Source organism: Halichoerus grypus, chromosome 9 (genome assembly GCF_964656455.1).
Source record: "Halichoerus grypus chromosome 9, mHalGry1.hap1.1, whole genome shotgun sequence".
In the NCBI taxonomy this organism is placed as follows: Eukaryota; Metazoa; Chordata; class Mammalia; order Carnivora; family Phocidae; genus Halichoerus; species Halichoerus grypus.
The window spans coordinates 26,313,498-26,601,855 of record NC_135720.1 but is presented as its reverse complement, the minus strand read 5'-3'; the positions used below and the strand labels follow the sequence as shown (position 1 = coordinate 26,601,855).

The 288,358-nt window shown below is 41.5% G+C and overlaps 3 protein-coding genes, 2 long non-coding RNA genes and 1 pseudogene across 6 annotated transcripts; 2 read left to right on the top strand and 4 right to left on the bottom strand.

Annotated features, from left to right (window-relative positions):
* Positions 1-53,017: 53,017 nt before the first annotated feature.
* PERP (p53 apoptosis effector related to PMP22) lies at positions 53,018-66,622 on the bottom strand. Its single transcript, XM_036097865.2, has 3 exons — positions 66,313-66,622; positions 56,043-56,183; positions 53,018-54,459 (listed from the first exon to the last, which is right to left on the bottom strand). The coding sequence occupies exons 1-3, from the start codon at positions 66,524-66,526 to the stop codon at positions 54,233-54,235; spliced, it is 582 nt and encodes a 193-aa protein (XP_035953758.1). The 5' UTR covers positions 66,527-66,622; the 3' UTR covers positions 53,018-54,232.
* Positions 66,623-84,238: 17,616 nt separating this feature from the next.
* Positions 84,239-104,167, top strand: LOC118539369 (uncharacterized). Its single transcript, XR_004919139.2, has 4 exons — positions 84,239-84,416; positions 93,308-93,355; positions 97,011-97,159; positions 103,569-104,167. It is a non-coding gene; the product is annotated as an uncharacterized LOC118539369 (long non-coding RNA).
* Positions 104,168-107,806: 3,639 nt separating this feature from the next.
* Positions 107,807-279,692, top strand: ARFGEF3 (ARFGEF family member 3). The gene is made up of 34 exons (XM_036097868.2): positions 107,807-108,094; positions 116,041-116,092; positions 152,370-152,451; positions 155,433-155,564; positions 172,965-173,033; positions 182,173-182,295; positions 185,702-185,744; positions 187,996-188,074; positions 196,554-196,658; positions 197,545-197,878; positions 207,353-207,465; positions 208,238-209,148; positions 221,864-222,030; positions 223,036-223,201; positions 224,922-225,029; positions 225,377-225,592; positions 225,730-225,840; positions 227,358-227,508; positions 228,849-229,169; positions 231,505-231,638; positions 233,690-233,835; positions 235,416-235,595; positions 241,773-241,917; positions 243,450-243,572; positions 247,932-248,035; positions 249,740-249,884; positions 254,207-254,335; positions 256,531-256,707; positions 258,039-258,153; positions 258,945-259,047; positions 259,276-259,407; positions 261,551-261,672; positions 265,713-266,931; positions 271,763-279,692. Exons 1-34 carry the CDS (start codon positions 108,010-108,012, stop codon positions 271,952-271,954), a joined length of 6,534 nt encoding a protein of 2,177 aa, XP_035953761.1. The 5' UTR covers positions 107,807-108,009; the 3' UTR covers positions 271,955-279,692.
* PBOV1 (prostate and breast cancer overexpressed 1) lies at positions 162,486-163,274 on the bottom strand. The gene is given in 5 exon segments (XM_078055850.1): positions 162,486-162,592; positions 162,595-162,685; positions 162,687-162,893; positions 162,896-162,935; positions 163,237-163,274. Coding segments are annotated over 5 exon segments (483 nt in total).
* LOC118539371 (ubiquitin-ribosomal protein eS31 fusion protein pseudogene) lies at positions 204,532-205,006 on the bottom strand (annotated as a pseudogene).
* LOC118539372 (uncharacterized) lies at positions 259,018-263,989 on the bottom strand. 2 transcript variants are annotated; one of them, XR_013441082.1, is made up of 5 exons: positions 263,678-263,989; positions 261,480-263,441; positions 260,615-260,730; positions 259,840-259,954; positions 259,018-259,155 (listed from the first exon to the last, which is right to left on the bottom strand). It is a non-coding gene; the product is annotated as an uncharacterized LOC118539372 (long non-coding RNA). The 2 variants fall into 2 exon arrangements; XR_004919142.2 differs by having other exon boundaries at positions 260,615-263,441.
* Positions 279,693-288,358: the final 8,666 nt, after the last annotated feature.

Below are 288,358 nucleotides of genomic sequence, written 5' to 3'. Positions count from 1 at the left end.
AAAACTATGAATCAGGGCGCCTGGGTGGCTCAGTTGGTTAAGCGACTGCCTTCGGCTCAGGTCATGATCCTGGAGTCCCGGGATCGAGTCCCACATCAGGCTCCCTGCTCAGCAGGGAGTCTGCTTCTCCCTCTGACCCTCCTCCCTCTCATGCTCTCTGTCTCTCATTCTCTCTCTCGCAAATAAATAAAATCTTAAAAAAAAAAAAAAAAATTTAAAAACTATGAATCAGTCTCTGGGCTCACATTAACTGAGCCTTTCCTTCTATAGCAACTTCAGATTTATGCTGTGTCCAGCAAATGTGGATCGAGCTGCCTTCAAATATTAAATCTTTATCCTCTGGAATGGGACCTTAAGAAGCACTGGTGACCACCTGTGCCTCCTGGTCACCCAGATGCAAAAATGAATGAGTAGATTAGCCCTGAAATGTGGGGTGGGTGGGCAGACAATAACGGAATGCTTTCTACATGACATCCTGTCGGTGGGGCCACGGGGAGAACTTTGATTGCTCCCAGAGAGAAACACCCCATAAGTGAGAAAAATGAAGAGGGTATTAAGCCATCTTGCCTTTAAATATAGCAACAATACCCTCGTTTTGGCGAGTGTCAGCAAAGTACTGAGTAATGGAGTCAAATTCAGATAGAACCACATAAAAGGATCTGTAGAATATATTCTCTAGGCAACCTTTCTCCCTGTTCCATTTGAACCTCAGTCTTCTTCCTTCTGTGGCCTCTTGGGTGGTTTTTTGAGACCAACGCGCCCCCCCCCCCGCCCCCCGCCAGCTCTCTAGGCCTCTCCCTTTCCTCTAGTGTCAGTCAACAAATAGACAGACAGTGGGTCTTAAACTTGAAGGCTTCTCAGACATTTTGAGGGTACTTGTACAAGAAGCAGAGGACTGGCCCTGGTACAGGATGCCCCTGCTCATCCCCACTGGGGAAAGTCTCCTCCTCCTATCTGATGGAATGGTGAAACTGTTCCTACTTGGGCTTACGATGTAGGTTTGCATATTGAGCAACAAGCTCTGAAGGCTGAACATGCATTTGCAGTAAGTACACTGTTCTAATCAAGTCAAACCTACAGCAAAGTTAGCTATGATTTCACAGTGTATCATCAATAATGTACCGCAGGGTGATCAGGCATCACTGCTAAGCAGGCCACGTAATTGACATAATTAATATCGCTTTTATACAAATCCCATCTTTAGATTTCCCCTTCTCATTCGATTATGCTCCTCCCAATGTTCTCACTCACATGATGATGTGAATAAGTTGAAACCAGAGTTTAGATAGATTTTGTGAAGCCATTTGGGTTTTGGTATAAGGAATAGTGTAGGAAAATAGAAAGACATTTGAAAAGTAAGTCATTAAAGAGAAGAAGGTAAAGTCGGGAAAAATAAAAACCCAAAACTTCCCAGATTCACAATATTGTCCAGACTGCCTCTTCCCACGTGCCCTTGAATGACACAGGCACCTTCAGGATAAATGGCTAACTCGAACATCTTCAGAAAAACAGGAGGTAAATAGATTTTGACACCAACTTCTGACAGCGAGTTGGGAGGGAGACAGGGGTTGATAAAAAGGATATTGATGTGAAACACCCATATAAAAAGGAACTTTGCCCAAGCATACTTTATGTCTTGCAGGGATGTTTAAGGTTGAGAGGTTAGAGAGGAGGAAAGTGGCCTCAGAAACAGTTTCTAGGTTGGGTGTGGACCTGAGTTGTTCTCAGGCACATCACTGCCAGGGAAGGATACTGTCAAGTAAAACTCCAGAAAAACAAGAAAATGATAATATTCGTTTTATTTGTAGTGTTTTCATCTCCATTCTGTTTCAGCAATCTATCCTAGCCAGTGGATTAGAACAAGAAGAAATGAGTAGTTTATCCAGCTGAAAGGTAGCAGAATATGGCACATTTAGCATATTGATTATTTTGAGCTAAAGGCAATTGAGAAGCAGATACAAGAGAAGTTCTCTACCCTCCCCCATTTGCCTAAAAGCAAGACATACATTTGTGGGGGTGACCCCTCCCCGCTCTACCAGGAAGGACAGAAGTTAATCACCAGAGAAAACTATAGACTCATATCTATCCAGAGACAGGCACCAGAGGAATCTACATAAGAAACTTTACTAATCTGATCTTCCATTAGTTCACGCATATATTCACCTTCCCACAATTTGCTATTTTAGAAACTCAAAGTCCTTTTCCTTTGTCTCGACACTTCTCTGCATATTTATTGTTCTTTGGTTTAGATGCCACATAACCCCCAAGTTCTAACCACCCCTTTGAGTTGCTCATCTCTGAGTGCTCCCATGTGGATGCATGCTGCACCTGCTAATAAAAGTGTGCTTGTTTCTTTCTTGTCAATCTGTCTTTTGTTAGTCTGATTAATAGAGCCCTCCTGGAGCACCTAACATGAGTAGAGGAAAAAGTTGTTTTCCTCTCCTACACAGCTGACTACAGAGAAAATCAGCTTGTGAACTTTAACCAAATAAGATATTCTCTTGGAGAAATTCAGTGAGGACTGTAACACTATAAAAGGATAAGCTGAAATATACCAAAAGACAATAGCTCCAATGGCATATTCATTCTGTTACAGGGAGCAGAAAGCCTGGAGAAAAGGAAATAGGAACAAAATCCCAGAAACAATAAAGAAATACAATAATAAATTAATGATCTCATGATGGCAGGTGCACAGAATAGAAAGGTCACGTTTCCCAGGGGTCCGATCTTGCGACAGACTGAGTTGCAAGGCACCAGAAACTGCTCATTAAAGAGTGAAGACCTCATATTAGAAACTTCTCTCACTTCTATAAAGTAGTCAATGTCTAGATTTAATCCATCTTTTGTCACAAAAACATTCTTTAGAAGTGTCTACTTAAATTTAATACTTAAGTTGTAATTTTCCATTCTCCCTAATCACAATAAAGTTTCAAGATAAGAAAAATATTTTTTAAAGATTTATTTATTTATTTGAGAAAGAGAGAGAGCACACAAGTTGCGGGGAGGGGCAGAGGGAGAGAATCTCAAGCAGACTCCCTGCTGAGCGCAGAGCCCAACTTGGGGCTCGTTCTCATGACACATGAGATCATGACCTGAGCCAAAACCAAGAGTCAGATGCTCAACCGACTGAGCCACCCAGGGGCCACAAGATAAAAATATTTTAAGAGGAATCTCCTATTAGGTTGTTCAAGGTGGTTTAGTTTAGCACCTAAGTGCTAAACTTAGTTTTAGTTTGAGCCACTAAGTTTTGACAGAAATCAAGGTAGAGCATTGAAATATTCTCCCATGGCAGCCCACCTCCCCCAGAGGGCCCCAAGGTATGTACATTTCACTGGGACTGTTGGGCTCAATCCTGGTAGGACTCCCACCTCAAATGTGGTTGGAAACAGCCCTCCAGCTTCTTTCTGCATCTTCGGGCAGTGACCAACACTGCCCACTAGCTTTGAGGGTTCACTAAAGGCCCAGAACCACTTTGTAAAGAGAGTGCACCCTGGCTCTTCATGGGTCCCCTGTGTCCCTGGGATTTCCAGGTGCCCATGGGGGCATTGCAAATCTGCTGCATCCAAGTTTCTCCAGCCAGATTTGAATGTCACACGGTGGTGGTAGTTTCATTTGAGTTAAGGCTGTAGTCCACAACACCACACAAATGACTGACATGGTCTATGAGAGAGGAACCAGTTGGGCATTTTGTAATGTATCTTTATGATGCAGGCAAGTCAGTCTGAGTTGTACTTCTATGGGCGTAGTATGGTAGTGTGATTAGAAACACAGGTTCTGGAGAAGCACTGCTTGGATTTGAATCCATTTACTTACTCTGTGACATCAGACCCTTCCTCTGTCTAGTGTCCTATCTATAAATTGAGGAATATATATCAATATAAAAATATGAGAGAGAGAGAGAAAGCTACTATGGGGAGGGGGGAGTCTGATATGGATAGCTATAGTAAGACTACCCTAGGATGGAGTGGGGTTCATTTGTTTAAATCAGATTCAGCCAGGGGAGTGGGATCTAACAAATTACACTACAGAAAATTATGCCTTCAAATGAGGAACTGCAAACTCAGAAGGGGGTAATTAAAGTTCCTAATTGTACAACATTATTCAGAGGTCCTCCACCTCCTTCAACGAATTAGCATGCCTCCATAGATCCAGTCCTAAAGGTATACTGAAAGAGATGTGGCTAGATTCTTCAAAAGTCAAATAGTATGCAAAGAAACTCAATAACAACTAAAAATGAAGCCACAGTTTTCCTGTCTCTTCTGTACTTCCCTTGGGTTCTGTACATGCAAGCCAAGTTATCCCACACAAGCATGCTCACCCCCAGGCAGGATTAGGGCAAAAGAAGGAATCCAATATAGTATGTGGCAGAAATCTACAGGTCCAAAGAGGAGCTTACTTTGGACCAGTAGTTCTTAAACTTGGCTGCTTAAGCTGGAAACATCTGTGGAGTTTTTAAAACTACCAACAGCAGTATGCTGGTAAACTGGCTTTTAGCGGCAGGTGGGGAGAACTCATTTGTGATTTGTAGTGTCTGCCAATTGCTATGGTAGAAATACCACATGGTGGCCGATTTCAAGACACCAACATGATGAACACGGGCTTGGGAAGAGCCTTCCAGCCAGGATGAGCCAGCTTCAGCACACAGCTGGGCCTCACCAAGGACTCTGTTTTAAATGGTGAGGGGGGAGGCCCGAGAAGAGGGTCACTGAAAACCAGCACCACGTGATTCTAATGTGCAGCCATGTTCGAGAACGCCGACCCAGTTCCTGTGGCTTTCTCTCAGGCTGCTTCTGCCGGCACCTTCTCATCCTCTGCTCTACAACTGTCCGGTCAGTACGTTGTTCCTTCTAAAAATTGTTGCTATTTTTTAATATTGTGCTTTAGGAAAGCTGCTTCTGCTCTCCTGCCCTTGGTTGCTCACTGGGAGTGTGGAGTGGATGGTCTCTAAAAGCAGTTGATTTGTTCAAAACCATGCATTAAGTGATGTGTTGGAGGCACATTGTGGAAAACAAGGTTGGAAAACATTCTTCCTGACTTCAAGAGGCTTATTGTCCGGAGGGCGAGGGACAGGAGTGAGCCAACAGCACCAGGAGGGTGTGAGAGAGGAACACAAAGAAGGGCGTCAGTGCAGGCGCCATTTATCTGCTAATCAGAACTTTCCCAAACCCTTTGTTGCATCTGGTGGGTAACTGGGGACTAAACGCTCTTTTCCCCAGCCTCTTGGAGTGGCCATGAGACAGTTCTGCCCAGGGAGAGAGAGACAAGTCAAAATCAGCTGGGAGTTCCCAAAAAGGCTTTTGCTTTTTCTGTTTAAGAAAAAAAGAGAGAGCAAGAGAGAAAGAGAGAGAGCGCGAAAGAGAGCGAGAAATAGAAAGAGAGGATGAGAGAGAAAGGGCGGAAGAGAGAGAAAGAGAGAGCGAGAGAGAGCGAGAGAGAGGGGAGCACATACCCAAAGCTGATACTGCATCTTGGCCCAGACCCCGTCTTACTTCTATCTGGAGCCCGAGGCAGCTGTTGGCGCTGCCACAACCATTTGTAACCATGAAGTAAACGCCAAGAGAATCACAGGTACACTTGCTCTAGCATCTTCCAGGCACCCAACAAACCAGAAGCTTCCTCTGTTTGTATACAGCTTCTAAGTCAGGTGTTCTCTGACTAGCAGCAGAACACACACCACACTGCAAATGGGTACAGGTATATACCCGAACTGGAAGATGGGATGCTTCAGAGGATGATTAACAGTTGAGCCAAACTGTAAAGGGTGAGGCAAATTAGTGATGGGGGAGGCATGGGGAAGAGAGGGGTTCTAAGCAGAAGACCGTGTGAGCAGATACCTCCGGGCACAGAATAGTGTGGCTGGTTTTGGCACAGCAAGTAGAGAAGGTGACATGGGCGTCCATCTGAGGGCTTGGGGGAACTGAAGCTGGAGAAGCCAGCAAGTGCCATGAAGCATCCATTGTGGTAACTAAAGGAATTAGAAATTTATCCTAAAGATAAAAGTTAACTTTTAAAGAATTTTAGGCTGAGAAGGTACATGGTTAAATTTGTGTTTTAAAAAGATAATGTTACCCTTTAATGCAGGATATTACTTCTCAGACTTTTTTTTATTCAACTCCTTTATTTATAGTAGGGAAAAATCAGAAACAACCTGAATGTCACCAATAAGACATGGTAAAATAAATTGGAATACTGCCGTATGATGGAATATTTTTGCAACTGTATTTTTAGGCACTGTGTTATTACACTAGTTGACATAATAACTAAAGAAAAATGCATAGTATAAAATTATATCCCACACAAATCAATTTTTTAGGAAAAATGGAAGAAACATTAGAAAAAGAATTATGAAATAATAATGACAGTTCTTGCTAGATAGTAGAGATACGACTGATGTTTATTTTCTTCTCTTACAGTTTTTATTTTTCTAATTTTCTAAGTAAGACGTTTTCTAATGGGGGGGGATGTTACATAAAATGTAAGAATGGCGGCTGGAGGGGGCCAGAATAGAAGCAGAGAAATCAATGAGTTGGTATTTATTCATTTTTTTTCTGAGTTTTTGTGTTGGGTGATCCAGAGTTGGAAAACAGTATTCCAGGAAATGCTCTGGGCTTTGCTCTCCTCCCTCAATAACCTACTGTGGTCCCCCAAGATTTCTTGATTTTCTGGAATCCCATTCCCTCTTTTGCACTTTCAAGGCTCCTAAGTGAATTTTGTCTCTGTGGGCTTCCTTAGCTCCAGCTTTTCCCACCACATTGGGTGAGCTCCCATTCCATCCTCCTTGGAAGTAGGAATGCCTCTGTTTTTCCTCTCCCCGGGAACAATGTGATCACATGTTTGGGTTCACACTAGTCACAGTTTCTGCTCTGACCACTGCTCCCACAATATGCAGCCCTGGAGAGCCTGGTTTATATCATGGGACTCTTTGTTACCAGTGAATGGGAACAATTGGGTGGCAGTGGGTGGTGGCCTAGGTTGGGCCTCCACTCAGAGGCAGTTAATCAGTGGGCTGACATTTTAAAGCTGAGTAGGCCCGTCAAGTTCCTGCCCTTGGGGACTCGAATTGGGAAGTACAGAGAGAACCAAACGTAGCTAAAGCCAAGAGGTAAGGCTGTGGTCATGATACATCATGAGAAAGCGGACACTATGAGTGGGCAGACTCAATGATGTAAGGAAAAATGTATGCAGAGTAAAGGTGAAAAGTGAGTTGTAGTGAGAGGTGAACAAAGCAAACCCCCCAAAAATAACCAACCCACATAAACAGAAAGGATTCCAAGTGAAGGGTCTGACACCCCAGCTGTTGAAGTTCATAAACATTGTTGCCTTAACAGATGCTCGCTGATCTACTGCTGCTTATTTTTTTATTTTGGTTCATCTCCCTACGTTCCATGGGTTTCCTTATAATAATAAACCTGCTGCCCCACCTTCCTTTGTACTTTATTTGACTTATGTTGTGAAGGTTTCTGTTTCTTGAAATCAGAAGGGCTAAACTTGAATTGTGGTGCTCCATTTACTTATTTATTGAATTATTTCTTCACTTATAAATTCTTTCATATATTCCACATAATCTATTAAAATAGTGCCAGTACTCTATGCACTAGGGACAAGAAGATAAGCAATACAATACTTGCCTTTAATGATTATTCAGTATTCGCCCTCACAACGATAATAGAACCTAAACATGAGAGGTAAGTAGAAGGATGGAATAGATACGGTTGAATATGGGATGTGGGTAAGAGAAGACCTAAGGAAAATGAAGGAGGAGAAATTTTAAATTACGTTTCAAGCTTCTGCCTGGGTCATTGAGAGGGTGACAGTACCATTCACCAAAATAAGGAATTCTGGAATAAGGAATGTTGAATTTAAAGACATCCAGGTCTGAAAAAATTAAAAATGAAAATAAAAATAAAGACATCCAGGTCTGGGTATCCAGTAAGCAGCTGTGGAAAGCAATCATAACTTAAGATTGGGATAGATTAGCATTGATTTAGGAAAAAATAAATATTACCAATATTTGGATCTATGGCTTTTACAATGAGAGGAAAGCTAAAAACAGAATTCTAGGCAATAGTCAAGGGGAGGCCAGAGAAAGAGGTTTCCTGGAAGACAAAAGTAGGAATCATCCAAGTAATAGAACAGGAGAGAAATCTATTGTGGATACCAAGGAGCAGATTACTTCAAACAAGAGGATGTAATCAACAGTGCAAACACCTCAGAGATGGTGAGAAAGACATAAATAGAAAAATGCTCACTATATTTGTAATACAGAAGTTACCGGTGCCCTAAATGAGAGGACTTATGAGAGAAAATCATTAAGATGGTATCACTAAGATGGCAATGAGCTGAGGATCAAGCAATAAGTGTGAGTTTATTCATTCGGTAAGGTAGACCCTAACAGGTAGGAGAGAGACAGACTCTACCCAAGGGTGTAGAGTCAGGAGTTATTGGAACCCGTATGGGGGAAAGTTTAACTCAGATTCCAACTGAGTGCCCACACAGAATTGCTCCTCTGTCTTCTGGACTCTTCCCCCTTTCTCCCAAGTCCATTGTGAGGCCCTGCATGAGCTCCTGGATGCAGTCTCTCTGCCTCTGCTCTTTCTGCAACACTAGAAGAGAACCAACCACTCTTCCAACATACACCCTATCTCTTAGGTCTTCCCAGCCATTCCACACCTGACTATGGGGACATGTATGACCTTCTCTTCTAAAGGACTAGAGAAATAAAGTGGGAGTTATATAAGAAGAAATTAAAAGCTGTGCTCAAAAGTATGGTTTGGAAGAGGAGAGCAGGTCTGGCCAAGATCAGGTATGGGCCTTTCAAGTCAGAACCCCTCTGGGGTTCCCCACATCTGTTGGCCCATATCCGCACACCTCTCATGACAAACATTCTCAAAGGACCAACTTACACAGGGGAATGAAATATATTGTTAACTCATAATTTTTAAGATTCCTCTCTGCATCAACAAGACACAAAATCACAATCCCTCCCTTATATTAGAGAAATTTTGAGATAAGATATTTCAAAATAATTCAAACTTTGGTGAGAGTCTTCTTACTTTCCATATAGGGGGAGGGAAGGGAGTGCTTAAGGCCTACCTTGGCTGCCCTGCCATGAGCGTCAGAAATGGATGATTATCTGAACCAAGTTCCTGAGTAAATAGAAGGGGTGGGGCTCCAGGGCACAGGAGGGAAGAGCTCACCTTATGGAGGAGAATGAAAGGATTGAGAGCAGGTGCAGACACATTTGTAGATGTGGGGCAGGGTAAGACAGAATTCTAGTTGATGGTTTTGATTTCTCGGTGTATTATAAGCAAAAGCTTCTAGCAAGAAGAGTTGAGGAAATGGGTACTACCACTACTACTAATAACAGATCCATTTATTGGGTATTAAAGGTGGGCCAGGTCCTTTTTTATACACTGTCATATTGAGCCCCCATCTCCACCTTCTAAAGTATGACTAATCCTTAAATATAAGTTTGCTAAAAGAGGGCTTGTTCGGTATTTTATTTCTCAGCATTGCTAGGAAAATGGAAAATGCTATATTGCAGTTTTCCACTGAATACCTATGCAAGTTACATGAAAAGCTATACAAATAGATATGCTACTCTACATTTGAAATAATCTATCCATAGGCAAAATTTACTACTCTGTCATTTCCCAGCATTCCGCAGAGACCCTGGCTTCTTGAATTACGTTAATATCTGAGAAGCAATTATAAAAATAATCTTTAAATGATATAACTTAAAAGGATCTTAATAGTTTGGTCTTCTTGATCCTGATCATGAGACCAGCTGGGGAAGAACTTTTGAAAGGACTTCAGGATTACTGAATTATTAGGATTTATCAGATGTTTGGGAGAGGGAGAAACATAAAGCCCCACCTAATTAGGGTCATGTCTCCGGACTACCACATCAGAAGACCTGGAATTCTGTTCAACTTAACACATACTAATGAGTACCAGCAACGTATGAGCATTGTGCCAGGCTCCAGGGCTTTCATACAAAGATGATTCAAACATACTCAGTGCCCATAAGGAGCTTGCAGCCAGTCAGAAAAACAAGAAAAACACACACAGAGATAATGTTGCATAGACTTTATGATGAAGGCAGCCTGGGGATGGGCCTTGAAGGATGAGTAGGATTTCACAAGGTAAAGAGAGAAGGAAAGCATTTCAGACCAAGTGACCAACAAGGCACAGATGTCAAAGACTCAGGGTGTTTGAGGGAAGACTTAGTAGTCCAGTTCGGGTAGAGCAGCGGTTTTCAAAATGTGATTCCTGGACCATCAACCTCAGCATCACCTAGGAACTTGTTAGAAATGCAAATTCTCAGAGTCTCGCATCTCAATTATTGAGTCACCATATGACCCCACAATTCCACACCCAGGTATATATTCCAGAATAATTAAAAACACAAAACTTGTGCATGAATATTTATAGCAGCATTACTCATAATAGGCAAAAAAGCGGAAAGAACCCAAATGTCCATCAGTCAGATGTGGATAAATAGAATGTGTTTCCATGCAGCAAAATGTTATTCTGCCATAAAAAAGAATGAAATACTGAAACATATTACAACATGGACAAATCTTGAAAATATTGTGTTAAGTGAAAGAAGCCATTCAGAAAGGACCACATATGATTCCATTTCTATGAAATGTCCAGAAGAGGCAAATTCATAGAGACAGAAATTAGATTAGTGATTTCTAGAGACTGAGGTGAAGGGGGAATGAGAAGTGGCTGCTAATTGGTTTCTTTTAAGGTAGTGAAAATGTTCTAGAAGTAGTAGTAATGGTTGTGAAACCTTGTGAATACACTGAAAACCACTCAATTGTGTACTTTAAAAGGATTTCTATTGTATGTGGATTATATTTCAAATGTAAAAAAAAAGAAAAAGAAAAAATTCTCAGGTCTCACTCCAGTCCTGCTGAATCTGAAACCCTTGGGCTGGGACCCAGTAACCTGTGTTTTAACCAGCCTTCTGGGTGATTCTGATGTACACCCATGTTTGAGAACCACCTTAGGGCAGTGGATCTTAGTCTGGACAGGACATTACTGTCACCTGGAGAACTTTAAAAGGTATCTATTTCCTGGACCTCACCCCTAGAGATTCTGGTTCATGGGCTAGGGAATCCGTGTTTTTTGACAGCTACTCATGTGACTCCTGTGCATCACAGTTGAGAGACATTGGCCTGGAACCTAACGCAGGTGAAGGTGGATTAATGAGGGATGTGTGGGAGGACACTAGAGAGGCCGGGACCTCACTGTAGAGGGCCTTGGAAAACAACCTTGAGGAAAGGAGATTGTTAGATAGGCATGTGAAGATTATTCTGGCAACAGTGGGTGGAAGAATGGGTGCACATAGGCACTGAAGGCCATGAGAGCACTTAGGAAATTTGGATAGGCGTGAGGAGTCAAGGGCAGAAAGCAGAAATATTATGGTAGGAACGAAAAGGAAGGAGTAAGGAAGAGACACATGGGGATAGATCTACCGACTATGAAAACTAAAAAGATGGAGGGTGGGGAAGGAGAGAAAAGAGTCAAAGCTGTCTTCAGAGTTTGAAATGTAGATGATTGGATAAAGGTAATGCCACTAAAACAAATAAGGAGATCAAGCATTTTCACTGGTGTTTTTTGGTGCAGAGGAACAGACAGGGCAGGATGAGGGGGAAAGGTTGAAGAGCAAAGTTGAAGATAAAGAAAAGGAGCAGAGATAATCCATGATGCACTGATGTTTAAAAAAAAAAATACAATAATTCCAGGAGCAAATTGGTTTCTGCCATATTTTTGAAAATTAGCATTGCAAATGTATTCAATCATTTGGATTTATATTAGTTTCATATTGCTGCCCTAACAAATTACCTAAAATTTAGCTATTTAGAAACAACACAACTGTATTGTCGTACAGTTCTGTAGGTCAGATGTCTGCCATGGGTCTCACTGGGCTAAAATGAAGGTGTTGGCAAGACTGCATTCCTATCTGGAGAGTCTAGGGGAGAATCCATTTCCTTGCCTTTTCCTGCTGCTAGAGGCCACCTATATTTCTTGGCTGGTGGGTCCTTCCTCCATTTTCAAAGCCAGCAGTGGTGAGTTGAGTTTCTTCATCCTGCATCACTTTGATTCCTCCTTTGCCTCCCTCTTTCACTTTCAAGGGCCCTTGTGATTACATTGGACCTACCCAGATAATCTAGGATAATCTCCCTGGTTAAGGTCAGCTGGTTAGCAACCTAATTCTATACTTAATGCCTAATTCTGTACCTAGCAACCTAATTCTATACCTAATACAATACATTCTCATTTGCCATGTAATGTGATATATTCACAGGTTCTGGGGATGAGGATATGGACATCTTTGGAGGACATTATTACTATATTATATATTATTACTATACAGCCATTTGATACTTCTAGACTCCTCATGATACAAATTCAATTTAGGACTTCCAAGTATGTTCTAGTATTTGATAATATACATAAGATTTTGTTCCTTTTTACAGAGTCCTTACTCTATAATACTGGAACCAACAACCACAAACCAGATAAGAGTGGGGGGCATCAATAGCTCATAGTTCAACATACAGGAATAATATTAACTTAAGAGTGTGAGTATTAGCAAATTGCTAAGAGTCCTTTCTATTGTCATGAAAGTCAAGAAGTTTCTTAATCACTCCCACCATATCACTTCTATTTTGTTCTATTTATGAGACTGGTATTAGTTTGCAAGGACCGCAGTAACAAAGTGACACAGATGGGGTGTCTTAAACAACAGAATTGTATTTTCTCACAGTTCTGGAGGCTGGAAGTCTGAGATCAAGGTGTCTGTGGAGTTGGTTTCTTAGGAGATCATCAGGGAAGGCTCTGTGCCAGGCTTCGCTCCTTTGCTGGAAGATATCGGTCTTATCTCTGTGTTTTCACATCATCTTCCCTCTGTACAATTTTGTATCCAAATTTCATGTTGGATTAGGGCACACCCCAATAGCCTCATTTTAATTTAATTACCTCTTTAAAGAATCTCTCTCCAAATACAGTTATATTCTGAGGTATGGGGGGTTAGGACTTCAACATATGAATTTTTGAGGGAAACAGAATTCAACCCCTAATGTAATAAGATACTTCTGTTATCCCCTTATAAGATAGGCATATTAGCAAATGAATCTCATGTGCCTCCTCTGATTGTTGGTGGTTGCCTCAGGGCATCTTTTGGGAAGGATGCTGAGGGCATATCTGGGCTCAGTTGGAAAGAGAAGTAGGATCAAGTAGCAAACTAGCAATGACTGCCACGGACACTGGCAAGTAGCATGCCAGGGATGTGCAAACCTTGTTATTGATTCAATTACCACATAGGATAAGAGATTCTTCTGCTAAGTACAGAGTAGACTACCATCCAGGAAGAATAATTAACGTTGGATGCTGATGGACTGAGCCAGCAGTTACCTTATAACTTGGAATTGGTTGTCCCGCCTCCTCTAGAAGTTTTGAATATTGGGGCACCTGGGTGGCTCAGTCGTTCGTTAAGCATTTGCCTTCGGCTCAGGTCATGATCCCCGGGTCCTGGGATCGAGCCCCACATCGGGCTCCCGCTCAGCGGGGAGTCTGCTTCTCCCTCTCCCACTCCCCCTGTTTGTGTTCCCTCTCTCGCTATCTCTCTGTGTTTGTCAAATAAATAAATTTTAAAAAAATCTTTAGAAGTTTTGAATATCATTATTCACACTCTATGGTCCCAGACTGACCAGTGTCTAAGTATGTGAGTAATAATTAGAGAAACTGCCTGAGGAATCCAAGTCATTGACAAGCCATAAATATGAATTACCCATTCGTAAAGTATGCCTTTTGTAGGAAAATGAGTCCTTAGAGAAGGTAGCCATTACATTATTTTGACTCTACTACATGTAGCATGAATTCATTTAACAATAATACATTTAGATGTTGTTCACAAAAAAAGAGTTGGTTAGAAAACTATGGGAACCTGAGTTGTTACCCCAGTATGCCATACAAATATTATTTTCCATGCTCATATTTGGAAGTAATAAAGGTTGAGAATTGCTACCCTAAGGTAATGACTTTTTTAAGTCCCTTGAGAATGTGCCGCTCATTCTTGATCAACTATCTCAGGGATTTAAGAAATATTAGCAATATTTTGCTCCCCATTGCTGCTCACAGTTCCTTATTCCTAGCCCATCATATTTTTCCCAACTCCTTTGATTAAGAAAAATTTCAAACATACAGAAAGATCGAAAGCTTGGGGTAGGGGGATGGGTGACATAGGTGATGGGGATTAAGGAGGGCACTTGTGATGAGCACCGGGTGATGTATAGAAGTGTTAAATCACTATACTGTACATCTGAAACTAATATAACACTATATGTTAACTAACTGGAATTAAAATAAAAACTTAAAAAAACAAAACTATGGGAACCTGATATTGTTTTCATTGAAAGTGACAAAACATCATTATTCAAGGATTAATATGACTTTTATAAGATTAGCCCTGTGAAAAAAATTTGTTGGCTAGAGGTCCTTAGAATGTTTTAACTTGCTTCTAGATTATCAAAACTCTGCCGTAAACCAATGTTTGGGGCAGCCATTGACAAGGCACACTGCCTGGAACTAGCATTTCTTGGGGCGAGTCTATAACTGAATTTAAGAAAATTTGCATTAGAGCCTTATCCAAATGATCCCAGTCATGTGTCTTTATTCTTATGCAACCAGTCAGCCTGAAAATGTGGTGCAGTTAGATAAAACTGTTCCAAAAAGGACAACCGAGGGCAAATGGCTGAGACTTGGCATTATTCAATAACAGGGGTCACTTCTGTCGGGATTACTGATGTTTCGAGACTTGCGTCAATAGACACCCAGAGATTTTACAAGATAAACCAGGATGTATGCTCAATGTACTGTACACCTTGTTTATTTTTACCACAAAAGTTAGTCTTTGCTGAGAAGGATGGAGTGACACCGAGCTGGCTTCTTGCCACTCTACTTAAGATCACGGGCACAGTGTCATGTGAGAGTCTGGGGCACAAGAGAATCAGTGTGACATTGCCAGGTTGACAGACATCAAAGCCTCCCTCTCAGGCTGACCTGACAACAGTGGACCAGGACTTACTGGAGTTACTGAGAAACAACACAAGTCATCACTCCTCTCTGCGTGCGAGCAATGAGAAGTCAGCTGCTAGTTCTCTTTGCCATTTTAAGCTTGCAATTAATATATGAACAAGAATAATTATAAAAAATATATAAATCATTTAAACAATATAAGTACAGTACACAAACTGAAAAATATGCAAATATTAAAAATAGCCTCTTGTTCAACTTTACTAATCCTTTGCTCCTTCACATGTTTAACCATTATTTTCAATGGCGTGAGTATTCTTCCAAACCTGTATTTCTATGCATTTATAGCCACTCTATGTACACAGATATCTGTAGATAATAGAGATGCAGATATAGATGTCTATATAGACATATATCTCAAACATTTTACCTATTATTCAGCAACTTACTTACTTTTCACTTAACATTTTATCTTGGAGATTTGCCATCTTCATCCATAATTGTACCTCTTCCTTTAAATTATGATAGTGTATGATAATGTCATATTTAATCATTAATTCTATTGCTTGCCATGTAGACAGTTCCCAATTCTCTGGTACTGAAAGTGTGGTTCTATATAAACTTCCTTTTCTATGTCTTATTCTGATAAGTGGTAGAGTCAAGAAAGCAAATGTTGGAGAAAGTGTATTTTATTTTGATTTTGATGAATACAGACAAATTAGCCCTCCCAAATCATGTTTCTATTATATTACTACTAGCAGTATGAGGGAGCCTTTTCCCCACATGCTTTCCCAACATTTCATATTGCCAATCTGTTCAATATTTTTCATGCATGGCCCCCCAAATGATATGTCACTGTGGTTTTAATTTGTATTTCTTTCATCTAGTGTTTACACACCTGCTAATATAGAACAGAAACATCTGTGTGTGTGTGTGTGTGTGTGTGTGTGTGTGTGTGTGTGAGAGAGAGAGAGAGAGGGAGGGTGGGGGGAAGAAAGAAGGGAAGGGAGCATGTGAGGTTTAGAGGCTAGATTTGGAAGTAGCAACTCACATTTGTTCATCTACATTTCTTTTTTTTAAGATTTTATTTATTTATTTGAGAGAGAGAGCTCAAGCAGGGTGAGGGGCAGAGGAAGAAGCAGACTCCCTGCTGAGCAGGGAGCCTGATGCGGGGCTCAATCCCAGGTCTCTGTGATCATGACCTGAGCCAAGATCATGACCCAAGCCGAAGGCAGACGCTCAACCGACTGAGCCACCCAGGCGCCCTGTTCATCTACATTTCTTGGCCAGAAGTCAGTTGCAAAGCCCATTAACTAGATGGGGGCTGGGAAAGATAGTCTTTCAGGGTATCCAGAAACACAAATAATGGTGAGCAACAACTTTCTATGGCAAGATCACTGTCAAGACATGAAAAACTCCTCAAGCTTTCCTGGAATGCTTAGCAGTGCTAAATCCACAGAGAAAAGATGCACAGAGGTGCAATTTAGTTTACTACCACCACCCTACAATTTTAGATATGAAAGAAAGGAAGAGAGAGAGAAAGAAAGAGAAGGAAAGAAAGACAAACAGACAAAAAGACATCAAGGCAAGGATATTGAGATAAAAGGTTGGTTAGTGATCGAGTTGCAGCAGGAACCCAAGTCTCTTGATCGTTAGTTCGGTGTTCTTTCCATCACACCAAGTCTTCACAAAAGTTACAATATTGACAGGTGGTATAGAGATGATATCTATGATATCTATGATCTATAACATAAAGTTGGTCCAAGAGGGAGATGGCCTGCCTAGTGAAATAATGAATTTACCATTAATGGAGTATTAAGTGGAAGCTCCATGGTGAGTTCTTGGGATGTTGCTGAAGCAAAGGTTTATATCAGGCAAACTCAACAGTTCTTTTCAACTGCAAAAACTGTAACAAAACATGTCTATTCTCATTTTTTTGTGAGGTCAGAAATGTAAAAATTTTATGGTGGTCTCCATAGGAAAATTGTTCAACCTAACTGATAAAATATAATGCTTCCAAAAGACAAAAATATCCTGAAATGTTTAAATGCAGTAAAAGAATGTTAAGGAGCGAGCAGTATCTCAACTTTTTAAAGCATGTTTCATCAAAAAAAGGGGGAAATGGTATTGTCTTCCGCACAAGGTTGTAAGGAAGGAAAAGCTGTAAGAAAGGTTGCAAGAAATGATAAAGTATTTAATCAAGTATTTAATCAAGTGTTTAATAAAATAAAATTATCTATTATGTTGTAACTTTTGAGTTATTGCAGTTTTATACATTTTTTACTGAGAACACAATGAAACAAAATCAATTTTTATTCCAGTAGACAACTATAATCTGTTATTGTCTTCTTATTAATATACAAACAAATAGCAAAGCTAGCTGTGATATGATAGCTTGACCTTTGAGAGTGACTAGAAGAAATTTTTATTAGAAAACATGATTGAGCCTTATGCTTGGAAATAATAAAACAGAAAAAAGTTATCTAGCAACTACTCACATTAGTTATGAAAACCTAGAAAATGGAGTTTCAGGAATATGACCCTTTAGACCCTTTAGTGGGCTAAAGAGCATAGCAGTGTACTGGGCATCTCCATTGGGTCAATCAGTGTACTTGGTGTTAGGGGCATAAAGATAGGAGAAACAGTCCTGAAACAGGAGAAAGATACACAATCCTAAAATAATATGCTTTGTCCCAGACTGTGTGCAGATATACCAATACCATTCCTATTCCTTCTAGGTTCTCCCTATATCCCAGGATCTGGAAGCCTGAAGACTAACTTTGCAGTCTCTCTCTTTGGCAAGGTTCTGCCTTAGGTTCTGCCATTGAGAGGCACCGCCATTGAGAGGCACCACATAAGATCAGGAGATAAAGAGGCCATTATCGCTCCAGAAGCAGTGGTGAAGCATGTTTTTGACAGATGGCAGATAGGAAGTTTCGCAGCTTCTCCAAGAATCCTCCTGCAAATCACCCACTCTGGTGCTGCAGGTGCCTGAGATGATCCATGGTGATCGCCCAGAGCTCCTGGAATGCCTGGTTTCCTAAAAGATAGCTGTAGTTGGGCTCCTCCAACCCTTCACAATCTTTTCTTGGAATTGAATTTCCTGTATTGTATCCCTTTGTACTTGAAATAACCTTGAGTGACTTTCGTTTTCTTGAATGATACATGTTGTAGATGGCAAGACAGAAATATATAGATGCTATGAGATTATAGATTTTGGTTATCAAAAGTGGCTTTAAGTAAGCATAAGCTTGAACTCGTGGATAGTGGGGAAATAGCTGGACTTGGAAGGTGTCTGGAGCTCAGTTGCTAGGAGAAAGAGCTGAGCTGCCAGGTATGGGAGTAACCAAGTAAAGCAACAAGCCACAGAGAGTCAAGAGAAGCATGAAATATTTAAGCCTTTAATCACTTATTTTAATAGTAAAGGAAAAGTCTAAAACTGAAGAAAGTGCCAATTCCCCCATCCCATTTTTCCCCCATGGATTGGTGGGCTGGTCAAGAATCGGATGGATCAGCACAGATGTGGGGGTCCACTCTCTATTGAGGGAGACCTGCTGGGTAAAGGCTTTGTAACTGCCTGTGGTTGGGCCTGAAAAGATTGGAAGTTTGGTCCATCTTTATGTGTACCTTTTTGCCAATGTGAATGGGTACAGATCACAAGGATCTTTGCATCTCACATTAGTGCCCAACAGGGAGTATCCACCGAACAGTGGCATTTAACCACCAAGCAGAGAAGATGACTTGTCATCTTCTTTCTCCATTGTGGTTGCAAAACAGGCCCATGAATGGAGACTCAGCATTACCCAATACTTGTGCTCCTTCTCACAGAGCTTGATCTAGCTACTGCTATGGATGAATGCCTAACCTGGCAGCAGTGATGGATGCTGAGCCCTCAATATGGACCCATTCCTTAAGGAGGCCATAAAGCTACTTGGTGGCAATTTGATCACACTGGTCCCCTCTGCCTTGAAGGAAGCATCTATTTGTCCCTGTTAGGGCAGGACATGTTCCATAGACCCTGAGCATCTCTGCACATTCTATCTGGGTATGCCAAAAATCCAAGGCCCTCATAGCTCTTACCCAGGTCATTTCTCAGGGTTGTGTTTGCAGCAATCAACCTTGAGGGACAAGGTGATGTCTCCCTCCAGGACAAACAGAAGGCTTGTTTATTGCTTCCTTTAAAATAACAGGTTCCCAAGCTGAGTATTCCTAAATTGTGATGCAAATCTACTGCATCTATCTGGGCTTTCCCTCACACCCCTGTGAGCCTTGGAGTCCAGAGGAACTGACCTACATCATGCTACTTGTTGTGCTGCGAGTAAAAAGTCTTTGTCTCTAATCTCAGAGTCTTCTGTTCTGCTAGCATCCATAAAATAGTAACAGGTTAACTTATTAACTTAAAAGTAGGGTAAAATCACGGGGCACCAGGGTGGCTCAGTTGGTTAAGCATCTACCTTTGGCTCAGGTCATGATCCTAGGGTTCTGGGATCAAGCCCCGTATCAGGCTCCCTGAGCAAAGAATCTACTTCTCCCTCTCCCTCTGCTGCTCCCCCTGCTCGTGCTCTCTCTCCTTCTCTCTGTCAAATAAGTAAATAAGATATTTTTTTTAAAGTAGGGTAAAATCAACTCCCATACCTGACAATTTTTATCAGAATTGATACCAATTCCAGGTATGTATTTGCCTTCTCTGTTTTTAGTACCCCAACCAACATCATAAACCAAGAGCTTAGAGAATATTGAATTGTCCACTTGGAACCCTGTATAATATTGCCTTAGATCAAAGAACCTTTAACAGTAAGGGAAATACAAAGATACAGGCACATGAACACAGTATCCCCTATTCTTATCATGTGTCCCATTCATCATTCTGAGGCATTTGACTTAACAAAATGGTAATCTGCTAAAGATTCAGGTAAGGGACAAGCTTAGGGTCAAAACCCTATGGTTTTAGGATACCTATCTCTAGAATATCATAGACACACTCAACCAAAAATTGATATAGACTGCTATATCTCCAATAGCCAAAATACATGAGTCCTGAAATCTGGTAGTACAAGTAGAATTGGGCCTTCTCACCATTTCTCCCAGTATCCCACTTGTTGAATCTAGGCTTCCCTTCCTACAGCCTTTGGCTCTGCTAGGTTAGAAGCCTTAGTTCTTTGGGAGAAACCATCAGCCAGAGGATATAATACAACTTGGAGTGATAACTATCACCAGATCATCTAGCAGTGGACTACCAGACATATAAAGGAGTTATATTACCATGGAAACAATTAACCATGATTAAGATAAAGTTCTAGGGTTTTTTCTACACAGTGGGTCAGGGAAGAGTATGTTTAGGATCCAAGAGATATGTGGGGCAGCTCTTGGTGATTCCATGCCCAGTGAGAATGACAAACGGACAATTGCAGGCTTCATAATCCAGATAAAAGCCAGGCAACCTAAGGCTCACATCTCTTGAGGATAAGGATCTGGGTCAACCATCAGGCAGATCATCCAGGTCAATTCAGTAATGGCTGAGTAAAGGGGAACTCAAGAATGGATGGTGAAGCAAGAAGATGATGAAAATCAATTAGGGCCATAGGACCAGCTACAGCTTTAGGGATTGTAGTCTGTTTCCCTAAGCCTCTTGCTTTTGGTCTTCTCAGAGCTGTAACTGGCTTCCACCTTGAAAAAGACCCTCTGACTGATTGAACTTAGACTTCCTCTTGAGGAATAAATGAGAAAATCCTGTTCCCACAAAAATGGAGGCTTCGAGTCTTAATTACAGGTGTGGGAGAGCACAGCTGAGTCCAAGCAGCACAAGACATGGACTGTATCAGACACTTCGTAGGCATCATGTCGGATCCTCTTGTCCCCACTCATGTCTCAGGTCTTTGGCCACATTTTCCATGTCTCTGCTTGTGCCCCAAACAACTTCAAGCAGCCACTACCCAAAAACATTTGTCTCATGCCAGTGCTAATTTTTGGTCCCCTGCCCTGGCTTACCTGTTGATGAGGCATGAAGCACCAAGAGAACTTCTCAGGGGACTCACAAAAGCACAATCCAAAAATTCAGGAGAGTTCATATACCTTGGGGCCAATATGTAACTGATGGGAAAGGGAACTGAGTGAATGAATTCTTCATCTGTCTCCATTCCCACCACTCCAGCAAGTGATACTGACAATGCTGCTCACCTGAGGGGAAATCCTAGATCACCTCCCCACCACCACCACCACCACCACCACCATCACCACCCTACACAGCCTCAGTGGTTTGTCTCAGTCTCTGAGACCCAGATAATTATAGCAGTTACAGCAGAACACAATGGTACTTAACATCCACTGATATTCTCCACCCACCAAAGCCCCCCAGGCAAGGCAGGATCAAGCAAAAGAATTTAGTGTTCAAGGCCTTTCCAGTGGCAGAAAGTGTTTCAATAGACTCTCCCCACAAAAGTCAATCTAAATCTTCCCTGAGACTCCTACACTACGGGTAGCAAATCAGTATCCTTTTTCTTCCAGCTGTGGCTTTGCTTGATCTTATTTTGGGTTTTCTCATGGTAGACTTGGTGCTGATAGACGCAGAGCCTCAGCGAGTGCCCCAGGCTCCCTGAGCCACCAGACAGGTAAAGCCTGTGTAGCCCAGCTACAGGTGCTTCCCAGCACTGGGGCAGGTGGCCCAATCCCGCCAGTGGGTCCCACCCATCAAATGACGCTGCTGCAGGTCCCACTCCCTAGGGGCCACTCCTTGTTCCATCTGGAATGAGTGCCAGGCACTTTTACTCCTCATGATTTATTTCACATGCACCATATGAGTGCAATTCTGGACTCCACACTGCTGGAATGGTGACTTGGTCTCCACATTTCTCATCAGCTTAACTTCCTTCATGAGCCCTAGGGGAGCCCTATCCTCCTCTTCCCATCCTCTCCCCCCACCTCTTTGTTTCCAAGAATGAAAAACACTGCAAAATGCAGTTACGTGAAAATAATGTTTTAGGGGAAGGTGAGACATGAAATTACCTTTTTTTTTTTTTTTTAAACAACAGGAAGCATCAGAAGAGCTTGCGAAGGTGTCAGTTACCGGCTAGGCCCAGGGGCCAATAGAATAGTGAACTTTAAGACTTGCTCCTCAAAAGTCTGGTTGGCAACTGCCTCTATGGTAGTGATTCCCATGCTAGTGAAGTTTCAAAGCCAAAACAAAACTTTAGGGAATAACAGGGTTTTATTTTATCAATTTTGGTAATTAATTAATTATTAATTTGTAATAAAAATTATATATAATAATTAAACAAATACACAGAAGACCCTGCCATTTATTCTCATCATTGCTTCTTAAATGAAAAGACATTTTAACACATACAGATGAAGAGAGCAGAATTGGAATAAAGGAGACCCTTTAAACTAACAAAATGAATTCCAAGAAAAAAAAGTCACTGTTTTATCTTTTTCCTCATTTTACTCCAACTGTAGTTGTTGGATCAGATCTGCAGGAGTCCCCCGGTGGGCCTTGGGAAGCACTCCCCTACAGCATAACTCAACAGAGAACTTGCCGAGAGCTTCTCGTGTAGCTAGGAACCACCATGGTGGATATCAGGATACCCCTCTACTAGCTTCTCCAAGGACTTTACTAGAGGCCTGCTCCAACCCGCTGATGAGGGGCAGCGAGAAGTCATCCATCACTCAGGATGGAGACTGCATCCATGTGCAATCCAAACACTGTTGTGCTGTGTAATCGAGGCCATCAGCTGGGGACAGAGCAAAATTTCTGTTGCTAGTCCAGGTAAAATGGATCCTTTTTTATTCTCCCTTAAGCAATCCGTATTTTAAATATATTGTTTAAAATCCTGAAGACAGTGTTGTAAGAAGAAAAACAAATATAATGGAAGTATTACCTTATGGGAATGTGTTTTTAATAACATCAACTACGGAAAGTGCCGCACCAGGGGAGCCTATCAGAATTGGAAGCATCCAGTTCTAAAAACCATCATGCCCAACTCTCTAGTCAGATCAGGGGTCCCTGCTACACTGGATTCTATGTATTCTGTAGAGGATCTCCAGTAGCTACCTCCATGGGAAAATTAATTTCAAAGTATGAAATAAAAAGAAAAAAAGCAATGAAGAGCCAAGTTAGGGGGTTCTGGGAGCAAAACTTCTAGACGTTGCAATAGGAAATTGATCGGCGACTGACCGGTCTTGCCCTCATGCAGAGTTATTTGGAAACCTGACACCTTTCTAAAATGTCTGCAATCATTAGCCAGTAGTATACTTATTCTAGAGGACAATTCTGAGACCATTTGTCTCTTTCTTTCCGTAATATCATGAAGCAGTGTTTCTCTTAGAAAGAACTGTTCATTTCCTCCTGAATGTAGTGGGTCCTTTTTTTTTTTTTTTTAAAGATTTTATTTATTTATTTGACAGAGAGAGGCACAGCGAGAGAGGGAACACAAGCAGGGGGAGTGGGAGAGGGAGAAGCAGGCTTCCCGCCGAGCAGGGAGCCCGATGTGGGGCTCGATCCCAGGACCCTGAGATCATGACCTGAGCCGAAGGCAGACGCTTAACGACTGAGCCACCCAGGCGCCCCTGTAGTGGGTCCTTTTTATACCTGGTGGTTCTGCCATGTATTCACTCACCAATGCCCAACCCAGAAGTCCGAACAAATGGATTTTTAAAATAGTCCTTACTGTGAATTTCATATAAAGGGAGGGAAATCAAGCTGGAAAGTACCTCCTAAAACCCAACTCTGTATTTGGTCTGATATTTGTGAAACTATTAGAATGTAAGCCTTGCTCACAGTGCACTAATTTTGAATTCCTGAGTGATGCAGACAGATACTGCAGAGCAAGATCGGGCAGGTTCATACACACCACTTACCAGGAGGAACGGAAAGTTCCCAGGAGAAGGAAGACACTATTGTGAAAGCAGCGCTAAGAACAGTGCTATTTAAGAAAGGAGAGAAAACATTTTCTGAACAACTGTCTAAATTTTCACAGTCCCTAAGCCATTTAGGCTTTGGGCTGTGCTAACACCAGAGAACACATGAGGTAACCAGCACATTCTATAAGAATGGGAAAAAAAAATCTGCTTGATCCTCTGTCAGGTGTACCAAGGGCTGGAGAAAGGACTTCGCAAAGCTGTCGTAGGACTTGAGACCACATTCAGGTGACTTGAAGAGGGACAATTTCCAGGATAGAAACTTCTCATGTATTTTGAGACACTGATTTGGGTAACCTTCAACAAACCACATCCTCAGTGTTTCTTCACGTTTCTACTAACCGAGCTGTATGAGTTGGAGTGAACTAAAACGAGAAATGACTGAATGAAATTTTCAAGAGGAAACGAGTTTCCGTCTACTGTTCCTCTGAGGCTTATCTGGCTCTGAGGAAGTCAGGTGAGACGGCCAGCACCACGCAGCAGGCCACACCCTGGCTTCCCAGCACCCCTGGCTCCACACCCACATCATTTCAAAAATTCTCCACGGTCTCTCTTCTTCACTGTCTTTTCAATATGGCTTCCTCTGCTTCACTCACCCTTTTCCTGCCATAATGTTGGAACCGTTTATTTAGAAAGAGCCTACAATAATGCTTTTATCATGGATCCCTCTAAAGAGGCTGAGCTCGTTAAAGACCAGAAGCATCAGGAACAGGGTCAAGAATCCTGATAGCAAGGCCAGCACTAGAGCAAGATACAGCTGAGGTGGAAAATCATTTTATAAACTTGCAAAAAGGGCAAACTACAAAGAAATAAGACTTGATTTTAAAAAAAGAATAGGACAGGTAAGCCCTCAAAATCAACATCTTAAATACCAGATCCAATCTCTGACTCTAACATGATTCAGTCATGTGGCAGTCACATCAGGAGAGTAGACACCATTCCAGAAATGCACACGGAGCTAGGCACTTGTATAAGGCACCAGCAACTATTGTTGGGGCTGTGCTGGTGAACGCAGGGCACCCAGAGCCTTCCAGTTTGTCTCAGAGCCAGCGGCTGTCATTGATGAGCCATGCCTTGGGGGTGAGTCCTCTCTGCAAATGTTTTTAGGAACTTCAAAACTGACTATAAAGTCCCTCAGAAAACACCCAGGTAAATTGAGGCCAGCTTAGGCAATATTATAATGTGGAGGAGAAAGAACATAAAGAAAAAAAAAATGTGTCACCAATCAGAACTCTCTTTGCCCAAGTGTGATGAACTCAGGATCTATGTGGGAAGGAGCTAGATGCTACTCTTGTGTGGCCTGCCCTCTGTAAATACGGTCTGAGACCCATAAAGACACAAAGGGATGAAGAGCTTCCTTTCCCTCATTCTATCCTTCCATCCACAAACCCGCCCTCATGTCATGAGTGAACCAGGGTCAGAGGGTTACTGGGGTTGCCCATTTGTGTGATAAGGTTGTAGAAACCACAAACAGACAACACAGGAGAGGCGCTCAGACTCTGGGTGCCAGAGGAATTCTGCCGATGACGGACTCGAACAGAGTGGTCACTGAGGCTGCGTGAAGACTTGTCAACTGCAGAATTGGTCAGCAGGGGCTCTCGACCAGGGATGGTTTCACCTCCAGAGGGCATTTGGCAATGTCTGGAGACATTTTTGGTTGTCACAACTGAGAGGATGTTCCTGGCATCCGGTGCGTAGAGGCCAGGAATGATGTTAAACATCCCGCAAACACAGGACAGCCCCCCTCAACAAAGAAATGTCGATGATGCTAAGGTGGAGAAACCCTGCTCGGGAGCATGTCACCAGCCCTACCCTGAGTAGAAAGTAGGGAGAGAAGATTCACAGAGTTATCACTGGTTCTCAAGTAAGCAGAGCACTGTCCTGGGTTTGCAGTCGGCTCCAGGGAGGTCTGTCAGGGGTATCAGTGCCTCCCCAAAACAGGGAGCTAGTCATGATGTGAGTAGGTCTGTCCTGATTGAGGTCTTTGGTTTAGACGTAGTATTTGCTACTTCAGTCCCTGTCAACGTTATACAGGAAAAAACGATGAAATGGAATTCTTGCAGCTCCCTTAGAGAACTGTTCTAAAAATCCCACTTTTTGTTTTAGTCAACAGGAAAAGATGCTGCCGAAGAGCAGGGGTTTTTGTCTGTCTTGTCAGCTGATACACCCCAAATTCCTCACACAAAACCTGGCATGTGGTAGGCACTCAAAATATATTCACTGAGGCCTCAGGTCCACCCAGAAGCTTCCTCAGGCCTCCTCCTCACTGGAAAAATAATAGTTAATAGCTGACATTTCTTGATTATTAAGTGCCAAGAACTGTGCTAAATGCTTATCATATCTAAATTAATTGAATCAATCCTCAGAACCTCTTTATGAAGTGGGCACAATTATGACCCCCATTTTACAGAGGAGGACAATGAGGCAAAGAAAAAGCCACATAACTTGTCCAAAATCACACAATCACTAAGTGGTAGAGCCAGGATGCAAACCTAAGCAGTCTGGCTCCAGAGCCTGGGCGCTGACATGTAGGCAGCGCCATTTTCCCCAGGGAAGACCAGATGCAAGGGTGGAACGCTGCCGTGTCTGACTCAGCAACAGTGAGAAATATCCCTAAAGGCAGAAAATAAGAAAGTACTTCTTAGCCTAGAATAAAGCCCTGAAATTATGATGAAGGTGTAAGTTCAGAAAAGGAAAGAGTTGAAACACCCCAAGTTCTGAAAGAACCAGAGGGGTTTTTGACGCTGAGAAGTGACAGATGGGTGTCTGGCCCTCTCCCCAGGTTCCTACACCTTCATCCTTCACCGTGGGCCAAAATCTCCATCCCATGGTGCCCACCCCCCCACCCCTGTCTTAGTTGTGCCTCAACTTCATCAGGCAAAACTGGAGGCCCTGCTCAAGCGACTCTGCTTCACTTAGATATTAAGCTTAAGGTCCGAATAACCCCGACCCGCATCCCAGTTCCTCCTGTAAGCCAATAACCTCAGCTTCTGCCAGTCCTTTCTCTCCTTCCCAAGACGAGAGCTTTACACTTGAAACCCCATTTTTTGTTTTATTCTCTTAGCTTCTGCAAGATCATCTGCTTGACCAAATCTTAAACAAATTCCCTTCGCTCAGCTGCTCTATGCCCACATGCTGCTGCCCTGCCAGTACTCTAACCTGCCTGGTTAGACCTCCCTGATGCTGTCATCTGCCTGGACTGCCACCTGGCAGTAGTCCCCACCTTTTCACAAACCATGTCCCACCTTCCCAGACCTCCCACTCACTGCTTACAGTTGTGTTCGCCCGGAGCCTCTGCCCTGCCCCGCCCCACCAGCACGGGTGTGCCCGGTCTCCACATTCTCTCTTCTGGTCTGTCTGGGGAACTACCTCCTGGGAGTTGACACTTCGGCTATGACGCTCCTTGGAATGAAAGCTGGACCAAAGCTTGAGGTCAGCAGAACTGCACGTCTGCCCTCCGCCCCACATAGAGCTGTGTCACCACCTCATAGCTGTGAAGGTTTTCCTAAATCCCCCGGGACAAGTTGACCATTCATCCTTGGTGAACCCAAGCACAGTGGGTAGATCTCTAGGAGGATACCAATCACTGTAATGACATTTATTTTTAATATATGTAATCGGGTAGACGAATATTCTCTCCCTTAGTAGCAGTCATTAGATTTCTCTTAGGGCAAGAACCACTTTTGTTGGGAAATATTTTCTTAACGTCACTTGGATTTTGTGAATTTCTGGCAAGAAATATCATCTGGTGTTAAGGCCTCAGAGAAAAGGTCAAAATTACATCAGACAAGGAGAGGAATTCATTTGATCCTCAGAGCAAATGGGAAGAATAAAGGAAGGAGAAATACGGACAGGGAGAGAAAGAGTACAGCCAACAAGATACAAAAGGCCACACACTTCATGATGAGATCCTTTCCCCTGCAAAAGCCAACCAACTTTATAATAAGTAGATTGTTGTTAGCAGCAATGAGTTTAGGTTTGGCATCTAGGTGTATCTGAAAGCAATCAAAAGTGGAGCACCTGGGTGGTCCAGTCGGTTGAGCATTGGACTTGGTTTCAGCTCAGGTCATGATCTCATGGGTTGGGGATGGAGTCCTGCATCAGGCTCTGTGCTCAGCCGGGCGTCTACTTAAAGATTCTCTCTCTCTGCCTCTCCCTGCCCCATCTCTCTCTCTCAAATAAATAAATCTTAAACAACAAAAAGGGATTTAGAAGTAACATGTGTAGACATGGACCCAGAGACAGGAATAATGAGATTGCAATGAAACTTTTGGAATTAGTTGTGTATATATATTTATCTTCTTATATCTATAGGTCGGTAGATAGATAGATAGATAGGAAAATATCTTGGGGAGACTTAAGGTTTCCCAGCCATGAATTGGAGGTCAAGGCACTCCCACCAGACATCAGAGATGTATGGAAAGTAGGCGGCTGACATCTGAGTAGCATGTGCCTCCTCTGTGAAGCATAGAACTCTTTGGCAGCGAAGACTGCATCTTAGTCATCTTTGTTCAGCCTTTATTTACCACAGTGCTGGTCTTACACACAGAACGTGCTCAGCAAATATGTTGTGAATTGGTAAATTACTACCTCTATTCTGAAAGTAGGCCCACCTTGCAAAGTTTCTGCAAGATGCCCTTGTATTTTTTCCTACCCCAAAGGGACTGCAAAATGCCACCTGAATAATATCCATCACAGCTTGTGAGAAATCACCTCAAGAGAGTTACCAAGCCAGTGAGTTATGTTTTGCTGCCTTGCTTGTTGGGGCAGAGGGCACAGAGCCCTGGGCAGAGGGGCTGCCATCCTCCCTAGCCTCCAGAGAGTGCTGAAGCCAGCTTTCCTGAGTCACTCCAAGGGTGTGACCCATGTGGAGGGCCCCAGGTGAAGGGTGGGAATACTGTCAAAACCTGGGTGGGGAAGGGCGAGGTAGGGCGGGGAGGACCCTTGCAGCTTCAGTATGTGCCTGTTCACTCAGTTCTCACAAGTACTGTCCTACACTAGAGGCAGCTGTGGGAGCTAGGCACTGTATGAGAAACAGAGGGGACTCCAGAGGGGGCCACAGAGCTAGAGTGCTTCAGGATTACCAACCCAACCTAAAAACTTGCGCCTGGCCCTCCCTTATGTATCCCATTCCTTTACCTGACATCTGAGGCCCTCCTCAGTTGGGCCCAATTTACTTAGCCAACTGATTTCCCAACTTCAAAGAGAGGCCTTCAGAAGTTTACCTCACTTGCTAATTTGGAGGCTATGTAGGTAGGTTGCAGGTAATAAAATCCCCACAGAAATCCTAAGAGCAGGGACTCTGAGAGATAAAAACCTTGATCTTATAAATGAATGGGCCACCCATTTATTGCTGGGGTTGTTAGTCACTCACTCTGCGTTCTAACCAAAAGATGAGGTAGCTTCTATTTAAAGAACCAGTTCATCTGATTTCTCATCGGCTAATTTCTGTGTGCAGTTCACACAAATGAGTATTCATATACTTTCTGGATTATATCACTGCCACGTAAGAAACTGAAGCAATGCTTATATGTGTTAAGTCCCAAAACAGATTATTTTCTTGGAAACAATTACAATAAATGCTACTTACTCCCTCTAATGAAAACATGCCAGCCTATGTATCATTCAAGAAGGATGACAAGGAGGTCTTAAAATGCCCTGAAGGAGGCTCTAGGACTCTGGCCACGTTGCCTCTTCATAGTTAACTGAGTTTTAAGGAAGAGTAAATAGTCACTCACTTTGGGTTTTGCCTTAAAGGCTGATGTCATGGCTGCTCAGGCTGCAGAGAGTAATATTCAAGTAATAATAACTAGAGTCATATAAGGAATATTTATAGTCTATAGTCTGAGGAAAATACTTATGTTAATGAAGCACTTAGGTGTCTCACAGTTCTGCTGTAGGTTTCTCAAGACTGAGCACTGCCTTGCCACCCAGCACCCCCTACCACCACTAGTTATGAATAACTTAGATCTTTTGAGCATTTGCTCTTTATAGGTGCTGCCTTTAGGGGCCCCCAGCTAATGACTCAGTTAATCCTCTCAACCTAATGATATAGGTATCCTTACAACTTTTGCCAAACAAGGAAACTGAGGCTTGTACAAATTAAGTACTTTGTCCAAGAGTATAGTTGATACATTATAGAACCTGGATTTGAATTTGGGAAGCCTGACTCCAAGATCTACCGGCCTAAATGATATGCTACTCCAAAATCAGAGAACAAGGAAACGGAAGGGGAAGGATGGTATGCAAATGGAATATAGAACCAACATGAGTAAAACCATCTGAACTGGAAAAACAGAACTAAAAAAAAAGCAGAGAAGAAAATTTGTCCTTTCATTAGCTCTGTACTTCTGTCTATATTGGTCTGACTGCACTACCATAGAGACATGGAGGCCAAGTTAAAACATAAGGGGAAACCAAAGTTTGCTTTTTGGATAGTGTTAAGAATTTTCATGGATAATTAGATTATCCAGTGTTTTTCCTTGCCTATTGAGTTGAGACCCCCAACTCCCTAAAAAATCTGACTCCACTTAGTTGATGTGACTGATTTTGAGCAAATCTTGAAAGATGTCTCTCATCACTGAATCATAGTCAAGAAGCATCATGAGAAACGCCAACTTAGTGCTAGGCTGGCATTCAGAGCCACACCTTCTTTCTGTAAGGCTAGCAAGGGTCCTCCTCGTACACAAATCACTGGGCCAAGTAGGCACTAATATTAGAGCTCACAAAATAATAGCAACTAAATAAAAACACAGATCTGCAGTCATATATTGGTCAAAACTCCACTGAGCATTTCTCCATCATACATAAATCACCCATTAATAAGATCTGCTTCATATGGAGCCTATTAGTATTTTCATTCAACTACACAACAAAACATCTGCCCACAAGTACCCAATACTAATTGCTCTTCCACGTTGAAAGCTATTTCACTAGGCAATGTCCCTAGTGTCATTTGATGAAGGCATTTTGCCAAAAGTATGTTGGGTCCTCTTTCTGAGCATAATATTAGTCATTATCTTTGCCTCTGGTTTTAGAAGCTTCTCATAAGTAGTATAACTCAAACTGGCTTTGCTCTAAAAAGTTCATTTGGTATCAGTCTTCAGATAGAGAGCCCCAGAGGGGAAACTGAAACTAAGAACACCATGTTCAGAAGCCAAGGAAGAAGGGTCAGTCTTTTGGTTTAGGCCAATAGTTAATTACCATACTTCAGAATTACCTGAAGAACTAAATAATAATAATAGGAGGAGGAGGAGGAGGAGTAGTGGTAGTAGTAATAATAATAATTCCTGAACCCCACTCTTAAAGTTCTGATTCTCTAAGTCAGGGACATAGATACCTGGGAACATTTAAAAAGTTTTACAGGTAATTCTGATAATCGGCAGAGACCAAAGCTCTATTGAAAAAAATTATATGTTCCAGAAAGCACTTTATACTACAGTTCCTTTCTATTAGTTTTAGAATTATCATCAAAATGTAATTCTTTTAAGGTCTAATGCTTATAAAAGATGAACAACTATTATTTAGCATCTATTCATGAGAATTTGAGGTTATAAAATTAGCTTTTTAACACATCTGTGTTCTCTTTCAAAATCAAAAGAAGAGTACAATTGGAGAAATTCTACATATTGATCATACCCTTGTGGCAATCACCTTCCTGGTTATCCCTAGCAAGAAAGGGACTAATAAAATGTTCCATAAATAAGAAAGGAAGATGAAGGCACCTTAAGTGCTCTCACTGGCTTAATAATACTGCTCCCCTCATTCACTGCTTTCCTTCGGAAGGTCAGTAGTTATCTGGAGAATGGCAAAGTAGAATACACTACAAACAAGCAAATGTCAAATGTAGAAGTTGTTCTTCTATTTTCTTTATCTTATTATTTTCTCAGTGGTGGTGACTATAAACATGCTGGTTTCACATCAGATGCAGGAGACATGGGACAGTGCCTAATATGTTCAGAAAACATTTGACGAAATTGTGAATTCCCTTACTCTATGGGGAGACATTAAATCAATAAATGTATTTCATTAGTTGATTTGACTGTTGAATTTTAGTAATAGTTTGGGTTTCATTAATCCAGTTACTGGTATCCACTTAAAAATTTGGTTCTGGTTAGTTTAATTATGAAAAAGGGGTTTCTAGAACAATGTTTCTTCGTTATCCCTCCAACCCACACCAGGAAGCTAATCTTGTTGTGGACAAGCTCGTAACTGAATCTAAATATCAAGGACTGAATTCCTGAGAGATTGGATAGCAAAATGGCGTCTGCCATATGCACTCAAATTAGGAGCTGGAAAGCAAAGCCACGATCCAGGATCTGTCTTTCCTCCTCATTCCACAAAAAAGGGCATATTTTCAAACCAGAGATAGGTTTATTTTATAACCAGCTTATTTTGGCCCATAGATTCATCTGTGTTTATTTCCCACATGTCACCCCTTAGTATTAGTAAAACCTTACTTGAATGTTCTGCTTGCCTCAGCAATGCTTCAGGAACTCTAGGGGAGAGTCATATGTCCACATTAACCTGATGGGTCAGAGAGGAAGTACTGCTTTAAAGGCAAGGGCTGTGGTAAGTTGAAACCTGGGGGGTGGGGGCTGGGGAGAGAGTAAATCTCAGGATACATAACAGATGGTATGGCCAACTCTACCTCCCCATCGGGAAATTCTTCTTTTCAAGGAAACCAGCCAATGTAGAGGTTTATTTCTTTTTCCTTATTAGGTAAAGTTGTATATTGTAGGGAAATAATATCCCCATCTTACGGAAGAAATAACTGAGGCCAAAGTCTGTTAAGTTTCTTTCCCCAAAACAACACAGCTGCAAATGGTGGTATAAGAAGTGAGAATTGTACCACTTAGCGTTTCACATCACTGGTTTGCAAACTTCAGGAGATTATAGCACACTTCTATAAGTCTTTTTTGAAAATGTAGAGAAATACATAAGTATACATAAATATACAGTTCAGTATAGTGTTAAGTATATTCACATTGTTGTGCAAGAGACCTCCAGAACTTTATCATCCTGTAAAAGTAAAACTCTATACCCATGAAATAACTCCCTATTTCCCGCATCCCCTCATCCCTTGGCAACCACCATTCTATTTCTGTTTCTATACATTTGCCTACGTTAGATACCTCACGTAAGTGGAATTATACAGTATATGTGTTTATTTCACTTAGCATAATATCCTTAAGGCTCATTCATGTTGTAGCATGTGACAGGATTTTCTTTCTTTTTAAGGTATGGGTCCAATTTCATTCTTTTGCATGTGGATATCCATTTTTTTCCAAATCATTTGTTGAAGAGACTGTCTTTTCCCCAGTGAGTGGTCTTGGCACCCTTGCTGAAAGCACTCACTGTCCCAATTGAGCTGCCTTAAAAGCATGATTAAAGCTCATGCATGTTTTAGTAAATTTGAGCTCTTTCTCTAACATTTGACTGGTTTGTTTCTCTTAGCATAATGTTATTAAGGTTCATTCATGTTGTAGCATGTCATAGGATTTCCTTTCTTTTTAAGGCTGGATAATATTCCAGAGTTTGTTATTCCTTTACCTCTTGGGTGTGCATTTCAACATCATTAATTAGGGCAAAAACAATAACAACTGGTACACTGATCAAAATTTGGTTGCAAGCCAACGATAGGATTGTGATTGACCAGTGTGTCTCAGTGTGCCTACACCACCGTGCTGTAGTCTTGTCTTTCATGGAAGATATTTCTTGGAACCCAGGGGCACCTGGGTGGCTCAGTTGGTTAAGCCACTGCCTTCAGCTGAGGTCATGATCCCGGAGTCCTGGGATCAAGTCCCATGTCAGGCTCCCCACTCAGCAGGGAGTCTGCTTCTCCCTCTGACCCTCTCCCCTCTCATGCTCTCTCTCACTCTCTCTGTCTCTCTCAAATCCTCAAATGGGTAAATAAAATCTTTTTTAAAAAAGAAGGTATTTCTTGAAACCCTAAGAATATTTTGCCCATCCTTACGAAGCTGAATAATTACATGAATTTAATAAAAAAGATAAAATTTTCCGACTTCTGTGGAAGACATTACCATTTTAAAGCAAAGTACATAAATAAAACCAAACAATGGCTACCATTTGATTCATGATGGAGTAGGAAGAATGTTGCACAGATTATCTTAACAGATTTAGCTGTAGCCTGGGCCACTTCATCTTGGGTCCTGTGCTCCTCAGGAGAATTAATTGTGTCATAAGTAATTGAGAATTAAGAAGCTTGGTGTCATGATATTCTGGTCCAGGATGTATTACAGATAAAAGAGAATCATCAGCAGTATCTCCAAGTCTTCTCCTATAGTACACTCTGCTGCTGTTTTTGTGCCTGTCCAAAGGCAGCCCGAAGGATAATAGCAACTCTCCATTTATCTGCCAATCATTAGCTCATACACATAAGCCGCAGAGTATATTTTCTTCAGTTTTACAGAGAAGTAAATTTTATGTCCAAGAGTTGAAATACCTGGCCAGAGGATGCAGAATAAATGATAAATCATGGCATTCAAATTCAGATTCCTAGACTAGTGACTCGCTTTCACTACTTTGTTGTTTCCTTGATTTTAAAAGTTATCGAAAAATTCTGCATTAGCGTTTGCTACATAGCCTTTAAACATATTAAGTGCAAACATTATTTAGGTACTTTTTTTCACATATTCATTTAAAAAAATCACCTATCAGGAGCCGCTCACCTAATTTTTCTCCTTCCTCACTGGTTGCCCCTTCTCAACCTCCTTTACACCTCTAGGTGTTGGTAGGCTTCAGAGTCTTGTCCTTGCCCTTCCTTTTTCTATGGAATCTAATCCAGACCCATGGCTTTCAATAAAATCTTGTGCTGATGAGATCTGTCTTCTCTTTTGAACTTCAGGTAGATATACCCAATTGCGTACTCAACTTCTTTACTTGGATGTCTAGTGGACTTCAAATGGAATATGTCCAAAGAGAATTTTTGGTTTTCTTCCCCAAATCTGCTTCTGTCTTAGGCTTTCCACCTCACCTATGTCCAACTGCTCAGACCAAGAATGGAGGCATCATCTTTTATTATCTAGTTTCCCTCATTACTCACCACCCCCACCAATCATAACCATACCCAAGCAAGTACTGTCAACTCCACTTCTGAACTATATCTGGATTCCAGCCACTGCTCTTCACCTCCACCACTACTGCCTCAGTCCACACCTCCATCTTCTCTGTCCTGGACTACTGAAACAGTCTCTTAACTGGTCCCTCTGCTTCCAATTTATCCCTAGCACACTCCTCTGGTCACAGTCCATTCTCCAGGTAGCAGACAGATGATAATCTAAAAGTATAAATTAGATAATGTCATTCCCCAGCCTCCTCCGATGCTCCCCATTGCAAGTAGAATAAAATCTAAAATCTACATGATCTGGTTTTTGGTTATCTTGTTAAACTCATATCCTACCACTTTCTCCTTATTCATTATATCCTAGCTATACTGGCATTCTTTCTATTCCTTGTACATGCCAAGTTCATTCCCATCTTGCTATTCCCTCTGCCAGAAACACCTTTCCCTGAAATTTTTTCTTGGCTTCCTACTCCTCAACATTTTTTTCTCACCTTTTCAGAGAAGCCTTCCCAGGCCCGCTAGAAGAAATCACCACAGTCCCACCACCCTCTCTCCCATTACTCAAATTGGTTTTAATATCATTTATCCTTATCTAAAATCATCATGTTTGATTTGTTTGCTGACTGTCTCCACCCATCAGAATGCCAGTCTTTTTTTTTTCCTTTTTTTCATGGAAGACACAGCTTTTTAATGAAAGTGAATCAGTGTACATGCCCCTATGGGCCAGAATGCAATCTTATGAGGGTAGGAACTTGACCTATCTTGTTTACCTCTGAATCTCCAGTACCTGGAATAGTATCCATCACAAAGTATGTGTGCAATAAATGAGAGAGTGAATGGCAAAATGAACAAATATAGAAAACTTATAAAACATGGAAGATCATTAAAAAAATATTTTTAAGCTCATTATCCAGAAGTAGCCACTCTTCATACATTGTCAGGATTGTTCTTTTAACCTCTCTCCGTTCTCTTTCTCACCCTCTCCTCTCTCCTTCTCTAGTTGTATGTGTGTATGTATATAATAAAATATATATATGTATTGTACCTACTATTTTACAGCCTGCTTTTATCACCTGGAAATAACTATTAAACCTATATCCATAACAACAATAATTATTATAACATTTAAATGTGCCTGTTTAAAAAATAAAAGATTACACTTCACACCAGTCAGAATGGCTAAAATTAAGAAGTCAGGAAACGACAGATGTTGGTGAGGATGTGGAGAAAGGGGAACCCTCCTACACTGTTGGTGGGAATGCAAGCTGGTGCAGCCACTTTGGAAAACAGTATGGAGGTTCCTCAAAAAGTTGAAAATAGAGCTACCCTATGACCCAGCAATTGCACTACTGGGTATTTACCCCAAAGATACAAATGTAGTGATCCAAAGGGGCATGTACACCCCAATGTTTATAGCAGCAATGTCCACAATAGCCAAACGATGGAAAGAGCCTAGATGTCCAACAGATGAATGGATAAAGAAGACGTGGTGTGTATACACACACACACACACAATGGAATATTATGCAGCCATCAAAAAATGAAATCTCAGCCATTTGTAATGGCGTGGATGGAACTAGAGGGTATTATGCTAAGCGAAATAAGTCAATCAGAGCAAGACAATTATCATATGATCTCACTGATATGTGGAATTTGAGAAACAAGGCAGAGGATCATAGGGGAAGGGTGGGAAAAATGAAATAAGACGAAACCAGAGATGGAGACAAACCATAAGAGACTCTTAATCTCAGGAAACAAACTGAGGGTTGCTGGAGGGGAGAGGGGTGGGAGGGATGGGGTGGCTGGGTAATGGACACTGGGGAGGGTATGTGCTATGGTGAGCACTGTAAATTGTATAAGACTGATGAACCACAGACCTGTACCCCTGAAACAAATAATACATTATATGTTAATAAAAAATAAATAAAATAAAAGATTAAAAAATAAATAATGAAAGTCATACCCCACTCAATCCAGTTCTCAGAATTAACAACTGTTAAGATTGGTATGTATTGGGATGCCTGGGTGGCTCTGTCAGTTAAGCATCTGCCTTCAGCTCAGGTCATGATCCCGGTGTCCTGGGATTGAGTCCGGCATCAGGCTCCTTGCTCAGCAGGGAGCCTGCTTCTCCCTCTGCTACTCCCTCTGCTTGTGCTCTCTCTCTCGTTCTCTCTGTCTCTCACACACACACACACAAATAAATAAGTAAAATCTTTTTAAGAAAAGGATTGGTATGTATTATTCCATGGTTCTTTCTTTGTCTATTAAACATACACACAAATACACACATTATACATATATGTTATATAACATATCATATATATGTATATATGAATGTGCAACTATATATGTATATATATTTATATATGGAGAAATAAGATCACAAAAATCAAATTTGCCTTTTGTATTTCAAAATATATTGAGATCTTCCCTTGTCAGCACATGTTGAAATTTTTAAGGGCTTTTTGATCTTTAAAATGGCTGCAGGGCAGGCAGAGAGGTAAGCCAACAAGAGGCAAGCTGATTCCTGCTTCAGAGAGATTCAGGAATGAAAGACAAACCCTATCTCTGAAGGCAAGGACTCAGCATGTTGTTGAACACAGGAGGATAGATTCAATGTTTTACAAGAAGCATATTGAAGCCCAGTTTCCCTTCTCGACTACACAGCTAAAATCCTCAGCCTTGGCAGGAGACTAGAAATGTACCCAGAGAGTATTGAGAACAAAGCACAGCTGAGAGCAAAGTAAGGCACATGCTGAAAATAGGTGGATTAAAGTCTACATATTCAGTGGTGAAAGTTCCAGCTCATCCTCCCACTGACTCCTCAAATAATACCAACCAGGCTCTGTCTTCCAGGCAAGAGATAGGAAAATTCTGCTCTAGGAAAACTGACCTGCCCAAGAAATAAGACTTACATATATTGGCAATTAGGAGTCTTTCAAACCAGATTCACCCCTTTAACCAATGGTGAGTCCCAGCAGTTGAGCCCAATCAACATACAAGGAGCTTTCAAACTAAAATGTTTTGTGTCTTACTCTGAAATATAAATGAATAACCAAGGATCATCAAACATCCAAGAAAACCCTCAAAATTGAAAAATAGAGACCAAAACATATGCATAAGCAATCAAAAAGTGGAATTCAAAGGAAAAAGAGACATGGATGGGACCAGAAAAAAACTTCAAAAACTTATTAATATGGGAAATGAGAGATTTTGCTTCCACAAAATAAGTCAGAATAATTATTTTTAAAATAAGAGAAATAATTAAAGAATAAGAAAAAGCTCTTGGAAGTTAGATATACGTTAGAAGAAAATTTTTTAGATTTCAGGAAGATTGAAAGATTAATATTGAGAAAATCCCTGCAAAAGAAGCATAAAAAAAAGATTGGAAGAGAAAGCAAAGTGAAAAGAAAAGAGATGGAACAATGAAAAGAAAATGAGAGAAAATTAGAAGATGTAACAAAGAGGTCCAACAAATGACTAATAGGAGTTACAGAAAGTGAGAACAGAGACATGAAGCATGACAAGTGGATACAAACCAACACTAAGGGACATCATAGATTTCAGAACATGGAAATAAAAAGAAAATGCTAAAATCTGCCAGAGATGAAAAAATGAGTTACAAGCAAAGGAAATCAGAATGGCATCTGACTTCTCAAGAACAATATGGAATCTAGAAGGAACGCCTTCAAATCCTGAGAGAAATTATTTCCAACTTAAAACTCGTAGCAAATGAAAAATGAGTCAAGAATTCATTACAAGAAAAACAAAAAGTTGTAGGAGGAAATGAAATCATTTACTATGAGACTTGGCTGAGAACTACACTTACATAACCATAGTAATATAAAATATGAACATTGATATAACCAAAAATAGTGACATAACATCACCAGGAACTTGGGAAGAAAAAGGTCTGTATGTGTGCATACATGCCTCTGTGTGTGTGTGTGTGTGTGTGTGTGTGTGTGTGTGCGTGCACGTGTAGGGGTGAGTGAGATGGATATAAAATATGGTTGGATATATCCTTATCTTCCATGGTAAGATGTCAATATAAAATTAAAAACTCAAGGAAAAAGGCACATTATTTGAAAGATGGAGGGAAATATCAGAAGAAACAACTAAAACAGTTTTCTGTGGTTATTGCTTTAGGAGCCTGGACATGAAGGGCAAGGAGAGAATGGGTAGGGACCGCTGTTTTTAGAAGTTTTTTGAGTTGTATGACTTTTAGACTCAGCATAGGTGTCATTTTGACTTGTCTTTTTAAAGGGCACAAAAACTTGGGAAAATATTTGCAGTGTTTCTGGATAGGATAAATGTTTCTTAATAGGCGTTAAGTTTCAAAAATAAATGATACTGATATGTTTGCCCTTACAACGCTGTCATGGAAAGGCTTTCACAATTTTTGAAAAGTGAGAATGTTTGCAAACTGTAACAAAATTTCAATTTTGTCTATTATAAAACCCATTTTTGTTTTTGTTTGTTTTTTGTTTTTTAGCTTTTTTAAGATTTTGTTTGAGAGAGAGAGAAAGAGAGCGAGCACGAGTGGGGGGAGGGGCTGTGAGGGAGGGGGAGGGAGAGAATCTTCAGCAGACTCTGTGCCTTTTGTATTTCAGAAGGGGCAAGGCTCCATCTCACAATCCTGAGATCAGGATCTGAGCTGAAACCAAGAATCAGACATTTAACCAACTGAGCCACCCAGGTGCCCCTGTGACTGCCTTTTCTACATAAAACTCCTTAAATTTGTCTATGTTGATACACATAGATTTAGGTCACTAGTTTTAACTGCTAGATAGTATTCCATTGCTCAAGATTCATTTATCTAAAATGTACTTATCCATTCCCCTATTTACAGACATTTAGGTTGTTTTCAGTCTTTCAATATCACAAAGATTTTTTCAGTGAGTTTCTAGATGTGTCTGGTATGCACAGCTGAGAGTTTTTCTGGGGTTAAACCCAGAAGTTGATTTTCTGGCTACAGAATATTCATATCTTCAGCTTTTCTCAATATTACAAAATTGTGCTTCCAAATCACTGAGGCCATGTGCACTTGTACCAGCAGTTTACGAGCAGTCTAAGTAATACCAGGGAGTTATTTAAGCATTGCCAAGGTTTCTGATCTTGCCAGTCCAGTGGGGGTGCAATAGTATATCATTGATTTGATTGTCATTTATCTGAAAATGAGGGAAGTTAACCATCTTATGTTTCTTGGCCATCCAGTTTCTCAATTTCTGAATTACCTATTCACATTCTTTGCCGTTTTTCCCTTGGGTTATTTTCTTATTCTAATTCATTTGTAGACATTTTTTAAAGTATATTCTGGATAATACTAATAATATTTATGTACATTCATATAATACCTTGGTTTTTTAATGACTGTATGACAAAGAGGAAATTTGAATAATACCTAGAACTGGTAGTACCAGAAGGCCTTGGAAAGCAATATGGCAGTATATTTCAGAAATGATAAGCACTTACTGAGTATTTATTACATGGTAGGTACTGGAATATCTTAATCATTTTAGCAAACCTATGACATGGGCATATATTTCCATCTTGCATGTACACAAACTAAAGGTCAGTAAGTCAAACCAATTGCTTGGGCCATGCCAATAACTAGTGGAAGAGGTAGGATTCTATTTGATAACAAAGTCTGTATGTTTTCACAGCACTACCCTAGCTCTCATTAAAACACAATCCACTCCTAACAGCCTATTCCCAAAGAAATAAATCTAGCAGATAAAAGCAAATACACAAAAACGTTTATTGCAGCGTTTATTGATAGTGACAAAATATTATAAAAACCTAGGCTCCAATATAAGGAAATAATTTCCTAAGCCCTTCCCCATAACGCAAGCGACTCTGAAAAATGAACAACTATGTCCTCTCAAGGAGATTCCCCGGTAAAGCTGTTGCCGAGTAACAAGAAACTAGTTCTTTAGTGAATGAAGACAATCTACGGTAATGGTGGATGACTAAGAAGTTGCTTAGAGTAACTTTTTGTGGATGGAAGAGGCAAATGCTGTAAGGGATTCATTTGTTAATTCATCTGTTCATTCATTCATTTGTTCAAGAGGCACGAGTGAGGCCCTTTGTGCACCAGACATTATGTTCTGTGTCAGTAATGAAAACCAAGGCATGCTCTCTGCATTTAGGGGGCTGGGAGTTTAGCAATGATGAAATGGAAGCATAGAGACAGAGGAGTCAACGTTTACACGCTGCAAGCGACACAGATGTGCCACACAAATAAAGCTTAGCTCTTGTGCTTTCCGTAACTGATCTCGCTTTGCCCCTTGGTGATGGGAGGAGATGGGAGGAGGGAGAAGTGGACTTAAAGTTGCCCGGGAAAGGTAACTTCCCTTATTCTGGTTTAAAGTCTGTCTTAGGTGACCTTCATTCCTTTAGAGTAAACACTTAGTTATCCAAAGTTCACACTTCTTTGTTTCAGCCTATCCTCGAACATCTTTCATCCATCCATCTCCCCTTTCATAGGAAGACAACAGGGAGCATTTACCTCTTTGTGGGGAGGTGTGGACTTCACAATGAATTAATCCTAATCTTCCCCACTGAGTCCAATTTGCCTCCATCTCCCCTGGCAAAGGCTCATCCCTGGAGTGATGAACTGTCTGTTTCTTTGGTTCTAGCAAGGCACAGAGGTAATTTCTCAGGGACAGCAGCCATCAGCTGCTGCTGACAGGGTCCCTTCTTGGCTTCAGCAGGTGTTGTGGATACCTGGAGCCCTTACATGGCCATGTGACAGACAGCCTAAAAGCATAGGCTCTCTTGCCAGATGGCCTGAGGTTGAGTCCCAGTCTGGCCAATTACTAGCTTTGTGATTTTAGGCAAGCTACTTCACTTCACTATGCCTTGGTTTCTTCATCTGTAACATGGGGCTAAGAAAAAAGATCATCTATCTTGTTGGGTGGTCAGGAAGATGAAATGAAGTAATGCATTTAGAGGCACCTAGAACAGTGTCTGGGGTTCTGGGACTGTTCCAGCCCTACTGTCTGTTGGCAGGATGCATCAGCTCTCCTCAGCAGTCAGAGCCTGGAAACTCTGGATCTGGGCCAGAATATCTTGGGGCGGAGTGAAATGATGGCACTCTCTGAGGCTTTAAAACAAAATAATGACTCCTTAAAGACATTCGGGTTGAAGACAGATAAATCTAGTGTGGAAATCCAGAAGCTGTTAAAGGATGTGAAAGACGGCAATCCAAAACTGACAGCTGAATGCAAAGATGCGGGAAGAGCTAGATCCTCATGTTGTCACTTCCGTTTCCTGGACATGCTGAGCTCATTTTCTAGTAATTACAAGTCTCGAAGAGGGTGCCCTGATATCTCTAAGACACCTCATTAATGAAGACCAGATGGTCAAATGTTAATTACTGGTCAAAATGTAGAATTTAGACCTGGCTTTCACTCTCTGGTTTCTAGTAAATTCTGTACAAGTCACATGCCCACTTTATGTCAAAATGTTCGTTATCTCTCACAAGGATACGAGGATAATAAAAGGCAAGCACTTTGTTTGAAAAACAAATGTTCAATAAATGTGAGCCATTTTTCTAGACTCTGACCTCACCAGATCATCAGATGGCCCTTTTATCCCCCCCCACCTTGGCACTGCCCAGTACAGGGTGGGAATGGGGGGGGGGGGGGATTTGGATGACTTCCATACCTGGCAAGTTGAGAGAGAGGGCTTCCTTCTAAAGTTTTCCTTGGGAAGCTGGGCACGTGATCCTACACACACACACACCCATGTGTGTTAGCTTTCCTCTCTACTTCTCTGTGACTTCTATTCCTCTTTGATTCCTCTTTTCAACCCAGAGTTTTATCCTAAGAGGAGAAGTAGGATGTTTAAGCTACTCTCTTCTTCTACCCATCATTCCTCTTTTGTAGCAAGAGGCTCTCTTGTTCTTTCTGTTTAGTGGGAACATGACATGAATCACATCCTGAGTTCTCTCTACCTAAGGCTTAGAGTAAGACTTTGTAATCAGGCCTCCGCACTTTGCTCCTCATATGTAGGGGAACTTTTAGTATAGAGAAATTCCTTTTCTCTTTCAAGTAGGCTGATTTCACAACTAGGGGAGACTCAAGAAACTCAGCCTGGAGATTCAAAGCTGGCCAACTACTTCCATATTTTGTGTTTCTTATCCTCTCTCTAAAGGGGTGAATACCGCATCCACCCCTACACATTATTAGCTTCCCTATTTTTCTCTGATTTCTACCCCTCCTTGATTCCTATTCTCAACCCAAGGAAGAGCCCCCATAAAACAAGGTGGATGGGGGGAAAGCAATGTTAGAAAGTGTTCCCCAAAATCATCCCCAATATATATATATACAAATAACAGTAGCTCCAATCTCTTAAATACTTAGTATGTGTCAAGCATTGTGCTGGGCTCTTTTCATATAGTCTTTCAATTCATTCTCACAGCAACTATAATTAGCCCCCTTTTAACAGATAAATAAACAGAATCTTAAAGATATTAACTATTTGCTGAATGTCACACAGCTAGTAATGAGCAAAGACGTCTGACGCCAGAGTCTACTCACAATCACTGTGCTCTTTTGCTCCATAAATATGCAATGATGTGGCATAAGAATGATTTGGTGAGCCTAGAGGCGCCAGAGCCTGGTGGCTAGTTAGTGTCAGGGCTTCAGAGAAAGGGAGAAACAATTCTAGATAATATGAAAGAAGAATTCAGATCTTTGGGGAGAATCCAAAAGGGAGAGGATGAGGAAAGATAAAGACAGTGGTTAAGAGAGGAATTTCTTTCAAGATAGAAAAGCAGACAGAGCCAGAGTATGGAGGGTTTTGTAAACCATGATACTTAGTTGCAACGTAATCTTATGGGCTATGAGAAGCAATGGAAGTGATTGGGGTAAATAATCCAGAGATGTATTTCCCAGCCAGACTTCTGCTAAATGATGATAGGGCTGTGTAGCAGATGCTGTTGATGCCCACCTTGAAAGCCCGTTGACCCGCTGCTGAGTTCACCCCGCAGCTGTGGTGGACCGTTCCCAGGCACATTGCAAGCAACGGTGTCTCTCTCCCTCTTTGCCTGAGGGATTTGACCAGCTTGTTAGCTCCAGCAGAGGACTCCTCTGAAGTGCTGAGGACTTAATCCTCTACCATTCAGGGACAGAGGTCAGTTGATAAAAACTCCAGCTTCTGCATCTGTCAGGGGACCGTCCTGTGTGGTTGCTCAGAGAGTCTGTAGCAGGATCAAGCCCCAGCTGCCTACAGCAATAACCAGGAGTAGTAACATTAACACACACTTTATAGGCTTTTCTCCCTTCTCTATATTACTTTCCTCACTTCCTCGCTTGAGATTCCTGGGATCACCTCCCAAATACTACGTATATACCTCAATTCTTGTCTCATGTTCTACTTTGGGGAAAAACCAGTCTAAGACAAGTGGTTCTGGGAGTGGCCTCAAGATGGAGCCTGCCATTGGCTCGCTCCAGTCAGTGGGCTGACAGCATGGCCGGGCTGGTGGTATGTGCCTCTGCAGTGACTCCTGACAGCCTGGAGCATCACAATTACTAAGACACTGTCTGTGATGGTTGGGTGGAAGAGCATGTGCTGCCTTCTATGCTCTCTGAAGCCCTTGAAAGAGATGGGGGCAATAGTAATGACAAGGATGGTGGGATTGTTAACTGGAGAGAGGGAATAAAAGGCTCAGGTCAACCAAGCATCAACTCACTGTGGCACCATGTGAAAGCCAGAGATCCTCCTGGAAAACATTTAAAGAGGTCCTGTGGAAAGAGCCGAGATGCCCTTCAACAGACGAATGGATAAAGAAGATGTGGTCCATATATACAATGAATATTACTCAGCCATCAGAAAGGATGAATACCCAACTTTTGCATCAACATGGGTGGGACTGGAGGAGATTATGCTAAGTGAAGTAAGTCAAGCAGAGAAAGTCAATTATATGGTTTCACTTATTTGTGGAACATAAGGAATAGCATGGAGGACAATAGGAGAAGGAAGGGAAAAATGAAGGGAGGGAAATCTGAGGGAGAGATGAACCATGAGAGACTATGGATTCTGAGAAACAAACAGGGTTTTAGAGGGGAGGGGGTGGGGGGATGGGTTAGACCAGTGATGGGTATTAAGGAGGGCACATACTGCATGGAGCACTGGGTGTTACACGAAAACAATGGATCGTAGATCACCACTTCAAAAACTAATGATGTATTGTATGGTGACTAACATAGCATAATAAAATAAAATTAAAAAAATAAAAATAAAATAAATCTTTGGTAGAATTCCCCTATGAGGGGAAAAAAAATAAAAAAGAGGTCTTTATCTCCTATATCTGTAGGGCAAGCTGTGTTGAAAATCCAGCCTAGGATTTGATATAAGGATGACAGACATACAAAGGAGACTGAAAGCACAGTCCTAGGTCTTCCGTGTTAAAAATCGGGCTCTGATAGGGAATGAGTTCGACTCTTAAGACCTGGGGTGGGGGCATTGGATGGAAAGCTCCACACTAACAGAAAAGCTACCTCCCGCTGCCTGGAACCACACAAAGTTCCTACCTGACGCAGATGCCTCACGAGGTAATAGTGTCCTTATCGTGTTCCTTCCCTCATTGCTTCTATACCAAGAGCTAGGACGAGGTCTTAGGATATCCTCAATGGGAGAGTAAAGTTCATGCCACAGAAAGAGATGGCCTATCCCACCAAAAGAACTGCAAGACCTGATTGATCTATCCAGTCAGTACTGAGGGAATGCACATGGGAATGGATGTTAGATTGAGAGACAGGTTGGTGGAATGAACCACCCCTCAAAAAAATCAACCACCCACTTAGAGACTCAGACCTTTCCAACCTGGAGGGGGCAGTAATTCATCCTACCAGCGTTGATGTCTACTTCTGTTTCCCTTCCTTGCCTACCAGCCCCATTATCCAAGGACTTATGGAGTTGTTGAGTTATTGACATGAGATCCTGTATCACATTTCCTTAAACTGAGGGAGCCAAAGGGACCAAGAGGTCCACTGGTCTTTCCATACACTATCTCTCCCAGAAGCTGCCAGACTGATAAAATATTAAAACAGCCTTTTACAGTCTCAGCTAAGATACCAGCTCACAGACCTTTCAGGGCTGGGATCAGCCCCTTGAACTTTTACTCCCAGTGTCTTATTTGGGGGAATTTGTGACCCCCTCTAATAGAAAATTCGGGCTCTGCAGAATTAGAGGGCTAGATCTCTAAGAGGGGATGAGTCTCAACCAGGGGACATAATAAGGATTCCACTGAACCTAAAGCTACTGCCACTGGTCACTTGGGGTTCCTCATGCAGGTAGACCAAGAGGGCAATAAGCCAAGTTAATATACTGGTGTTAATTGAACTTCATCATCACAAGGGGAAATAGTTGCTGTTATGAAATATGAGTGAAAGCCTCAGCCAGAGTTGCAATTATGGGGACTATAATTGATTTTACTAATCCTCCCATTTTAAATTCTGCTTAGAGCCCATGGCCCACAACTACCCTGAAGCGTTAATACCAGAGTCTACCCAATGCAGGGCAGGGATGATCTAAACAAAGCCAGGAGTGAGGGACTATAGCAGACAAAGCAGACGTCCACCTGCATCTCCTTGACTCCTCTCCTCTCTGATTTAGCCTTACACAGTTACCTTACACACTGACATCTTCCCACCCACCCCAGCGTCCGTCTTTCTGTCTGTTGGCCCAAGCACTTTACCTGGCACCTTGAGAGCTTGCTCAGCCTGCACATAGGGCCAGCCCAGACATGCCAGGATGTAAATCCCAGGAGCGAATCTCAACAATGAAAGACAGAGTCATGAGATAAATAGCCCGGGTGGCTTGGCCTTCAGTACAACTATTTTGAGGGGCATTCTACAGGCTCCTCGGCAATATTGAACCCTAGTTGCAGTGATCTGATTACACACACACTTGTCTTTTTTCCTAAGCTGTTTCTCCTCATCCCTTCATTTGTGCTTCCTGGGATCACTTCCTAAATAAACTCTGTATCCCCAAGACCTTGTCTCAGGAATCCAAATTGAGGCCATGTGCCATGAAAAAAAAGGAAGTGTTCTGATTTCAAAACTTCTTGATGACTTATAATTCATTTTAGCACATTAATAGTTCCAAAATTTACATGATAATAAAAAACAAAAAGCAAAAAAAAATTACTTTTTAAATTTTTTAATTTTTTTAAAGATTTTATTTATTTATTTGACAGAGAAAGAAAGAGCACAAGCAGGCAGAGTGGCAGGCAGAGGGAGAGAGAGAAGCAGGCTCCCTGCCAAGCAAGGAGCCCGATATGGGGCGCAATGTGGGTCTTGATCCCAGGACCTGAGCTGAAGGCAAATGCTTAACTAACAGACACCCAGGCACCCCTAAAACATAATTCTTTAAACCTTATTTACCTCTGTATTTCCCAAATATATTTGTGTATGGTTAAGAGAATGGGCTTTGGAATCAAATGCACCTGGCTTGAATGATGGCTCCATTATTTCCTTTGGAAGGCACTAACCTCCCTAAATCTCAGTATTCCCAAACTCTGACATGGATGTGATCACGTGTCTACCTAATGGGATTGCTGCTATGGTCAAATAAGAGCCTGGCACACAGTAAGGAAGTGATACAAGGTAGATATCGTTGCAATTGCTTGACTGTAGAATCCTTTTTAGTAACATCTGCTAATATCCAGAACAGGAATAGTTTTTGGAACTTTCTATATGCATTTCTCTTGTGAAAATCTGATCTCTCATCTTGTGCAGAGAATATTAGGTCAATTCTATATGGGGACTTCTCTTTCATATAGAATTGACCTAATATTCTCTGCACAAGATGAGAGTCTTAAATGCGTTTGTAAAACTCAAAAGAAAAAAAGCATTCTTACTAGTTAATTCCTGCAATTGAGAAACCTGTGTTTAACATGCCAGCTTGGCACAGAATATAAGCCCGCCAATGCTGCTTTGAGGATTCTCATTTTGCCTGTTTTTTTTTTTTTTTTCCAAACTTCTTTGTTCAGTGGAAAAGGTGTTTCAAGAGAAAGCTATGTTTTATTTTTTTTTTTTAAGATTTTATTTATTTATTTGACAGAGAGAGACACAGCGAGAGAGGGGACACAAGCAGGGGCAGAGGGAGAGGGAGAACCGGACTCCCCGCGGAGCAGGGAGCCTGATGCGGGGCTCGATCCCAGGACCCTGGGATCATGACCTGAGCTGAAGGCAGACGCTTAACGACTGAGCCACCCAGGTGCCCTGAAAGCTATGTTTTAGAATGTAGAAGTTGTCTACACTTTCCCACCAGTCCTAACTCATGCTGTGATGACTTGAGGGACAGGTTGAGGGACAGATTGGGCTGCTCTGTTACCAGAACAAACATAGGTCCCCAAACGGTGCCTTCCTCATCAAGGACCGGCTAAGAGAAAGACCACAGCAACAGGCTGCTTCATGTTTAATAGTCTGCCACTCATCGTGTAGTTCCCATAGTGGCCTTAGGATTGCACAGCCATCAGTTCTGAACACTTTTCTTACCTCTTCTTAGAACAAAAATCTGTTGTGTAAAAGCATGTGAACAGCTAGGCATGTTTTATACAGAAGCCGCTGAGGACCAGACCAGCTACACTGAGGTGACTCAGGTGGAAGGTTAGCAGCAGATCTGCTTGAAATGGCTTTTCCTTCAACAAGTCGGCTCTCCCAAGGTCCCAGGACAGCGCCCCTTTATGCATGCGTGACAGACAGCCCATGCAGGGGTTCCCAGAGAGCCCCACTACGACAATTAGGCTAAAAATCAGCCAGTTGTCGCTGGAAGCTTCTTGTTAGCCTGCTCAATCAGGAAGTGTACAGGTGGCGTTCTGAGCTGAGGAACTTCACTGGGGTATTTCTTACTTTTTAACATAGAGTTCAACGTGTAGTTTCTCTTAAGGTCTGTGTATTTGCAGCAAGTGTGAATACAAAATGATAAACATCACTTGACTCAGCTTCGACTTTAATTGGTGATGTTTCTGAATGTTGCATTTACCCTTTAAAGACATAAATTGGAGGACGGGGAGTGTGTTCACGCTGGTAGTAAGTCCTTGATGTCGATGGTGAGAGCAGTCTCTGTTTCTGAGCCTCCCAGAAGAAAATCTGGGGAGGTAAGTGGGGTTGGGGTGTGCAGGGAGAGATGGAAGAAGGCTTGACTAACTTCTCAAAACAATCCCGGTAGCAATTTTCATTCCTACTGGGTCTTTCAGTCCTCCTCCTTGAAGTGAGGACTGTTCCACTGTGGTATCTGGATGCCCTGATCCCACAGCCAGGGCTGCCCAGGGGGACTCCTCCTAAGGGGTGGCGCGCCCCCCACCCAGAGAACCACCCCAGAGGGCAGGCTGGGAGGCGTCCTATGTGGTCAATATCCTGCTCTGAGCCAAAGGCATTTGTATTTGTTTGGAGCCTGCCGAAAATTCATTTTTTTCATGGTGATGTCTCTAGTCTTGCATCCAACTTCTGACCACCTAGACATCTTCAGAAGACGTGATTATTGTAATGGTAAATTCTATCAACATGAAAGTCATCGTGGCCAATGCCAGCCTCCTATATGTACTTCAGTTTTTCAATCTTCTCTGTCTGGACTGAAATCAGTTTTTCTTTTTGTTGTGTTTGGTTTTTTTGTTTTTTTTTTTTTCCAAGGAAAAAACATTTAGGCATTGTGGTGTTACTTAACTAGAAATTGGGTGGGGTGGCATTTGGAAATATGCCTTGTCAATGAAGCATTTCGACTGAAGAAGATCCACTGAGTCACCTGAACAGAAAGCACAGAACAAACAGAGGATTCACCTATGGAACTTGCTTTCAAAGTCTCACTAAATTGACTTGCACTGATTTAGTTCAGTTTCTGTTTCAAATCTAAGTGTTCCCTCTTAAAAGTAACTAATCCAAAAACAGTTGACAGTCACAGGCTAATTACCTTGAATCTTTGTACTGGAAAAACTGGCTGAGCAAACCATTATACAACTATCATGATTATTTGGTGACTCATTATCACTAAGACAGCCTTATTCCAGTTAAATCAACCAGGATCCTTTCTTCGCCAGAGAGCTATGTTTACACACCACACACACAGACACACACAACTTTGGAGTTTTCCTTTATCTCCACAGCTAAGGAGACTACATTCCTAGATCAACAGTGAAGTGCAGAGGAATACAAGTGGAACATCTTTAATATGGCAGGGTCTGAACCTCTTCTAACTTTCCTTTTCGGCTGTCTTTGCCCACACCTGAGGTTTGTTATCCTCCCGCTGCCACACCCAGAAAATACACCTAGCCACTTAGCAGACTTGTGGAATCCAGGAACAATGAGCTATGCGAGTGACAAGGCAAGCCCAGCTCCCGAAGAATGATCTCAAACAACAAAAGACTCTGAACATCGACTGACGGGTCCCAATCTCAGTCTGTCCTCAGGAGTTTTAAAACCTGAAACCATATCCACAGGGGTGAGATAAAGCAATCTTTTGACCTCAGTAGATCTGTTGTTAACACTCCGTTGCAAAACAAAACAAAACAAACAAACAAACAAACTAAAACAGTTGCAAAAGGAGTGAAGAAATAGGGGAATTCAAAAGAAGGAGCAGGTCAGTCTCTTTATCCCAAGTTCCCTGAGCAATGTGTTCTTGCCCCTGGCGGAGGCGTGGGCATCCTTACTGCATGAGTGTATGAAATATTCTTGTTCAGAGTCATCCCTCTTTCACGGCAATTTAGATTTCAAAGTTGCTCGAATTTCTGTTACAGTTTTCCTGGTAATATTGTGAATTTCTTTCTATAGAAATCTATTTGTTATGGATTTAATCCCTCTAGTAGTTGTTTATTTTTCTACATTTTCTACATTTTTTCCCATATTGGTCAGAAATGTGGATTTAACGGAGTCCGCTCCACCATCTTGCATCAGAAGCTCCCTGGAATACACATAAAGCTTTTCTTCTAAGCTTTAGGGTTACTTAAGCTCATGATAGAGTTCACATTTACTTATTTAGTGGTTCTTTCAACTATAGGAATCTTCTTTCATTTTCAAATAAAGAAAAAATTCCATCACGGTATTAAGATTTTGGTCATTGTCTCTAGCTGTGAAAGTCAGTTTGAAAAAAGCCACATTAAAAAAAATAGCATCACTTTACCCTATTTCCTTTTTCCCAAGAATATTTAAGTAAATTAACAAATGAGCAGATACACATACAAACACACCGAATCAAAGAATTTTGAAGGAAAAAAAGGATCATTTGCAATCATTTTATGAATGAGGTTATAAGGCGGGGGGGGGGGGTAGGGGTGGGGAGTGGAATAAACTGCCCCAAGCGTGCACAGCCTGCAAGAGCTGAAGTTGGATGAGATTCAAGTATGGCTTTTTCGGGTATGCCTAGAAACACAAGCTGATTCAGCACTCGTGTTTATTATATGAATAGGACTGTCTTTCATCAGGAGTTTATAGCAAAAATGAAGATATTAGGACTATATTCTCCCATTGTTTTCATTTTCTTAGAAAAGGAAAGCCTATCAAACTTTATTGTCAGTCCTACAGTATATGCTTTTGAAGCTAAAAGTAATTACAATCCATAGTTACCTTGTATGACAACTGAAAGACCTTGACATATTACTTCTTTGTTACATTCAACAGTAAACGGCACCGAGCATATCTGACTACTTATAGTGTGAGCGTGAGGTAATTGTTCGGGAACCTACAACTGCTTATTTAAAGGGTGGGGACTCTTAATATAATTACAGAGCCAAAAGCCACCCAGCTTTACTAGGGGAAATATCACGCAATGGCCATTGTCAGTCTGCAGATGGTTTCTTAGTCAAATTCTTCATTACTTTCCAGAATGCTCGGGAATTCTCCAGCTCCGTTTATGACATAAAGGTATCTGTCCTGGTGAATATGAATCAACAAGGAACGGAGGATCTCTATGCCTAAACAAGGCTGAAAGAAGTAGAACATTTTAGCCAAAGTAACAATGCTCAGTGTGTCTTTGTCACAAACATTTCAAATTGAAATGCTTCTGTTAATATAGACCATTGGCCCCAGGAAGCCATATTTTTTCTAAATGTGCATCATTAGAATATAGTGTGTAACTTATTAAGGAGGGGAAGAAGAAAGTCGGACAGGGAAAAATCCGAAGACAGGAGTCCTTGCTTTAGAGAAACTTATATCTGAGAATTGTTTTCAGGTATGATGGGAGCTCTAGTTTTTTAATGTCTAGCTACTCATTACCTTTGTGAGTTACCTGTGCTATTATTTTCGAAGGTGACATTTTTAGCATGGTTAATTATCACTTTGAGTCCTCTACCTGTCACAAAATTTTAAAAAATTTTTGGTGTAATCACCCAGGTTACATTCTTCTAAATTTATGATGAAAAACATTCACCTCATATTTTGAAAAACACAGAAAAAAAATTGACTGCCAAGAGCCAACTGGTCAAAAGAAGCACTAAGAAGTATCTCCAATCTCCCACCATGCCACTCGACAACCCGTCTTCACATTTCCACACATACCAGGGGAGAATTAACCTACAACCCATGCTGGAAAACCATGATCAGACGGGAATGTGGACAAGGGGAAAAGAAGAAACCTGAGTGGAAGAAGATCCCATCTCAGGCAGGAAGATGAGAGAAGAATGAACCTTCAGCTAAACCACACAAATATTCCCTGGCATCTGGACCTATGAGAAGCCTCTTAGTCCATTTCCCTCTGGATAGAGGCTGAATGGGATCTGTGTGCCGGGTAGTGGTCATTGAGGAAGAAGTCCAGGGAGCAGACTACTAGAATCCATGAAAGTCCCTTCAAACATTGTTATTAGCAATGTAAAATAAGCAAGACCCTTCAAACTAAGAAAAAGCTACTTTTCATTTTATCCGATGTTCTTATTATTTTGCCCGACTCAAAACATCCTTTAAAAATTCCCTTTCCCAGAGTTGAAAAAGGAAAAAAAGCAAGACCAAAAACTACAAACTAGAAACAAGATTAGAACACCTGGTTTATTGGGGAAAATTCATAATGAAAACTGCAATTGCTTATTCTGCAACTTACAAAATAATAATTTGATATATAAAATGAATTGGTTTTCATTATGTAAGTACAAATGGTAAAAAAAATAATAATCATAGTCAATGCGATATATCCTCTATTTGCTATTCAGAGAAATCTCACATCCCTGAATTCTCCTGTTGTATGTCTTATATCAGATATTTTATATCTCTTTTTCCAAGGAAGACCAGGTTTGTAACTACATTTAAGGTGTTGTTTACAATTGCAATGTACCAGAAGCTGTGTCTATATGATTAGAGCCCAGTCAAACCCGAGATGAACAATTCAAGCCAATTCCTCTCCTTCGGCTGTTTTAGTGTCACTTTCTGAGAGGAATGGAGCTCCTGACGCTTTACTCAACCACTGATTCATGCCTATCGGTCGGGACGAATTAGACCCAGGCCATCTTTCAATCCATCTACTGTGTTCCTGATCATATAGACACAAAAGAGTACAGATTTATTAATATAGCATTTTCCCACACCCCAACCCTGTAAACCACTTTAAAAGAAAAAAAGTTCATCTTAACCTTTCACTACATAAGGAGGCATTATACCTGTAGCAGGCTTTGGCTATGAAGCCTCGCAAAAGAAAATCAGGATATTAGTGAGAAATTCTCACAAACGATATGCATTTAGGACACTATTTCACTTCTTTAAATAGGTGAAGGCTTGGAAAATATTTATTTTTTGCATTTCTTTTAGGATATTGGGTCACGGACAATTTTTACTAATATCTCTCTCTTCTTGTCGGCTCTTAATAGACCCAGTCCATTCCATCTGGGAAAACCAGAAACTTGACCAGGTCAGTCCAATCTTTGAAGCCTTCTCATTTTTGCCTTATACAGTGGTTAAGCTTCATATTCATATTCTTTTACAAATATCATATAAATGGTATGAATGGATATAAGGGGTATTGGCATATTAGAGGTCATTAGTTAAAAGAAGTAAGTTTTGTTTACAAAACATATATAAAAGATGAATATGAAACTGTAACACCATTTAAGAAATATTTTCTCCCAAATTATTTTAGCATTGACTAGTGTAATGACAGGAACACTGCCCACAAAATGGGTTCAACGGATGCTGGAGAAGACAGTTTCTTGCTCTGGGATCCATCTTGGCGGCAGCGATCTTCTGCTCACTCCCCACCTTAGGCAGATGTGTAGAAGTACCTGGGCTTGGCATTGCCCAAAAGGTCATCTTCATAGTTGGGAAGGCAACAGAAGAAGAAGGCACAGCCGATCAGGATAATCGTGGCCGCCCACCCGAAACCATAGGCCCAGTTATAGATGTAAGTGACAGCGGGGTTGGCATGAAGGTTGAAGGTCTGCGTGTACTTCACAGGGTAAATTACCAGGGAGATGATCTGGAATACAGCTAAAGGGAAGAAAAACATCCCAAAGTGAATATAGGACACATGAATGAATGCACGGGGACAACAGATTAACTCCCTCTTCCACAGCTGGTTTTTGCCATTAAATAAGTGTTAAATCTACTTCCTGCTAATGAAAGAGACTGGCGGGGGATCTATTCATCATGAGCCAAAACAAGTTATTGACTCCTGTATGTCAGAGAGACCTGGCACTGAGAAGAATGCTGAATATACGAAACACGGACAGAAAGCAATTAGAGAACCCCTCTTCAGGACCTGGGTGAGCATTGTATTTACTTAAGTACAGAGTGCAAAACGGTGGTGTACAGCCAAAAGCACGGTGGTACAAAAGAGTATCTTTTCATCTTGGTATTTCCTGTGCCAAACACAGTTAATATTTTCGGGGCTAGCAAAAATAATATATACACCTACACATGTGTGCATGCACACATGTACATATATTTGGCAATATTGATATTTAACAGCACACCACTGGAATATTCATTTAATAAATGAGTAACTAAATGAAACAACAAGCCAGTGATGTGAATGATCAACGTAGAGAAACACCAGAAAAGCCTGAAGAGGAGGTGGGAATCTGAGGAATAAATAGAAATGGAGAGATGGAGGTCAGAGGGAACAGCATTCCAGGCTGGGGGAACAGAAACAGGAGGGGAATAGTCCTACTGCCATGGGGAAGTGTAAGGCGGAGATGAGAAAGAAAACACAGGTCGAGAAGACTTCTAAACTCTTTGGCGTAAGAGTCATCTTCTTACAATTACTATTAATCATATTAACATTTTAAGCAACTTAAAAAAATAAGAACTTGATTAAATCGACTTCTATATTCTTTTTCAATGAACATGCGTAACTCCATGAAGCTATAATGAGCATACACATGCTGTGTTATGTTCCGCATTCTTTTGCCATGTCATAGGGTAGGAACACATTTTCACTCTGTAACATTAAGACACTAGTCTACACCAAGCGGTGCCTGCCGGCTGTGCTCCTAGATCCCTAGTTCTTGCATTCCATTAATAAATGTTCACTCTGACCACACCCACCTGCATCACTAAATCCCCCGTCCCGCAGAATCAGCTCTATGATACAAAAAGGCAGTTCCGGACCTGGCCCCTCCTAGGGTCTCCTGTCGCACTGCAGAAAACCTTTCTATGACCCGCCACATCATAAGACTGTAACACTCCTTCCATAAGTAAAATGGCTCAGGGACATTGCAGCCCCCTCAGCAAGGGGGCTCTCAGGAGGCCAGCACTGGGGCCACTATGGAAACAGTGCACTGAGTCAGCCCTGTCTCAGCCCTGGTCCCTCAAAGTAGGGGTGTCGCTGGATGTGGGGTCACCTATAAGAGACAGCAGCATGCAGCATGGATGGGAAACACGAGGTACCATCTGAGACACAGGAGGGAAGGGACCTAGACCTCAAAGCACATGTCTCTGTTACTTCTGCCCGTGGTGACGCATTTTCTGACAACAGATCCGGAAGTGTAATTATCAAGGATTGTGGGTTGGACGGTGCTATTGTGATGTCTACTGAAGGTACAAATGAAGAACCGCTGACTTAGTCTTACCAGCCAGGGCCAGGAGGCCTCCAATCACTCTCAGAAAGACGAGCATCTGGGGTCCGCAGAGGGCAAAGAAGGACAGGATGAAACAGATCACCAGGATGATAAAGCCACAGAAGAGCATGGCGGCCGCTGCCCTTCCCCACGCTGTAAGAGAAAAGAAATTAATAAGACACACAGGCCAAATTTTAAAATCACCTATCAAAGTATCAATAGGAGGTTTTTTTTATTGTCTACTACTTTATTTGGGTGGAAGGACAGTCTTTTTGACAGTACTTCAGCATCTCCATATCTCAAGGAATAGGCAATTCATATGGAGGGCACGATATATTCCTTGCAGTAATGCCCTCTCCCCTCAGACTTGGGGCAAATGTTTCTATCTCTGAAGTGAAAGTTAAAATTCATTCAACTGTTCCTCATGTAATAAAGAAGCCATACAAACAGGTATATTTAAAAGGTTCTCTCCCTCTGCCCCTCCCCCTGCTCATGCTCTCTCTTGCTCTCGCACGCGCTCTCTCAAATAAATAATTAAAATCTTTTAAAAAATAAACAAAATAAAATAGAAGGTTCACTCAAGTTCTGACATAACACAACCATGACAAACAACACTTTTGGTATTGAACAATTAAGTTATAATCCCTTTAGGAAATGGTTCAAATACCTTTAAAAAGAGCTTTGTTTTGTATTAATGTTTGGTTCTGTGCCAAAATAATCTTTGAAAATGTACTTATGACTAAGCAGAGAGGTGCACTAAAACGATTTAATTATAAAGAAACTGTGATTTTTATAACAAGTTTAGGTACAAACATATCCCATTGTCTAAATTTTCACTTCTGAAGTATTCAGAATTGACAGCACAAGACTTCTTAATAATGGGTATGGGCCTTAAAAGCAATCAGGATGAAGTGAAAACTGAGTTCTGGGCTTGAAAATCCGCATGGGCGTCTCCAGCCCTGTGTTGTTCTACCTTGAGCCTGTGGACATAGGGAGAGCCAGGATACCCAGGCTAACAATTCTAGTCAGTAATTCCCGATGTGCAACCTGCACTGATTTCAAAAATCTCTTCCAATATAACCTGCTTTCTAGAGGGCGTAACTAACATTGATGATGGAATTGCTCGTCAGGCACTGCGCTAAGCACTTGACATGCATCAGTTCACTAAATCTTCACAATAACTTTTAATGTTCTCTTCTTTTTTTTTTTTTTAAGAGAGGGAGGTGGGGGAGGAGCAGATGGAGGAGGGGAGAGAGACTCTTAAGCAGGTTCCAGGCCCACTGCGGAGCCTGAAGCAGGGCTCCATCTCACAACCCTGAGATCATGACCTGAGCCTAAATCAGGGTCAGATGCTTAACCAGCTGAGTCAGCCAGATGCCCCACAATACATTTTAAAGGTTCATACTATCATCATTTCTTTAGTTGGGCACCCGGCTGGTTCAGTCGGTGGAGCGTGGGACTTTTGATCTCAGGGTTGTAAGTTCGAGCCCCACGTTGGGTGTAGAGATAACTTAAAAATAAAAAACTTTATCATCATTTCTTTAGAAATAAGGATATACTAAGGCTTTGAAAGTTCAGATGACCTGCCCATAGCCACACAGTTGGTAGGTGGTTCAGGCAGAGTTTGATTTCCAGCCTGGCTAAACCCAAAACAGGATTCTTTTCAGATATATAATTTACATAAAATTCACTCTTTCAAAGTGTACAATTCAGGGGTCTCTACTATATCCACAGGGTGGTGCAACCATCACCACTTACAATTCCAAAATTTTCATCACCCCCAGAAGAAGCCCCACGTCCATTAGCGGTCACTTGCCATTCTCCCTTTCCTCCAGCTTCCGGCAACCATTAATCTAGTTTCTGTCTCTACCCATTTGCTTATTCTGGACATTTCCAATAAATGGGATCCATACTGTGTGGCCTTTTGTGACTGTCTCCTCTCACCCAGCATAATGGCTTCGAGGCTCACCCATATGTGCAGGTACCAGTACTCCATCCCTTTTTATAACCAAAAAATATTCTGTTGTACAGATCTTCCACATTTTATTTATCCATTCATTCATTCATCGATGGACGAACACGCGCTCTTGACCTATTCCTCTGTATTGCACTCGAAAAAAGTAAAAGTAAACCGCCCTGGTTTTACTCCTTCTCAAACACAGCTTGGCTGACACCTGCACTCTCCCTTCCGGATAGGTCATTTGGCTGGTCCAAGTAAAAGGTGTCAGAGAGCAGAGGAAGCCCGGGCTCTGAAGCCAGCCGGACCTCATTTCTACCCTGCCACTGTCATCTGCACAGCTGCTAACTGGGGCAAAAAATGCCTTCTTTCAAGACAAGTGTGAGGATGACAGCCCTTGTGTGAAAAGTCAGGGAGCTAGGAATTCTCCAGCCTTCACCGTTCAAGAAGTTACTTGTGTATGCCTATGAACTTTTCTCTGGGATCTCGAGGTTTTCCGTTTTCTTCCTATATTTGCAAAGTTCTGCACTATCACATCCTTGTTCCTCAGTTACCCACCACATGTTTACATCATCTGTTATAGACAAACCTGAACTAAGTTCCCCTGTTGCTTTCTCCAATCCCCAAGCTCCTCCCAGATCTTCCTCTAGGTTAATGAATGACTAGGGCATGATAGGTTATTAAGGAGAAGACACATTTTTTATATGCCTCAGAAATACCATGTTTCCCCACAAATTATGCCTTAGTATCCCTGCAGGACAAGGCTGAGAGTGCATGAGTGGGTCTGATTTGATATTTATAATTTTCATTACTTCCCTCCAGATCTTTTTGTGCTTTCTGGAGATCAATAAGAGACCTTAGGGGCAAGATAAAATAGAAATGTTTTATTTTAAAATAGAAATGAATAAAGCCAGAATGTGAAACATTCTCACTTTTGCCTTGTCCTTCAAGTAAGGGAACTTGCAAGAGAAGCAGGACCATGCTTTGGAAAGAACATTAATCAAATCATCTCAAAGCCTAGCCCAAAGACCATGGTGTCAAAATCATCAGTGGTGCTTATCAAAAATATAGATTCCTGTGGTTCCCTCCTGACCCACTGAATCAGAACTCAAGAGGTAGTACCCAGGAATCTGCACCTTACTGACATTTCTTACGTCCATGCTAAGGTTTGAGAACTAAGAGAGATGATTAATCTCCTTATAAAAATAGATGCAGCACTGCCAAAAACAAGAGCATATAATTTTCTGGATGTGACCCACTGTCAATTACAGTCACATTTCTATAGATGTTTATGGTTACTGCCAATGATTATATTCAATTAAATCCAATTATTAATTCAAAGAAGCAGATACTGATTTTTCCTTTTGAGTTCATAGGTTCAAAACTGCATGCAGAGGAATGCAAACGTAGGGGAAAACTGCATGGCCGAATGTGAATTTTCGATAATAAAACTTCCTAACAAAGAACATATTTTGATAACCAAATTTTGACAGTCACAGATTAAGGTTTTATAAGTAGAGCTAAATAAGTCATGTATGATGTAGCTATGAAGAGTAACATTATTCCTATTTATCTGGGGAAGATGAATACAGATTATTGCTATTACTACTTCCTCTAACATAATAGCTGAGGTGTAATTTACACTGAGTTTCAAGTACTTGAAAGGAATTAAGAAAACGGCAACCCGGTTCACCTAACCTGAAACCAACCGGTGAGCACAAATATAAACACAGCCCATTTTAAGCACTTGGCCTATGCTATGTGAAATAATTCACTCACGGTTTGTTTACTTAAAATGCTGAGTCTAAAGAAAATCAAAATGGCAAATTAAGTGTCATCTTTTCCAGAGAAAAGCTTCTCTGGAAGTAGAACATGTGTAACCTGCTCCTACAGCATGGAAACGCCCACACTGAATCACTTAACTACCACTGAAGACCCAAATCTTGGCACGGTTTTGAAGATCTGGCTGATGAATAACGAGTAAGACAACCTGCCTTCTCATATCAATGACTATGTTGCTATAAAATGATGAGAGGGACTCTCCCGGGTCTTAGCAGGGTCAGCCCAGCCCTATATTCTGTCCGAGAAGGGGACTGAAAGCCGTGTAGACTTATAAGATGGCAAATCTCCATGACATACATTTTGAAAAGTTAAGGTAAATCTGTAGCCCAAGTACCTTTGGTCTCACCTAATTACCCAGAATGAGCCTAATACCTACAAATTTACCCAACCCTTTGGGGAACTATTTATATTTTTATACTATACCATGGTCTAAATTATACCATATCTACCAACCCCAACGGAAAAACACCAATTTTTAAAAAACTTATCCTACTACTTCTTCCATGATTGAACAGATAGATGGTCCTTGGCACTTCACATGTCTGTCCTCCATTGTTATTTTATACGCAAAATTGTATTGCCTTTTCTAATTGTGGTTTGTGATAGCAGGGAGGATTCTCGCGCTGTCAGTTAGCACTCTGAACCGAGAACACAAATCATGCACTACTCCAGGTAAACAGACGCCGTGTTTCTGAGCAGGAATGGTTTCTGTTTGTTCTGTCTCCTTAAGGGAAGATGAATTTGGTGTTATATATGACCTATTATGTCCTAAATCTATTTTCTAAGTGCCACTTGGAGAAGTTCCTATTATCAAAGAAACCAGCAGCCTTATAAATCCACTTGTAAATAAGATTCATTAAAGATCCATTTGGATGAAGAATAGCTTACCTAATTTTGCCATCACTTGCAAAGATGCAACATTAAATCAAACGAATGGTCACTAATGAAATTCTGAGTTTTTCCTAGGAAACGCTTTTAAGTTTTTTTGTATGAGAAAAATGCTGTATCTTTTTTCCAGTGACGACATGTGAAAATAGAATGTTACAAGGCAAATACAGCTAGGAAAAGACCAGTGAGGTCAACTGATAAGAAAGGAGCAAAATAGATAGATGATAGATAGATGATAGATAGATAGATAGATAGATAGATAGATAGATAGATAGATAGATAGCAGAAATAAATAAATACCTTGAATGCCAAGAGAGAAACCATAAAGCAAACTGAAGCTTGTGGGGAAAAAAAAAAAAATCTTTGTAAGACGAGAGCACTACTAATATTTTTAGTATTGTGGGTAATGTTTTGCAGACTGTCACTAACTATTCCTCTAAAGTTAGTTTTTCTTTTACTGGATATGCTGCATTCTTCAGTAGTTTTACATGTGGGCCCCAAATACTGACCAAAACAGGCTGGCCTACCCCCTTACTCAGCACCCTGCAGACACCAACCTGCCACCCAATTCGAGTAGGGTCCCTTTCCAGAACAACAGATTCATCTATTAATAGTACGAAGGCCTTAGCTAGTAAATCTGAGATTTTGTCAGATCTCATACTGTTTGTATAGTGTTCTTTATGTCAGACAGACTCTTTATGTCATAGAACTGAAATCTGGATAAAATCATGGCTGAAAAAATTTTAAAAATCGTATCTACAAATAAAGATACACATGGGTGGAATATATATTCGAAAAGACTGGGGCGTGTCCAATGAGGAGGTGATCTGCAGGAACGTAGGCCAACGCCTCTGAAACCAGAAAGTGCTTACAAATCACCTGGCGATCTCGTGAAAATGCAGATTCTGCTTCAGCAGGTGGGGCCTGAGACACCGAGTGTCCAATAACCTCCCAGACAATGCGGATGCCGCTGGTCTGGACACGTTGAGTAGCAAAAATGTAGAGGACAACTCGTCACAGGCCTCCAAAAAACTCTACGTTGGAAGAAGCGATTTTGCAGAAGCTTTAGAAGGCAGTAAAGCAAGGTCAGGGTCACATGGGATGGCATCCAGTCGGTGTGAGATTCTTTACATACTCCACATTTTCTCCTGAAACTGAGCCTGATGGTAACTACTCACCGCTGGGTTTTTATAGAACCCTGATATGTTACCTCTTTCCAGTCTTGTTTTAAAGTCTCAGTGGGGAAACCATCCCACCCAGGAAGATGTGGACATGGGTATTTGTACCCTGAACTTAGATAACTAGCAGGGAATCGGGGAGCTATCCTCACAGACTTGAAAGTCTGTCAGATGAAAAAGGCAGGGAAGTCAAATTTACATGGAAGCATACTTGCTCTCCATCAGTATAAGACAAGTACTTTTAGACAAATAGCAGCATCCAGGGAACCGAATTAAGATGCGGAACAAAGGGAAGAGGCTTAGCTCGTCACGGGGGGTGTTGATGAGCACAGGCTTTGGTGAAAGCCCTTCTATTATAGCCTGGGAGTCTGTGTCCGCTAGCAGGGAGAAAACAAGTTAGGTCACTTAAAAGGGAGTGAGGCTCCCGGGCAGTTCCTGCTAAGTCCAGCAAGTGGGCCAATCACTGGTTCTCACACATCTGGATTTTAAAAATCAATACACACATATATATATTTTTAGCTATGACCAATTGAGTGGCCAACTTTTTATTTTGCTGTGTAAAACCATGAACACCCACCCACAAAGAATAATCTATCCATGAATGCCTAATTCCATAAAACAATGACATTGCAATACCTCCCCCCGCCTCCCCCCTCAAGAGCCTCAAGAGCCAATCTCAACATGAAGTCCTTTGAGTTGAATTTAGCCTGATGTAAACCTATTCACTTGGTACTTATCTTTCTCATTTCTTGTACAGTTAAGAACCATAGGGCTATCGGAGGGATAGACGAACCATGAGAGAGGATGGACTCTGAAAAACAAACTGAGGGTTCTAGAGGGGAGGGGGGTGGAAGGATGGGTTAGCCTGGTGATGGGTATTGAGGAGGGCACGTTCTGCATGGAGCACTGGGTGTTATGCACAAACAATGAATCATGGAACACTACATCTAAAACTAATGATCTAATGTATGGGGATTAACATAACAATAAAAAAATTAAAAAAAAAACCCATAGGGCTAAATGATCTAAAAATATTTCATATAATACTCTGATTCCTGGACTTACCCGAGACTGATTTCATGTAAAAACAAAACAAAACAAAAAAACAAAAAAACCCCAAAACAACACATTCAATGCACTGTGCAGTATTCAAAGGCATCTGGTAAAAAGGAAGCTCTGTACTTCTGAGTTCAGAGCTGAAGCAGGCACTCTGATTTGGCTGCACTGGGTCCCCACTGCCATTCACTCATCACAATTAGTTTCCACCCTGACAAGTAGGCACCTGCTTGGGATTTGAAATCTCTATCATTGATATTTAAAATATCCTTCTGATGTACTTTTTTCCTAAAACTGGGGAAGAAAGGGTGCCGGCAGAACAAACAGTATACGTGAACATGCATGCAAATGCAATTTTGCATTTTATTTGTAGGTGAAATTTGACCGATCATTTCAATGTTCTCTTCCTGCTTGGACAAATATAAATGTGAGATTCTCTCCATGCTCTACATGCTCATGATTTTGTTTAAAAATTAAATGAGTATTTGTGAAGCTGGGTATTTCTTTAGTTGTTAATATCATGTAAAAGCAAATATTCAGTGTATAATTTAGTTCATTTATGAGGAAAAATGAGGTGATGTAGCAATCTGAAGTTCTTTAAAAAACCATCAATAACCATGGGGAATATAATATTCTGCATTTTACATAGTTCTAATGGGTAGTATAATCTGCATTTTACATAGTTCTAAGGAAATATTTCCCTTTATAAAAATGTCTCTCTTATTAGCATTATTGCCAAGACTTGCCAGGAATAATCTGTTTTTAATATCAAAACGAACATACTAATGTTATGAGTACTAATTAATAGAAAGAGATGGTCAAGCACTTTGTAATAAGAAGGTATACTTTCTTAATAGTTACAATGTAAATCACAACGTTTACACTCTAGAACATAGCAAGAAGTTTTTTAAGAGGGATATACACTCTCAATCTCCTATATTAAGATATCATTTTAATTAGAGTCATCCACCTTACCCCTTGTTGGGTTTATACATATGTGGGAGTGTGTGTAAACTGTAAACCCTTTAGAGAGACCTCCTGTAAACATATTGTTTTCCACAAAGCCTTACTGAGGTTATCTGAAAATCTCCAGAGTTAGAGATGCCTAGAAAATCACCCTACATTGTAGGAATCCACAATTTTGATATTTGTGAAGCAAAACTAGCCAACAGTCCATGGCACAAAATGAAGTGAAAGTATAATAAACACTCCAACTCATCTCTGACCACAGGAGCCTGAGATGGACCTCTCTTCGGGGAGCTCACATCTATATTCTTCTTCCCATGGACACCTAATGACAGTGGATCCTGGATTCATGATTTGATTCTAGGTCTTGCGCAAAAGCTGCGTCTAACACATTTTTGGCACTTACTTATCTTTGCAAAGGTCATAGGAATAACTTAACTGGGATGTTAAAGCCACCACCCACTTATGAAAATCAGTCTTGCTGCATCATAAAGGTAGTAATAGATTTTTTTTTTTTACTTGGAAAACTGAACTTTGCCAAAGACCAATTTCTACATCAACTTGAAACATAGTTTATACACCGGATCAGTGGTGTCTTTACAATTAAAAGAGTTTATGCTTTAGACTTCTAATTAAAAAATTAAACCAACAAAACCTGCTTATTCCCTTCCATATACAAAGCACTGTATCATTGTGAGGCTGGAGGCACCACACCCTACGAAGGTGAGCTCACCTTGCAAGTCAAGAAAAATAAAAACTGCATTGTGTGAGTTTCCCCAGAGGGTTGTAGTCACAGCCAGCGTCTTGCAGGCCAGATAACGTCCCAGGGATAGTGCTGCTGCTGGGGGTTCACCAGCACCTCTCCTCCCGTGCTGCACTAACCTGACTGCACATGAGGGGGACTGCAGACTGCTCTTTGGGTCTGTACTAGCCTTTGTTCTGAGTATGATTATCAAGTCTGTTTAAAGACACACCTGTTTAAGTAGTCCTATTAAGTTCCCCTACAAGAGACTGAGCTCCAGTACATTTTAACTAAAAGATACAGATACATTATTTCAAAGAAATTAATTCCCTTTTAAAACCTAAAAGATCTGAGATAATTGAAATGCTGGCAGGCGCTCTGTTTGTTTTAAGAAAGGAAAAACACAGACTTTAAGGAAAGCAGGAATTCCATGCAGTCTTTACATTTTATTAGCTGCTAATGAGGACCATGCCTCCCTTTGCGGGGAAAGCTCATGGTGGGAATTTCCAAACAGTTCCATAGTAGATAAGATACAGCACCAAGCTCCGGATAGGGGCCCCCAGAACCACAAATAAACAGTGTGCTCGGAAGCCGTGGGCCACTTCGGTGCACTTCAGTGTAAAGAATCAAGCCAATGGTCCTAGCAGGGAATGAAAAAAAGGCAGGATAGCCTTCTTTCTGAGTTTAAAACTATTAAACTCAGTTGCTAAAGCCTCATTCAGCAGCATTTAGCTTTAAGTTTCGGATTATGCTCATACTTAACCCCTCCTCTCCCGCACCCCAGGCACACACTGCTAATCACAATAGATCCCCGCTATTCTTCAGGACTACCCTAAGCAGGAGTGGCCCCCGACAGGACGGGGCTCCTCTCCAGTCCCGCGTATTAAGTAAAACACCCACCCGGGCTGCCTCCATGCTGGAAAAAATAAAATATTCCATCTGCAATATATTAAATTTGTCAACTCTGCTTCATTTTGCTGGCGTAGAAGATGAGTTTGCTGCGTAGATTTCAAATCAGATTAGAATAAGTAAGTTTTCTAAACAATGCCGGGTTTAAGTCAAAAAGACAGCCCCTAAAACAAAAGCTAACAAAACTAGCCTGCTGCTTAAAAAATACTGCCGTCCCTATTGAAATCATAACTGCTAAAACTTTGACGGAAAGGGCTTTTTCAATGGAAGAAGAGTTGCTTTCACTTAGTCCCAGTTAAACGAATACACCGACCTTGGGGAAGGCACATATTTTAATATTTATATTTTAATCTTACCAAGAATCACAGGAGGAGGGGCAATTATAAGAGATTTCAGTAGGTCTCCAAGAAAATACACTTTGTTCATTATATTTCCTCATCTAAACCTTTTCAGTGGCTGAAAATCGCCTTTTGCATGTAATCGACAAACGCTACACGAAACATAGTTTAAACTAGGTCCGTTTTCGTCCAGCGTTGGGCCTGGTTCTGGCCACTCAAAGCCGCTACTGCTTTCTTTTGTTCAGGTCGGATGCCTAAACCTAAGCTCTAAACAGACCCCCCCCCCACCCCCACCCCATCACTCACTACCTCTGCCCCAGTTCAGTCCCTTCACTTAGGGCGGTTTCCGAAGGCCGCGCACACCCAGCCACAGCCCGGAGGTCTTCCCGGAGGCGGCGGCACTCACCATACTCCATGAGGCTCTGGCAGCCCTCCTCTTGGGACCCGCTGCCGCCGCCCTCACTGAAGCATCGCCACCACAGCGAGGACGTCTGGATGTGGTCGTTCGACTGCAGCCAGCCGCGGCCGGCCAGCGCGATAATGTCGAAGGCGATGGCGCTGAGCAGCAGCAGGGGCAGGATCCACCTGCAGCGCTCGCAGGCCAGGCCGCAGCGCAGCATCTCGACGGTAGCGGCGCGGAGGAGAGGAGCGCGCGGGGCTCGGACGCCGCGGAGAGTGGCCCGCGAGCGCGGGCAGCGCGACAAAAGGGAAGAGGCCGCGGGGAGGCGGCTCCCGGGAGGACGTGGCTCGGGGCGCCCGGGCCCCACCTAGATTCCGGTGACTCATGGCGCGCCGCCCCGACCTGCCCGGCCGGCCCCGGGGTGCGCGCGGGGAGAGGCGGGGCCGGGCTCGGGTTACACGGGGCGTGGGCGAGCCTAACCCGCCTGGCCCGGGCCTGGAGCCGCGGGGGGCCGGCGCCCGGCCTGGGAAGAGGGCCTGGGGGCCCGGGGGCCCGGCTGCAGCCACGCGCGCCTCCTCGCCTCGCCACTGCCTCATTTCCCGCGTCCTGGAGCCTCTCACGCTGCATGTGGTTCTCAGTGCCTCACCGGGTGCACGTTTTAATCCGCGCAGACCTGCTAAATATTTAATCCCTGCTGTCCGATAATGGTCTGACTTTCAACAATCCCATATTTGAGTTTCAAGCAGTTTGGGGTAGGTGTTCATGTTGTACCTGTGGGTCAATGTTGCACTGCGTTTGAACGTGTGTGCGCAACCCAGGAGCCCGTCCCTGACCCTCCTAGGCAGAGGTGGCCACTTCCTGGGCTCCATCTTTGTACCTTGTACGGTGGCTTACTTCATACTCTTATCTGCTTAACTACCCGCCTATCCTGCTGGGTCTGGAGCTCTTTGCCGGCAGAGGCCATGTTTTATTTATCTGTGTATCCCTAGTGTCTAGCACTGTGTCTGGGTCTTGGGGGGAGCTCAATACACATTTAATGCATGAACACACTGAATTTAGCAGATGCTCACTTCGGTCTTGGGAGAGCTTCATCTGGCTTCCCGGATACCTTCAGGTCCCGTGTGCGGCAGTCCACTCCCTGTCACAAATCTGTCCCAATTTAAGCCCAGTAATCTACTCTTTTCATTTACTATTTTGAGGTTTCTCCAAATAAAAACCGTATGTCAACATGCAACCAGCACCTAAAATCCCACCTCCAGTGTCCTGGCCCTGCTTCTGTCACCACCATGACTCAAGTGAGGGGGTGGGGTGGCAGCTGGGAGTGGCACTGAGGAGAAACAAATTCTCAGCATCAGGCTCCAGGGTGGCCTTGGGCAAATCATGAAAAACAGTCAATGAGGGTCACATCCTTTTTTTTTTTTTTTAATGGGGGGGGTCACATCTTACCTTGTACCTTCACAGATCTCCTTTGAATCCCTTGCTTTTCCCACCAATTTAATATAAAAGAAGGGGGGAATATTTAGCAATGTTTAAAATTTAGTTCTCTGTAATTCCGTTTGGTACTCTCAATAGAAAAAGAATACTATTTTGTGTTATGCAATTCTCTGGCAATTTTGGGGAACTAATACAATAAAAGTGCTGAGAAAGTTAATGTTTGAAGCCACATGAAAAAATATCTCCAGCCTTAATTTTGCATAAACCATGTTCACATATTTTCCTTAGAGGCAAATATTTTCACTTTGAAAGAATAGAATGGGGGGGGGGGCTTCTGCCAAGAGTTAACTGCATACGGTGTAGAGTGTGTAAAGAAAATATGCGCTCAGGGTTTTCAAAAGTAATGTAAATACTTGTTTAATTAGCTGTGTCCATAATATATTTGTGAGAGAAAAAAATCACATTCTTACAGATAAATAGAGTACTGATCAGGAGCAAAGTGGTTTCAGACAAAAATCAGAGTTTCATGGGTCTTAATATCTCTAAAGGATTTTGGACTAGATATACCTTCTTTTTCTTGTTCCAATAGATTTGAGGAAAAGAGCTCATTCATATTGAGGTGAAAGCAAGGAAAGTAGCTCTTCAGAATTTCTGGAAGAGACTAAACCCACCCTGGTTGGGTTCTAACGAGAATGTGCCTAATACATATCTCACAGACCGTAGAACCAGATAGCTCAGGTTCAGATCCTTTCTCATACCAGCTGTGTAACATTGGGACGCTTAGCTTCTTTGTGCCTCGGTTTCCTTATCTCTAAAATGGGTAGTGCTCACCCTTTAATGTTGTAATGAGTATTAAAAGAGCTAATATACGTAAAGCATGCAGAATAGCGCTGGCACATAGTAAACCACAATAAAAGGGGTGATAGTGACAATTTTCACACGAGTTTCCCACTTTACTAAGATTAGAAAGGGGGATTTGCATGTTTATAACGAACAGATTCTTTCAAGAATACCAACTGTAGATCATTAAGTTTTCTCAAACAATGCAATCATTCCTCCTCGCCCTATTAGTGAAGTGATGGATTAGAGTGGCGAGTAGGCAACTCAGTAGTTCCTCCTGCTGGATAATCTAGGGATCACAAGAGTGCCTGACGATGTAAAGTGTATCGGAAAAAGGTTTTTATTTTTATAAATTTGGATTTTTATGGTTATAAAAGCAATAAATATCACAAATGAGGTATATACTATTATCATCTTCATATAGATGAGAAGACTGGGGCATAAAGTTCAGTAACTTGCTCAAAACCACACGGTCCCTGAGTGGCAAACCCACACCCATCACACAAAAGCCTGGGCCGTTTGTCTCCAGAGCCGGTGCTAGTCATCGTAGTAACCATTTGTAAGACTTTGGAAAATATTCCTCCAAAAGTTTCCTTCTTTCTCCCCTTTTCTCTGCCTTTGTAAACATCCAACCCACTACCAATTCTCTCCAGAGCTGTAATGAAATGGTCCCATTTAGGCTGCCATGCTCTCACTAGTAAACCAAAGCAATCACTGTGCAGGTAGAATGAGCACGGGACAGGAAATCAGGCAGTCAGAAGTCGACTTCTCACCGACCCTGTGTTTCACCGCTAATTCTTATGGCATCTCTCTCCTCCCCTGTCCCTGCAAACTTCTAATTGCCTCTACTCTCTCCCCTCCTATTCCTTCCTGTCTGGTCTACCCAGCGGTGTAATGGTAAATGTTTACCAACTTTCTGACCCTCCAAAATCCTTGATTTGTAGCATTTGCCAATTTCTATTGTGTAAAACTCTCCCAAGGCTGATTTCCAGCTACCACCTGACGTCACTGAACGCGGAATTGGAAAGAAATATACATAATTATCTCTCTCAAGCTAGTAAAAGCACACCCCTGCATCTACCCCCAGTATCCTACCAAAGCTATTCTCACAAAAGTCTAAGCTCATATTTGCCAAATTCAATGGACATCATTGGCCTCTTCATTCCACTAGATACTGTGATGTCTTCCTCCATAAAACTTTCTACTCTTTTGGCTTCTATAAAGTTGTTAAAGCCCAGTGCTCAAAAATCACCAGAAACACACCTATACTGGGGCAACTGGGTAGCTCAGTCAGTTAAGAGGCTGCCTTCGGCTCAAGTCATGATCTCAGGGTCCTGGGATCGAGCCCCGTGTGGGGCTCCCTGCTCTGCAGGGGGCCTGCTTCTCCCTTTCCCTCTGTCTGCAGCTCCCCCTGCTTGTGCTCTCTCTCTGTCAAATAAATAAATAAAATGTTTTTTTAAAAAAGAAACACACCTATAGTCAAATAAAGTTAGACTTATTCACTCTGCAGCATAGCACACGGCACACCCCGGGGAACTCTGGGGATTTCCTAGAGAGAGGATGTTAGGAGAGCCTAGTCACAAGATTAGGGTTATGTCAGGTGATTTTAGAAAGGGTTCAGGGATGTGGGTGTTTTGTTCTGAGTTATGTCAGGAAGAGTGATATCTTATTTTGTAGTTACATGGTGGTTTTTTTTTTTCTTTCTGTGTTCAGATATGATTATGGAGTGGTCTTGTTTTTGTTCTGTTCTATCACAATGACACAGTAACCTTGTCTGATGTTAATATTCTGTGAAGTTACTCATGCTCAGCATTGGATTATCACGGCCTAGCTATTGGCTGCCAAAACAGTAACCAACTGCAAGGGACTGGCTTTTTCTTTCTCTTTCACTGGGTCTCCATGAACCTCTGCACCCATCCCTTCCCGCTCTCCATAACATGCTCGCCCTCCTCTGACCCCCGCCCTCACCCAGTGGTGGATTCTCTGGGATTCTTTCCCATATCACTCTTCTGTTCATTTTTTTGTTGTTGTTGCATCATCCACTTTGATGATTTCAACCCCTATCCATATATTCATGACTTACAAATATACACACTTTTCCTCTGTGCTTCAGAATGTTGTATCCAACTGCCAAAGGTGGCCCCGCCTGGATTCTCCCCCAACCGCTTTAGCATCAACCCGGACAGAGTTCCAACTGCTCTCTCTTCTACACCATTATCTTCTTCCCGTAGCCCCCATACCACCTCCATCATCTTGGTCACCAAAATTAAAACTTCAAGATCATCCTTCTTATCCAATTTAAATCCAGCAATTTAAAGTTTTGCCAGCTACCTTAGCTCCCAGGTATTTCTGCTGTGCACACTCTGCCCCTCCTCTGCCTGCCCCAGGTCATTGGCCTTCACTGCCACAGCTGCCCCTCACTGCTCTCCCCCCTCCAGTCTGAACACTCCCCTCTCCCTAATCCATCTTCCACAAGACCACTAAAATGATCCAGCTAGATGTGGATCTGAATCTGACACTCTCCATGATGCACCCTTACTGATTCTTCATTGCCTCTACTGTCAAGAATGAGATTTCTAAAAGTGACACACAAATTCTTCTGTGGCCTGGCCCATTTGCCTCTCCAACCTCATCTGTCCCCTCTGCTTTCCTTCTCATCTTTTAGGTTCTCCCCAACCTATCACAGTCTGATTCTGCTCCTGCCACTACATTAAAACAGCTCTTAATAAAAATATCAGAGTACTCAACATTGCTGATGACTTCCTCCTGGAAACCCACACCTCCCTCTGCCATGGTGCTCGCTCTTCTTACCTTTGTGACTGTCCTTCTCATTCTCTTCTACTGTTCACATTCTCCCTGGATGATTTAGTCCAGTCTTTTTCTTTCTCACATTCATGATACCATATTTGCCTTTATTCCTGATGTTATTTCTGGAATATCTTTCTTCCTAGCCCCCTCCCCATTCCCCTAGTTATTTCCTACTGATCTTTAAAGATCTGCTTCAGACCCCATGGCCTCCCTGAATCTTGGCATATTCCCTCTAGCCCCACCTCCAATCTAAGGTAACTATGTGCTCTTTCTCTGCTCCCAGAACACGGGAACCATGTGTAGTAATCACTTCATTTTATAGTAATCTTTTTTGTGTTTCCATTAGACAGTAAGATCCTTGAAGAAAGTAACCATGCCTTATCTGTCTTTGTATCCCCAGCACCTTTTCTAATGCAGGTGTTAATTAATTGACAAATATATGAATGGATGAATGGATGGAGGGAGGGAGGGATGGTTTTGTCAGTAGCTATGAGACTCGGCTCCTCTGAACTTTAGTATATTCATTTATTTGTTAAAGTGGCTAAAAAATAAACTTCAAGGAAACCTGTAGCTCTAAAATATTATGAAAGTATAGATCAATGAAAAAACTCGAAGACTCAAAATTGAAAAATATATACTTATTTGGAACAGTAGATGGCAGTAAAATACTGTTTTTCGCATAAGCATGTGCAAAACTTAAAATTGATCAAATATCCATAGAAAAACTAATAGCCATATAGTATGATTTTTTAAAATGTTTCTATACTTTAGACATAATAACATAATAACAACGTGTCCATATCGGTTTCCTAACTACAGAAATGTACTCTACTAGTGTAAGATGTCAATAATAGGCAACACTAGGTACAGGGGTTTAAGGGAACTCTGTACTATCACAAGTTTTCCATAAATCTGAAACCTTTCTAAAAAATAATTTTTAAATGCCTCTATATTGTTTAGTATATCATTTTTCTCATACAAAAAATAAATATGAAACCCCAATATCAGTCGATTCCTCATATAAAATTAAATGCAAAAACCCCATAATCAATCATTAATCTTTAAGTTTTAAAAATAAGTGTTTGATATTCAGAAATAAAGCCTATTTATTTATTTAAAATGTTATTGTTCTGTTGTGATTATAAATGTATTATTTTAGAAAATCTGAGGGAGACAGAAAGTATAAAGAGTACATCACCCATAGACAATTGCTTCTTTCTTTTCAACCAGAGTCAATTGCTGCTAACATTTTGACCTTTTGTTTTAGACTTTTTCCCTGTGTGCTCCAATAGCTGAGATCCTCCCTTGGCTCCTAGCAGTGTATATTCTTCTGGTTTCTTCCCACCCTGTCACAGGCTTCTTCCCTAGCACCTGTGGTTGAACCAATGGGGTTCATCAGGATTTGGTCCCGGCCACCTTCTTCTCCCTCTGCATTCTCTCTTTAGATGACCTCAGCTACTTCTAGCTTAGATACTATGCTGGAAACTTCCAAGTTTATTTCTGGGCCAGACTTCTCTTCTGAACTTCAAGTTGAATGTCTCACAGATAATATCAAACATAAAACAGCCCAAACTGAGCTCTTTCATCCCCAGTGTCTTCTACCTCCTTCTTTGTCTTACCCATATTAATAAATGGTACCAGCATCTTCTAGCTTCTTAGAAGCCATCCTCTACCCACTTGCTCCACATCCAACCCATCAGAAAATCTTCAGCTGCCACCTGCAAAAATGTACCTCAAATCCATGCGGCTTTTGCAAGTTCATTATCACTACCCTACTCCAAGCCACCACCTTTTCTCACCTGGACTACTGTAATAGCTTCCTCATTGATTTTCTGATGTCCATTCTTATCCTCTTAGAGCAGCCAGAGAGATGTTGAAAGATACAGATCACTTTCCTCCGTAAGGTTTTAACAAAACAGCGATGCCCATGGCACTTGGAATGAAACGTGCCCTGCTTGCTGGGGCCTTCAGCAGCTGGTTGGCCCCTGCCTACACCTGTTAGAAGAATTGGAGTGCCTCCCTCTTCTGATCAAACTCTGATACAATTTTTAATTATTGAAAATGAAAGAAAGAAAATGTTAAATCCTCCTAGCGCTGTCACCTACTCAGAGAGAAACACAGTTAATATTTTTATACATTTCTTTCTACTTCTACTCTTTTTTTCTACATGGACACACCCCTACATATACATGCATATACAGTATATTGTATATACATATGTTTTTAGAAGATTAGGATTCCACACTATAACTTTCTATCCTGGCTTTTTTTTTTTTTTTTCCACTCGATAGGTAAAATATGAGTATTCTGCTAACACACATTGCCATTTACACTGGCCACTAACAAGCACTTAATACCTGACCTGTCTTCCCTTTGCTACTTTTGATTATTTCCCCATTTGGATTTTTATATTCCTGCGTTGCACTGCTTATCACATTCGTTTCTCCAGGAAGCATTTATTGAGTTTCTCTCATGCACAAAGCACCGTGCCGGGAAATAGTGTAGGAATACGGAGGACAGGCCCCATAGCTCAGTGCTCAGTGCTCAGGGTTTGGGGAAGATGCCACCAGCAAGTGATGCTGATGCCCGCGCAGACTGCCCGGCTAATGGAGGGCTGTGCCCAGGGCTGTGGGAGCAGAGAGGGGAGGCAGCACTCTCGGCCCTGGAGCGGTTGCCGCATTTATTAAGAGTGGGAGACAGGGGGCGCCTGGGTGGCTCAGTTGGTTAAGCGGCTGCCTTCGGCTCAGGTCATGATCCTGGAGTCCGCGGATCGAGTCCTGCATCGGGCTCCCTGCTCGGCAGGGAGTCTGCTTCTCCCTCTGACCCTCCCCCCTCTCATGTGCTCTCTCTCTCCTCTCATCCTCTCTCTCAAATAAATAAATAAAATCTTTAAAAAAAAAAAAAAAAAGAAGAGTGGGAGACAGGGCTGGTTTCAGGCCCAGGTGCTCTCTGTCACCTAATTCTACCTAAATTCCAATGCCACACCACTCCCTAGGGCCAATGTGGCAACTTCCCAAAAGGGACTCATTGATAGCCTTCCAGTGGGTAGGAGCAACTAACATTTGTTCAAAATTGCTGTGACCCAAGGATTCGCCTAAGTTACATGTGATATCTCTTTGAATTCTCCTATCTGCAAGTTAAATACTGTTATGCCCATTGCAGAGGTGAAAAAAACTAAAACTGAGCTAGTAAGTAAATCGTCTTAGCCACTATTCTCATGGCTTAGATACTACGCTGGAAATTTCCAAATTTGTTTCTGGTCCAGACTTCTTTAGTAAATAAGGAGACTCAAGCCCCAGTCTACTTGCACCACGTCTGTGCTATGTCCCTTCCAGCAATCAGTGGTTTCTTAGGTAAGCACAGCATTTGGAACAAACAAGGAAATAGAGTTAATGAAGGGTTAGCCTAAACATACACTCTTTATAGAAAGTGGTTACATCTCAACATCACTTCCAAGCTTTGAACGTCATTGAATAAGTAGAGAATGAAATACTGAGCTCAAATCATGTCATCTGGAGCCCAAGACTCAATTAGAGATAATAAACCCTAACATTTATTGAGTACTCCAAGGTGTGTGGCGCTGTTCTTTGTACATGATACGTATGAATTACTTTATTCTCAGAACAATCCTATGAGGTGGATACAATGATTACATCTACGTAGCAAATACAGATATTGAAACAGAGAGTTTGAATTGTTTAAGATCACCCAGCAAGTTGGGCTAGCTGGGATCAAAGCCCAGGCCAACTCTCTTGACCTAAGGTCTCAGCACCTAACCACCGTGCGAATAATAATAATGGCAACTAACCGTGCGAGTAATAATAACAGCAAGCAAACCTTACCATGTAGCAGTGCCTGCCTCAAGCCCCCATGAATTTCTCATATCCTCACAGTCCCGTGAGCAATGGAGAACTATAGCTGCTGTATCACAGATGAAGAAACTGAGGCACAGAGGAGTTGAATGACTTTTCCTGGACAACTCAGCTGGGAAGAACCGGCCTCAAACCCGGACACTGGGCTGCAGAGTCTGCCCAATTAACACCTAAAACTCACATTTAGTGTGCACATTCTTTAATCCATTGGGGTACATTTGAAATTTGTAGAGCATATCCCATCGCTGGTCTATATTTGAAGACTACTTATCTTTCCAAACCAACCGCAGAGTAGGCTCCGTCTCTCCCTCTCCCCGCCCGCGCTCCAGTACAAAGACGCTTATTGTGCCCCTGGGACGATCACTAAAATGCACATTGTATATTCTAGGGTTATTTCAGCCTGGAAAATTTCCAATAAATCTTCAGCAAAGACCTCAATGTGTCAGATGTGCTCTTAAAATACACTTTTTAAAAATACACTCGCAAGATAGGGAAAGGGATAAAAAGCCTGAACCCGGGCTGCACAGAATTGTATTAAAAATCACACAGACTTCTTTCTTTAACAAATTGAAGGAACCATCAATGTTTGGGAGAGATTTTTTTAGTATTTAAAATTCACACATTTCAATCTGTTGCTGATGTGGACATTTTGTCTTATTTGGAGATTTCTGTGAGTTCTTTCCTTTTTATGACTGAGCCACTGTGTGAGACCACCTCAGCCCAGCCCCTACTAGCTTCTCAGAGACCACTTGGTCTTGTCTCTGGCCTCCATACAGGTCCCTGTGTTATCTCTCCAACTGACCTGCAAAACCTCCAGGGGAAGGATTGTACTTCTCTTTATTCCTACAGCATCCACTTAACCTGCTAGACTCCGTAGCTCTTGATTTCTGGAAATATAACTGCTGCCAAATAATAAATTGGATTGCCATAAGGATAGAGATTAGAAAGAAAAATATATTCTTAAATATATAAATATTAGGTAATATTTAGTATCTCTATTGAGGACGAAACAGTCATTCTTCAGCTCAGGGAATCAGCACCTGACTCAGCTCTCTCTGTGGTGCAGAGAGAGACGGCGTGGAGCAGCAGTCCAAGGTTATTCATTTACTCATTGATTATTTAATTATTAATTAATTATTATTTATTATTAATTTATTAGTATTGAATTAGAGAGTGTTGAAAGAAGCCTGTTGGCTCTTAGAACTCACATAGAATATTAAATAGAATACAAGGGTAACTTCAAATTGTTCTGACAAATTTGCAGATTGATTTTTCTGGGGATGAGCTTAGCAAAATGACTTTTCTTGTCCATTATTATATTGTTGTCGCTGTTTCCATTCACTGGACTCATGTGAAGATGTCTCTTCTCTCATTCTTTCTCTCATCCTGTTGCCCTGATTTCACCTTGGGAGACCCTAAGTAGAGAAAAGTCTGAATATTAATGTGAGCCCTCCAGGACTTCAGAGCTTCGGATTTGTTGTTTAAAATCACTAAGTTTGTGGTAATTTGTTATACAGCAATAGAAAACTCATATACCTGCTTACCCATAATTCTCTTTCCAGCTCTTCTCTGAATGCCTACTCAATAGATCTCCACTGAGCTATGCATCGCACACAATATATGAAATAGAAATGCTTTGTTTTAGTAAGCCAGTGACAGATTTCTGGTTTGAGAAATTTAATAAATTAGTGATTATGTCATTTGCAAAACTTATAGAAATATATCACATATCCTATATGATCTTGGCATATAGCTGGAGAATCCTAGGGGACTTAAAAAATCATTGAGATCTCAAATGGTAAAAATTAATTATGGGTTCTTCTGGATTTGTTTGGTGTTTCCAAACTACTTTATGAGTTACAAAATAGTTTACAAATGATGCAGCAATTTGCAGTTCAATCTCTTTTAAGAGGGTTGCTTTTTTACTTTTCCAAAGATGTAAAGCAGTGTTTCTTTTAAAATAGCTATGAGTTGGTCAAGCACTTTATCAGTTGGATTTGTGGCAACTAGAAAGAAATATAGACCCCCACCTCTGTTTCCTTTGAGTTTACAATTTAATTTGGAGGAGAGCGCATACTGGAATATACGTGAAAACAAGTAGCATTAAAAAGTATTTATGACTAAGTGCTCAGTGGAGAGAAGAGCTGGAAAGAGAATTAAGGAGATGATTTCTGAGATTCTTCTAGATAATTACATAAATTTACCTCCTTATCTTACATGTTTATATACAGTCAACATACAGTAAAATTTTTGTTGATGGAAAAAATAAACGTGACACGCAACAGACCTATACCTGAATATTTGGGGAGCCTGTGATGAAACTACGCATGGAGGCCAAATAACACATTCTAAATATGTAAAAGTTATAAATCAAGGCAACAAACTGAAATAATATCTTTTCTATCCTATCTCGACAAATATAGCTTCCTAACAATCTGGAAGGACAGGTTTGAATTTAGAAACCGTGGAATGTTGATTCCCAACCCACCCCCATTCTTTCCCACCTCTGGCTCCTTCCTGTGTTGCCAACACCTTGGGCGACCCCGTGTGCACACCCCATCCCACACACCAAGCTCTGGCCTGAGCCCCGGCAAACAGCTGGCCCTGACTACCACGTAGGCCTAAGGGTACACACTGGGATCTTGGAAGGATGTACCCAAGCTCAGGCTGATTGGACAGGGAATTTATGGGACATGGTGGTCCAGAGAAGGCGCAATGGGTAGTCATGTGCCCTTGGCCTTGTGGATTCTTTACCCCAGGTGGAAGGCACAGTCAGGCCCTTGAAAGCCAGGCCAGGGCAGGTACCTCAGGTGCCCTACGTCAAGGCTTTGCAACAGACCCGACACATCTGTCTTAAAGACTGACATCTAAGCACCTCTTTCTCCTGTGGACCTGGTGAGAGCTTCCGGCCACACTCTATAAAGCCCCACTGCACTCAAGAGGAACATCATCTGAGAGGCTGATGACCCCTGAGGCTTGCATGCATCTCTCCATCTTCTCTGATCAAGACTGGGGAGGGGTGGCGTTACCCACCTGTCCCTTCCCTGCTTCAGGAAGTCTGTTCTGCCACCATTACCTAATTGTAGCTTTTTTTTTTTTAAGATTTATTTATTTATTTCAGAGAGAGAGAGAGTGCAAGCGACAGGGAGGGGCAGAGGGAGAGGGAGAGAGAGTATCTCAAGCAGACTCCCCTCTAAGCGCAGAGCCTGACATGGGGCTCAATCTCATGACACTGAGATCATGACCTTAGCCGAATTCAAGAGTCCGACACCCAACCAACTGAGCCACCCACGGACCCTCTATTGTATCTTTTAATTGAGTCTGGTGAAGTTTTCTGAATTTTGTTTTAAAATTTATTTTTTTAAAAGATTTATTCATTTATTTTAGAGAGGTGGAGGGGAGGGGCAGAGGTAGATGCAGAGAGAGAGAATCCCAAGCAGACTTCACGCTGAGCTTGGAGCCCAACCCCAGGCTCAATCCCAGGACCCTGAGATCATGACCTGAACCAAAAATCAAGAGTTAGATGCTCAACCAACTAAGCCACCCAGGCACACCTTGTTTTAAGATTTAAAGCAGTATCTTTGTATGCCTGAGAAAGGACTGGAAGGATATAAGATATATGTTAACAATGGTTATTTATGAGTGGTAAATTATAGGTATCAAGAAATTTCTTAATTTTTAAAATGGTTTTTATTTTCCACTTTTAAATTTATCTCTATTTTCTGCAGTGAAAGAAGAAGAGAAAGAAGTACAAGTTATATGATTCCTTCTGCAGATCATTTAGGCACATAGAAGTATATGACACACAAATGGTGTGATATGGTACATAAGGCTCAGCTTTTGTGACTTAATTTTTTTTGATACTTGTAGACATAGTTCTCATTCTCTTTTCATTGTGCACCAGAATTCCATGATATAAAATAGCCATAATTAAGGCAACCATTCTTCTATTGATGGATATTTAGGTTGTTAGCAGCTGCTTGCTTATTATAGGCCACAAGAAACGTCCTCTTGTGTATTTCTGCAAGTATTCCCTTGGGATGAATCTCTAGCAATGGAAAAAACAGATTAAAGATGATATGCCAACTGATTGATATTAACAAATTGCCCTTCAAAAGGTGGCACCCATTTCCATTTTTACTAAGACGTATGAAAGTTCTGACAAGTGTATTTTATAATGCATATAAACATTTTATAAATGTTAATCATTTTTGCAAGTCCGGTAAGTAAAAAAAATATATGGCGTCTCCTTGATTTGATTTTCAGCTCATTTTGAGTAAGGTGGAATGTAGGTATGGGGCATTTGTATTTCTTAATAATTTAAAATTGAGATTCTGCCCAGCACTGAGCTTAGGGTAACCACTACTCAGAGTAGAAAATATGGGGAAAGAATAATGTCTGCCTTCTCTGAATGCATATTCAGTGCCCAAGGACTCACTTTATTTGGTGATTATTTCTTGTAAGATTTGCATGCCTCTGCAACAGGACTGTGAGGCCCTTGGTAAAAATGACTTCACGTATCTGAAGTTTATGTGTAGTAAAATGTAGCAGAAACAGAACTGGGTGTAACCTCACCAGGCAAGATTCATTTGCTTATAATAAAACCTAAACTCTTTTCTGAGACCTAAAAGCCTCTTCTGACCTGGCCCTTGCTAATCCTGCCAACCCCATCCTGTGCCACATTTCTTCCCCTCAGCAGGCTCCTTCCTGGCCTCCTACTGTCCCTCCAACCCACCGACTACTTCGCTGTCCCCAAGTCTTCGTAGTTATTATTCCCTCCGCCTGGAACACACCTCCCTATGCTCTTCACATGCTCAGCACACTCATCCCTCAGGCTCCAATCCATTCCCCATCTTAACGAGGCACCTTCCCTCAGTTAGTCTAACACATCACCCTGTTTATTTCAGCGAATATGGTCACGGTCAGACCCAGCGATTTGCTGGAAGGAATCATGGGGCTCAAGGAGTTGTTTTATTCATGGTTGTAGTTTATTACAGCGAAAGGATACAGATCAAAATCGGCAAAGGGAGAAGGTGGATGGACAAAGTCAAAGAGAAACCAGGGGCATGCTTGCAGGTGCGTGTCCCAGTGGAGACGCATGGAAATGCCCTTAATTCTCCCAGCAACAGTGTATGCCAGCCAACATGTGTGGGTATTGCCAACCAGGGAAGTGCACTGAGCCCTGCTGTCCAGGGTTTTTACTACAGATCAGTGATGTAGGCTTGTAGTACCCATGTGACTGACCTTATTACTCAGTCTTCCAGTCGCACAGAGATCAAACGGACATAGCATGGCCCAACTAAAAACACTGTTATCAGGCAGGATATTCTAAGGGCTCAGGGGTTATCTCCCAGGAGCCTGTCAAGGGTCAGTCTCCCTGAAGACAGGCGTTTTTTTATGGGGGAGGGGGGGTGCGGGGAATGTGCAGGGTTTGAACAACCTGGGCCTGCTGAGCTGGGCCTTTACTGCCCAGCCTGAAATGTCTTGTTTATTCATTCATTGTTTGAGGATTGAGCATTTCCCTCCCTAGAAGATGGTTCCCTGAGGGCAGAAAGACCATGTCAATATGCTCCAATGCTGCTCACCTGGAAATTAGCCCAGTGCCAGACACTCAGATATTTGGTGAAGGAATAAATGAATGAGTAAATGAAACACTTAAGTATTTACAATAAGTTCCTCTTATCTCTGCTTCTTAGAAGAATTTTGTCACACTTGTACACCTTGAGAGCTTAGAAGAAATTTATAAAACATAACATTTTCACAGAAAAAAAAAACTCTCCTCTAAAGCAAAGTCTTTATTATTTATTTATTATATTTATATTTAATATAAAATTCCAAGCATTCCTTCAAGCAATTTTTAATTTCATAATTATTTGACTTGGCATGAGATTCTATCTAAATATGTCAGAGGCTTGAAAAATAATTTTAGCTTTGTAATGAATCTCACTTTATTACAGAGCCTGCCCTCTCTCAAATGATAGTAATAATTCTACTATAATGTTTTCTGAAACATTTATGAATTCCTTTAACTTACACTTCAGTACCATCTTAATCTTTTGAACTTCCTGATGTGGAAATATCTTTTTATCTAATGTCATAACTTCTTGCAATGTATTCCAGTGGAATAAAAAAAATCCTTCAATAAGTGAAATAAGTTTTCAATATAGAACACTTCTACTTTTTTGAGGGCTGGGGAGAGTGTTTTATGATGACATTACCTGATGCTTAGTTCTTGCCATCTGCTCTGCCCACAAATTATAAATGACGGGAGAATAACTCACAAACATATAAGAGATAAAAATGATTTAAAATCCCTGTATCTGTTTCTTTCATTAAAAAATGCTGCTAAGAAGACATTATTATTCATGATTATTCATGATTCAGGCACAAATTATAAAGTGAACTGGTCATACACGACAGACCAATTTATTTCCTGGACTAAAGATTTCTCCATGCTCACGGGATGCTGGAGAATGACTGCACTGAACATTCATAGCATCTTCTGCATTAAGGCACAACAGAAAGTGAATTATTTAAGAGCTGTTGCTTATGGCAGAGTTGATGACACAGAGATAGTTTCGGCTGCATTCACTTTTGGGAATCTGTGTTTTGAGATGAAAGAGAGTATTTAAAAAAAAAAAAGGAGAATGGGAAGTGAGGATGTATATAAGGAGATTTGCATAATCAGAATAATAATAAATCCTGCTGTAGTAAAATAAATCCTCCGGTGGCAATGACTTTAAGCCCTAACTAATAAAGCCAAGTCTCATGATATCCACACTGCTCTTGTTTAGGCAGGTGTAGGCTTTTGGAAAAATCATTGCTCTACCCTGGTAGGTCAAATATGGATAGAATAGGCTCTATGCTAACACTATACTTTGGTAATAACAAGAATCACCTGGGTGCTTATTAAAATTGTGACTTCCTAGGCTCCATGCCTATAGAATATATTTCTGTAGTAAGGGAGGGGTGTGTAAAATTTATCTTCCAAATGGTATGCTGAGCCAACAGGAAATATCTGGACAAACCAGGCCATATGGTCATTAACAGTAGGTCTAGGTGTATATTTACCAAGAACTCCATGTGATTCATGTGAAGAGGGAATGGGAATCCTCCTGAGGGAATAAATCTCCCTCTGTCTCTCAGGACCCATAGCACTTCTAGGAAGCCCTTCTGCCTGGAGGGAACCATCTGCTATGTAACAAGGAAGGGCTTTTCGGATAGAGTCACCAAATGTCCCACTTTGTCTGGGACCAAAAGGATTCCTGGGACACAGGACTTTTAGTGCTAAAACCACGTCCTGGGCAAACGGGGATGTGTTGGTCACCCTATCACAGGGAACCAGGCAAAGTAGCAAAGGAGCTTTTCCAGAGCCTAGGAACAAGAGACATCAATGAGAGAAAAAGTCAGAGAACTGAGAACACTCACAGGAGTGGACTATCATTTCTCTCCAAAGGGAGAAAGGTACACGAGGATCCCTTCCTTCCTGACTGTTTATATTAATTTCCTGGGGCTATCATAACAAAGTACCACAAAACTGGGTGGCTTAAAATAACAGAAATCCCCTTGCAGTTCTGGAAGCTGAAAATCTGAAATCAAGGCGTTGGCAGGGCCATCAAAAGTCTCCAGGGAAGCACTGGGTGTTACACAAAAACAATGAATCGTGGATCACTACTTCAAAAACTAATGATGTATTGTATGGTGACTAACATAACATAATAAAATTTAAAAAAATAAATAAATAAAGGCTTCAGTGGGGAAAAAACATTCTTCTTTGCCTCTTCCCAGCTTCTGGTGGCCACAAAATGTCTAGGATTGCAGATAGCCATGAGAAGCTAGGAACTCTGCACTCATTATCACATGACCATCTCCCTTGTGGAGTGTGTGCGTGTCTCCAAATCTCCCTCTCTTTTCTCTTATAAAGGCACCAATCCTTAGATTTAGGACCCGCTGGAATCCAGTATGACCTCACCTTAACTGCAAAGACCCTATTTTCAACTAAGCTCATTCTGGTTTCTAGTGAATGTGAATGGTGGGGCAGGGGGTGGGGAAACGATTTAACTCAGTCTAGCATGTAAGCTACATTAATGAGAAAAGAACTAATGATTTTCAAAGATGGTTCCTGCAGTCCTTTTTGTTTGGAGACCCCACTACATAGGGTTCCTACTTGAAGAGATTTCCGTACCTACCCAGAGGTCCACACTTAACATCCCCGTTGCACAAGCTCAAAACCCTGAAAAGACAAACACCAGTCCCAACACACAAAGAATGGAGGCAACTTGGTACAGTGTCACCATCTGAAACACTGAATTATGTTTCTCGGCAACACTGCCCTTACAGAGTTTTGCCGCTGGGTCCTCAAACATGAACTAAGAAGTGCATACTGAACAAGAAGGCAACTGGGTTTTTTCACATATACTTTTGGAGTTTGAGAGGGAAAAATAGAATGGAACTAACATTTATTACGCATTCAACTCTGCTAAGTACTTCTCATCTCTTATTTCATTTATCTTCACAGTAACTGTGTGACAGGCATTATTAGATCTGTGTTCTTTCCTCAAGGTTGTTTAACAGTTCTTATGAACTCATTTATTCCCAAGACCTCTTCGGAGGTCAGCAGGGATTGGTTACTACCTGCTCAGAAGCTTAGAGGAACAAAGCTTGGTAAAACAAAGAAGTTCAGGTATTTGTTAGACTTGCTTTCCTAAGTAGTAACAAAGCTGTCGTCCCTTCATTATTCAAAACACTATACTCCTACTGCAAGCCTCAGTGAGTCTGTTTGCTCTCCTCTCGCTTTGGGCCATCAGTTGTCTGTGAACAAGTCTGTCCCCAGAGAGGGGCGAAAGTGGGGTGTAGAGGTTAAGGAGGGGAGGGGTCAGTGGAGAGAGAATTGGGAGGGAAGGCAGGAGTAGACCTGCGCAAGCTTAACGAGTCCTGCGGGGCGGGCGGCAGGCCTGTGCGCATGCGCCTGAGAAAAGCGCTGTGGACTTGCCGGACTCGGAGGAAGGAGCCGCCCGGCTGTGGTTAGAGCCCCTTCGGCCGGGGCTCCAGGTGCGGTGGCCTCGCTCAGCCGCTGCGGACTGCAGAAGCCGGGCTTTCAGCTCCCGCCTGCCTCCCAGGTGGCAAGAGCAGTCGCCATCGGCATTCGCAATGGTGGTACGTGAGTGATGGCAACAGCGGGGCGTCTTCACAGAATGTGGCACTTCACAAAGCTTACTGAACGAAGTAGTGCATACTTTCTTTTAAACTTTCAAACAGTTTTTCTGTATTTTTTCCAAGATTTCAAAAGATACTTTCTTTAATGTATGGAATGAGAATGTTCACTAAATCACAGCCGATTTAACTTCTTCCAAGGACATCGTAATACCTCATTCTGACATATCTTTATGTGACCGACAGGAAAAATAGATCAAGTCTGAGGAAATTGTAATCATTTTTTAATATATATGTGAACCAAGTCATGGTTTTTTCAGGATTCAGTTTAAGATAGTTTAAGTTGAAGGTAAGAGAGTTTCAAATATACCTAAGAAATAGGCATGTAATGTCATAAGGAATTTTCTGTTTTCTTATATGTGGCAATAACTTCCCTCCGAAAATATTTTTTTGGAGGAAGGACAAGTGCACACCGGTGAATGTTATGAACTTTGGCTCCCATGTACAGTGTGTTAACTATTTGAGAAATGACAGGTCAAGAGCACTGGTTCAAAAAGTCAAGATTTCTGGGTTCTCACTCAAAGTTTCTTGGAACTAACCATGTAAACTCAAACTTCTCTAATATCTTTGTGCCTTACAAATCTTTTCTGTAAAATAAATATATTCAGCGAAGCTAGTCATTTTCAAAGTGTGCCTCCCTGCCCCCACACCCCAGCTAAGCTTTCGTTCTGACTTCTCACTCATTCTCACTAGGAATTGCAAGAGGTTAATAAACAACCCTACCTTCATCCCTTTCTGTGTTTGTGAACAACTGAGTGATCAATGCAGGAACCAGACAGACGGAGGGCAAAATCAGGTTTTGATTACTGATAGGAGCTGGACCAGTAGAAGGGAGCTCACGTGTGCTATAGAGGGCCGCCTTGTATACTTATCAACACGGGCCACTGAGCCACCTCAAGCCTTATCAGATGGAGGGACAGAGAATGTATGTGTCCTGCAGAAGGGCTGGTTCCAAAAGGAACAGAAGCCCAGACGAGGCTGAGCCGAAATACTCAGTCCCTTTTTCTAAGTCTACCAACCACTTAGGTCATCCTCTTGCTGTGGGATGGGGAAATAAGTAGACAGAAGCTGCGCAGTTGCCACCCATAATTTTCCCTCCTGGGAGTTTGTAGTAATGATGGTATAACCCTGTGAACATCTGAAAAATCAGTAAATTTTACAGGTTAAATGGGTAAATTGTGTGGTAAATGAGTTGAATCTCAATAAAGCTATTATTTTTTTTAAAAAGATTTGTTAATTTATTTTAGAAAGAGCACAAGCAGGAGGGGCAGAGGGAGAGGGAGAGAGAATCTCGAGCCGACTCTGCACTGAGCTCAGAGCCCGACACTGGGCTCCACCTCATGCCCCTGAGATCATGACCTGAGCTGAAACCAAGAGTCTGACGCTTAACTCAATGAGCCACCCAGGTGCCACAGTTCTTAACATTTTATGTGTTCAGTTTTGAACATGTAGCTTAAACACCTTTTCAAAGGTTTGTTGGTTATTTGTATTTCTTCTTATGTGATCACCTTTTTCTCCTTTCTGGTTCAATTTTCTCTGGTGTTACTCTTTTTCTTGTCTATATAACACCCCATTATTAGAGATATTAAGCCTTTGTTGTATATATTGTAAATGTTTTTCTCAATTTGTCATTCATTTTTGGTCATTTTGTTTTTATATTTATTATTTTCTATAGAAGGAAACATTTTTATGAAGTCTAAATGTTATAAATTCTTGTCTGAACTTCAAAATTTGGAAATGAAGCCATAGACATCACAGAAGATTTCATTGTAGTTACCAATCAGAATCTTTATCCCAGGAATTCATATTTTTAAAATCTTCTCTGCATAGGTAGAAAAAAAAAGAGCTCACTTCCATGAAGGTGTGGATAACCTTGTATACAAGAAGGTGAAGAAGTTGAATTTTCGTGGGAAATGTCAACTTTTGTCATTTTTTCACATGGTATTTAATATATATGGGTAATAACTTTCCAATAAACAAGTTAGAACTCTCCCATTCCTCCAAATTGGATACTTACCAAAGTCCTCAGAGTCAAATTATCTGCTCTACAACACCTGTCAAATGCTGATTTTCGAGAGAAGTGGTATACATCACCCCGGTAGAGGGGGTGGGGGGATGGGTAAAATAAGTGAAGGAGATTAAGAGGTACAGATGTCCAGGTATAAAGTCAGTTAGTCACAGAAATGAAAAGTACAGCTTACAGACTATAGCGAATAATATTGTAGTAATTTTGTATGGTGATAGACATTTTAAAAAGAATGAAATATTTAAAAACTACTATATGTACAGACATCTTCTGTCTTGCAATAATACTTACAAATGAATGACCACTACCACGTGCCCACAAGTCCTCCCCTGTGACTGATATCCTCTTCTCCAGGAATCTTCCTCAACCATTGACACCCTCATCCAGGAGTCCTTCCCCACCATTGCTGGGGAGACCACCAGGCACGACTATCTGGGGCCTCTCCAGCCCCTGGCACCTCCCCCCATTCTTCCCTATGGACAAACTCATCAGGGATCTAGAGGTCTCAGGACTCACGAGTCTTAGGGCTTAGGATTCAGAGTATGAGGTGGTCGTCAGGTCTCTCTTTCTGGGACTACTAAGCTACACTTAGGAATATTTCATCTTCATGATGGATTAAATAAGATTTTGTGAGTTTGAGAATGTAGCCATATTTATAACATTTCCAAGCACAGACCTAACAAAATATTTTGGGGTTTATAAGCCATTCATAAGTTGGGGTTACCTGTACAGTGAAGATTAATAGTTATAATAATTTGATTTTTATTTTCACTTGATAAAGTATTAAATCAAGTGTACATATTATCTTTAGTATTAAACCCCAGTCCAATTGTAAAGATAAAAAGGAAAGTGTTCCTTTTTGGGCTTGCCTGCAGCTAACTCGAGGGCCCTCCCAGCAGAAGGGCAGGCAGAATTCCTTTCCCCTTCAAACATTGCTTGTTCCTTCCCTCCTACATTTGTTTGTGTAGTAAACCCATAAGCTTCTGAGGGACATGACCTATGCTTAAAAAACATGTTCCCCCTAAATCAAAAAATTAGTCACAGAGGAGAAATATTCAGCCTCCTCTCCTCTGAATTTCTTTAAAAATCTCTTCAAGGTTTGTGAAAACAGAACATTTCTGCAGCATAAATTTCTTTCTTTCTTTTTTTTTTTTTAAGATTTTACTTATTTGACAGAGAGAGAGAGAGCACAAGCAGGGGGGAGCAGCAGGCAGAGGGAGAGGGAGGAGCAGACTCCCCGCTCAGCAGGGAGCCTGATGTGGGGCTCGATCCCAGGACCCCCGGGATCATGACCTGAGCCAAAGACAGACGCTTAACCCACTGAGCCACCCAGGCGCCCCATCTACAGCATAAATTTCTAAGTGTGACAGAGGCAGGTCAGAGGATTGCTCTAGAGGATATCCCTGCATAGTTTCTGGGCCTAACACGCAATTTTCATTTCCTCCTACTCCTAGGACCAAAAGTGTCTTCTTTAAAAAGCAGGCCCTGTGGGGTGCCTGGATGACTCAGTCGGTTGACCTCCCGACTCTTGATTTCAGTTCAGGTCGTGATCTCAGGGTCGTGTTCTCAGGGTCATGGGATCAAGCCCTGAGTCAGGCTCTGCACTCAGCTCGGAGTCTGGGAGATTCTCTCTCTCGCTCCCTCTGCCCCTCCCCCGCTGGCGCTAGCTCTCGCTAAAATAAATAAATAAATAAATAAATAAATAAATAAATAAATAAATAAATAAAATCTTAAAAAAAAAAAAAAAGCAGGCCCAGGATTCAGACTTTGTTTTCAGAACCTGTCCTACCCCTGAGCCAGTCAGCTCCGACAGCCACTTAGAGTGCACACCATGTTTCACCATTTTGCTCTTTCACACCATGTTTCACCCCCCAGAGCCTACGCCGCACCCAGCAGAGCTGTACTCTGGAGTAGCACATTGCTGCCCAAGTTCCTACCAGTCAGGTATGCCTGGTTGATTCTAGTTCTCTTTCCCAGCCTCCCTGAGGGACCCCTCCATGTTAGAACCATTGGAGATTGGAGAAGTGAGGTCCATTTTGCTTGGTTCTTTTTTTATTATTTAGTTTTTTATTTTAATTCCAGTGTAGTTAACATGTAGTGTTAAATTAGTGTCAGGTGTACAACATAGTGATTCAGCAATTCTCTACATTACTCAGTGCTCATCACGATAAGGGTACTCTTAATCCCCATCACTTATTTCGCCCATCCCCCCACCAACCTCCCCTCTGATAACCATCAGGTTTTTTCTCTATAATTAGGAGTCCATGTCTATTTCTTGGTTTGTTGCTCTCTCTTTTTGTCTTTGCTCATTTGTTTTGTGTCTTAAATTCCACATATGAGTGAAATTATATGGTGTTTGTCTTTCTCTGACTGACTTATTTCACCTAGCATTATATTCTCTAGCTTCATCCATGTTGTTGCAAATGGCAAGATTTCATTCTTTTTTATGGCTGAATAATATTTCATTGTATATATGTACCACACCTTCTTTATTCATTCATCTGTCGATGGACACTTGGGCTGCATCCATAATTTGGCTATTGTAAATAATACTGCAATAAACATAGAGGTTGAGGTATCCCTTTGAATTAGTGTTTTCATTTTCTTTGCGTAAATACCCAGTAGCTGTGGAATTACTGGGTGCTATGGTAGTTCTATCTTTAACTTTTTGAGCAACCTCCATCCTGTTTTCCACAGTGGCTACACCAGTTTGCGTTCCCACCAACAGTGCACAAGCTTTCTTTTTTCTCCACACTCTCACCAACACTTGTTGTTTCTTTTGTTTTCAATTTTAGTCATTCTGACTGGTGTGACGTGACATCTCATTGTAGTTTTGATTTGCATTTCCCCGACATGGAGTGATGTTGAGCATCTTTTCATGTGTCTGTTGGCCATCTGTATGTCTTCTTTGGAGAAATTCCTGTTCATGTGTTCTGCCCATTTTTTAATTGGATTATTTGTTTTTTAGGTGTTGAGTTGTATCAGTTCTTTATATATCTTGGATACTAACCCTTTATCAGATATGTCATTTGCAAATAATCTTCTCCCATTCAAGAGGTTGCCTTTTAGTTTAATTGATTATTTCCCTCACTATGCAGAAGTTTTTATTTTGTTGTAGTCCCAATAGTTTATTTTTGCTTTTATTTCCCTTGCTTCAGGAGACTTATTTAGAAAAATATTGCTACAAACGATGTCAGAGAAATTACTGCCGGTGTTGTCTTCTAGGATTTTTAGGTCTCAGGTCTCAGATTTATGTCTTTAATTCATTTAGAGTTTATTTTTGTGTATGGTGTAAGAGAGTGGTCCAGTTTCATTCTTTTGCATGTTGCTATCTAGTTAAATCCATTTGGTCCAGTGTGTCATTGGAAGCCACTGTTGCCTTATTCATTTTCTGTTTGGATGATCTGTCCATTGATGTAAGTGGGGTGTTAAAGTCCCATACTATTATTGTACTACTATTGATTATTTCCTTTATGTTTGTTATTAACTGTTTTATGTATTTGAATGTGCCCATGTTGGGTACATAAATATTTACAATTGTTATATCTTCTTGTTGGAGTGTCCCCTTTCTTATTATATAGTGTCCTTCTTTGTCTCTTGTTACAGTCTTTGCTTTAAAGTCTATTTTGTCTGATGTAAGTATTGCTACCCCAGCTTTCTTTTGATAACGACTTGCTTGATAAATGTTTCTCCATCCCCTCACTTTCAAGTTGTAGGTGACTTCAGGTCTAAAATGAATCTCTTGTACGCAGCATATAGGTGGGTCTTATATTTTATCCACTCTGTCACCTATGTCTTTTGATTGGAGCATTTAGTCCATTTACTTTCAAAGTAATTATTGATAGATACATATTTATTGTGAATTTGTTACTTATTTTGTGCTTGTTTTTGTAGTTTTTCTCTGATCCTTTCTTTTTTTGCTCTTTCATGGTTTGTTCACTTTCTTTAGTGATAAACTTGGATTCCTTTTTCTTTATTCTTCGCATATCTATTACTGGTTTTTAATTTGTGGCTACCTTAGATTTGTATACAACATCTTCTGCATTTAACAGTCTATATGAAGTGACGGTCACTTAAGTTTGAATTCATTCTTTACTCCTCTCCCCTCCATGTTTTAGCTATATGGGTGGAGGGTGCAGTTTTTTAAAAAAGATTTTTTTATTTATTTGAGAGAGAGAGAAAGAGAGAATAGGAGGAGGGGCAGAGGGAGAGAGAATCCTTAAGCAGACTCCCTGCTGAGCATGGAGCCCGACATTGGGGACTGATCCCAGGACCCCAAGATCATGACCTGAGCTGAAATCAAGAATTGCCACTTAACTGACTGAGCCACTCAGGTGCCCCATCAGAGGGTAGTTTTAACAAGGTGCTTGTGTCCTCTGCAGGAGTTTGGGAGATGCAGTTTTGGCAAGGTTTACACCAGTCTTCCTGGGGAGGTGACCTGCAGCACCAGGACTGAGGCAGGTCCAGCTGGAGAGGGCAGGGCACAGTGTAAGCAAGTTAGATAGTGAATGCCTGTGCAGGGCTGGTTCCTGCAGGAGGCTGTAAGATTATGCTGGGGGAAGCAGGAGGGAAGTGATGCCCACCAGCTCCTTTGTTTCTAGAGAGGTCCCTTAGTGAAGTCTGAGATGAGTAACTAACTCTCCTTCCCATATGCTCCAGGAGTTTTGAAACTACTGCTTCTAAGCTGTATCTCTGAGGGCTGTTTGTTGCACTGTCTTTTTAAGGGCAGGGACTCAGCTTCCTATCGCCCTCTGGGCTCTCCCAGAGCCAAGCCTGTTGATTTTCAAAGTTACAGACTTTACATCCCACTGGTTATAAGTACTCATGAAATTTGGCCCTCTGATTTTCAAAGTCAAATGCTATGGGGATTTGTATTCCCTGTGCAGCCTCCTGGTGTGAAAGTCTGATTCTCATCACTCTCCACACCCGTGGCTCCCTCTGTCTAGTGGCCAGATCCATGGGGTTTAGCTCCCTACCCCATCTCTGCCCTTCCTACGCTCTTCAGTGTGGCCTCTTATCTACATTTAGTTGTGGAGTTTGTTCTGCCAGTCTTCATTTTTTCTGGGTAATTTGCACGGATGTGAGTGTTATAGAGTTGTTATCTGTGGGACAAGGTGAGCTTAGGGTCCTCCTACTCTGCCATCTTCCCTGAAAGTTCATTTTGTTTGCTTTTGTATTCACTCCTTAGTTCCAAGAGAAAATTGCTTTTCTTCCAACTACTGATTATTGACTCAGTGAGTCTCTCAGAGTTTGCTAACCAAATGCAATCCTTTATCTAAAAGATGTCCTTCAACAGATGAATAGATGAAGAAGATGTGGTATATATATATACAATGGAATATTACTCAGCCATCAGAAAGGATGAAATCTTACCATTTACATTGATGTGGATGGAACTGGAGGGAATTATGCCAAGTGAAATAAGTCAATCAGAGAAAGACAATTATATAGTTTCACTCATATGTGGAATATAAGAAATAGTGCAGAGGATCATAAGGGAAGGGAGAGAAAACTGAATGGGAAGTCATCAGAGAGGGAGACAAACCATGAGAGACTCTTCACTATAGGAAACAAACTGAGGGTTGCTGGAGGGGAGGTGGGTGGGGGGATGGGGTAACTGGGTGATGGGCTTTAAAGAGGGCACATGATGTGATGAGCACTGGGTGTTATATGAAACTGATGAATTATTGGACGTTACATCAAAAACTAATGATGTGCTATATGTTGGCCAATTGAATTTAAATTTAAAAAAAAAAAGAATGTTCAGCCATTCAAAAAAAATTTTAAAATAAAAGTATACCTACCTCCAAAAAGATTTGCTATAGTTTATTTGTTCCCATAGTAAATGGACAGTTAAAGTTTCAATACAAGCCATAACATCTAATAGAAACATAAAGATAGATGTTTCCAGACACCTGGAGTAATGTAAGTATAATGATTCACTCAAACATTCATATATATTTGAATTGAACAACCATCATGGGCCAGGCACCATGTTAGGTATTGGGCATTTAACAGTGAGCAAAACAGGCATGGTTACCTCCTCCTTGACTCTTAATAAATTTCTTGCACCCAGAAGAGATACCTGAGCTGGAAAGTGATCAGCACAGTGACAGCTTTAAAAGCTCTGAGAAGAGGGGCACCTGGGTGGCTCAGTTGGTTAAGCAACCAACTCTTGATTTCAGCTCAGGTCATGATCTCAGGGTCCTGGGATTGAGCCCTGAGTTGGGCTCTGTGCCATCATGGAGTCTGCTTGTCCCTCTCCCTCTGCTGCTCCTCTCTCTCTCTCTCTCTCTCAAATAAATACATAAAATCTTTTTTTTAAAAAAAAGAGAAGAGATGTGATAGCCTATGGGGGGGTGGGAGGGGGAGATAAAAAAGAGAAGGGGCAGAAAAGAGGGAAAGAAAGAGAGAAGCGGAGAAAACCATGAGAAAAAGAAAGCTAGGATTGAGGTGTGAGGTTGCTCTCATGAGAGTCAGTAAAGAAGATAATTAGAAGTACACTTAGAAACTACAGTTAGAAAACTTGCAAGAAAACAAGGGAAATGTGGTTTCACGGAATGCAATAGAGGAGTGTGTTTCAAGAAAAGAGGGGTCATGATATCAAACGCTACCGGGAGATACCATAAAATGGAGGGCTTATCTAAGGTATCTAAAGAAAAGAGACCTACCAGGAGGGGAGGAGCAAGGCAGGGATGGCCCAAGCAAACCACATGGCAAGGGAGGCATTGGAAGAGGCTTAACCTGAGGAGCCTGGAACCCTTGTCTTCCACTCCAGTCACCTCGTTCTCTTCTACCCATCCTTCAGGTCAGGCTCCCAACCCCATCTTGGCGAAGTGCCCCTCCAGATCCTCAGGTAAGCACTGTTTACTTCCTTTCATGGCCATGACCATATTTCTTTACTGATTTAAACAGCAGCAACCAACTCTGATAAAGGAGTTTCTCTGGTTAAGGAGAAAGACAATTTTTTGGAAGGATATCTGGTAGTTCACAGAATTTTAATGGAAAGGCAGAAGAACTTAGGCTTAGAAAAAACAGGCCAAATCCAAAGGAGACCAAGTGAAGAGGTTTCCAGATCAAGTCTCCAGGTAGGGGGTGGGTTAACCAGCTGTGCCACACCTAGCTCCATCTGGCTATTGCCACCAGATGCTGTGGGAATCATTGCATATCAGTGCGGAAATGAATTCCAAACTGTCCCTTGCTCCTTCACTTTGTTAAGTTGTAGGGGAAAATCATAACCCCCCAAAAGAGGGGATATAACATTTTTGAACAGTTTAAAGAATAATAAAGTAAACGATTTTGTAGCTACTGCTAAATCATGATTTTGAAGCTCCTTGAGTACTTTTCTAATAACTTCCCTTATCTTGGAGGTAACTGAAATCCTGGATTTTTTATATAGTTTTATTACATGTTTGTGTCCCCAAACTCTATACAGCTTGTTAGTGCTACCTTTTTTTTTTTTTACCTTATATAAATGAAATCACACTTATATGTTCCTCTGTGACATGTTGTGAGATTGTAATTTATAAAAAGAAATATATATATGTATATATGGTCCTCCTCCCATTTCTGGCATAGAGCTCTTAAAACTCTTAGAATTTCCTAAGTGGTGAGAGCCCTAAAGGTGTCTTTTGTTACATTAATGCATTAATGCATGACTTCTTGCCCCTATCTCAGGATGAGGGCTGGTTGCCAGGAGACCTAACCATGTGACTGGAGGATGGGAATTTGCAGTCTTCCCACCCTCACCTAAGCAAATGAGTCAGGAAATCCTCCCCCCACCTCTGGTCATCTGGTCATCTAGAATTGGAATCAATTGCCAATGGCCAATGATTTAATCAACTGTGCCTATATAATGAAGCCTTCATAAAACCCCAAAAGGACAGGGTTCAGAGGACATCCAGGCTGGTGAACACGTGGAGATTTGGAAAAACCGGCTTGCCTAGAGATGGCATGGGAGCTCAGCACCCCTTCCCACCTACTTTGTCCTATGCAGCTCTCCATCTGGATGCTCCAGAGCTATATCTTTTTACAATAAACTGGTGATCTGGTGAGAAAGATGTTTCTCTGAGTTCTGTGAGCCACTGTAGCAAATTAATTGAACCTGAGGAGGGCCTCATGGGAACCTCTGATTTATAGCCAGGCAGTCAGAAGTACAAGTAACAACCTAGACTCATGATTGCCATCCTGAGTTGGAGAGAGTCATTGGAACCTCCGTCTGTAGCTGGTCAGAAACATAGATAACGATCTGAGCTTGGGACTGACATCTGAAGTGGGGTGGATCGGGGAGGGCAGTCATGCAGGACTGAACCTTTGTTCGGATGGAACCTGATGTCTCCAGGTCGATGGTGTCAGAATTGAGTTGAATTCTCAGACACCACCTGGGTGTCTGAGAATTGCTTGTTGTATGTGTGAGAATCATCAAAAGTGTTGTGGGTTTTAAGACCTTTGGTTTTTACAGCAACATGCATAGCTAATTAAATTTGAGAAAATATTTTCCTTTAATTTGATCACACAATCTCACAAATTGTTTTTACTTAAAAAAATTTTTTTTTATTTTTAAGTTTTTTTTACCCATTTCTCCCACCTCCAACCACCTGTCTCTGGCAATCACCAATCTGTTCTCCGTATCTATGAGTTTGGGTTTGTTTGTTTGAGATTCACTTGTAAGGGAGATCATACGGTATTCATCTTTCTCTGATTTATTTCACTTAACATAATGCATTCATGATCCATCCATGTTGTAAGTAGCAAGATTTCATTCTTTTTTATGGCTGAATAATATTCCATTGCATGTATATACCACAATTCTTTATTTATTCAACCATTGATGGGCACTTGGGTTGTTCTCTTATCTTGGCTATTGTAGATAAAGTTGCAATGAACATGGGGTGTATATTACCTTTTTTTGAGTTAGTGTTTTCATTTTCTTTGGGTAAATGCCCAAAAGTGGAATTGCTGAGTCATATGGTAGCTTTGGTTTTAATTTTTTACAGAAACTCCAAACTATTTTCTGTAGTGGCTGCCCTGATTCACATTCCCACCAACAGTGTACAAGGGTTCCCTTTTCTCCACATCCTCATCAACATTTGTTATGTCTTTTTTATAATAACCCTTCAAACAGGCATGAGGTGATTTCTCCTTGTGGTTTTGACTTGCATCTCCCTGATGGTTAATGATGTCCAGCATCTTTTTATGTATCTGTCAGCCATCTCTATGTCTTCTTTGGAAAAATGTCTATTTAGATCTTCTGCCCATTTTTTTTTAAAGTAGGCTCCATGCCCAGCGTGGAGCCCAATATAGGATTTGAACTCATGACTCTGAGACCAAGACCTGAGCTGAGATCAAGAGTCAGACGTTCAATTGACCGAGCCACCCAGATGCCCCATCTTCTGCCCATTCTTAAATCAGATTCCTTGTTTTTGCTATTGAGTTGTATGAGGTATTTATACATTTTGGATATTAACCCCTTATCAGATATATTATTTGCAAATATTTTCTTCCATTTAGTAGGTTGCCTTTTCATTTTGGTGGTGCTTTCTTTGTTACGCAGAAGCTTTTTAGTTTGATGTGGTCCCATGTGTTTATTTTTGCTTTTGTTGCTGTGCTTTCAGTGTCAGACTCAAAAAATTATTGTTAAGACCTATGTCAAGGAGCTTACCACCTATGTTTTCTTCTAGGAGCTTATGGTTTCAAGTCTTTAATGCATTTTGAGTTAATTTTTGTGTAGAGTGTAATATAGTGGTCAAGTTTCATTCTTTTGCATGTGGATGTCCAGTTTTCCCAGCATCATTTATTGAAGAGACCCCATTGTATATTCTTGGCTATCCTACATTGGCTATATAACAAAACTAAGGTAGTTAAAACAGTGTGATATGGCATAAAAACAGACACATGGATCAATGGAACGTAATAGAACGACCAGAAATAAACCCATGAGTATATGGTCAATTAATTTACACAAAAGAGCCAAATGAATTTTAAATTAAGCCTTTTGTGCTCCATGAGAATACCCGTTGGGAATTTCACTAGAATTGTTCGTTGTCAAATATTTTGTCTTTATAGAAGCAAGATATGTCTCTCCATTTACTTGAATCTTCTTAAAATGTTTCAATAAAGACTTACAATATTCTGTACAAAGGACCTGAGCATATTTTCTTATATTTATTCCTAGATGCTTTATGTTATTTTATGCTACTAAAACTCTGTTTTTGCTAATGAGTAGAAATGCAATTGTCTTTTTATATTGATACTGCATCTAGAAATCTTGCTAAACTCTTATTAATTCTGACAATTTTTCTGTACATTCTTTTGAATTTTCCATGTAGATAATTATATCATCCATAAATAATGGCTGTTTTATTTATTCCTTTCTTAACTCATGTACTTTCTTTCTTGTTTCATTGTATTGCCTATAATCTTTAGTCAGTCCACCACTTGAATAGAAGTGGTGACAGGGACATTCTTGTCATGGACCTATGTCTTTTCCTTCTTTTTGGTGTTTGTTTCAGAATCAGAATCTCAAATGGACGCATTGATGAGGGAAAAATAGATGCCATACATTAGCATCCACAGGATGACAGGGTTCTTTCTCTAAACTTCTGAGGAAATGCTCCCAAATTGGAAGAATATTCAGATGTCAAACAATGCAAAGTAACCTGTAAGTGTCTGGATGCTTGTCTTTATCACAATGTTTCCACCTATCAATTTAATCAGCATGCATAAGAATGTGCCTGTAGGAGAATATATTCTTTATTTCAAATTGAAACTCTGAGAGCACATCTCCCTTTGCTGCACACATGATATCAGAATTAGGGATTCTTCCCCTTCTAAATCATTAATGGAAGCTGCTGTGGCCTACTACAGGGTCTATTTTAAGAAGCTAAGACTTGGAATGGATGAGGGTGAAGTATGGAGCATTCTAAAGAACTCGAATTTCCTATTAGTATAAAGCCTCAGAGGAGACTTTACAAAGTCACATCTTCAGTAATTCCCTTTCTCTTCTCCCAAGGATTTATCTATTTCTGTCATCACCACATTGCGTATAGTAGCTCCCATGTTTTCTTCTGCCTGGGTTACTGATGAATACAACACACTCTCCTTTGCTTTCACATCTGTGAAGAAGTTCATGTTTCTTCATGGTTTTCTGGAAGATTACTGCTGGCAACAATGAGAAAGAGACTTAATAAAGAGGATTCTGCTACCAAGTTCTCTCTCTCTCTCTCTCTCTCACACACACACACACACACACACAAACGATTTAAAATGTCTATGTAGTGAATCATAAACAAAGTGAAAAAACAAATTACAAGTTTAAGAAATACATTTGCATTCTATGTGACAAAATTACTATCCCTGATATAAAATCAGCTCTTACAAATTAATAAAGAGAGGTAATATCCTAACTTTTTAAATGGGCAAAAGACATGAACAGGCAGAGATGAAACAATAAAAATAAGATGTTCAACTTCATCTTTTAGGTTTAGTTATAAACTAAAACAAAAATTAGATACGACTTTTTTCACTACTTCAGTTGGCAAAAGGGGAAAATATTTTCAATATGTTGTGATGCTGAAGAGTAGAAATACAGGTTCTCCTGTGCACTGTTGGTGGAAGCAAACATCTGTGTTCTTTGAATCTCGTTTGCCAATATGTTGTCAAACACTTTAACTGTGTGTTCCTTTTGACTCAGTATTTCTACTTCTAGAGATTTACTCTAGGAAGATATTCTAATAGGGAAGTAATATAATAACCACAGAAATGTTCACTGAAGACTTCTTTATAATAGTAAAAAGTGGAACCAACAAATGGATTGATTAAGGTTTGCTAAAATAAACAGCCATTTAAAAAGAAAACTTGTCTGTCACATACCACTGAGTGAAAAGAAGCAGAATGTATAAGAGCATATATAATATTACTTCACTTACATAGAAGTATATGAACATGTGCATATACATATACATATCCACACACATATCACAACTATGAGAAAGGCTATTCATTAAATTTTTTTTAATGAGCAGGTGTCAAACCTTTGAATCATTTACTTTATTGTTTATAATGTTATCTATAACCTTATATAGCCTTAACTCTGTGTGCTTCCCTTTTCCCTAGCACCTTGGTTCCTCAAGTTCTAATTGCCTTAATAACTCAGAACTCCAAGTTTTGTTTTCCCAGACTTTGGGAACTCTGACCTCTCCAGGCCACCATTTTTGACTTGGCTTCTATGCACTGTGATGTACTGGTGAGTGCTCCGAGGGAAAAAAGAGAACATCTGGCCCACTTCTATGCATTCCCCTTCTCTCTAGGAACTTGGCCCTTAAGTCCTGGCTGCCTTGGTTGTTTCCGATGCCTTCAAACAACCAATCTTAATTTTTTAAATTCAGTTTTATAATTTCTTTCAACAGTAAGTTTGTTCTGATACAAGGTACTGAATCATAGCCAGAAGCAAAAGTTCAATTGTATATTTAAGTACACAGATACATTAATTTTTACTAAAATAGAAACTTCTTTGCAAATAAAGGAATCATTTTTCAATGTTAATAATTGTTAATGTTATCTATTTGGGGGTATTTAAAATTTTTCGCTAAATGAAAGTACACTATATTTTATACAAATTACTTAAAATGTATTACAAATAATCATTTGCTTTTTTAAATGTTCAAGATCACAAATGATTTTATAAGCCATCTTCAAATTAAATACTATTTTCCTAGGCTGAAAACAAAACTGAATTTAATCCAAAATCATGCTTATTTTACTTTCAGATTATACTGGTGCATATTTGGGTTAAACAATATTGCCAACAAGTTTCTTCAGTATACTGTGAGTTAGGTACCAGAATAAGTGAAAAGATCAATGATTTGCATATTAGGCAAAATAAACTTGAAAGGGAAATTTGAGCTGGAAATTTGGATTTAGCATCATCAATGTGGGTGGTCAGCATCTGAAGCAATAATAGCACATGCACTAGATATCACCAGACTTGGAAATTTTGCTGAATTGGGGCTGCTCCATAAACATTCATAAACAGGGTATTTCCAAGGCCCTCGTCACTTGAAGGAAGCTTCCTATGCATCCTTGGTCACCTCTCTTTCCCACTTCCATACTTTTGGTCCTCTATTTACATCTCCTACATTCACCAAATGTCTTCCTGTTTCACAAGGAAAACAAGCTATCAGGTGTAAGTCCCACAAATCCCTAAACACACCAAAACCCAGTCTTCAGTCTTTCCCTCCTTATTCAGAGATAGGCCTTCAGACCCTCACTAAACCGATGACTATCTGTACACTAAATGTTATGTTTCCCATCTTCTTATGATGCCTATTTCACCTGTTAGGCTGGCTGTCCCCTACCTATTCAACTTCTACCTTTAAGTTTCTTTTCTTTCACTGTATAAATATACTTCCCACCAATAGACTTTTTAAATCTCCCACTGGTCTAACGTTTTCCAAACTTCAGGTCTACCCATTAATGGGTTGTGAAATCAATTAGTCTGTTTCACCAGAATGTGTTCTTTTTAGAAATGAAGTAGTATGGAATCTTCAATACTGGAATGTGACCTTATATTCTAAGTCATGCTGTCCACATTGTAGCAAATACTGGGGTCAACTGAGTTGAGTGACAGCTGATGGAGGGGATATAATGACTATGTGCGTTGGCTGGGAGCCAGCCAGCCATTTGCTCTTCTGTTCACTGGTGTTTCATTTGATTTTCTGGATTTGATCATAATTGTATCAGGAGAGTTAATGTTTTATAGATTAATTTGTGTCAATGTAATTTGCAGTTAATTATGAAGTGAGGTTTAGAAGAATTTATCCACTGTTGGCAAGGGCAGCAAGAGTTCCTATTAACTTTTGGTTGTGAGTTAATAATTTTCGGTGTGAATTTTTGGAATAGGCATAATCATTAGGGATTTTTTGACTTTGCAAATAATTGTACATTTTAATCAAACCTGCATAAATTCTTCGTAAGATAGTTTATTTTATTATTAGAAGAAATAAGAATGATGATGTGAAAAAACACAGAAGCATGTTTTGGTTAAACTGCCAGATTTGGACTTATGAAGAGTGACAACATTAGGAAAAATATTTCTTCTCTTCAATACATTTTTTTTATTTGAGCTTAGTCCAAAAAAAAAAGTAAGCCTTTTAAAAAAGGTTTAAGTATAGCTTTTCAAATGCTCAAAACCACTAAAAATGTATTATTTACAGTGATATTCTTTTTTTAAGAGATCATTAGTTTATGTAAACTTTACCAGATAGTTGAAGGTATTAAAAATATTAATAACCAGATATTAGCTGATTAAAATATATACTAATATATTAAGTAGTATTTTTAGAATTTATTTTTATTGAAGTATAATTGACAACACCATATTAGTTTCAGGTGCAACATCATGATTTGATGTTTGTACACATTGCAAAATGATCACCACAATAAGTCTAGTTACCATCCATCACCATACAAAGTTTGTGATGGGAACATTTAAGATATACTTTCTTAGCATCTTTAGCATCTTTCATATTTGTAATACAATATTATTGACTATAGTCACCATGTTGTACATTACATCTCATGACATTTATTTTGTAACTGGAAGTTTGTACTTCTTGATCCCCTTCACCCATTTTGTCCACCTCTCAACTCCCCTCCCCTCTGTCAATCACTAATCTGTTTTCTGTATCTATGAGTACTGTTTTATTTGTTCAAATATTTGTTTTGTTTTTTAGATTCCACTTCGAAGGGAAATCATATGGCACTTGTCTTTTTCTGTCTGACTTATTTCACTTAGCATAATACTCTCAGTGTCCTTCCATGCTGTCACAAATGGCAAGATTTCATTCTGTTGTATGGCTGAGTAGTATTCCATTGTGTAAATGTAAATACCACATCTTCTTTATCCATTCATCAGCTGATGGACACTTAGGTTGCTTCCATATCTTGGCTATTGTAGATAATGCTGCAGTGAACATGGGGTGCCTATATCTTTTCCAATTAGTGTTTTCATTTTCTTCAGCTAAATACCCGGAAGTGGAATTGTTGGATCATATGGTAGTTCTATTTTTAATTTTTTGAGGAAACTCCATACTATTTTCCATAGTGGCTGCACCAATTTACATTTCCACCAATAATGCATTAAGATTTCCTTTTCCCCATATCTTCACCAACACTTGTTATTTCTTGTTCTTTTGATAATAGCAATTCTAACAGGTATAAGTTGACATTTCATTATGGTTTTGATTTGCATTTCCTTGATGATTAATAATGTTATGCATGTTTTTATGTGTCTGTTGGCCATCTGTATGTGTTTAGAAAAATGTCTATTCAGATCTTCTGTCCATTTTTAATTGGATTGTTTAGTTTTTGTTTGTTATTGAGTTGTATGAGTTCTTTATATATTTTGAATATTAACCCATAATTGGATATATGATTTGCAAATATATATCTTCCTTCTCCCATTCAATAGTGGCTTTTTTATTTTATTGATGGTTTCTTTTGCTGTGCGGAAGCCTTTCAGTCTGATGTAGTCTCATTTGTTTATTTTTGCTCTTGCTGCCATTGCCATGGGAGTCAGGCCCCCCAAAATATTCCCAAGACCAGGGTCAAGGAGCTTAATGCCTATGTTTTCTTCTAGGAGTTTTATAATTTCTGGTCTTACATCAAAGTCTTCAATTGGTTTTGAGTTTATTTTTGTGTATGGTGTAAGCTAGTGGTCCAGTTTCATTCTTTGGCTTGTGCCTGTCCAGTTTTTCCAGCACCATCTATTGAAGAAACTGTCCTTTCCACATTGTACATTCTTGCCTCCTTTGCCGAAAATGAATTGACTATATATGCAAGGATTTATTCTGGGCTCTCTATTCTGTTCCATTGATCTATGTGTCTGTTTTCATGCCAATACCATCCTGTTTTAATTACTATAGCTTTGTGATATAGTTTGAAATCGGGAAGTGTGATGCCTCCAGCTTTGTTCTTCTTTCCCAAGATGCAATGATATTATTGCAAATGAAAATTTAAAATCTTACAAAAAGGAAAAAACAAACTTGGAAATACAGCAAGTCAAACTTGTTGATGAGGATCTCAAATATTTTCAAAAAAGGACAAATTTGTCAACACATTTCACCATTTACATTGGTTAATGAGAAAGTGTTACTATCATATTTGGTTGTATATGTGTGGCCAAAGAGAAATTACTCACATAATTGCAGAGAAAATTTTTTTCTTGGCATGCATGGTCATGGTGAATATGATTCTTGATGATAAATCAGCTGAGAAATTTAAAACTGTACTGTTGAGTGATAATACAGTCCATATGTAGTTCCATAGAATATACAGAATAGAATTAATACTTATTAGCCAGGTATGAGCAGACATAGGTTGTATGATTCTACCTAATGAGAGCACTAATACTTCAAGTTATTATACATTCAGTTTATGTCAAAATATATGATAATTTTTATGAAGGATTTATTGTGTTGTTTAAATTTAAGCTAACATATAACTGGTTTGAGTAATTTGATAGAATTGGGAAAATACTGTTTGAAAAATATAAATTAAACTGGTAAATTGTAATAGAATTGCAAGTGATTCAGAAGTAAATATGACCAGGAAACATAGCAGAGTAATTTAAAATATTATTAGGAATTACCTTCTACATTGCCACTTGAAATCACTGTTCACCATGTTCATACATTTGGCACCCTCACAATTCTGCTGAATCTCTGGAAAACAATTATAGCAATGGTTGTTTAATTTCATTAAGAGAACTGTTACTTTTTGATACATTTTGTTCAAATTGGAGCTGTCACTGATATTGGTGGTCATCTACCAAATCCTTTTCCACTGCCACAGGAAGAGATCTGTGGTGGGGGCCCCGAGGTCCCAGATAAACTATATTGTATCCAAGTGTGTCTCTGCAACTGTCCTCACCAATGGAATATAGGAAATTTGGGATCTCCTATATGGAAGAAAGGGAATGGAAGAAGATGGAAGAAATGGAATAAAGGGATTTGCATGACTTCTACATCTGAGGCCTGGGCTCATATACTCTCTCTTCCTCTCCCTATCAGCTAGAATGCAACCTGCCTAGGACCCATCTTGGGAGAACAACTCCTTCCAGGATAGTGGAGCAGTAAGATGTGAGGTACATGGTCTTTGAATGATTTCCTGGAACTGCTATACTAACCCGCACCCCTGGCTCAGGACTTAAACGATAAATAAAAGTCTATGTTCTGTAAACCACTGTATCGTTGGGTCATTGTTGAAGCAGCTTAGCCTTTCCATTAGCTGATATTTGCATATGTTATGTCATACTGGAGTTACTGGTTGTTGTAAGAAAATATTAAGTAATATGAACTCAGAATTGGGATTCATGTTTTTCTGTTTAAAAGCAATCTCATTTGGCTAACATTTTTGGAGATGGCATTTTAGCAACAAAATTGGCACATATACTTATATTTTTAACATTTTTTAATACCTGGATTTGGAACCTTAGGAAAAAAGTAACACTATATTTCAAGATGCTGAATATATACAACAGTTACAAAATACATTTTAAGTAATCACCATGGTTACTCTATGTCCTCAACATTTTGCGACACAGAAAGAGAACATTATTAGTAAAGACACTCTGAATGGAATAAAATTAAAGATATTAGTGATATTGCAAGTCTCTGTTTCAAACTTCAAACATTTCCAATAAAGAAATTTGAAATATCAAGAAAAAACATTTGGATAAAAGAATCCATTTGTTTTTCAAAATCCTGAATCCATATTTGCATTAAAGTTGATGCCCAAAGAAGAAAACTACTTACTAATGCTTTGTTATTCAAATACATTGAAGAATGATTGTAAGTTTATCACCATTTTGGATTAAGTTAAAGAATCTGCTGAAATTTGTAATTTCAGTTGCTAATTAGTGTATATTGTTATTAATAGAATACACAGCAAAGTGTTTGTGTGAACCAGAATTTTTAACCAAAATAACTGAGAGTAGTGGGAAGGAATAGATATCAAGCACAAAGCACCTGGGTTGTGCATGTAGCATTATCCTCATGTCTCTAGCCTGGAACGAATTTTAAGAACAGGCAAGCATGCCTGCAACAATGAATCAAATCCTATTTAATAGTAACTCTATTCTATTTAACAGTAAGTATTGTTTTATAAATAAAAAATTTTGTTTCAGGGGCCCCTGCTGGCTCAGTCCGTAGAGCATGCAACTCTTGACATCGGGGTTCCGAGTACCAGCCCCACGTTGGACGTGTAGATTACTCATAAAAATCTTTTGTTTCAGTTTCTAAATCAACCTATATATGTATTTCTAGGTACTCTGGGTGGTGATGCAAAGGGCATTTTCTACTGAGTTGATGTTTAAAAAAAAAAAGTGTTTTGACTATTTTACTCTTTTTTTTTTTTTTTAAGATTTTATTTATTTGACAGAGACACAGCAAGAGAGGGAACACCAGCAGGGGGAGTGAGAGAGGGAGAAGCAGGCTCCCCGCTGAGCAGGGAGCCTGATGCGGGGCTCGATCCCAGGACCCTGAGATCATGACCTAAGCCGAAAGCAGACACTTAACGACTGAGCCACCCAGGTGCCCCATAGACTATTTTACTCTTAATTTCCTTCATAGCCAACAGTTTGAGTGGGTTCTTTACACATGTAGTTCTACCGGCTCTTCATCTACTGCAACCAGGCTCTGCCTTCATTATTCTTCTTGGGCAGGCTACCTAGCTAAACTCTTGCATCCATTTGATCCATTTCTGTATTTATCTTTGTCCTCTCTGTAGCCATTGTCTGTACACTACTTTTATTTCTTTTTTCTACCACTTAAACAAAATAACACTTTGCAATTATAAAAAGAAAAATGTTTATTTTCCTGTGTATGCATGTGTATTTTTTTAAAAACTTGTATGTACATCCACATCAAATATTTAAATAATAAAATTGGGATCATTTAGTGCATGGATGTATGTAGTAGCATTTTACAAACTTCTTACTTCATTTAACTATGTAGTAGCAACCTCTTTTCATGTTATTCAGTATTCCTCTCCTACATTATTCTTAAAGGCTATATAATATGCTGCTTTATGGATACATCATGGATTTTTTTGTCCATTTCTCTACTGTTGGACATGTGGATAGTTTTCAATTTTTTAAAAATGATTGAACAGCACATTGAAATCCTTGTAGAAAAATCTTTATCCACTTCTTTTTTTTTTTTTTTAAATGTGAATATCCACTTCTATAATCACTTGCTTAGGATGAATTCCTAAAAGTAGGATTGCTAAATCGTAGCCATATCTATGCTGTCTACACATCCAGAATCCTCCAGGATTATCCTTCCACCAGTACCCATAACACGGGAGGATCCAGTAGGCCAGCTCTTAGCCAATTTGATTGATTTTTTAAAAATCATATTTTATTGGGGTGCCTGGGTGGCTCAGTTGGTTAAGCGTCTGCCTTCGGCTCAGGTCATAATCCCAGGGTCCTGAGATTGAGCCCCGCATCAGGCTCCCTGCTGAGCACGGAGCCTGCTTCTCCCTCTCCCTCTACCTGCCACTCCCCCTGCTTGTGCTCTCTCTCTCTGTCAAATAAATAAAATCTTTTTAAAAACCACATTTTATTTAAATGCTTGTGCTCTTTTGGTAAGTAGGTGCTTGAACATTTCTCATAGGTTGTATAAGTTATTTGTATTTCTTTGTGGACTGACTTCATAATCATTGCCCATTTTTTTTAGACTGTGCAAATGTGCCTGTTTTTTAAATACTCTGTAAAAGTTTTATTACAAAGCTATTTAAACTTTATATCTGTAAAATTACTATTTTTTTAGTTTGTAGCATAAGTAAATTTGTTTTTAATCATAAAGTAATAATAAATACTCTTAAAAAGAATAAGGGGACCCCAACTTCCTTCCTGGTATCTTGCTCTGCCCATTCCATCCACTGCCTCCTACAATCTTTGCCAAACCCCAGGCATCAATAACTCAATACCTGAAGGCTTTCAGATCCTCATTTCTATCACACAGCACTGCCCTGGGTTCCTGCCCATAAGTGAAACATGCTGTGGTTATCTCATTATCATTTCCCACCTGAATATGTTCAGAAGTGAACTCGTATACTCCCCAGATTCCAAACCCTCTCCTTCTCTTCTTTAGCTTGGAAGATGGGGCCCACCACCCTCCCCTTTCCCAATGGAGAAACACGGAAGTCACCCCAGATGCTAACCACCCCAATCGTCAGTAAATCCTACGGCTTCGACTCCTAAAATATCTCTTGCTGTATTTTCCTCTATTCCTTTCCACCTACTATTGGCTTAACTTATTTCTAGATGACTGCGGAATCTCCTTACTGTTCTCCCAGCTGCCAGTTACTCTTTTGCAATTTTTTTCACTACCACTACAGTGACATTTCTAAAGAAAAACGAATGTGCTTAAAATCCCTTCTTAGCTCCTAGTCACGGTTTTCACAACAGGGAAACAATGAGATGCCAAATGAGATGCCTGCTTTCCTCTCCCTCCTTCCTTCAACAACCATCTCGGGGTCTCCATCAGCGAAGGCCGTTAAGTTGCCGAAGCACAGCGCACGCTCTCTCAGGACCTGAGGCCCTGGCTAACGCTGCCTTCCTTCCGCATCACCCACAGTCTGTTTCCCAAGTTCAGCCTAAGGGTGCGAGAGAGGAAGGAAAAAGGGGTTTGGATTCAGGAATGTGTTTTGAGGCTAACTCTGGTAGGTGTGGGAAGCAACTTAGCCTCTCCGGCCTGGTTTCCTCGTGTGTATAATGGGGCTATGAAGCCTCTCCCCCGGACCCCCTCCACGAGATCGTGTTGGTACACGGTGGAGCAGAGTCAGTCTATTCACAGGTAGCTCCCGACCCCGTCACAGAAGAGTGGCCCAGAAGGGCTGTTAACTGAATAGTGAGCGGCGGACAACGGGATGCAAGGGCGCGCCGCCACACCGCGCCCGGGGCTCCGCGAACCCGGCGGGGCCGCCCCCTCCCCGCCCGGCGCGGCGCAGGGGGGTCGCGGGTCGGGGATCGGCGTGGGGGTGGGGGGGCAGCGGCTAGGCCCCTCCCCGCCGGCTGCCCGCCGCCGACCAGAAGCTTCCTCGGGCCGCGCCCGGCCAACCTCCGGCCGGCGAGCCAGCTCCGGACATCCGCTTCCACCTTCCCGCGAAGCCTCGTGGCCCCGGGGCCTGCCTCGGCGGCGGGTCCCGGCCGCGGCCTCCGGCCTCCGAGCTCCAAGCGGCCGCCGCCGCGCGCCGAGCGCACCTGACCCTGGCGGGCGGGGCGGCGGACGGGGCGGGGCGGCGGGGCTGACGTGGCCCGCGGCATGGAGCGGGCGTGATTCATCAGCCGCCGCGCGGGGCCGAAGGGGGGCGAGCGCAGCGGCCGCCTAGGCGCCCGGGGCCCGGCAGTGGCGATAGCGACGGCGACGGCGGCGGCGGCGGCGTCCCCGGCCCGGCCTCGCGCGCGCTCGTCTCGCTGTCGGTGGCCGAGCCCCTGCGAAGGTCAAGATGGAAGAGATCCTGAGGAAGCTGCAGAAGGAAGCGTCCGGGAGCAAGTACAAAGCCATCAAGGAGAGCTGCACCTGGGCCCTGGGTAAGCGCGGGGCGCGGGGCGCGGGGCGCCGAGCACCTGCCGGCCGGTCGGGCTCCCGCGCAGCTGCTCGCCGCCGCCGGAGGGCCGCGCGGGCTGGGGCTGAGCCGACCCTGATGCGTGGGGGCTCCCGCTGAGCTGCTGTTATTTCGCGCGATTGCGAGAGTTGCCTCGGTGAATTGATGTGGGATATGAGAATTTTGGTTCGGGCGTTAACATCCATCCGCCTCCTCTCTGGTCTCGGTCTTCTCCCAAACCTTAATGGGGAACCGCCGTCCTCCCCGCCAGGAGGCCCCCTTTTCCAGATTCCCAGCAAGGTGGACGATGGTCACCCATCTCTGAGTTAGGACCACCAGCCGGTGCGAATCCAGGGGTCCGATTCCAAGCGCCTGTGGGAAAAAAGGAAGTGGAACCATCAACCCCGAACTCGAAACATTGGCGAATGTGACCAGGAAGGAATGGCTTCTTTAATTCGATTTTTCGGATAGAGGCCAGCTTGTTAAGTATTAGCTTCCATGGTTATTGTACCTGAAACATTACATACGGGTGGGATTGCGTTACCTCTACAATTCTGCTGTGGTGTGCCCGTCAGACAGGTGGGATTTTAAATTTGTGAGCTGTGCAAGTATTGAAATAAGTTCCAGGTGGCACATTTGTGTTTCCCATCAGACTCGGGTTTGCAGAACTCCACCTCAAAGAAGACTCTTTTGAAAGACATTCATTCCAATTCGGCACGAATTTGGGCAATCAGAATTGTCTGGATGGGAATGCAGAGGGATCAGGAGCATACTTTGGGTGATAGTGATAGAAATTAGGCGGAGGAGAAACCAAGGCAGCCTTGGGGGCCCCTGGCCGGGCCCAAGCCTGCATGCGATTCCTCAGTTACCATTCAATTACAAAATACAATTGAATCTCTTTCTCTCTTAATCAGAAAGCAATCAGTGCTTGTTATGACACCCTGTGGTACAACCTGAAAAGAGTTAAATGCCATTAGCAGGTTTTCCGCTAAATGTGGAATCCAGTGGTGTTTTAGGTGACGCTGTTAATATTTAGAAGATCGGAATTCACATATATTGGGTGTATGTGTACAGACAATCCTAGCAACATCATTTTTCTTTGACATCTGCGTATGTCAAGGAAGTTTATCTTGTAGGCAGAACTTGACCATTGTTTACTGTTACAGGAATACTGGACCAGATATAAATGAGCAGCTAGGCTCTTAAAGCCACAGTACTATTTTTGCATTGCCATTGTCATTCAGCAGAGTGATTCAGAGCTAGATTCCCAAATGCCTCTAACGAAGGGTCACAGATGGCTGAGTAACATAATAAAGCGGGGCCTGACTGCGCTTTAAACATGCCTTCCTGTGTTCATTATTATTTTGCTGTAAGTTAAGCAGATTGAGATAACAGGGAGGAGAAGAGTAATGGAGTATTTTTAATGTTTAAATTTTGATACTCAACATCTTGTTAGGTTAAACAGCCGTGTTGCTGAGTTTAGATCCTTGAAGCTACCTGGGAAGTCCAGAGGTGAGGCAGGTACCTGAGCCGAGCCTGGAGTCGGACCTGATCGCACGAGTGGCTGTGATTCCTTTCCCAGTGACTGTTCTGTCGTTACCAAGGGGAGACAAAGTGCATGAAATAGTTAAGTAACAGTGCCTGACATTGAGTGTGCAGGTTGGAATGAGTAAATCAGGAAAACAGATCTAAGAAGAGGGCATAGAGTATGGGGTCAAGGGTGGGGTGGGGAGGAAATTGGTGTGAGCTGGTGGGACTTTTAAAGTAGATTTGCCTTGAAGAATGGGTACACTGTGGATTTATGAAGGCCTCCCCTGTTCTGAGCATGGGGTATGAGGATGAGTACAATGCTTCCTCCCTATAAGGAGTGTGTTAGGAGGGCATGCAGAGGGAGAAGGCAGCATGAACAAAGGCTATGTGGTTTCCTGCTCTTTTCCACTCCAGTCCATTTTCCACCATTCCATCAATTTTTTTTTTTTACTATAAAACACTTCCCCCCAACCCCCATAATTTCTTTCTAGATTAAAGTGTAAATTCCTTAGAACACTCTTCAGAATCTACCCCCCCAGCCCTTGTTGCTTAGTGCACCCCAGGGGTTCCATAAGCTGCAGCTGTCCGGGAAGCACACCGGGCACGCACACACTGCTCTGCCTTTACTCACGCTGGGAATTCCCTTTCCAGACTCCTAGGGCCTAACTCACACAGGAAGTGTTCCCTAAGCTCTTCAGTCAAATTCGTTCCTCCTCTGCATTCAGAGCCCTGCCCTCATGACTGTCTTAGAGCACCTGAGACTTTGGATTATTTGGCTGTAGCTATTCTTCTAGGGGCAGGATAATTGAGAAATATTGTATTCAGGAGACCAAACCCTCCCGCCCCCAAAGCGACAGCAACAACAAAAAACCCTAATTCAAGCTGACTTCAGCAAAACAGAATTTACTCACTGTATTCACTGAATATCCCCTGTAAGGCTGGCTGTGGGTTGAATTTGACTCAGGAATTATACACTGTTCAAGGACCTTGCTCTACTCTCTTTGGGGGAGATGAACACGCTCGGCATGAGTCTCCACAGCTTTGGGCTTGTGAATCATCACACTGAGACCATCTCATGAGAAAGAAGCATCAGCACACTTAGACCATCTGAGGGGAGAGGGATCATCTCACTAAAACCATCATGGGAGGGAAGAGTCATTTCCACACTTAGTCCATCTGAAGAGAAAGGGGTTATCTCCCACTTGGCCCATTATAGGGGAGAGGGGTTACCATGACATCACAGGAGAGAGGAGTCATTTCCCACTGAAACCATCACAGGAGATGGGGGTGGTCATTGCCACACATAGGCCATCACCGGAGAAAGGGGTCATCTCCTACTTGGCCCATCATCAGATCATCTCAAGAGAGTGGAGCTCTTCCAGTCCACTCCTGCCCAGGCTTTGGTTTCACTTGTTCTCTCTTGGTCCTGATAGGTCATGTGTGTACCTGAACCAATCTTCTAGCTAAGGAGTAAAATGGGCTAACTGGCTTAGATCTAGGCCACAAGGCTTACTGAAATCCCTGATTCAGAAAGGGATGGTTTCCTCAAAACAAATTTAGGATTCTCTTTCCGAAGCCTGGTCAGTCAAAACAGCAAATGTTGACAGTGTAGACATGTGCTTCTTGAACGTAGGGACTGTCCCTTATGTTTCTTTGTGGTTTCTGCAACTACCATAAGAGAAACAGATATGTATAAATGGATCAGCCCATTAATGACTTGCTTGGGTTTTAAGTGATACCACCTTTTTTCTATTTATAAAAGTTATATACGCTCATTTTAGAATATTGAAAAATATTTGGACAGTATAAAGAAAAAAATGAACATCACCTGTAATCTCAACACCCAGAAAGAACACTAATCACTTTTGGAGTATTTCTCTTCTGCAAAGGGTTATACTATCTATGGCAGACTGTCATTTGTTTTTTGTTTGTTTGTTTGTTTGTTTTTAGCTTTAGCATCTTCTATGTTATTGATACTTCTCTGAAAATCAGTATTCTTAATGGCTACATGATAACTGGCAAGGGATATATATGTATCTTCCTTCTATTTTGTGCGATCTAGGTTGTTAGATATTTTTCTTGTCAGTGAGGAAATGGTCTGACAAGGGGATAGAAAGAATAAGGGAAGGGGTCAGCTTGTGGAGAGCGGAGACCATAGCATTTTCCTTCGAGAACCTGTGATCTTGGAGGCATGTGAGCTCTTCGGCTGGATGACATAGAATGTCGGAACGTTAGAACGGTGAGGGACCATGTCTTCATTTTAGAAACTTGTGGTGTTTTACATATATCAGGGGACTTGTGTAAAATGGAGGAGAGGAGAAAAACAACTAGAGGCTGGAACGCCAGGTAGGGGAAGAAGAATAGTCTACCCCCCACCCTCCTTCCCTCTACCTTCCCGCCTACTTTTCCTTCCAGCCAGTTTCTGTTCTGTTTACAGCTAGACCTCTCAAAAAGTCTGTAGTGCTTGTGGCCACAACCTCACTTTCCAGTCCCCCTTCCACTTACCGCTGTCTATCTGCCTCCTCCATCTTGCCACCAGCTGGCAGTGAAGAATGAGGTACACAGACCTCCGTCCAGCAAGGCATCCTCGGCCGCATGGAACAGCCCCAGCGCCTGTCTTCCCCTGGCCTCCGGGACCACGCCTTGCCCATTGTTATCATGCCTTCGAAGCAGTTCCTTTTCCTCTGCCAGCTTCAGCACTTCTCCCTCGCCCGAATGCTTGAGTTCCTCAAGAGTCAGCCCTGAGCCCTCTTCTCTCACTCCCAGCCCCTCTGGAGTCGACCACATCCATCCCCCCAGCTTCAGTTCAGTTTCTGAGAATGTGATGCACCCGTTCACATCACTAGGCTGATCCTAGTTACATCCGCCATGCAGACCCCGGGGCAGATACCTATTCAGCGTCTCTACTTGAGCAGGATGGGCTCAGTATGGCTGCTCTGCGATTTTCCTTTGTCCTTTTTCTTTCTTCAGGTTCTTGGTTAGCAGTTGTAGGGTTGGGCGCTATTGAACATCCTGAGTTGAATATAAACACGCCTCTGTCTGATGAGGAAAACTGCAATGATTTGGTTGCTTCGTGTCAGCACCTCCCCTTGGAGAACAGCAGCTTATTGTCCTGGGCGCTGGCTCCTGCCCTGCAAACGGCTAGGCCACGCTGGCCCGAGTGGCCTTGGATCTGCTCCCTGCCCCTGCATCTCAGGGCTTTACTTTAGGGTTATCCTGTCTCCTCTTAACGACTGACCTCAGTTCTTCCACTTCGGCCACAGCATCACTGACCCTACTGATCCCATCTTTCTGTTTTGCAGATTGTCTTTTTTTTTTTTTTTTAAAGATTTTATATGTTTATTTGACAGAGAGAGAGAGAGCACAAGCAGGGGGAGCGGCAGGCAGAGGGAGAGGGAGAAGCAGGCTCCCTACTGAGCAAGGAGCCTGACGCGGGGCTCGATCCCAGGACCCTGGGATCATGACCTGAGCCGAAGGCAGACGCCCAACTGACTGAGCCACTCAGGCGCCCCAGCGGATTGTCTTGCTTACACCCACTATTTGCCCCATTGGCCACAACATGCCCAGATCCTGTCATCATGTTTTGGACTGTTCTTACTCCGGACTCTCAGAGATACATCTGGTGTCCCTTTTCCCTTCTGATCTTTTAGCAGACAGGGAGAAATATTTCTCCTTCTCCAATGAAAATGGTTCACATTGACAGGGCTTATGGATTCTAAGCAATGAAGAAAGGAGTCAACACAGTTTGAGCTGAAAAACTGGGAACAAATCGGAGCTTGTGATATTGGGATTTCTAATAAGAAATATATATTTGGTCTTTGTCCTTGTTTCTGGCACAGAGCCCCTAAAATCCTTGAATTTCCTAGGTGAAGAGGACTAGAAAGTGTTTTTGTCATGTTAATGAAGCAACCTAAGGATGAGGGCCATTGCTAAGAGGACCAATCCTGTGTTTAGAGAGTTGGAATTTTCAATCCCACCCCAGACCTCCAGGGAAGGAAGAGGGGTAGAGATTGAGTTCAGTCTCGAATGGCTGATGATTTAATTAATCATTCCTATGTAGTGAAGCCTCCATAAAAAAACCAAAAGGATAGGGTTCGGAGAGCTTCTGGCTTGGTAAACCCATGGAAACTTGGGGAAAATGGCACCCTCAGGGACATGGAAGCTCCTCGCCATTTCCCCATACCTTGGCATATGCATCACTTCCATCTGGCCCTTCCTGTGTTTTGTCCTTTTATAATAAACCAGTAATGTAGTAAGTGAAATGTTTCTCTTCTAGCAAATTAACTGAACCCAAGGAGAGGGTTCATTAGAACCTTCAACCTATAGCTGGTCGGTCAGAAGCCCAGGCGACACCTTGGATTTGGGATTGGGGTCTGAAGACGGGGTGCAGTCCTGTAGGACTGAGCCGTTAACCTGTGGGATCTGATGCTATCTCCTAGTCGATGGTGTCAGAATTGAATTAAATGGTAGGATAGCCAGCTGGTGTCAGAGAATTGCTTCATGTGGGGAAGGCTTCCCCAACCACACATGTTGGAATTGGGTACAGAATTGTTAGCGCTATTGAAATAGAACAGCTCTTCAGTGGGGGGCGGGGGGAGAGACTAATGTTTCATTATCTTTACAATTGGAGGCAGCAGTAGTGTGAATAATCCACAAAAATGGTAAAGTATTGAACATCCAGGTTGGGTTAATGAGATTTGAGGGTGAGCCTCCTTTCAGTATCCCTAACTATAGGATGATTAAAAAAAAAAGTTTAATCTACCGTGCCATAAATGTATGTGAGCATAATGAGATGTTGCATAAAGTGCTTTGTGAACATCAAGTCTCTCACAATTATAAATTATTATTTAAGGGTATTGAAACAGTATTTCAAGGAAATAGCTTTCCCTTCTATATTTATTATTTTTTAAATTGAAGTTTAGTTGACATACAATACTATATTAATTTCAGGTGCACAACTTTTGACCATTATATACATTACAAAATGCTCACAGTAAGTGTAGTTACCATCTGTCACCAAGCAAAGTTGTTAAAATATTATTGACAATATTCCCTATGGTGTACTTTTCATCCCTGTGACTTATTTATTTTGTAACTGGAAGTTTGTACCTCTTAATCCCCTTCACCTATTTAACCCATCCCCCAGACACCCCCCTCTGGTAATCATCAGTTTGTTCTCTGTACATATTCATGAGTCTATTTTTGGTTTTTCTTTATCTGTTTTTGTTTTTTAAGTTCCACATATAAGTGAAATCATATGGTATTTGCCTTTCTCTGTCTGACTTATTTCACTTAGTGTAATACACTCGAGGTCCATCTACCCTCTCACAAATGATGAGATTTCATTCTTCTTCTTATTGCTTTGTAATATTCCCTTATATATATTATACCCCATCTTCTTTATCCATTCATTTATTAAGGGACACTTAGGTTGCTTTCATATCTTGGCTATTATAAATAATGCTGCAATAAAGATAAGGGTGCATATATCTTTTTGAATTACTGGGTTTTTTTTTTTTTTCTGCAGGTAAATACCCAGCAATAGTGGAATTATTGGATGCTATGGTAGTTCTATTTTTAATTTTTTGAGGAACCCCTATACTGTTTTCCACAGTGGCTGTACCAATTTACATTTCCACCAATAGTGCATGAGGCTTCTCTTTTCTCACATCCTTGCCAACACTTATTTCTTATCTTTTTGATTTTAGCCATTCTGACAGGTGTCAGGTAATATCTCATAGTGGTTTTGATTTGCATTTTCCTGATGAGGAGTGATGTCGAGCATCTTTTCATGTGTCTGTTGACCATCTGTATGTCTTCTCTGGAAAAATGCCTATTCAGGTCCTCTGCCCATTTTTTAATTGGATTATTTGGGGTGGGTTTTTTTTTTTTTTTGGTGATGAGTTGTATAAGTTCTTCATATATTTTAGATATTAATCCCTATTAGATATATGATCTGCAAATATTTGTCCCATTCAGTAGGTTGCCTTTTGTTTTTGTTGATTGTTTTCTTTGCTCTGCAAAAGCTTTTTAGTTTGATGTAGTCCCAAGAGTTTATTTTTGCTTTTGTTTCCCTTGTCCTTTGTCTGTTTTTATTGCAAGAATACAGCATTTTAGCCAGTTGTAACTAGATTAAATTGGCATTCTGGTTCAGGTTAAAAAATTAGCTACTCATTCTGTGTTTCTGTAGGGAAATGTATCCTAATTTTATCTCCTCCAAGGAAGTCTTTTGAGCTATCAAGGGAGGATTTTTAAGTATGAGTGACTTGCATGCAGATAAATGAGAACTGACTAATTTATAATTATAGGAATTTCCAGGGAAAAAAGAAACTAACGGAAATTTATCTGCAGATTCTCAGTCTATACATATTTATTTTTAACTTTGGAATTTTCCTTCTGCAGAAACCCTGGGTGGTGTGGATACCATTGTCAAGATCCCTCCACACTTGCTAAGGTAAGGAGACTGGAGTTGTAAAATATAGTGGGAGTAAAAATCACCCACTGTGTTTTCCTGAAGGCCCAGATAACCTCATTGGCATATAGCATTTTACTTGTTGACCGAACGAACGCTCTTTTTAAATCTATGAACTGGGATAGTTCATGAGGTTAGCATGATGGGAACCTGACTGCAATGATTTCTAGGCATCCGTGGAATGAGTGAAGTCAGTTATCCAAAGAAAGCAGCTGAAGAATAAGGTGAAAGTATAAAATTGGTCAAGGAGAGAAATGACCAAAACCTAAGAGAGTGTAGACAGATGACAAGATCTTCTACTGCAGACTAGGAAATGGCGCCCCTGCTGGGAAGAAGCAGTCCTACACCCTGTGGGGTGGATTTAAACTCCCACTGGTCCCTTGGCTAGACACCATCTCTCACAAACTCTATAGCCACATACAACAGCCTGGAGATAGTGAGCCTGTTTCCCCACCTTCTTCACCAATCCCCATCCCCCTTTATCATGAGAGAAATGCCCTGTGTGGGACATTTGGAAAGAACAAATAAGAAAGTTGTCCATAATTACACCACCTAAGGATAACCACTGAAAACCGTTTAACAGATTTTCTTAACAGACTTTTTCCTACATATACACATTTTTACAAATTAATGTGAATTTTATTTATGTTTGTTTCCTGCTTATTGTTTCAGGCCACATCATATGAAGAACATTTTCTAATGTCAATATATGTTCTTCAAATTAAAATATTATATATTCTTCCATTATATGGCTGCTGTAATGTTTATTTAGTAACTTTTATTATTAAACACTTGGATGATTTCCACATTTTTTTGACATTATTAAAAATGTTGAACTTACAGTCTTTTGTTGAAGAAAGTTCTATACTGTCAGGATATTATGATTTATTAGGTGTTTTTCATCTCTACAAGTAGAATGAACAAGAATTATGATCCTGTGTTTTTAAAAAATGTATTGCCTCTCCTATAGTATCTGCTGCAAGCTGATATACTGTAAGGAAATTCATGTATTAATCAAACCGAATGCACTTTTATGTGTATAAAGCTAAATGGACAGAATGCCTGGCAATGACACTCTTGCCTGGGGGGAGGGCGGTATCCCAGCTAGGGTATCCATGCTCACAGGAGAACATGAAGACTCTCCAAGACATATGAAGGTATAGATGGTTTAAGGGAGATGATTTCATGGTCCCCATTGTCTATAGGTACTCTTTCTGAAAACTGATTTTGCTACATCTCTTTTTCTCTTACCTATTATAGTCCCTCTTCTTCTTAAACAAGGAAAGCACCGCTATTACCCATCCCATTCTGAATCTTACTGTGGTATGTTGTCCTGGGGTGCAAAAGTCTTGTCCCACCAACAAAGGACTATGAAAATGCTAGTGTCTGTGTTGGTAAAGGGGACGAATATAATGATCAGACCACACATCTTTTTGTAAGTTAGTTTTTACTTCTTGGCTTTCAACAAAATTGAAGGAGGACCTAATCTAATTATAAGATAATAGACAAAAAGATGTTTTGATGATAAGTCTCCTTCATTCTCTTGTTTATATAAATAAGGGTTCTTACTGCTTACATCTAGGAAAGTGAAAAGGTATGGAAATGATGTTAAATTCCCACCTTATTATAACAATAAGGAATACTTCATCCATGGGTATATGAAGTAATTGAGGAGAAAAATAAACAAGGCTTATTTGTTTCTTTAGAAATGCATTTCTAAAGAAACATAAAAATAAAATAAGAAAATAAAATTATACTTTCCATGTTAACTACATTAACATTGTTATAAATATTCATTAATGCTGTTTGGATCAGTTGGGTCCATTAGTAGTCACACTTCAAACCAGAAGAAAATTGAACACTTTTAAGCCTTATGGCCACATGAAATTTTTTAAAAATCACTTTATACACCTTTTGTTACACAGAAATAGAGTAGGGAGATTAATGAAAGCCTCTCAAGAGTTAAAACATATTATATTGAGAGAAAATTAATTTGGGGAAGTAGAATGGAAATATAAGTTCGAGGAGAAAAGAGAACAATGTAGCATTTTTTACTGTTAAAGAAGAGTTTGCTCATACATTTTTTTGTTGGGTGAAGGTGATTTTCAAATTGGTGTGGAATTTAGATTTCATTAGATACATTTAAATAACTGATATGTTTTAATTAAAAATTGTAGTATTTCCAATATGCCAGAATCATAACCTTTTCCATTAATTAAAATCATGATGAAGAAATGTAAATGTCAATTCAAAATACGTGAAAAACAGAACTTTAACGTTTTCTTAGTGGCTGTTTGAACAAAAAAACGTTTGGTAACGGTGCCTTAAAGGCTAGTTCCTAATCCAGAAGGTTGTTGAACCTGACGGCTGGGCTTCTTGTCGTTCTGGGTCTGTGATGAAAGTTCTGCCTATAGTGTTAGGGGTGAGAAGCTGGCAATGATACTGGAGGAACCTCCTGGTTAAGAACGTTCATCAAAAGACAACTGGCATTTTCCAACTCTTGGTGTGTGTGTTGAGGGGGGTGGACAGATGAGTTAGAGAATGCAGTGTTAATGGGACCTAAACATGGCTGGTCCCCATTTAGCCATGCCATGTAGCTTTCCTTTCACCCATGGCCTTGAGATTTCCCCAGAGCCAGCTTGCCATCTTGTACCACCTATAGAAGGGGGGTCACCAAACTGGTGGGAAGGATGCTGGATCAGGAGCTGTGGATGGATATATATCGGTGTCATTTCATGTCTTCACCCCTGTTAGCAGATAATTTGGAGTGTTTATCCTAATGAGAAAGAGCTGGTGAGGTCATCTTGTATATGTGTATTGTGTTCTTGGTGTGCAGTGAGGTCTATGAAACATCTTTGTAGAGAGAATTAAACCGTATGAATGAGGTAAAAAAGATGGGAGCATTGCTCTCAAAGGTTTTATATTCAGAGGGAGGAGAATAAAGACATGCATAGCTGGAAAACAGTGTTTTGTGGTAGCCACTGTAAATTTATGGTAGAATTTTATACATTTAAGGAGGTTTCAGTTTGACCATGATTCACAATAGTTGGGAGGCTTTTCACGCCTCTTTTAGGGAATGGGAATAAGCCATAATTAGAACAGAAAGAGCTCTTGAATCAATATTTATCTGATTTATTTTTTCTCTTTATTGTAAAAGAAGTGATATAATGAGTTATACTGTAATGGGCTTTTCTCTCTGTTTTGAAGTCAGTCTTCCTCTAATTCTTTGATTCTGCTGCTAGGAACTTTTAAACCCAGAGAGTACTTAACTCTGTCCAGTCACTGTGTTTACCAGGGCATCTTTCTATTGTTTGAGTACCTGCTCAAAAAAAAAAAAAAAATCTAGTCACTGTAAATATCTGTACCCAAGAAAGAGTTTGGATATGCTAATTATTTTTCTTCAATTATATTTTAATTATTTTTCTTCAATTACACTTCTATGTAGTACATGAGACAGAAACCAGATTCATTAACTATGTCTTGCATTCTCCTGATTTTGTACTCAGATTCAGTTTCCATTTCTGATAATCGCTTAGAAGTGATTATTTACAGATTTTTTGTTGTTTCAGAAAGGGCAATAGGGAATAATTCAAATCTCAAATACTTTTGCTGTGCTATTTTTCTTAATTTTTCTTTTGCCCCTGACTGATTGCCTTTTACGTTAAATATATTAACATTCTGATAAATACATTGTTTTGCTCAATTGTGCACACTAATAATGATAGATCAGAAAAAAACTGAAATCTTGAGAGACCTGTGGTTGCATTATCTTCTGCTTTTCTTTTACCATTGATTGCTCCGTGGATTTCTTGTACGAACTGAAGTAGACCAGATATCACATGAAAGATTTTCGTCACTCTAGTGACTGGGCTGAGTCATGCGTAGGGCATTGCAGGGGAGAACCCCACGGTAAAACATTTGAGGTGAAGATAAGGAGTGGTCGGAGGCATTGCCTATTCTACCCCAGGCTTTCAGCAAGCAAAGGTCCACTCTTATGGTTGGTAAGTGAGCCGTTGTAGCACCAGGGTAGGGATTCATGCAGAATGCCGGTGAGATTCCATGTCAGTGATGGAGGAAGGTCCAGGGATCCTGTCCTGTGGAATATTTCTGAATTTGTTAGTAGAGAGTTACATGAAAGTCATTTTACCTTCTTGCCCTAAGTCTTGCTCTTGAGCTTAAGAGTCCTTACTTTCCACCATGAGGAGCCTGTCCCCTCACAGCCTTTGCTCCTCTTTTCCTTCTTCTTCTTAAACTTCAGGCCTTCCATGTCTTCCCAGGGTTGAAAACCTGTGAATGAGTGGGCCGTCGCAGTATCCCTAGGCTCAAGAAGGAGGTCATCGATAGCTCAGGCTCTTCCTTTGATTGGGGTTATCATTTCCATATCCTACTTGTTTCACAAGCAGAAGGCAACTGAGGGTGCTCCCTAATTGTGACAGACTTGGTGCAACATCTCTGACCAAGTCAAGTGAGCACGAATAGTCATTGACTTCATTTGTTGTTAGCCACGGGTTTTTCAACCAAGTGATAAATAAGACCGGGAAGCTACTGGTCAAGAAGTATTAGTAGTTAATGACCTGAAATGTTTTCTGTTCTTGGACATTTTTCTACTTTATCATCTCACCCCCTCTACCTCCCTGCTTTTTCCCTGTGGTTTGGGAATCAAATGATAGAACCAAAATAACCTGGTCATTTCTGGAATCTTCAGGGCTGTGGTCGTTTTTGTTATGAATACTCAGGGCTGATGTCTGTGTTTTGTGAAGCTGTCGCCAGCCTTGCTTGGCAAGGAGCAGCTGGCTTAAGCCCACCTGGACTTAACCACAACTTCTGGAATATTTAGCTTCTTGCAAATTGATTCATCGGCCATCGCCCTCCATGCCCCGCTGTCCTTGTGATGGCTTGGTTATGATGATACCTGGTTCTGTCTGATCATCTTTCTCTCAGAAATGTTGAAGGGTTTATATTATATCCAACCCTAATTGTGAAAAAGACAAGGGCTCTTCTGTGGACCCTTGTTGTATGCAGTCACTGCCTCTTCCAGATCATTCTTGATCTGCTGGCACGTTCCCCAAAAATGTTCTTCCCTGTCTAATGGAGTTTTGCAGTGTTCTTCTGCTTCTGAGTCTCGGTTGGGTGTGGTCAGTCTCTCTGCTGGCATCTGGGCCAGAACGGCTTGCCTGCTGCCTTCTCCAGTGGATTGGAAACTACAAATTTTGGTGACTGTGGATCTGGATACTGGGTATCCTCACATAGCTCTACATAAATCTATAAGAAGGATGCTTTTCACCCCGTGCAAAGGCCCAGAGACCTTAGGCCACTACCAGTTTGCTGTCATAGTTGAGCTGCCTGGCTCTCTGTCATGCTACTCTGTCTTTCCTGTCAGATTTCCAAGAGGTTCACTCCCCTTCGACTGGGACCAGTGGGATGAGTGAGGCGAAGTCAGGCAAGTACAGGGTCAGATCTTGTCTTTATTTAAAGTTTGGTATTTGTTTCATCATGGAATTTTGGCATTCATTTTGAGTTTTTAAAATGTGGCATTAAAACACCTCACACCCGTCAGAATGGCTAAAATCAAAAACATGAGAGACGAGTGTTGGTGAGGACGTGGAGAAAAAGGAACCCTTGTGCCCTATTGGCAGGAATGCAAACTGGGGCAGCCGCTGTGGAAAATAGTATAGAGTCTCCTCAAAAAATTAAGTAGAATTACCCCATATGATCCAGTAATTCCACTACTGGGTATTTACCCAAAGAATATGAAATCACTAATTCAAAAAGATCTATGTACCCCTATGTTTATCACAGCATTATTTATGATAGTCAAATTATGGAAACAACACACGTGTCCATCAATAGATGAATGGATAGAGAAGATATGGTATATATGTATACAATGGGATATCACTCAGCCATAAAAAAGAATGAAATCTTGCCATTTGCAACAACATGGATGGATCTAGATGATATAATGCTAAGCAAAATCAGAGAAAGACAAATACCATATGATTTCACTCATGTGGAATTTAAGAAACAAAATAAATGAACAAAAAGAGACAAACAAAAAACCTGACTCTTAACTACAGAGAACAAACTGATGGTTACGAGAGGGGAGGTGGGGGGGATGGGTGACATAGGTGATGGGGATTAAGAGAGGCACTTATGACAAGCATTGAATCACTGCATTGTACACCTGAAACTGATATAATCCTGTTAATTATACTGGAATTCAAACAAGAAAAAAATGTGGTATTAAAATATTATTCATCTTGCTGACTTTTTTAATACTCCCTAAAATTTTGTGCCCAAGACCAGTGCCTCAGTCACCTCACCTGAGTTCCAGCCTTGTACTCCCTGTGCTCTCAGAAAGTTCTCATGGCTGCTGGGGTCATTCACATTCAAGTCAAGCTTTATTCTGCCCCCTCCAGTTTCCACAGACTGTTTTTTACTAAGGACCTTGGTTTCTGTCCTGCCTTGAGCGGAACCTCAGTGGCATGCACCATCAGGGAAACAAGCTCTTTCTCATGATGAAGGCTGTGATTAGTAAGACCCCACTTCTGGGATACCCTGTCCCACGTGTACTAGTGTTTTACCGAAGGCATTTCCCAGCCCCCATTCCTCCTCCCTCCTGGGCCCATCTCAGAAGTTGAAATAAAGCATGCTGTTAGAAATCTTCTTCCTTCCTCATGCCAAAGCTTAGACCCAAATGGCACATCTGCGGTGTTTGGTTACCAGTCCCAAACTCCCCTAAATGGGGCATTAAAACACGAGGGGGGTATTTTCTGAGCTGCTCTTTTCATCAAGATTGTCCACGGAGTGTCTCATAACATGCAGCCTTTTCCACTTCGTCATCCTGCTTATCCTTGAAAACTGAGCTGTGTTTGCTAAAAGAGATTCTTCTCTCCTCTGTGCCCTCACTATACTCTGCATAAATCTCTCATGGTGCTTATCCATCAGGTTGGCAGTTGTCTAGGGGTTCTGTTCTGAGACCCTCTCCTCAAGGAAGTTCATATATATAAATTATTCATCTTTTTAAGATTTTATTTATTTGAGAGTAAGAGTGAGAGAGAGATCATGAGCAGGGGGGAAGGGTAGAGGGAGAAGCAGACCCCCGCTGAGCAGGGAGTCTAAGGAGGGACTTGATCCCAGAGCCCTGGGATCATGACCTGAGCCGAAGGCAGATGTTTAACCGAGCCACCCAGGTGCCCAAATTATTCATCTTTTCATCCTCTTTGGTGCTCTGTAAATGTTTGCAGGATGAAACTCCTTCTCCAAACTGCACTGCCTATCCCAGGGAACCTGTGCCTCATCTCCTAGATTCTTAGAAAACATAGTGTTTGGAAGAATCCATGCCAGAATGGAATCTCAGCTTTGGCAATAGGACTTCTCACGTCTCACTGACTGAAAGGGGAGGTCCCAAAGAGTAGGACCAGAAGCCCAGTGCCCAATCCATTGACCTCACCTAGTATAGTCTTAGATTTCTCACTCTCTCCTCAACCAAAGCCCTGAGTAGCCTAATGTGTATTAGATCATGGGTTAGGAGTTGGTGTAGTTATTGGGACCCTGATTAATGTTCTGTGCCAAAGGACATTGACTCTGCAAGGGTTCCAGCTCTCATTGGCCCACCTGGAAGAGGCAAGCTGCCTCCCCTCCCACACTCCTAACATGAATTCCACTTGGAGTATTTCTGTTCTAAAGAACTAAAGAACCTTTGCCCCCATCCTGCTCCAACCCAGGAATTGCCCCTTCACTTAGCCCAGGTTATTTACAACAGGAGTGGTATGGATGAGATAAAAATGTCAAGGGAATCCTCGAGCTGTCTTGTTAAAAGGCAGCCATTGGCAATGAACCTCTTGTTGGCATTTCTCAGTGCCCCTTTGGGAACAATCCCAGACATGGCTCCAGCCACGGCCCAGCTGCCTTTTGCTTACTTTCTCTGTAGTTGTTCAGAGCCAGCCTCAGCCTAATTGCTTTTCTCCTGCCAGTTGTTCCCAGAAAGATGCTAACAGCACTTCTTCCCATTTCCTTGTCTGTGTCCCCCACACCACTCCTCCCCCCGCTCTCCCCCCCAAGCCTCTGCCCAGCCTTCTGCATGGTCCACATTCTTTTTTCAGCTCAGATGCTGGCACGTTCATCCCTATCTTGATTGGGGGACCTACTGATCTTTCATGCAGGCTGGGAGCACATTCGTCAGCATTTATGCTTTGAGATAACCTTCCACAGTAGCTTCCCACTCTTTGTATGGTGTTTTTTGTTTTGTTTTTGTTTTTCTTTTGTGTAGTATAACCCTATTTTATTTTTTTATAATTTTTTTATGTTATGTTAGTCACCATACATTACATCATTAGTTTTGATGTAGTGTTCCATGATTCATTATTTGCATATAACACCCAGTGCTCCATGCAGTACGTGCCCTCCTTAATACCCATCACCGGACTAACCCATCCCCCCACCCCCCTCCCCTCTAAAACCCTCAGTTTGTTTCTCAGAGTCCATAGTCTCTCATGGTTCTTCTCCCCCTCTGATTTCCCCCCCTTCATTTTCCCCTTCCCTCCTTCTCCTAATGTCCTCCATGCTATTCCTTATGTTCCACAAATAAGTGAAACCATATAATTGTCTTTCTCTATTTGACTTATTTCACTTAGCATAATCTCCTCCAGTTCCATCCATCTTTATATGGTTGTATTTTAATTGCTTTTCTGCTGCTTTTATCTGTTTTAGTGTTTCAGTTCAATGCTTTGAACCCTGGAGCAACATCTACAAGATGTGCAAAATTTTTATTTTTTCATTGAAATAAACATATTCACATAAACTGGGAAAGACTGTGATTTAAAATGGATGAGAGCAGCAAATACCTCAATAGTGGTTTTTGGCAGACAGTTTCAATCTCAGCGTTGTTGTTTCTGCCTTTCTTGTATCATGGAGAAGTGTTGGGCTCCCCTTGCTAGCTCCTGCGGTCAAGAGGAGGAAGGAAAGGATGCTTCTGTAGAATTCCCAGGTCCTGTCTTCAGCTGTGCTAACTGAATGGCGGCTGTTAGCATAAGCGCCAGACAGGTGCATCTAATGAGGCTTCCACATTATTCCAGGTGAATTGCAAGCATCTGTGCTTCTCATGAATTTAAGCTCATCTTGAGGTCTTATTTCTTTCTGGTTTCTGCCTTTCTTCCTGAGTACAGCTGACCTCCCTTTGCAGAGGTAGGCAAATGTAAGTCAATTTTGGCTCTGTAGATCTTTTGCTGGTTCTGCAGTAGGAAAATAATAATAATAAAAAGAATAAGATGTTTAAGACCCTTTGGTTAATCTAAGCCTGGCTCATTTTCAATTATAGAGAATTCTTTATCTCAGTGAGTCATGAAAGAAAGGAGGGAGACTCTGTCAACCTTGCTGGAGGTAGATAGGGACCATTTAAGTGAACAAGGACTTGCCCTGGAGTTGACCTGATGTTCCATCTTCCTGAGATCAGGCTTGCCCTAAAGAGGTGAGCAGAATGACATTTCCGTTTTGGCCACAAAAACCCACTGGCAAGAGGAACGAAGCCTTTAGCAGTGGGGATGCTGAAATCCATGTTCCAAATCAAGGTGCCTCAAAGACCTAATTTCTCTTTTTCCTTTTCCTGCTGCTAGGGAAGACAAAGGGTATTCCTGTCACCTTGTAACATAGCATAAGTAACAATACCATACTATTTTGCAGCTTACAAACAGCTGCTTCTATGTGTTATCTGCCAGCCTGTGGGCCAGTACTAATGGTTTTCTTGTTCTAGTCCCTTTGATAAGGAAGACCTACAAGTAGCTCTCAATTATAAAGCTTCTCCTTGTTAATAGCCCCTGACCTAAAAGCACTTTTAAATGATCAGTCAATTAAAGAAGAGCATAACCCACCCAAACTAGGATGCAGGGAATATTGGGCTTGATTGATATTTTGGGATGTGAGCAAGATATTAATGTTCAAGAATAGCCATGGCCACTCATCATTCCTTTATGACAAGTGGTTGATGTCTTTATTTTATAGCCCTTAGTTCTAAAGGGAAATGTTGGAAGGAAACATAAAACTCCATTTTGAAAAAAATATAACAATCCAATCATGAATTTTCTTTCTTAAGCCTCTTTATTCTTTTTGAATGGAATGAAGGTAGGCTTTTTATTCTGTGTTTAGTTTCTATAATTAAACTGTGACTTACAGGCAATTTAGGTCCAAATTTCCTACTTTATTTCAAATATGCCTCTAAGAAATTGTTTCTATTGATGGGTTATAACCGTGGATTCCAAGAGATGGGTAGGGACTGCAGCTTATCGATTCTGTGATATAAATGGTTCAGTGAGTTGTTTGTATCTCTCTTGTTCACACTGTAAGGCTTTTTTTTTTTTTTCCTCCTGGGGAAGGCATGGTGCAAAGACTAAAATCATATTTAGTTGCTTTGGACATCTTCACTTATTAAATAGTTTATATTTTTTCTGTTTTCATTTTACTGCATATTTATGTGTAGTTGAACTGTATAAATCAGTACAATTATATAATTATGCAATAATACCCTGGTGTGTCTTTTTCAAGTGAAGTTCAGTAACTTTGACACAGGAGATCTCCTTTACTTGCTCATAGTCCAGTACCCTGTTAATATGATGCCTCATAGCGTGCTTGATAACCTTCTGATTCATATTTTCTCAACTAATTGTGGGACACTTAAGAAGACAAGTTAACATTTTGAAAACCTTTCTTAGGTGACAGGGCCTCTCCTATGCATCCTGGTCTCCATCCTGACAGCCCTTCCGTGAGGCAGGGGAACCACTGAGGTTTGGAGAGCCCATGTAGCCGGCCACACTCCTCAAGCCAGCCTGGGGCAATGTCAGGACTGCTGGTCTCTAGACTTTACTGTCTTAACCCACTATGGGGTATTCCCCCCACCAGTATTGATTCATCACAGAGGTTTATTATTTCTTCTTTGTGACTTCTGTGAAAAGCTGAGATATAGAATACTAAATTTCATGCAGTTAGATTATTTGATGAAGCACCAGCATTGAAAAGAGCTCTTGCGAAATCTGTATTTAGCCACTGCTCATTCATGAGAGCAACTTACAAACGTAGGAGTAGGGTTAAGATCACCTGGTACTGAAACAACTTTAAACACAATTTCCAAGGAGCTAGAGCTTTTAAAAGAGAGGGTGTCATATATTCAGGCTGAGGGAAGAGCGGTGAATTATTAGAACTGTTGAGATTAGTGTGTATACAGAACTTTGCCAGGAAGTGACCTAAATTGACTTTTCCTCTTTGTAAGGCAGAAGGAGACCTTAAGATAAAAGACTCTGGTCTGGAATTGATGTTGAGTACCCACTAGGGAGGCCTGAGTAATTATGGAATCAATTAACCCTTACCTCTCTGAGCTTCTGCTCACCTGAGTGAGGAAGAAGCTAAGCAGCAGCTAAGGTGGTCTTTTTTTTTTTTTAGGGAGGGTTACGATGAGCGAGCTGGCAGAATTCCTGAGAGGAGATTTAGCATAGGCCTGATTTTTACCGAGTTAGGCCTAAACCAAACAAACGCATCCAGTATAGATCACATTCTGAGTGGGAGCAGACCTGGGCTAACTTTTAATTTAATGAAGTCCGGAGAGAACTGTTGTATTTGAAGATTTTTTTTTTTTTCTCTCTGAAACTGTAACTTCCCCATCGCTTTATTTTGTAAGCCTCATTTTGTTTTTCTGTATTTACCAGCTGGGAGAAAAATCTTTCAAAGACAAAAGGGGTTTTGTATGTTTATTTCAGAGTCTGTTGGTAGAGAAGAAGCCAGGAAACTGTGTCCAGCTGGGGTTGGCAGGGAGGGGCTGAACACAGAGGCCACCTGGGTTGACCTGGGGAGGGTGACTGTATTTACCCTATGAGATTTTAACTCCTATTCTGAAATAAGGCTGGATGTGGAAGACAGGGCCCATTACATGACATTTGCTGAAAGCGGGGAGGAAAGCGCTCATGTGTCTCAGACATAGTAAAAATATAGCTGTAATTTTAAAGTCAAATTTGATTAGGAAAGTGATTGTTAGTTTAAAGTGTGTGCACCCAAGCACCCTGTACCGTGGACGCCTTCATGAGTATTTGCTTGTGATGATGCCTTGTGGCTCTGTCTTGAATGCCAGCATCTCTGTTGGAGGCGTCTGGAGCTGTGATCCGTAGTAGGACGTCAGTGTGCGGGGCTCTGGGCTGTGGTGGGAAAGGCAGTAGCAGGTGGGGGCAGGCATCCTGGGGTCGGAGTCAGCCAAGCAAGCCACATTCTGTGGGCTGGGAGTAAAACACAGACCATCTCCCCTCCCAGAGCACACCACTTGAGGGGAAAGGAAACAGGCAATGGTGTAATACAGTAAGTCCTGGGTCCAAGTCCTGGTTCTTCCATGTATGACCGTTGGGACCCTGGGCTGGTCATTTTGCCCGTCAGCTTCTATAACTGAAGATGGACACTGAAAGGTGGTATGGTGCCTCTGTTTCCCGACTGTGAACATTGCCCAACCAGTAGATGCAGAGACCCTGTTACAGACCACAGAGACAGACTCAGTCTCCCCGAAGAAGGGCTCAGCGTGCTTGCATGCCCCCTCCCGTTCAGGTGAAGAGACGATTTACCTCCTCCTCTTTTCTCTCTTCTCAGCATCTGAGCAGGAAAACAGGTTCTAGCCCATTGGGCTTGTCGCAGGTCCCTCCATGTTACAGGCATATATTGTTTCCAGCTTTATTGAGATATAATTGACATAACATTGTGTAAGTTTAAGGTGTACAACAGGATGATTTGATTTATGTTTACATTATAAAGTGACTACCACATAAGGGTACTTAATATCCATCCTCTCACATAGCTACCATTTTGTGTGTGTCTATGATGAGAACTTTTAAGGAAGATCATACAGTATTTGTCTTTCTCTGACTTATTTCACTTAGTATAATGTTCTCAAGGCTCATCCGTGTTGCTGTCAATGGCAGGATTTCCTTCTTTTTCATGGCTGAGTAATATCCCATCATGTGCACATGCACCACATTTTCCCAGTCCATTCATCTGTCACATCAATGCAGCAGTTCTCAGACTTTTGGTCTTAAAATGCTTTACACTTTTCAAAGTTATTGAGGACCCCAAAGGGCTTTTCAGGAAAAATATTGAATTGTATCTGTCAATATTTACCACATTAAAAGTTAAAACGGAAAGTTAAAAAAAATTATTAATTCATTAAAAGTAACAAGAAACCTATTACATGTTAATATGAATGACATTTTTTATGAAAAGTACTTTAATAAAATTTAGCGAGGAGAATTTTATATTTTTTGCAAATCTTTAATATGTGGTGGTGTAGAAGGAAAACAGCTGGAATCTCAGCTCTGCTTCTGCATTCAATCTGTTCCAGTATGTTTCTTTGGTTGAAGGAGATAAAGAAAATCCTGCCTCATACAGATAAGTGGCTTAAAATGGGAAAGGAATCTTAATCGCCTTTTCAGATAATGGTGGATATTCTTTTTTGAAAGAGTCCACCATATACTCCTGAGAGATTGAGAATGAAAATACTTTTGAGCTTGTGGGCCCTCTGAAAGGGTTTTGGGCGTCTAGGTTACCCTTTGAGAACCACTTCTTCCCCATTTTATTTATATATATATTTTTTATATTTCTAAAGATTATTTATTTGAGAAAGCAAGAAAGAGGGAGAGAGTGCGTGCAGAGGTGGGGGAGGGGCAGAGGGAGAGAGAGTCTTCAAGCCGACTCCCTGCTGAGTGCAGAGCCTGACATGGGGCTTGATCTCATGACGCTGAGATCATGATCTGAGCCAAAACCAAGAGTCAGATGCTTAACAGACTGAGCCACTCAGGCGTCCCTCTCCCCCATTTTAGATGTCAGAATCTTGAATCCTTCATTCTTAAGATTCACCAACCCGGTGCAGTTGGGGTCACCCACGCCCAGCATCAGGCTCTATGCTGGGTGGGGAGTCTGCTTGAGATTCTCTGCCTCTCCCTCTGTCCCTCCCCCTGCTTACATGCTCGCTCTCTCTCTCAGATTAATTAATTAAAACAAAAAGCCACCAACGCTTCCTCTTACCTGGGATTAGGCGCTTCTCCCAACCCTGCCCTTTCCAGGCCTGTCCTTGGACTCCAAGCTTTAGGTCTGCACAGCAATCAGGTTATAATGCTTTGTAGGGAGGTGGGCCTGTGTTGTGCCGCCCAGGCGTGTGGAACTGTCACCTGGGTCACGTTGTTACACTTCTGTTATCCCCTGGAGCTGTGGAAATTGCCCTGGAATAGCACTGCAAATAATACTCCTTACTGGGGTCTAATGAAGATTACTTAAGATTTTAAATAAGATGGTACTTTACAGAATGTACATGAAATCATAAGTGAAACCTCACCTGATAAAATAGGCTGCTGGTGTTTTGGCAGTTTGCAGCATGATTCAAGTTTCTGGGTTTGATTTTCCCCCACCTTCAGTGCTGAGTTTCAAAGTGTGATTTCAAATAGAAGAACAGATTTCAGGTACAAAGGAGCAGATAGGAATCTGAACTGAAGTAGTGTTATTCTGATTCCTCCAAATCCGCAGAGGCCTAACTGGTCCTTGGGGACTAGAGACAAAGGAGCCCGAGCAGGCACGATCAGCAAAACTTCACCATGGCAGATTCAAGTGTTGTTTCATAAATTCTAGCATCTGAAATAAGGAAGCTGAAATCTAATGCCTCCTTGTCTTCCTCTTCCATTTTTGCTTCTAGACTCAAGCAATGTCTTTTAGCTGTCCTCTTTTCTGGCAGTCCATGATGAGGGTGGCTGTTCATGGAATTATGGGAGCAGGGGTGGATCCAAATTTCCAGTAGTACTGCACCTCATACCTGCCTAAAGGTAATGGTTTGGTTTGGTTTTGAACCAGAAGACATGCCGCAGGAGTTTTCCTAGGTTAGGAGGTAATTGTCCGCATGTGTAAATTCTCTGCGCCTTCCAACATTTTCCCCCAGAACAGAGACCTCTGGTGGCTTACCCAATATCCATTCACCCCCTACCTTAACCGATAGGACCTGACTGGGTGTCAGGATCTGCTTTTATTGTCAGCCCTGTGCTTCAGAGGAGCCTGCCCATCGCAGGTGCGACTTTCTCGCCTGGCCATGGGCATGCCCTGTGGCAGGTGTATCAGAATGGAATGTGAGAGGGATGCTATCTCAGACTCGTGAAGGGGGAGTTCTTTCTTCCCTGAAAGTTCTCATCTTCAAATGATGCTTCCAACCGCCACAGCTTGCTTTGCAGCTGCGAGGGGAACCAGTGGAGGGTGGAAGGGGGTCAGGGGTGGGGTGGGGTGTGTGGGGAGGATGACACTTAAAGGGTAGATCACCAGAAAAATGGAAAGAACCTGGGTTCTTGGCTGTGTCATCGGAGCACTGAATCACCTAAAATTGGGGCCAACCTGCCTCCATGTTTAAGCCAGTAAGGGAGTTGATTTCCTGTCACTTGCAGCTGAAAGTGTTCTCCCTGATACACCCACTTTAATGTCATCCACATGACCCCCAGGGACCCAGGGGGAGGGAGCCCAGGCCAATGCGGCAGCCTGGAACATCTCTAGGTGGAGTCCCTTTCCTGTTGTCTGGCTGCATTTTGACCATTTTGCTGACCTTTTAATTTCTTCTACAGGATAAGGGTAAGGAAATTCTAAATTAAGTATTTGGTAACTCCCGTGCAATAAAAAGGGCATTTACATCTGTGGCATTTACAAAGTCTGGGGGCCTGGAGTTGGGGCTTTGGCACCCTCTCCCACACCCTGGGCATGCTGGTGCATAATAAAGCCTTGTTCTTCTGCCACAAATAACTGATTTACTCATATGCTTCCCTGCAGCTAGACTCTAAACTCTGTCATCCTTATTCCCAGACCCGTGGTGTACTGTGCCTCCCCACAGTATTGAAAGTGACCAAGTATGAAGCATTGACCTATGCCAGGCATCGTGCTAATGACTTTATACATTATCTTACTAAATTTTACAGTAAGTACAATAAGTGCAAATATAATTTATATTTGAATAAGAAAACTGAGGCTGGAGTGATCAAATCATTTGCCTGAAGTCACACAGCTAATATGGGATAGATAGAGGTTCAAATACAGGTTTGACTTAAAAGTTGTTCTTTTAACTCATATAATCTATGTCTTCAATGGATATTTGCTGAATACCCATCACTTAGATATGTTACTGTTTTCCCTTTCTATTCCTTCATTTCCCCTTTCACCTTTGGGAAATGTATTGGGGCAGAAGGCACACGTGATTACTTGAATATTGGCTTTTCTCTAAAAATTGGTTTTAGGGGGTGTTTGTAATCAGTTGGTTAAGTGTCTGCCTTCTGCTCAGGTCATGATCCTGGTGTCCTGGAATCAAGCCCTACATTGGGCTCCCTGCTCAGTGGGGAGCCTGCTTCTCCCTTTCCCCACCCCTGCTTGTGCTCCCTCTCATTATCTCTCTTTCAAATAAATAAAATCTTAAAAAAAAAAGAAATCAGCTTTAGTAGTATATAAGTTACGAATGCATTCAGCTGTAAGTAATGGAAAGCCTAACTATGGTTTAAACAAGATGGGGCTTATTTTTCTCCTGTAATAGGCAATCTGGTATGTCTAGGATACTGCTGACCTTCCATTGTATTTTGGCTTTTTGAACCGCAAAATGGCCCTTGCAGCTGTAGTCAGCACGCCCCCACCCAACACGGAAGGCAGAAGGGCAGTGCCAACTAAACCGGTCCTGCCCTTTTCATCAGGAAAGCCAAAGTACTTCAAGAGCCACAAGGGAGGCGGAAAAAGTAGGAAACAGGATGGTCGGGAACAACTTAGACCAATCTTGATTTACCCCTTGAGGCTGACCATGCTGTCAGCCAAAAGCAAAGTTGCAGTCAAGTTGCTAAGAAGAAGGCCACTAAACCTGCAAGCCACACATCTCAAAGAAGCAGAGGCTACGAGAATTTGAAAAGGTGATAGAGCTACCCCATCTTGCTGATAAGATGACTGAGACGTACAGAGACCAAGAACTGGTTTCCTTAGGCTCTGCTGTTCTTCTCACTGTGCTTCCCTCCTATTTCCCATAAAATGTTTGCTTTCAAAGCTCTTTCGTATCCCTACTCAGGTGATCCTTCCCATCCTTTCAAAGGAGTCTAGAAAGCTTCTGTGCTTGTCTTGTGAACAGAAATTGCACACCCGAGAGACCAAAGTAATATACTTAGGATTATCCCTGACATTTGTTGGCCAAAACGAAATCACCGATTTCCAAGTTGGGCCAACGATGTTTTTTTAACAGACTCCATTGCCTTCCCTGACACTGTGATCTTCCCTGATAGCTTTATACTTAATCCAGAGCAGGGGGCCTTCCTGCCCAGATACCCTGGGCTTTCCACTGGGCAGGCCCAGCTACCCTGGCTCCCCAGCATGGATGGCTTTGACTTTTCAGGGACAACTGGGTGGAGCCCAGCCTGCATAGAGATCTCGGGTCCCTCGGACTCTCCAGGGAGAAAGGACAGCCAGCTAGTGCCCACAAATTGGAGTATGAACGTTTTTCTAAGGTTGATTTAACCCTGCCTTTCAACAGCAGGGTTCTTGGTCATTTTGAGCCTGGTCCGCTCGTTCTTGCCTCCCCAGGCTGGAACTGAGAGTGTCCTGGTGCCTTCTGACACTCAGGGAAGAACAAACACTGTGATGCAAACGCTGTGTTGAGTCCCCCTAGTGACAAGGTGTCTGAGTAGCTGGAAAGGTGTTTCGGGGATAGAGTGTTAATCTCAGCTTTCCATAGTGGGGACCTCTCCCATCAATATTAGGCTAGAAAATGAATGGGGGTCCTTTTTTTTACCTTCTAGAAGGAGAGACCCCTTTCCTTAGCCAGGGGTTTCTACGTAGGGAGATTTTGCCAATACAAATAACAATTATAGCAGAATTTTAATTATAGTGTTTAAAATACTTGAATACTCTGTGGGTTTATCTACAAATTTCCCTTTCTTCCATGTGAACATCTTTATGAGCCTGCAGGATCTCAGCTTGTTTTCCCGGATTTTGTGGGTACCCGTATATGTACTTTTGCAAACTAGGTCTCTATTTAGCTGTAGGCCATTTAGAGCCAAACCTGTAGCCGCTGGCCGTGTGCCGTTCGCGCTCCGTGATCTCTGGTGGCTGTGGCTGGCGACAGAAACACCAGGCCGACTCCTGTTTACACCCATGAGGCAGAGGAGCGCCACCATGGCCCTCCTGGTTTGGCCAGGCTTTCAGTCCCTTGATGTCCCATGTTCATGCCCTGGGCTGGGATTGTTGTCAGGCAGCGTGTGCTGTCTTGATCTTCAATCATCTCACTAAGAGAGCAGTCCGCTGCTGCTTTTTCTCTTCAGTACATAAAAAAAAAAAAAATAGGGGGCATATTTGTTTTTCGTCCAGTACGTGTTTCATTTAGGAAGGTCATGTGGGTGTGTCATAGATTCAACACCACCCAGAGTGGAGTAGAGCAGCCCCTTGCTGATGTATTGTTACAAACACAGCCGCTTTCAGGATGACTGGGCGCTAAGGCCGTTTAGCAGGCTGAAGGGTAACTAAGTTAGCATGCAGACCCAGTGCCAGCCTTTAAAATTAAATACATCCCGAGAAACAGTCTTGTCTGCATATCAGATCGTGCCAGACCTGAGGCTGCTGAGTAGCCGATTAATGTGGATTTTATCCAGCTGAGTCTACAGGTGGGGCAAGGGGAGGTATAAAATCTATAACATGTTTAAAGCAGACGGCTAATAAGGAACCAAACCGATCTTTTTGGCTCTCACCCAAGGCCTGTTTTTAGAGAGTGCTTACAGAGCAGGATCTTTTGGGATATTCAGTGGTTGAAACACCACACACACACACACACACACACACACACACACACGCACGCACGACTGTTGGGAGAAGTTGCTATTTGTGGGAATGTAAAATTTTACGTCATTGTTCTCTGTCTGATGGTTATTGCCAAAACGTATTGCTTAAGGGGTGTGATCTTTGTACGCAGATGGCCGAACGTGATTTTTGATGCCTATGGGGACCGAGGGGGAGACGAACCATGAGAGACTATGGACTCTGAAAAACAAGCTGAGGGTTCTAGAGGGGAGGAGGGTGGGGGGATGGGTTAGCCTGGTGATGGGTATTAAAGAGGGCACGTATTGAATGGAGCACTGAGTGTTATACGCAAGCAATGAATCATGGATCACTACATCAAAAACTAATGATGTAATGTATGGTGATTAACATAACATAATAAAAAAATAAAATCCTTACTGATGCCTATGGGGAAAGAACTGTGGGGTGTTTAATAAGACACAGGCTATAACTTCAAAATATAAAAAGGCATTCAGTTTCTTTTCCCAGCTTTATTGACAAACAAATTTGTATCTATTTAAGGTGTATAGCGTGATGATTTGAGATATGTATACATTGTGAAATGATGACCACAATCAAGTTAATGGACATATCCATCACCTCCATAGTTACAATTTTTGTGTGTTATGAGAACACTTAAGATCTACTGTCTTAGCAAATTTCAAGTATATAATAAAATATTACTGACTATTGTTACCATGTTGTACATTACATCCCCAGAATTTATTCATCTTATAATTGAAAGTTTGTACCCTTTGACCAACATCTCCCTATTCCTCCACCTTTTAGCCCCTGGCGACCACCATTCTACTCTCTTTGAGTTTGACTTTTTTAGATTCCACATATAAGTGAGATCATGCAGTGTTTGTCTTTCTGACTCTGGCTTATTTCACTTAGCATAATGTCCTCAGGTTCATCCATGTTGCACAATTGGCAGGATTTCCTTCTTTCTACAGCTGAGTAATATTCCATTGTGTGTTTGTGTATTTATGCTAAGTATCTGAAGTACAGGTATCTAGGTATATCTGATATATATGTAGATATCTATATAAATATAGATATCTAGGTAGATACATATCACATTTGCTTTATCCATTCATCTGTTGATGGACACTTAGGTCGTTTCCATACCTTGGCTATTATGAATAATGCTGCAGCACACGTAGGAATACGGATACTTCTTTGAGATACTGGTTTCATTTCCTTTGGTTATATGCCCAGGGATTGTTGGGCCATATAGTAGTTCCATATTTAATTTTTTGAGGAAGTTCCATACTGTTTTTCATAATGGCTGTGCCAATTTACATTCTCACCGGCAGTGCACAGGGCTCCCTTTACTCCAGATCCTCGCCAATCCTTGTTATCTCTTGTCTTTTTGAAAATAGCCATCCTAACAGGTGTGAGGTGATGTCTCATTGTAGTTTTGAATTTGCATTTCCCTGATGATTAATGATTTTGAACAACCTTTTAATGTACCTGTTGAAAATTCATATGTCTTCTTTGGAAAAATGTCTTTTCCATTTCTTTGCCCATTTTTAATGGGATTATTTATTATTATTAATATTATATTATTGCTATTGAGTTATGTGCATTTCTTACATATTTTAGATATTAACCTCTATCAGGTAGATGGTTTGCAAATATCTTCTCCCATTCTGTAGGTTGCATTTTCATTTTGTTGATTGTTTCCTTTGCTGTGAAAAACCTTTTTAGTTTGATGCCCCAATTGTTTGTTTTTGCTTTTGTTGTCTGTGCCTTTGGTTGTTATCCAATAAATTGTTGCTAAGGCCAATGTCAAGGAGCTTTTTTTCTATATTCTAGGAGTTTTGTGGTTTCAGGTCTTACATTTAAGTCTTTAATCCATTTTGAGTTGATTTTTGTGAGTGGCATAAGAGAGGGTGTCTAAAAGGAATCCTTTGTGTCCTACAGTATGAAATATACATGTTTTAAATTATCTAGAAAGTAAGAGAATACACAAATAACACACTTGTGGGGGGAAAAATGAATGTTTTTAGGTTGTGAAGTATGTTCATACTGTAGAAAATTCAAAAGCCTAGAAAATGTAATTCTTGACATACAATGCCATGTTACTTGAACTATTCATAGGTTTCATTACATCCATACTTTATAGATGAGGACACTGAGGCATGGAGCAGCTAGGACTTGCCTAGGGTTAATCAGTAATAACTTGTAAAGTCTGGACTCCCACCCTTGACAGCTGGATGCAAAAGCCAGATCATCTAGAGATAATAAATCTTAACATTGGTTTATTTTCTTTTGAATGTATGTCGTGAAAATTAGGTCACAAGGTATGTAATGTTTTGCAACTTGCTACTTTCACTTAGTATTGAAAACAATATTCAAGTGCCACTAGGCGTTCTTTAAAAACATTTTGAAGGCTATTAAAATTCCATCCAATTGATGTACCATAGGAAAAATCACTTTAATATTTCCCTCATTGTTCTAACAATTGATCAAAAATTGGCATAAAATGCTGGAGAGCTCCTCTTCTTTGAAGGTATAGTCCAGTTTTAAAATTTAGTATGCCATTGTAATATTAGTAAGGCAGTTCACTTGCTTAGTAGCTTTCACCACCTTCATTACCAGTTGATCGTGAGCCAAGAAAGGTGAATACATTTCCCCCCACAGTTATTTAACAATATCCCTAACCACCTGTGTCACCAGCTACAATATCCTATAGGGTGGAGGAGGCCCTAACCCTGCCAGGAGGGGCTCTAGAAATGCGAGTAGGGTCTAGCAGAAGCATGGAGGAGGGTAGCATTTGTAAAGATGGATGGATGTGTAAATAGAGAGGACATGAGGTTTAAAAGCACTGAGCGTGCCTTTGATGAACGATTGTTAGACTTGAATGGTACAGTCTATCTTGACACTGGAGATTAAGCTTTAATGTATTGTTCTTGGCCTTTCCCTGTATTCAAACTAGCCAGATGCTTAGCTTTTACATCTTGGACTAAATTTGACAATTTAATGCTGAAAATTTTATTGCTGTAGATAAAAAGTCAATAAAAGAATAGAGGATACAGATTTTTCTATTTTCTGTGACCTATAGGCCTATACATTTTATATCTGAGTGTGCCACTCAGATGGAACCAGTTCTCAGATGTACCTGGCCTGAGAAAAGTGGAGATTATTGCACTGGCTTTCCATGTGCTGGGTTGTTTTGGGGGAGAACATAGGTCAGCTGGAAAATAAAAAAATTTTCATTACTTTGGTTAATTTGCAGGGATGCCTGTGCTTGTCTCCATATTGTAGATGCCTTTCTCCTCTGCTTTTAGCTTTTGCTTCCTCATGATGGAGAGGTAGCACGCTGCTAGGAAAGAGAGAAGACTTTTGTGTCACGTAGTCCTTATATTTGAATCTGGACTCATCCATTTACCAGTTCTGTGAATGGGTACATGACTTTGGGAGCCTCCATGACTTGAACTGAAAAATGAACTCAATAATGCCCACCATCCAAGTTCTCATGAGGATTAAATGAGTTCTAACATAATGGGAAAGTTCCCAGCTCATAGCCTCCTCTGATGGATGGGCTTACCACTTCTTCTTTCCACATCTCCTCCTCTAGAGCCATGATCAAAGTGTTCCTTGTTTTTCCTGTTTTAACAGTAGGGTTAAGCTTCTAATGGGACCTAATGCTGTATAGTAGCTGGGTGACATGGGACAAAGTACTTACCATCTCTGAGTCTGTTAGCTCATTGATCATGAGGAAATAATCAGTTTTGTAAGTACTCAATTAAATGAGATCATATATGTATGACCAGTCCTTATGCCTGGTACAGAGCGGGCACTCAGTGACTGGTAGGTCCTAGTACTGATGGACATGTCTCTGAAAGACAGCTTTCCTTCTGCCATCTTTCTATGCATCACAGCTTCTGTGACTTCTTTGCTAGCATCCTTTCTTCTCCTCATTCACTGGCTGGAGGGATTTTTCTGAGCTCTGTCCTTCTGCTGTCCTTCTTCTTGTACTTTGCCTTGGAAGTTTCAAGCACTTCCAAGACTTCAGCTACCACTTGAAGATGGATAGCTTCTAATTCCTGAGCTCCAAACCAGTACATCCAGTTTTCTACTTACCAACACTTAGATGCCCAAAGGAACCTGAAACTCAAAATATATAAAATACAGTTATTATTCTTCCCATTTCCATCCTCAAAACTGTTCTTTCAGTAGGTCCTCTCTACTCCACTTCTGTGCTATCTCTAGGTTCCGTTTCTTCCTTTCCATTCCTGAATATGGCCTAACTGCATTGTACTTTTAGCACTGGGGCCTTATAACAGTGTAGTCCCTTCCTCCAGGCTTTGCTGCCTCCAGTAAAAAATGATGACAACAACAAAACTATAGTAACAAGACAGTGGTGACAGTGAGAAAAAGTACCATGAAAATAATAATTTGTTGAGTATGTGCAACATGCTAAACACTATCATACCACCCTAAGTCCTGGGAGAAGTGGTACCCTTCTCTGGGCTCATGTTGTAGAGGCCCCATTCTTGTCCTCTCCAAGGTAGAGGGAACATTCCCACCCAGAGCCCACCCCATCCCCTCAGCTCTTGCTCTGGGCACTTGAGACCTCAGAATTCCCTACTTAGACTATGCTGAGCCTCCTTCCAAAAACTGCATATGGACCTCTTTCCTGGCTTTATCTTTCAGAAAGCAGATAAATGGTGCCATAGATGTCTACATATCTAGGCCCAAGGGCTGACTAAACAGCAGCTATTTGCATAGTTTGTAGTCTGAGACCCATGCCATGAGACCCTTGTGGGGTAGGACTGAGCCAGGGGTAGGAAGAGAAGGGGGTTGGGCCAGGAATCTTCAGGAGTGCTGTAAATGTTAGAATGGGAAATCAAGAACTTTTCTAATGTAGCTTTTTATCGAATAATTGTAATACTTCTCCAGGTAGGTAATATTAGATCCATATATAAAGTGAGAGTTGCAGAGGTTAAATACTTAGTGTACAGATTATAATTGGCAGAGTCTGAATTTGATGCAGATTAGTTGGACTCCAGAATTTTATTCCATGATTGTCTATCCATTCCCTACATTGTAGCCAGAGTTCCATTTTGTAGAAAACGTCTGGGGTCACATTGTTCCCTGGATTAAAAATCTTCCATTAGCTCCTCATTTTCAACTGGCTTAAGGCCAGTTTCTCTGGGATACCATGCAAAGACCCTTCAAAAGCTGCCTCAAATCTACCCTGCCAAACTCCTTTCTCATCAGTCTTCCCACTATGACTTATCTGGTCATAATGAACCCACTCTGTCCCTTTGTACCTACAACCTCAGTTGGGTATGTCTTTCCCACTTCTTTCCCTGGCTTACCAAGTCCAATACTACACTCCCAATTTCAAGGCCAAATGAATATCACCTTGTCCATGAAGACACTTGAATTTTTCTAGAGACAGGATCTCTCCTATTCCTGTTATACATTCATGGTTGATTGTTTATACCTTAATAAAGTGTGCATTGCTTTATTACCTATGTTTTTATATTGTCCTATGTCTGTTACTTCCCTGAGGCTGTGGCTTCCACATGGACATGAACTGGCTATCTTATCATTATAGGCCTATGTTTTCATACAAATTCTGGACATATATAGTAGGCTAGATATTTATTTTTTTAAGAAAGACCCTTTTATTACTAAGAATCTTATGTACTTTTCACAAGTGCATTATTAACAATTGAGGAATACAAATTTTAGTTCTGACAGTTGTGCTGATCTGCTAATGGACTAGTTTTTTAAGGCATTTTGACATCACAGCTGGCAATTTCTATTTAACAGGAAAATGCTACTTTACTTTTAGCCCTATAATTTCACTATCATGGCATTTAAGTGGTGAGAAGTCATTATTAAAAAATGTGTATATCTATATTACTTGTGAACTTTAACAGGCCAGTGAGTTCTGAATAAAGCCTAAATCACAGTTTTGTCTCAATGTGACTAGTTTAGTTTTGCCTTTTTAAGTTACCTGTGTTTAATTACATAGACTTTTCTGAAAGATATTTATACCATTAATTGTTATTTTTCAAGAGGTAGCTACCTGTTTGCATGAAGTTGTCAGCACATAAAAAAGATTATGTTGTGGTATTGTCCAGATACCTTTTCTTCTTCCCTAAGATTTGAATATTTGAGTTAGAAATCCTTTCTGTTTTGGTGGTTTATTGCTTTTTGCCTCTTCATGACAGAGATTCTGGGCAGAGTCCTACCTCTTCATTGCCAGCTGGAACACTTCCATCGTAAAAAATCATTAAGTAACAAAATGCATGTGGTTCCATGTTATGGCACAGGGCAGAACCATTCCCATAGGCAGGTTTCATGCTATTGGTATATTTACATGCTAAGCCTGAAAGTTTAATTTTAAACTTTAAGTTTAACCTGCCCTAGAAAGAAGCAAAATGAAACTAAGCATACTTATTTTAGATTACATGACTAAGGTAATTATATTTGAGGGTCATAAGCAAGCCTATTTTCAGTCAAAAAGACTTTAGGGCGAAGAAAGAATTCAGGAAGTGTTTGAAGGATAGTAAAGGAATGTCTTAGAGGAAAGAGAAGAGAAACTATTGCAGGAATATGGCCTAGTTTTTGATAAAGAGGGAAGGGTGGTGACTTGACAGAGTATGAGAAGTTGGCACAGCAGAAGCTCAGGAAGGATTAGATGAAAGCTGTTACGGGAAACATGGCCATTCAGGGTCCCGGGCCAAAAGCTTTGAAGGAAAATAGGGTGTTTTTCCCTGGGCTAGTTTCCCTTTTATTTCTAAAGGTAATATATTCTTGAAAATTTTTTAAATGTAGAAACATATAATAATAAAACCAAGATCATCTATATTCCCAAAAGGCAGTGAGAGATTCTGGATATGTTCTGAGGAATTTCTTACCAGCCTCTCTCTCTCCTCCACCCATTCTATAATTGTATGTAATGGTTTATTTAAGAGGGGGGCCATGACATGGTATATATATTCTCCATTGCATTTTCATTTTTAAATTTTTTGGCATAAGATTTCAAAGCACTTTCCTGTGTCAATGAAAACTTTCCAGAATACTTTTAATTATTGTCTATTATTCCCTTCTATAAATGTGCCATGATTTCTTTAACCTTATTTACATTATAAATAAATAAAATGACAGTAAAAAGTCTTTGCATCTAAATCTTTGCTACGTGTATAATGATTTCTTTAGAAAGGTTTCATGGAGTAGAAAATCCTTGGCGAAACATATTCACATTTGTAAGCTCTTGATAGCTATTGACAAATTATTTTTTATGGAAGTCTTAAAGAATAAACCTTTACGTGGTGCCACAAGAAAGGTTATATGAGGAATTGCTAAGCGTGTTGATGGAGGTGAGAAAGAGTTTACAGTGTTTCACAGTGGAAAAATATACAAGTCAGTGGGTAAATGGTTGATGTGGGAGATAATGTGAGCAAATGTAAGGTTGGATTGGCAATGGACAGGAAGAAAGGAGGCTGGGCTGTTTGTTTGTTTGTTTGTTTTTCACAAAAGGTCCTTCACAGGCTTACTGGGTGTAAAATGCTTAACCCAGTCTTGGAACAGGGTTTGAGAGTGACAAATGGTAGCGGTTAAGGTCATCTGCTGTGGAGAAGCTTGGGTTCACGGCTCCCGTTGCTGTTCAACCTCTTTTCCAGGACTGAGTTTTCCTCTCTTATCCTCTTGCCCCTCATCGATAAATGCCCGTACTTTTTGTCCCTCTTAATTGGGCTGGCATGAAGCTTAAAGTGTAGATCATGTGTCTAAGCTCTTAAAGTGGTGCCTGGCACACTGAAGGCTTTAATAAATGGCATTTCTATACTTGCGTGGCTCCTCTCCCGTGTATCAATTAGGGATCATCTGGTTGACAGTGACAGAACACTCAAGCCAAAGAAACAAGCCACTATGTTGTGTCCAGTACAGCGTTTGTGTCCGGTGGAAGGAGAAGGCCACTTGCTTTGATCTTTTCATTGGACTCGCTCATCGTTATAAGCTCAGCTGACCTTAATAGCCCTGATGCTAACACTTCTCAGGTATTTTCCTTCTTTTTGATGATCAGAAGGTGAATTGACATTTGCCCCTATCTTGGACAGGAATGATGGCTGCTTTTCCCTCTGTAATGCCCTGAACATAATAAATGCTCAATAGTTATAGAAAAAATGAATTCCAGAGCAGCCTCCCTTATGATTAGTGTGGACTTCATGTCTCTTTTTCTCAGAAATTAAAAAAAAAAAACTTCAGTGTTTTTCTACTTAATTACACAGAATGTATATCTTATGGCAGAAGTATTAATATTGATAAACCCAGATTATAGGGAAAATATCAAGCCATGATGTGTCTTTAATTTTTTTCCAAAGATAAATAAGGTCTGAGATGTCATGTACAGCATGGTGACTACAGTTAACAACACTGTTGTATATTTGAAAGTTGCTAAGAGAGTCCTCTTCAAAGTTCTCATCACAAGACAAAAAATGTAACTATGTGAGGTGTTAGATGTTAACTAAACTTATTGTGGCAATCATTTTGCAGTATACACATATATCAAATCATTATGTTGTACACCTAAAACTAATATGTTATAGGTCATTAAGTCTCAGTAAAACTGGAAAAAGGTATTTTCAGAATGAATAAAAATGCACTCACCTTTATGAACTGTTTTCTTGATATTTAATGTTCTGTAGTTTTTAAATACTGTAAGAATATTAGATGAAAACTTTGAAATGAAAAAGGTAAATGGGTTTACCATTGTCCCATCACAAGAATGTAACAGGATATTTTTTGTGTTTATGTTACTTTCTTCTTTTTTATTTTATTTTATTATGTTATGTTAATCACCATATATTCCATCATTAGTTGTTGATGTAGTGTTCCATGATTCATTGTTTGCGTGTAACACCCAGTGCTCCCTTCAATACATGCCATCTTTTTTTTTTTTTTTAAATGTTTTATTTATTTATTCATGAGAGTCAGAGAGAGAGAGAGAGAGGCAGAGGGAGAAGCAGGCTCCCCGCCCAGCAGGGAGCCCGATGCGGGACTCGATCCCAGGACCCCGGGATCATGACCTGAGCCGAAGGCAGACGCTTAACCATCTGAGCCACCCAGGCACCCTCAATACATGCCATCTTTAATACCCATCACCAGGCTAACCCATCCCCCCACCCCCCTCCCCTCTAGAACCTTCAGTTTGTTTCTCAGAGTCCATAGTCTCTCATTTTTCACCTCCCCCTCCGATTCCCCCCCCTTCATTTTTCCCTTCCTACTATCTTCTTTTTTTTTTTTTTTTTTTTTTTTTTTTTACATATAATGTATTATTTGTTTCAGAGGTACAGGTCTGTGATTCATCAGTCTTACACAATTCACAGCGCTCACCACAGCACATACCCTCCCCAGTGTCTATCACCCAGCCACCCATCCCTCTCACCCCTGCCACTCCAGCAACCCTTAATTTGTTTCCTGAGATTAAGAATTCCTCATATCAGTGAGATCATGTGATACATGTCTTTCTCTGACTTATTTCGCTTAGCATAATACCCTCTAGTTCCATCCACGTCATTGCAAATGGCAAGATTCCGGGGTTTTTTTGATGGCTGCATAATATTCCATTGTGTGTGTGTGTGTGTGTGTGTGTGTGTGTGTGTGTGTGTGTGTATATATATACATATACCACATCTTCTTTATCCATTCATCTGTTGATGGACATCTAGGTTCTTTCCATTGTTTGGCTATTGTGGACATTGCTGCTATAAACATTGGGGTACACGTACTCCTTCGGATCACTACATTTGTATCTTTGGGGGAAATGCCCAGTAGTGCAATTGCTGGGTCATAGGGTAGCTCTATTTTCAACTTTTTGAGGAACCTCCATAGTGTTTTCCAGAGTTGAATTGCCTTCTTTTATTAAAAAAAAAAAAGAAATGTGAAGAAAATAAACTTGTCTCTTATATGTTAGAAAAATATGGTTTTCAAGGTAAATTCTAGAGTTTGAACAAATTTAACCTACCTCCATACATATACCCATCTACTATAGAGTAGGCGCCATTAGACCTATCAGATAACAAAGGTAAAAGCCAGATAGTAATATAGCTTGAAGTCAGGCATCATGATGCCCCCAGCTTTGGTTTTCTTTTTCAACATTCCCCTGGCGATTTGAGGTCTTTTCTGGTTCCATACAAATTTTAGGATTGTTTGTTCCAGCTCTGTGAAAGATGCCAATGGTATTTTGATAGGGAAGGCATTGAAAGTGTAGATTGCTCTGGGCAGCATAGACATTTTAACAAAGTTTATTCTTCCGATCCATGAGCTTGGAATGTTTTTCCATCTCTTTGTGTCTTCCTCAATTTCTTTCATAAGTGTTCTGTAGTTTGTAGAGTATAGATCCTTTACCTCTTTGGTTAGGTTCATTCCTAGGTATCTTACGGTTTTTGGTGCTATTGTAAATGGAATACGACCCAGCAATTGCCCTGCTAGGTATTTACCCCAAAGATACAGATGTAGTGAAAAGAAGGGGCATATGCACCCCAGTGTTCGTAGCAGGAATGGAATATTACTCAGCCATCAGAGAAGATGAATACCTAACCATTTGCATCAACATGGATGGACCTGGAGGGGATTATGCTAAGTGAAATAAGTCAAGCAGAGAAAGACAGTTATCATATGATTTCACTCATATGTGGAACATAAGGAGTAGCACAGAGGACCATAGGGGAAGGGAGGGAAAACTAAATGGGAAGAAATCAGAGAGGGAGATGAACCATGAGAAACTCTGGACTCCAAACTGAGGGTTACAGAAGGGAGGGAGGTGAGGGGATGGGGTAGCTGGGTGATGGGTATTAAGGAGGGCACGTGTTGTGATGAGCACTGGGTGTTATATGCAACTAATGGATCATTGAACACTACATCAAAAACTAATGATGTACTCTATGTTGCCTAACTGAACATAATAAAAAAATTAAAAAAAAATAAAACTAAATTAAAAAAAATCCAGATTGTATTTACAAGTTTTCAGATGATTGATAAGCCTACTTAATTGCCTGTAGCTGTCCTTTCATTACAAAAACAAATCAATTAGCATAGTGTGGCCCATCATGTAAATGGAGGCTTTCTTTATGGACAAGAGGACAGCAGGTATAATTGCTATAAAGATAAAGAATACATGGACTATAATGGGGCACCTGGGTGGCTTAGTCAGTTAAACGTGCAACTCTTGAATTTGGCTCAGGTCATGATCTCAGGGTCATGAGATCAAGCCCTGCATTGGGCTCCATGCTGGGCGTGGAGCCTGCTGAAGATTCTCCCTCTCCCTCTCCCTCTGCCAACCTCCCTCCTCTCCCCCACCCCCCCCCCCGCCCACAGCCAGCCACCCCTGTGTGTGTGTGTGTGTGTGTGCTCTCTCTCAAAAAAATAAAATAAGAATACATGGACTGTCAATGTGAGTACCAGTAAGAAATGGGAGGAAATTAGTTCCATATTTAATATTTTGCCTGTATACAAGCAAAGGCACTCACCTTTTGGGGCTGAACAGAAGGAAACAAAATGATGGTTATTTTGATAAGGAGCCAGTGGCTTTATGGCTTTAAAAAATATTTTGTTCAGACTATGCAAGTATATTCTGGAGTTATTATATAAAAATTGATACAAATAGAAAGTATAAAAAACAAGATTCCCCCATGCCACTGTCTTGAAAACACCCATCGTCAACGTTCAGCTCACTCTCTCGGAGAGTACCCTACTTGACTTTCATTGCTATCTATCCCTCTGTACTATTTGAATGTTTTTAGGTACATGTAAATCTTTTATAATAAAATGATAGTGAAAATATATATTTTGAGAGAAGATATGAACATAACCATATTATTTGGGATTTTAAAAATAGATTAAATCATATAAAATTGGGCGCCTGGGTGGCTCAGATGGTTAAGCATCTGCCTTCGGCTCAGGTCATGATCTCAGGGTCCTGGGATCGAGTCCCGCATCCTTGGGAGCCTGCTTCTCCCTCTGCCTCTCTCTCTCTCTCTCTCTGTCTCTCATGAATAAATAAATAAAATCTTTAAAAAAAAAAGAAAAAATAAATAAATCATATAAAATTGCTGATATTCAACCCCTTCCAACCTGCAAAAATGGCAATTTCATGTGCTCAACTTAACAATTGCAGTAGGCTTGCTAGGAAATCTTGAAAGCCTGCAGGAGAGAAGGAATTTTCTGTTGTTCATAGTTGCATTCGTAGAGCCTAAAAAAGTTCCTGGAAGGTGAATCTTATCTTTGTTATGAAATATAAAAGGATTGATACTGATAAAAATAATTTTGTGAAAGTAGAAATAAAAATCATAATACAGTGGAAACCTTTTTAACACCACAGAGAAGGTCAATTAAGGAACCATTTCAATTCCAGTTGGTTCAATAGAATTGGCTCTGGCGAAGCTTAGTCAATGAAAATTCATCAGTGTTGATACAAACTGTTTACAGCCTGTCTTCATAAACACAAATAATAAAGTCCCAAGTGTCACACAAGGGGGGAGGGGAAGCGGTGAAAAACCTCCTGAACTCAAATTAGGAAGGTCTGTGGCTACTAGGAAAAGTAGATGGCTGTAGCCTAAACTCAGCAACTGGTTTTAAAGCCACATTTTCCCATTCATCCAAACTGTCTATACCTTTTCATAACTACATACCCACTGTCAGTATAATGCATTGCTTCATCAGTGGTCACTCAAAATAAGATGATTTACATTACTTGTTTGATGCCTGTCCCTAGTCTTTTAACCTTGGAGACCTTTGAACTGCTGTTTTTTAAAGCCACGTGTCTGCCACAGTTGGTGGGGAGCTGTCTGCTGGTGAAGGCATTGTGGAGGCCTAGGCTATGGGTTTTGAAGATGGTCCAAGTTTAAATCACAGCTGTTTCATTTACAAACATGGGACCTTGGACAAGTAATCTAATATTTCTTTGTCTTGTCGACAATTCAATCTCTACTTTAAAAAGTTGTAATTAAATAAAATAGGAGAGCTGAACATGTGATCATGGACGTTTGCACATAGGTGCCTCTGATTTTCAGCCAGAGCCATGGTTATCATATGAAGCATTTCAGACCATTATTGAATAAATGGCTCAGATCCTAGAATCCTAGAATTGGAGAGTGTCGGCAGACCTTACAGATCTAGAGTCTCTGTGTGCTTTCCCATGTGGTTCATCAAAGAGTAATCAGCCCAACATTCAGGAATTGATTTGGTTTTACTTGAAGTTCATATTGAAGTTGGTATTGAAAGCTAGTTTTTGGTAAATCCTAACTTTCCCCCATTCACCTATTTTCATTTCCCTGTGTTCATTGCTATCTTCCAGCCCAGTAAAGTTGGTCTTGCAACACAGTAAAGGAAACAGATTTAGTCTCCTTGACACAACCAGACACAGTGTCACAGGATGATGTCCTCCTCATGCATATTCAACACTGCCGATTCTTCTTCTTTAAGAAATAATCGCATGTCAGGACATGAAACCTGAGGCCACTGCCCTTATTTAATTAAGCAAGAGGGAACTTGCATATGCGTGTGCATAAAAAATAATCACTTAATGTAACTGAAAATTGATATCTGGTATGCCCTTTTCCCAATGAGGCAGCATCTAGAAAGATCAAAAGATGATTTATTCTAATACGTTATGTGCAAAGGGGACTGGTGTGTGTCACCTTGCAACTTCATTATAAATGTCATCCTGAGACCCAATTAACAGGCCTGTTGTTCTCTTTCATTAAAATCTCTTAAAAAGAAAAAAAAGTAAGGCAGCAGAGTTGTTATGATACCACAGAGCAAGCGATGAAATCAGTTGTGCCTATGAGCTTCTTTCATTTCCCATGTGTTCATTTCCTGTTGAAGTCAGTAGCTGGGGCTTGTGATGCTAATCTAGGGCACTGCTGGGTCTGAGGGGAGAAGAGACCTTGGATCCTGAAGAGTCATCACACACACACACACACACACACACACACACAGCTCCCTCTCTGCCCCAGGGCTCAGCGTAACATCACTTCAAAGTCTATCCTCTGGAACTTAAGCCCAGTCAGGGAACATGTCCCTCTTCTCTGACCCATCAAAATTTCCACCATGTTGGGCAAGGTCCTTTCCCTTGAGGTCAGGGGCTTTTAACTTGGGATCCATATGAAGTTGGCATTTGGGGGGTCATGAGTCCCCTGAAATGATTTCTGCACTTCCCTAGGAAGAGGGTCGTGTGCCAGATATTTTATGTTCATGATCCAGAAAAGGTTAAGAAACAGATCTATCCTAATTTTGCTTTGATATTTTGAGACCAAAGGGTGTTGGAAGGAACTTGGTCTTGGGGGTCAGATGGATTTCCATTTGGATTGTCTTCAGTAGATTTTAGCTGTGTAGCCTTGGGTGGGCTACAGAACCTCTCTGAACCTCCAGTTTCTCAAATGTAAAACAGGGTAAAAATGCCTATTTTAAGGTTGAAGTGACAGGTACACTAAACAAAGAAATAAGTGCTAATTTTATTTTTTTCTTTCTTTCCTTGAATGAAATGAAAGCAAGTGTCTGTTCAGTTGTGTTTTTGGCCAGATTTTTCTGAGCATCCGTGATGGTGTCTTGCTGGTGCTCAAATGTTGGTTGAATAGATGGTTGGAATGATGGAGTGCCTTGGCTTAGATGAAATTTCTGTCAGCTTTCTCAAAACACTTATTTTTCTAAGAGAGATCTTGGTTCTGTAAGATCACCCTCTAGGAGAGAGCCTGGTTTTGTCAAAACCCTCCCAGGACAATTAGCTCCATGTCCTGTACAAAATCTTTCTACATACTATGTGACAAGATTAGATCTTATTATCCTGTGCAGGAAATCATGATCTGTGCTGCCCTTGTCAATATCAGGACTGGGCACACTATAGCCTGTAGGCCAAATCTGGCTTATTGCCTGTTTTTGTAAATAAAGTTTTATTGGGACATAGCCATGCTTATTGATTTATGTATTGTCTATAACTGCTCTTGAGCTATGGCAGAGTTGAGTACTTAGGACAGAGACAACGTGGACAGAAAACCTAAAATATTTATTACCTGCCTCTCTATGGAAAAAGTTTGCCAACCCCTGATATATTATTTGTACTCCTTCCTGCAACCCTGCTGGTTTGGTCATCAGATGCCCTTTTTATGGATTGGGAAGTAAGACCCAACAAAGTTAAGTATCTTGACTGAGATCATGCAATTTATAGTAAGGGTTTGAATCCAGGTCTATGTGGTTCCATAGCCCATGTTCTTTCCACTGATCACTGAAACCTTTCAATTCAGCCCACATTTAGGTGAACCACTTACATGTTTCAGTCCTGTCCGGTGACCATGACTAGCACAGGGAGCAGGCCGTTCAGTGATGTCCCCTAGAATCCTGGTGCAACCTGGTGGCCCTGGCATTTGTCCACAACCTGGCTGAGGTCTGCAGTACAAATTGTGTGAATGTGGAAGTAGATGAGAAAATGGAATGAGGATTTCAAGGACTGTTTCTGAAGACAGCAGGGCGATATGAGTCTGCAGTTGTTTATATGCAAACATAATACTGCTTCCCAAGGGTCGGGAGGTTCCGCATTTCCAGAGTATCCTTGTGGCTGCTGAATGTGGCCTCCGCTCTTGTTTGGTGCCCTTGGTGGGTAATGTGTGCTACCTGTGCATTTTCAGCCCAGGGCCGTTTAGCAGAGACTTTCCTTCCTTCAGGCTGTAAGACTGCGAGGGTTTGGGGCCTCCATACTTGCTCATTGGTATTGCGCCTTCACTGGCCCATCTGACTCCAAATGTGAGCTGAAAGTTCTTTCCCAATGAATGAATCCTGTTGGAAATTTGATGGCTTCAAGGGTTTACAGATGAGCTTCTATGGTTCTTCTGTTAATACTCCATCTGCCTGTTATTTCTACTGCTCAACATTCACCCTTCCAGTTAATTTTTCCGGCTTATAAACTGGTTCTGATTAAAACAAAAGAAAAAAACAACAACAACTTGGCAACAATCAGCTACTCCTGCTTTAATTGACTGCATAGCCGTGTTTGCCTTGTAATGGTAGTTAAGCTGCCAATAAGGATATGGTGACAAAATTTCAGCCCCCCAGCTGGAAGGAGCACAGTTGCATGATTTATCCATCTGTCGCAGGATGTGTCTAATGAAAAATGGCTGCAGTGTTAATCGATTGTCACGTAAAAATGGCCACTGTAGCATTGGGTTGGTGAGGGGAGGGGTGAGAAGGCCTGGGAAGGCTAATGTTCTCTCTGATGGAGTCTGTCTTTGTTCTGTCTTTGTGGCCAGCATGAGGGAGGGTCTGTGACTCTTGCTTCATCTGTCATGGAGCTGCTATGGAGGATCCAAAGAAAAGCAGCAGAGCTGCAGGGTGGATAGGAAGGAATCAGAGCTATAATTAACTTTCTGTTTCATTGTGTTCTACAACAGTGACCCTTATTTCTCCAAAGACGAAGTCCTGTAGTCTCACCCTGTAGCTTTCATACTCCATGAATCTTTCAGTTTATGCTGAAAATATAAAACAGATAAAAATGAGGTTGCTGTGGTTTAAAGGGGGGGGCGGGAACCTGGTAGAATTAAGTAACATTCCATTTGTTGTGCCAGTGTAGCTCCATGGGGAAATAATAGGTTGATTAAAATTCTTGGATATTGTTTAATTATTTAGAGTGAATGTTCTAACAGAAAGATGATTTTTTTATAGCTCTTTTGGTTTATTCCTAACATATTTTAGTGCCCAGTTATTTTTTTAAGCTTTACAATATCCAGTTACCTCCCCACATATTTCTTTTTCACCTCTCCCATGGTACCACGTACTTCTCATTCGTCAAAGCTGCTGATATTTATATTTCTGTCTTGGAAACATGTTTATTAGGAACCCATCACAATACTCAGCTCTACCTGATGGAGACTAAAAAACAAATTTAAAAATTATAAATGATTGTTGAACATTTTGAATTGGAGAGAAACTGACAAGTTAATAGAATTTCAATTTATATTGATGAGGCAGAGTAGTGGTGGTGATGCATTCCCTTTGTAGGTGAGAGAGAGGTATGAACAAGGCATTGAAATCTATATAAATGGTGCTTTCTCGAGTAGCTCACCCCAGATACTGGGTACAGCAATTATATTTAGGAAAGAGCAAGGCACGTGCGTGCATGGACTGGTGAGAGTCCCGCCACATGTAATAATTTGTGCATCAAAACAATTGGTTGAGGGTCCTTGTGTTGGCTCTTCCTGGGGCCAAGGCAAGTGCTGATATGCTATCATTTCAGCACAGATTTTTTTTGCTGTGTTTTTTTTAAGTCCATGTGCATTTTTATTACCGGTTATAGTTTTTATGTATGTGTGTCACAGCATTTGGGAGTGGGTGTGCATAAGGCTTGTATCACTTGACTGTCAGCTTTGCTGAGCTCATATGTTGTCCTTATTTATGTGTTTGCCAGGGAGAAATGCTTGCTTCCTCTCCAGTTGGCTCTGGAATCCAAGAATGTGAAACTGGCCCAACATGCCTTGGCAGGAATACAGGTATGGCTCTCACTGGGCGCAACCAGGTGGCAGAAATTGACGGGCTACTTTGGCATTGAAAGAGCAAATACTTAACATTTTTAAATACTAGCTGTTTAAAGACCTGGACCACAATTTGATTGAACTAGGTGATAACCATAGAGGACAACAGAATTTTCTTATATTTACCAGCATTTCTCTGGGCATAGCATTAGCTTGTTGAGCGTTTGTCATCTGACACTGATTCCCAGCTAAGCTCACACAGAAATTAAGTATTTGGAGGAATGTCCAAGTTTAGGAGGGCAAAAGATCCCTAGAGAGACACCTCAAGTTCTGTACCAATCAAAATCTTGTATACATCCAACATCTTTGTTCTGTGTAGGAGAATTAATAGTAAACCGGAAAGATTTTGTCTTGTTTTCTATTTTACAGCTAGGCAGGTGAATGAATTCATGTGTTTTGTTTCCAGAGCAGGAATGGGAGGGAAAAAAAATTGGCCCAATCAGAAAAGTGAGATTGCTTGAACACTTTCTTCTCTGAGCATTTGTTCATTTGTATTTTACACCATATAGAATAGGTCTAATTCCAACAGTGCAAAGGTGATGACTGTATAATATATTGACTTTTAAGTGGCTTAGTTTCTAAGTGACAAGCCTGTGGGGTTTATTCAGGATGGCCATGGATTGGTGGCATTTGTAAGATGTCTTTTCACATTAGCGTGTACTACTTCATCCTTTAAGTGTCTTTCTCATACATATGAAAGAGTGAGAAGACTATGGCTCTTCTTTCTCCAGTGGATCTAAATTAGATAATGTATGTTTTAATATGCATTAGGATTAGACCTTTTTAAACATTGTCAGTGTTATTAAAAACTCTTTGCTTTCTCCAAGGTGATTGGGCTAACCGTGACTGTGAATGGGAGTTTTTTTGACCTGCTATGTATGTTCCCTTTTCTCTAGTATTGTACAGATTTCCCATTTATTTTTTTTAAGATTTATTTATTTATTTTAGAGAGGGAGAGAGAGTGCACAAGAGTGGGGGGAGAGGGAGAAAGAGAATCTTGAGCAGACTCCCCGCTGAGCATGGAGCCCAATGCAGGACTTAATCCCAGGGCCCTGAGATCATGACCTGAGCCGAAATCAAGAGTCAGCCGTTTAACTGACTGAGCCACCCAGGCGCCCCCCCATTTACATTTTTAACTCCCAAACGCTCTAAGCTTACAGAACCATGCTTTCAATGGCTTGCTTTATCGTGTTAAGTCCAGTGACTTGGTGGACCGTGAGTCTTCCTCTGACCACCCTGTTACTTCCTCTGAACTTTCGCATTATTGTAGGGCTTTCCGGTCCTAACCACTTCAAGTCAAAACAAGTTTGTATATAAACTTAACTCTAGGGTGCCCAGCATGCACTGCGTGATTGTGAAAAAAAATCTCTTTTGAGAGGATGTGGACAAAATGTCAGGGAGTCCTAAGAAGGTTTGAAATACTTCTTTTCTGGATCTGCAGTGACATTCCACTAAGAGAGGGAGTCCTTACACTCTCTTTGTAGAGAGTTCAGAATTCCAAAATTTCTTCACGGCTGCAACTCTATGCTGAAGGGGACGAGGACAGATTTAACAGGGATAAATATAAAATCTTACACGAAGGTCTCAAAAATGGACAGGATGGGAAGAATAGCTTAATTGCAGCCTTTGTGAATGAGAATTAGGGATTTCAGGGTGAGTCAGCATAGAATGTACTGTGACTTACTACTAAGCTCATTTGATCTGAGAATATAATTAAAGTTATGCATTGCTGTTTTTTGGCTTTTGGTTTGAGGCAATAAACACATTTAATTATCTCACATAACTAGAATTCTAGAGGCAGGCAGTTCTAGGTTTGGTGTGACAGCTCAGTGGTGCCACCAAAGACCCCATTTCTTTTTGTCTTTCCCTTCTGCCATCTTAAACATTTTTAAGGCTTTTTTTTTTAAGAGCAGTTTTAGATTTACAATAAAATTGAGAAGAAGGTACGGAAATTTCCCGTATGCCCCCTACGCCCACCCATGCCTAGCCTCCCCCATTAGCACTCACCAGAATGGTACATTTTTTACCAAGGATCAACCTACAATGACCTATCTTAATCACCCAAAGTTCAGAGTGTACCTTAGGGAGCGCTCTTGGTTGCATTATTCTTTAATGTCAGACCACCCCTTAAAGTGTGACATTCACTCTGGAGGCCACATTTTAAGCAGGAGAGGATCTGTGAAGCCATCTCACACCAGGAACACTTGAAGATGCCCAAGGAGAAGAAGAGACTTAGGTGGACTTCACAGCTGACTTCTGATATTTTAGCTTAGTCCTTGTGGCTCCAGGAAAAGATGAAGGAGTAGGAGTTCTAGGGAGGGTTTTGGTACAATCTAAGACAGAACTTTATGAAAAATGAGAGTTGTCTCCTCACAGAAAAGAACTGTGAGGTGTAATATCTCCTGAGAGACCTCATGAAAGTGAACATCTTCTCATTCTGGTTTTTGTGGGGTTCATTTTCTAATGAAAAGTGCATTAAGACTTATGAGTTCATGAATACTTCTTGGGTAAATGACAGTTCATGTTAGGAAGTAAAAAGGTAAATATCTGAAAAATGAACTTGTTGTCTACAAGACCTTCTCCTTTCCTGTGACAAAGCTACGTTCGGAGAGGGCATGTGTGAATGTGGCTTTGGTAATGTGCTAGATTCCCCTGAGCACAGTCATCCCCCATCCCCCACCACCACACGACCTGTATGGCCGCCATGTTATTTAGAATGAATTATCTAATAGCAGCAAAAAGTCTTTGCCCACACTGTTTGCAAAAGGTTTGATGCATTTTTCCTTGTTTGTTGCCACATAACATGAGTTCTTTCCGAATGGCCTCCACCTCCATGGCTCCTGAGTATGAAAAATTATCATCAATATGTACTAAGGTACAACAGACTAAGGCAGCAGGGGAAAGCCTATCTGTGATCATTGCCTTGTGCCTTTTTACAGAAGCTTCTGTCAGAAGAGAGGTTTGTATCCATGGAAACAGACTCTGATGAGAAGCAGCTGCTCAATCAGATCCTGAACGCTGTGAAAGTGACGCCTTCCCTCAATGAAGACCTGCAGGTGGAAGTGATGAAGGTTGGTTTGACGTGGCTGCCAGTTTGTGTCACTGGGACAGGAGCAGACTGACCCCCACCCCCACCCCCACCCCCAGCCCCTCCTTGTTATCTTGGAAGTGCCTCTGCATCGTGGTCCTGCTAGCTCCCCCTTCATTTGGAATGCATGGTTATTCTTGCGTATGGTCTCCCAGGATTACCTGGATTGTTGAATAGAAATGACAACTAAGTAAAAAGATAGAATTTCAGTAAATCTGTATGATTTTTGGCCTGATCCTGCATATCCAATGTTGTTAGTAATGTATTTATCACACTTTGAGAGAATGTACATGAGTAGGTCCAGCTTAGGGTAGATATGGTCATTCTGCTGCCTGTTTATGTTAAAACAAAGCAATGACCTAATGTTTTCACATATACTAAGGCTTTAGAAATAGTCAGTTTAGGGTCAGGAAGACCATCCTTGGGAACCACATCAGAATCACATCTTTCTTGTCTATCCTCAAATTATGGGAACCTTATCTCCCACATTTCAGTTACCACTTTGGGGGATGGCATCTCTCCCTCCCCTTTCCCTTTGTTCTCCCTTTGAGGATCACCATGATTGGGAGCCCTTTATGCCGACTCTGGAATGTGTCCTATCCTGTGAATGAACAGTGAGTTGAGCCAAGAGGATGGAAATCTCTGCCCCAGAACAGCAGAGCAACCCAGCTGGAACCACTGGGCTGGCTTTTAATAATGCCATCTAGTCATTTTCTTCCTGGAGGAATAAGTATAGAGAACTATTTAAGAACAGTTGGTGTCCTATAATGGTTGATTTCTTCCTGGAAATGCACCGAAGGATTTTTGTCTTGGATAAGGGACTTCATTCCTCTGGGTTTCGGTTTCTCCATTCAGAAAAGCTGATTTCAGTCATGACGTTTTCTTAATGCCCTGGGCCTCACCATAGCCCATAGTTGGTGGGTAATTTCAGTGCAGTGACGACGACGAGCTGAGACTCTGAAGCCAGCTGATTCACTTTCTAGTTGGATGGCCTCAGGCAGATTCCTTAACCACTCTGTGCCTTGGTCTCCTCATCTGTAAAATGGGGAAATAGTAGCACCTACCCAACAGGATTGTTGCAAGGATTAAATAAGTGGTATTTGTAAAGAACTTAGCACGGTATCTGGCATAAGGTAAGTGCTTTGGAAGTGTTAACATATGCCTACTACTTCTTACCTGCTGCTGCTGAGTCATACTCTCAGTGGGTGCATCTAGGAATATTCTGTATTTTTTTGAAAGATTCTTTATTTGAGAAAGTGAGAAAGAGCATGAGTGGGGGGAAGGGCAGAGGCAGAGGGAGAAGCAGACTCCCCGCTGAGGAGGGAGCCCAACTCGGGGCTCGATCCCAGAACCCCAGGATCATGACCTGAGCCGAAAGCACATGCTTAACCGTCTGAGCCACCCAGGCGCCCCTAGCAATATTCTTAAAGTAAACATTGAGAGTCCCCGAGCCAGCTGATCTTGAAGATCTCATTCGTCTTTAACTCTCTTCGATTCTGTAATGCACAGTTTTGCCTTGTCCTCTGACATACATTTGGCAGCTGTGCATTCAGAGGAACCTAAAAGTAATCCCTTCTAGAGCTTATTTTACTTCTCCACTTCCTCCGTGCCACCGTTGAGAGAGAGAGACAAGGCCAGCTGCCACGTAACCACTTCTGTGGCTTCCAAAACCAGTTTGTTGAGTCGTTCTGGTATTACTACGTCTCCATATCCTGGAGGGTGAGCTGTCGTGTCACACAGAGACTCACACCTCACAGACTCACATTATTTGGAAATTCTCCCAGGAATATACCTTTTTGTGGAATACAGGAATTTGTATTAAAAATCAAAAGGGGATGACAGCTTTGTAATAGAGCTTGAAGTCCGGAATTGTGATGCCGCCAGCTTTGCTTTTCTTTTTCAACATTCCTCTGGCTATTTGGGGTCTTTTCTGGTTCCATACAAATTTTAGGATTATTTGTTCCATTTCTTTGAAAAAAGTTGGTGGTATTTTGATGGGGATTGAAAAAAAAAATAATTTGTTGAGTGAATTGCTACTTAACAGTAAAAAAAAAAACAAATTACAACAGTAAAACCTATATAGTTGAACTTTCAAAAAAAAAAAATTAAAAGGAGAAAGTACCTATTCTTCTAAAAGTCCCGGAGAAGCAGGATGTTTAATGGTTATGTCAACAGTTAACACCTGTTTTGAAGACTTAAGCGGGCTTCCTAGTTCGAGCCCAGCGGTGCCTTCTGCCAGCCTTGCGCAGGACAGGAGTCGACACATGTTAACTCTACTGGAAATCCTGGAAAGCCTATCTTAATGGACTTTCTGATGACCCTGTGATAGGCCATTGGTATTCGTCATTAATGTCTGGGAAGAAATCAGGCATTGTCAGAAAAAAAGAAAACAGTAATTTGGCCTGCCATTCTTTAAAATTAGATTTCCAAAATGCTTAAAAAGAGAAGGACCTTTGCCCTATGCTGTTATTTTTAACCATTTAAACATTGGGATTGGGAAAAAATATTTCAGTTCACAACAAACCTAGCCTTCAACTAATTTCTTTTATAGTATACTTTTATTTTAGACAAACATTTTTAGCCAAGCAGCTAAAAGATGAATGACGGGATAACTAACTATACCTTAGAGTGATATTATTATTATTAGCATCAAGGGAACTTCAGAGCTGGTGGTCCAACTGTGAGAGCCCACAGGGGAGGGCTCCATGATCATTTCTTATTTCTGACATTTAGATTATTTGGGTATAAAGACATATCCAAATTAGAGAATTTCTGGCTTGGAAATAATAATAATGTTTATACCATTTCTCTATGCAGGAAGAATTTCTGTGGTAACTTTAGTCACCTTCAGAAGCGTGTGCCCTTTTCTCTTGGATGCTGTAATACTTATAATGGGCCAACTAAAAACTCCCAAATACATCCTTGTTTTGCTGATATCATTACCATATTAAGATGTTTTTGCCACTTGTTCTCCCAAAATGATATTTAACAAAAAGAGAATTGGATGAGCCCTCAAGGAAAGGCTAGATTCCCATTACGAATGAAGGGTATATTTATTCTCGATGCTTCTATGTAACTCATCCTCATGATAAATGATCTAAACTAGGCATCTCCTGTAAAAATCCATTTTATATAAATATTTTGTAGGTACTAGAAAATCTTTTAAAGTGAGATATGGTAAGCATTTTCAAATATCTGTACGGTATTCAGGAGCGATAAAGCCTCACCATGCAATATAAGACCTTTAGTTTTTATTTATGTCTGTTCAACCACAGCATAGCACATTTTTATGACAAACCCCAGGTGCTATTTTTTAAGAAGCTATGCCATGCATCTTACTCACATATTGCTATCTGGTAGTGATTATAAACACGAGAAATTGAACACTGTCACACTCTTAAGAGTATGTAGTGGTTGTATTAAATTCCTGGAGAGAAAATAATATGGTTTCCTCTTTTAGAGCTTTCTGTAAGATTAAACAAACTAACTAATAATGAAACTCAAGATTCCGAAGGTAGTGTTCTCATTTCGAAAGAAGGCCCTGGACTTTCAACTGGAGGGTTAAAGAAAAAAAAAAAAAAAAATCAATGATGCTCGCTCCTGACAAATTAAATAGGAATGAGGTTAGATCACTTAGTCTAAGATCTGTTCTACATGATTTTACTATTTCACAGGAGGGGGAGAAAAAGTAATTTTGATTTATGGGAATGGCCATGGAATCCAAATAAAAATTTTATAGCTTGAGCGAATCAAGTATCAGGACTGTAGAATCAGAAAGAAGCTTCCTCTAAAGATAGATTATCTTAGTAATGGATTAGTAGACAGCAGGGAGCTACTTAATATTTAGGTTAAACACTTGTCTGCTTTGGTAACATTTTCCCATGGTGGATGCCATTTCTGTAAATGCCATGCAGACTCCATAGGAGCCGGGTACATAACTAATGACATCTCTGACTAGAGCAATTAGGACTTTTTTTTTCTCCTCCTTCCTGATAGATGACCTTTAGAGAGGTTATTAGCTGATACAGCTGGCTAAGTCTTTAAAACTGAAGGGAATTGTGGCTGGCCTTCTGCCTCCGTAAGTGTGTCGGAGATGTGAGCATCCTATCTGAGGAGGGCAGCAGGCTTTGTGGATAAGGAAGGATGTGATACTGGATACCGAGAAAGCATTTGATGAATGTTCTGTTATTGGATGTTTTACTTTGTGGGCATTTTTTGGTAATAGAAATTATATTGGTGGGATACTTTACAATTTTTAAAGGAGAAATGACAGGGGCTAATAATTTAATATTTATCATGCACCAGATGCTCTAGTAAGTACTTTACATTCATACTCAGATCATACATCTAGTAAAACGGCAGGGCCAATATTTGAATTGTAATTCAGCTGGAGGCCAAACATATGCTCTTAAACAGCGGTTAGACTGCTTGCCTTCTGAGTCTCTTCTAAAAGGCACGTGGGTGGTAGTCATTACTATCGCTATTCAAAAGATAATTGAATAGAAAAGTTAAGTCACAGGCTGATAAGGGGCAAAGCTAAAAGTGGCTCAGAATCCTGTGTGTTTTTGGCATCTTCCGTGACCGTGCGTTTTCTCACTAGTTTCAAGACCTAGATTCAAATTTGAAGGAAGAATCAATGTCTCTTTCCCACCAAATTAGCTAATGGCTCTGTGTGTGTGTGTGTGTGTGAGAGAGAGAGACAGTGAGAGAGAGAGAGAGAAGGATCGAGATTGAGATCAGGTTGGGGGAAGGGAAAGAGAATGTCATTTAATGTTGAGGTATTTTTATATTTTACAACAAAAGCCAAGCAAACACCTACAGAAAATACAAAGATGAGTGACCTATGGAAAAAGAGCTGATGGCTATAGAGCTGATAGACCAAAGCTTTGGGGTGGCCAGTTAGAACTCTGGTCTTACAGTGAAAAGGAGAGAGTGCTTTTAAATTATGTACGAACAATGCAGTCAGTGCCTTGGTCTGGGAGAAAGAAACAGGCCAGATGTAAGGACTGTTTCTAAATCCCCCCCAGTCATGTCTTAATGGAGGAGTCTCATATTGGCTATTTATCCAGATGGTTAGTTTTGATGCTCATAACTCTGGGCATTTGGTCTTCCAGAGTGCCTCATGCAAGGAATGATCATTAGTGAAGCTTCAGAATGAAATGGTTAAATTGCCTTGCCGTCTCATAACAAGGAGAAATCCCTTCTTAGTCTAAAGCTACTGAGACGCTTTAGAAGATCTGCAGCAGTCTCTGGTATTAAGGAAAAATCCAGTGTTTGATGAAAAATATTTAATTTTAATGTATCCTTGTTAGAGATTGATCTGACTTGTTTGCAAACATTATTTCTGTAATTAATGAAGAGAAGTGCCTAAAATGTGTGGATCTGCTAAGTAAATGGTTCTTAAACCACCCATTTTCCTGCTGCTAAGACTGAATGATGATCATCTTTTCCTACTTTGTATACACATTGATAAAATTCTTACTAAGTTTTTCTCCCATGTTTCTTAACCCTTTGCTATGACTGCCTTAGAGAGACAATAAAAATATATGAAGAAGTAAGGAGCAAATATCAAAAACCTAGAAATGCAATTTTCCTTTAAATAGTATGCATTATTTTTGGGATGAAGATATTTTCACATTATCTATTTTTTTAAACGTCACGATTTCCAAGTGCCATGCCATTTGAATACATTTGAGAACAATTCTGCTAAGTGTTTTACAAATTTTCCTCATAATTTTTATTAAGCAAGTATAAATGGAGAGGTCTTCACTGTTTACTTTGGATGTTCTAAATAACATCTAAGGTGATGTGATGAGCATTGGGTGGTATAAGCAACTAATAAATTATTGAACACTACATCTAAAACTAATGATGTACTACATGTTGGCTAATTGAATTTAAATTAAGATAAATAAATAATATCTAAAGCATAAGAATCAGACAAGAGGATAAGGCTGGAGAAAGGGAAGAAAAGATTTTTATATTAGAATTCATTTCAGTTGAAACAAGACAGAAGTTAATTTTCATTTTTCATAGACTTAGGTCAGTATTGGCTGGACTATGGGATCTGAAATCCTTGTTTCTGGAATTTTGTTTCTCCACCTTGTGGTCCATGATGGTGCCATATTCCAGCCACCTGGTGAGGGGACACTTCTGCTTACATCCCATTGGCCAGAATTCAGCTGTATGGCAACTTTCCATTGTAAGGAAGGCTGGGAAGTATAGTCTTTATTTGGGCAGCCATGTGCCCAGAGTTCCGTTCTTGAAAACAAAGGGTATAATGTTGAACAATAACTGGCAGTCTTCCACAATCACTTGTCACATGGGCATCACAGTCTGGTGTATTTTCCCCCAGCAAGAGGCAGCTGACCATCATCCCCTCCACTACCTTTCTTCTGTCGGGGGCAGAGGGTGGCCTTCGGTTCAGAGAGTTGGGACTTTAGCTAAGGCCCAGGGGACTACCTGCAGTGGACCCTTTCGGGAAAGTGCACATTATAATCTCTCCAAATGGTTAATCCTTAACTATTGGTCCAGGCATGACTGGAAAATTTCACTAGTTAGTGAAAACTAATTACATGTTTTAGTATTGTTTTTTTCCCTTTAGTGCCAACCAGAGCATTTGGCACATGGCTTACTAATTGCTTGTTGATTTAGTTATTGACTGATGGAGAGAAGAAGTTTCAGTGGACCACCAGGGTAAGCAACAAGCAAAAGGAACTAAAGTTGTGATGATACATAATAATCTATGTGAGTTCACAGATGAGAAGAATTAACGCAGATTTACACTTTAGAATGGAAATAACCTCATATATTATTAGATCCTTCTTTTTATAAGTAAATTAAAGCTGTAATGGTCCAGTTACTGGGCTGGGCTTACACAGTGGTTGGTAGCAGGGTTACTTTTTCAACCATTTATATTTTTCTGGAAAGGCTTTGTAACAAGGCTAGGAATTGATCTGGTCTCTGGATGTGTGATATTAGATAGGTGGAGAAGAAAACTTTTCAGACTTGTGTTTAAGTTAACTGCAAGGTCAATGTGAATTATATGGCTTCTGAAAAATAATGAAACCTAATGAGAGAAGAGCAATCTCTTGCAGTAGATAGAACTCACTGAGGAACCTTTAAGTGGCCAAGTATGTCTATGGGAGTAGGAGATGGCTTAGGGTAACTGTTCTGTGAAGCAATCATTAGACTCTATTGTTTTTAAACTTCTTGTTACTTTTTCTTCTTTTTAAAATATCTGGTAGCAGAGTGGTAAGGGCACAGCTTCTGGAGCTAGAATGCCTGGTGACCTTGGGAGAGTTATTTAACTTACCTGTGTCTCAATTTTCTGATCTGTAAAATGTGAATAATGATGATGCATACCTCCTAGAGTTGTTGTGCCTTAAATGAGTTAATATGAAAGAAGTGCTTACAACAATACAGAGCATGGGGTTGGTGTAAGCTTTCATTTTTGTTACAGTTATTAGAAAAGAATATGTGTAGCATAATAATAAAATGAATACCTCTAAACTTGTTCAAATTATGAACCAGAACATAAGAAATAGCTTTGCTTTAAGAGTTTCTTCTTCCTGTCTCTTTTCTTGCTCTGTAGTCCTGCCCTCTTTACAGCCTATAATGGTAATTTTCTTCTGTAGTAATGGAAGGATGTGTACTTCATCATATATTTCTGATTCCTAAAAAAGGGCTTCATCATATTTACTATTGAATTGTAGCTTAAAAGAAGAATTCTGTAAATTCTGATTTATCAGTTGTCCACCTAGATAAATTTAGGGTCCTAACCATTAGCCATGATTCCATGGTCTACAGAAAACATTCCACCATTTATGCCAACAAATTTCCGTTCCATCCTACTAGGCAGAATTCATATGATTTGGATATTCTAGAAGAACTTTATAATTATTAAATGTTTAACATATGAAGAATCAAGTTGGCTTTAGCCCTTTAAATACTATCTTGAGGAATTTGGTTGGTCATGTGTATAAGCATTGATTATAAAATTATCAAAAGCCTCATGTATATATGAGCAGAGACTCTCTGAGATGAGGTGCCCGTTCTGAGGAGAGTCTGAGAGGGAAAGGGAGAAGGAAGGAGTAAAGGTATTATCTGGGACATACTGATGAAATTTACTTCTTAAAATGTCAGCTGTGAGATTAGGTCAAATAAATTTGTTACAGACTAACGTAGAAGAAGACAATTCATTGAACTTTTTTATTTGTTTTCTTTTAGACTTATTCTCATTGGTTTGTTCAGTGAATGTATTTTTGTTACCAGCAATATATAAAACTTTGTAGGATTAAAAGCAATACATCCAAAGGCAAGTGTTCGTAATCTAATAGGAAAGAGATAACGATGTACCCATTTACCATAATTCAAGGTAGTTGTCTATGTTGTCGCAGAAGTGGAGTTGGATAAATTCAGAAGGAGAAACCACAGTGAGCTGGGAAATCAGCATTTCGAGGATACTGTTTGAGTTGGAGTTTGAAAGGTGTATGGAATTCAGACAATTATATTGGGAGGGTGGGCATTCTTGGTAGAGAAGAAAAGCCCCGCGGATGGGAAAGCATGGGCTTACACTGGGATTACTGAAGGCGGGTGAGCCATGAGGCTGGAGGGGAGGTTGAGGGAGATTCTCTAGGGCCTGGTCAGAGGAAGCAGGAAAGGGACACTTCCAGAGCTGGGGGTTAGATGTCGAAGGGGCGGGGGAAGAAGGAAGTGCTTTGCAGGATGGTCTGCAGTCAGCAGGACCGAGTCAGAGGCACCGGTGAACTGGCTAATTGTTAGAGCCTAAGCGAGAAGTCCTGAGGGCGTGAATCATATTGGTGGTAATAGGAAGGGTCCTGTGCAACGCTGTGCAGACAGGTGCACCCCCCTGCACCGAGCTGATCTGCAGGGAGAGAAGCGGGGGCAACGGTGACTGGCAGTGGAGTAGGTGGTAAGTAGGCAGGGAAGGAAAAATCCAAGATGATTATGGGACGAGGAGCCAGAGTTTCTGACTGAATGGTGGATTTTAAGGGGCCAATTTAAGAGAAAGATAGTGAGTTCACATTGTCAGATATGAAAGAATTATAATATTTTTAAAGGATAATTTAAAGAAACACAAGTAGTTTAGCACTAGAGGCTTTCCAAAATGGAAGAAAGTTCACTGTAAATCCCATAAGCATGACTGATTTTTGTATATTTGTTTCTAATCATATCTATTTATATGTTCACAGTTATATTCATTGTGTATATAGGATTTTATTTATTTTCACTTTAGATTATAAATATTTCCCACATGGCTATATTTATTCCTTCAAGTATCATTTTAATGGTTGTATAATTAGGAATTTGAGAGGTGGGGGAAGTGTTGGTTGTTTACCATATTAGAGACTTGATGCGGTTGACATGATTTCCATGGAATTGCATATATTCATTGGTGATGTTGAGAAGCTGAAATTAGGGATGGAAACTTGGAGGAAATGTTGGCTCCAATGATAAATTTGTGAGGCTCTAGTTAGAGGGAAGAGTTACGAGAACTTGCCAAGGGAGAGAGTTTGGAGTGAAGAATAAGAATGGTTTATTTATTTGTTCAAGTGAATTAGCCAAGTTCATTATAATCTAATATTCACAAAAAGAAATTTTTTACAGCTATCACTGGTACAGTATTTCCTAGAATTAGGTGCTAAGGGCATATTGGTAAATATGAATGACTATCAGACTTACTACTAGTGGTAACAAATCAAGGCCAGAAAAGACATGACCATATGCCAGTGAATAATTAGAAATGTTTTCCAAACTGGGTACTCAGGAACACTAGCAAAATATTCTATGGACTGAAAAAATATCTCAGAATAGCCATTTGCCAGAATGTGGGCAAGTTGAACCAAAAAGTGATTTCTCAAATTTTCTGTCACCTCAGCCTAAGATAAGTCAATTTAAGTCCTAAGGGGTAGGGGCTTCATGCGATACAATAATTTCGCTTATTTTCTTTGAATCAAAATAAAGATTGGGGTTGTAGCTCAACTACCTCTTGTTACCTTCAGTCCGGGATCTCTGAAGCATAGTGAAGGATCAGTGGGTCATCCCAGATGCCTTCTGAAAGTCTTGGATTCTAGCTCTGAGACTTTTGGAAGCAGAGTAATGTTGTAGGGGTTCTCCGCTATATTCACGGGGTGGGTGGGGTATAAGTCATCTAAAACCGTGGTTCTCAACTGGGGACTAGTTTGTCCCCCAGAGAACATTTGGCAATGTCTGGAGACATTTTTGCTTGTCACAACTGGGACTGCCACCGTTATCTGGAGGGGAGAGGCCAGGGATGCTGCTAAACATCTTACAATGCACAGGACAATCCCTACCCACCCCCCAAAAAAGAATGATTTGATCCAAAATGTCCATAGTATTGAGGTTGAGAAACTTTGATCAAAATAAGGAAAAAAAATGTTTATTTTGGTCATCCACATTTTAAATTTAGATAAGAAAATGTGCCCCGACGTTCTGTATGTACTTTGTGACTGCCCCCATCCCCACTCTGAAGATCCACATTCCACCATTCTGCCTGTCTCCAGAAGACGGAGTCTGCTTTGTTGCTCATGTGTGGACCCTGAGGGAGTCCGTTTCTAGTTCATGGCCAAGGTGTACTGTCAGCAGTGCACACCCCGTGAGGCTGCATGGGCAGAGGTGGGGCACGCCCTGCACTGAATGGAAAGGCATTCTGTGGCTCAGAATTCCCATGCTCAACACTGAAGTTTCCATCCTTGCTTTTGCCATATTTGACAGAGTAAAAAAAGAATTGGAATGTTTCTAAAGAGAAGGAATTATGCAATCATTTTTAATTTGATGAAGTTTCATGCCAAGATATAGGAAAGGCCAGAAGGAAATGTGCATTAAGGAACAAAGTTAGATTTTCAGCCAGAACCAGAGCCGGGGTTGAAAATGTGCTTGGCATTAAGAATTTGAAGAGAGTCTGCTCCTCTTCATGCACCAGGAAAGGTAAGGCCTTCTGTGGGGTGTACTCAAGGTTTTAGTTACTTTTTTGAGCTCTGGTGGATTTTGTTTGGTTTGATTTATAAATAACATCTGGTATTTGGAAAAATGAAACTACAGTCACTTCAAGATGCACTCATATGAAAATTAAGATAATTTTATAGTTGAAGAAAAAGGAAAAGAAGAATTCCTTATTCATTCAATATGCCCCTGTGTCCTCAATGTGCCTTGACTCCCCCAAATCAGCTCACTTCTTGATGGAACCCGTGTCTTCTTCCCTAGGATTAATTTATTAATGGTATGTGTTACAACGTGTTAAATTTAAAGATCCATGAAAAGATGAAAGCAGCATTACAGCTAGTATGCTCTGAGTTAGACCCTGAGAGCCTTGCCCAGAGTACAGTGTATTTTCCCAGTCACGGTACCCATCACAATTTATTGCAACCTGTTATTTTATGATGGTCTTCAACATCAGGTGTTAACCCCGCAAGATCCCAGATCAGGCTGTCTTTTTGATTCAGTACTATATGCCCAACACCAACATTAGATCAGATCCCTAGTGACACACCCATAAATATTTGTTGAATACATGACCGGGAGCCTGAGGAACAAAGCACATGGTTAGACATAAAGCAGACATGCAGTTGCTATCTATGAAGGTCAGGAATCACTTCTTCATTCCAGTAATTGCAGACATGGTCCTGGGGAGGACTCATTTGGAACCTTGGCAGAAATGAGATCTTTGAATCCTAAATCTGAGGCAAGTTACCATTTACTATGTTGAGTGCAAAAGGTAGGTTCTCAGCAGAGCAGAGCGGGACATCTCAGGAAGGAGAACTGTTCTGTAAGTCTCATGGGAGGTGCCCTCTGGTTAGTAGCAATGATTTTCTCCCTGTCCAGAGTGAGGTCCTGGCAGGTGGCTGGACATCCCGAAAGGAGGCTTACAAAATTCTGGTCACCCTAACCAAGTCATCAGAAACTCTAGGATTCTTACCTTATGTGGTTGCAAAATCTGCCTTTAGCCAATCATACCAACCTGATTCTGGCGCTCAGATTCCCAGGATAATTTTCTTCTGTATGACTGGGCTGTCTTAACACGTTGTCTACACATTTTACAATAATGACCAGGCACGAAGGTGCACAGTCTCATTGAAACTCTGTGAGGGTCATCACTCATGTGGACAGTGCATCGGAGGGGGTGAGCATGGGCCAGGATGCCACACCTCCTGGGGCCTGGCAAGGTGCCTTAAACATGGTGGGCATCAAAAAGTCAGACTTTACTCCTAAGAAGCTTATAAATCTAATGAGGCATAGAGAGGGCACACAGGTTTAAGTGATATGTCTAAACTGCTCCAAAGAAATGCTATAGAATAAGCTGTTTGCACTTCCTGCCCATTCTGATGGTCACATCTGTAATAGTAATATATTATGCATTTTGAACAAAGTATATCACTGTTCTCTGAAATATGTTCCTATATTAATATCTAAATATAAAGCTTTGTAAAAAAAAAATATGGGAATGGGGGAGATAGGAGAGACATCAGTGCAATCCACTAGAGTGGTAGCAAGTAGGTGGGGAGAACAGCGGTGGGATGATACAAGGTTTCCCATATGGGTGACTGTTGCCTAGTGTGGGAATTCCCTGCATCCCTTCGCCAAATGCACCCCAGTCAATTCATTGTCACTGGAATGACTAGGATCTGTCTTTAACTTCCTCTACATCTGAAGTGTCTGCTTTTATCAATCCGATTTACAGTTTGCCCTGGTACCTCTTTAGCTGTGATTTATTGGCCTAACCAGCCTAAAGCAATGCGTGCAAAACACTTAACATTGGGCAGTTCAACTGATGTGCGGCAAGGTTCCAGTCTACCTCTCTAGCACCATCTCCAGCCTCTACCTTCGCGTGTGACATTTCCTGTGCTTAGTACGCCTTTCCCTCCCTGTCCTCTCCTGCATCAGCACTTTGCCCATATGTCATCTCATCTGCGAAGTCTCTCTTCTCCAAGTTACAATGTCTTCTAGCCTTCAGAATTGTTCTGTCCCCCGCAACTGCAATGGCATTTACTGCCGTAGCCCTCAAATGCAGTACGCCCAGTTTCTCCAGGAGATGAGCTTTCTCGATGTCCGAGATTGTGCTTGCTTCTTCTATCTATGACTCCACAGCCATTAGACTCTGAGTGAGTCATGCCTTGAACTGATGTGAAGCTTGAAAGGGAGACCGTCAAGGAGGGAGAAAGTAGAGACGCATTGGAATGATGAGGACTTTGAGCAGTAGGAATCCGGGGCAGTGATAAGTAGTAGACTACAGATCCCAACAGATTTATGCTTTTGAACGTGGGTAATCTGATTGATTTTTTTTTTTAACTTAAAATGTACCTAATTATTTATGTTAGAATGGCCACATGGGTTACATCAAATGGAGACTTGTTTAGCCTTTGTGAGAAGACAGCCCTGGATATGCACCAATGTACACTATTGTTTTAAGCCGTCATTTAGGGTACTCATTCCTCTAAATATCCTCGCGAGGTGGGATGGGAATTCTACAGATAAGGGGATAGAGGATGATGTCACACAGCAATTAGGCGCTGAATCACATGCCACGGTCATGTGACTGAAACAGTAGGGTTTTAGCTCTGACATCACAGCACCTGCTCTGTCATGATATGGTCCCAGGGCCGGGTCTGCCTGATGGAGAAACCCCAGTCACGGCCATGAGAAGCTCTTGGGAGAGGGCCAATCCAGAAGAGCACACCTGTGACCTTATGCTCCTCATCATTATCTGTCCACATCTGTCCCCCTCTGTTCCTGATGTGACCATGTTTTCCAGACTCTTATCACTTGTGCCCAGTTCTTACAGTAAATCAGCTTCACTTTCTCCTTTCTGGTACCATCTTTTTTTTATCCAAGGTTTCTATACCTATTTTATTTTACTTTTTAGGGATTTTATTTATTTATTTCAGAGAGAGTGGCACGCAAGTTGGGGGTGGGGTAGAGAGGGAGGGAGAAACAGATTCCCCACTGAGGGCAGAGCCCAACATGGGCTTGATCCCAGGACCCTGAGAATATGACCTGAGTCGAAGTCAGACGCTTAACCAACTGAGCCACCCAGGTGCCCCAAAGTTTCCATACATATTTTAAATTGAGGGGTTGCTTCTTGTAACAGTACCTATTTGATTGTTTTTTTTAATGATTGGGATTTTTCTTAGTCTTTGGAATGATTTTTCCCATTTCATGGAAGACTTTGTGCCTGTTTTCCCTATCTTCGTAGCTCATTGATGGAGGCCGGTCCAGCAAGCTGGATTGCGAAATGCTGCAGATCACTCAAGTTTCTGCTGTTCAGTGATGATGTAGTCAGTAAGCTTTAATGACTCTGTGAGGGATCTATTTTTAATGGAGTCGCCCTCAGGGTTTAGTTGCTCCTGTTTTCCTTGAGGTCAATGTGCTCAGAATATGAACCTGAACTTTCTGCCCTCTCATGATGCAATGGAAGTCAGATAAATTTCCTACACCCAATCTTTGTTTTAATCCAGTGAATTAATGCTTGCTAGGCATTGGGCACATCAACCATTTCTCAACTGCTTGTTTTCGGTAAGTCATTTCTGTCTACTGAATCATCCTTGCTGGACACTGTGCTCTTTATAGAGACCGTGTGAGTCATAGGGGCCCATGAGCACTGTCCTCACTATATTTAAAACCTGCTGTGTTTCCAACACAAGAAACTCTACCTCAGCTTAAGGAGCTAGCTTCCCCTTCATTATTTTTTGTTGTTCTTAGTTTTTGCAAATAGCTCAGTGAGTCTTTGGATATTGGTGGCCAGACATTAGGTGTGGAGAGTCTTTTGTCAAAGGTCTTTTGAACTCTATCAGAATTGTCTGAGTGCAGAGATCCTCAGCTTCCTTCAGACTGTTGCTGGGAGGCCTCATTCTGTATTCACTGGCTTCCCTGTGGCAGAGGGAGTCGATCCTCTGTTCCCCAGAGAACCTTGATTACCAACTACCACCAACTCAATGCCCTTCATGAAGACGTCCCCATTGGTATTGGTCCCACTGCCCCAGCCCTTTCTGCCCGAAAGCATCTCTTGCTCACAGAAAACTGGTTTGGTTTTTGGAAGCATCTTTCCAGATCCACTCTTGTGCACCTTATATGAACGTATGGAGTAATGGAAGGCAGAAAGCCGACCACCAGTCTTATAAGTAACATTAATAATTAACCAGTTTAGACAGATATTTGCCATTATTTTCATATTGTAAAGTATTGCCAGTTGTCAGTCTTTATTGTAAATACTTAAAAACCCAGGAGCCCAGATGGACAAGCCGTCTTCCATCTCTGCAGACCACCATCTCCACCAGTCTCTCATAACCTCCCACCCACCAGCCAGAAATCATGGTGGGGGAAAAAAATTCAAGAAAGGGTAGCTGTGTGAGGTAGCAAAAACTCAAAGTAAGAAAGCACCATATGAGAAAGCCTTGGGGGTCTTTCGGGTGTCTAATGAATGTTATAGTCTAACAGGAAGATTATAAATAAGTAAATAAGTTCATTGTTTATGAGACTGGCACATGCTCTGAAGTCATGAAACAAAGGGATGTGACAAGCCATTCAGAGAGGGTTGTTGTCAGAGGAGGCCATGTGCCTCTCTGAGAGGGTTACATTTAAGACCTAAAAGAAGCCAATCAATTGAGCCACATGAGGAACAAATGACCAAGTACAGGGGCATTAGAAGACATGGCCTCCCCCCAAGTCCAGTTAGGTCCTGGTGACACTGCTGTCTCTCCTCAACTTTCATCACTTCTTGTCCGCCAAGCCCCAACCCCCAAAGATAGTCATTAAACATGAGGACATAGGGCAGCTCTTTCCACAATCTCTCTGTGAGGCTGCTTGGCATGGGACAATCTTTATCTGGAGTTGACTCTTGGGTGTCAGGCACCTTAAGGATCAAAAGACTGAGGAACAGACCCACAATGAACTTATCTAAGCTCGTGACTAAAATTGGCCCAAATCCCCTTTTCCTTCTCTAATCACATGCATATTTGCTGTCCCTGAAGGAGCAGCTGTTCCTAGGGTGGCCTGGCCAGTAACTAAGATTGAGGGCTTAGGACAGATTCCTCGGCCCATCTGGCAATTGCACTTTTTGCTCTGCTGATTAGGTGCATATCCTGAATTAGGTACATTTGCGAGGCTTCAACGTTCTTTCATGAATTGGGCAGAACCAGATGAGAAGCATCCGCAGGCAACCCCCACTGACAGGCCAAGCTGCTGGTGGGACACAGGTGTTGGGTTTGAGATCAAGGAGCAGACACCAGCATTGTTCTATCTTGGACTAGCAGGGAGAAAAGTCACACGGCCAGAAGTCAAAGCACGGGACAGGGAGAGTGTCGCCTCTTATCTACAAAATTAGAAACAATTTTTAAAATGCCACAGGCTTTTGTTAGTCTGTTCTGTAATAGCTCTGCAAGTACAAAGTGAAATTTTTAGTGGTCGTTAAAGATCTTGCAAATGTCACCAACTCATTATCTAGTAGAATAAGGGTCACCTGAGACGAATAAATAAGTAAATGCTGGGCAGCATCTGGGGGGATGTTATAGGAGGGAAGGGGAAAGTGCCTATTAAAGACTTTCTAATCCCATGGGGATCTGGGAAGGGGACAGGAGCAGAAAGTACAATGACGCCTGGGTCTAGGAAGAGGATGGGACAGATCGCACGGTGGTTCAGGGCATGGAGTCAGATTACTTGGGTTCAAATCTCAGCTGTACAGCTTGTTACTTGTGTGGTCTTAGTGGCTTTTTAATCTTTCTGAGCATCAGTTTCTTTATCAGGGAAATAAGGACAATAATACCACATTTATTAGAAGTATCAACCTAGATAATTCACACACCATGTGTAACACTGAGCCTGTTATTACTGGATGGACCTCCTAGAGTTGCTGAGGAATGCTCTTTCTGGACCCAGTCTTGCAGTGGCCCTTCCCTGGAGGGAGAGGGTAGCTCCCTTAGTTATTACAGTATTAGCCTCTGTTTTATTGGGCAATGTGTGGCCGCTCATTAGAGAGCAGTGAGTAGCATGAGAAGAAACATTAGATAAAGCAAAGAGCAGGGTCGCCTGTGTGGCTCAGTCGGTTAAGCATCTGCCTTTGGCTCAGGTCATGATCTCAGGGTCCTGGGATCGAGCACCGCATCAGGCTCCCTGCTCAGCGGGGAGTGTGCTTCTCCCTTTCCCTCTGCCTGCCACTCCTCCTGCTTGTGCTTTCTCTTTCTCTTTCTCTCTCTGTCAAATGAATAAATAAAATCTTTAAAAAAATAAAGCAAAGAGCAAAGGAGTCATAAAAACAGGGCTACTCAAATGATATGTGAAACCGTATTTCTATTTATTTCTAAATTTTTAACCCTTTCTCCCTTCCTCCCTCACCTCCTGGTTGCTAAAGGTTTTACTCTGCATCACCTACACCCCGACATTTGACCTGAACGGGAGCGCTGTGCTGAAGATTGCAGAGGTGAGTGCCCAGTCCTCCCCAGCATGCACGTGCTCTGCTCCTTTCCTGCCTGCTCACAGCTGCCTCCCCACAGGCTGGGAGAAGTCCCAGGGGGAGCTGAGGCCCAGCAGTGAGGTGAGCCCTTCTCTGATCATTACCTTGGGGAGTTTCCACTAAGGAATTGATCTGTAGGAAGCAGGCTGTGGGCTCCGCCATCCTTGGTCATAATGCTCTGCATGCTTTGGTTTGCTTCATTTGAGGTTTTAAAATGGAAATAACAGTACTGGTTCTCCCAATGCTACTACACCTGGGTGCTGTGCCTCGTTTCGCTTTCTGAGTCTATTTTTATTAAGAATAATTGAAAAACATTTGATTTTAAAAAATGGTTTTTAAGAAACCAGGTATGAGAGTGAGAGAGACATTTACTGATGAAATTCCAGGCCTGTCTCCTAAAGCCCGATGAACACATTTTGTAACTATCATTGGAAAGCCTTCTCTTTCCCATCTGTGTTGCAGGCTAGGGAACTGTGCACCTTCCAGCACTCCCAAGAGTGTGTCCAACAGAATTCTTGGCTTCTCCAATGCCTGGCAGATGCCTCCGGCTTTTGGAAACATTAGCATTCCAAAGCTATACTTTAATACGCTTAGAATAATTTTCCTTCCACTTCTTGAAAAGAGTATCTTCAGAATTCATGTGTTTTGACAGGAGTACATGTGCAGACCTCGAAGAGGCAATGATATTCTAAATTCCGAAATTAGGAAGAAAAAGAAAGCTTAACCGTCAGCACTCATGGGTATTATTTTTTACAGTAATGATCATTTCTTGAGTATACCAGGTAGATACTTAGCATCTTGCACATATTTTCTTTTTTTTTCTTTTTCTCATTGTTGAGATATAATAGACAAACAAAAATTCTATATATTTTAAGTCTACAACTCGATATTTTGATATACATACACATTGTGAAATAACTACCACAATGAAACTAAAATATCCATCAACTCACATAGTTAACCTTATCATGAGTAGTATTTATATTGGCCTCTACATGTGCCTTCTATGGTATTGTGTGGCATTGAAGAGTGAAGATTAAGAGAAAATCATTTAGCTGACCTCTAACTACAATATAAATTCCCAAATGTGTATTTATATAGGTAGAAAGAACACTTTTCTTTAACCTATTTATATGTTTTACTCCATATAAGTAAAGAAGTAGGATAGCTATCAGTAATTTTTTTCAATTGATTTTTAAGGGACACCTATGTGTGTTCTTATTATTCGCAGGTTCCCTTTTTTGTTGTGTGTGTGGTGAGAACACTTAACCTGAAATCTACCTTAACACATTTCTAAGTGTACAGTGCAGTAACGTTACCCACAGGCACCATGTTGCTCAGCAGGTGTCTAGAACTTATTCATTTCGTGTAACTGAAACTTTAGACCCACTGAAGAGTGACTCCCTACTCCGCCCTCCCCTCAGCCCCTGGTGATTACCAGCCTACTCTCTGGATGCATTGGACTATTTTAGGTACCCCATGTCAGTTCGCTTTTAAAATGACAAATGTGGTTTCTGATTAGAGCAAGAAAACAGGTTGGCATCTACGTAGCCTGTTAGCCCTTTGCCATGTGAAGGGCAAGAAGGGAAGTGCAGCTGTTCCTGCCTAGCCAGCCCCACACCTCCACTGCTGATGGAGCTTGGGGGGTGGGCGGGCACAGGTTGTTTCAGGACCTTCAAGAGGGGAGGAGAGCTACCAGGAGTTCCCAAGCTGCTTTCCGGAGGAAGAGGACAAGGTTGCCTTTACCATCCTCCCAGGAACCAGTTTTTGAATGAGAATCTGATCAAGATGTCATTCCTGAGCAGTGGACACACTACCCTGACCTGCCCAAGTTCAGGCTGTTTACGGAGGGTAGCTAGAAACCAGAGTAGAGACTCAGCAGGCCTTTCCAGATAGAATAAAATATCAAAACACAGTGGTCTCTACCAAAACCTATAAAGGAAAAACAAAGCTTTTTTTTCGTTTTTTGGAGAAAAAAAAAAAATCTCAGCCCCAAAGCAATATAGAGTTTAGCGGCAAGAAGGGCTCGGAGCTCCGGAGCTCCGGGCTCTGGGGGAGCACTGTTTGGATGTAAATCCCAGCTCTACCACCTCCCACCCGCCTGCGGTGTTGCCGTGGCTACCTCCCTGGGCCTGCGTTTGTTCTCTGTGAAAGCAGTGTGAGCAGTGTGCTTGTGCCATTTGGACAAGGGAGATAGAATCCATGGAAGAAGCTGTTAGTGTAGACCCATCCTCACAGTAAGTTCATGCCACTGCCATTAGGAGCTGTAGGTTGATGATGATGTCCACATTGCGCTGGACAGTGCCGATCTGGCCAGAACCCTGAAAGGGTCACCATTATGTAATCTGGCACAGAATGAGCAGATCTATTTATATGAAAAGCATAGCAACAATTTATAACTATAAGCATATGGATCCGTAGTTACAAATACTAGATTATTAGATGAATCATATATAGATAATTTAAGAAAGAATAGTAGTAGAACCATCTGAAATCATTATTTACATTAGCTCCACAAGAGAGGAATAAACGTTTTTCTCACTGGGCCTAGTTCCTCAAATTTGCAAAACAGCTCAGAGCCTTTCAGTTCTCACCATAGAAATCACTTAAGAAGTGATTTTGCATCAACAAAAAGAATTAACTATGTAAGAAAGTTACACTGCCACAAAAAATAATAGCGTTCCGTAGACTTAAGCGCAGTAATTTTGCAGGTTCTCAAGTGCTTCTCTCCTGCTCATTTAGCCTTTGAAGGTCTACATCTCGGTTTTGAAAGCAGGACCTCTCAGCCTAAAACCACCACTTAGCTCCTGGGAGCCTTCTTAGTTGTATCTGAACTTTTCATAAAAATAAGTCTTTAACTTAATGAAAAAAGAATGTTCTGTTGTCACTTTGCTATAGCTTGGGAAACAATTTATAAAAACACCTTAAAATCAGCCATTTGAAACTCCTGTGGAAATATTGAGAAAGAATCCAGACATTCTCTTCTTTTTTACGCTGATGCACAGTGACTATTACTCAAGAACAGTGTTTACCCTGAAACCTGTTGATCAGGAAATGGGGATGTGTACTTAACTATGAAAAATGAGGCCATTTCCCCAAGGCACTGTTGAAACTATTAAAGGATCATTAAGCACTCAAAAGGTAAATAAAGCCTTCATTTGTATGTCTAACTTTAACTTGCTTAAGTAAACTGTAATAATGAAAGTTTTTCAGATCACAGTTTTTCATGATACAGGAGGAATAAGACATATCATCAAATTTGGAAGTGGGTAATTATGAAATATGCAATATGTGTTTTCTGTTCAATTTCATGAATAATCAGAAATAAAAACTCCCTATGGATACATAATCTTTCTCGATTGGTTGAAAGCTAGACAAGATTTCTCTTAGTATGATGCCCAAATTAGCAGACCTGCTGTTGAGTTTTCCAAGGGTAGTTACCTTAATATTGGAAAAAGCTGTGGGAGTAAAAATTGCCAAAGTCTTTGGGTAAAGGAAGAAGAGAAGCCATAGCCAGAAGCTCTGTGGAGTGAATTTGAAAATGGTTAATGTTCCATTGGAAAGATTCCGGGTGTATTCTCATGGCTGCTCAAGGCTCCTCTGTGGGATTTTTCGAAGTGAGAAAGCCTTGTTTATAAATATATATTTGCTGGTTTGATCTAATTGACTCATAGGAAACTTCGAGTCTTTGATCCTTGTCAAGTTCCAAGCAAAGTCTGTCTCAAAGACCATTCTTTTTCTTTAAGATTTTTAGTTTCAGGGTCCTCCCTCTTTCACTCCATCTATCCATCCATCCCTCAATTGCAAAACACTGGTTAATAATAGTAACCAGCTAATAATGGTAGTTACTAGCCTTTGAGTCCCTAGGGTATGTCAATAAGTTGTGTTTTTTGTACATTCTCCTCTCATCTTTACCCCAACCAAGACAGATAAAGAATCCCAAGAAAAATGAGGGTAATTTGCTTGTCCAAGTTTCTACTGTGAGACATTCAAATTCAGACTTTTTATATTTCAAATATGGACTGTTAACCACCATGGTATATTGCTTCCTCACTCCTATCAGTCTTAGAAAATGTTAGTAGGATCTTGCCATAATAATATTGGCAACCAGCTGAAATTCTTAGGAGTCTCATCCACCTTGGATCTTTACCATGGTGCTTAGTTAAAAAATGGCTGTATGGTGTTTTCACATGTGAAGCAGAAGTATTGATAAATTTTACTTTTTTGTGACCATAGATTCAAGTGACTGTCAGGCAGGTGCCACTTTCTTGGGTATCTTCATGTATTGATACTCAGTTTATCTTTTCTGAGCATTATGCTAGCATCAGACGATCTGATGTTTATGTGTTTATAGTTTTGTTTAGTGTCACTTGTTACCCCGGGGAGTTTAAAACCATTACGGCTGAAGACCTGCTACCAATTCAATGATTCTAGTTGTCACTAAAGTATTTTTTTTTTAATTGGGCTGACTTCTACCTCCTGAATGTTCAATGATACTTTTTTTTTAGTTTAATGTAGTAGCATTATTCCTGAGACATACAGCAAATAAAATATTCTACAGTTAAGGAGCAGATTAGTCTGCAGATAAAATCCCGAAAAAAAGTACACAGGTGACCCAGTCAGTTTTTCTTGGAAGCATCTTGTTTGTTATGTTCTCTCTAAAAATGGGAGGAGTAACCCCACCTCCTGGCAAGAAAACTGGTCAAGGGAGCCCAGCCCAGACTGTTATCTCAAATTGGCTGAGGCCACTGAAGTAAGGAAATCCCGTTCTAAGGAACGTCTCCACTTTCCCTTCTGGAAACCATTTCTTTTCTTCCTTCTGGGCCTGTTTCTTTACTGACTCTGATTTGACTCCTCTGAAGTGTCTGTTCTTCGGTTGTTTGCTGCTGGACAGGCTTTGAGCAAACGAGTCCTTTTGCAAAGACTTTCCACACTTCCCTGTAATGTCTGACTTACACAGCTCTTAAAAGAACTTATATGGAGTTAGAAGACACACAGAACAGTGCAGAGATCCTCTCTACTTCATTTTGAGGTAATTCATAGGGCAGAGGCTAGAGTTCAATAGACCTTCTGTAGACCAAGGTGCAGGAATTAAAGGGTTGAGGTGTCTTAAACCATTTTAATATGCCAGCTTAAGCCAAGAAGAATATGGAGGAGGAAGGGGGAAGTCACAATCAGAGGTGTCCATGTATGCTTGGGCACTTTAAAATTTTTCCAAAAGGAAAACCAGCAAATTTCCCCACCCAGCATTGTGGTCCAACTTACTTACACACATATTTCTTAGGAATAATAAAATAACTTCAGTTCACTCTGTGTGTGGGGGGGGGAGGGGTGTGCGCACACACCCATGTGCATCAGCATGAGGTGCCTTCTGTCACATACCCACCTGTTACAGCTGTTCACCTGGAAACGGCCTGGCCACCGAGTTGTCATCGTGATTCAATGTAGAGTTTAGACTTGTAGTAATAACGAAAATTGTCTATGGTTCTAATGTGAGCAGCAAGCTTTCATAATCTTCCCTATATAAAAAGACATTTCTTCTGCTTTCTTGTAGCTTAATCTTTGATCTTTCTATGTTTTATCACCAGAAATTATTTTTCATCTCCATAAAAATTTTCCCATTGAAAACATACTAGCTCTTCTGTTTATGGAACTTGTTACTCAGTATCATGCACGGTTTTAACAAAGATTTGCCAGGATCCCCGTTCAGATAGGAAAGAGAAGGCAAATGCACAGTTCAACAAAGTGAAGGTCATATGTATTTTGCAAAGCTAAACAGATTTCTCTTGTGGCGGCTACTTTAAAATTTGTTACCACTTTGGCCAATGTTGAATATCGACTACATCCTATTATGCTGCTTCATATGAAATAACAATGATTCTGCCCTGGGTTTAACCTCGTACTGTTATTTATCAGTCTTCTTCCTTGAAGATACTGCTTACTTTTGTTGCCTGTGTATGGCTTGCAGACTTGTGTTTTCTTGTTCTTTTTCCTTCTTCTTTCGGCATTTGTTTTGCCTTATTAACTCTGTGGTTTTGCCCTCAGCTGTGTGTCGCATGCCATAAAGCTGGACGTCCACAAATGCATGAAATGGTTAAAAGGTCCATTACGAAACTCCTCACTGCCCTGTGTCTTCGTGCGCTCCCTGGCCACCAGGGTCCTGTGGCTTTTCACAAGGTATTTGACTTGGCCCTTTGAGCCTCTGGCAGAGAAACAGGACTGGGGCTCTTAAGTGTCAACTCTGCACTACGAAAGCAAAGGGCACGGGGAGGTAGAAGTGCCACCAGAAATACTGGAAATTGATGAGCCTTCTCCCAGAAACTCAGCCTGCCTTTGGACTTGCTATTCTCTCAACTTCTCTGATTCAGTGCGCTCATTTTAGCACTACTCCAAGGTAGAGGCAGAAAAACATTTACAAAGTGAAAAAGCATTGGCTTTGAATATAGTGATCAGGTTTATCATGAAAACCCTCATTCTAGGACCCTTCCTGGTTTACCAGTTTATTGTGATTATAGAAAGTATGAGAACCTTTTTTTTCTTTTTAGAAGATGTCAAGATAGCTGATAGAGCATTTCTTTCTGTGGACTTAAAGATAGTGATATTATCAGGTACATGGTCATTTTTATATTTAAAAGGATACCCTTTTATCATAGTAAGTACTTTACACATCCAACTTTAGCAGGATGAGCTTCTTAGATTAACCCTTTTTTTTTTTTTTTAATTTATTTAAGTAGCCTCCACACCCAGCACAGAGCCCAATGCGGGGCTTGAACTCACAACCCTGAGATCAAGACCTGAGCTGAGATCAACAGTCGATGTTTAACCGACTGAGTCACCCAGGCGCCCCAGATCAATACCTTTTTTTTTTTTTTTTTAAAGCAGCGTAAACATGCAATGAGTCATTCCCAGTATTGTACCCCTGGGATTAGCAACTAGCCACTAGAAGTGGTAGTGACATTAAAACTCAAAGAAATGCATTTGGTATTTAGGAAGTTCTTGCCCGGTTACTGTACCGTATGCATTACATAAACTCCAGTTCCTCAGCTGTGCTTTCTTTCATGGGTCTAAAGTGACCGATAAAAGTTTTGAAGGGAGGTTGTAGAGCTGATATTGCTGTCCAAATTTAAAAGAATCATGCTTAGATTATGAGTTCAACTCTCGAAATAGCTACTCTCATCTTTAATGCTTCTGCAGCTTCAAGATCCCCCCTCAATTTATGTCAGAGCTCAGAGATCTTAAAGATCGACAGCTATAAAGATTTCTGGGGAGAATGCAGGCTTTAAAGAAAACTGTTAAATTTTGAGGCACGAGTAGTCCTGCTGTGCCTAATGACACTATTGAGAATTTGTTGCATCAAAGGGAAGCACCGCACTCATTTGGGTGTATTTCCCGGGTTTGTGCATCATTTCACGACGTGCCAAGTAAATGCCTTCAGGGATTAAGACACCTTTTTTCTACATATGTGTAGTTTGTGCCTTCACTTACATTATAATCCATGATCACTGGAGAAAATGAATTTAAAACTGACGTGCCCTTCAATGGTAATTTGAAAAATAAATTATTTTGGAAATTACTTCTCTTTTTTAGCTAAAAATGAATTAATCTAAGCCAACTTCCAATTAAATGTGTGAGTTTTAAATGCTCACTTGGACTATTAAGCATTCAATAGATAAATTTAACTGTTGGGAAATATTCACTTTTACATCATTATTTTACCAAAAAGGTTATGACAGTGAGGCCTGACAGAAAGTTCCAGCATAAGCAGTAGTGGCCACAAAGGTTAACACTTAGTATCTCTTCCATGTGACTTCTCATCCATCAAATTAAGTTTGTCATTGAGGTGAGAACACTTTGTTTTTGTTGTAGATAATCTCAGAGTTATTCCTAGAAAAATAATTTTGGTACATTAAATCTCTTTCTTTTTGTGGGTCTAAATATACTTAGTAAACAGGAAAGGATGACCTAACTGATGGACAGAAGATAGCAGGTATATTTAAAGTGCACATTTATTGTTATGCCCATCCCTATAGCTTCCAGAAGACTTAGAGGCAATAAAATCTGAAAAGTCATAACATTAAACATCATCATCATCCAATAAGGGATTTTTTTTTCCCAAATTGGGATTTCTTCATGCTTGCAGCCCTCAGGGGGTCTTCCCAGGTCCAAGCAGACATTCAGATTTGCAAGACCCAAATAGGCCACAATTGGCATTATTATTTGCTTCATAGATACATACCAGGGAAGAGAAGCAGGGCCCTGGCAGGCATTTCTCTCTCCCAGGAAGGAGTCCTTGCAGCAGTCCAGCGGCTAGTCTGTGGCTCTCAAATGTCAGCCTCGGAGCAAGAAGATGGGAGCCACCTTGGTGGGTGCAGTCATCTTGGCTTAGGAGCCCCCATGTTTCCACCATGGAGGAACCCGAATTCCATACCAACTCCAAGAGCAGAGCTGGCCGACATCCCTCAGAGGACGTGAGCAACGACAAGATTCACCCAGGGAACCCAAACCTGTGCCTTCTCACCAAGTTTTTAAAGTCCATCCACAGTTTTCCCAATTCAGATGCAGCTTAGTAATTGAGAGACACTTTCACCCTAAGCCATGCTGCTTAGTAACCCAGCCAATGGTCCACCTTTATCGGGTGTCCAGAAGAACACAGCTAGGGAGTTAATCCAAGATCAAACTTGTTTATAGTGCAGGGGAAAGGGATTCACTAGCCCTTTCCCCATACTTCATAACTCAGGAGTGAGTAAATTCTGTTCCTGGCTGGCCATGGAAGGAGCCTTTCCTGACTAATTTCCAACCATCTGAGTTTGCGCTCAGTAGGATTATTTGGCATATCTAAAAAATCACTAATTTGCATTCTCCTATGATGCTCAGAATAGTAAGTTCTGAGAGTGATAATCTTTAGGAAAATGTTACTTGCCTATAGGCTTAAAAACAAATTTTCAGGGATTTTAAATATTTATAGTGCTCATCGATAATTAGTCCTAAATCAGGCTGACTTTCTATTCAAGAGGGATTTAATATCCTCTCTGGTTAATTCCAAAGCATGTTGGTAATGAACTGATATCTACAGAGCGTATATGTTGCTATCTTATCTCTTCACCAGGTGTGCATTGAGACATACATATGTAGCTGTCACCAGCGTAGTATAAACACTGCTGTGCGGGCAACTCTCAGTCAAATGCTGAGTGACTTGACTTTACAGTTACGACAAAGGCAGGAAAACACGGTGAGCGGGCCTGCCGGCGTCCCTGTGTAACTAACTGCATGCTGTGTGTCCCACATCGTAGATGCTCCGTCCCCCACCTGCTGCCAGGGAGGCTTCCTCCTGAAACAGTAGGAGGGGCTTGCTTGGTTTAGAAGAACGTTTATTTATATAAATTAAGCTCTTTATATTTTTGCCTGTTTAAAGTCTTGAGAGTTGTTTTTCCTTATGGTTCCTATCATTTTTTAGTCATTATTTTATAATTAACTTCTGTTTTTTTAATCATTTTTTAAACTCAGATTGAAAACTTTTTTATAAAAACATTGTATTAATTTGCTAACAGATACCAGAAGTAAGTTCAAAATTAGGAAAAATTAATAGCAATTAATTACCTGCTTTGAGGTTTGGTGTCGGTTTCTCTTTGTTAACTAAAATATTGTTCCAGGAGATCTTCCTTCACCTGCTGGGGCCATCAGGGTAAAGCTCAATTTGCCTTCTCTCTGTCACCAAAGCCCGTTGGAGCTTATTGATCTAAACTTGAACAGATTGTCTAAAATTGAGCGTTCCCGGGAAAAATGTAAATGTAATTGGCTTCTCATATATTTTATCCTTGGGGAATGTTAATGAAGAATGATTCTTCTTTAAAATAAGTATGTGGGGTTTTTTTTATCTGCTTCTGAATAATTCAGATTAAAATTCTTTAAAAATCTGCAAGAAGTATTCTGAAATGAACACTTTAGTCTCTAGAATAGGAAATCTCAGTGGCAGTCTGAAATATCTCAGAAATTAACTTTACAGAAATGAAGATCTCATGTTTAACTTAAATCATTTCTAATTTTTACCTTCAATTATTTTCTAATTTTTAGAGTTGAGTGGAACCTTAGGGTTTGTCTAGTCAAATTCTTTTATCCCTCATTTTACAGATGAGGAAGATGAAGCCCAGAGAGGTGAAATTAAATTCATTTTAGAATGAATGAGCTTATCAGTGAAAGAGCCAGAACTAAGCCCCTTGGCTCCTAACTGCTGCCATGGCAGCCAGGTCTGAGAAAGCAATACTAGTCTGAAAAAGCAAATACTGATCTTTTTTTTTTATGTTTGCTATGTCCACAGCCCAAGTTTCTATTAAAAAATTGTTTTATCTCAAGATACTATTACCTTAGGTTACCCTTTGTTAAAAACTACTTCATTTAAACTAGGATTTTGCATCTGATAGCATGGGACTAGTAGTTAAAAAGAAATTCATATTATAAATAGAAAACATGCTAAGGAAAAAACACTTAAGAAAAAGTGTTAAAAACACATTTTAATAGAAGTAAACCTGAGACGTAGAAAATCTTACATTAATCATACACTCATAGTTCATCCTTGCTAAATGGCAACGTGATGAAATAATTTAATACTAATGGTGTCTTAATGTTTTAAGATGAAACATTTAAATGAAACTTTGTAGTTTCAAATTGATTTCAGTTGTATCCCTTCACTTAATCTTATTTTTAAATTTTAAGGAGGAGAATATTAGGTTTCAAGTAAAATGACTCAGCCTTTTAGTTCACGTTGCTCTTCTGTAAGAAGGGTGACAGGTAGACTATAGAGGTCTGGATAAAACCCAGAGTGTGTGACTCTTGATCACAGGGTTATGAGTTTGAGCCCCATGTTGTGTGTAGAGATTGCTTAAAAATAAAATCTTAAAAAAAAAAACAAAAAACCCAAAACTTAGAGGGTTATCTGCCTCTGCTTGTGGTATTATATGTCTAATCAGCCCTTTGGTCCTGCTCATCACTGACCATCTGGACTTACCCAACCTGAGGCAAGATCCCAAATTAGGTGGAAAATTAGTGTTTCCTGTCATTTCCTTTCTATTACTCATGCAGTCCCCAGAGATGTTTCCATGTCCCAGAAAAGTAATTCTCAGGATGCTAATATTTGAAGCACATGGGATATCTACTAGAGGGAGACCTAAGTTTTGTCAGCTAAGAATGGTGATTTTTAAAAAGCTAATAAAGGGAAGTGGTCTATAGGAGTGGCGAGGTTCATTCAAAGGAGACATGTCTTCTCCCATGGCATACCTAGCCTTACCTCGGGAAGATGTGTAGTGTGTAGCACGACCCGTCACAGGAAGGAATCCTGGGCCACCTCAGAATTAGGAAGATTTAAATACAATGGAAAGAAAATAAATCTAGCATGAAATGTACATTTGATCCTTGAACAACATGGGTTTGAACTGTGCAAGTCCACTAATATACAGATTTTCTTCATAAATATAGTACTGTACTTTTTCTTATGATATTCTTACTAACACTTTCTTTTTTCTATCTTAATTAGAAGAATACAGACTATATTACATATAGCATACAAAGTATGTGTTAATTGACTTGTTTATGTTATTGGTAAGGTTTCTACTCAACACAAGGCTCTTAGTAGTCATGTTTTAGGGGAATCCAAAATGACACACAGATTTTTGACTCTACGGTGTGATCAGTTCCCCCAACCCCCGCATTGTTCATGGGTCAACTGCATCTTCAACCTCATGTCCATCCCTACTCCCAGGACAGATTATGCAATTTGATTTTGTACCATCAGGATCTTAGAGTTATTATCAAGCTTTATTGTTGAATTATTTAGATGATGAAAGCCTTTGTTAAATTATAAGTTACTAATTTCAAAAAGCAAAATGCCACATGTAAATACTTAGGGAGTATGTGGTAGTGTTTCTCCTGTCCTTTAAAAATGAATCGAATGTATTTCCTCCAGAAAATGTTGTTCTACACTCAGTATTTAGCCACTGCTGAGCTGTAGACATTGACGTAGCCTTTCATGATGAATGCTATGGAAGCAGCTGAGCTTGCAAACTGATGAACAAAGAATAGTAAAAATATATGCCCATAACAAGTTTAAAAGACAAAGCGGTGCCCTGGGATGATTTTTATGTCTGGCAGTTGATCAGCCTGAAAATGCCCTCTTCTCTCCCAGTGCTGAGGTAGGGAGACTGAAGAACCTTTCTATAGACCTGTATTTTAAATTCAGGAACCTGATCCTTCTTATTACTAAGAGTCCTTCAGTAGGTGCCAATCAAAGTGTAGTCTGTGACCTTGGAGCCAACTCTCTGGCTGTTTACACAGGGCTAGCTCCAAGCCCTAGCTCAGCAGCCTGGAATCATATAGTGCGTAAAGGGCTTAAAGCTTGTTGAAGATTGTGGAGTCTGGAATGAATTATTTTAGGAACTGATGAGCTCAGCTCCAGACATCAGAGTCTTCTCCTAAATACTATGAGTAATGAAATGCTATCAAGACCTGGAGGGTGCACTTAGGAAAGTTAGTTGAGCCCAGAGCACTCAGAATGACATTTGTTCCCTAGAATTTTCCATTGTCTAAGAGTCAGTAATTTTTGTGCCTGAATCTCCTAATTGTCCTGTGTGTGTCTCCCTTCCTAGATAATTGAAAACCCGGATGTCCCACAGGAATTCAGGAATCCAGGTATTGGATTTGATTTTTCTAGTTCAGTTTAAAAAAGCGAGTCTAAGAATGCCCACTGTGTGCTTGGCGCTGGGAATGTAGAGGTGAGTGGGGCTGTCTCAGGGAGCTCTCGGGAGCTTCTGCTTAGCTTTGCCTCACCAGCCAGTACTTCGTCAGCCTTTCCTTAACCTTCCTTCTGGCCCTGCACCCTGCCCCCTGTGCCTGTTTCTGTCCCAACCCTGGGAGAGTCACTCTTCATATACCTTCCTGTTGGACCCTGGGGGTTTTTTGTGGCTTTGGTTTTTTTGTTGTTTTTTTTTTTCTTTGTCATTGTTTTGTTTTTGTTTTGTCTCATTCTCCATGAAGTCACGTTTATAATTGTTAAAATGAGAATTGGCTAGAGGGCTGTGGAAACCTGATCGGCGTAGAGCTATTGTACCGAAGTAAGTTTGTACTTACGAAGTAAGTTTGTTTCATATGAAAAAAATGAATCTCACAGGGAATCTGACAGTAGGACAAACAGCTCAGTGTAAGTGGCAGATGAGATCAAGGTAAGGAATTTCATTCTGACCTAGAGGAAAAGGAAAAACAAAGATCTACCTCTAACTGACAAGCAGTTTGGTTTTTGTTTTTTTCGGTCTTTTGTTTTGTGTTTCAGTTTGGTAGTATTGTTTTCTGAAAGAGAAATGAAAAATTCAAACCATCTAATTAAAAAAAATGGAAATAGGTTTTATCTCAGATTTTATTCAGTAATTTAAAAAATACTGGAAAATCTGCTTTTCTTTGATATTTTTGCATGTTCATAATAAGAAAAGGCAGGGGTGAGGGGGAAGGTGGTTACAGAGAGGATGAAAAGGGGAATGAAAGGGGAAGAGAAAAACAGCCAGTCACAATTAGGAGACACAGAGTGAAGGAAAGAAATGAGAAAGGCATTAAGTCATCTCTGAAGGCATTGCTGGAGCATATGGTTTTAATTGCCTCTTGCTCCCCTCTTGGGCTGCAGACCGGAATGGGCTTCAGCACCTTGCCACCTGTGGAAGCTCCCAATGTCGCACTCCACCTGTCGTTTCCTCTCTTGGGCCACCACGGTTCCGTAAAACCTTCACTTTGGTTTTATAAACCAAAGAGGAGGTCCAAGTCCTCTTGGCCAAAGGTTTATCTTTAAAAATATAATATTAGTAAAAACTGGATGGGCTTACTGACATTTATCTAAAACGGAGTTTAAGGACTACTTAATGGGTTTTATTTATTTTTAGTGGTGTCTTATTGTACCTTGTCATTTCTCAGGTTTGTTTCTGCATGGAAGGTCATAAATTCTCAGGATTAGCCATTTCTCCTTCCCGCCCTCCTCTGACTTTACTGTCATTTTCTGTCTTTCACTCTTGCCATTTTTTCTCCATCTACCTTGACCTCATGGTCATTTTTTTTTTATGTCTACATTCATCAAATACTCAGCCACAGTTGTATAGATCTTTAAAGGTGTTTTAAATGCTTCCACTTTTTACTTCACTGGGCCCAGCAATTCTGTGAGATTGAGATTATTTGTCCCCATTCCACCAAAGGGAGAACTGAAGCTTACCCAAGCTCACGCGGTCAGCAAGTTGTGGACCAGTACCTGAACTAAATTTTACCCTTTCTCCAATACGTTCAGTGCTTCTGTGGGAGTTTTGTTGCTAGCTTCTGGACATGAACATGTTTGGAGGGAAAATTCTTTCTTCTGGCATTGGTCCCTGCTCTGTTAGCAACTGTGTGCCCTGAGGATGCTGGGCAAATAGGTAAAGTAGTACAGGTGGGGACTAAGTTATTTTGCCCTCTTTCCCTATTTCCGTAGTTTGAGAAGCCCATCTTTCGTCCACGCTGCCATGTTTTATCTCTTTGATATAACTCAAATCTGCTCAAGAGATCCAGAAATTCCAAAGGTCAGAATAAGGGATACATTTGTAGTCTACCGGCCTAGATATTGAGAAAATTGTTGTCAGTTGTGTTGTTTCTTAAATTAATCAAGTCTCCATTTGTTAAGTGTGAATGAGTTTTATTTATAATAGTCAACAATGTATCATTTTCTTTCTGAAATGTGTTTTTGAAGTGTTTTACTTCAGAAACAAATAATTATGTTTTCTATGATCATTTTAATGACCTAAGGAAGGCTCAGCATCTGAAAACCTTCTTTTCAGTTCTGAAAACATCAAAAGCAGAGGATGGGAAAGACTGTTGAGGAAGCTTCTAGTGCCCTCTGCCAATGTCTAATGCTTGTAACCTCTTCTGTTTGAAGGGTCGACAGTTGAGTCCCTCTGTGATGACCTTGTCTCTGTGCTCACTGTTCTGTGTGAGAAGCTGCAAGCCGCCATCAAGTAAGTGCCTTCGACATTGGTGTTCTTATTCACCAATGGTGTATTTCTGAGATAACTTTTGCCTACAGCATCACTTACAATTGTAGATTATAGGGACAGTGGTTATCCCCATTGGTATTCACCTGTCATTCCTGAGAAATCGATTCAATGACTTTGGGCAAATCCACATTACCAAATACCATGACTGAAGGATATAATTTTCTCATGAGACATGGGAAAACAATAGCCTAAAAGAAGACTTAATCCCTCTAGCATGGAGCTGAGTGAGAAGAATGTTGGGTAAGAGGTAGTTGACAAAGCTAGTTGATGTATCCTGGGCACGTCCCAGCTGTGTGACTCTAAATGAGTCTTCTCATTGACCTCCGTTAATGGCAAGGATGGGCTCTGTGGTCTTTCTATATTCCTTGTAACATTTCCCAAGCCTGTGAGTTCACATGCATATTTTTGAAAAGAACACATTGCTCTGACTTTTATATACTCATTTTTTTGCATGCCAGTTTAATCCTTGATATTAGATCATATAGATGATATCCAATGCTCCAATTCCCCATGCAGTAAGTTAACTTATTAATTTATGCATCTATGTCATAAAAGGACTAGACTTTCCAAGATGAGATGAAAAGTCTTTACGAGCTACATATATAGTTAATTGCAAAATCTACAACACAATAAGATTCTGAAATGCCCTTTGAGTTACAAAAGACACTATCATTTGCTAGTAACTAGAATATTTGGTAATTCAGAAAACTTTACTCATAGAATTTCCTATATAGTAATAAGCTGGGAGACATAGTCTTGTTGAAACATTAGTGAGGCCTTTCACTTTGCTGGAAAAGTTGCAGAAACTTGTAGGGTTTTTGTTTTTGTTTTCGTTTCTTTTTTAGTAAACTTAGGATTTTTGAAAGCTAAGCTTAGAATGACTTTTCAGAGTTTTTGCCCAACGGTTTCTATATCAGTGTATCCATCATTCCTCTAGATCACCTGCACATTTTGACCAAATTAAGCTCCCTTCACATTAGGCACTTAAACAATGAAGAGACCCATTTAATCCATAGGTAGTACAAGCGAAAAAGAAAAGCGCTTCTTCCACAGTGTTTCTTCCACTGCAAGTTTCTCTCACCCCAGGACCCTAGGCAGAACGTTATTTTGCCTCAGAGGGGATATGTCTAAAAGCAGATGCCGGGTCTAGTTGGCTTCTCCTGTACTCTGCTCAAGTCCCCATCTCCCCTGACCATGGAGAGTTAGGGCCGTAAGCCTGAGACTCAGACTGTGATCCTAACCTCAAGACTCTAACACCAACTACGGTGACCCCATCTGGAGAGTCTTCATGTGACCTGATTACCTTGGGACAGACATTCCAGGTTATGCCTGTTCTGTATGACTGTCATCACCCTCCTTCACTCTTAACAGTGTCCTGCCTGGGACAGGTTACATGTTCACTGTACCCATCCATGACCAGGGTTTAGATTTCTTCTAGTGCTCACTCCTCCCCACCCCCGCCTCGTTCCTCTCCCTTCTAGCAGAGCCAGCTGTTACATCAGAGCTGGGGGATGTTTCTCATTGGCTTGTTTTCTCCTAAGATATAAACATATATGGTGTTTAATCACTATTGGCTCAACTGCATTATCTTTGTTGCACTAGCTGGGTAAGACCCCTGTTCGGCCCCTTACTTCCTCTTGACTTTGGGCAGAGCTCCTAACCACTGTAAGCTTATGTATCCCATAAAATAATTAATATATTATTTATTATTGTTTGTATGTAATATAATATTAGTGATATAAAATATATTAGGGTTTTTGTAAGAATCAAATGAGAAAGTTTACTTAAAAGATAGTTGATTCCCAATAGCCAAAGATTACCTGAGGCTAAGAGAATTTGGTTTATCAACTTGTAATAGTGAGGGAGTCTGTACGCTCTGGGGAGCCTAGGGTATCCAGGCAAAGGATGTTAGGAGGGATTGTTATAGATTTGAACCAGAGCTAGGTGATTTGGAGCGGGTGAAAGGAACTGAAGGTCTGTTCAAAGATTGGGTGCTGTCCGAAAGCAGGGGCATCCCTGGATGGGACGTCTTCCGTTTTTGTTTAGGTGATGGGAGGAACAGATGAGGAGATGTCATCGGAGAAGAAACAGGAGTCATTCACAGGGGAGGATGATACTTGGTCATTTTTGTAGTTGTACAGGATTCCTTTCTTAAACTTCTGTTCAGGCCAGTTTGTAGATTGGCTTTCATCTTGTTCTGTCGCCGTTGTGGAGGGTCCTCACCTGATATTAACATCCTGTGAAGTTGTTTGTGTTCACCAAGGGGGACGCCCCAGCTCGCTGGTAGCACCTAGGCAGTCACCAGCTGTCCAAGAGGCTTCTTCTCCATCCCCCACCCCCTCAGGTCTTAGCATCATCAGGGAATAAAACAAAGACCGTCAAAACTTTTTAAAAATATAAAGGCTTTGTCCATTACCTTGCAGGCAAGGAAAAAAAAAAAAACTACACATTTTTTTCCCCCTGAATAGTGTGCTAAGAGAAAACTAAGGTTTTCAGTACTAGAAAAGCTCAAGGTAGTTATGCCATTAATAATTGAAAACTAGCCACCAAGATAAGTCAGAACAAATCTGTAGGTCTATGAATGATAGATTTAAAACATAATGTTATTTATTGGTCAAGAAAGTCTTCAGCTAGGTCTAGTAAGGGCTTCAAGTTCATGGCTCTTTAAAACCTGGATGTCTCTAACATCAGCTGTAGGGGCTGCCATCTGTAGAGTGACCACATGACCCAATGTACCTGGGACAGTCCAGGGTTATGCCTGTTTTAATTATTATAGACATTCAGTATTGGTATCTTCTAGGAAGTTTTGGGATAAATGGGATTTTTTAACTGCATAGTGCCTAACATGTAATAAATATTTTATATATATTCTGAAATTGTTTACTTTTAGAATTGTCAGTGCTAATTCTGGTTTATGATGCAGTTTGGGACATGAAACTTCTTACATCAGACATTTGTAGATAATTAAGAAAATACATTGCACAAACAGACATTGCAAATGCATACATGCACATATTACAAGCTAAAGGGCATAGATAGTCGGTCACTGAAAAAAAAAAAAAATGAGGGGCTTCTGGGTGGCTCAGTTGTTAAGTGTCTGCCTTCAGCTCAGGTCATGATCCCAGGGTCCTGGGATCGAGCCCCGCATCGGGCTCCCTCCTCGGCGAGGAGTCTGCTTCTCCCTCTACCCCTCCCTGCTTGTGTTCCTGTTCTCGCTCTCTCTCTGTGTCAAATAAATAAATAAAATCTTTTTTTAAAAAATGAAAATATTTCTGAACCATATGCCTTGGGAATAGGTTTTAAATGGGAAAAATAATTCACGTGACACATACATGTTGTTCTAGGATTTCTCATTGGACATTAGCTCAAAGATGGCTTTGGGCATGTTGTTATAAAGCTTAATGGTTTTTATAGGATTCCCATGGTCTTGCTTGGTTTTTCAATGCAATTCCCCGGTCATCATTCTGCCTCTGGAGACCACTCACTGGGTTTGAATATGGTCTTTCCCATCATGACTCCATTACCCTAAGAGGAGAGTTCTGTTGCTAAGGAAGCTGGGGTGCAGCATGCTTAAGCATTAGCTTAAACAGGAAACCTGTAAGGGCCACCTGGTCAGATGGTACCATGCTCTTGGCTGCTTTCAATCTGGTGGTTCTCTTTATTCTTCTTGTTAAGTTTTCACACCTTTTATAATTTCTTCTGAATTTGCTACCCGAACTCCTTTTATTTCTATTAGCTAAACTTGACACTTCTCCCACCTTCTAAATACCATCTTCCTCTGAAATCACACTATGGTCTATACTTCCCCTCAACAGCCATTTCCAAAAATCAGTGCCCACATACCTCATAGAGCTTTCACTCTGTAAGGGTATGTAGTCACGATATGCTCAGTCTCCGGGGAGGATTCACAGAATGCATCCAGGTAGGCAGAACAACGCCCACGCCTTGGAGGTGTGTTATTAATAGAACTCTATATTAGGCATGTTGAGTTACATGATGCTTTTTAAATCTGAGTTTTTGGAAGGATAACTGGCTTAGAAAGATATTCATTCTCTGCCCGTTGGTCTCCTGTCAGCCTCTCCCCACTTCCCTCTCGTCCCAGTGCTGAATGTCAGAGAGGAGTGGACACCAAAGCATTCTCAGAAGCAATGAGGCAAGGCCAGGTGTTCCTGTCACGTGTTAAATTTCATTCCACTTCTTACAGTTACTTAAGTCCCTCTCTCCCTTTCTACCTAAATTTGAATGGTCTCAAAGGGAGGTAGGATCCAAGTGATTCATCGTCAAACAAAATTCTGAGAACTCCAGAGATCCAGAACGTGCTGCCAGCTTACCCTTGCAGTCACCTTGTCAGGATGGGGGCTCCTCAGCTTTCACGGCCCACTGGTCCCCTCATGAGAGTCGTTCTCCATGGATCTTGAGCCTGGGGAGAAATTCAGAGATGGGCAGAGAATGAGACCAGCAGCTACACAACCTGCCAGCCATGAAATGCTCAAACAGAAGACCAGGCCAAGGGACTCGCAACCCTCCACGTCGGCAGATTTTTCCTCATGTGTTTTGGAAGAGTTGGCTGGTTTCTTGGCTTCTCGCTGCCGTGTGCTTTTCACATATGTGTCTGTCTACAGTCAGACAAATAAGAACCGCACACACATGGTGCACATGCACATGTGTATCTCGTGAGGGGCATGTGTGGAAGTTGCTTACATTTCAGACAGCTCTTTTAGTGCCATGACTCATGCAAGGCCACGAGCACCCGTTTTTTGCAGACTGCTGCAGCCCACAGGAAAGCTGCCGTGTTTGGTCTCCAAGGAGACTCCCAGGCCAGTTACCTTGGCAATGCATCCTCTCCCTCATCAGGTCTGACGACCTGAGGTTGCAGTATCGCTGTGGTGTATTCTGCAGATATTCAGAGGAACCTTGACTACGCATAGCTTTTCTGTGGCTTTAGTTCCAGTTTCAGAAACTGAAAATCTTTATCGTCTATAGTTTTTTAGTTTTGTGATGCAAGTCTGACCGTTTGAAAGACACACTTTTTTTTTTTGAGAGAAAAACACAAACTTTTATTTATATTTAATTTTATCTCATACATGTTAATTTCTTTGTGGATGTGGATGTATAATGTGAAATATTAGTGAACTAGAATAAATGTGAAGTTTATTAATACATAAATATGGGAGGTTTTTTTTATTAACATATAATGTATTATTTGTTTCAGGGGTACAGGTCTGTGATTCATCAGTCTTGCACAATTCACAGCGCTCACCATAGCACATACCCTCCCCAATGTCCATCACCCAGCCACCCCATCCCTCCCACCCCTCTCCCCTCCAGCAACCCTCAGTTTGTTTCCTGAGATTAAGAGTTTCTTATGGTTTGTCTCCATCTCTGGTTTCGTCTTGTTTCATCTTTCCCTCCCTTCCCCTATGATCCTCTGTCTTGTTTCTCAAATTCCTCATATGATCTCACTTATATGAGGAAGATAGACATTTTTGAATTGGGGCATTTAATAATTATTTTTCTTAATGAGTCCGGTGATTGGTCAGAAAGATTAGCCTGAGACTATAGCAGAGATGGTCCTTTCAGAACTTTTTCAAAATGTGGCTTATTGGTTTATGACTCTTCTGTTTTGCCTTCTCCAATCCGTTCATTTCTACAGCATCCAGAATGATTGTTCTAAAATGTAAATTTGGTCTTGTCACTCTCCTACCTGCAGAATAAAGTCCAGACAAGTCCTCCCAAACCCTTCCTGATCTGGCCCCTGCCACCTCCCCAGTCCCACCTCTTGCCGATGGTATCCTCACACTCTGTTCCAACCACAGACCACCACCACCCTCTCCCCCACACCGCCATGCAAGACTCCTACTTGAACTTTAGGTTTCCATGAAGATGCTTTTTCCTTTAGAAATTCTTTCTGGATCTTCCTAAGGATTAGACGCCACTCCCTTATACTGTCATAGAACCTTGCATTAAATTATTCATTTGTAGCCATTCTTACCCAGTGCTTTACCTACTTGCTTCCTTGTTTCTCTAGTCCCTTAAGGATGAAGAATACGCTGTTTCTGGTCAGGAATGATGTCTTGCGCAAAAGCGTAGGGAAGCTTGTGGGTGTAGGAGTATAGAAACATAAAGTCCTTACCTGGCCCCCAAAATGGCTAAGTATGTCTTACCTTTCTTATTCTTCCTCCAACCATCACCTTCCTCTTGGCAAATCGTAATAATTTTTGTGGAAGCTCAGCCTTTACCCACCTCTTTTTCCCCCATCAGCAGGTGTGGTAGAGTACATCCAAATATAAGCAGAATTCCCCTTTTCTTTTTTTTATAGATTGTATTTATTTATTTGCCAGAGAGAGCGCACAGCAGGGGGAGTGGCATGCAGAGGGAGAAGCAGGCTCCCCATTGAGCAGGGAGCCCCACCCAGGCTGGATCTCAGGACCCCGGGATCATGACCTGAGCTGAAGGCAGACGCTTAACCAACGGAGCCACCCAGACGCACCGCGGAATTCCCTTTTTCAGAATAATGGCATTATTTTACTCATTAGACAGTTCTCTTTGGACAAGGGAGATCATCGCAGAGTATGAGCATACTTTTTCTGTGAAGGGCCACATACTGCCTGTTCTTGTTCTACAACCCCTTAAAAAGGTAAAAATCATTTTTAGTTCATGGGGCCATGGGCAGGATTTTGCCCTTGGGCTATAGCTTGCCAACCAGTTTTAGAGCTTGAGGTCAATTTTACAGAGCGCTATTGCCAAGGAATCTAACACAGCACTTAAACGAGGGACCTGCAGCCCCCCTTTCTTGTGATCCTTCATCTTGCATCCGTGCAGCCTTTCTCAGTGAGGCCATGGTATGTGTACAACCTTCTGGGCTTTGTGATGGTCTGCTGTTTACTTTCCTCTTCTTCCATCCTGTCTCCTTAAGTTTCTAGTCTCCGTCACTGGTCTTGCCTGTCCCATTCACCCTCTTCTCCTGGGAGTTATTTGAGCTGTTAAGGGCATTAAACTTCCTTTTGGCATTTATTTAAGTTAGGAGAAAAGAGACACAATCAAAAATGATTTTTTCAAAGCAAGTTCCTCCTTTTTTGGAGCATACAGGACTCCTGAATGAATTCTCTTAGAAGTATTTATTATATATTTGTCATAAATGTGCACTCTAACATTAAATTCTTCCTTATTCCTGTTGGTCACTTACCACCCACCTGGAGTTTAATACTTTCTGGTGGGTTCGGCAGAAAACAGCCTGGGTATAAGAACATGCATTCCGGGCGCCTGGGTGGCTCAGTTGGTTAAGCGACTGCCTTCGGCTCAGGTCATGATCCTGGAGTCCCTGGATCGAGTCCCGCATCAGGCTCCCTGCTCGGCAGGGAGTCTGCTTCTCCCTCTGACCCTCCCCCCTCTCATGTGCTCTCTCTCTCTCTCAAATAAATAAATAAATAAAATCTAAAAAAAAAAAAAAAACATGCATTCCATGAAATTGTATGTTTTTTTTTAATCTGGCTCTATGGATTAATCTCATAATAATAACTACAAGAAAAATAATTTGTCCATTGAAAAACCATGTTGCCTTCAAAAAAGAAATTCAAACACAAGCTAGTAAAGTGTTGACCATTTAAAAGATAATGTGATCAGTGGTCTTTTGAAAAGTTTAGACAATTGAACACATTAAGAGTTTGAACGTTTCTGGAATAAACTGTGGAATTTAATTGGTAATGATATATCAGTACTGGTCCTTTAACTGTAGCAAATGTGCTATCCTAATGTAAGCTGTTAATAACAGGATAAACCACATGCCGGGCCAGGTAGAACACAGTAACTCCATCCCATGCTCAGTTTTTCTATACATCTGAAACTGTTCTAAAAAAAAAGTCTGTTAATTAAAAAAAAAAAAAAAAAGTCCCTGAAACTGTATTAGTTTGCTTGGGCTGCCATAACCAAGTACCATAGACTGGGTGGCTTACAGAACAGACATGTATTGCCTCCCAGTTCTGGATGCTGGGAGTCCAAGATCAGGATGTGAGCAGAGCTGGTTCCTTCCCAGGGCTTCAGGGAAGGATCCGTTCCACACCGCTCTCCTTGGTTTGCAGATGGCCGTCTTCTCCTTAGGTCTTTTCCATTGTCCTCCATCTGTGTGTGTCTCTGTTGCCAGTGTTCCCCATTTTATGTGGACACCGGTCATATTGGGTTAGGACCCCTCGCACATGACCTCACTTTAACTTGATTACCTGTGTCAGAGACCCAAGCTCCCATCAGGGCACATTCTGAGGTACCAGGGGTTCAGTCTTCAACAGAAATTTCCGGGGGTGCAATTCAATCCACCATGCTAACCACCCCCCTCAAATGAACGCTTCTCTCACGCCTAGCCTTTTTCCAATGTGTTTCCCATGCATCCCCTCTTTTAATTTTGCCCTCACTTTGCACGCGTCCGTGTGTTGGTTTTGTTCCGCAGTGACCAGCAGCAGCTGCAGCTCCTGTACTTGGAATGCGTCCTGTCCGTGCTCAGCAGCTCCTCCTCCTCCATGCACCTGCACAGAGGCTTCACAGACCTGATCTGGTGAGCGCCCCCCCACAGCGACCCGATGCTTCCCCCCTTCCAGCTCGGGGCCCGGGTCCCTGCCCATGGCATCCATGCCCGACCGGTCACCTCATCTGTGTGCGAATGCTTTAGCGAGAAAGTCGGGAAATTGCTTCGCTCACATGCACTGGATCAAAATACAGAGAGAAGCTTGTGACGATCTTAACAAAATAGGACTCCAAGGGCCTCTGGTGTTTTGTTGACACCATAGGCTCATGGGACTCGGGAACGAGGAGAGTATTTTCCAGGTTTCTAGTTTATCCTAAAAGCATACAAAGGCACAGAAAGTTGCACAGGGGGGCAAGAGCTGTTGAATGTTATTCTTAGCCCTTCCCTGGTACATTCTCCATCTCAACCTGAAGACTCGTCTCTTAATTATAGCCAGGGAGTCCCACAGGTGACAGGGCCCGCAAGCAGCCAGCTAGCTGCTCTGGGTTCCTGGGCTTTTCCACAGGGACGAAGTCAAATGGTATGTGACAGTATACATGTCAGAATTTTAAATGAACTTCTCACATTAGAAGTAGAAAGAATTTTGTTATTTATCATAAAATGAAACTTTCTAACTAAGCCATTTAGCATTTTGAGTCAGTTCCTTTACATAAGATGGTTTCTTAATACTTCTCTTAGTATTTTTATTTAGCTAATTCTGCCTTGAGCTATGAGAAAAAGCATTCTGTTCATATACCTAGAAGTGATGGAGAGACATGGAAAATGGGGGCAGGATGTCGCCAAAAAGAGGAGCAGGAAAGAACCCAACTCTTATTAGTCATTTCTGTGGCATCTGGTATTTACCCGCAGGATTGTATTCACATTTTATCCTTTTGCCTTGTTAGCCAAACATAGTTTTCCTCCTATGTCTTCCCAGGAAAAACCTGTGCCCTGCCCTCATCGTGATCCTGGGGAATCCAATTCATGATAAAAGCATCACCTCTGCTCACAGTAGCAGCGCTGCTTCTGGCATCGAGTCAGACTCTGCATCTCCAGGAGTTTCTGACCACGGCCGGGGGTCGGGCTGCTCATCCACCGCGCCAGCCCTGAGCGGGCCGGTGGCTCGGACCATTTATTACATTGCAGCTGAGCTGGTCCGGCTGGTAGGGTCGGTGGACTCCATGAAGCCCGTGCTCCAGTCCCTCTACCACCGTGTGCTGCTTTATCCCCCACCCCAGCACCGGGTGGAAGCCATCAAAATAATGAAAGAGGTAGGGAGGCATGAAGAATGCCACGTGCTTGCCAGGAGGTGGGGGGCAGTATCTGAACACAGTGTCTTGCCTACAGGAAGCACTCGGAAAATGTTTGCCAACCACCTGCTAACACTTACTTGTTACCACTTGGTATCCAGTAATCGGCAGTATCTTTAGGGCATGTGTTGGGAGCCTGGGTGAGGACGGGTTCATTGGTGCTCACTGATGCAAAGTCATTGATAATGTAAGCGGCAGGCATCTGACTGAGCCCCAGGCTGACTTCATTCTGCTCCCTTAGGTACTGTTTGTGCAGATATATGTGTTTATTCCCCTTTGCCAAAGTTGGATTTCAAAATAATTTTGTACTCAGGTTGTACGGTATCCCAAAAAAAAAAAAAAATCATTACTAATCTCTGACTAGTAAAAGGAATCCCTTTGCCCCATTCCTACTTAGGCCTCATATCCCAAACATCCTGACTCCTGCGAGAAGGTAAAGTTGTCCAGCTTATAACAGCCATTCCAATGTGCTCTTTCATGGTTTTGAGGAGGTACTCCAAATAAGAATTTCTCTGCTTTCTTTCAAATAACCAGAAAGAAAAGTGATCAACATTTTTGTATTTGTGAACTTGTTCATTGCCTTTGTTTTTGGTGCCTATGCCCAAACAACAACAAACCCAGTGTAACAAAATTCCTTTGTTGCTATTCATCAGTTTCTTAAACGCTTAATTTGAAATGCCTCTTGGTGTTGTTCTAAAAAGATTTGACTATAATAAACAATGGAAAATTCTGACTCAACATTTCTAGAAATGAAGGAATGATCCAGATTCAATTCCTAGTTAAGAAAATCTATGAGCACACAATAATAATCTCTTTTTTTTCTTACCTTCTATATGCCCAGCACTTCACATATATTATCTTTAATATTCTTAATATCTCTTTGATGTTGTATATCAACTTTTACTAGTGAAGAATGTTATTTCTTTTCTCCATCACAGATTCAGGCAATGAGAACAAAGGGTCAGTTTTAATAACTGGTCACTCCTAGGCTGGTGAACCCAATATAGCTTTGGAGGCAAGTGAGACTAGACTAGTTTGTCACCACTCAGACAGCAGTGGCCCTCCCTTGGGGACCTGGCCCTACCCTTGTTAAGTGTATAACCAGGGACTCAGGATGGGCTTTCTCTGAACAGGCAGATCTTCAAGGGGAAGAAAGAGGAAGAGACTGGCTACACATGCTCAGCTCCTTCTGAATCCACCGGTCAGATCAGACTCCCCCTCCATCAGAAGGAAGGCAGAGAAAGAGAGGAGAGAGGTCCAGAATTTTATTCCACTGGATGTTCCTCCCCATAGAGATATGATGCCAGGAAAAAGGAATTTTCCCTCCCACAAAGAAACTAAGGTTCCAAAGGGTCAAATGATTTGCCTAAGGTCACAGAGAAAGAGAAAGGGTGTACAGCCTGGTCCATCTGACCCAAAACCCATCACCTTTCCTACAACACACTTGTTACCATACTTGACTTTGATATTGCAATGCAGATGAATCTAGGAGCCCCTTTCCATGCTGGCTCATCTGCCCCTTCATGAGCCTGAGTTGAAGAGTCAGGGTTTGGATCCTCTCTCTGCCAGTCCCCAACAAGCCTGTAGTAGCTAACTCATTTAACTCTGAACTTACAATTTTTTTTTTATCTCTAAATGGTAGTAATATTCCAAAGGTTCAAAATGCAATAAGGTTTGTATAAATACCCTCTAAGTATAAAGGGCTAGACAAATACTTGGCATGCTTACTGCTATCCTAAGGAAAAGAAGAACTATGTGCAGGCTGAAAAGAGCTGGTCCTCATGACCTCCTGCCTCGAGTAGGACACACCAGTTCTCACTCAGCAGCTTGTCTGCCACCTGCCTGTTTTCTTCTTTTCGTCTTTCTGAATTTAGGCTCAGAAATCACCACTGTTAACAGTTTTTTTCAGGCTCTAATGGCTCCTGTTGCATCTCTCATCAAGTCTGAATTACTCTGCCCAGTTTCTAGATCCTTCTGTCATCATTCTTATTTCCCATCATTTCCCAGGATCCCTCATTCCATCTGACTGGCCCTGCTCTGCTCGGCTCCCCCTTGCCTGCCTCTATCCACGGGCCATTCCCCTTAGCAGAGTCGAGCAGTGATTCCAATATGCCAGGCGCTGCTGGCTCTTCATGTTAGTTTATTTACCAGCTCTCTTAGGAAGAGAATACCATGCCCAGTTTCCAGATGGGGAAGCTGAGGCCCCACGGGAAGTTACTTGCCCGAAGTCCTTGTGGGTAGCAGGGCTACCGCGTGAGCCCAGACGTTGTAAGGACAGCTGCCTCTGCTGTCAAAAGCCTCCTCCTTTACAGTTCGGCTTCCTTAAAACCATGAAATTCTCTAAATTCTATCATTTAGCAATTAATTATATGTCCCATCCCACTGATGGTTTCACAGACCGACTTGGCACAGACTTCCTGTCCCCTCAAGTCTGTGTCTTTATACATTGCTCTTGTGTGGCCCCCCCCATCCCCGGTATCTAACCCTGCAGTGCTTGCATCAGAATAAGTGCTCAGTGAATTCTGACTGAATGACAGGTGGACCTGAAGACAGAATATCTGCGAAGAGGGTGTTTTGTGAGCAGTGGCCACCTTTCTTTCCCACCCACTCAGACTTGACCGGCCCTGGGCTTGTGGCCGCCCATGGCAGATCCACTCGCCACCGAATGCTAAGTAAATACCTCGCATACGGGGCACATAGGCATCTAAATGTATTTTCAATAAGAATTTCATTTACCACCGCGCAGGAAATTTGGTATGTTTTCCCCCTTTTCATAGATTGGTCCAGCTTCCCTGGACGATTTCACAGGGCAAGGCTGGAGGTAGACATCAGCACGTGAGTAGCAGGTCCAGGCAGTGCTGCCCCGTGGAGCGCAGGCGACGGATGGGGGCCAGGTTACTCCAGTCACTATGACAACCGATCATTTGGGAAGGTTGGTAACCTGGAGACCAACATGCGCCATCTATGCGCACAAGGAAAACCACTGGGCACCCAGGATGTTTGTTTAGCCTTTCGGAGTTTGAACGCTTGGTGTGTTATGTCCCTGTTCTCTTTGTGATTTGTCACTGCCCCATAGGCACTGTGTGCCTGTTCATCAAAGACAGGACATTTTGTTTTTCAAACGACAATTCTCTTTTCTGTTTCCGCTTTCCCAGAAAATGAACAGTAATCAAAAGTTCACATTGCTTCTTTTCCTCTCTCCCATGGTTTGGCTTCAGAAGGAGTTCCCTAATCTTTTTTTTCTTTTTTTTTAAGATTTTATTTATTTATATGAGAGGGAGAGAGAGAGAGCATGCACAAGAGCAGGGGGAGGGAGAAGCAGACTCCCCGCTGAGCAGGGACTGGGATCATGACCTGGGCTGAAGGCAGACGCTTAACTGACTGAGCCACCCAGGCTCCCAGGAGTTCCCTAATCCTTATCAGACTATGACACCCCAGCCCCTGACAGCACATCCCTCACTCCCACTGAAAGAAGCTGAGATTCAGCATGCCTTGCCTTTCTTCAAGTAGTTGTTAAGGGTTCTTCAGAAGCCTTAACTTCCAGATTTGGAAACAACTGAGAAATAAACCCAAGATCAATGGGGAATTCAGATATGTCATCTAATTTATTACTGGTAAAGTTAGATTGTAGATTGTAATGAGATCCCAAGAGAAAGTGAGATTCCCCACAGCCGACCCTCTGAAATGCACCTACCCTTCTAGCAAGAGATGGGGCAGCTGGAGGCACTTAGGCTCAGCCACTTCACTTGGATTCAGGGCAGGCTGGTGGCAAGAGAGAGGGTGGGGGGAGGAGAGGGATGAGGAGGGCGGGAGAGAGAGGAAAAGAGGGGGAGGGGAAGGGGAAGGCAGAGAGAGGAGAGAGGGAGACTTGACTCTTTCAATGTCAAAAAAATACAATGTGGAGAGAAAAGTAGAAGCTTCATCGCTGTACCTCCAAGAGAGAAGTTCCCAATTTCTGGGGTATGAAAGAAATGTGGAAGGAGGGAGGGAAAGAAGAGTGCCCCTTAAGATACAACTTTTTCTAGTTAATATACCTTTTCCTGTGAGTATAAATTACTTTGAAAATAATGGACATAGTGATAGGAAGTCTGTTCCAATACACTTAACCCAGTCTTTTCCTGAATTCATTAGCCTCAAATTGAAATTTTCTTTAAAGATTTCTACCACGTGGAAATAAAAATTAATTAGGACTGAGCAGTTATGAAAATTCTATACCTGAAAACTTGTGGGATGTAGCCAAAGCAGTACATAGAAGGGTATTTATAGCTTAAAATGATTATATTTAAAAAATTGGAAGACTAAAATTAATATTCTAATTTTCCAAGTTAGGTAGCTAGGAAAAGAAGAGCAAATTAAATTCAAAGATAGTAAAAAAGAGGAAAAATAAGGATGAAAGCAGAAAGTAATGTGATAAAAAGCAAATATAGTAAATCAATAAAGTAAAAAGTACCAGGGCTCTGAAAAGACTAAGAAAGTTGAAAAACTCTTGGTAAAAACAATTAAAAAATTCCAGAATAGGTAAAAACAAGTAAGTAGAAATAAGAATGAAAACACGCATGTAACTATAGATATTAGAAACATTAAAGAAATTAAAGAAGGTATTAAGGCCGCTGAGGCCAGTAAATTTGAAAACTTAGGTAAAATAGATAAATCCCTGGGAAATAATACAGCCTTTAACAAGCTGGCTCAGGAAGAAATTGAGAACCTACATAGTTCTAGAATCTTTAAAGAAATTGAATCAATAGTTAAAAATCTTTCCATTAAAAAAAAAAAAAACAACCCCACTGGCCCCATATAACATTAAAAACAAGTTATACCAACATTTAATGAATGGATAATTCTAATAATATATGAACTTTTCCAGAGTATAGAAAGAGGCAATACTTCTCAACACATGTTTTTTCAATTTTTAAAAATTATTTTAACTTTTGACCCCCTTCATTTTTTTTTTACCATCCTCCCATCCCTCACCTCTGGCAACCACCAATCCATTTTCTCTAACTATGAGCTTGTTTTTTTGTTTGTTTCTTGTCTGTTTTTTTAAGATTCTACCTATAGGAGAGATCATATAGTATTTGTCTTTCTCTGTCTGACTTATTTCACTTAGCATAATACCCTCTAGGTTCATCCATGTTGTCACAAATGGCAAGATTTCATTCTTTTTTATAGATGAGTAATATTCCCTTCTGTGTGTGTGTGTGTGTGTGTGTGTGTACACACCACACCTTCTTTATCTATTTATCCATTTATCCGTTGAGAGGCACTTAGGTTGTTTCCATATTTTAGGTATTGTAAATAATGCTGCAATGAACATGGGGGTGCATGTATCTTTTTGACTTAGTGTTTTTTTTCTTCAGATAAATATCCAGAAGTGGAATTGATGGATCATATGGCAATCTATTTTTAATTTTTTGAGGAACCTCCATACTGTTTTCCATAGTGGCTGCGCCAATTTCCCATCAACTGTGCAAGATGGTCCTTTTTACTCCACACATCCTTGCCAACACTTGTTTTTTCTAGTCTTTTGATAATAGCTCTTCTAACAGGTGTGAGGTATATCTCATGTGGTTTTGATTTGCATTTCCTGGATGATTATTAATGAACATCTTTTCATGTGTCTGTTGGCCATCTATAAGTCTTCTTTGGAAAAATGTCTATTCAGGTCCTCTGCCCATTTTTAAAATCGGATTATTTGGTTTTTGGCGTTTTTATTGAGTTGTATGAGTTCTTTATGTATTTTGGATATTAATCCCTTACCAGTTACATGACACGCAAATACTTTCAGTAGGTGACCTTTTCATTTTGTCATCGGTTCCTTTGCTGTGCAGAATCTTTTTAGTTTGATGTAGCCCCACATGATTATTTTTGCTTTTGGTGTCAGATTAAAAAAATCCTTCCAAGACTCATGTCAAGGAGCCTACTGCTTGTGTTTTCTTCTAGGAGTTTTATGGTCTCAGGTCTTGCATTCAAGTCTTCAATCCATCTTGAGTTCATTTTTGTGTATGGTATAGGGGTCCGTTTCCATTCTTTTGCTTGTGGCTGTCCAGTTTTTCAAGCACCATTTGTTGAAGAGACTGTCCTTTCCCTAATGTATATTCTTGCCTCCTTTGTTGTAAATTAATTGACGTATACGTATAGGCTTATTTCTAGGATCTCTATTCTGTACTTTTTGATCTGTATGTCTGTTTTTAGGTTAGTACCATGCTGTTTTAATTACTGTAGCTTTGTAATATAATTTTAAATCAGGGAGTGTGATGCCTCCTGCTTTGTTCTTCTTTCTCAAGATTGAGTTGGCTACTCCAGGTCTTTTGAGGTTCCATACAAATTTCAGGTTTATTTGTGCTATTTCTGTGAAAAATACATTGAAAATTTGATAGAGACTGTGTTAAATCTGTAGATTGCTTTGGGTAGTATGGGCATTTTAACAATATTAATTCTCCCAGTCCATGATCCCAGAGTATCTTTCCACTTATTTGTGTCATCTTCAATTTCTTTTATTAATGTCTTGTAATTTTCAGTATTCCAGTCTTTCACCTCCTTGATTAAATTTATTCTTAGGCATTTTATTATTCTTTTTAAATGGTAGTTCATGTCTTTTATTAACCCATATATAATTACTTATCTTCCGGTTTGTTGAAGCAATAGGTCAGACATTTGCCACAGTAATGTCTGTCGAAGTGGCTAGCCATGAAAACTCCAGCACCACATTCATCTAAAGGGCACTCCTGAAGAAGGAGACTGATTTTGCCATTCTAATCCACCTTATAGTATTTCAGAATGGCCAGTTTAACTGGCCTTTTCTCTTATGCTTATTCTTCTTGGGAGTAGTGTAAGACTTATTCTTCCTTCCTTCTTCTTAGCACCACCACCAAGTCTCAACACAAGATGAAGAGTGGACTCCTTTTGAATGTTGTAGATGGACAAAGTACGTTCATCTCCCAGTTGCTTGCCAGCAAAGATCAGTCTCTGCTGATCATGAGGAATTTCTTCCTTATCCTGAATCTTGACCTTTACATTTTCTGTTGTAGCCGAGGGTTCAACCTCAAGAGTGATAGTCTTCCCGGTAAGGGTTTTCACGAAAATCTGCATTTTGATGGTGGTTCCATGACAGATGGCAGACTGGAAAGGCATTTTATTATTTTTGATGGTTTGTAAATAGGATTATTTTCTTGATTTCTTTTTCTGATAGTTTATTTGTGTATAGAAATGCAACAGATTTTTGTATGTTGATTTTGTATCCTGCAACTTCACTGAATTCAGTTGTTCGTTCTAACAGTTTTTTTATAAAGTCTGTAGGGTTTTCTATATATAATATCATGCCATCTGAGAATAGTGACAGTTTTACATCTTCCTTTCCAACTTGGATACCTTTTATTTCTTTTCTTGCCTGATTGCTGTAACTAGGACTGACAATACTATATTGAATAAAAGCGGCAAGATTGACATCCTTGTCTTGTTCCTGATCTTAAAGGAAAAGCTTTTAGCTTTTTCCTATTGAATATGATGCTAGCTGTGGGTTTGTAATATGTGGCCTTTATTATGTTGAGGTATGTTCTCTCTATGCCCACCTTTTTGAGAATTTTTATCATAAGTGGTTGTGGAATTTCGTCAAAATACTTTTTCTGCGAGGTGCCTGGGTGGCTCAGTCGTTAAGCGTCTGCCTTCAACTCAGGTCATGATCCCAGGGTCCTGGGATCGAGCCCCACATCGGGCTCCTGGCTTGGCAGGAAGCCTGCTTCTCCCTCTCCCTCTGCCCCTGCTTGTGTTCCCTCTCTCACTATTTGTGTCTCTCTCTCTGTCAATTAAATAAATAAAATCTTTTAAAAAAATATTTTTCTGCATCTATTGAAATGATCTTTCCATTTTTTTCCTTCATTTTGTTATGTTGTGTATCACTTCACTAATTTGTGGACATTGAGCCATCTTTGAATCCCTGGAATAAATCCCAGTTGTTTATGGTGTATGATCCTTTTAATACGTCGTTAAATTTAGTTTGATCACATTTTGTTGAAGATTTTTGCATCTGTGTTCATCAGGGATATTGGCTTATAATTTTCTTTTCTTGTATCCTTGTCAGGTTTTGGTATCAGGGTAATGCTAGCCTTATGAGTTTGGAGAGTTCCCTCCTCTTCTGTTTTTTGGAAGAGTTTGAGAAGGATTGATATTAATTCTTTGAATGTTTGATAGAATTCACTGGTGAAGCCATCTGGTCCTGGACTTTTGTTGTTGGGAGGTTTTTGATTACTGATTCAATCTCTTTACTAGTTATCGGTCAGTTTGGATATTCTTTTTCTTCATGATTCTGTCTTTGTAGGTCGAATATATCTAGAAATGTATTCATTTCTTCTAGGTTGTCCAATTTGTTGCCATATAATTGTTTATAGGATTCTCTTATGATCTTTTGTATTTCTGTGGTATCAGTTGTAACATCTCTTTCATTTCTGATTTTATTTATTTAAATCTTCTGGGTTATTCTCTTGGTGAGTCTAGCCAAAGGTGTGTCAATTTTATCTTTCCCAAGAACCAACTCTTAGTTTCATTGATCTTTTCTATTATTTTTTAGTCTGTTTCATTTATTTCTGCTGTAATCTTTCTTATTTACTTCTGCTAACTTTGGGCTTCACTTGTTCTTCTTTTTCTAGTTCCTTAAAGTGTAATGTTAGATTATTTATTTGAGACTTTTCTTATTTTTTGAGGTAGGCATTTGCTGCTTTGAACTTTTCTCTTAAAACTGCTTTTGCTGCATCCCATAAATTTTGGGATGTTATACTTCCTTTTTTTTTTTTTTTGGTCTTAGGGTGTTTTTTCATTTCTCTTTTGATTTCTTTTTTGACCCATTAGTTGTTTGGTAACATGTTGTTTAATCTCCACATATTTTTGAATTTTCCAGTTTTCTTCATGTAATTAATTTCTAGTTTCATGTCAATGTGGTTAGAAAAGATGTTTGATATGATTTCAGTTATCTTAAATTTAAGATTTGTTTTGTGCCCTAACATATGATCTATCCTGGAGAATGTTCCATGTACACTTGATCAGTCCAGTTTTTGAAGCTAACCAGTTGTGATAGCAAAATGAGACAGAGTACAGGGAAGTTAAATTATAGGCCATTCTCAGTAAAGAACATAGATGTAAGTGTTTTATAGTTCTGTGCTATAAAATTTTTTGAAATAATACCTCAAAGAATTTGCCTTGTCTAAGCCAGTCCTGAATTGGGGAGCTGGGAACCCAACTGGGGAGCTGGGAACCCCTCTATGACAAGAGGAATACTAGATCGGTTTTATTAAGATTTGTAGTTCCAAATAGTTGTGTTTTTTCCTTAGATTTTATCACTCACTTTCTCTAAAGTTCATGTTTATTTGAGCCCACAATTTTAAAACCTTGTGCTTTTTTATGACATTTCACTATACTGTTATTTTTTCCCTCTTTTTCTTAAAGCTACTTGGGAGCCCACAGCGTCTCTGTGATTTGGCAGGACCCAGCTCCACTGAACCAGAATCTAGAAAAAGATCAATTTCAAAAAGAAAGTCTCATCTGGATCTTCTCAAACTGTATGCTGCATTCCCCTTTTCCATCTATTATTGCTTGGCAAAGACTGTTTCTCTGAATACATTTGACCTTGTTTTTAAATCCCTGAAATTTTTTATGAATCTGCATTATGTGGAATTTTATTGTTTAATAATGTTCCCACAAGCCATATGAGAAATCTTATTTCAATGTATTATGATCATGTACTCCATATTTTCATATTGGCTTAAAGTGAACCTAGTGTGCAAAATGAAATGTACAATTATTCATTGGAGTTATTTTAGGGAAAAACTTTTTGAATCACAGTACTATGAGGTTCCTTTACATGTAGCCCCCCCCTTGAAAACTGAATATCATCTGATTTGTAATAGTTGTATTCGCATGCATGTGTTCAGGAACATGATTGTTTTATAGAGGATGTCCTCATTATCATATAGCCATTGTAACTACTTTCTTTTTGAAAAACTGAACATAATACAAAAGTGAGCTTATTCAATGCCTGTCCTCTGTCCTTGTGGAGATTATAAATGCCCATCTGGAATTTTTGTGCGTACCCAAATAAACCAGCCAACCAAGAGAGAATGTGATTCAAGGTGGGCCACTTTTCCTGGATGTTTTCCTCTACCAGCCTGAGCATGTTGGCTGCATTTACTCCTTGGCCCAGACCACTGAATTCCGTGCAGATCGGAGGATCTGTTTTGAATACTGTGCTGTTCACCAGGCGAACACGTCTTGTTCATCTTGGAGCATTCTCCCATGTTTCTTACACTGTTGTTTTCTCCTTTGGGCCCTTAGCATCATGGACGGCATGACAGAAGCGTGCATCAAGGGCGGCATCGAAGCGTGCTACGCCGCCGTGTCCTGCGTCTGCACCTTGCTCGGGGCCTTGGACGAGCTCAGCCAGGGCAAGGGCTTGAGCGAAGGCCAGGTCCAGCTGCTGCTGCAGCGCCTGGAGGAGCTGAAGGACGGCGCCGAGTGGAGCCGGGACTCCATGGAGATCAACGAGGCCGACTTCCGCTGGCAGCGGCGCGTCCTGTCCTCGGAGCACACGTCGTGGGAGTTGGGGAACGAGAGGAGCCCCGACATCAGCATCAGCGTGACCACCGACACGGGCCAGACCACGCTGGAGGGCGAGCTGGGCCAGACGACGCCCGAGGAGCACTCGGACCACCACAAGAGCAGCCTCAAGTCGCCAGCCGCGCCCGAGAGCAAGGAGACTCTGAGCAAGGTGCCGGAGCTCGAAGCCGTCGACCAACCAGACGTGGTGCAGAGAAGCCACACGGTTGCTTTCCCCGACATAACTAACTTCCTGTCGGTGGACTGCAGGATGAGGTCGTACGGCTCCAGGTACAGCGAGAGCAATTTCAGCGTGGATGACCAAGACCTTTCGCGGACCGAATTTGATTCCTGTGATCAGTACTCGATGGCGGCCGAGAAGGACTCGGGGAGGTCCGACGTGTCGGACATCGGGTCGGACAACGGCTCGCTGGCGGACGAAGAGCAGACCCCTCGGGACTGCCTGGGCCACCGGTCCCTGCGGACTGCCGCCCTGTCCCTGAAGCTGTTGAAGAACCAGGAGGCGGACCAGCACAGCGCCAGGCTGTTCCTGCAGTCCCTGGAGAGCCTCCTTCCCCGCCTGCTGGCTCTGCCCAGCGTGGAGGAGGTGGACTCGGCCCTCCAGAACTTCGCCTCTACCTTCTGCTCAGGTGTGTACACGGCCTCGGCTATACGGGCGGTGAGGGTGTTTGAGGCATTTTGCTGAAATGGGAAATGACCGTCGTGCCTGTAGTTTGAAGTGCTCCAAACATCTTAGTCGCGCCTGGGATTCCTTATGTTTGAAGAGAACAAAGGAATGTAAGACTTACTGGTGGTGGCTGGAATTGCAGGCAGTTGGTGGCTGGGATATTCTGAGGTTGATAGATGGATGAGGTGCAGAGTAAAGAGTAAGAGCTTACTGCCTTCTAGAAAGCTGCTGCTGACTGAAACAAAATGACAGTCTCTGACTCTCAAAACATTGAGTTCTCAGTATGCTTCTACACCTCCGTGTCTAAAAATCACAAAGCAGTGCACTTTCGGTATATCAGTATGTAAACTATTTTAAATGAGGTCTTGAATCAGATGCAGGCTGTGTGAATTCCCCTGAACTTCCAGTGTGGGGTATTCCAGCGTCTGATCATCCCGGGGGCTTTCTGGTGGCCAGTCCCCAGCCAGAGCCCACCCAGAGTCGGCTCCTTAGAACAAAAGGTGTTCCTAGAGCTCTTCACTTAGGCATTTACAAGGGTTTTAGGAGTCAGGATGAGGTCAAAGACAGATACTAGAACAAGAGATCCTTCTAGTGTTCATATCACTTAGGACATTGTAAGGACTTTAGGAGCTCTGTGCCAGGAAAGGGGCAGAGACCAATATAAATATTTTCTATTATCTCACAGTACTACAGAAAGAAAGCAATTAATGGGTACAAAACATTTATGGCAGGAATAACTGAGTGCCTGACTCCTAGGAAGTCAGTCAGCTGTGCCTTCCCCTGACATTCAAGGGTCTCTTGACCACTGACTACTGAGGCAGATGGACCTTGCTGGGCTTGTGCTCACATAAAAAGGACTAACCCTGAGAATGAACACAGAACTGTTAAAAGTCAAGATCACCATTTGCTCTTCCCCCCTCTGAGTCTTGAGCATGTGTTTGTCGTTGCACTTACCACATTTATTATAGTGATTTGTGCATGCCTCCACCTTCCCCCCTCTGTAGTTTCAGCTCTGGTGTGGTCCAACCATGTCTAACACATATTCGATCTTCAAACAAAGAACACATCACACACACATACAAAAAAAAAATTGTAGCCCAGTTACTGAAACTTGGTAGAAGCTTAACTGCTGTACTGTTAAGAGGCAGCTTAATAAGTATGTTTAAGAAACTGACCAGATTGTCCTTTGTGAAAAGGACACAAAAAAGACACTTAAATTGAGGTATATTTAAGGAAGGACATTTTTTAATATGAGAATGATCCAAAGTTGTAAGCACCGGCAGAGATAAAGAACTTTCAGTCCTGGACTAATACTCCTGGATTTCTCAACCTATCTAGAAATTGGAAAGAGATGCATATAATTTCCCAGCTTTCCTAACTGCACTGGGATTCTTTTCAAGACATAAAAATGCCTATTTTTAAGGCTACCCAACATTTTTTTTCTCAATACTTTACCTTTTGGGATTAAATACAAAAATAAAGTTGGGATATTTGATTTGTGTGAAGGAACACACACATGCGCAAAATTCATGTTTCATTGAAAGACTAAGGTAATGTATAAATACTCTTATAAAAATTCTATTTCTCCTTAATATCTTTTATGCTACCATCATTAAATTTATTATTTTATTAAACATTGCTAGTATATGCTTTTTGTATGTATTTCTTCCTTTCTCTCTCTCTCTTTCTCACACACACACACACACACACACACACACACCCCCAGTGACGCTTCATCAGTCAACATTTATAGAGAAGCTTCAGTGTGCTCTGAACTAGGGGCCTCAAGATATGCATGCCTTATTCGCAATAAATGTGTATTGACTGTAGATTCATGAGCTTGCTCTTTGGTCCCTTAACACGTGACATAGGTCATGGGCTGAAGAAGTAAGTCATGGGTAAAGCCTGAGTTGAAAGGAATGTTCACTCCCCTTCGGAGGGGGTTTGGTAGAGCCTCTGAGCCTGTGCTTATTCTCGCTGGTCATATTCACGGGGAGAGGAGCTCGGCAGCCTGCTCTGACCAGCTTGCCTGGTGCCAAGGCAGACAGGCTGGCAGACATCAGTGATGCCAAGGAACAGCCGTGTGTCCGACTGCAGCACTGCCACGGGTTGGCATCATCATCAGGGATGAGTCAGTGGTGGCCTTGACTCACCAAGAAATGGGAAAATTATATTTAGGACCTTCTATTTAAAATAAAAATAATCTTGGGGCACCTGGGTGGCTCAGTCGGTTAAGTGTCCAACTCTTGATTTCAGCTCAGGTCGTGATCTCAGGGTCGTGAGATCGAGCCCCACATCGGACTCCACACCCGGCGTGGAGTCTGCTTAAGATTCTTTCTCTCCCTCTCCCTCTGCCCCCCCCAATACATACATACATAAAATTATAATAATCCACACAAAACAACTCAGCTGCAGAAATTTCAGCATTTAAATATGTAAGATCTGACATTCAGATTACTTCATATTTATCAACAACATCCCCAAGTAATTCCAGATAAATGAGTTGTTATAGTGGTAAAGACCGACTCTCAAAGGCCCTGCCTCATTTCCTATGAGAATTAGGAAATATAATCCTAGCAAAGTCTTTTGTAAAATTTGAAGCTAAAGTAAATCTTAACAGTTGTGTTTTTGTACCTTTCAAATCAATACTTATTTACAGTACATGCTGAACAGAGCTTGAGTGAATTTTTTCACTCAGTTTTTTCCAGAATGTGGCCCCATGGATGTTACAAACTGCTCAAATTTCAGAGGTCAGTAAAATGTCCCATCAGACCCAATATGTTATGACATTAATTTTTACGTGTATGAATCAATACATTGAAAAGAGACTCCAAATCTTTTGGTTGTTTCCAAATATAATTTTTAGTAAATGTCTGTAACTGGATTAGTCATTTGTCTTTTTAGTTCTAGTGACCTCCACAGTATTTTTACCAATTAGGAGTTGGTCTGTCTTTACAAATTACAGACCCATCACGCTGTGGTCCTGCTACCAATAGATATAGGACTGTACCTCAGTCACAGCTGTGGTTTAATGGATCACATTGACCATTGCTGTGGGTCAGCCAAAGCTGCTAGATGCTGGCCTAGGTCCACTTCTGCACTGAGCCAGTGTGCTCTCTCCCCCTGCAAGCATCACCTCCAAGATGAAAGACTAGTAAAAGAGAAACATCTGTACCCTGCAGGGGCAAGAGAGAAGGCAGATGGCCTTTGTTCATCCAAGACAACGTTTAAAAGGAAACAATAGGAAATGAGGAGAAGAGTCTCCCTGAGTGATAACCCAGATATTTTACTCACTATTTACTTCGATGTCAAAAGCTTTAAACCTTATTTTGTCAAAAACTACCATTGAGCATTTGCCCCTGACTTATTATCAGGGTCTGCTCTGCTGGCTGAGACCAGATTCGCTCAGCGTTTCTCAGGGACCCCTGTCCTCAGACAACTAACATCCAGTTGAAATGAGCCCCCTTAATTCCACATGATTCAAGGGAGCCTTTCCTTTGAAAACAATGGAAGTTTTTTACAGTGGGGGAGTTTGAAAACATCCGAACAAAATGGGTTTTATAAATAAATTTTTTTAATGATTTATTTGAGAGAGAGAGAGAGAAAAAACATGAGTGGGGTGAAGGGCAGAGGGAAAAGTAGACTCCCTGCTGAGCAGGGAGCCTGATACAGGGCTTGATCCCAGGAGTCTGGGATCATGACCTGAGCCGAAGGCAGACGCTTAACCAACTGAGCCACCCCAAAATGGGTTTTATAAAGATGGGAGTGGACATGAACTGTGACAACTGCAGAAATTCCTTCCTCATCCTGCACTGAACAGAGTGGCATCCATGTGAAGTGGCTCCTTGGGGATGAAAAAGCAAGAGCCAGCCTCACACAGCAATGAACAGAGGGGCACGGGCACTTACTTGGCTTTAGGATCACTGTTCCTTAGATTAGTGGTGTTCAGTTACAATCTTGAGATTCACTGTGACCACATATAAGGCTTATTACAAGCATTTTGATGTTTATAAAGTACCAAATTTCATAAAAGATAACACAGCAAGTATGAATCTCAGTTATGCAAGAAATATCTATTTCTTTGAATTAAAACAAACCTGACTCTAGACCCCCAGCCAGCCTGGCCGGCCACACATTTGATGCTTGCCCTCAGGTCCCCATTCCAGGGGAAAACCAGAAGCTGGAGCTTATGTGGGATCTGGACAGGGAGGCCTCTCACCTCTCCCATGGCCAGGGAGCTCCCACTGTGCACTTCACAGCCTCCCTGATGTCCTGTGATTTTGCTACCCCTCTGTCAACATGGCACCTGGACTGCTCTGGCAAGGCTGGGAGCCCCTAGCCACCACCATATGTTCTCCTCTGAGACCTCACCAACGCCCCCCACACTGCCAGGCAGCAGGAAGCCACAGACCTCAACCCCCGCCCATTCAGGACTCTCCCTTCTCTGCCTCGCTGCTTCCTCTCTCCTCTCATTGCCTTCTGGGAATGGGCCACAGTCTCTGGAAGGGGCTCTGGCTTTGTGGATACAAAACCAGGAAGGCAAGTATGAGCTTGCCAGCTTCAGTTTTTCGCCCTGGGATTTAAACATTCCAGAAGATGGTAATACAAATTTAACTGGATATCTTTGTGGAATACAAAAGGCTAAATACAAAAAGAAAACCTCAAATAAATAAGTCAGTGTGTTACCCTGCCTCTACCAATTAGGATAAGGTTTGTTTGCCTTTGGTGGAAAACTCAAGTGTTGAAGATTCAGTTTCTTTCCCCTAAATTACATCTGAGGTAGGCTGTCCAGCGCTCTGTGATGACTTTCCTGTCTTCCTGCCCTACCGTTGTTAACGTGGGATTTTCATCCTCAGGTTTCCTCATTTACCAAGATGACTGCTGCTGGTGGAGTTGTTCGTTTGCTTTAATAAAGGGAGGAAGAGGAGTATTGAAGCAGGGTTAGGGAATAAGTAGTCTCACAAAACCCTCCTCCAATACCCTAGCATTTGTGGAATATGAAATTTGGAGAATATAATAATATAAAGACAAAAAAAAAACCCCATAATTATACACCACCCAGAGATTGCCTCTGAAATATCTTGGTGTCTTTCCTTGGAGTCATTTTTCAGCATTTATATGTATCTGCAAGGATAATAATAACTAACACAAACATAGCACTTCCTAAGTGCCCTGCATTGACTAAGGGTTTTACCTATATTAATTCATTTAATACTCATAATAACCCCATAGCGTAGGTAGTGTTATTATTCTCATTTTATAGGTGAGAAAACTGAGGCACAGAGAGGTCAAGTAAGTCAAACAAGGTGCACAGCTACAAAGTGGCGATGCCAGGGTACAAACCTACACAGTCTGGCTCCAGAGACCTGTTCCTAGTACCACCCTGTGCCTGCTGGGTGGGAGGCGGGCGGATGGAGGGGTGATGAATGGATGGGCAAATCGGGGGCTCTGTTCAAGAACACAAAATGCTCTGGAGTTGATTGGCCGTGATTAAAAAAACAGTCACAGACTGTAGCCCAGCAAAGGTGGGACAGTTTTCCAAGTCCTGACAGATACACACCCGTGGAAGCCCGTCATCCCATTGGTTCCTGAGAGAACCTCAGGAATTTATACAAAGGGAGCAGAAACTCAAACAGAGATTTCTATATCAAAATGTATATGAAAGCAGAAATATTAGAAATAACCTAAATGCCCCAAAATAAGGGGAAAGTTAAATGAGTTATACTAAATCCATTTATGACACTATGTAGCTATTTAAAATTATGTTTTCAAGTGATATTTAATGATACGGTTAATGGTCATAATGTAATTTTTAAAAGGATTCAAAATTAACTTCATATGTTAATACTTACCTCAGGATGATATAATTACAGATTATTTTCATTTTCTTCTTTGTACCTTTTTCCAAACCCCTTAGAAATTTTTTCTTATGACTTCTATCATCAGAAAATAGAACAGTAATGTTATTTAAAAATTAGAACCATAGACTTAATTAAAGAAATATATTACCAAGTAAAATAGTGTAATCGTTTTGTTTTAGTTGAAGTATAGTTGACACACGATGTTACAGCAATTTCAGGTGTACAGCATAGTGATGGGACAGGTCTGTACATTATCCTGTGCTCCTCACCGGTGTGGCTGCCCTCTGTCTCCACACAACACTACTACAATACCATTGACCATATTCCCTGTGCTGTACCTTTTATTCCCATGACTTATTCATTCCATAACTGGAAGCCTGTTATCTCCCATTCCCCTTCACCCATTTTTCTTACCCCCTACCCTTCCCCTCTGGCAACCGTCAGTTTGTTCTCTGTACTTACAAGTCTGTTTCTGCTTTTTGTTTATTTGTTTTGCATTTTAGATTCCACACGTAAGTGAAATCATACGGTGTTTGTCTTTCTCTGTCTGACGTATTTCACTTAGCATAATACCCCCGAGGTCCATCCATATTGTTGCAAATGACAGGATCTCATTTTTCTAATGGCTGAATCATATTCCATTATGTGTGTGTATGTATATTTACATACACACACACACACCACATCTTCTTTACCCATTCATCTATGGATGGACACTTGGGTTGCTTCCATACTTGGTTATTATAAATAATGCTATGATAAACATAGAGGTGCATATTTTTCACCCCTGTCATTTTCTTTGAGTAAATACTCAGTAGTGGAATTACTAGATCGTAGGATATTTCTATTTTTTATTTTTTAAGGGACCTCCATACTGTTTCCCACAGCAGCTGTACCAATTTACATTCCCACCAACAGTGCATGAGGGTTCCTTTTTCTCCACATCCTCACCAACACTTGTTACTTCTTGTCTTTTTGATTCTAGCCACTCTGACAGCGTAAGATGATATATCATAGTGGTTTTAGTTTGCACTTCCCTGATGACTAACGATGTGGAGCATCTTTTTGTGTGTCTGTTTGCCATCTGTACGTGTTCTGTGGGAAAATGTGTATTCAGGTCCTCTGCCCGTTTTTTAATCAGATTATTTGGTTTTTTGGTGTCGAGTTGTATAAGGTCTTCATATATTTTGGATTTCCACCCCTTATTGGATATGTCATTCACAAATATCTTCTCTTATTCAGTAGGTTGCCTTTTTGTTTTGTTGATGGTTTCCGTTGCTGTGTAAAAAGCTTTTTATTTTGTTGTAGTCCCAATAGTTTATTTTCGCTTTTGTTTCCCTTGCCTGAGGAGACATATTTAAAAAAATGTTGCTAAGACCAATGTCAAAGAAATTACTGCCTGTTTTTCTTCTGGGAGTTTTATGGTTTCATGTCTCACATTTAGGTCCTTAATCCAATTGGAGTTAGTGTAAGAAAGTGATCCAATTTTATTCTGAATGTAGCTGTCTAGTTTTCCCAGCATCATTTACTGAAGAAACTATCTTTTCCCCATTGTATATTCTTAGAGCCTCTTCTCTTGTATATTAATAGACTATGTAAGCATGGGTCTATTTCTGGGATCTCTGTTCTGTGCTATTGATCTATATGTCTATTTATGTGCCAGTACCATACTGTTTTGGTTACTACAGCTTTGTAGTAAATTCTTGAAATCTGGGATTGTGATGCCTTTCTGAAGATTGCTTTGGCCATTTGAGGTTCTTTTGCGGTTCCATGCAAATTATAGGATTCTTCTAGTTCTGTGAAAAATGCTATTGTATTTTGATAGAGATTGCATTGAATCTGTAGAGTGCTTTGGTAGCGTGGACATTTTATCAATATGAGTGCTTCCAATCCATCCAGGGTATCTTTCCATTTATTTGTGTCATCTTCAGTTTCTTTTATCCATGTTGCATAGTTTTCAGAGTATAGGTCTTTTACTTCCTTGGTTAAGTTTATTGCAGGGTATTTCATTCTTTTGTGGGCAATTATAAATGGGAATTGTTTTCTTAATTTCTCTTTCTGCGACTTTGTTATTAGTATATAGAAATGCAACCAAAAATCATATACTATTATTACAAAGGTTTAGAAAGTCAATAATGCCCAGTATTGCTGAGTGGGTACAACAGTGTTCTTATGCACCATTGGTAGGAAGAAAAATTGGTATAAAACTGTTTGGAAGATAGATCTGGGCTGTATCTGTCAAACTTTATATATGTCTTTAGTCTGCTTTAAGGAATTTATCCCACAGATACACTTGCATAAGTGCTAAAAGTCATTTCATCATTTCAGCTTTTTATCATAATTGAGACTACATAAATGTCTACCAAGAGAGCAGTAGTTAAATAAATCACACTCCAACCATGCAGTGGTATATGCATAGTTATTTGAAAAGAATGATATATAGATCTGTAAGTGCTAATATCAATAGATATCTAAGGGCACCTGGGTGGGTCAGTTGGTTAAGCATCTGACTTTTGATTTCAGCTCAGGTCATGATCTCAGGATCATGAGATCAAGACCTGCATCAGGTGCCACACAGAGCATGGAGCCTGCTTAAGATTCTCTCTCTCTCCCCCTCTCCCCCCCCCACCACTTGCACACACACTCTCTCTAAAAAAATAAAAAGAGATATCTAACATATATTGCTAAGAAAACACCAAGTCATAGTACAATGTATGTAGTATGATCTCATTTGTGATTATATTTCCACACAATATGTACAAGGAAGTAAGTCTGCTGGGATGGTTATCATTGGGGCTTGGGAGAAGCAGGGACTAATTACCCTTATTTTTTATATTTTTTAGTACTGTTAAATGACATAAGTATTTAATGTTTACTTTAAAAGACACATTAAATTAAGACATGGAGGAGATGTTTCAAGGTCACTTATGCTAATCTTGTATCCAGTCTTTCAGTGGTAGCCAATCAAGCAAATGACCCATCCATCTGTTCCTGACAGTAAAGAACATCTTAATTATAGAGGGAGAGAATGAACTTTAGTCACAGAACACTGGAAAAAATAGAATATGTTAAAGGTCAGAGCTCCTGTAGTTTGTCACTCCAAATTTATAACACTTCAATGAACCCAATCAGAGGATGAATTTAAAATAGAGTATCTGTTTGAGAGGGACATGATAGAGTACAATCTTTTCACGACATTAGAAACAAGTACAGCATGGCATTGTTCAAAAAGCCTGGGGTTTGGGCCCAAAAAACCTTTGCCAATTTCTAGCTATATAACTTTAGGCAAATTACTTTAATATTTCTGAGGCACTTTCCTTACTGGTAAAATAAAGGAAGGCAATCGATATAGACTTTATATGTCAAATGAAATAAAGTATGAGAAGAGATTGGTTCTAAAAATTAGAAAGCACTTAATTATAGCTATTGTATTTTTCCATTATTAACATCACCAGTGAACTCTATCTGGTATGGCAAGAAAATGAGTGTCTTCCTTAAGTTGATAGATTATACATTCTTTTGTGTTTTGTTTTGTTTTAATTTTCTCTTCCTTATGATTTTCTTGTTTTCTTTTTTTATTATTATTATGTTATGTTAATCACCATACATTACATCATTAGTTTTTGATGTAGTGTTCCATGATTCATTGTTCATCCTTTTGTTTAATTCTCAAATTTGCCAGCTCCTTGTAATGTAAGAAATTAGCCTGCCTTGGGGCGGGGGGGTGGGGGGGCAGTACCAGATTGTTCCTAACAAGTCTGACAAATCATTTCAGAACTCCACATATCCACTGGTCCTTCTGGGACATTGTCACACCTCTGCTAGTCTCTGTGTGAGCAGACACATCAGGGCTTCTTCCTTTGCAGCATCTGAGTATGTACTCAGTTTTCCAAAACATATTCCAAGGTAAATAGTAGTTGGTTTTAAAATTTAGAAGAAATTATTGCTGATTCCTGAGATCAAAGCCATTTGCAAGTACTGTTTTCTTGGTTCATAGACTCAAATATTCTTTTCATCTCTGATCCTGGGTAGTTAAATACCTAATGTGCTGAATCCTGCTTTCTATTTACCATGGAAGGAGACCCATCATGTATCCTTTATCTCCTCCAGAGACTGGAACCAACCCCACCAGGACCTTAAGAGTGTGGAGTGTTCCTCTGGACCATCACGGCAGAAACACACTGCCCATGTCCTGACCAAGGATGTCATCTTTTTAAAGATTTATTTATTTATTTTAGAGAAAGAGCTTGTGTGTAGGGGATAGAGGCAAAGGGAGAGGGAGAGAGAGAATCCTCAAACAGACTCCCTGTTGAGCATGGAGCCTGACACAGGCCCAATCCCAGGACCCCAAGATTATGATCTGAGCAGAAACCAAGAGCCAGCTGCCTAACCAACTGAGCCACCCAGGTGCCCCAAGGATGTCATTTTTAAATACCACTCTTGACCTTCCTTTTATAAATGCACCTCTGCCTATGATCACAAAGTGCCTTCAGTAAAAAATCTCTCATAACAGCAGCAAAGTTCTTAAAGGAAGGCAGGGGAAATGCCTAACATTTGACTGAGTAAAGTGGTTTTCTTGGAATAACATACATACTTAACTCCCACTAAAGAATGTTTATACCATTCTCAAATATAGCAAAAGTCTTGAAGATTTTTCAGCTTCAAAAGCTTCTTCTGGCCCATATCCTCTTGCTAGCATATTCATTAAGAAATCCACAGGAATATAAGTAATCATTCCAGTTACAAATTTGTATTTCCAATGTATTTGTTAGTTTTGAAAACTCTTGCATTTCATAGAAGAGGTACATTTTTGATCAAAGGATAATTTTAAGCATATGAAGATTATATGGACATGTGTCGTTTGCGTGCGTCTCCTTCGGATGGTGTGTTTCAGCCACACTTCTAAATTTAGCATCAGAGTATGTGTAGGACCAAGTGGAGCACTGAGGCTGACGTAGGACCAGATGAAGAGATGCCAACCTGAGAAATGTTTGCCTCCCCACATTGTCTGTGAAAAGTTTGAACAAGGCACTAATCCTCTCTGGCTGAACGAGCCCATCTTTAAAGCCCATCAATGAGATATAGTTGTTTGTTTGTTTTCCTTCAGTTAATTTATATAAAGCACATGGAGCCCTTCAAAATGAAAACTTTATTAAGCTTAAAATGATGTTCAGAAAAATAATGAGGGAAGAACCAGTAGCTATTCCTTTATATATATTTTTGAAACTCTGTTTCCTCATTTAAGAGATTTATTGAAATAAAATTTATTGAGATAAAATTCACATACCATACAATTCACCCATTTAGAGTGTGCAATTCAGTGGTTTTGATATATTACATTATTAGTTGTTTTAATTGGGATAAAAAAATATATAACTTGAAAATTGCCACTTTTACCATTTTTATGTGTACAATTCGGTGGCACTCCCTACATCCACAATGTTGTACAGCCGTCACCACTACTTTAGAAATTGTATTCATCATCCCCAAGAGAAAGCCTTCTCCGCCAGCCCCTGGTAACTTCTCATCTACTTCCTGTCTCTGTACATTTGCCTGTTCTTGCCTGTACCTCATCTACGTGGATCATACAATATTTGTCATTTTATGCCTGGCTTATTTCACTCCGCATGTTCGCAGGGTTCATCCATGGTGTAACACGGATCAGAACTCCGTGGTATGTGTGTACCGTACTCTGTCGATACACTCGTGTCTGATGGACACTTCAGGTGTCTCCATGTTTGGCAATTGTGAATAACGCTGCAGTGAAATTGGCATACAAGGATCTGCTTAAATCCCTGCTTTTAATTCTTTGGGGCATACTGTATACCTAAGAGCGTAATTACTGGGTCATATGGGAATTCTGCTTTGCTTTTTGAGGAACATTATTACTTTTTTGAGAGTATGTACTTATGGGTTACTGAACTAAGCATCTTACATGCGTTATCACATCTAGTTCTCACAACAAACGTGTTCATTCATTCTTAGCAACTGCTTTTTAAGGGTCTCCTGTATGCCAAGCACTGTTGTAGGCACTGGGGATTCTGTAGGGAACAAAACTAAGAAAGTCTCGCCCTCTCATAGATCTTACATAATAGTAGATAATAGCAGTGACAGCAGACAATAAATAGATGTTAATACAATGCTGGGTAGAATAAATGATATTGAGGCAATGCAGACAATGCAGGGTGAGCAGGAGGAATATTGCAGGGGTGGTGGTGGTGGGATGCTGTCTGAGATGGAGTTGAAAGGGAAGGCCTCTGTAAAGCTGATGCTTGAGCAGAAACCTGAAAGAAGGGAGCACCTCCTCCAGAGATCTTGAGAGATCATTCTGGGGACTGGTAAGGAAAAATGCAAAGGCCCTGAGGCAAGCTCAGTCTTGGTGTGGTCTAAGGAGCACACAGATCCAGGTGGCTGTGGGGAGTGAGAAAGAGAGAGGAGGGGAAGTCCAGGTTTTATTATATTGTGATGGGAAGTCGTCGGAGACTTTGAGCAGGAGATGGACACAGTTGGTTATTCTGCCTATGTAGCGGTGAAGAAGCTGAGACTTAGGGCGTCTGAGTGATTTTAGCAAAGTAGCTGGTGAGTAGCTCATCCAGATTTGCCCAGGGAGATTCACTCCAGAGTGCCTGCTCCTCCCCACCAGGCTAGGGCATGTGTGGGACCCTCATAATACTCCTTGCTGGCTGTAGGTGCTTTACGGGAGTGTCCTACAAGATGCATGTTCCCGTCACGAGGATCGGGTCAGGGCTCTCCGTAAGCCAGTCTTGCTGGGCGCCTTGTGTGCAACCGCAGAGGAGTCTTGACTCTCTCCCGCAGGCATGATGCACTCCCCCGGATTCGATGGGAGCGGCAGCCTCAGCTTGCAGATGCTGATGAACGCGGACAGCCTGTACACGGCAGCGCACTGCGCCCTGCTGCTCAACCTGAAGCTCTCCCACGGCGACTACTACCGCAAGCGGCCCGCCCTGGCCCCAGGCGTGATGGTGAGCCTGTGGTCCTGTTCGACCCTCCAAGGACAGGTGGCTGGAGAGCCGCACACCAGTGTCCTGGGACGGACAGCTCAGCATGCTCTATTCCCCACTAGTGTGGAGTGGGTGACGTCGGCGGGGCCGTGGAGGGTGGACGGGGACACGAGGCAGTTTACCTAGTGCAATGGGCCACACAGCTAGCTGCCCACCTTGCTGCAGAGAGGTCAGGACCCAGTGCCTGCCAGTGGCCTAGTATTGTCACCCAGTGGCATCGTTAAACACACGTGTGTGAGCCACAGTACAAAACAGGTGATCAGAATGTTCAAACATCAGAAGATGGGCAGGGAGTGGTCCCCTTTACTGAAAATCAAGGCCTGCTTTACACTCTTCATTGTCTTCCAGAATGTACTCCGATCTACTCGTAACCCACAGCCAAGCTTACCAGTTAGTTGTCAGTAACAGGGCACTTCGTATAAGCTGCAGAATGAGGATGATGGTGATTATGCTGTGGTCGCTCCACGCTCTCCCCTAGTATCAGCTCGTGAGCCTCAGTCCGTGGAGCTGCACGAGGGCATCAGCAATCGTTTGTTTGCCTGATAAATTATAAATTCCCAAGGGCAATTGGGAATCAAGTAGCTCTCGAGCCACGTAGGCTTTTTCAGGGAACACATTCTATCTCTGCTGCTCTTGGGGCAGCGAGAGGGAGCTCTTCTGTTCATATTTCTGCACCGTTTCTATCCCGCCCACACACATCAGAGAGGGAAGTATTCCTAATCCTTCTACAGAGATTCTTAAAAAGATAGCAAAAGTAAAAGGAACTTCATAAAGTTTAGGACTTCTCCGTCTTGGTTCCCCCTTCCCTTAACCACCCCCCGCCCCGCGCCCCCGATCAATAAGGTTTTATTTTTCTTGGAAGCCTTGACTTAGGTAGGGGATCCATGAAGGGAAGGGGCAGCAGAGGAACGTGTTCATTTGCAGGGGATCCTATCTGGTCACCTTCTCATGTGATCCTCTCCGTAGAAAGAGTTCATGAAGCAGGTCCAGACCAGTGGGGTGCTGATGGTGTTCTCCCAGGCCTGGATTGAGGAGCTCTACCATCAGGTGCTCGACAGAAACATGCTCGGAGAAGCTGGCTACTGGGGCAGCCCGGAGGATAACAGCCTGCCCCTCATCACCATGCTGACCGGTCAGTGGCTTGTCACACAGCTCCGTGGCACTCGGGGCGGCGTGGCGGGGGGGGACACTCCAAAGCCCCTTTCAGAGAAGCCAGCCTTGAGACAACACCCGGAGAGCCTCCCTGGCAATTGGTAACAGTTCCAGGGAAGTGTCATGAATCCACCTCATAGGAATGTTATGTCTGTTTTTCACGTGGGACCCTGGAGGGCTCACTGTGCCCCATTAGATAAGGACTACTTAGCACCTGTGTCTGTCAGGGTAAAACTACAGGCCTCTCCTAGGAATATGAAGTACTTTCTGGGCATAGAGCCCAGAATTATTCCTGGAAACTCTCATGTGCTAATAGATAACCCTATATCATTTAGTGCTCCTGAATTTGCCAGAAATGTAAAATGCTTGATTTTAAACTTGGCTTCCTTCCCATCTCCTATCCTCATCAGAGGTCCTCTCTTCCCTTCCCGGCTATACAAGAATTTGAAATAATGCCAAGAGGTTGCCCAGCATCTTTGTCTTCAGTGTCCAGTTTTTAAAATCCTGTTTATTAGAAATTTTACATGAGAGCATAGAGAGCTCTATGGGGTATGGTCATGAAGCAGGGTTTTTTTGTTCTTGTTCTTGTTTTTGGTGTGTGTATGAGAGAGAGAGAGAGAGAGAGAAAGCAGTCATTCATGGCTTCTCATGGCTTAACTACAGTGTCAGGTAGACCAGGGAGTGCTCAAGACCTTGGCCATCAGTAGGCTTCATGTATTAGATCCAGGCTCGTCTTCTGTTTGATCTGAGTTCCCAGACTGGTTTCTAATCCAAGTTATGGTCTCATGGCCCCAGCTGACAGGATATGTATGGAATAGCCCTTGGCCAGATACCTCCCCTGCCCTCGCTGTCCTTCCATGTGTCCACATCCAGCTCAGCACGGCTCTGCACCAAGCAGGGCACGTGGGCAGGACCACAACCGGGCCAGGGCAGGCCAGGACAGTCCAGGGAAGAGGCAGAATCTGTTGTCCAAAGGCTGTGTTATGTTACCTACGGCCAGTACTGGGGGGCTCTTACAAAGGTGGCAGAGTAGACTACTGGCAGGTAGAACCCAACAATGAGGGACTTGGGCTGAGGTGCTCTTTGGGAATCAGGCAGGGAGTCAAGACACATAGTGAGGTCTGTTCACAGCATTGGTCATTGGCTGGCATTTGTAGTCTTGGTTCTAGAACTAGGATGCAACTGGGAGAAACAAGGCCAAGGTCCCTAACTATAGGGATCAGGATCACTGGACAGGTGACCAATTTTTATTTGATTAATTATGACAACTTTCACATCCATTTGAAATCTAACAGAAGAATGTTCTAGCAATGAAAGAAAACTGGACTATAAGAATAAAACAAGGGGCTCCTGGGTGGCTCAGACAGTTAAACATCTGCCTTCGGCTCAGGTCATGATCCCAGGGTCCTGGGATCGAGCCCCGCATTGGGCTCCCTGCTGGGTGGGGAGCCTGCTTCTCCCTCTCCCTCTGCCTGCTGCTCCCCCTGCTTGTACTCTCTCTCTCTCTCTCTGTCAAATAAAAAATCCTTTAAAAAAAAAGAATAAAACAAAAATTTAGCATTCTGATAAAAGATTGTTATGTTCTTGCTACGTAATAGGTCCAGTGGCTGTTTGTACGGGAAAAAATGAGTATCGTGGTGGCCATTTGTTTTTGACTGGAGTGTTCTAATCAGGGAAAACCTTGTCTTTTTCCTTGACAGACATTGATGGCTTAGAGAGCAGTGCGATTGGGGGCCAGCTGATGGCCTCAGCTTCTACCGAGTCTCCTTTCACCCAGGGCAGGAGAATTGATGACTCCACAGTGGCAGGTAATGACTTGGGTCTTGAGTTTATGAATATACATACATCACATATGTTACCAGCAATTAAGTCATTAAGTGACAGCTTTCTGTGCTGACGTAAATGAATTACCATCTTGTCCTGTCAGAAAAAGAGTGCCTGATGGAAGTCACTTCACAACATCCAGCTGATGATGCAACATTCATCATTTATACACACAAAGTAAAATGCAATCCAACATCCATTAAATTACATTTCTGGTAGTAGAATTGCTTACAACTCCGTGTTGCTACTTGGATGGTCAGAAGATCGCATGCCATTCTCTGCCGGGTTGTTTCTGCCTCCGGAAAGTGATGCATGCCCCTTCATGTTCTAGGTGTGGCATTTGCTCGCTATATTCTGGTAGGCTGCTGGAAGAACCTGATCGATACTTTATCAACCCCGCTGACTGGCCGAATGGCGGGAAGCTCCAAAGGGTTGGCCTTCATTCTGGGAGCTGAAGGCATCAAAGAGCAGAACCAAAAGGAACGTGACGCCATCTGCATGAGCCTCGATGGGCTGCGGAAAGCGGCGAGGCTGAGCTGTGCTCTAGGTACTGGGGGAGTGACGTCCCTTGACCCGTGGCCTGAGGGGAGTCCCTAGTGGGAAACAAGTCTTCTGGAAGGGCCCTGCTTGGTAAATGGTTAGAGAATAGAGTCAGTGAGGGGTGATTGTTTGTTGTCTCTAAAGGAGTTGCGGCTAACTGCGCCTCAGCCCTTGCCCAGATGGCGGCGGCCTCCTGTGTCCAGGAAGAAAAAGAGGAGAAGGAAGTCCAAGAGCCCAGTGATGCCATAGCCCAAGGTAACAGCTGAAGGGCCAGAATCCACCTGGCGCCCTATGTGCCGTCTGCACACACCCGCACACGTGAGCAGACACCCATCCCCGGTCCCTGTGTGAGGCACAACATAGATTTACCGCTGATCGCACAGTCCCAGGCTGGATCACAGTCTGGATCCCAGGCGTGGCTCTCTTTTACACGGCTGGCCCTGCAGAGCGCCTCCCGTACATCCCTCTGGAGATGAGAGACATCCTGGCCCCCGGTGACTAAAGGAAAGTGCTCTCGGCTGCTAACAGGAGTCCTGCGGGACCCCAGAGGCCCACCTGGCTAAGCTATTCATACTTCTGTCTTCATCCGGCCACTTGCTTTGGCACTTCACAGAGTACACATCTGAAGACCCCTCAGGTGATAGTGGGAAAAGGCCAGAATAGCCAGTTTTCTGAAGAGGGAAATCAAATGGAGGAAATCCCTGAGAGAAGCTTCAGAAAAACTTTGTTCTTGTAAGAGAAAAACCTGAGCTTTGTGAACTCTGGAAAGAGGTGGTTTTTAACTTGTGAAAATCAGTTAGCCAATGAAGGGGATGATTATCTAGTATATATACTTAATATGCACAACCATAAATTACATAAAAATCCCTACATTTAAAGTTCTTAAGAAATTATAAAACCAGAATTGGTGTTCAAGTAAAAAATAAAATCAGTATCACATCCATGAGACAAATGATGCTTTGCTAAAACTCAGCTTGCCTCTTACAACAGGAATATGGTTTGGCTTCCTCTGAAGTGAGCGTGCTGTGTTTCTAGGTTCTGGACCATCATTCACTTATCCCACCAGACCCATCTTCCAATGACTTGACACCTTTATTCATGGAGGATGTTGTCATTTGGCCTTCCCTTGGCATTTTGCATAATTGAAAATATTAAGTTACCCTCTGCATCCTTTCTCATTAGTCATCTATAATTTAAAAAGTATTATTTGAAGATCACAAATCTAAACGTAAACTCAGGGAGTGCAACGATCTGATGATTTCCAGTTATAAAGCAGTCATCATGTGCTTAGGGAATACATACATATGTTTTAGATGATCATCATCATGAACATATGACATTAAATAAACCTCAGAGAACTCACAGATTGCCAGGAATTCTGTCTTATCAGTGTGAGCACACAGGTGGGGGAAGGGCTCGGGCACAAACAGCTTTAGCTGGGGTTGGCACACGAAGCCCATCCTCACTGCTGTCACTGACTTAGAACCCACAGGTGGGTCTGGAAGAACTGCACCCACCAGCCGAGGATCCACCCAACTTGTGAAGCTGCCGAGCTGGGCTCACCAGTGTCCATGGGGCCCGAGGGCTGGGTAGCTTACACGCTGAACCCCAGGGACCTGCTATTGAGGAGCTTGCTGCCAGTGACATCGAGTGACATCTGCTGTTTCCTTTTTGCTCTTGCACAGCAGCCCATTCTCTCCTTTTCATCCTTTCTGTCTCCCTTTCTGGCTCCTTCTTGGACCATTACGTTAATGAATGTCTTTCTGGCACAGTGAAACTGAAAGTGGAGCAGAAACTGGAGCAGATCGGGAAGCTGCAGGGGGTCTGGCTGCACACCGCCCACGTCTTGTGCATGGATGCCATCCTCAGCGTAGGCCTGGAGATGGGAAGCCACAACCCAGACTGCTGGCCGCACGTGTTCAGGTGTGTGACAAGAGCCCCCAACCCCGATCAGTTACCGAGTTCACAGCACCTGTAGGACAGAAGCAGGGATAGCTCCCCAGTCCTCACACGACTGAGACAAAAAGCATGTCTTCTGGGCATTGGCTTTGGGCGGACCTGGGACAGAGAAGCAGCGCCCACAGTGCAGGCATGGGGCAGGGGCCAGGCTATTTCCTCGCCACCTCCTCAGCACCCGCCCGATGCCTTGCACCAAGCTCAGTTCTGGAAGAGCAGAGTGGGGCGGTCAGGGGCAGGGCTCAGGCACCTGGATCCCACCCAGAGCACCAGCCAGATCTGGGTTTAGTTTGATGCCCTCGAAGCAAATACAGCTCTAAGTGTCTGTTGGGTTTCAAAGAAAGAGGCATGCAGATCATTCAAAGATTGAAAAACCTATCTTGGGAGGAGTAGGCGAGAGAGCCAGTATGAATCAGCCTGGAGCAAAGTGGGTTTTAACGTGGAGGCTGGTGTGCTGCTGGTCCTCATTGTTCTCACAGGCAAAACAGGAAAAAGAAAATGACTTAAATTGCACCAGAGCATTTTATAGGGAATCAAAAAATTGCCTGCTTATAGAACACAAGAGCAGGTTATCTGGGACGGTCTTTACTGGACCAGCTGGACTTCTTCGGGGACACTGGGCCTCTTACGAACCATCTTAGTCCCAGGGTCTGTTGGGCACAAGCAGTTTGGAAGTTGGCAGTTATACCCTACCTTGTGATACTTCTCTGTGTTTGCTGTGGTCAGGGCACCCCCGCCCCCAGCACTAGTTGTAGGAGCTGTCGAGGCCAGTCAGCACACGGCTGGGCAGAGCCCTTGTGACAGGGCCCACTGTGGCCAGAGGGCCTGCCGGCCACATGCACACTCAGGCTGGGATCATAAAGAAGCGCTTCCTGAGTCCTCATCAGGGCATAATGTTCATCGCTGTTCTTTTACTAGGAATGAGAGAGAAGAAATGGTTAGAGAGAGGGGGAGAGGGCCCCTTGGGAAAACTCCCTCAGGCAGCCAAAGTCTAAATAAGCCAATAAGCTGGACAGGATGGAACTGGGTGAACAGAGCTTTTGTTACCCACCTTTCTCCCAGCACAGGGGAAGACAATCTGAGGAATACTTACCCCACTTCCAGGTCATCTAGTCCAAATCAAAAAATAATAATAATACTATGGATAGTGAAGGGGGAGAGGGAAAGGTGGCCCTGACAAAAAAGGAAATGGGAGGGGCAGGGGGTTCTGCAAAGCAGGCTGGGTTATCTTTCCCTTACTGTGGGACTTACAGAGCCGGCCTGCTGAGCTACGGGCCTAACAGCTGCTTCTCTGTGCCTGTGTCTAGGGTCTGTGAATACGTGGGCACGCTGGAGCACACCCATTTCAGCGACGGCGCCTCTCAGCCCCCTCTGACCATCAGCCAGCCCCAGAAGGCGTCAGGGGGCTCCGGACTCCTTGGGGACCCAGAGTGTGAGGGCTCGGCGCCAGAGCAGAGCCTAGAGCCAGAGAGCTCCCTGAGCGCGGCCCCCGTCATCCAGCCGCTCTCCATCCAAGAGCTGGTCAGGGAGGGCAGCAGAGGCCGGGCCTCGGACTTCCGCGGGGGCAGCCTCATGACCGGGAGCAGCGCTGCCAAGGCCGTGCTCACGCTGTCCACCCAGGCCGACAGGTAGGCGCGCACCATGATCCCCACACCTCGGGGGTACTGCTCCCGCAGAGCACCAGTGTCTCTCGTCTCAGATCACTCCCAGCACCACTAGATGGGGGTTGGCCAGTCATTTAAGCCTCTTTTTTATTTTTTTCAAACATACCTCTGTCTCCCGTCATGCCCCACACTTAGAATGAACTGCTGTCTGTTGGCTAAGACCGGAGGCTCTGGAGGCAGGCTCCCTGGGGCTGGCGCTCTGCACTTACCCTGTGACCCCAGGGAGGCAGGTTCACCTCCCTGGGCCCTGATTGCCTCACGTCAGGTAAGGCCATAAAGTCAGCCTCTCACAGGGTGGCTGTGAGGTTAAATTAATTACTACACTTGAAGCACTTAGGACAGAGCTTGATAAGTGATAAAAATCCATTATTTTTTTTTAAAAGATTTTATTTATTTGACAGAGAAAGCACAAGCAGGGGGAGTGGCAGGCAGAGGGAGAGGGAGAAGCAGGCTCCCCGGTGAGCAGGGACCCCCCCCCGATGAGGGACTCGATCCCGGGACCCTGGGATCATGACCTGAACCGAAGGCAGACGCTTAACCATCCGAGCTCCCCAGGCGCCACCAAAAATCCATTATTTTTATGATAGTTACTATCTGTATTCCCACACCCAAGAGTGTGATATATTCTTTAATCATTGTTAAGGTTAAACTCAACAGTAACCCCAACCCCAAGTGGTGACACTTTCTGATGTTGAAACTGCCGTTGGTCACCAGTCACATGTAGTCTCACCTCACTGCGCTGTCCACACTGGGTCATTGTGCCCTCAGCCCCGGTTCAGTGAAGTTTCTACAGGGAGCCGACAGCCAGGGCGTGGGAAAGCGGAACGCCACTCACGGGGGCTCAGAATACCTGAGTTCTTTCCTGGCTTTGACACTAACCAACTGCAAGGTCATGTCTGTATAAATAGTTATGCTGAGACTCAGTTTCTCCATCTACTAACTTAGTACAGTAATCTCTTTTCCTGGTGTGTCCAACAAGGTGGCTGGGAGAGTGTTTGGCATCTGGAAAGTAGTATACAGGCATCAGGTGGGGCATAATGTTCATCGCTGTTCTTTTACTAGGAACAAGAGAGAAGAAATAGTTAAAAGGACCCAGACACTAAGTGATATTAAAATTGGAACAAGAAAGGGCGCCTGGGTGGCTCAGTTGGTTAAGCAACTGCCTTCAGCTCAGGTCATGATCCTGGAGTCCCTGGATCGAGTCCCGCATCGGGCTCCCTGCTCGGCAGGGAGTCTGCTTCTCCCTCTGACCCTCCCCCCTCTCATGTGCTCTCTCTCATTCTCTCTCTCTCAAATAAATAAATAAAATCTTTAAAAAAAAATTGGAACAAGAAAAAAGTCTTTGTTTCAATCATTTGTGAATGCTTAATTCACTAATTCCCATCTTAAAACCTGTACATCTCATATAACCTCGTCAAAAGGGACTCTGTATTCAATTTCTGTTGGAGACCCTCTCCTTGCCCAGCATGTGACAGCCCATGGGGCTGCTTGCCCTTCTGGTGTGAGCACAGGTTTGGAGAGCAGGCAACAGATGACCCAAGAGTGGCGGAAGGCTGGCCATAGAAACCCACGTCGGATGCCAACCTTCTGAATTCCAGTGAGCCTCGGATCCTTCTCTAAGCCCTGCTGCCTGTGCTCCCCTCTTCCTTCCCAGCTGCTTCTGCTAGAAATGTCTGTGCCCAATGGAGTTAGGAAACAAAAGGAACCTGTGAGGTCCATTATGTTAGGGAGTATTTGTTCTTTTAGCAGATATTTGAGCTCCCACCATGTCCAGGGCGCTGGGTGTATGAGTCAGAGGCAGTAATAAAGCTAGCCCCACCCCCAGGGGGCTTACAGGTTTGGGTGTACTTTGGTTTTGTATCCTTCTCAAGACCAAGCCCAGCATTAGACTCATCAATCGTAGCCCAGCAAAAGCCTTGATTCACTTAGTGGGTTTTTCTATCATAGAGCTTATGAAACTAAAGCTAATTCTGAGGATTTCATTCCCAGTGACTCAGTTTCAGGAGGTGATGCTTTGCCAGTTTTCAACTTCTTGCCAAACATTTCATGAGTGCTGAGCATGGCTGAGCTAAGCCATGGGGAAACCAAGGATTTTTTTTTTAATGATCTGTGCCATTTAGATTAAAATCTCCTAGTTAGAGCAGACTTATACACAGTAATAATAGAGAAGTATAACGTGCATTTCTTTACAGTGTTTACACATTTATATTACTCACAGTTAACGAAATTACCATCATCATTCTACCACAAAGACTTCACGGAATTGTTCCCAAGTAACCAATCTATTTGTTTCATGCAGGCTCTTTGAAGATGCTATGGACAAGTTGAACCTGATGGCTTTAGGAGGGTTCCTTTACCAGCTGAAGAAAGCGTCGCAGTCCCAGCTCTTCCATTCTGTCACGGATACAGTGGATTACTCCCTGGCAATGCCAGGTAATTCTTTCCCTGAAGAGACCGCGCCGCCAGATCAGCAGGAGGTGGCCCAGATCTCTGAAAGCAGCGGCCTACCTGAGGACTTGAATCCACATCCCCATCCCACACGGTCACCCTGGCTAAGGTCTAGCGCAGATTTGTTACCAGTTTTCAGGCGTGCCGGGGACTGTGTGAGCGGAAACGCTGCGGCTACTGCTGCCCCTGTCCCCACCGGAGCTGTGCCGGCTGGTTCTGCCAAGCTCCGGCCTTGAGACAGAGAAAATCATGTGGCTGCTCAGGGTGCAGGTAGCTTCCCGTGAGGATGGGACCCCATCTCCGTGTCACGAGCCACGTCTCTTGCTTCTTTCAGTTCAGCGGCTTGCAGAAGCGGCTCCTGATTCCACCCGGGGCTGGTGGGAGAGAAGAGTGGAATGGGGAGAAGCCTCCTGCTACTCTTAGAAAAACTGCTATTGAGGCATATCCCCAATGATAGGTCAATGTCACCATCTCCACTGATGAGGGCCTTGAAGGGAGCCGCATCGTAAGGAGCTGCCCAAGGGTCCCAGACGGGTGGCAGGCTGCTCACAGCGGTCCATCCGCAGCCAAGGTTGTCGTGCCAAAACAGTGAGCCTCTGTCCCGATGGGTCTGGGCAGAGCCACGGAGCTACGTGCTGGGGACACACGGTGCTGGCAGGTTGGATCGTACAGCCTCTTGTGGTCCCATCTTTAGGGACCTGAAGTTCTAAGTGTATATATTTGGCCTTTGGATCCTTACTGCAGATTCTGATTTGAGAAGCACCGTCCTTTCCCCGCTGGTTTTTAATAGACTTTAAAACCTTAGCTATATAAAGCCAACCTCCCAGACCCATCAGACTTCTAGAGCATCCCTGGACCTAGGGGCCACCTTCAAAGTGTTTGGGGTTGGAGAAATCAGCAAGCTCTCAGCTTACAAAAAAGCGAGGAGCAGGGTCAGGAAGAGGCAGCAGACCTAGGAGGAGGCGGAGGAGGCATTTGCTTTTGGAATGAGTCAGATAGGAGTTAAAATGCTGCCTCCACCATTTACCAGCTACACTGTCTTAGGTGAGTCAGTTTACCTTTCTGGCATTTAGTTTTCTAATCTTTGAAATGGCAATAATCACATTTGTTTAAGGTTTAATTTAAAAAATAAAGTAATTAAAGACACACCAACACAGCATTTGATGCAGAATAAACATCCAGTAAATGTCAGTGATTATTATTACTGTCATTTTGAAGTTTATTTGATATGGCAAGACTAATTAGAAAGGAGCATTCTGACTGGAAGAGCATGATAATGTCCAGCATTTTGTAGACAATATAGGAGAAACAGGACATGAGCAAGGAGAAAGTGATGAAAAGGGAGAAGACCAAGGGGACAGGGCAAAGAAGGAGCAAAAGATCCGAGGAGGCAAGGATTACACTGAAGCAAGACAGAGCAGTTTCAAAAAGCATGTTATTGAGCAGAAAGGGGCCTGACCTGCTTGGCAAGCTCTTCAGAAGTGCCATTAAGGATTGGCAAAGTGGATGGTGAGTGACAACAGTAACATTAATGGCTAACAGTGGGGGGTGTTTAGTATGTGCCAAGCCCTGTGATAGGCCACTTTGTATCTCCATATTTCATCCTTAAAGTAACTTTAAGAGGTAAGGGCCGTTATCCCTACTTTGACGACAAGAAACGTAGCTTAGAGAGAGAAATCTCTGGTCCAGCATAACCAGCTACTGAACGGTGCAGCCAGGAGTTGAACCCAGGCAGTCTGACTCCCCACCCCTCCTACTTAACCACCATGCCGTTCCCCCTTATCCACGAGCAGTGCTCACGCTTGTCGCGGCAGTCCCTGGGGATATGGTGGCCGATAGGAGAGGTGTTGAGTGAACCGCCTAGTCTCTCTTGAATCCAGGGTCCTCTCCTCCCTCAGTTGGCCCGCATTGACTAATCCTACCACCCTGAGTATTTTTCATCCCCTTTGATTTTCATCCTCTCTCTCTCTGCTTGAACAGGTCAAACTGTTCCTGTGTTTGGGCTTTATGGCTTTTGTGGTCTTGCCTTCTTACAGGAGAGGTGAAATCCACCCAAGACCGAAAAAGCGCCCTCCACCTATTCCGCCTCGGGGATGCCATGCTGAGGATCGTGCGGAGCAAGTCGCGGCCACTGCTCCATGTGATGCGCTGCTGGAGCCTTGTGGCCCCACACCTGGTGGAGGTGAGCCCCTGAAAGCAGGAAGCGAAGCTCAGGGAGCTCCTGCAGCAGAGCCAGCACGGGGCTTTCCGGGCGGCGTGTGGGCGAAGAGCAAGGCTAAGGTTTCCATCACCTGGGCACAAACATCATAGGTCACTGATGGCACATCGTGGTGTCTAGAGAATCACCCCAGAAGGGCAGTCCCACCCTGGTGTCCCCCTGACCCTCTTTCTTTACAATTGCATGACTTGGCTGGGTACCTCCTACAGCCTGCTTTCTGTTTATGCCTTACTTTCAGCCGGAGGCTGGAGCTTCACTTTTATACGTGATTATAACAATGCCTTTTGTTCCTGCCAGTCCTTCTTTTCTGATAGTTAAATGTACTCTGGGAAGTACCCTATAATTAGGCGAACCATACGCCCTAGTTTTTCCAACAAAATTAATGCAGGACCCCTTTCACTCTCATACAAAGTGGTATATGTGATAAATTATATCCTATGAACTAAGCACTTCAGTGCATGACGACTGGCTACTTCTCAATTGATGGGAAAATTGTTGCCTTGTTTTTCAGTGATAATGATTCTTACTACTTCTTTAGCGTTAATCTGGTAGAGCTACTTCATCAAATAAAGACTTGTGGAACTAGTTCACTAAACAGAACATTCTAGTAAAGAAAAGGGGTAGAAAATAACAAACTTGGTCATGGAAAAACAGTGTGTATCAGTTATCTGTTATGCTGTAATCAACCACCCCCAAAATCTGGCAACATCAAACAACAACCATTTATTTAGCTCCTGACTCTGTGGGTCAGAGATCTGAGCTGGGCTGAGCCAGGCTTGGCTGAGCTCAGCTTGCTTCACTTGTGCACCTCACTTGTCAGCTGGTTCGTGACAGCCTTGATTAGGAGGGCTGGACACAGGGGCCTCTCCCCATGGTCTCTCCCCCTTCAGCAGACTAGCCCTGGCTCATTCACGTGGCATTCTTAGGATTTCCAAGGAAAGCAAGAGGGCAAACCCCAAATCAGAGCTACTTTCCAGTTCTCTACTGATACAATGTTTGGTATTATTCCATTGTCCAAAGCAGATCACATATCCAAGCCCGCCGTCCGTGTGAGAGAGGGCTCCTCAAGGGCGTGCATACAAAGATGTGAGCCAATTAGATCATCACTGGGGCAACTGGCCCACTTCCTTGAGGGACAGGTAACACATCTGATCATATTCAACGTGGCTAAAATGAGACCATAGGCAGGTCCCAGACTAGGTTCTGGTGTCTTTATAGTCCATGTGTTCTTTACCACCCAAGAAAACTGTCATGTTACAAGAAAGAAAAAAAAAAATTACTAGAAACTCTAATTTTTTCAGAAATATTAAAGTGAAACTAGAGTTGTATGTGATCTTTGGTTAAATTATTAAAAATTCAACTTTAGTGTACTCTTCATCTATACTTATCCCTTGGAGTTTTTTTTTAATTTAAAATTTTCTTTTTTTACTTCAACAGAATTGCTGCTTCTACCTCCCCACACGAAATGGGTTAGGAACTTAAGAGACCATTTTCTTACTTGTGTAAAGTCCTGATGGTGTTCTACTCTCCCCTGAATTTTGCAGGCTGCCTGCCATAAGGAAAGGCATGTGTCTCAGAAGGCCGTTTCCTTCATCCATGATATACTGACAGAGGTTCTCACTGACTGGAATGAGCCGCCTCATTTTCACTTTAATGAAGCACTTTTCCGACCTTTTGAGCGTATCATGCAGCTGGAGTTGTGTGATGAGGATGTCCAAGACCAGGTCAGTGTGCCGTGGGGGTCAGCATCACCAGCGTCTCAGGCAGCCCTTCCTGAGGGCCCTGGCCGGTGCTGCCCTATGGCCTTTGCATATTTCGTCTTTCCAGACATCCTTTCTGGAATCTGTGACCGGAGGGTTAAGCAATTTAGCTGATACATGGTTAATGATTAGTGGAAATGGGGTTTGAACCTAGGCAATCTAGCTGTACCAGTCTATACTTTGATGTACCTAGCCTAGACTCTTAATCACTACATTACCCTCTGCCGGGAGACAGATGGTAAGGAAACCAACTGTTCACTTCATCTCCAGCATGATGGTGGGCTAGGAACACAGATAGATCCTCTCTCTCTCTCTGAAATCTACCAAAAAGGTTGAATAAAGGTTTAAAAATTCCTGGCGAGAAAGGTAATACTAAGATGTCCAAAACTAAGTAACAATGGGAAGCCAGAGCACTCAGTAGAGTCCTAAGCCTGGTTTTGCCGTGAGGGTATTTGCCATCAGGTGAAGCAGAGTCCTGCTTATCACATTCTTGAGGCCACAGGAACAGGAGATAAATCTCAAGGCAGACCGTATAAGACTGGTGTTCACTCAGGCCAAAGTTGAATTAGAAATGAACCCAATACCACCCTCCTGAGGATAGTAGCAGCCTCTCTCTAACATCGGCTCTTGGTAGAGGTAAACAAACAAACAAACAAGCAAGCAAAACTCTACAGGATTTAAAATTATAAGCTAGCCCTTCTAGCAGGTGAGCTTATGAAATTACACCACCGTGGTAGTCTAAGAAGCTTTGTACAGGCATGGTACAAAAAGCCAACAGAAATTCCCCCAGGCAAACTCATTTCAACTCGGGCCATAAAAGAATCCCACTAATAAAGTTCCCAGATATGTGAGTTCACAGTATTTCCAAAATATTACAAAACACACAGGGAAACAAGGCAATAGTCAGAGTAAGCTGCAGAAACAACAGATGGCAGTCAGGACTGAAGAGAATTGAAGTGTTGGTATCCTTCCCGCAAAATATTAAATAGGAATGTCAGATAAGTTTAATGAAACAAAAGAAAGCAATGAAAATATGAGTTAATGCCTAACGACTAAGTTGGAGGATTTCAATCATAGTGAACTAAGTAGTTCAGATCAACTTTCCACAGGGAACAACCAGGAAAAGTTGGATTAAAAAAATTTTTTTAATCACTGGAAGGTATGGGAACACAGCAAGGCAGTGAATAACTATGAGGCCAATGTCTAGGAGAAAGACAACAGCCGGAGTCTGTGCCTGGGTTTGGAGGCTACTTTTCCTAAGAATGGAATCCACTAATTTCAGAAAAGGAAGTTGGAAGATTGAGAAACTAACCAAAATTGGAATCTGGGGCCCACCAAGTCTGGTAACTTCCTGACATCTTGGTACAGAACCATGAAGAGAAAGGGACATATTAGGAGGAAGAGTGAAACTTAAATAAACTAGTCATAACAGGAAATAATCCCCAACTTCAAATAATCCCAATCCCTACCATGAGATTAGAGGACTTGCGGGTTCTAGTGCCCGCCATAGCACCAAATGCCCCTCTGGCAGAAGATGACATCATCCCAAGGATTCAGATTATTTCCTGATTTACGTGTGTAGTGTCTACATTCAATCAAAAGTAATTAGACTCATTAGGAAATAACATGTCACTGACAACAAAAAGAAAAACAAACAATAAAAATAGGCACACAAACATATATATATGCAAATGCTCAGTGAGGGATCCAGAGTTATCAGAGATAGACTGTAAAGTAACTGTGCTTAAATGTGTTCAGAAAGATTTAGAACAGGAGGGATTTGGGCTATGGTGGCATGAAAAAATTAATGAAGCTTCCTCACAAAAATCAAGTATAAAAGAGGACAAATTTGTCAAAAGCAACAGTTTCAGGTTTCTGGAAATTGACCAAGGACAGACAACAAATTGAGTAGCATTCATGCTTAGAAATACTTCTTGCTAGAACTTTAGTTAAGAACAGTGGAGGTCTGTGACCTCTTGCCCAAGACTGTCCCATCACCTTTACTCTCAAGCTATTGGCAAGAATAGTGTGGAGCTAAGTTGGAAAATCAGCAGCTTTTGTACTATAAGGGATAGATTTGACTTAAAGAAGACTTAGAGGGGCACCTGGGTGGCTCAGTCGGTCAAGCGTCTGCCTTCGGCTCAGGTCATGATCCTGGGGTCCTGGGATCCAGCCCCACATCAGGTTCTGTGCTCAGCAGGGAGTCTGCTTTTCCCTCTCTCACTACCGCTCCCCTTGCTTGTGCTCTTTCACTCTCTCAAATAAATGAATAAAATCTTTCAAAAATAAAATAAAGAAGACTTAGAAAAGAGACCACTGGTTTGGCAACTAAAAGCAGTGAATTCATTAAAAGTGAACAGGGGAAGGCTGCAATTTTGCTAGCCTAAGGTAACAGTGAGCTGTGAACCAATAAGAAATGTAACATGAGTCTCTGGAAACCAGAGACTTACAGAAAGACTAGATAAATTCCTCTCACATCTCTGGCTGACTGAAACATGGGCATATGCAGGATAGACCATACAAATTCCATCAGAAAATAAAAAAAAAACAAGGGAAACTTGAGAACTGGCTAAACCGAGAGTATTTTCCTCAACCTACACACATGGATTGGTTGAGGAGGATGGAAGCCTTAAAGGCTCAAGTTATCTGAGCACAATTTCTGCCCACATCATCAGCTGACCACTAACCTATGCAGACATGGGGATGAATGTTAAATACTAAAGCTAAGACCTAAAGACAAAGAAACTGAGCCAGAGACATTGGCTCCTCACACATGGGAAGAGAGAGATTGCACAGTATAAGCCTAACCCCTTATTAAAAAAAAAAGAAAAAAAAGAAAAACGTCAAAAATTAATGAGAATTCAACAATACCATAATATATAAAATGTCGACTTTTCAGCAAAGAAAAAGGAAGGAAGGGAGGGAGGAAGGAAAGGAAAGGGAAGAAAAGAAAAGGAAAGATACAAAGAGACAAGAAAGAATGATACCTATTGGGAGGGAAGGCAGAAAATAGAAAGTGACTTAGAATGAGCCCAAGTGTTGGAGTTGAGAGACAGGCTTTAGAGCAGCTATTATAAGTATTTTCAAAGAATTAAAGGAAAATATGATGAGAATGACTCAAAAATAGTCTAATTAGAGAAATGGAACTATGAAAAAATGCAAATTCTAGAGCTGAAAATGGCAATAACTGAAATGAAAACTCTACTAGATGGTCTTACCAGCAAGATTTGAGATGGCAGAAGAAGAATCTGTGAACTTGAAGGTAGATTAATAGAAATTATCCATTCTACAGATTGGAGAGGATTGGGCCCCTGGGTGGCTCAGTCGTTAAGTGTCTGCCTTCGGCTCAGGTCATGATCCCAGGGTCCTGGGATCGAGCCCCGCATCTGGCTCCCTGCTCTGTGGGAAGCCTGCTTCTCCGTCTCCTGCTCCCCCTTCTTGTGTTCCCTCTCTCACTGTCTCTCTCTCTCTCTCTAATAAAATCTTAAAAAAAAAAAAAGATTGGAGAGGATTGTTTGACCAGAAATAAAGCCTTAGAGACCCGTGATAAAATGTCAAGCTTACGTGTAATGGGAGTTTAGACAAAGATGAGAAACAGAAAGGATCAGAAAATATATTCAGAAAAATAATGGAACCCCAATTAGCATCAATACAAAGATAGCCACAGTAGATGCATTGTAGTCAAACTGCTCGAAGACAAAAACAAAACCTCCAGAGCATCAAGAGAGAAACAGTTCATTACTACAATAGGATTAATTGCCACTTTTCCAGATAGAATGAAGGCCAGAAGACAATGCAATGACATATTGAAAGTGAATAATTTAGAATAATTTAATTACCCTTCAAAAATGAAGATGAAGTAAAAGCATTCTCAGATAAACAAAAATCAATAGAATTTCTTGCCAACAGACCTATCCTATAAGAAGTACTAAAGGAATTCCTTCAGACTAAAAGGAGATAAAACAATAGAGTAAGTCAGTTTCACAAGAAGAAATGGTGTCTGGGTAAATATAAAAAGATTGTGTATTTTTTTCTCTTTTTATTTTAAAAACAATGTTTAAAGCACTAACCCTAACACTGTATTTTTGGATTTATTAAATATAAAGATATAAATAACCATAGCAGAAAGAAGGGGGAGAAAATGAAACTATTTAGAAACAAAGTTGCCGTATTTTGCTAGAATTAAGTCATTATTAACTTGAATATTGTGATAAGTCAAAGATGCATATTATAATCCCTAGGGCAATATCCATGAGAATAACACAAAAAATAAATTAAAAAAAGAGACAAAGGAATTAAAATGATACACTAAAAATATGTTTAACACAAAAGAAGGCAGTAAAGGAGGAACAGAGAAACAAAAAAACACATTATATGTGGAAAACAAATAGTAAAATGACAGATGTAAATAAGACCATATTAATAGTATTAAATATGTATTTGTGAAAAGATGCTCCACATCTTTAGTCATTGAGGAAATGCAAATCAAAACCACAATGAGATATCACTTCAGACCAACTAGGGATGACTTCAATAAAAAAAGATAATAAGTTTTGATGAGGATGTGGAGAAGTTGGAATTTGCTTATGCTACTGACAGGAGGGTTAAATCACTGCCATGGAAAATAGTCTGGCAGTTCCTCAAAATGTACATACCCAAGAAAAATGAAAACATATATCCATACAAATCCAGACACAAACACTCAGAGCAGCGTTATTCATAACAGCGAGAATGTTGGAAACAACCTAAATTCCATCTGCTGATAAATGGATAAATGTGGTATTTCCACACAGTAAAATATTATTCAGCAATAAAACAAAAATCAGTACTGATTTGTGCTACAATATGAATGAACCTTGGAACCATTGCACTAAATGAAAAAAGCCAGTCACAAAAGACCACATTTTATAGGATTTCATTTATGTAAAATGTCCATAAGAAGCAAATCTATAGAGAGAAAAAATAAGTTAGTGATTGCCTAGGACGTGGAGAGAATGCCTGCTAGCACATCTTGGCTTTGGGGACACAGGCAGTTCATGAAACTGTTCTAAAATTAGATTAGTGATGGTTGCACAACTCTCTGAATATGCTAAAAAACAACAAATTGTACAGTATAAATGGGTAAATCTTATTGTATGGGATTTATATCTCAATAAAGATGTTAAACATGAATTGACTGAACTATCAGAAAGCAGAATTGTAAGGTGGATGTAACAATAAGATATTACAATATGCAGTCTACAAGAGACAGATTTTACATTCAAAGGCACAAAGAGATTGAAAGTAAAAGTACTGAGAATGATATGCTGTGCAAACAGTAACCACGAAAGAGCTGGGGAGGCCATATTAACGTCGGGCAAAATGGACACCAATATGGTAAATATTACTAGAAACGATCTTTGAGCCCTTGGGTTAGGCACAGATTTCTTAGGAATGACACAAACATGATCCATAAAAAGAGAAATTGAGTTAGGTTTCATCAGAATTAAAAACTTGTTCTTCAAAAGACACCATTAAAAAATAAAAAGACAAAGTCAAAGTTGTAAAAAAAAAAAAAATGTAAATCATGTATCTGAGGAAAGACTTGAACGTAGAATATGTAAAGAACTCTAACAATGCATTAATAAAAAGACAATAATGAGGGGCTCCTGGGTGGCACAGTCAGTTAAGCATCCAACTCTTGGTTTTGGCTCAGGTCATGATCTTGGGGTCGTGAGATTGAGCCCCATGTTGGACTCCGTGCTCAGCGTGGAGTCTGCTTGAGATTCTCTCCCTCTCCTTCTGCCCCTCCCAACCTACGCTCATGTTCTCTCTCTCTAAAATAGATAAATCTTTCTTTTAAAAAAGACAATAATGAGAAGACAAAAACCAAATTTTTAAAAAACAGCAAAACATTTGCAGATGGCAAATCACGTGAAAAGTTGCTCAACAACATTAGTCATTAGCAAAATGCAAATTAATGTGATATGGCTGCTTATTTAGAAGATTTTTGAGTGGGTTTGGCTGAATTCTGGTTTGGTTTTTTTTTTTCACTGAAATTAACCCAGAAATAGGAAGCAGAGAAGTATATCACCCTTCCCAGAAATTTTCCTGCTTCTTTTAGGAAAAGGTTTTAAGTGCCACCTCCTTTGCCTCCGCCAGGTTGTCACATCCATTGGTGAGCTAGTTGAAGTTTGTTCCACACAAATCCAGTCAGGATGGAGGCCCTTGTTCAGTGCCCTGGAAACTGTGCACAGTGGGAACAAGTCTGAGGTGAAGGAGTATCTGGTTGGTGATTATTCCATGGGTAAGAACGTGTGTTGATTTTGTATCCTGAAACTTTACTGAATGCATTTATTTGTTATAAAGTTTTGGGTGACGTCTTTAGGATTTTCTAAATAAAATAGATCATGTGATCTACAAAGAGGCAATTTTACTCCTTCTTTTCTGATTTGGATGTGTTTTGTTTTTTTTTTTTTTTCCTGCCTAGTTGCTCTGGGGAGTATTTCCAGTACTATGTTAAATATGGGTGGTGAGAGGGAAGAATGTGTAGATGATTTTTGTCATAAAGTATGAATTCTTGATGCCAATTTTCATGCTATCAAAAAAAACTGAACAACAGGGAAGGCTATCATTCAGCCATGTTTTCTTGGCAGGAAATGATCTGGTGTAGCAGAGAGACACATTCTGAGTTCTCCTGGCAGACCAAGAACCCTGAGCGTTATCAGGCCCTGCTCTTACTGACAGATTAGACAAAATGCTGACACTTCTGTTGTTTCAGTTATACATATCTGTGTTGAGTCAATACCTAAAGCCACAAAAGAAAACATTATTGGCTTACGTGTAAGAAGCAGAAAAGCATCATAACACAGTTGAATCCCAGTTAGGAAAATTGGGTTTAGCTGGAAATGAATGGGGACCCATAAAGCATGTCAAGAGACCCACCCTACTCACAGGACTCAGCATACAGGTATGCTAAGTCTTATTGCATGGCTCAGATTTATTACATGGCTCACCACTAGGATTATCATGGCAACATAGTAAGGACAAGCCAGATTGTAAGGGCAGAAGACACAGAATCAGGGCAAATCCCTGTGCAGGCTTCCATGTGCTCTCAGCCTCCCCCGAGGGTCCCACAGAGCATACTCTGATCCAGGAGTGAAAGTGCAGCAACATGAGTATGATGTTTCTCCCCCAGCAAAGCCCACTGGAGACCCATCTATGAGCCGGCCACATAGGTATCCTCTGCCTAGCACCTACCAAAATCCCAGACTCCCCAAAGGAAAGCACGTGTTCAGAATAAACCATGTTGTTTGCATAACCTAGGCACAGTGAATCACTCTTCATCAGTTAACTGTTGCCTGGGAATATTCTGAGAGTCAAGTTCCCAGATGTCGGCCAAGGGCTGATCTCGTAAGCAGGCCTTTCTAAGGCAATCTCGAGCCTGTTAACTCTCTTCTGCACAGTTATGAAGCAATTAGTGTATGCCATCGGGGCTTATCTAAACCTTCCCTTCCCTATAATTATGTGTTAGAATCCCAGAGGCCTGCATGTTTCACTACCCCGGAGACCCATCCATTACCGCAGCGCTGCATTGAGCTAGCTGGCTTTGCCCTCATCTCTCTACCGAGCTCGCCTCGCATTTGTAACCTTCCTGCAGCTCCCCCTGCAGGCAAAGCTGAGCACAGCATTGCAGCCCCGCCCCCGTCCCGTCAAAAGGCCAGGGATTTCCTCCAGTACTAGGTCTTTCCCAAAACTCCATGGAAGATGCTGGGAGTATGGGCAACCTGAAGGGTAGAGACTTGATGTTCTTAAAATTCTACAACTTTCCTCCCTTAGGAAAAGGCCAGGCTCCAGTGTTTGATGTATTTGAAGCGTTTCTCAATACCGACAACATCCAAGTCTTTGCTAATGCAGCCACAAGTTACATCATGTGCCTTATGAAGTTTGTCAAAGGACTGGGTGAGTGGAGTCTTCTTTTCGTCCCTTGTGACAGCTGGGGGCCCTTTCCTGGATGACTTTGTGTGGAAAGCCCTGGAGACAGGCCCCCTGCCTGAATGGAGCAAGCAAGCCAGTCGCCCGGGCTTTAAGCAGATGGTGGTGTGTGTTGTGTATTCAGAAGCAGAAAGCTTACTGTAAAAGAGGCTTGGATTCTGTCCCTGGTTGCTATTTTTCATCATGTTCCTGGAATACTCTTGTAATGTAGCATATTTTCAATCTATATGTTACTTTACTCCAACTTCATTTTGAACCTTAAAATATTCAGTATTTTATAATCGCCCTTATGCAGGAGCTGCTGTGGTCGATGTCACATAATTAGCAGCCTGAGCTGGAGTTTCCCGCTCCTCCTAAACAAAAATTAAGGATGCCTCCCCCTGGGCCTTATTAGTCGTAACATTTCTTTGGAGGGTAAAAGTCCCCCTTCTTCGAGGCCTTGTGTGTTTCACAGACTACCAAGCTGATTTTCCGCTTAATTTAGCAATGCTTGAACAAAGTAGAGTCTTGCTATAGAACACGACCTGCTGTAGCAGATTTGTTTTAGAGCACAGGTTTATCTGGGGTGAAACGGAAGGGAGGGCAGTTAGTGAAACCAAAAATTTTAGAAGGCACTTAAGTCTTAAAGTTTTGAGAACCTCACCATGGAGTGCTCTTAGACCCTGAGGCTAAGAACAATTGGAAGAAGGACAATATACAGTTCATAATATTTTTTTTAATTTTTGCTCAATAATCTACAGTTCATTTGCAGAAAAAGACTGGACACAAAGAAACTAGGTGATTTCATTCACGTTCCCCTTTTGGGGGAGCAGGAACAAAATGCGAGTTTCAGGATAGAGGCAACAAGTGTGATCTGTAGGCCATGGTTGTTCTAGTCTGTTATTTATTACACGTGCCCCATTCTGTTGTCACGTACAGCCCGGGAGACGGAGGACTGAGCAGAAGGACAACCGTGGCCACTTGCTAATCAATTTTACAAACTAGGTTTCGGAGGAAGTTTCTTGTGAACAACAGCATCAGATTTTATTTATTTTTTATTAACTCTGCTCTACATTAAATAGAAACCAAAAAATTTAGTATCTCCATCATAAGAAGACCTTAAAGTATGATCTTTGTATCAGGTAGTAGAAAATTCAGTTCTTGTATAGGAAAAGCTCACTCCTGGGTGTCTCCTTTCTTCTCCCCCAGCCGCCACACTTATAGTCCTCTGACACTGGACGTGGAGGGGGCGGCTCTTACACCAGCTGGGTGTCCCATAACTCAATTCAATTCTGACACTCCCTGGAGTTAGCTCAGACTCTGCAGGTTAGGGGCTTAGTCCCACAAGACTGCCCCCTCCACTTCACGTGCCAAAACAAAGGTAGGTCCCCAGGTTACCCACAACTCTGACATGGCTACTCATCGGAGGTTCCATGACCCCCACCCATTGGATTTGGTTAGTTGTTGGAACAACTCACAGAACTCGGGAACATGTTTACCAGTTTCTTATATAATGAAGGATATAATAAGGGATACAAATGAACAGCCAGATAAAGAGATACATTGAGTGAGGTCCATAAGGGTCCCAAACACAGGAGCTTTTGTCCCCATGGAGTGGGGGTATGCCACCCTCCCAGCATGGAGATGTGTTCACCAACCCAGAAGCTCTCCGCACCCCCTACTTTTGGAATTTGTATGGAGGCTTCATCATGTAGGCAGGATAGATCTTTAACTCTTTTTCCAGGCCCTTTCCCATAGGACACGGAAAGGGGCTGAACATTTCAAGCTTCTAGTCGTGGCTTGGTCTTTCTGGTGACCAGTCCACATCCAAGAGCCCACCACGTGTTGCCTTGATTAGAAGACCCTCCTATCATCCAGGAAATCCCAAGGATTTAGGAGCTCTGTGTCAGGAATTTGGAGTCAAAGACCAAACATTAGAACACAAGATGCTTCTAGTACTCTTACTGCTTGGGAAATTACAAGGGTTTTAGGAGCTCTGTGCCAGGAACTGGGAGCAGAGACCAATATATGCATTTGCTATTATGTCACCGTCTTATATTTCATTTAAGAATCATTACTGGTATTCTCTTACTCAGGGAACTGTAGAGTGCCTGCCATGTGGGCGCAGCAGCCTGGATGTACTGTGAAGGTATAAAGATGAATAAAACACGCTTCCTGCCTCTGAGAGGCTCGCAGCCTCTTCTCGGAAACACACATAAATCAATACTTACAATTCAGTAAGACGAATACTTTCGTGGAGGCTAGTAAAAAGAGAAAAGAAAAAAGGCATTTAAGCAGAAATAAAGAAGCAGCTGAGAGAGGTGTTTGGTAGTGGGGGCCAGTGCAGACTTCAAAGAGGAGGTGACATTTGAACTCTGTGGAGTAAGCTATAGGTTTGCTTTTCTAAAAACAGGGTACATTGGAGGTACGCACAAAGTGAGTGATGAGTTGGAAAGAAAGGAAGAGGGCAGTTGGGAAGGGTTCTGTGTGCCACATCAAGGATCCGGAATGTGTGGGGAAGGTTTCTAAGTAAAGAGTGGTACAATCACATGCGGTGTTAGAAACTGAACTCTGGCAGGCTCATGTCCCCATACATGGGGATGGGAGGCTGCAGGCAGAGAGAGAGTAGAGAGGGTGGGATTGGCTCCAGCTCATGGTAGAGGTGGGATCTGTGGGGCTTGGCACTGCTCCAGTGGGGGCTTGGAGAGGAGGAACTGAGCATGGCTCCCTGCTCCCCTTACAAGGACTGGTGTTACCCAGAAATAAGGTGTTCAAAAGGAGAGCAGATTAGGTGTGGAGAAGAAAAAGTAATGAATTCCATCTTTGGACATTTGGATAGGTTGAGCTTCTGTGAAATTCCATTCAAGTGGAGATGCCTAGCAGCAAGTTACAAATTTGAGATTTTATCTTAGGGAGGGAGTTAGAGGCAGCAAACAGAGATGCAGAATAATCGGTATGCACTTGGAGGATGGTTTTTTCTGTGAATTATAAGGTGGAGTTACTTGTATGGGGCGTGGAGTCTGTGGGAACCGTTGAGCCCCCAGTAGTCATGCTGGCTGTGTCCCACCCCGGACTCCAGGGGGCGCCATTTGTATAGACTTTGATGTGTAACGCTGCAGCCTTGGTTTAAAAAAAAAAAAAAAACTGGAATGCTCACTTTGACCAACAGGCTAAGAAATGAATTTATTTTTAATTCCCACCTGGTTATTTCAACATGAATTTGACCTAGTCTGTGTTTTTATATTGTAAAGTATGTTAATCCAAACCAGGGGCTGGCGAACAATGGCCTGCAGGCCAGATCCAACCCATTGATAGTTTTTATAAATAAAGTTTATTGGAACACAGCCATGGTCATTTGTCTATAACTAGTTTCGGGTTACAACAGTAGATTTGGGAAGCTGCAACAGAAACAGGGTGACCCGCAAAGCCTAAAGTATTTACTGTCTGGCCCTGTACACAAGAAGTTTGCCAGTCCCTGATCTAAAATACAAATGTTTATCTTTTCTTTTTTAAGGAGAAACATGCTTCTTCATCTGAATTTTAACTAATGCCTAGTAATTAGGTCTATTTACCCACAGGGGAGGGTGCCTAGTGGCTACGATTGTAGACAATTAGAAACAATTACAGTTCCATGGAATGATTTTATTAAAAGTATGGGAATAGATTCATTACATGAGAAGAAAAATGGTAATCCTCAACTACTATTTACCTATAGAAAATCGAGATGCCCTCTACAGAACTGCGAAATCTCTAGATACGTACCACAAAAAAATGGAAATCATTTCAATGCAATTCAGTAGTCTCCATCCCCAAGCCCCAGATGTTTAGCCTCTACCCAGGGGCTTTATTTATCATCACCATTTAGCACAGAGCACTGGCAGCAAAAGGGTCCTTTTCCAAACAGAGAGAAGCCTAGTGCTTCACTCCGGCCCAGGGCGTGGCTTGTCACCAGGATTGTCCTTCATCATCAAGCTTCAAAGTCACACCGTCCGCAGCAGGGGCGCGGTGAAGGGAGTTACAGTGTGCCCAGGTCCAAAAGAACACCAGCCAGCCACTGAAGGAATTGTGGTAGAATACGGGAAAAGTGTGGTTTAGTGAAAAGGGGAGTTACAAAATGGGATAATCCCAACAAAATAAGATGCACGGTATGATTCCCAACTGTATTTAACATGTACACATGCAGAGGGGGAAAAATGACTGAAAGGATTCTTCTCAGGGTCGCAGAGTTTGGGGTCATTTTTTTTTTCTATTTTAGTCAACATTTAATGAACGAATGCTGTGTGAATAAATAGGTCTTCCGTTGAAGGGGAACGCAAGAGTAATTTTGTCTGTCTGTCTGTCTTCCAGGGGAGGTGGACTGTAAGGAAATAGGAGACTGCGTCCCGGGACCCGGAGCCACGGCCCCAGACCTGTGTCTCCCGGCCCTGGATTACCTCAGGCGCTGCTCTCAGGTACCCTGAGCTCCAGGCCCTGAAACCCGCCTCGGACAATGCTCGCAAAACGGGCATGGATGTCTTTTGTCGAAGCCCAAGAGAAACACTTCCTGCTGACTCTGAGGAGACTGGGGACTTAGATCTGGAGTAGGAATTTTTGTCCCCCCCTTCCGTGAAGGAAAGAAAGAAAGGAACAAACATGTGCTACAGCACGCAATTCAATTGAAATCTCTGAAACTTGTCACGTATACTCAGACACGGGAACTGCCATGAGCTCTCTATTTGTGTCAGGCTGTAGGGAGAGGGGTCATGAGGCCCTGGGAAGTCTTCATGATAGGACGTGGATGGTGGGGTTGCCACCATCGAAGAGAGACAAAAACAAAAGAGGGGCACATTCAGTCAAGATCCAATGAAGAAATGCCATGAAAAACCGCACTTATCAAAGGGAACAGCAACCTTCATTGTGCTAAATCCAGTAATTGCCATTATCCCAAGAGGATGCTCCCTCCTGAAGCCCGTTCTCCCCCAGGCTTCAGTAATGCTCTCAGTAGTTGCCCTCCTATCCTTGCAGGTCGTGTCCGCAGGCCTCTTCCTGTCTGTGGAACCCCCCCCACGGTGATAGCAGTGCTCATGTGAAGTCCCAGGGCTTTAGAAAGGATACCCAGCCCCAGCTTCTTCCCCCCCAGCTGCCTCCACAAGGCCCCACGTGACAGGACCCCAGCTCCCTTGCCACCCTCAGATCCTTCCCTCTCGCTCTGTGTTCCAACCACACTGACTTTCTTCCCCTCAGATACATGGCGCCTTACTGCTCAGGGCCATTGCTGTTCCCTCTGCCCGGAATGTCCTCTCCCCGCATTTCCTTGAGACACTCTTTTATCTTCCTGGATCTCATCTGAAACATCACCTCCTCAGAGAGACCAGAGCTTAAGTATCTACCAGCTCACAGCCAACGCTCCCACATTCCCTGGTCACTCTAGTATCACCTAATTTTTTCTATAGCCTTTATGTCCAAAATCGTATTTATTCTTTGTGAAAGGATCATCGTAAAACCCCCCGGGACAGGACTTTTGTCTGCCTCACCCACAGGTCCTTCCCTAGCACAGCAAGCACAATTCTAAGCCGTGAAGATCCTGGGGAATTTGGCCCACTAATGAGGATTCCTGGGGGACTGGGCTCTTGCAGTGAGGGGAATAAAGAACCCAGGGCAGTCTGTCAGGTCTGCTGCCGATACCTTCATCTGTCCCCACGCTGGCCCACAGATGCCTCCCTTTACCCACTTACTGTTGGCCTCATTGCACTGAAGCAAGGGAAGGGGAACTCAGTCTGGTACCCCATATACCTATAGACCCTCTTCTCAGTAATCCCCATAGAACAGTTTCCCATAGGCAAAAACTCTTGACATGTTTTGTGGTTCCCTGGGTCGGTTTACAAAAGGCTATAAAACTCATAGGTAATTGAGATGCTGAAAAAGTATCCCTAGAGCCTTTTTCCTCTACCTTTTTGTTTCCACTAAATGCTGTTTCATCTGCTCCCTGGGATAGATGCCTCTCATGAGCTACCATATGAATCCAAATCACAAACAACCTCAAAACTTGCATACGCTGGGAGCTTTTCTGCTTTTCCCTAACCCCAGTATTGCTGGAATATAATTTTATTCTTCTTTAACTCCCTGAGTGCAGCTTTTTCCGATATATAATTGCAATTTGGTATTTTGTTATTTAGTTACTGGCCAAAATCTACAAAATGCCCTTGAAGCCAATATTCCTTAGTGGGAGACTTGCTAGCTTGCCTCGGAGACTTCAGGAGCAGTCGGCGAGCAGTGAGGATGGAATGGAGTCAGTCCTGTCTGATTTTGATGACGACACTGGTGAGTTAATTGACTGAACTTAGGTTATTTGCTATGTTCATATTCCCAGACACTTAAGCCATGAGTTCAGTAGCTTATAGGTCATAAGAACGATCATCCATTTATGTTGCTACTGTTTTTAATTTTAATAGCACAGGCCTACCTAAAGTTGCCATGGACTGCTTAGAAACATCATTTGATGTCTTGTCTCCAAACCCATCCTTTTTAGATGGGTGCCTCCATCCAAGCTCAGTGCAGATCTGCAGACTCCACTAAATGTAGTTTCTAACTCTGAATTCTCTATAATTTAGCAAATTGGAATGCGGTTGCATTGGTACTTAAATTGGCTGGTAATTGTCTTTAATACCTTCTAGGAAACACAATCATTATGTAATTACTTCCTGCAGGACTATTTGGTTAGAGACTGGGGAAATTAAGCCACTACTGAAGAGAGAATCTATTTGTGACTGGTGGAACTGAAGGCTCATTAAAAGAATAATTTTAAAGAATGTGTTTCAAATTAGTTCCCATGTAATTTCCTGTGGATTGGAGTTCAGGCTAGTAACTTTGGGAAATTTTCAGATGGGTTAACTCACGCTCATGCTTGTCTTCTGATTCAGTCGACCCTGCCCTGTTCTAGATTTAGAAGTGGAAATTATATCCTTAAAGGGGACTAATAACTGGCATAGGTTGATTCAAACCCTTGCAAAAGGAGTTTTGGGGAGGGTTTTTTTTTTAATTTGCTTTTTTATTCGTTTTTAATTTTTTTATTTTTCTGTTATAAATTCACTTAGAGTAGTGAGAGGATTTACAATTTTCTATAGGGATTTATAAACAGTAAAGCCTCACTAGTTGAGACTAATTTTAAGGAAGAACCATAGGAAAGAACAGCTAATGTAGAGAACAATTAAAATGGAAATTGGCTAGATGTTGCCTAATAGAGGTTTCATTTAATGATTAGTTAAGAATAATTTTTACTTAGTCTCTTAAACCTCCAACCCAGACAACTATAAACAGAAGCTAATGTTGTTTATCTATATTACAGTCTTTAAAACAGTTATAAATAGTTTGTGTGCATAGCAGTCAGCAATCCTCTTTCCATTGTGCAAATCATTAATCCATTGTTTTTTTCTAGGCAGCCCATCTTCTTATGGATAAAGTTCAGCCAAGACCTATGTCAAGTTTTCCACATTATCAATTCATTGAGACCTTTCAATTATAATTGAAATTATAATCTTCATAATTATATATGAAGCGTAGCTAGCTCAGAGAAAAGAATTGAAAGCAAAGGCTTCAACTTAGTATTAAAAATTGATATGCTCTTAGATGTTATTCCTCTGGTTTCCAAAAGCAAGTAATTTTTTTTTTCCCTATTGAAATTTCAAACATGGATAAACCTAGACAGAATGGTATAATGAACCTTCATGTACCCATCACCCAGCTTTATGTCCACCCATATTAACTTATGGCCAATCTATTATGTATATTTACACGCACACCCTCACTATCTCCTCCCTCCACTCACATCCTCTATTTTAAATCACATCCCAGACATTATAGCATTTCATCTGTAAATGTTTCAGTATGTGTTCTTTAAACATAACAAACATGACCATAATTCCATTATCACACCTAAAAATTAACAGTAATTATTGAATATCAAATATCCATTCAGTGTTAACATTTCCCATTTTCTTATGTCAGTGAATTTTCAGGGATTCACATAAGATCTGCACTCTACGTTTGCCTGATAGGTCTCTGAAGCACTTTTCAATCTCTAGATTTTCCTCTTCAACTCTTTCTCACTCCTTTTCACTTCATTTGTTGAAGAAGTGAGGTCCCGGGGCCCGTGGAGTTTTCCTCGTGGACTTTATTGGTTGTACCCCCTAGAGTGGTGCATAACATGTGATCCTGGCTTCTGCATTTCCTATAAATTAGCTTGTTCACACCTGCTTATATTTTGAGTTTCATGAGCCTTTGTCCCCTAATTTTATTATATTTGTGGGTTCATGTGGGTTTAGCTTCCTATGAATGGGGATGTTCAAAATTGTGGAAGTAGGTTTTTTAATGGGAATATTCATTTTTTTTAAAAGATTTTATTTATTTATTTGAGAGAACATGAGCAGAGGGGAGGGACAGGGAGAGGGAGAAGCAGGCCCCCCGCAGAGCAGGGAGCCCAACGCAGGGCTCCATCCCAGGACCCTGGGATCATGACCTGAGCCGAAGGTGGACGCTTCACCAGCTGAGCCACCCGGGCTTCCCAGTGATTAATGGGAATACTTAAAAGCTGCCATCTTTTGACAGTTATCTTTCACAGGAAAATGAGAAGTATTAGAATTAAAATGTAGGGTGGGCTATTTTTTTATACTCTATCCTAGGCACTTTAGGATGAAGCTAGAGAAGTCGAGTCCTTTCTGTGCGGCACTTATCTGAGCGGCAGGTTCACAGATTTCCAAAGGCAGGGGTGAGCAGGAATGTTGCTCAGACAGGGCTTCTGTAAATGGCAAAACTAAAATTGTTCGGATCTAATAAAAAGCATCTCATGCTTTTTCCCTTCCCTAATAATGAGCAATACTAAAAGTGAGTATGTTATTTTATTTTTATTTTATTTTATTTATTTATTTGACAGAGACACAGCAAGAGAGGGAACACAAGCAGGGGGAGTGGGAGAGGGAGAAGCAGGCTTCCCGCAGAGCAGGGAGCCCGATGAGTATGTTATTTTAAAAATGAAACTCTGAAGGGGAGGAGGAGGACGGAGGTGCGTACTGAGAGGTGAGCCGCCCTGGGCGTGCGATTCTGTCGATGCGCGAGCACAGCTCCCCATCCGTGCACAGAACACGAAGTGACTCGCAGGTACCCGGGCGGAGAGAGCGCCAACAGCGCCGACGGCAGGGCGGCAGCTAAATTCAAAATAGTGCGTAGATTGCAAAAAAAAAAAAAGAGAGAGAGAGAGACATGGACCTTTGAAAAAAGTGGGGCACGAAGAAGAGCAAAGAAAATAGACTAGCACACATGAGCAACAAAAGAAAAACTGGATGACTCGGATTTCATCAAAATTAAAGACTTTTATGCATCAAAGGACATTACCAAGAAAGTGAAAGGACAATCGAAAGGAGAACATGTTTGTAAATCCTATTTCTCATAAGGTCTTAATATCCAGAATATATAAAGAATCCCTAAAACTCAACAAGACAACACAATTTAAAAATGGGCAAGGGACATGAATAGATATTTCTCAAAAGATCGACAAATAGCCGATGAGCACGTGAAAAGATGCTCCACATCATTAGTCATCAGGGAACTGTAAACCAAAACCACAGTGCAATGCCACTTCACACCTACTAGGATGGCTATGGTTAAACAAACAAAAAATAAGTGTTGGCAAGGACGTGGAGAAATTGGCACGCTCACAGGAATACAAAACGGTGCAGCCTCTGTAGAAAACAATTTGGTATTTCTTTAAAAAGCTAAACAGAACTACTAGATGACCCAGAAATCCCTCTCCTGGGTCTATACCCTAAGGAATTGAGAGACTGAAACAGATACTTACACTCCTATGTTCATTGCAGCCTTATTCACCACAGCCAAAGGTAGAAACAACGCAAGTGCCCATCAACAGGTGGATGAACAAACAGAACATGGTACAACATACAAGGGAATATTACTCATCCAATACACAGTACAACACGGATGGACCTGGAAAACATTATGCTAAATGATATAAGTCAGATGCGGAAACACAAATACTGTGTGATTCCACTTATATGAAATATCCAGAATGGGCAACTTCATAAAGACAGAAAGTAGATGAGAGGTTCCCAGGGGCTGGGGTGAGGGGAGAATCAAAAGTTACTGGTTGCAGGGCTTCTGTTTGAGATGATTAAAAAAAATTTTTTGGAATTAGGGAGTGGTGATGGTTGCACAAAACCGTGCATGTAATGAATACCACTGAATTGTGTATGTGAAAAGGGTTAAAGTGGCAAATTTGTGTTATATATTTAAAATAAAATAATTTTTAAAAAAAAAGATATACTAAGATGATACAAAAGGATATTTCATTATTTTGGTATTGTCAGCTCCCAAGAAATCTGACAGTTATTTCAATATAGTAGAATTTACCACATCATCTTCTTCCTGTAGGAGGATAAGAAGAAATTTTGGGGTTTTTTTTCCCCCTTTGACTTTGTTAGAGCATGTAAATCATAATCTGCCCATGCTTGTAGACCCTCAGGGCTACCACACCATATGGCACACTTCTACACTAACAGTGTTCGGTTTGAGCTTATGATGACTCTGTATCGTGTTTGACTGGATTTCACCGAGATCTGCTTCTTGGCTTCCAGGGCTGATAGAAGTCTGGATCATCCTCCTGGAGCAGCTGACAGCAGCTGTGTCCAACTGTCCACGTCAGCACCAACCGCCAACCTTGGATTTACTCTTCGAGCTGTTGAGAGATGTGACCAAAACACCTGGTAAGAATTTCTATGTCTGTCTTTTGTGGGGAGTTGTGATACATACAACTTTTTTCAGGAAGGTATTTCCATGTGTCTGCCCGTTTCACAGCTCTTACCCTAGACTTGGTACAGAGCTTCATGCATAGTAGATGCTCAGTAAATACTTGTTGAATGGCAATGATGCAGTGGTGGTTAAGAGATGTCCTGTTATTGCTGACATGTCTTCCCACCAGTCCATTTACAGATAATGTATGCTATCCAGTTAGTTGGGTGTGTTGGATCCCTACAATAATCAGGCCAAGGTTATTGGCTTTGTTCCATGATTACAGCCTTCCTCTTTAGCTGGATCTTACATGCTCTTGGCCCTAGGGCTGTCAATAGGGCTTGCTGAGTCTCCAATGACATAAACAAATCACTCAAAAGTATATACTATATTAAGACAGCAAAATCCTGAATGTATAAAGGTTATGGATCATTAGATTGAGAAAGAGACATGTAGGGGCGCCTGGGTGGCTCAGTCAGTGGAGCATCTGACTCTTGATTTCAGCTCAGGTCATGATCTCAGGGTGGAGCCTGCTTAAGATTGTCTCTCTCTCTCCCTCTCCCGCTGCCCCTCCCTCCGCTGGTGCTCGCTCTCTCACTCTCTCTCTCTCTTAAAAAAAGAAAAAGACATGTAATGATCACCTAGTACCTTGATAGTACAGGAAAAGAATGGCCCTGAGGAATTTATTTCTTCTTTTGAATTAATCAAATTTAGCATGTACACTTAACACATGCAAATTTTCCCAAGATCCAAGCAACTATAGAAATTTTAGTTTTCACAGTCAGAACCACAAATGAACCCACTAGTTAATTCCATAGTAATGAGTTTTGTATTTATCACAAACTGATGAAGACTTGATAATTGATACTGTTTTAAGATCCATTGCAAAGTTTATAGCAGAATTTTTTTCAGAAAAGCCAGCATAGCTACTCCCATATGTCAAAAAGTTGTAAGTCTTTTATCCAAAAATAAGCAGGTATTTTATAGAATTAATTATATGCCTCTCTTTCACTAGTCAGTACCGTTTTCTGTTTTCACATTGCCATTAAATGTGTGTGCGGAGCACCTAACCTAATTAATTTTACTAGAAATCTATCATCAAAGGAACTTAATAGTGATGAAGACAAAATGGGTATATAATGATTGCTGAAATATATTGAATACCAAAAAAATTATGAACCCCTAAATAGTAAGAGCATATAAATATTCCACAGATGTTAAAATGAGTATTTGTGAATAACATTTAAAGTATATATACTATGGAGTACAATCACAACATTATGAAATTTTATCCATCTGTAAATACACATGTACGTTCAAAAAGACTAGAAGTCAAACATGAAAAGGTGATTATCTCTGTGGGTAAGGTTTCTTCTTTGTATTCTCATGTTGTTTTCCATGTTTATTAGAAAAAGGATGCTTACTTTTGTAATCAGAACTTTAAAAGTCCATCACTTTCACAAGGATTTTCATTATAGCATTGTCCATAAAGCAAAAAAATTAGAACACCTTAAATGTCTATCAGTAAGGGAACAGATAAGTGACTGTTGTGTATACATACAATGGAATTATGGTATGTGGCAATAAAAATGAGGAATATCTAAATCCGCTGACACAATGATCTCTAACACATGTTAACGTGTTTCTTGAGGTTTCATATAGATATTTGTACGTAAACTTTAGGGGATATTTTCTTATATGTGTATATGCATCTGTATGTTTCCATCTGGGGACTGGAGTTAATCAGATGATACTTTAGCTTTATTGGTATTATTTGAATTTTTTATGATTTCATGTATCATTTGCATAACTAAATTCATACAGAAACAAAAAAGAGGGAGATTGAACCCCACGTCCGGCTCTGCGCTCAGCAGGGAGTCTGCTTGAGATTCTCTCTCCTTCTCCCTCTGCTCCTCCCCCAACTCACGTGCTCTCTAAAATAAATCTTAAAAAAAAAGAAAGAAAAAGAAAAATGCCACTGAAGACCATGTATTCCCCAATCAGTAGTAAATTCTTTTTCCTTGCAGCTTCTCGGCGGGGGGGGGGGGGGGGGGGGGGTTGGGGCCCTCCTGTGAAAGAGCTGGGCCATGCCAAGCCATGACGGTAACTTCTGTTTCCCTACAGGAGAGCTGCTGTGATCACAGTTCTGATGCTGACTTTTCTTTTTCAGGACCAGGATTTGGTATCTATGCGGTTGTTCACCTTCTCCTCCCTGTGATGTCCGTTTGGCTCCGCCGTAGCCACAAAGACCATTCATACTGGGATGCGGCTTCTGCTAATTTCAAGCATGCCATTGGCCTGTCTTGTGAGCTGGTGGTGGAGCACATTCAAAGCTTTATACACTCAGGTACCTATGCTCCCACAGCAGTCCTTGCTGAGTAATTTTTTCATGGGAAGCATCACTGTCTGAAAGTGCTTATAAATACCAGTGTGTGATTTTTGTCCAGAAATTAGTAAAAGAGAATTATGTGGTCACTGCCAACCTTCTCCTGGATTATCAAAATGAAAATTGATACTTAAAATACATATGTGACTAAAAATATAATGCCATCTAGTAGATCTGTGCATGAGAAGAGGGGAGGCAAGTTCAAGTATATAATCAATTAAAGAATTAGCCCTGTAGTCTGGAAGTGAGAGGCGGTGTAGATCCTCCTGCTTCCTCTGGGAGGCTAAATGGAGGAGATAAGATTTTAGCAAAGGCTTCAATTATAGGCAAGAAGTTGCTTAAGAGGTTAGGGGTGAAGTGTCTTAGTATCTGTGGCATTTTGAAAAAGATCTGAAAGTATGTGGTGGATAGTATACTGAAGTCAGAAAAAAAAATCACTGTTAACCTTAGATGTTATAATTCTATATGCCTTTGGCTTTTCTTTATAAAGAGGTAAGGGACTCCCTTGTTGGAGAGGTTAGAAAAACTCGTGAGATGTCCACCCCAAGGGAGAGTCAAAAAGCAAAGATAAGAAATGGGTAGCTCTACTAAATTTAATAAGGACAACTTGCCTCCACAAAAAAGAACATTAATTGAGAAGGAAAACAAGTGGGTGTTTCTACATGTAAGCAATAACTGTCCTTAGGGATAGATGTTCTCAACTGGATCATTGCTTTGCCCAACACAGTACCATTGAGGATTCCACTGAAAATTGGATCTGTGTCATCACAAGGACTTCAAGGAAAAGAATACAGATGTATTCCTTGAATTGGGAAAATAGAATGTTATTTGGGGAAGTCTCATTTTCTTTGGGGATAGTGTACAGACTGAAGCCAGACTAAGAAGTTGAAGACAGTAAGATGAGAGAGGATTTGTTTGCCAAGAGCATTCAATTAGTCTATCAGCCATAAGGAAAGTATATGTTTCATTTTTCTCTTTTTAAGAATTTCAGTTTTTTTTTACTAGCTACTATTCAGGCTGTATGTGTTCTATTCTGTGTAAGTAGATGAATTATATGCATAACTTCGAAAAATGTACCATCAACACATCAAAGTAAAACACATATTTCATCATGAAATGGTTAATACAGGCTAAAATTGAGTTTTTAAAAAATCCAAGAAAATTACTTTTTCCACCCAGATATTTATATGTCCTTTTATCACTCAGACTTTCTCCTGTTGCTATAGATGCCATTTCAACCCCCTCCTTTACAACAGAGTTGAGTGAAATCTTGGTTTTACTTTTCCATGTAGACATCAGGTATGAGAGCATGATCAACACGATGCTGAAGGACCTGTTTGAGTTACTGGTAGCGTGTGTGGCCAAGCCCACAGAAACCATCTCCAGAGTGGGCTGCTCCTGTATTAGGTAAGGAAAAAAATTCCCTAGCTCTCCACAAGAGTTTTTTTATTATGAAATCCAAGGGAATTAAATTCTTTTATTGTAGCAATCCACTTTTTGGGTCGCTTTCTAGAAGTAAAAGTATCTGTATGTATATGCCAATAATTCCTCATTTCAGTGTTTAATCAACAAGTATTTATTGTGTAAGGCATTATACAAGAGGTACTCGGCTGCATGGAAAGTCAGCCAAGGTCCCTGCCCTCAAGACGCTAATAGCCTTTTCTAAAGGACGTAACAGAGAGAGACGCATAGAAAATGATAATAGGAAGGAGTTACTATACATGCCAAGGAGGGCAGGGGAGTAGATGGTCAGGAAGATCTTTTTCTATTAATGACACTTGGCCAGATCCCCCAAGGTGGGCAAGATTTTGCTAGGTGGGGACTTGTAAGCAAAACATCACAGACCTAATTATGGAGATCAGAGTCACAAGGAACGAGGGTTTTGGTTATTTTGGTTATTTGTCTAGGAGTAGTAGAAAATGGGGCTAGAATGGAAAAAGTAGTACAGACTATATACAGTCTTGCATTCGAGCCTCAGTTGAAACATTGCCGTATTTGTCATGGGGATCCATTGATGTTTCTGTAGTGAAATGCCTTAGGAAATAGTGTTGGGACAATGGAACACCAGTTGGATTGAAGACAAGAGTGATAAGAGGCAGCAAGGCTTGCGTGGAAGCTTTGGAATAAATCTGTGCATGCTTCTGTAAGGGCAACAACATGTACAGATTCAAGACTCCTTTCCTTGTCTCTTTGAGCAGGTACGTCCTTGTCACCGCGGGCCCCGTGTTCACTGAAGAAATGTGGAGGCTTGCCTGCTGTGCCCTGCAGGACGCCTTCTCCGCCACCCTCAAGCCTGTGAAGGTAAATTGCTTGCAGAAAGAGCCAGAGCGGGTTCCCATCTTCATGCCTCTCAAGTGGGGCATCTGGATGCTGCCTTCCTCCTCTTAGCAGGCAGTCTCACTTGAACTCCTACAGAGGGGGGAGAAAGAAGCGGTCAGATCAGTGCTTTTGTCCCAGACACAGGGATGATGGCAGCTCCAGGACGGGGCCCAGAGGCACCCAGGGAACCTCTGCTGTGTTTCTCCCCAGGATCTGCTGGGCTGCTTCCACAGCGGCACCGAGAGCTTCAGTGGGGAAGGCTGCCAGGTGAGGGTGGCGGCCCCTTCCTCCTCCCCCAGTGCCGAGGCCGAGTACTGGCGCATTCGAGCCATGGCTCAGCAGGTAAGGACTGGGGACTTCTAGAAGCTTCTTACTGTCAGTCTTGTATCACCAGACTGCCTTTCATTCCCTTAGGGAGATACCCCTCCTGGCTCTGACATCTTGTTAGTACTGTTCTTGATGAGGAATGACTAACCCAGTCAACAGCATTATAATCCTCTCCACCATCTCTTTCTCAGTGCATCCTCCAGTGCCCAGATCAGTTAAAGTCCTTTCTCTGCCTGGCCACTACACTTCATACACCACCTGACTTGCTTGGACTCCTTATATTATCCATATTTGCTTGAATATTGATGTTACTTACAGTCTACAGATGTCTAAGGACGGCAAATCTATTTGGGTTTTTTTCTTGTATCTCCCATACAGAGCTTAACATTTATAAGCTGCTTAATTTCAGTGGAATGTAACTCATAAGTAAAATTAAAATATACATACCCATGCAGGGATCACCATGTACCAATGACTTTTTTTCTTCTGGCAGATGTCAGAAGTCAGAAAAGTTGGTTGTAATCTCCTGAGTAGCAGAGAACATATTCTTACCTTGGTGTTCCTAGAGGAAGGCATACAGAAGACACTTAGTAAATGTCTGTTGAGTCAAGAGAGTTACTAAATCACGAAAGGCCTTCCAGCATTACCACTAGCTGCAGACATGCCCCCAAATACTTAAGTGACATGTCAATCTGTCTCTAAGACTGCATGGGGCTTCCAGCAGCAGGATTAAGCACTATCCCTAAATTTACACATATTCATAATCGTGAGTGGTTGTTGAGAATTCAGTCTATCATGTATTGGCAACAGACATATTTGAAGTATGTCTTCATATGCAGAAGATACTTTGCAAATGTGTGTGGTATGTTTAAAACATGAAGCAATTTTTATAAATGTATATGCAGTGTTGGATTGAATTATTGGATAAGTATTCTAATTCTTTAAAGTGAATTGGGGATTATATTCAAAGGTGCCCTTTCTCTAGAAGATCTGTTTAAATCCTTGATAAAATCTCTCCTTAGTACAAAAATAATCCAGGATACCCTGATTATCAGTTGAGAAGTTTCCTGGCTAGGTCCAGTTTCTAAAGGACTTTCCCTAACACCCCTCACATAGCGGATCAAGAACCTTCCACCTTCAGCTTCTCCCATCATCTACTGTCCACATTCATGACACCCCAGGACATGATGGCTCTACTGATCGGAAGGGAGAGAGCACATACCACTGACGCATCCATGGCCAGTCCACAGAGGTTGGAAGGGAAGGAATGTCATAAAGCTGCAGTGAAGACCCACTTCTGTCCACATGGCTGTGGGGGACAGCTGTAGCAGAAGGGCACTGGAACGAGAGGTGGTCCTCTGACAGGATAGCTTCCCTAATGGGAATCCATTACACTGCTAAAGATTTTCCGCATGAGCTTACAGTGGGCTTCCAAACTCATCCCACCGCACAGCAAGAACATGGAACCTTCTTCTGAAACAACAGATCATTAATGGAGCAGAAAGGCAGAGGCCATTTAGTGAAGATTTTACTTTGTAATATTTTCTCTTCCTCAGTCCCCAACCTTTCTATTCTATCCACCTTTCAGATAACCCAGATAATTTGATAATTCTTACAAAATTTGGAAAGAAAACATTTTAAGAAGACTTCTGTTTTCAAAGGGAAGAATCAAGAAGTGTTTACTGTTTTCTTAGTCACTTCTCCCACAGGCCCGTAGAGTAGCATGGCCACATCTGTAATCCCAACAGGAGGTCCTAATTAATGTCTTATTCCTGTGTTGGATGGAATATAATACCGGAGAGACATCAAAATCAAAGATTTTTTACAAACACAACCCCTCTTTATTTACTCTCAATATTAAATTCAGTGCTTGCTAGTTGGAGTGTAATGAGTTGTCACATGATAAAATTAGTCGTGTTCTTAGTATTAGTGTCAGCTGCTAACTTCTGAATATTTATTCTTCTGTTCTAATGCTATGCGTACGTAATACACACATATTAACTCTCTCAACAAACACACCAGGTAGGAAACCATTATCAACCTCACTTTATAGGTGAGGAAATGAGTAGGAAGAGTAAGCAACTTACCCAAGGCCAATCAGCTAATCCCTGGTGGAGTCAGGTTGAGGATGATGGAGCTCTGAACTGTACCTTTGCAGGTGTTTATGTTGGACACCCAGTGCTCACCAAAGACCCCAAACAACTTCGATCATGCTCAGTCCTGTCAGCTCATTATTGAGCTGCCTCCTGATGAGAAGCCAAATGGACACACCAAGAAAAGGTAAGCAGCTAATAAGCTTAAACATGTGGGCAACTTAGAACAAGGGAAGTCCATTTATTTTCGGTTGTGGCTCCTTGTAATCCAAGCTTTGGCTAAGAATACTGAAAACATTTATAGAGTCATTTAGCAAAGGTTTTTACAGAAAATTGTTCACTTTTTAACCAGAGCTTCCACGTTTCACATGTACTAGTTTGCCATGACAGAGTACTATCCACTGGGTGGCTCAAACAACAGAAATGTATTTGCTCACAGTTCTGGAGCCTAGAAGTCCAAGATCCAGGGGGCGGCAGGGTTGGTTTCTTCTGAGGCCTCTCTCCTTGGCTTCTGGATGGATGCTTTCTCCCTGTGTCTTCACATGGTCTTTCTTCTGTACATGTCTGTGTCCTAATCTCTTCTTATAAGGACACCAGTCACAGTGGATTAGGGCCCCACCCTAATTATTTTTCAAGACCTTATCTCCAGATGCACAGTCACACTGTGGTACTGTGGGTTTGGACTTCAACATATGAATCTGGAGGGGGACACAACTGAGTGTGTCTATAGTATTATCCATATTATGCTTTTTAAAAAAATTTGTAGTGTGAGGCTTGATTCATGTTGTTTTGGGGGAGAAATACATCAACTTCTCCTGAGCAATCCAGCTGTCAGGAGACAAAAAGATCTGTGCCCTTCCACATGAATCTTGCCCTTTTTAGATTGATTTATTTATTATTTTAGAGAGAGTAGGGGGGAGAGGCAGAGGGAGAGAGACAGAACCTCAAGGAGACTCCCCACTGAATGCGGAGCCCAATGCAGCCTGATCCCAGACCCTGAGATCGTGACCTGAGCCGAAATCAAGAGTCGACACTTAACCGACTAAGCCACCCAGGTGCCCCTAATCTTGCCATTTTTAAATACTACCATTTTGCCTAAAAAAACGATTGTTCCTAGACTTGACGATAATCACCATGACTGAAATTTCCCATTTTTAAACTTCCAGCACACAAATAGTAATGATAAGTATTTGAGCACTATACATGAGATTCAGTGGCTAGATATTTCCCCTCCCATTTTATCCATGGGGAAACATTCAGAGAGGCTGGGCCACCTATCCAGAGACACACAAGCACAAAGGCATGGAGCCACTTGGCATTATTGGATTTGACTCTTATTACAGAACAGTTCTTAACTTAGCACAGGATGTAGCGCAAGATGAGTTAGACCTAAGGAAGGTTCATGTATATACCGTCAGGTGCATCCTCAAAGGTCCATGCTGAAGTCACCCATGGAAAAAAAGACCTAAATCAAATTGATTATAATATTAATAAAGAGAAACCTGGGTGTGATTTTAAATCGCCGTGGCATTGATAGCCCCGAGCTTTACCAAACCACTGAGTATGAGAGCTTTAAGATGTAGTACTTGAAATTCTGAATGTTTCTCTCTGAAACTGGCATTAGCATGTCTTGTCAGCCACCTGTTGGGCAATTAACTCTCCAGGAGGAGAGCTTTCCTTTGCACTTGGCCTCAGAAGCACGCACAGTCCCCTTCATAATGGGTGTGCGGAGAAAAAGGTTGAAACACTTGGGTACAACAAATTGAAAAATTATCTGTTGATTTTTGTTTGCTCCAGGTCTTTTTTTTTTTTTAATCTCCTATCAGCATAGGTGATTAAGAGTTGCACATCCGTAACCAGTTATTTCACTTTTTCAGTACCTTTCTGAAATTTTTATCTCACTCTTGCTCCGGCTGCTTCCCTTTGTTTTCTTATCGTGCAGCATGTAGCTTGAACCTAAAGAAAAAGGAATTTTCTGTCCTTTTCACATGCACACTTAGCAATTTCATCTCCTAAAGCATCAAAGGGGCTATCTCGGGTTGATAAAGATACTCCATAATTCACACATGGCCTTGCATCCACCATCCTTTTAAATGTTTTCTGGGAAAGGACTTTCCAGCTCTCAGGGAAGATGATAGATCATGTCCTGTGGGTTAGGGTGTTTATACCTTCCAAAGGTTGATCAGACTCACCTCTCTGGCTGTGGTTCCTGCTTCAGGAGTCCAGGCTGCCAGGGGCACAGGGTTGAGGTGTCTGAGCCATTTCTCAAGGAGAACATTTCCTCCTGGCGGCAATCTGTTCAGGCGCCTGCGCTTAGAACCAACCTGTTCGTGTTACTCCATTTGTCTTAGACACTTACTTACATCTTCCCAGGCCCTGGGGACAAAGATGAATAAGATACTGCCCTGGCCCTTGAGGACTTTATAGTGTAATGGGGCAGACAAGGGAACAGATTTGAGTGATGGGCGACAGGATTTCCCTTTAGTTAGCATCCTATGGCTGTAGACATGAAGCGCTAGACCAACTTGGTGGCTTTTAGAGCCTCGTCTTCAGAAGAATGCATATTCAGGGTTCCTAGTACCTTAAATAACTTAGCAGAAGGAGGGGAGAATGGGGAGTTATTGTTCAAGGGGTATTGAGTTTGGGATGAAAAGGCTCTAGAAAGAGTGGTGACAGTTACCCAAAATTGTGCAGGTACTTAATGCCACTGAATTGTACTTTTAAAAATGGCTCAAATAGCAACTTTATATCATGTATATTTTACCACCAAAAAAAAAAAAAAAATCACTTCAGTGATTTGTTAGAAAGGGTTAGAGTCTGTAAATGACAGATGTGTGCTGAGCCTTCTGTGTCCCCTCAGTGCAGGGGGGCAAGGCCAGCCTTTAAATGTACAGAAGCATCTGTGTTCTTTTCTGTTAAAAGAGTCATTTTTAAATGCAAGGTCACAGCTAGACATATTAACATAATTGGATCTTTGAAATAAACAATTAATAAGAGTTGTCATACTTTTATAATTACCCTGTTAAGGGAATTAGTTTGCAACATAATGGCATAAGCTATTTTCATGCAATTCCAAGAGCAGTGAACGCAAAGTGAAACCATAAACCACAAACCACAAGGGTGAATTAAAATATTCAGTAAAGGTAGTACCTAGAATTGAAATTGTTTTCTTAGAAGAGGCCAAATCACCAAGGGGCACATGTAAGGCTTCCTTATGTGGGCTGTGCCCACTTCTCAACCGTGAGTCCTGGCCAGGTGTCTATTTGCCCCACCCCACCCCCCATGCCACATAGCTGACCTGAGGGGCATCTCAGTGGATCCAAAAGAGCATTCGGGGCCCACAGAGAAGTCCTGTGACCATGATGGCAGGAAAGGATGCAGAAGAGAATTGCAGGTGTTGAGTGAACACAGCTTTCTCTCTCCTAGGTTTGGTTTAGAAAGCTTGAGTTATCTATTTCTTAATTTTGCGAATGTTTTGCCCTCATCCATCTCACGTGCTGGAAGCCCTGAAGTTTTTACGTCTATACACCTAAAGCATTAACAGTTAATCCTGGTAAACTGGTTTGGTTCCTAGAAAGATAGATTTCAGTGAGACTGCTCACAACTTTGGGTTTGAAAAAAAGTCCAAAGGGTAGAGAAGAGAGCCAATTCAAATTCACAGAACTGACCAGACATTGTTACTTTCTGATTTTAGTTCCTTCATAGTTGCAAGTAATAAAATGTCAAATGTTGTATCCCTTTACTGTGTCTATACCGAAAAGTTTTTATAAAACAGTAATATTACATAGCGCCTAGGTTTGAGAAAGTATTGGCAATTCCATTAATCATAATTAAAATGGTGATCATGTAATGCCCCCAGAAGTTGGCCTTTTATTTTTTTTTTAAGGATTTTATTTATCTACTTGAGAGAGACAGAGAGCACGCCTAAGGCGGGGGCGGGGGGAGGGGGGCGGTGGGTGGCAGGGAAAGGGAGAAGCAGACTCCCCACTGAGCAGGGAGCCTGACGTGGGACTCGATCCCAGGACGCTGAGCCGAAGGCAGACGCTTCACTGACCGAGCCACCCAGGCACCCCGAAGTTTGCCCTTTTTGAAGGAAAGCATTGAAATAAAGCAGTTTAGTGTATGATTTTGCCTATGTCATTCTACAGTGCGTAACATCAGAATCGCTTTAAAGTAACCCGCATGGGGCAGAAGGCTACTAATCAATCCCCTTCTTTTCATTTGAAGCGTGTCTTTCAGGGAGATTGTGGTGAGCTTGCTGTCTCATCAGGTGTTACTCCAGAACCTGTATGACATCTTGCTGGAAGAGTTCGTCAAGGGCCCCTCCCCGGGAGAGGAGAAGACGGTGCAAGTCCCGGAGGCCAAGCTGGCCGGCTTCCTCAGGTACATCTCCATGCAGAACCTGGCGGTCATATTCGACCTGCTGCTGGACTCGTACAGGACGGCGAGGGAGTTCGACACGAGCCCTGGGCTGAAGTGCCTGCTGAAGAAGGTGTCTGGCATTGGAGGCGCGGCCAACCTCTACCGCCAGTCGGCCATGAGCTTTAACATTTATTTCCACGCGCTGGTGTGCGCCGTCCTCACCAACCAGGAAGCCATCACCGCCGAGCAAGTGAAGAAGGTGCTTTTTGAGGACGAGGAGAGAAGCACAGACTCGTCCCAGCAGTGCTCGTCCGAAGACGAAGACATTTTTGAGGAGACGGCCCAGGTGAGCCCCCCGCGGGGCAAGGAGAAGCGGCAGTGGAGGGCCCGGCTGCCCTCCCTGAGCGTGCAGCCCATCAGCAACGCCGACTGGGTGTGGCTGGTCAAGCGGCTGCACAAGCTGTGCATGGAGCTGTGCAACCACTACATCCAGATGCACCTGGACCTGGAGAGCGGCATGGAGGAAGCGCCCGTCTTCAAGAGTGACCCGTTCTTCATCCTCCCCTCCTTCCAGTCGGAGTCCTCCACCCCGTCAACTGGCGGGTTCTCGGGGAAAGACACCCCTTCTGAGGACGACCGGAGCCAGACCCGGGATCACACCAGCGAGCCCAGCAGCCTGAGGGCGGGCGGCGCGGACCTGCTGCTGCTGCCCCCGAGCCCCAAGGTGGAGAAGAAGGACCCCGGCCGGAAGAAGGAATGGTGGGAGAACGCGGGCAACAAAATCTACACCATGGCGGCCGACAAAACCATTGCCAAGTTGATGACGGAGTACAAAAAGAGGAAGCAGCAGCATAACCTGCCCACGTTCCCCAAAGAGGTCAAAGTGGAGAAGAAGGGCGAGCCACTGGGTCCGAGGGGCCAGGACTCCCCGCTGCTTCAGCGTCCCCAGCACTTGATAGACCAGGGGCAGATGCGCCACTCGTTCAGCGCGGGCCCCGAGCTGCTGCGACAGAAGAGGCCCCGCTCCGGCTCCACCGGGAGCTCCCTGAGTGTGTCCGTGAGGGACGCCGAAGCACAGATCCAGGTGGGTTCCCGCCAGCCCGGGGATGCTGGGAGGCGCACCTGGCAGTGGGGCGGGGGGCTTCCAGGGACACACGTGTCCCCCTTAGGGAACACTCACACATTCTACGAGTTGATAGACACCAGTAGGAGACAGAACCCAGTTCCCCTCCAAAGTCAGAGGGTCGCCTGAGCCTAACACATAGCATCTGCCTGGGTCAATATATCTGTGTGAAACTGACATTTTACTCTTACATAACTTCAGGAATTATTTTTATGGGTTATAAGAGATACTGAGAACTCGGAACTCACCCGAATAAATAAGATGGAGCTGAAGCTTCTAAAGTGGATGTGCTTTCACTGGCATTGAGTCCTGAGTTTATCACTGGAAGATGCACTGAAGAAATGTGTAAAGGGAAAAAAAAAAGCAAAGTGCCTATTATTAGATGGTTATACCAGTGAATATCAATGTTTTCATCTCGAGTTTTTCTAATCCATTAGGAGCACATAACAATTTTCATCTTTAGAGGGCTTTGAGTGCTCCTGTTCCTTCATATATTTAAAATGAGTAATTCCATGGTACATCAAAAACTCAGCTTGAGAAGAAAACAATGTTGGCACAGTTTGTTCAATTTAAAAATAGATGAGATGGTAAAAGAGGAATAGAGGGATCTAGAGTCATAGGGAGCCCTTTAAAAATAATCCAGGGGTTTAAATTGTGGGCCTAGGATCTTAGATCCTAGGATTCTGTGAACCTACACAAGAACATAGTCTCAGAATAAACATAAATTTGGACTTAACATGAATCTTGCAAGATGCCTTATTTTCCTCTAAAATACTGGAACATAGAACCAAATTTCAAAATCCACAAAAGTCAGATGAGATTTGCAAAAGTCCAGTCAAAGGGAGATGTATGGTTATTCTATAATAGATGACCTTCTTGATAAATGTCTTAATTTTTTTTATGTCTTGGAGATTTGCTTATGACTTTAAAAGTTATCCTGAGTGAAGGTAGTCCTATTCCAGTTTGCTAGGCATTATAGAGACTGATCATTTAAAATGTCCTATGTCCTATGGAAATTTCATTATGAGAAGGCAGGAGAGTTTTTAAAAACCTGAGGAATAAGTAAGATTTTTGTACAGGCATACCTTGGAGATATTGCAGGTTTGGCTCCAGACCACTGCAATAGAGCAAATATCAAAGTGAGTCAAATGAATTTTTTGGTTTCCCAGTGCATGTAAAAGTTATATTTACACTGTAGTCTATGAAGTGTGCAATAGCATATCTAGAAATATATATACATACCTTAATTTTAAAAATACTTTATTGCTAAAAAATGCTAACCATCCTTTGAAGTTTTCAGCGAGTCAGTCTTTCTGCCAATGGAGGGTCTTGCCTCACTGTTGATGGCTGCTGACTGATCAGGGTGGTGGTTGCTGAAGGCTGGGACAGCTGTGGCAATTTCTTAAAATAAGGCAACAATAAAGTTTGCTGTGTTGACTCACTAACGATTTCTCTGTAGCACGCAATGCTGTTTGGTAACATTTACCCACAGAACTTCTTTCAAAATGCGAGTCAGTCCTCTCAACCCTGCCGCTGCTTTATCATCTAAGTTTATATAATATTCTAAATCCTTAGTTGTCACTTCAACAGTCTTCATGGTATCTTCACCAGGAGTAGATTCCATCTCAAGAAACCACTTTCTTTGCTCATACATAAGCAGCAGCTCCTCGTGTGTTCAAGTTTGATCAGGAGATCACAGCAATTCAGTCCCATCTTCAGGCTCCACTGCTAATTCTAGTTCTCCTAGAACTAGCTTCTTCCAAACTCCTGTTCATGTTGATGTTTTGATCTCTTCCCATGAATCACAAATGTTCTTTTTTATTATTATTATTATGTTAGTCACCATACAGTACTTCATTAGTTTTTGAAGTAGTGTTCCATGATTCATTGTTTGCATATAACACCCAGTGCTCAAAGCAGTATGTGCCCTCCTTAATACCCATCACCAGGCTAACCCATCCCCCCACCCCCCTCCCCTCTAGAACCCTCAGTCTGTTTCTCAGAGTCCATAGTCTCTCATGGTTCGTCTCCCTCTCCGATTCCCCCCCTTCATTTTTCCCTTCCTTCTCCTAATGTCTTCTGTGCTATTCCTTATGTTCCACAAATAAGTGAAACCATATGATAATTGACTTTCTCTGCTTGACTTATTTCACTTAGCATAATCTCCTCCAGTCCCATCCATGTTGGTGTAAAAATTGGGTATTCATCCTTTCTGATGGCTGAGTAATATTCCATTGTGTATATGGACCACATCTTCTTTATCCATTTGTCTATTGAAGGGCATCTCGGCTCTTTCCACAGTGGCTATTGTGGACATTGCTGCTATGAACAAATGTTCTCAATGGCATCTAGAATAGTGAATACTTTTCCAGGTTTTCAATATGCTTTGCTCAGATCCATCAGAAGAATCACTATCTATGGCAGCTATAGCCTTACAAAATGGATTTCTTATATAATGACTTGAAAGTAGAAATGACTCCTTGATCCATAGGCTGCAGAATAGCTGTTGTGTTAGCAGTCATGAAGATAGCAGTAATCTCATTGTATATTGCCATCAGAGCTCTTGGGTAACCAGGACATTGTCAATAAGCATATTATTATTTATTTTTTAAAATTTCAATTAGCCAACATATAGTACATCATTAGTTTTTGATGCAGTGTTCAATGATCCATTAGTTGCGTATAACACCCAGTGCTCATCAGATCATGTGCCCTCCTCAATACCCATCACCCAGTTAGCCCATCCCCCCACCCCCCTCTCTTCTGCAGCCTTCAGTTTGTTTTCCTGAGTCAAGAGTCTCTCATGGTTTTTCTCCCTCTGATTTCTTCCCATTCAATTTTCCCTCCCTTCCCCTATGGTCCTCTGCGCTATTCTTTATATTCCACGTATAAGTGAAACCATATGACAATTGTCTTTCTCTGATTGACTTATTTTACTTAGGATAATACCCTCCAGTTCCATCCATGTCAATGCAAATGGTAAGTATTCATCCTTTCTGTTGGCTGAATAGTATTCCATTGTATATATGTACCATATCTTCTTTATCGATTCATCTGCTGAAGGACATCTTGGCTCCTTCCACAGTTTGGCTTGTGTGGACATTGTTGCTATGAACATCGGGGTGCATGTGCCCCTTTTTTTCACTACATGTCTATCTTTGGTGTAAATATCCAGTAGTGCGATTGCTGGGTCGTAGGGTAGCTCTATTTTTAACTTCTTGAGGAACCTCTATACTGTTTTCAATAAGCAGTATTTTAAAAGGACTCTTCTTTTCTGAGTAGTAGTTCTCAACAGTGGGCTTAAAATACTCAGTTAACCATGTTGTAAACAGATGTGCTGTCATCCAGGCTTTGTTATTCCATTTATAGAACACAGGCAGAGTAGATTTAGTGTAATTCTTAAGGGTTCTAGAATTTTCAGAATGGTAAATGAGCACTGGCTTCAGCTGAAAGTCCCCAGCTGCATTAGCCCCTAACTAGAGAGTCAGCCTGTTCTTTGAAGCCAGGCGTTGACTTCTCTCTAGCTATGAAGTCCTGGATGGCATCTTCCCACAGAAGGCTATTCATCTACACTGAAAATCTGCTGTCTAGTGTAGCCAGCTTCATGAATGATCTGAGCCAGACCTTCTGCAGAACTTGCTTCAGCTTCTACATCAACACTTGCTGCTTTACCTTGCAACTTTCCGTTATGGAAATGGCTTCTTCCCTTAAGCCTCATGAACCCACTTCTGCGAGTTTCAGACTTTTCTTCTACAGCTTCCTTACCTCTCCAGCCTTCACAGAATTGAAGAGAGTTAGGGCCTTGCTTGGGATTAGGCTTTGGCTGAAGGGAATGTTACGGCTGCCCTTGATCTTCTATCCAGACCACTCAGACTTTCTCCATATTAGCACTTAGGTTGTTTCTCTTTCTTAATCATTTGTGTCCTCACTGGAGTAGCACTTTTAATTTCCTTCAGGAACTTTCCCTTCACATTCACAACTTGACTAACCTAGGTTAGAAGCTAGGTTCTTGTGCCAATCTTGGCTTTCAACATGCCTTCCTCACTAAGCGTAATCATTTCTAGCTTTTGATTTAAAGGGAGAGACCTAGGACTGTTCCTTTCGTTTGAATACTTAGAGGCCATTGTAAGGTTATTAATTGGCCTAGCTTCAGTATTGGTGTGTCTCAGGGAGTAGGGAGACCTGAGGAGCAGGAGAGAGATGGGGGAACTGGTGAGTGGAGCAGTCAGAACACACACATTTATCAATTAAGTTTACCATTTTATATGGGCACGATTCATGGCATCCCAAAACAAGCAGTAGTAACATCAAAGATCACTGATCACAGATCACCATAACAAATATAATAATAATGCAAAAGTGTGAAATATTGTGGGAATTACCAAAACGTGACACAGAGATACCAAGTGAGCAAATGCTATTGGAAAAATGGTGCCGGCAATGGACTTGCTCCACACAGGGCTGTGCAGATGTTCAGTTTGAAAAAAAAAAGAAAAGAAAAAGCAGTATTTGGGAAGCAGAGTAAAGCAAAGCACAATAAAACAAGATACTCCTGTAGTCCATGAAACCTAAAAAGAAGGTATTCCTAATGGTAGAGGAGACTCCGCTACTCCTTGTATGTATGAACTTAAAATGACAACTTCTAGCCCCATTAAATTAGTAAAGGCTGATTTTTTGCGACCTAAAGCCCAGAAAACTCACTTGCCAATTGGCAGGGCTTAGCTACACCTGAGAGTTCAAATGCACCCAGAGTCGAAAGCTGCTAATCATTCTCCTCAATCCTTTCTCTTAGGCATGGACCAACATGGTGCTAACAGTTCTCAATCAGATTCAGATCCTTCCAGACCAGACCTTCACGGCCCTGCAGCCAGCGGTGTTCCCATGCATCAGCCAGCTGACCTGCCACGTGACGGACATCAGAGTGCGCCAGGCTGTGAGGGAATGGCTGGGCAGAGTGGGCCGGGTCTATGACATCATCGTGTAGAAGACTCACATTGACGAAATACAATAGTGGAGGTTAGAGAATGCCTGCTGGTCCAACAGATAGCATTTTCCCCACCACCAGCCCCACTGAAACCAGAGTCTCAGAGAACAGTCTGCCCTTCCCTCGCTAATCAGCACAGGGGCCATTCTGGACACTCAACCTTGTATCTAGAGGACACAAACGACACTTTGATTTTGCACATTATTTCAGAAAAGTCTCCATTCTTTGACACATTTCTAAATTTTGATGTTTATTTCCCAGTGCTTTTGCCTGCAATGTTATTCCCAAAAGGGTCCCTTTCAAGGACTACTCCTTTGAAAACACTACACTGATCCATCTGATTTTTTTTTTCTTTTAAATGCAATTGTTAAGGAAATATCTGCTGGTAAGTCAAGCTGATGTGTAAGCACTCTGGCATCTGGTAGCAGACATTCTTCATCAGAGGAAGATTTTCATTATGATTATGGGCTTAGCAGGGAAGAAAACAGTTGGAAAAACATATTCTTGGGTGTCATAGTCAAGAAAGGGATGACTTCCTCTGTAAAATGTTCCAGAACGTTTCAAAGTTGTCCTAAATTGTCAAGATTTTCTGGTTGGTATTCACCAACTTCTTTTAAGGTACTGTTGTGCCTTTATTTCCCTATTTCTAAAGGAAGAAAATGCTTTCCTGGCAGGGTTTTAAGTCTATGTCCTGGCAGCTTTTGGCACACAGCTCTCAGTGATAGTGGCTGATAGAGATCTTGCCAAAAGACGTAAGACTGACCCGCCACCCTGGCTTCCCATTAGCCTTTGCTTTTGCTCCCAAGGCAAAACAGGAAAGGGAAAGAAAAAATGGTGCCTTAGTTTCTTGTTGCACAGACATTTCTATGCTCCAGCTATCTGAACATAAGGCAGAACATCGGATTTTTAAGAAAACAAAATGTTAAAATGCAACTCATTTTGTATCAGCATCCTTGGAGGAAAGGACTCAGTTCTCCATCCAGTGAGCAGACTTCTCAGGGAACGGGGCAGGCAGTGTGGGGTGGTAGGAAGACAACTGGAAGGGGTAAGAAAGGAGATTGGGATGAAGTCATTTTCAACCTTAAAATATTATGCAACCGTCACATGAGATTATAGTGTCAGACGTACAAGCTCTTGTCTCAGAAGAAAATAAAACTAAAGAAGGGGGCACAGTGAAATTTAGGAAGTGAAGTTTTTCAATATAAAATATTTGTCCTCTCTGGCAAGTAAATTTACCCTATGTCTGAGGTCCTTCTAAATGGCTATTTTACATGGATATTTCTTTTAGATAGATCTAGAAAATTAATTCGGAACCTTTGTCTTCTTTACAATATACTTAGTAGTTCTTAAATTATAATGACTGAAACTCCTCAATGAGGCCCACTCGTATACATTCTAGAAAAGAGAGTTAGTTGCTAAGACCTACATTATCATTTTCCCAGCCCCTAAAAATGTGTTCATAATTGAGTGTCATTCTTTAAAAATAAAATATCAACTCTTCAGTATGGAAGTAAGGATTTAAAACTAACAACTTTACTCAGTGCTGGTATTGGTAAGCTTTGTCTTCCTTGAGAAATAGGTAACTATCTACAAGGTTAAGATGAAGACAGGGTTCCCTGATTTATTTAGGCAATCTAAAAGAACCCCATCATTCCGTATACCATCTAGAGATCACCACAGAGTCCAGAAGACGCATTTCCAGTTCCACAACACCCTCTCTTTGCCTTCTTCAGCTTTTACTCATTAGACAAAAAAGTTTAGAAACAGACCAACTATTTCATCTTGACAAGCAATGAATTTTGGGGATAGCAGCTAGCTGTAGTCTATACTTTTAAAATTTTTATATTTTGAAAGTAGACTTGAGAGTCAGATACTGTTTTAACAAAAGCTACAAAAAGAAACAGAACCACCATGATGTACTGCTAATATGAGGTTTAGTTCCCCTTTCTGAGCCCATGAGGACCCCAAAATTCACTTTGGGGGTGGGGAAGGAGCTTCAGTAGAGCAGAGTATCAAATCAGAGTGATTATAAAATGTTTATATGTAGCAACTTTTTATAAAGTGTAAAAATTCGAGGGAAGCCAGTCTCAATGTAGAATGTCACGTCCCAGAGTATGTTAGTTAACTGTTTAGAAATCAGAATCCATTCTCCCATAGATGCTCTCTTATGAGATCCAAGGCTAGTTTATGAAAATAAACTGATTGTAGGTTCCAAGAATTAAAGTGAGAAAATGTACATCGTTCTTTACCTACAGTTTTTAAAAGGGTTTTGGCCCCTTCCTATCATCTATTCTACAGCCTACCCCAAAGCCCACATTGGTCTCCAGCCGCCTCCATTCCCAGCATACCCTGTGCTCCACATCCACATCAGATTTCAACCAGAAAGTTAGCTAAAGGACCATACTGCTTCCCAGAGGTATCTGTGCTTGTCAAAAAGGATATTGCCTGAGGCAAATAATCTCCAATGAATAGGACGTCAGGTCACAGTGAAGTGACCATGCCCTGGTCAGCCCCTCACACTCTCCTGGTGTCTTGGTTTCTGCCTTTCCCCCATCTCTTCCTTCACTCCCTCTCTCCCAAGGTCTCTGAAAGACCAAGGTCAAGACAGCTTTGGTGGTTAAAACAGTTATTACCATATATTTACTGATCTAAGCAGAATAAGATTTTGCACGTTGCATTCAGTTGCCTGTATTTACTGCCAAAAGTGTGTTACCCTAAGGTTGAGATTTACTCTTTTTAATATTTTGGTAAAGTATGCATTATGAAAGCACCTAGAAAATTGAAGAGTGTTTAGGAATTCCTGACAGCCAAGTAGACCACACTTGTCATCAGATTTCTCCTTGCCATAAGGGCAGAGGTTTGATGGAGGGCTAGGATCTCTCCTAGCTCTTGCCTCTCCTGATTAGCTTTTAAAGATTTTTTTTTTTAATTTATTTGGCAGAGAGAGACACAGCGAGAGAGGGAACACAAGCAGGGGGAGTGGGAGAGGGAGAAGCAGGCTTCCCGCTGAGCAAGGAGCCCGATGTGGGTCTCAATCCCAGGACCCTGGGATCATGACCTGAGCTGAAGGCAGGCGCTTAACAACTGAGCCACCCAGGCGCCCCTCTCCTGATTAGCTTTTTTTTTTTTTTTTTTTTTTAAGATTTTATTTATTTGGCAGAGAGAGACAGCGAGAGAGGGAACACAAGCAGGGGGAGCGGGAGAGGAAGAAGCAGGCTTCCCGCAGAGCAGGGAGCCCGATGTGGGGCTCGATGTGGGGCTCGATCCCAGGACCCTGGGATCATTGTCTGAGCCGAAGGCAGACGCTTAATGACTGAGCCACCCAGGCACTCCTCCTGATTAGCTTTTTTTTTTTTTTTTAAAGATTTTATTTATTTATTTGAGAGAGAGAATGAGAGAGAGAGAGCATGAGAGCAGGGAGGGTCAGAGGGAGAAGCAGACTCCCTGCCGAGCAGGGAGCCCGATGCGGGACTCGATCCCGGGACTCCAGGATCATGACCTGAGCTGAAGGCAGTCGCTTAACCAACTGAGCCACCCAGGCGCCCCTCCTGATTAGCTTTTAAAAACGCTTGGGCTGCCTCTTTACACGATCTTATTATCTCTCCCCTTTGATTATATTCTAGCCTTCTCCATCAATACAAAACGAGGACATTTTCTACCATCTTTATGCTATTTGGTGACTGACCAAGGCAGATGATAACATACATAACAGCTCAGATTAAAATATTTGCAATCAAATGTGACAAAATATTAACATAATTCAAAAGTACCTTTAAATGGAAACTTCCTGGTACAATATCACCAGCTTTTAGTAAATCTTGCTCTTTTAAGAAGAAGGCTTATACAGAGTCAATGGAGAAAGCCAAGTGGTCTTAACCATAAGAAGGTAATGCGATTGTATAATAAATATCCCAGACTTTCTCCAAATACATCACAAGACTGCTTAGGTAGGAAAGTTTTTTTCTCAGAAAAGAAAATCCATTTGTATTCCACGCATCAAACTAAGCAGAATAAAGACCTTTGTTTGGAGCTGATTTCCACAGCAAGAGTTTGCAAACAAGCAGGGAGGAGGTGACATTTGTCAAGGGCCACTGTGAATGTAGACCTTACCTACATTAGCATTTTATTCTCACAATAACCTTGTCAAACGGGCATAGATTTCCTCTTTTTTTTTTTTTTCAAATGAGGATACAGACCCAGAGAGGTTAAGAAACTGGCCTGAGATAGCCAGTAAATGACGAAGCTGGTTGCAAAAGAGGAGTTCCTGAATTCAAAGGCCATGCTCTCTCTACAACACTTTGCTCTAAGTACACGGAGTAAACACTTTGGTGTTTCCAGGAATTAAACAGTTAAAATGAGTTGAAAATATCTGATTAATGTCCCAGATCTGCTATGTTATAGGGATTTTTCAAATAGGGTTAAAAAAAAAAAAGAAACATAGTGTTTACACATAGAAAGATCATATATAACATAATATTTTGAGTGAAAATAAAATAAGGTCTGAACTTCAATCTTAAAGCAGGCCTTCAGTGCTAATTTAGAAAACTTGCCAAATTAGTTGGAAATGATGGAATAATATTATTCTTGGCCAGTTGCTATGCGGAAAAGAGTGGCAGTCTGTGTCCAGTATGACATGCACGATTGGTAAACTTTTTTCAATTGCCATTTAACCACTCAGAATAAAGTGCCCTGTAGCCAACAGTGCCTCTCTACTTGCTTCCCTGGGAAGTATCCAGTAGTAAATACGTAAGTCATCATCAAAGTTTGGGAATATGCAAAATAAATTATAACCAGTTTTCAAATGCAGTCTCTCCAAAGAGGAAGTGACGGGTAAGACAAGATAATTTAAAGATCCAGGTACTGGGGGCGTCAGGTCAATATCCATAGTAACCATGTGCCATATGCCTAAATATTTCTACATACTCTTCAGACAAGGAAACAGAAGGAAAATCCAACATACTGCATTAAGCAGATGACAGAACTTGGATACACATGGGTACCACTTAGGTGATCCTAGTGACATTTAGTGTGGCCTTAAGCAAGAGACTCTTTTTAAGCACTTTTTATTGGAAATGTGAACTTGCTGTTGAGCAAGATTGAGGAAACTAGTAAAGAACTCATAATTATGCTTCATCAAAAAAATTGTGTTCTCTTCCCTCGTAGTGGAACAATCTAGAAAATTGTTTGTCTCTCCTTTCGTGAGGTCCTCTTCCTCTGCTTGTAATGTTTGTATTTGATGTGGAAGTAAGAAATAGTTTAATACAAAGTTTTGGACTAGAACACCACTTAGATTTCCAAAACACACTTATTGCTTCAGGGAAAACAGACCAAAAAAAAAAAAAAAATTATCCCTGGGGATAATTGATGAGAAATTCAGTTGAGAACAATGCTCAATTTCCTTATAAACAATGGCACCACTTACTAATTGAAGAAAACTCGGTACCACACCACTAGCACCATACAAAACCTTTCCCCTCACACACACCCTATCATTGTGTGATAATGCATGAGTGCTCCATGGAGGAGAGACTGGCTGACCATCTTAGTGACAAAACTGTAGTCAGCTGCTGGTTAATCCCATCCGGTTCTGGTCCTCCCAGCCTTTCAACTTGAACATCGAGAATTGTTGGTACTATTAGTTCCTATCCTGAAGGTTAAGTAGTGGTTGCGTAGTATCTTCTGACTTTGTTCTCAAGTGGTTCTCAAACGTTAGCGCACATCAGGATCACCTGGAGGGCTTGCTCAAACACAGGTGGTTGGGCCCACACCCAGGGTTTCGGATTCAGTAGGTCTGGAAACTTGCATTTCTAACAAGGACTCAGGTGAGGCCAATGCTGCTGGTCTGGGGATCACACTCTGAGAACTGCCTTGAAAAAATTTCCAACTACTAACTTTAAGATCAGCCTGACTTATCAAGCTCTAGAGAAACACCAAACTGAACCTTGGGCAGACAACTTGGGATTGAATTCTCTACAGCATTCCTGTTCCATCTTCCCAGTTTCTAGGTTTATTATTCCAACAATTTGGTTTTTTACAAGCGAAAAGACAATGAATGTACCTGTTCAATGGAACAGTGAGATTTGTGTAAGCTTCTCGTCTTTGTATTTAGAAACACTGGTTCTGTGGATGATCAGTTGCATCATGTTGACCCTTCGACTTGTACTGATGTGATTTTAAATTTAAATATGTAGTGTTTGAGTTTCTTCTGTCATTATGGTTTTACTGTTCCCATCTCAACTCTGTTACAACCTTGGCTCCTGGCTTCCAGAGGTTTTTGAGTAGTTGCTTGCTTGCCAATAGGTTTCTCTCTCTCATTAGCCACCCAAACAGCAACACTTCAAAATGATATTACACTACTTGATGTACCTTCATCTTTCACTTAACTGTCTGGTGTAAATATTTTCATTTCCTGTGTACCTGTAAAGAGTCTACCAAGTGGTTTCATGGAAATGTGCAAACTGAACAACTCCCTTTTGAGCAGTATATGTGCCTGTTTTAAGGACTTTTCAGTAAATGTGTTTGTTTTCATATCTGCACAGTGGAGACCGTATTCTCTCTTCCAGTGATGGGAGAAATGTACACGTGCATCCATATGCTTTGGGAATACAGTGAAATGATGTTAAATATCGGGGGGGCCTTAGTTTATCTCCTAACACTTTGATTAATTAGCTTTGGAAATTCTTTTTGCATTAAAAAAAATAAGGATCATTGAGTAATTCAAGAGAAAAAATCAAGTATCTTAAAATTATCATCTACATGTAAACTATATTAGTTACATATCATTCTTATTGATTTAATTTTCTCTAAAGCCTTCTGCTTGAATACCCTGACATCATTTAAATTACTTTGGATTGTTGTATGAATAGAAAATAATGGACAATATTTACTAGAATTAGATCAGAAAGCATATCAAAGTGTTAATGGTACTAAAGAGTCAAGTTCTTGCCTCTGTGGATGGAAATAATTGTTTTATTTCACTTTTATTTTCCATAATCTGTTTTGGAAATTAGGTGTGCTTTTAGTTCTTCTAATAGTAATTGATTTTGAAATTAAAATATTAATCTCTAGGAATAATTTATTTCCAACTTATGTTACCAACTGGTGCCAAAAAAGGGAGGGGGGGTTATCTAAAAGCCAATCTTTCGAGCTACCACATAAAATATGTTCTCAAGTTAGGGAACCTCGGGCCCTGCCACCAGTGGTCACCCATGGCTACCTCATGATCACGTGCGGGCTACTCTGTATTCCTCCCTTGGCAGTTCTTCTGTCTGTATTTTGTTGGAAGTGGTTCTCTGTAATAAAAACCAGTGTCCTGCTAAATAGGCAAAACTGGACAAAGATTAATGCTGTTGATATTTTGGGTTTCACTTCAGTGGAAACCATGTGGTAGGATATCCAGGTATGGCATGACAGGGGCAGGAGCAGGTGCCTAGAGGGAAAGAATAATCTCACTTATTTTTGTTTGTTGATTTTATTTCAGTGGATGGGTGGGGGTGGGAGGAAGGGAGCTAAGAATAAGACATTTATTGCCCTAATCATGCCAAAAGACTATTATTCAAGATTATTTTCCTGCTTTTCTAAGATAAATAAATTACATTATAAACAGTTCCCCAACTACCATTTCCCACTCTAAAGTCAGTGGGTGGTAAGGGTTCTTTTATCCCTTCTTGTATTATGCCAAAGAATTGATTTGTTTCCATTAAAAATTATAAATAAATGAAGCGTGATATAGCCATAATGATTTGAGTCAGTATACCATTTTATCTATAAAATGCAGAATTCATCCTTGCAATCCCATTCACCAGGAGCCTTGGAGCATTTTGTTTACTCCAAAGGATTTGTCAAGGAAGTACAATTTTTATTTTGCCTTCTTATTTAGTCAGTTTGCTCACATTTATTAATAAAAAAAAAGGGGAAACAACCCTCCTTTATATGTAGATAAACTGTTTGATTTGATAGACTCTGTTCATTGTTTAACAGGTCCCTGTAAGCAAGCTTGCAAGTGTATTTTGTGTACATTTTATCTGAGGTGAAAATGAAAATTCTAAAGAGAAGATATTTTAAAAGATACTGTATTTATGTTGCCTGTGTTGTAGAATAAAAATTCAAATGCATTTAAAAAGCTATGTGAAACAATTTTCTTTACCTAATAAATATATCAAAATAATTTATGTAAATATCTTATGTTTATAGAATTCGGCCAAAAGAATCAGGTTCCTTTTTCCATGGCATTTCACAACTGAATGAAGAGGCCCCTTCCAGGTCCATAACACAGAGATGGTCACTGTTAACAATTTGGTACATGCCTAGAAAGTACATTTGAAGAAATATATATATATATATATATATATATATATATATTACATATATATAATTTCTTTAATATTTTATTTATTTATTTAAAGCAGGCCCCACACCCAATATGAGGTTTGAACTCAGGGCAACAGCATAATTAAATCCCTGAGATCAAGAGTCCCATGCTCCACTGACTGAGCCAGCCAGGCACCTCTATAATTTTTTCTTTTTTAAAATAAATTCATATTTTCAGTAGATAGTGATAGAATTTATTCATTACAAAAATTGTTACCTTTTCTTCATAAACAAATCCCTCAAAAATAATATTATTAGAAGGTAATATTGAAAAGAAAATATAGCCACTTTTAACATCATGGTCTTATTAGATTGCAGCTTTAAAACTGTTTCAAAAGCCTACAATAGTATAAGCCTCGGAATCATCATGCCCAAATCATGGGAAACTGGCCATTAGAAGGATAAAAGAAGTACAAGATGCCATAGAGATGCAATCTGTGTACATGACCTTAAACCATGATTCTCATTCTATCATACACTGGTAATCTCACAGTTGTACTACAAAGACACAGTCACTTCCCTCTTATGGATGAAATAAAACTAAAATAGATACTAACACACTTTGCATACAGACATCACAAACATAAGTGACAACCATGTTCATGGATGGAGAAGAGCAGAGCCAAGATGGCCCTGGACTTTAGCCAGAAAAGCAGAGTTCGCATCCCCAAGCTTTGCCCCTTCCTGGGAGTGGGAAAACCATACAACATTTGAGTACAGAGCTCAAGGTTCCCACGCCATAAAATGAATATAAACTCTGCGGTGCCTGGGTGGCTCAGTCGTTAAGCGTCTGCCTTCGGCTCGGGTCATGATCCCAGGGTCCTGGGATCGAGCCCCGCATCGGGCTCCCTGCTCCTCAGGAAGCCTGCTTCTCCCTCTCCCACTCCCCCTGCTTGTGATCCTGCTCTCGCTGTGTCTCTCTCTGTCAAATAAATAAATAAAATCTTAAAAAAAAAAAAAAATGAATATAAACTCTAACCTCAGGGCTGCTTCAAGATACCATGAAAGCCCCAAGGTTGCAGTGCTTTGTAAAAGCTAATGACTACTAAATGTAGTACTGCTATGTGCGGGAGGATAACCCATCTCGTAAATAGCACCACTATTTTGCAAGATGATTTATACTTGAGACCTCATGTGTACATATCCTTGACATTCATACCCATGAATGCACTCCCAATACAGAAAGCTTAACATTTTGTGCCAATCTCATACGAGGAGGTTGGCAGCTCAGATGCAGATCTCTTTAATCAAACATTTTGGAAAGAAATTCCAGGTCAATAGCCAGCTCTTCTATTATTAATATCCAGCAACGAATATAATACATACATAAATCTATATGTATTTCTTTAAAGTAAGACTTGATATGCTTCGACTATTTGGCTTATGATCAAAACTTGTATAATTTAGCTTTGATAAATATTTCATCTCACTCATTAGAAAATTCACTTTCCCATCTGGCTTAAAGGTAAGTTCAATAAAGCAAGTGAAAATAAAATTGAAGCATAATGAAATATTGTGGCTTTCACATATTAACCAACATTTCTGTTATCTCAAGCCTTTGAAAGAATACTCTAAGCATGCTTTTTATCTCTTCCTTGTTTGTTTTTATTTATAGATTCCTAGTTACAACATCAAGTCATGGGTGCCCTGAATCTGCCCCGCTAACTTAATCTGCTTGCTCAAAATGTTTTGTTGTCAGAGAAACAAACTATCCAGCTTAATGATCTTATGCAAACTGAGAGAGGGCAACAGCGTAATTAAATCCCAGAGAAGTTTATAAGCAGTTTCTAAATCCAAAAAAAAAAGGATTATCTCAACCTGAAGGGATCAAATTCACAACAGTTTAGAGCTGGGAACTCAAACATTGAACTTCAGTTGACTTTGACATGGTTTCCCAGTCTCTTGCAGAGAATAACCTTCAAGAAGATAAATCAGATGATAAATGTTGTGATGCAGAAGGCTCCATTATAACTCAACTTGAAAAAATACGTATCGAAGTTAATTTACCAATTATAAAGGAGAAGATACTGATGGCTATATTATAGTTTAAAATTTAATATTCCATCAAATCAGTAAATATTCAATGGGTTTTCTAAGATGACAATAGGTTATAAAAGTAACATTATTCTAAAAGCCTAGAATAGATTTTTCTCTCAAGTGGGAGGAATATGTATTATTACAGACCTGTCAGGTCAAACTGTTTGGAAATAGGCTTCTTGGAAAACTGAGCATAGTTCTAAGCCTTATTGACTAAAGACACTGGCAGTGTTTACATTAGCACAAATTTAGGGAGTTAAATTTTACATTATTAAATTGGTAAATTTAATTTAACTTGCTCTATTCCAATGGGAGGGAGAAAGCCTGTAAAACCCTTGGGGATTAGAGCATGGCCTAGGGATAAATATTATATCGCCTCTCAGCGGGTCTCTCTGAGCCCCCTGCTAGGTTTGGCTGGTGGTGTTGGAGGGGGTGAGGGGTGGGGAGATGCTCTGCCCCACCCCACACACACAGCTGAGCATGCCTGTGCACTGCCTCCTTCCCTCTCATGCCACTCCAAAGAATCAAATGGCAAGAAGTTAACATAACGATAGGATGCACAGGATTCATTATTTATCCGAATACCTAGGATTGTGTCTTTCGTAAAACTGTTGACTGGCCAATACTCAGGAATGGGCGTAGATATGGATTTACAGGACCAGATCTTTGCTCCAAAGATCATAGATGAATCTACCAGGCCACCTTTCTTCAATATAAGTTTTTCCTCAAAAGCATTAAGTAGAATCCTGTGACTAAAAAGTATTTGAGATATTAATCTATGTTCTTTTTTCTCCCAGTATTCAAATAGGTAATTGGCTCAGGGGTTCATTATTTCAGGGGAGGGATATAATGGGGCAGAATGAAAACAAATTGCCTGGGACATTCTCTGGCTCTTATATTCCAAAAGCCTAAGCCATACACATACATATACATATACATGTGTGTATACACACATGGTTTGGGTTTTTTTAATATGGGTTTTGAGGGAAGAGTGCCACAGAAAGGGAGATTGTAGACAAACTCTCTAGGGTAGAAACATAAGGAGAATTTCTTTGTCCTTGACTAGAAGTGAATTCCCAGGGCTGTAAGGAAGAGGGAGAAGAGGTTCAGTAGCAGAAAGGCTGCAGGTCAGGGAGGACCCTTGCAATGACAGGACTGTAAGAGCCCAGAGAAGGCTGGCCTGCATGGAGCTCCTGCTGCAGTTTGGCCAGCACGCCTGGGAAAAAGTCCCAATCCCTGACGGTGGCACGGGGTAGCAGAAAGATCTCCACACCTCATGGTGTAGAAGCAGCAGAGCGAGCAGCCACCTTGACAGAATGGAAGCTCATAATCCTTCTTTTCATTGAGTCGAGAAAAATAAAAGAAGATCAAAATGTGATACATGAAGTTGTGGGCTGAGATTTATACCTGATTTTGTAATGAATAATCTAAAAATCACAGTATGTCTGGTTTTGTAAGGCGATTGGAATGGGGGGTAGGTGGGGGAGGCAATTGCCCCTACAAATGCAAAGTTATTTCCAAGGAAGGGCCAACTGAGTTGGCAACTGACAAGATCCCCCAAGTTCAATGTCAGTGGCCCTCAATGTCAAAAAGTTGTCTGCCCCCTTTGGGAGTAAGTCTGTCTCATCAGATCATCTTCCATCAGGCTCCCGAACTGTCTCCTTGGGTATGAGCTGTTTTGACAGTGCAGTTTCATTCCTCCCAATGGGCAGGGTTCCACTGCTGCAGATAAACCCAATCAATGTCTGCCACCTGATTCCATAGCCTTCCTCCTACTCGCTTCTGGGTGAACTTAAGCAGCTCACGGCCTCTTCTGCCAGCAGCTGCAATAATCCCACTTCAGGTTTTACCTAACCAGTAAAAGACACCACCCACTCCATGTGCAATATAGACAAATGCAGACTTAGAACTAGTTTCTTTATGTAATCATCGTAAGAAATATAACAGGACAACAGCTTACAGAGGGACTTCAACCTCTACCAAAAACACACCTCCCCCACCTACAAGCCATCCTTCCACCTAGCTCACTTATGCCCATTACTAGCTCAGCTACCCTAGACAGTCCCAAGTGGGGATGTATATAACAACCACTTGACTGATTGTTGAACTTGCAGGTGTCCAGGCCTTGCCCCAGAAATTCTGACCCAGGAAAAATGATGCAGGGCTTAGGAATCTGCAATGCAACAAGCTTTCAAAAGTACTCTGATACAGAAAACCTATGGATCACTCTTCAAAAATTATTCTAAGAAGCTTAGTCTTACTCCAAGATTCTTACTCTAAGAATCTGGTTCTAAGAATCTGATGTATGATCTGACCTAAAATGAAAAGCTGTAAGTTTGGTCCTTAAATACAAGAGTTTAGGTGGAGGCCCAGAAATATTGTAGTTGTTCAAGCCTTTACCTGCCCAGATAGCTTCACTTCAGAGCAGAGGTTTGTAACTTGGGATTCACAAGAAATTAGGGGGTCTATGAACAAGAAAAGGAAAAAGTATAGCTTTATTTTCCCTGACTTCTTTTTTTAAGTAATCTGTACACCCAATATGTGGCTCAAACTTACAACCCCAAGATCAAGAGTCACATAATCCACCGACTGAGCCAGCCAGTCACCCCTTTTTCCCTGACTTCTAACTGAAATTTAAAATATCCCTCAGTTTTGATTATAGGCAACAAACCACCATGATGATGGCAGGCCTGTGACTGGTTGCCCACAAAGGCCACAGATCTTTCCCTATTGCAGATCCCTCAAAATTCCTGTCCTTGGGAAGCACGAAGTTGCTGTTAGAACCACTGCTAGATCTTGTTATCTAACGTGTTAATGAGGAAGAATACATGTATAATACTCTTTCAAAGTTGAATATTTTGATAACTACATTGGTTTCGTTCCCTTTTTTAATAAAATATATTTTACCACATGCATTTAAAGGTATTTAAAATACTTTAAATTATTCTGAAAAAGGATTCATAGACTTCCCCAAACTGCAAGAATCTATGGCACAATAATCAGTTAAAGAAATTCTTTCCAGGATTATCATAAGGAAGGATGGCTGTAAATCTGGGGTAAATGCATCAAATTACGTTTGGGACAAGAGCATTTTCTCTCTCATGTCACCTTATATTCTAGTATGATCACCTGGAAATGAGGAGCTGGCACGAGCCAAGCTACTCATGCTGTTTGACAAAGTCCAAGTATGGGGGACGATCCTGAAAACAGGAGACTCCACAGCTCGCTCCTGCTATTCTCTCTCATTTTGTTTATGGCAATCTTTATAATTGTGGGAATATTTCTGGGGTTTCATGATAAAGTGACTACTCATCTTAGTTACGCCTATCTAAGCAATCATAATGAAACTAATTCCACGAAGAATTAGTTTCTATAGAACAAAAGAACAAGACGGTCACGCTCTGTCTAGCACCTTTCTCTTTGCGTACTGTTTTTTAGTTTTAGCGAAAGCCAATAAGCAGAAATCAATAAAGGTCATGTTAATCATTACAAAGGAAAAATGAAAGAAGGCTATGGCTGTAATCCAGAAAATGATCTAAGATTTGGAAAAACAAAAATATCCTAACATATAAATAAAGTTCCTCCGAGCCTGTCAGCAGGAGATGCTTGCAACCTGATCCTCTGTCTGTGTCTCCTCATTCGCCGACGCCGTCCTTTCCTACGAGAGACCCACCCTGGCTGGAGCAGGACTCCGGCAAGGAGCCCTAATTCCAGTCCTAGATTAGCACTATTTGTCAGCAAATTACCTCTGAGTCTCATTCCCTCACCTGCCATGTGACAGGGCTGGTCACACAATGGCCCTTAAAACATAAACCATTCCGTTTTCCTGACCAAAATTCTGATAGCAAGACAGTTCCTGTAAATCCTCACAAAGGCTCCTGCTTTGGAGGCATTCAAAGGAGGACAGTGCACGGATTTTTTCCAACTAAGAAGAAATGTCTCCCTGCTATAGAGTAAAGCTTACTAAAAATATAATTCTGTATGTATTCATGAATTTTATACACTTTTTAAAATTCCAGTTGGTTTGAATTTTTAAAGCACTGTAGGAAAAAAATAGAATGGCCTAAAATCCCCCTCTGCTCACATTTTGAAAAATGGAAAAATTCAATGTTTTTATGTCAGATTGGCCCTTTAAATTAAAAAAAAAAGACAAATTTCATGTAAATTTTAAAAATTGCTTTGAATTAGAAATATTTCAAAAATAAAAACAGAGCTAGCAATGTTTAAAGATGAAATGGGTGACGTATCAAATCAAAAGAATTAATTTTAAATTCTTATTTAGATTCAGCTTCCTATTAATGAATATACCAACCCTTTAGATGTCTGGAATCAATTTGACTACTAAGCACTAAGCTAATATTTATTCTAAAATATTCAATAACTAATATTGGCAATGATTTTACTGAGGAAATCTGATGCATTAGTGGTCAAACCCATTTATTATCACAATCTCACATTATCAGCCAGTAGACTATGAAATAAATTGAGGGGAATTTTACTTACAGCACTAACAATGTAGCAAGAGCAACCAGCCTATTTAATCATATCTTCATTATCTTCATTTTAAAAATGAATTCATAGATGACTGAAGTAGCCATTTTTTAAAAATTTATTTATTTTAGAGAGAGTGCACACACAAGCTGGGTAGGGGCGAGAGGGAAAGAGAGAAGCCCAAGTAGACTCCACACTGAGCATAGAGCACAACATGGGGCTCGATCTCACCACTCTGAGATCATGACCTGAGCCAAAATCAAGAGTCAGACATTTAACCAACTGAGCCACTCAGATGCCCCAGAAGTAGCCATTTTTTAAAGAAAGGCAAGACTGAGAGGATGGACTTTTCAAAGGAACAGGAGTCTCTGATAATCCATGCTTAATCCATCATGGAAAAACTATTTCCTGTCTGAATGGAGCATTAGATTGTTGAGAACCTAAATAAACCCCAAGTCCAACCCTCACTATCTCAAGACTCAGACCTGTGCAGGGCAATTTATGTACAATTGTTCTTAGGAACACTCGCCAGGATGAGTTTCTCAGATACATTTTACAGATGAGGAAAGCAGAGTCTCTAAGAAATGAAAGGGGAAATAAATTCCTGAAGGTCACATGACTAGCAATTGGCAGAGCCAGGATTCAAACCCCAATCAGTCTGACCCCAAAGCCATGCTCTCTCCATTAGAACGTGATACACCTTGAGGTAAAAATTTAAATGAAATTAACAGCCTGGAGGAAGCCTTGCCCCATGTAGTACCTCCAACCTCAATCAGATAAAATCACCCACAAACTTAAATTCAAACATTTTTAAATCAGTATTCTCAAAATAATTGTGTTACATTATTAATCCTCACAATGAGAGACAGTCCAGTGTTATGACCATGGAAAATACAGAATAAATTCATCTGCTATAGGAATAAGAAGCATGAAATTCAACTGATGGTTGTATTCAACCCAACAATCCAGCATTTTGCCAAAGGATAACTTGAGAGAGCTAATATTCATGACAAACTTAAAGGTCATTTTATAAACACACAATTTTTAGAATTTCTAATTTTATTCTTGCATTAGATTATGCTGTTGAGAAGCTGTGAATTCAAACCAAATTATCTCAGCTTCCTTTAGAAATGCCTTCATGAACTAAGATTTAATGTTATGTCCTTGGCTTTTAAAGAAGGTCGATACAAAAATTGCCAAATTTGTCTTTTATAAATCTATATTAATAGTAGGTGCCCATTACATTACTCATTTGTTTTCTTATATAAGAAACCATGAGGAGTTCTTCCTGAATTCAAAGCCAAGGTCTTTAATAACAATTATTTGATCTTATACTAGCTATTGACTTCTTCGTTTTTGCTTTAGTTTCCAGGAAACTCAGAGCTAAATTCAGGCTGAAGAAAAGTGTTGAGGAATAAGAGATGAGCAAACCACAAGCACCATGCTACTTACTACATCTCCTGACTCTCCTTACTCACTCATTGCAACACTTAAACAACGTAGATT

Bases quoted from the DNA above. Each gene is read 5' to 3' on its own strand.
- PERP (XM_036097865.2), bottom strand. From the start codon at position 66,526: ATGCTGCGCTGCGGCCTGGCCTGCGAGCGCTGCAGGTGGATCCTGCCC. The intron at 56,184-66,312 runs GTGAGTGCCGCC...TTTCTCTTACAG, and splicing joins CCAGAGCCTCATGGAGTATG to CGTGGGGAAGGGCAGCGGCC. The intron at 54,460-56,042 runs GTAAGACTAAGT...TCTTCCCTTTAG, and splicing joins AGGCCTCCTGGCCCTGGCTG to CTGTATTCCAGATCATCTCC.
- ARFGEF3 (XM_036097868.2), top strand. From the start codon at position 108,010: ATGGAAGAGATCCTGAGGAAGCTGCAGAAGGAAGCGTCCGGGAGCAAG. The intron at 258,154-258,944 runs GTAAGGAAAAAA...CTCTTTGAGCAG, and splicing joins GTGGGCTGCTCCTGTATTAG to GTACGTCCTTGTCACCGCGG. The intron at 259,048-259,275 runs GTAAATTGCTTG...GTTTCTCCCCAG, and splicing joins CCACCCTCAAGCCTGTGAAG to GATCTGCTGGGCTGCTTCCA.